Source organism: Diadema setosum, chromosome 20 (assembly GCF_964275005.1).
Source record: "Diadema setosum chromosome 20, eeDiaSeto1, whole genome shotgun sequence".
Taxonomy (NCBI): domain Eukaryota; kingdom Metazoa; phylum Echinodermata; class Echinoidea; order Diadematoida; family Diadematidae; genus Diadema; species Diadema setosum.
In genome coordinates, this window is record NC_092704.1 from 5,714,412 (window position 1) to 5,959,670 (window position 245,259).

General features: G+C 38.4%; 9 protein-coding genes across 11 annotated transcripts in view; 3 read left to right on the forward strand and 6 right to left on the reverse strand.

Annotated features, from left to right (window-relative positions):
- Positions 1–539: 539 nt before the first annotated feature.
- Positions 540–16,237, reverse strand: LOC140243890 (proteasome subunit beta type-3-like). Its single transcript, XM_072323560.1, has 6 exons — positions 16,122–16,237; positions 9,716–9,900; positions 8,673–8,780; positions 7,349–7,526; positions 4,092–4,186; positions 540–2,586 (listed from the first exon to the last, which is right to left on the reverse strand). Exons 1-6 carry the CDS (start codon positions 16,122–16,124, stop codon positions 2,538–2,540), a joined length of 618 nt encoding a protein of 205 aa, XP_072179661.1. The 5' UTR covers positions 16,125–16,237; the 3' UTR covers positions 540–2,537.
- Positions 16,238–28,806: 12,569 nt separating this feature from the next.
- LOC140243842 (insulin-like growth factor 2 mRNA-binding protein 1) lies at positions 28,807–77,267 on the forward strand. 3 transcript variants are annotated; one of them, XM_072323512.1, is made up of 16 exons: positions 28,807–29,115; positions 34,528–34,588; positions 43,608–43,640; positions 47,430–47,533; positions 51,369–51,487; positions 54,735–54,850; positions 57,209–57,295; positions 60,359–60,407; positions 62,676–62,770; positions 63,262–63,378; positions 63,827–64,085; positions 64,761–64,817; positions 68,294–68,410; positions 69,365–69,568; positions 70,584–70,748; positions 71,207–77,267. In XM_072323512.1, exons 1-16 carry the CDS (start codon positions 28,941–28,943, stop codon positions 71,336–71,338), a joined length of 1,890 nt encoding a protein of 629 aa, XP_072179613.1. In that variant the 5' UTR covers positions 28,807–28,940; the 3' UTR covers positions 71,339–77,267. The 3 variants fall into 3 exon arrangements, with proteins under 3 accessions (XP_072179613.1, XP_072179614.1, XP_072179615.1); XM_072323513.1 differs by having other exon boundaries at positions 60,359–60,401; XM_072323514.1 differs by lacking the exon at positions 43,608–43,640.
- Positions 77,268–80,200: 2,933 nt separating this feature from the next.
- On the forward strand, positions 80,201–93,634 carry LOC140243325 (E3 ubiquitin-protein ligase ZSWIM2-like). Its single transcript, XM_072322998.1, has 12 exons — positions 80,201–80,272; positions 81,997–82,238; positions 83,164–83,240; positions 83,860–83,900; positions 84,464–84,710; positions 85,737–85,979; positions 86,987–87,071; positions 87,827–87,954; positions 88,606–88,774; positions 89,588–89,955; positions 90,449–91,061; positions 91,745–93,634. Exons 2-12 carry the CDS (start codon positions 82,086–82,088, stop codon positions 91,994–91,996), a joined length of 2,376 nt encoding a protein of 791 aa, XP_072179099.1. The 5' UTR covers positions 80,201–80,272; positions 81,997–82,085; the 3' UTR covers positions 91,997–93,634.
- Positions 93,635–94,039: 405 nt separating this feature from the next.
- LOC140243892 (lanosterol synthase-like) lies at positions 94,040–125,578 on the reverse strand. Its single transcript, XM_072323561.1, has 20 exons — positions 125,508–125,578; positions 124,097–124,323; positions 123,557–123,695; positions 122,258–122,366; positions 121,455–121,576; positions 120,432–120,528; positions 118,151–118,286; positions 115,857–115,965; positions 115,027–115,145; positions 114,335–114,432; positions 113,787–113,814; positions 112,982–113,161; positions 111,667–111,816; positions 109,419–109,515; positions 108,660–108,765; positions 99,207–99,272; positions 98,434–98,514; positions 97,863–98,033; positions 97,188–97,266; positions 94,040–96,679 (listed from the first exon to the last, which is right to left on the reverse strand). Exons 2-20 carry the CDS (start codon positions 124,268–124,270, stop codon positions 96,503–96,505), a joined length of 2,238 nt encoding a protein of 745 aa, XP_072179662.1. The 5' UTR covers positions 124,271–124,323; positions 125,508–125,578; the 3' UTR covers positions 94,040–96,502.
- Positions 125,579–135,940: 10,362 nt separating this feature from the next.
- On the reverse strand, positions 135,941–160,393 carry LOC140243928 (autophagy-related protein 9A-like). Its single transcript, XM_072323599.1, has 23 exons — positions 160,359–160,393; positions 158,711–158,884; positions 157,779–157,822; positions 156,859–156,923; positions 156,151–156,288; positions 154,915–155,056; positions 154,247–154,349; positions 152,708–152,807; positions 151,966–152,015; positions 150,924–151,008; positions 149,592–149,732; positions 148,892–148,954; positions 148,258–148,332; positions 146,206–146,315; positions 145,762–145,802; positions 143,704–143,838; positions 142,094–142,273; positions 141,255–141,338; positions 140,347–140,413; positions 139,179–139,267; positions 138,283–138,491; positions 137,172–137,325; positions 135,941–136,680 (listed from the first exon to the last, which is right to left on the reverse strand). The coding sequence occupies exons 2-23, from the start codon at positions 158,811–158,813 to the stop codon at positions 136,489–136,491; spliced, it is 2,370 nt and encodes a 789-aa protein (XP_072179700.1). The 5' UTR covers positions 158,814–158,884; positions 160,359–160,393; the 3' UTR covers positions 135,941–136,488.
- A 663-nt stretch (positions 160,394–161,056) lies between these two features.
- LOC140243242 (CCR4-NOT transcription complex subunit 9) lies at positions 161,057–174,679 on the forward strand. The gene is made up of 9 exons (XM_072322912.1): positions 161,057–161,160; positions 162,456–162,601; positions 163,745–163,865; positions 164,634–164,721; positions 165,641–165,747; positions 166,750–166,845; positions 167,569–167,667; positions 168,554–168,645; positions 172,139–174,679. The coding sequence occupies exons 1-9, from the start codon at positions 161,131–161,133 to the stop codon at positions 172,308–172,310; spliced, it is 951 nt and encodes a 316-aa protein (XP_072179013.1). The 5' UTR covers positions 161,057–161,130; the 3' UTR covers positions 172,311–174,679.
- A 1,149-nt stretch (positions 174,680–175,828) lies between these two features.
- On the reverse strand, positions 175,829–186,125 carry LOC140243750 (uncharacterized). Its single transcript, XM_072323415.1, has 10 exons — positions 185,792–186,125; positions 184,376–184,580; positions 183,496–183,660; positions 181,608–181,645; positions 181,026–181,130; positions 180,573–180,624; positions 180,060–180,176; positions 179,511–179,609; positions 178,697–178,759; positions 175,829–177,040 (listed from the first exon to the last, which is right to left on the reverse strand). The coding sequence occupies exons 2-10, from the start codon at positions 184,557–184,559 to the stop codon at positions 176,871–176,873; spliced, it is 993 nt and encodes a 330-aa protein (XP_072179516.1). The 5' UTR covers positions 184,560–184,580; positions 185,792–186,125; the 3' UTR covers positions 175,829–176,870.
- Positions 186,126–186,848: 723 nt separating this feature from the next.
- LOC140243688 (tRNA endonuclease ANKZF1-like) lies at positions 186,849–206,813 on the reverse strand. Its single transcript, XM_072323351.1, has 15 exons — positions 206,755–206,813; positions 203,781–203,948; positions 201,326–201,402; positions 199,853–199,949; positions 199,024–199,310; positions 197,825–197,940; positions 197,325–197,423; positions 195,872–196,143; positions 195,253–195,408; positions 193,961–194,170; positions 192,434–193,226; positions 191,318–191,429; positions 190,474–190,572; positions 189,727–189,866; positions 186,849–189,223 (listed from the first exon to the last, which is right to left on the reverse strand). The coding sequence occupies exons 3-15, from the start codon at positions 201,371–201,373 to the stop codon at positions 189,112–189,114; spliced, it is 2,541 nt and encodes an 846-aa protein (XP_072179452.1). The 5' UTR covers positions 201,374–201,402; positions 203,781–203,948; positions 206,755–206,813; the 3' UTR covers positions 186,849–189,111.
- A 26,919-nt stretch (positions 206,814–233,732) lies between these two features.
- The window catches only part of LOC140244044 (tRNA endonuclease ANKZF1-like), a 17,955-nt gene continuing 6,428 nt past the window's right edge, over positions 233,733–245,259 (reverse strand). The window contains exon 8 of the mRNA XM_072323695.1: positions 233,733–233,824. Coding sequence (XP_072179796.1) covers positions 233,733–233,824 — 92 coding nt within the window. The remainder of the gene's footprint in view (positions 233,825–245,259) is intronic.

A 245,259-nucleotide genomic window follows, 5' to 3' on the forward strand; every position in this document is an offset into this window, starting at 1 on the left:
TCTATCTATCTATCTATCTATATATCTATCTATCTATGAAGTAGCTTCACTATGTGTTAATTTCACATGTGCACAAATCCTACTGCAAGTATGAGTAGGTGGGGGCTTTTGTTGACTATATGGAGTAGATTTGGCTGCTGCACACAGAAATTCATAAATCTTCCCAAACACACATGCAAACTGATGTTAGACTGATGAAGCATGTAAATGGAACCTGTTTGTTAATACATTTGCCCTAACACACACTACACAACAATCTCTCCATCTAACCTCTCTTTCCACATTTCCACAAGAAAGACTTGTGTAGCTATGCAGTAGACTCTTGTACCAAACTTGTTGCGACTTGAGAAATAACTTAATGACATCAAACATTTGTTACAAAAGGGTTTGTAAGAACAATGAAATTCAAAGAATCTGATATATGATGCTAGAAAACAATTAAGATTTTATGAGTTTGTAGGACCAGGAAATTTGTTTTCTATAGGCCTACAGGAGTCCACTGTACAGTGTATTAGAAAGAAATGGCACCACAACGTGTCTTCAATGTACAAGTTCTTGATTTATTGGAATATGATCATCACATATGACACGCTCTGGACGTCGAACCTCTGACAACACATTGATTAATGTTGGCAGAAACACCATCAACAACCTACCTGATGTCCATGGTTTACAATAGCATAAACCAAAAATCACTGACTGGAAATCACATGTGAATGATCACAGCTACCTTTGAACTTCACTCCACTGACTTCCTCGGTAGTAACTTTCTTTTATAAGCCAAGCAATGGTATGCTACTTCATAGCGGATTTATTTGCTCTCAAACTGGCAGTACACTAAACTTCAAGCAAAGTGCATAGACCACTGTGTCCCATTAGAATAAGGTTTGTATGTCTCCGTCCATTCAATATACTGAAATGCGATCTTGGGCAAATGATCCAGCACACACAAAATTTCAATTTGATAGTCTTATTACAAGTGCTGGAAAATCTCATTTTGTCGCAAGATGGCTCTTTCTACAAGAAAAAGAGTCAACTGTCAGAGTGCATGAAGATTAAGCAGTTACTGATTTTGAAAGATTTTGAAAGATTCCTTTCATTTTCTCCCCATACTGTTGATGCTAATTCCACTCAGCTTCTGATAATCTTTGTAATTCACAGATCAATGTCCCACTAGGGCCAATCTGTGATGATACATTAAATGTCGCAGTATGAAGTTCATGTGAGCTGTGAGTTGTCACTTTTTGGCCGACTGAGCTCATTTCTCTTTCAAGATTTCTGCTACACTTTGCAAAATGAAGGCTGGCACAGTTGACATTTCAGTGTGAGAATTGTGACCAACTGTGGTTAATATACACTGGATATATTGACCGTCTTCAGATTACGAAAGTGTAGTTTTATGCAATGCAGAGTAGAGACTTGATAAACAAAATCTGTAGCCCACAGGAGACAGATTGGAGGACACTGAAGGAAAAAAAAATACAACCAACTTTCCTCATCAGTGCTTCAAGGGTGCCATAATTTGTCTTACCACACTTAGTCCAACGAGGCAAAAATATGTAATCACTTTTTTGAAGAGTCTCATCAGATTCTGGTTGGAACTTCTAGTATGTGGCTGTTACTAACACCAGCTTTTACCATCAATTGAATATCAAGAATGTACATATCACCTACTAAAAAACATCAACAGAATGGGACCGAGGTACATTTTATGTACACAGTGTACATACAACAAATGTGGTTTCTACCAAACAGAGGGGGGTAAATGGCACTGATGAACAGTGGGACAGTCACATCTCTGAGCTTTAACAGGATTTTAAGTCTTGTCAACATATCGCTGGTACACTTAGGCTGTGATTGGTCTTTCTGGTTGACACATTTACACAAACCAAACATATCTTTGTTGAACATAGTCATACAAACCTCATTTTTAGATTACTGTATCACAATCACCATGTCTCTTTAATAATTCATATCCTAAATCATGCTGTTTCAATTTCTTATTGAGAACTCTGACAGAGAAATTTGACAAATCATTCAGTTTATACATTGTGTTGGATCATGATATATGAGAAATAGTGTGTGCAATACACAAGCAGCAAACTTTTTGCTTCAGAAAGTTTTAATGATCACCTTTAGAGTCATTTACCTGTGCATCAACCATTACTGCTTATCTATATGTTCTATATATCATGATTTAACACTTTGGACAACTTTAAAAACATTGCTAGATAGCAGTGCTTAATGTTTCATTCTTCATGTTAAAAAAAATTTAGGAATAGATCATGGAGGAGCAGCTATGTCATTGTTTCCTAAATCTGCGGTATATCCACTTTATTGAGTAAATAAAAGTGTATCGGGAGATTCAGGATGGTACGACAAGCAGGATCCTGTTTAACGTTGTTGATGATGCACCGTCCTTGTCACCGAAAAATGCCAATTTACACATTCCAGATGACAAACATTGACTTTGGAACAATTCACAAGAAAAAAAAAAATGGACAGGAAAGAAAATCATCTACAAAAAAAAAAAGGAGCTAATCCATTCTTCCTTTGAGTTCCCTTGTTGTTACCTTGTCCTTTTCTCTGCAGATTCAAATCAAATGAAAAAATACAGAACAAAAACACAATTGTGAAATTAATCACAAAACACATCAAAATTGAATAAGAACTTGTATCAACTTTCATGACTGGAAATCTATTAAAAACTTCATAGTTTTACATTAAAAGCAAACATTAATTTCATTCATTCTAATACATATCCAAGCTAAATCAAAAATCTAATCAATTGTCAAAACCTTTGGAAATCTATTCACACATTTACAGCTTTAACAAATGTCAAGGAATACTTCAGTTTCTTCTAAAGATAATTCCTGTTCCCTGCTGATCTCACGTTTAATATTGTATGGCTTTTTATTCCTTTTTTTTTTCTCCACTGTATTCCGCACTATGAAAATATCAACTTATTATACATGTAATGGTTAGTTTTCTTGCTGTGGTACTTTCATCAGAGAATTTCAAGTCCACACACCAGGAAGCATTCACGAGGCCCCTGGTCGGTTCGCCAGTGAAATTGTGGAAAAATCTCATCATATGTGCACCACCTACCAGTTTAACTCGGGCAAGTGTCTCTGCGAAATGCATGATGTGGTAAAATCAGCACGTCCTCAATTGGGTTAAGATACATCAGACTGTGCTTTTATTAACGCACACACACATTACCTGGTATTGACATATTGTACTTTTCTATCATATAGGAACATTTTGAAGATATGATTTGTATCTGCTGAATGGCCCACTATAAGTCTTTGACTTACTGGGCATCATCATAGATAATGCATGTCATATCTGTCAAAGAAATTGCAACATTTCTCTTGAGGTGTACATCTTAGGCAGAGCAAATTGGCAAGAATGAAAAATACATTGCAATACAGACCATTCAAACAGACAATCAAACATATATTGTTTACATTCCCACACAACCAAGATCCCTTGCCTTTCCCAATTGAAAGCTAACATCAAAACCTAGGCACATGTATTTCCCTAAGTGTTGGGACCCTTTGCAAATCCAACATCTTTTGCTGTTGTTGTCATTTGCGCCTAGTGAGATTTTTTTATTTATTTATTTATTTATTTATTTTTGCAAGAGAAAGCATGCAAGTGTTATGAAGGGTTCCTGCAGTTGTGCAATCTGCAATGCAAGCTACTCTTGGCCATTAGTAGCTGATCATGGAATTTTTGTTTATGTCTGTCACAATTTGCACCATGATTGAAATCATGGTCTGAATTATGAAGTAATTGAGTTGATTGTATCAGATCTTATCAGATTGTGAGGTCACTCATGGCAATCACATTGATTGTACAGAAAACCATTACGATTACCACAACTGACCTCAGATCTGATATACAATCACCATGATTACTCCACAATTCAGACCATCATTTTTATCATGGCACAAACCATCATACACATGAACAAAAATTACACAATCAGCTCCCAATGGCCAATCGTGGTGTGCAGAGTGGATCGCACTACAGTGGGAACCCATCATTACTGTGGTGGACTGACAGATATTCAAGTTTCTACTCACATTATGTGTACCACTGCTCCCAACCCTGAGAGGGCATCCCTGTCGACAGCGTTTAGCAGGCCTTGGGAGAGGGTCTCGAAGAGATCATCAGGTTCCTGGTGGAAGATTGGGCAAGAAGCATAAAAATCTGTGAGTTTATGGAGAGCCATCACATTATCTTTTGACAGTTCTGCAAGAAAAGGTCAGTAAGCAGTGATTAAAGACAGTGTTTTATATATTGTGAGTACAAGTTTAAAAAAAAATGTAAAAAAAAAACTAAACAAACAAACAATCAATCAACACAATGTTGAAATGCTGACTGAGTTGTACAATGATGTTCAAATGGAAGAAGAAACATCCTCGACTCATGGCAGTGTTTCTCAAAATCATGCTGTCAGTAACAAAATATAATATATTTAAATAAATATCACAATGCTTGTAAACTATTTCTGAACCAGATTTACTCTAATTAGAATACTGTTCATGGGAATATTGAATAAGGTAAATCCAGGTAGAATATTTTTGCTTTTTGAGCACTTTCCACTGAAGTTTTCCATGACCAGCCTCTATTTACATGCAATATAAGAGATACTGGTAGCATGTATGAATATGCACTTCTGCTATTTCAAACAAGGCAGAAACATAAATACAATACATGTTAACATTCAAGCAACGACTTGCTACCCAGAGCAGAACCTATGTACATTCGGATACTAAAGGATGTCATCATACTGTACAAGCTGAAATTTTTGCGTACAGATATTTTCGCGAATTGCTACTTGGAGGACATTTTCGCGTGTTGTTAATTTCGCGGTTGCGAGGGTCTAACTGAACTTAGTTATTCGCGCGTTATTTTCGCGGTTCAAAGGCGATTCGCGAAATTCGCGAAAATAAAACCACCGCGAAAATTTCAGCTCGTACAGTATGTGAACCTGACATAAACAACTGTACAGATTAAAGCTTTTTTCTTCTTCTTCTTCTTCTTCTTCTTCTTCTTCTTCTTCTTCTTCTTCTTCTTCTTCTTCTTCTTCTTCTTCTTTTTTACAGATTTTATGGGTCTTCCTAATTCAAGAAAGCACAGATAGCAAAACATTATAAAAATAAAAAATGAATCACTGATACCAGATCAATTAAACTTCAGTAACTGCTAAACTTTGTCATGATTACAATTTCATTTGGGAACTGCATGAATTGGGGTGAAGGGTAATATAAATGTCAATGACAAAACTATGCACTCCCATAATTGTAATATCAATAGTCTATATCAACATTAGACAACCATACTCCAATAAATTCTCAACTATCAGACATGTTCAGATACAAAATATCTGTTCAATCATTTTCGAATAGAATTTGCCCTTGACCAATTTTGGGACTATAAATACTTCGAAAAGCTAAAAATCCAGCTTAGCCCAGATTTGCCATAACTTTGGGCAAGTCATGGTCATATCATATCTATTTTTTTATATATTTTTTTTGTTTCACTATCACATAAAATCACAAAATTTACAATTGTTTAGCAGTCATTATGGAAAAAGGAAAAAAACAAAGCAAAACATAAAGTGACAAGAACCTTTCATTAAAAAAACATTTCAATACCATACATAAAAAGAAGCACCATGTTTGAGAACCCCCTGCCAAATAGAGCAAATAGGGAAGAGCATCAATCACATGTTACACAGTTTACACTACACAATCAAGTTTTACTCCTACTCTTTATTATATGTACCAACAACAACAACAACAAAAAGAAAAAAAAGACACTCCTCTATGCTTTATCATCTTTGGTCATGTCTAAATTGAACTGGTTACAGAAAAAAACTAGAAATGTCGCTTTGGCGACTGGTATGCCTCCGCCATAATGCATGATTTTCCCAATAGGTATAGATAGTACATGTGGACACTGTGTGATTACATTTTCACAAAATTGGCAAAATATTGGAATGACAAGTTTGTCACAAATGTGTTGAATGTTCACCTTCCTTGACCTAGGTTTAATTGGATGAATAAGAGAGCATGTACAGTATCTAGGGATTTAAGGACTTTAACTTGACTTTGACCCATTCATACATTTAGGCATTGAGTAATTTTCAAGGTACAGGTGATGTGGAGAAAAAGTGAAATTTCTGAATTGAATAGTAAATTGTTACCATTTTCATCTGGCCCTTGACCCTAAAATTCATAAGATAATTACTTTCAGGTAGAACATGCATAATATGTAAGTACTAAGTTTCAAGGTAACTTGAGCCACTTCCGAGATATGGAGGAAAAAGTTAGTTCAGCACTTTCACTTGATCTTTGACCTTTTGACCTTTGAGGCAAAAAGAGGAAAAAAAAAAAAACTTTCCAGAGAATTTCTATTAGGTTACACATGCATACACCAAGCGTAAAAAAATAACCCTGCTGGCATTGCATAAATATGAGGGTAATAGTAAAATTTTGAAGTGTTGCACTTGACCTTTGACCCCTAACCTTTGACCCCATGAACCCTACATTCTCTAGATAATCACTTCCAGTCAGTACATGTATATACTATGTTCCATGAAGATACCTTGAACAATTTTCCAAGGTACGGAGAAAAAAAAAAGAAGTTTTAATATTTTTACTTGACCTTTTGACCTTTGAACTTTGACCTCATGACCCAAACTTTCACCAGAGAATCTTAATTGGGTAATACATGTATACACTAAGTTTCAAGAAAATGTCTTCAGGCATTCAATAGATATGGTGGAAATAGTGAAATTTTATGTATTTGACCCTGACCTTTTGACCTTTGACCTTTGACCTCACGACCCAAACTTTCACCAGAGAATCTTAATTGGGTAATACATGTATACACTAAGTTTCAAGAAAATCTCTTCAGGCATTCAATAGATATGGTGGAAATAGTGAAATTTTATGTATTTGACCTTGACCTTTTGACCTTTGACCTTGAGCATGTGCACCCAAAAGTTGATAGGCACAACTTCACCCCCTAATACACATACATGCCAAGTTTCATTAGGATACCTCAACAGGTTTCGATAGTTACCTTGTCCACAAAATTCATTACGGACGGACGGAAGGACGGACGGACGGACGGACGGACAACCCGAAAACATAATGCCTCCGGCACCACTTCGTGGCGGAGGCATAAAAAAAAACAACCAAAAAAAAAAAAAACCAGACAGGATCCACAATTCGTAATGCGAACTCAGATGTTCACTTCCTCTCAGATATTTTTGAAAGTTTGAGCACATGAATCCCTCTCCCATGGTGGCATCAGACAATATACTTACTAAATCAGGAACCCAAAGAGATTCACACATGCCGTACAGCTGCTCCGTACACGTTCCACCCACGACAAAGTCGTCGGTGAACATGGGGCAGCCTATTAGGTCGAGGTTACAGATGAAAGGTTTCAGGGTCTTTGGGTCAAGGCCCGCGATCACAGGCTCGATGAAGTACGGTCCGAATCTTTGGAAGTAAGGAAAGAGGCAGAGATGGTTTTGTGAATGCTGCGATCACACAAATTTGGCATTACTAGTGGACAGAGCATATGCAAACATTCTATATATTCTGGTTTTATCTACTTAATATTTACTAATGTGCTTTTTGTCTACTGTTGATGCTCTTATTCTTAACAACCATAAATGAGGAAGAGAGAAAATTACAGCTCAAAGGGCAAGAAGAGGAGTATGAATAGCATTAAAACAGTGAAAATTTGAATGTTACAGGGTTGGTAAAGTATTGGTTGAGGTGAGGATTAAGCCTTTAACTTTTTGCGAGATACTTAGAAGCCACATTACAAAATGCCAAAGAACATACAATTCTAAGAGGAATTCAAAGTTTGTTTGATGAAAATCGGTTTTGAAATGGCTGAGATATCCAAAAACATAGTTACAACAAAGCAATCCTAATAAAAGGTGGGTACCATCTTTTATTGGGATCACTTTGTTTTGGATATCTCAGCCATTTCAAAATCTATTTTCATCAAATAAATTTTGAATTCCTTTGAGAATTATATGCTATCTTATATTTTATAAGAGGTTTCTCATTACCTCAAAAAATTATCATAAAAAAAAACACTGGAAACCTGAAGCACCATCTCAACCAAATCTGTACCATTTCTTTAACATGAATCTGACGTGCTGATCTACAACTTTATGGCAATGTGAATGCTGCTGTACATAACTAAATTTTTAAGGTGACAGTAAACTTTCAACTATCTCCAATAAGAAGTGTGATGATAGCATGTGTGTGATTACAGTTTGAAGGAAAACATGAAGAAAATATTTCTTTCAAAAATCACAAGTGGATTCTGTGAAATTTCATAGATAACAAAAAGCAGGAGCTGCACCTACACTGTGTAACATCACATTATGAGGGGACGTAGATTCTTGAAAGACGAACTGACTCAAAGAATTAATGGCTTGTAAAATTTAATGATATTCAAACATAAAACATCTGACTCCAACAGACACTAGCATAACATTTAGAGAAATTCAGACATAGAACACCTGGCTCAAAAAAACATCAATAGCTTGTTACACTTAGCAAAACATGACATACCCTACTCTGTACAAATATGATTTTGATAACACACTTGGGTTTGAAACTTACCTTCTTTCATACAGGAGATTGGACACCATGCTCATGAAAGTTTGTGGTTTGATGTCCCTGTTTTCTCGCAATGTGTACAGATTCATTCTGAATTTCAATCTGTTAGCTCTGTTGGTTGACAGAAAGAAAGAAATACATGTACAAAGAAAAGAAAATGTACAATCTAAATGTACAAAGTACGTAAGAATTGATAAGCATTTGGAGACTGAAATTTACACTTGGAACTGACTGCTGGACTATCATAATTGACCGACTGAATGTGCATTATGAAGTGATATAACATCGGTAATCAACAATTACCTTGTATAAGAGGAAACTGGAGCTTTGGAAAAACTGTTTGAAAATGATGAGCAAGTGTTTGAAAAAGACTTAAAATATCTTTGAGTGACTGGACTTATTACACTTAATTTTTCCAATCGGCAGTGGTGTTGTTCACAACCATTACACAGACAGTTTACTGACATATATATTTTGATAGTGAAGATTAAAGGGTGTGTACAGTTCTGGTCGAGGTGAGGATTTAGCTTTTAACGTTTTGCGAGATATTCAGAAACCACTCTATGAGATGTCAAAGAGCATGCAACTCTAAGGGGTATCAAAAGTTTATTTGATAAAAATTGGTTTTGAAGTGGCCGAGATATCGAAAAACAAGGTAAAACAAAGAGATATTATCACTCTTTTGGATATCTCAGCCATCTGAAAACCAATTTTCATCAAATAAACGTTGAATCCTTCTTAAAATTACATGCTCTTTCATATTTCATAAGAGGTTTCTCATTATCTCACTTAGGAATGTAAAAAACATGAATCCCCACCTCAACCAGTACTGTACAGCCCCTTTAACTTTAAAATCTGTTACACCCTTAGATGTTCAATCATTCATTCAAATAATCATCATATAGTTCAGTGTTCCAGAGTTCATCAATTTCTTAAATTGAGCCAACAGTTTCAAACAGTGCTTTTAATTTCCATGAGAGAAAATAAAAATGAGCTACCTACAAAACTGGGACCACAATGAACATGAAACTAATTGACTGACTTACACTGTCTGGACGTCTGTGGCGAGACCAGAGAGTCCCAGGTAAAGCCTTGGACCCATCTCAAAAATCTTTTGTGCATTCATGGAGATGGTCAGGGCCTGAGAACCAAATCGCCGATCAGAACCGATTCCCACGCAGTCCTTGCCAATCATGGCCACGATGGCCGAACCGTTATATGACATAATAGACTGGGGAAATACAAAGGGTAAAGGAAAATAGAATTAGTTCTAGACTTAGACTAGAAATGTCGCTATGGCGACTGATGCCTCCGCCATAATGCATGATTCTCCCAATAGGTGTATAGTGCAATGTCTTCACAATGAGTGATGACAGTTTCACATAACTGGCAAAATATTGAAATGACAGGTTTGTCAGAAATATCTTCAGTGTTCACTTTCCTTGAACTAGGTTTGCTATAATTGTCTATTAAAGGGTGTATGTATTTGGGGAATTGAGGATTTTTACTTGACTTTGGACTGACCCTTTTATAAGTTTGTGCATTTCTTAATTTTCAAGGTATGAAGAAAGAGTGTAATTACAGTAAAAAATAGATTTTTTTTTTTTTTTTGCATTTAAACATGGCCTTGACCCTTAACCTTTGACCTTCTAGCAGGAAATTTCCAAGAGAATCTCCATTAGGTAATACATGTATATTAAGTTTTAAAAATAACAATGCAAGCATTGCATATACTAGTGAGGGAAATAGTAAAATTTTGAGGAGTTGACCTTGACCTTTGACCCCCTGACTATTGACCCATGACCCCTTATTCCCTAGATAATCCCTGCCAGTCAGTACATGCGTATGTACCAAGTTCCATGAAGATACATTGAACCATTTGCGAGAAAAATAAAATTGTAACATTTTCACCTAACCTTTGACCTAATGACATGAAACTCTCTCTGGAGAATCTTTACGCAGTAGTACATGTCTACACCAAGTTTCAAGAAAATACCTCCGGGCATTGCATGGATATGGGGGAAATAGCAACATTTTTAGCATTTGACCTTGACCTTTTGACCTTTGACCTCTTGCCAATGTCACTAAAATCTACTCAACTAATTGCTCCATCATACATCATCCTTAGACCAAGTTTGGTGAAAGCTGCTTCCTCCAGTTTTGAGTTATCATGTAAACAGATAAATTTTAGGATTTGACCTTGATCTTTGACCTTTGACCTCTGTCCAATTTCACTCAAAAATTAATCAGATAATTGTCCTACCATACATCATCCTCAGACAAAGTTTGGTGAAATTTGCTTGATCCAGTCTTGAGTTATCGCGTAAACAGATACAATTTCATGATTTGACCTTGACCTTTGGCCTTTGGCCGATTTCTGCCAAAGTCTTACCAAGTAATTGCCTCATCATACTTTATACTTGGACCAAGTTTGGTAAAATTCCAGTCAATATTACTGAAGTTATCGCGTAAACGAATGCGGACAGACATACGTAAGGACGGACGGACAACCCGAAAACATAATGCCTCCGGCACCACTTCCTGGCGGAGGAATAAAAATGTATAACTCATGCAGAATCCCATAAATAGCATGTGCCACACTGTGCCACTAATCACCTGCACTCCGTGGCAGCGATTCAAGATCAAGTTGCCTAATGAGATGGCATAAATGTCACAATTTAGCCAAATTTAACTTGACTTCCTCACACAGGTGTCTATCACTTTCGGTGCAATTCATGTGTTTACAGTCTTGAGAACTTTGATGAGGCGGGGCCTGGGTGAGATAACATTTTGGTAAATTTACATGTTATCCACTGAAATCAACACTTCTCCATGAGAGAGCAAAGGATTATATTTTTCCCATTTGAAAAAAGATTGTGAAGCAAAAACATCAGATGTAGAAACCTACTCTCATTCTACTGTACAAACCGCACATCTCAGAATTTTCTGCAAAGGGAGGCACAGTCAGTCACATGGCCACAATAGCAGTGTACTCTACAGAAATAACATTGTATGATTAAAGATAATATAAAGTTTTGGTACCTCAAAAGTTTCACTGAATTTCCTTGTCTTAGTTTGTGTTTGAGGTTAAAGTACCTTTCATATAACTAACACTGTGAGACTTACTCGCCCCAAAGTGCTCTCATGTCTTAGTAATCATGCAATTAACTGCGACCAGCAGCCCCATACGCATAGCATAATGGGGCTTCGCATTGTAGCATTCAGGATCATGACAAATTTAGTATCGCGGGTAAATATCAACTTAAAATCCAAAAATTTCTTCAATTTGAAGACTTACCAATTAAGTTGAAGTATTGAAAACAGGCTTCGGGCAACGTTTGGTTCTGCCAATAGTCCCTTTCTGTTCGAATTAATGACTGAATGTGACTCGGTCGGGAGGACCTTGGGATAGCTACATACACTGAATACTACGGCCAGCACATATGCACACATCACATGCGCACAAATTTCAAATCCATGAACGGATAAGATGTTTGTGTGCGCATGCGCTGGCCGTCAATTCAGTGTAGCTCTCCCAAGGTCCTCTCGACCGAGTCACATTCAGTCATCAATTCGAACAGAAAGGGACTATTGGCAAAACCAAACGTTGCCCGAAGCCTGTTTTCAATACTTCAACTTAACTGGTAAGTCTTCAAATTGAAGAAATTTTTGGATTTTAAGTTGATATTTACCCGCGATACTAAATCTGTCATGATCCTGTATGCCACAATGCGAAGCCCCATTTAGCTATGCGTATGGGGCTGCTGGTCGCAGTTAGCTATGCGTATGGGGCTGCACGCTGCTGGTCGCAGTTATCATGCAATAATGGTTTCGTACAATATGTGTACTACCTCGCCGCCGTACGGCAGCAGCTCTGGTACAAAACCATTATTGCATGATTACTAAGACATGAGAGCACTTTGGGGCGAGTAAGTCTCACAGTGTTAGTGAAATATGAAAGGTACTTTAACCTGAAACACAAACTAAGACAAGGAAATTCAGGGAAACTTTTGAGGTACCAAAACTTTATATTATCTTTAATTTACCTGGACAATAATGGTACAATGATGACCAATGATACTGATTTTAATGATCCATCTTTCTAACTGTGCATGCAACTAGTTTGAGTTACAATTGTAAGCTAAACTTAAAGATCCCTCCTTTGTCATTGATCTGCATCAAGTAAGTGTGGCATTGCAACTTTGGATCCACTCATTTTTTATTTTACTGATTTTTAAAATCGCACTTGATAAAAGGATGGGCAGTGAATCAAGACTGGAGCTGTGCATACATTGTGTAATTTATCTCAGATCTTCCTTGACCATTCACCCTGAATTTATGAACCCAGCCACATCTTTCTACAAATTCTAGCTAGATCGACTAATTATTGGCACCCGCACCAAGGTTCGACCGTGCACAAAAGCCTATCTGGGTTTCTACCTGTAGCAGGCATTCAAATTTTGGACGGTGATGTGGTCGAATTATGGGCCGCTTGCGTCATTGTCCAACACGGCAATAAATTTAGTGTAACTGTTAGAAGTTTCTAGAGGTCTAAATTATTTACATTTTAATGTGCACTGCTAAATTTACCAGTGTGACACCAATGAAATGACACCTTATTCAAATTTTTATTTTACTCACTTTGTAATGCAATGTGGAGCACAGTTATTATCTGTGTCAGAAATATGGACAAAAGTATTAGACAATGGAGGAAACGTCGATTGTATATACTTAGATTATAGTAAGGCATTCGACAGTGTACCTCATGAACGACTGATTAGGAAAGTAGAAACGTACGGGATCACTGGAAATCTTTTGAAGTGGATCAAGTCTTTTTTAAGTGAAAGATCACAACGAGTGGTGGTCAATGGTGTTTCATCTTCACAAACTGCAGTATCTAGTGGAGTCCCACAAGGTAGTGTTTTGGGGCCGATTTTGTTTCTGTTGTATGTGAATGAACTTCCTGATGTGTTGTTAAGTGGCAGATGTGAAGTTAAGCTCTTTGCTGATGATACCAAGTTGTATTCACAGATATATGATAATGATGATGTACTCAATCTGCAAGCCGAACTAACTAGAGTGATGGATTGGTCAAAAAAGTGGCAGCTTCCTTTTAACCAGGAAAAGTGTAAAGTTATCCATTACGGAAGGAATAACCCATGTGTCAATTATAAGATGGATGAAACAAACCCACCCATTCCAGTAGCTACGTATGTAAAAGATCTTGGAGTAAATTATGACAAGAAGTTAGATTTTACTCATCATGTGGATACAATTTGTACTGCAGCGAATCGTAAGATTGGAATTATCAATTGCACATTTTCTACTTTTAATGAGAAAGGATTTATTCAACTGTACAAGTCTATTGTTAGACCGACATTAGAATATTGTTCATCAGTGTGGCATCCTCATTGGAAGAAGAATGTTGTAAAAGTAGAGAATGTACAGCGTCGAGCTACTAGAATGATACGTCCACTCAGACCTTTGAGTTATGAAGCAAGACTTAAACACTTGAAATTGCCTTCATTGGCATATAGACGACATAGAGCCGATATGATACAGATTTTTAAGATTGTGAAGGAGATTGATGATATGAAGTCCTCAGACTTTTTTGAGTTCTCAGTTGGAGGAAGGACGCGTGGTCATAAATTTAAGATACTGAAGAAACATGTAAAGTCCAAAGTGAGACAGTGCTCTTTCTCTCAAAGAGTTATTAGTGAGTGGAATAAGTTACCATCATTTGTAGTTGACAGCCCATCCGTGAATAGTTTCAAGTCTAATTTAGAGAGGTTCTGGAGTCAAGACAAGAACAAATACAACCCCGAAGGGATATTTCTTTGTCCATGTTATACTGCACAGCGCCTAACAAAAAGTTATTAATGTCATGTAATGACGACACCGAGGGGCAAATAAGTTAAGTCTAACTTTACGCCCACATCCAAGGTATGTTATCCAAGGTATGTGATGGCCATGATCATGACGACGTTTACTGCGACTTAGAAATCTATCTTACTTCACACTTTGACTCAGCCAGTCTCAGGGCACAGACAAAACTAGAAAAGCACTCTGAGAGCGCAGACCTCCGCCAAGCATGCAGCTCATTTCCTTTACTGACCTTGTTCTTCCATAGAGATATCAGTGATTTCCACCCATAAGCACTTATAACATTGTGTGCTGAAAGTTGCCCAATTTCCCAATATAGGGTCTAGACCTAAAAGCCTTTGTTACGACATAAACCCTCAGCTGCACAGCGCGCCTCGCCCTAGGCCCTAGCAGAAACTTAAGTAGAGGACGCACTAGACCTATAGTGCACGCAAGCAAACCTCAAATAAATTACGCGCAGCCTGAACTCCAAGTTCAATGACCCTAGATCTACCTACCAAAATATCAAAAATCCTTCATAAATTCCCCCAAAATTGTCGGATCACTACCATAAGTTAATCGTTTGTTTAGCCCGACCAGACGCTGTTACGCTATATGCGAAAACAGCGTCTGACGAGCGCGGCATGCAGCCTCAAAGTGAGGAACCTCAACACAACTAGCACTACAAAACTTGGGAAAATGTATACTTTTCTCCTTTAAACAGAATACTTTACTCACGTTAAATGCATGTTTCTATTACAGAAGAATAGTTCGCCACACTGGGTCCATGGAGACCACTTGCGATAAGTCCGTGGAACAAATAAATGACACTTTCTGGCGCAATTCCTGACCGTCGGTACGTCGCGACGTACCATGTACAGCGACTGGGCTGTGTATAGTTAGGCCTGGCGTGAAAGATTGTGTACCGTGTGGACATGCTGGATATGATGATCAATTTCGGTAAGTTTCATTGCGTACATTTGAATACTGATAGCATCAGATGTAGAGTAAATATTGAAAAGTATACTCGTTGAGTTTGAGGTGACAAAAATGATGTTAAGTATCAAAATTCAAAGCTATCGTAATACGATTACGTCGCTCTCCTAGTGGTTGGTGGTCGCGCGCGTACAGCCCTGTCGCGACGTACCATGTACAGCGACTGGGCTGTGTATAGTTATCGTTTGTTATACTTGTCCGTTGATTACCTCATTTCTCAACCTTTTCTGCAAGTTTCATCCCAATCCGTTCACTACTTTTTGAGTTATTTTGCACACGGACAAACTAACTAACTAACGGCTAACTAACTAACTAACAAACAAACCAATGGTAACGAAAATATAACCTCCTCCCTTGGCGGGGTATATTAAAATAGATCTAGCGCCTAGATCTAGCTAACGTGTTAGCTGATATCTTTATGACTTTAGTCGAAGCAATACAATTTCTGACATGCATTATAATACAACGCGTGGGACCACGCATGAGCCTTCCAGCCGCAGCTCGTGACATTCAATGCATTTTGCTCATGCAGACTGTGTTAATTCCGTAAGTTACAAGCTTGACACATTTCGCTAAAGAAACGTAATTTCTTACCATTTTCACTCTTTGTCTCTCAAAGCCGTTTGAAAGGATAAAATAAGGTCTCAAGCTCTCAGCTGCTGAGGTTGCGATCGAAGAAAACACGTCTGAATTCTGTCAGGTCATGTCCAGTACATTGCCCGCTGATGCCCGAAGAGGGCAGCAGAACCAGAGAGACACAGATCGATCCACAGCTAAGCAGCTAGCTGCTGCAGATAATGGAAAAGAAGAAGAAGACTATGTAGAAGTTTGCATTGTTATTATCATCGAGTGATAATATTTTTGAAGGTATATTATGAAGGGTTTTTTTAATATCATTGAATCAAGTAATGCATTGAGTAATAATGAATTTTTCTCATTAAATGAATAAAACTATGAAGTATTTTTCACTGTATCCTGCAATCGATGATCTTGTCTTGTTTTCTCAACACTAAGTTGTGTATTCAGAATGTACTAATTTTTATGTATTGTGAGTGTATGGCAAGAGGAAGGAAATGAAATATAATTTAAAGCAAAAAAAAAATTACACTCCATAATTACTGGAAGAAGACGAAGAAGAAAGAACAGGAGAGGAGGAGACAAGAAAAGATCTGGAAAAGAAAGAAAAACAATTACGCGAAGATGTTGGTAATTGACATTCTGATGTCACATTGTCAGGAATCTCATGTATGAATTAGATTATCCCTTAAAAATGTACTTCAATGAAAATGTACCTTTTTTTCATATTTCTTCCTTATTACTATCATTTTTTATTATCATAACTGTAAAAACAAAAGCAAAAATTCACAAATGTGCAAGAGATTATTCTTGATGAAGTTGTTTGAGGGGAATCAGATGCCATTTTGAAAGATTCCAAAATCGTATAATATGAAGCTCACCTGCAGTATAATATGTAACTTTTAGTACGCCTCCGTGACCTTTTGGGGCGTGTGCAAAGATGTGTGATAACTATTTTCGTTTACTACCACAGAACAGCAGAAAAGACAGATGACCACTTGTAAAATGTATAAATAGATAGATAAATAAACTAAATAAACTAAATAAATAAACAAATAGATAAACAGATAAATAAATAAATGAATAAATAAATAAATAAATAAAATAAGGATCAAGCTATGTATATCGAATATATGACATTTGCATCTCTCTTGATTTTTCTTAATCACTGGGTTTTCAGTGTCATGTAAGTCTATTTCACATTAATTAGTATACTTATATGGTCATTTGAGTTTAAGCCTATTTGACAGTTGTCATGCAACAAAGCAAAGACTGTCATTATACGTTTTCAGACTGTCCGAGGTATAAGTTGGCTATCAATTTAGAGTGACCAGTACATTATTCATGTCGCATACAAATCACGTGCATTATTTTTCTCCGATGCTGAGTAATTGATTAAGACATACATACCTAATTTAGGCAAATTTCTTCCAAACAAATCAAAATAAGACATCCGACCCCTCTCGAAGTGGGGAAGAGTATTTGATGGATCATATAGTTTTGGTTGAGACCTAACCTCGGGTTTCTAACATTTTGGGGTGAGATTATGAAAAACCTCCTATGACTTTTATATGAAAGAGCATGTAATTCCAAAAGGAATACAACGTTTATCTATTTGATGAAAATTGGTTTTGAAATGGCTGAGATGTGGGACCAAGCTTATTTTTTTTTTTTTTTACTTTTTACTTTATTTTTGGATGTCTCAGCCATTCGATCCAAACCGATTTTTATCAAACAAACTTTGAATTCCTCTTAGAAAGGTACGCTCTGTACTATTTCACAAACGGTTTATTCTTGATATCTCGCAAAAAGTTAAAAACCCAATTCTCACCTCTACCAATACTTCACCTTCCCTTTTAATGTTGTTGTCCTTTTTACAGTAAGGTGGATAGAGATCATTCTGTTTAAATATTCTTACATCGCCAAATATATTTTTGATGTGGTAAACTTTGGCAACTCCAACCGAAAATGTGCAGAACAGCATGTCCCGAAGCGATGTTAAGAAATGCTCTGCTTATTGGAAATATAGATGTAATTTGCTAAGTCTACATAGAATTACTGTATAGTTACGAGGCCGCATGTATTTGGTTGATATAGAACCATGCTATAACAATGCTTAAGTTGGAAGTTAGTTAATGTGCTCTTTGTCTACAAATGACTTTTCTTTTCATTTCTTTTTTCGTTTGGTTAGGGCACTTTGCTAATTTTCAGATGACAGTTTTTAAGTGACATAAAGCATAAGCTTGCCTTAAGTAACAATTTTTGGAATTCATCAATCCTGTTCAAACAAAAGAATGGACTTCTGTAGACTATAGGTGACCATTAATGGTCTGTCATTATTGTATACTTGGGAAAGCATCCATTCCATTATTTTGGATTGAATGTAGTCCTAGGAAGTTGGATGTCCGGATGACTTTATTGCCCCAGTGGTTATTGCCCTCCTGTGCGAATCCTGCACACGTCTTTTCCATTATCATCGCCTTGGACTCCAAAGTCACATTCGACATCAGGGGCGGATCCAGGAATTCCGTAAAGGGGATCGGAGGCGCCTTTACAAAATTAAAGGGGAGCGCACCTGCCCCCCATTTTTTCTTTTTTATTTCTTTTGTTTTAACCCCCCAAAAAGTAAATAAATAAAGAGGAGGCGCGCGCCCGGTGCGCCCCCATGGATGCACCACTGGTCATAAACATCAGCAATAACCCGGGACAATAATCATAGAAACTGACGAACCTATCTAGTGCTCAGATATACGAGCTGGAGCCGACCTGGACGACGACGACTACTATAGATCCTTTTGTCAAATTCACTTCTGCTGTCAGGTGGATGTGCTGGCAAGCACTATTTACAAGATTACTTGAATATTATTATCACAGATTTATGTCCTGGTGGTAAAAAATGATGACCTTATTCCAGCCCTGAATTATGACCAGAGACGTGTATCATCATACTCTGCGGAACTGACTTCCAATGCCATATCATGACAGTGGGCTTATGTGCTAGTAATACAGCGCCCTCTTTCGTTTGTATTTATTATTATCTCCCAAAGAGATTCTCTTCACCACCACTCATTATCGAGCTCTTTGTTATGTCCCCAACCCTCCCAACGAAATGCCTTATTGATCCAATGACGTCACATAACGCATGTGCCCGTAGCCTCACACAGTATATATTCCGCCTGAGCGCACTCTAGTCGCCGGCTATGCAATGTGGTTACTTCGATAATGTCATGCGATCTTTTGATTACATAAAGTATAGCGAGGAAGGGTCGATCTCCATTCCCAACGCCGTGGATCATCATGGGTTCGAACCCCGACTCACTCTCTGTAAACCACACGCGCAATCCGGCGCCTTTTGGCGTCGCTGGCGAAATTCTAATTCCATACCCGTGTTTTACATGTCCGATCGCAGACTTATAAAGAAGCAAAATGCCTGTTTATCATGTATACCAATTCTACTGTTCTTTTCCCCTTCTCGTAACGACCTTCAAGGACATCGTTTGAAGAATTGATCGGCTAATCCCTCACATTAAGATTTTCTGCAGTATAATTACCAATACTTCAACAGGGCCAGCGGAGCGTTTTCAAAAGTGTGGGGGCCCACTTCCGGGTTTCATGAGCTAACAAGCAAAAAAAAAAAAAGTTCATCTCCCCTTCCATTTCCGGGTTTTTTTCAGCTGACCACAAAAAAAAAAAAAAAAAAAAAATCTTTAGTGGAAAAACATAACCTTACCGCGCTCACACTTCAAGATCTCTATCTATTTCTATTTAGTGCCACTTTCGTACTTCCGGGTTAAAAAAGACAGTGTGGGGGCCCAAAGTGATGACACCTTATCAATTCCTTTGTATGGCAGTGCACGAAAAGTGTGGGGGCCCGAGCCCCCACGGCCCCACGGTTCCGCAGGCCATGTTCAACACCCAAAAAGATTCAACAATGTGATGACATTGGCATGCATTGACATTCTGTATCAGTGAAAGTTTGAGAAATATCAGACAATCGATTCAAAAGTTGGGATTTTGAAAATTTAATGCCGTCATCGCTAAATAAGGAAACAACACTAATTGCAGTTCATGACGGCATTATATGGACAACACTATCAAGACAATTTGAAGAGAATGCAACACATTTACACTTTTTGAATAATAATCATGAAAGAGCACGGTGACTTTCCTCTTTCAGAGAGCAAAGGAGATACTATTACGGTCAGTAACAAGTCCATGGAATGTGTACTTAACATGAAAAATGAAATTGTCCTTTATATTGTTGTCCGGAATGTAGCAGTCTTCTAATCCAGCGATGACGGCATCGACACCTTGAAAAATTCATAATTTTTGAATGAATTTCCCGATTTCCATCAAACTTTCACCGTTCAGTGTTAATGTTGCTGCTTTCACTAAATCCATATTCATTATGTTTGAGTTTCGGTTTCTTTTTGCCAGTAAGATGGATAGGGGATCATTCTATATTGATAAACTACATCTCCAAGTGTTCTTTGATGTGATAAACTTGCATGCAACTACAACCAAAAACTAGCTTGACGGCGTGTCGTGAAGATCTTAATTAGTGTAACTGCTAATGGGAAATAGATGTAAACCATATACTAAGTCTACATGGAATTACAGTCCTCCAAGTCTCTTCATGCATTTAGCTGTTCAAAGGAAACATTGCAGGTTGTATGCTCATACCTATACCTGAATGTAAGAAAGACTTAATTCCATATAAGAAAGAACTTTCAGAAAAACAACAACAACAAAGACGACAGCAATTACGATCCTTATTATTTCAATTTTCAGATATGGGAATGTTACACAAATTGAAATGTAATATAATCCTCTGAATTGATATGCATGGCATGTACTTCATTAGGTATCTCCAAAGATGGTATACCCAGATTATGACTTGGCCCATTACATTAGAGATACAAGTACTAGTACATAGTGTACATTGAATGTTGTGCCATACCGCCCTCTTGCGACACATTTGCGCTTAGTGTTATACGCCCTCGTAAAAAAGAAGAAGACGAAAAAAACAAAAAACAAAAAAAAAAACAAAAACAACTAGTACATGCACTGTTCAGTGTAGTAATATCCTGTCATTTGTGCATGGGTATCCCAGTAGCGTGCAATCGCGTGCGTATATATTCCATCTGTGCGCTCTCTTTTCGCCGGCTATGCAATGTGGCTACTTCGTTATGCGACCTAAATAGGTTGGATACGAGGAAGGGCCGATCTCCATTCCCAACGCCGTGGTTCATCTTGGGTTCGAGCCCCGACTCACGTTCCGTCTTTCTGTATACCACATGCGCAATCCGGCGCCTTTTGGCGCCAATGTTATAAACCGATAAGACATTTAATCTTATGCTCGAACATGTTCAGCCACATTCACCTCTGATTTATATTTCAACTTAAAAAAGAGAAAATCACGCGAGTTATGATAGACCGTTTGTGTACGGTTTTCCTCCCCCACCGTGCTGTGCATGATCTTCAAAATTAACAGCGTTTCGAAGAATGATAACGAGAATCATCTCAAAATTGGTATTAATCAAATATTTTCTGAGATTTAAATTAGGCCTATCGACTTCTAAGAAGATGCAACAATGTGCATAATACTGGTAATTGACATTCTGATTTTTGTCCTTAATTTTTATAAAATTGTGAAATAACTGATTTAATTGCGCATGGATTATTATATCCTTAGTAGGTGTGCCCACTTCTATAAAAGATCATTCGTTTTCTTTCTCATTTTCTTCAAGATTATTGTGCCCTATAATGTAAAAAGTAAAAAAAAAAAAAAAAAAAAAAAAACGGGAAATATGATACATCCAACAAGTTGTTTTATGAATTTGAGGCCATTTCGAAAGATTTAATTTAAAAGTAACATAAAGCTCACCGATGTGTAAAGGCATATTATACCTTTCACCGGTCCTTGGTAATATGTGATAAGTTTCGTGGTTTATTACCACCAACACAATGTGCAGACTAGACATGCACGGATGACCAGCAAAATGTAATGCAATACAATGATTAGGTATCCGACCCGGGTAACTGACAATAAATTGCAGATATTTCCCTTTATTGTTTTCCGAGTGGTCAAAGTTCACAATGTATTGTATTTTTACACTATTTAATTTTATGTTCATTTGTATAATAGTCAGAACGGACAGTCATTAAACAACATGTAGTGCAGACAAACCCTTTCTGCACTGCAAAAACATCGGTGTCAGATTTAATTCAACACATTGGGTGTTAAATTAAACACCGATCAAGTGTCAATAGAGGACCACACCCACACAATAGAATGTATGTTGCGATGGTGTTGAAAAGTGTTCACCTGTCACTAGTATACATGGGAGGGTGCTAATTTTGACACTGTATCCCTGGTGATATTTTTGACACTGCGCTGGTGTTAATTCAAATATGACACCGCATGGTGTTAATTTGATATTGCTGGTGTTAATTTCAATGTTATAACACTCGTCCAGCTTCAATAAGAGACCACACCAACTGGTGTTACTGTGGTGTAAATGTGTTTACACTAAAAAAAAAACAACAACAACAACAAAGTACTTTATCGGAAAATTCTTTATCGTCTTGTTGAAGTTCAAAATCAACAAGAAGAAAACTAACTAAGAAACAATTCAAAACACAATTTTATATTTTGAAATGACACCCTGAGGTGTTAATCTAACACCATAAATGAGCACGGGGAATTTAACATCAGCTCGGAGTTTCATTTTTAACACCGGACCTTTTTGCAGTGTGAAGTGAGGAATTAAAGCAATCCATGAAACTGTACAGTGTCGTCGCATGTCAGCGGCCATGGAGCTTGTTTGTGAGACAAAAGTTGACCATTGTGTTCCGTCAATATTTTAATGATTCGTGTACGATTGACAAAAATCTTATGCATTTTTTCCGACACCGAGTATATCAGACACGCATAGTTCGGACAAATTTAGCAAAACAGAACAAACCCACTCGAAGTAAAGAACCGTTAATGTATGCTAAATCTGGATGGAACATTCTTCTGTTTACTATTCTCAGTATACATCTTCAACTGTTCTTTGATGTGGTAAAATTGCACAATTAAAATAGAAAATGAAATGTACGTAACTGCATGCCGTGAAGCTATTAATCAATCAATCTTTTCGCACGCAAAATGGATGTAAATTATATATATGAAGTCTTCACGGAGATTTACACAAATCAAACGCGTAATCCGGCACCTCTCTTTGAGCAACCGGCCCATTTAATTATTATCATCTTTAATTATTCCAACCTTGTTTTGTATGACATATCCGGTTGCAAATACATAACGGATTTATTGCAGAATCCCAAGAAGGAAAAATGTTATTTAACAATCTTTGACCAAATCATGCATGGTGACTGCTTTTGCCCTTCTTGTCATGCATGAACGTTTGAAGAATAAATGTATCAGCTATACATGGTCATTGTCTGTGGTGTAATTACAAATGACGCTGACTCCATACAGCAACGAAGATACAACACAATGTACTAATATTGGTAATTGATATTCTGGATTTTTACTTTACTTTAGTTTACTTTAGTTTACTTTACTTTGCTTTTCACTATGAAGTTCGGAATCCATCCTTTTTTTTATTATGGGGTTCCAGATTTTATAAGAAAAGTGAATAAACATTTCCCCAAGCTTTGAAAGTTCTGTTTCATTATTGCATGTCGGGTTCTGAACAGATATTCAGAGAGTTGTAGGCAACAGATGATTCAACTCAGCTCTTTAGGTATAGGGCTTCCACTTTCCCTTGCAAACATTCAAGGAAATTTACGGTCTCCTCCATCTGAACTGAAACCCTACATAGTAAAGGAAAGGTGAATAAATGAATGGAAATTACTGTAGTCTAAAATTCATGGAGTTTGACTTTAACATAATTATATACAGGGTACTACATGTGACACGTACATAGGACCTACTAATTAATTTTACATTTATTTTCCCATAAGAATCATAAATGGTTTATAAGCCTCTACAGATGAAACATTACAAAACATTAACAAAACTTAGAAATAATAGAACAGTTCTGCTTGCATTTTTACACTGCTTCAAAAGAAAATGATCACAATAGAAAAAACCCCAGCATAGATTGTTGAGTACAGGTTCAAGTTCATTTTTCAAGATAGCCACTTACCAGCTTATAAAAATAAAAAGGGGGGGGGGGGTACTCCACAAATGGAAAGGTTGATGCGTTATTTATTTCATTTCATTTCGTTTATTTCATTTCCAACAATGCAAAACATTTTCATACACAAAATAACACAATATCAATACAATGTAGTAACAAAGAAAAATACGTGAAGTTAACAATGATCACAAAAGCAAATGAAAATTGAATTAAATCTAAAGTTGCAGGAAATGGAGGAGACACGCTAAAAAGCTAAGCTTGTATTTTGCAGTCTCCTCGTGGACAAAAAGACTAAATAACATCAAGGAAGCAAGTTGCTAGATTACTATAAAATGTGCACAATACATACAGACCTATACTATACAAACAAACAAACAAACAAACAAACAAACTGACGGACAAACAAACAAAAGTAACCTCTCTTGTAAAGAGAAAGATAGAGAGCGAAAAAAGAACACAGTGAATGAAAAAGAGTCTATAGAGTGAATGAGAAAGGGCCTAGATTTGATTATACTTAGTCTAAAGTATAATCAAATCTAGGCCCTGTTGTAGAAAAAGTTGCATTCAAACATAAATCAGAAAATCGAACATAACCCAGGTATCATCCAATCAGAATTGAGTATTCAGAGATTTATGCTTGATTTCCTGACTTATGTTTGATCTCAACTTTTATGCAACAGGGCTCTGATATCGTTCTAGATATAACATACACAATACAGTACCAAAAGAGAAAAAAATCTCAAACTTGGGGAAATATCGTATTTTCTTTTTTTCTTTCCTTCTCTTTTTTTAACTGTTTCTCCAATTGATAATAGTAATAATGATAATAATGATAATAATAATAATAATAATAATAATAATAATAATAATAATAATAATAATAATAATAATAATAATAATAATAATAATAATGATAATAATAATTATAATGAGAAGAAGAAAAGCAGGCCGCCTCCAAAAAGGCCGCCCACATGTTAGCGTGCACTTTATCATAACGACTGCTGGTGGAGACTAATCATTTACTATTAATCGATACACTCATTGTCCTTTCTATCGCAATCGTCGTGGAATTCAGATTCGGCGTTCCAAAGTGTCTTGTCCTATACCCTTTTGTTACTCCGCAGTGGCAAACATGAGAACCCCTCAGTGTATATGGAGTTGTACACACCGAGTTTACAGAGGTAGAGCATCCATCACAAAGGGTCAGTGGCATGGTCGCGCGGTCTTTGTGTCAAGGCTTTGCGGTCAGCTTCCCTCTGACCAAAATGAATGACCAATGCGTGTAATATCTTCTTTGTTCGAAGGGTACATTATCGTGTCGTGTAGTGCCTATTAAAGAGAAGAAACACCGACAAGGGAATGGAGAGGGAGCGAGGATGGTGGAGAGCGAAAAACCCATGCAGGAAACGGCAACAATGACAGTAAAAACGTCTACAGAAAGAACTTACTTTGTACTGAAATTAGAGTTCCGCCATTGATAGCAGGTGCGTTGTGAGATGCAACTTCTGGATCTTATTGTGTTGTTAGTTTTGTCACCTGTCGGCTAATGCGATAACTGCATACCCGCACTACGTCGAATGAATTCCTATTATGTTTCAGAAAGCTATATTACTGCGCTACATTCGTATAAATCACCATCAGTTTTATACGGGTGTTCTAGACATTTTATCTATACAGATCGTGGAACTCTTGAGCTTTGGCGAAACAAATTAAATCTACAAACAACTATAAGTGACAGATTAAAGTGTGAGTTTTCAAAAGTGCCATCAAACTTTATTGCTCGTGATAGGAATCGCTCTTCTCCAACCTGAAACTGACAAATTAGTGGTGACGCAATGCGACCTATAACACACCTCAAAAACAACAAACTTTACTGTGGTGTTTGTTCATAATACGGAACGTGAACTGCATGTAGTAATTGGGTTGAGACAATTAATGATCTCAATTAATTTTGTAAATGGCATAATGATGAATCTAACACAATAACAGGACCACCTGAAATTTACGTTGCAGTAATTCTACATTGTATTTCATCAGGTCCAATAAAACTGTGATGGTAAAAGGAAGACTGGAATTTGTGTGCAGGAAGTCAAAGACATCGTAAAACATTGATAATAATAAGCATTTCCAGAAAGTGAAATCCTGCTCTGTGTTAACATTCATTTTTATTTGTCAAATCCAATTAATACAGTCATTATTCAAACGAAAATGGGAATGTTACAAAAAAAGAAAAGAAAAGAAAGATATACTCTGTCGCAATCACATTATGCAATTTAGAAATAATTCATTAAAAGATCATATTGATTTGCACAAATTTTTTTTTTTTTAATCTATTGGTCAGAAAGCAAACATCATAGCACCCATTATTCATAAACAAACAAAAATCATGATTTGTAGTTGCTTGGAGTGCTGCATGAATGGCAACAACTTTATACTATGGTGATGGAAATGACATAGAGCTTCTCATTCTTCTTTTTTTAATCAAGAAGATAATGAAATTCAGCAAAGATTGGGTTTATGCTCAAATAAAAAAAAATGACAATAAAAAAACACATGAAAATGAGAAAATATCAGTAGGTATATTAACCTATTTGTTAATGTTGCGAAAACTGTTATTGTTATCATTATCATTATGATATAAAAATATCAATTTTCGTGTTTTTTTTTCATTCACAGTACAATGTACTTTCAACAAAATACTCTTGAAAAGATACATTACCACGAGCTGTATACTGACAGCGCTTGATCACACCTTCTTGATATTGCCATCTCACAAACTTCAATACTACAAACATAAAAACGCCAAAATTCATGCATAACTCCCTCCTATTTTTTTACAATTCACTTCTATCCATTTCAAAAGTGCCGACGATTTGACTTTAATTCTTTCATGTCATAACCTTAACCTTGTACAGTCTATTACGAATCTATTACGATTCCGAATCTGATTGATTTTGGTGGTCATTTAGAATATCTCAAAACCCTCAAGGATGCAAGAGTTGCATCGACCGGATTCAAATTCGATTCCTCGCAATAGAGTATGAAAAAAAAAACAAACAAACACAAACATAAAAAAATCACTGGACGTTGTTGCAAGGATATTAATAATACTGTGATAGAACAGAACTCCAGAAATGCGCATGAATCATGCTGTCTAAAATACTAACAGTCTATTTGAAGAGCATGACCTGCTATTGTTCTCTCAAAATCATAATCACTTCACAAAGGGATAGGGAGCCCGAAAAATTGTGTGTTCTTCAATCAAACTGTCGGTATTGACAGCATGATTCATGCCCATTTCTTGAGATTTGTTCTATTATTGATAATATGATAATATACTATATACTATATACATATGCATATATGTATATATATTATATATATATATATATATATATATATATATATATATATATATATATACATGTATATATATATATTATGTGTGTATATCATGACTCATATATCTTATATACATGTAAATAGGTATGTAGAGATAATAGAATATAATTATATAATGTTGACTGGCCTCGAGGGAGATACCAGAAAATATTCTTTCAGTATAACAAGAAAAAGACATGAGCAATTGCACTGTATTCATATTCTGTAGAACTGCATGACACACATGCTTTGTATAGGACTATGTTTTCTCACACGAACTTTTCTTCTGTGATTTGTTATTAGTATGAAGCCCCCCAACAAAAAAAAAGTAATAAAAGTTGCTTGTTTTTGTATCTTACCACCTCCTCTCCCTTGTAAATATTGTTCTTATTGTTTATTCACACATTTTTTTCTGGCACAAGTGGATATGTAAACATGCAGTTACACAATCACATGTTTTTGCGAGATGGAAAAGATGGAAATGTTTTTTTTTTTTTTTTTTTTTTTTTTTGGTTTAAATACACTGTCGTGCATAATTTATTACGAGATTGATTGCCTCCCAGTCATGGTTATGCTTATGAGGAGAGAGTTGACCAATAAGCGACGATGAATTGTTTGAGAGGTGGAGTCCACGCTTGGTTTTAACCAATCAAATTGCGGTACGACTGCGACTGAATCTCCTCTGTCAATCATTATTGGAAGGTCGTGACCACGTGGCCTCAGGAAATATGTGAAGCATTTTTTTTTTCCATTTTGCTTCTTCTTCAAACAGCTTTCCTTCGCCAGTACGTACGTGCACGTTCCGATAACGCGCGCGTGCGTGCAAAACAGATAAACGTTCTCTCAATCCCTCGATCGCTTGCCCTTGCCAATCCTCATACCGTCTCTGCTGGGAATCTACAGCAGTGTGCAGACGATTGCACGTAACCTAGTGTAGAAAGCGTGAGCACGCGCAAAACCATTCTCAGCGCGTGTATGTTTGGATACTAGTAATAGACATGTATAAAGTGTGTGTGTGTGTTAGTGTGTATGTTGTGCGCATGTGTTTTATGCGCGTGTGTTCATGATTGTGTGCCGTTCTTCATCGTAAAGAATATACGGGCCACGCCGCACGCACACAGCCTCCTAACGCGCGCGCAGCAATGTATTAGCTATACCAAGCATAATCGTAGATCCATACATTCTCTCACACACGCCGAGGGATCAGCCCACCACTGGACCCATACTACTTCTCTCCTCATACCGGAGCCACATCAAAATTTCATAATTTGCCGTTCAATCCCAATCAAACAAATCATACAAAATGAACAAGCTTTACGTAGGAAAATTGAGCCGCGATGTAACTGAAGATGAGCTACGAAAACTCTTCGAAGAACACGATGTCCCTGTCCAGGAGATCCTATTGAAGAAAAATGGGTTCGCGTTTGTGGACGTCTCCAACGAAGAGTTAGTTGAAAAGGCCATCGAAAAGTTGAACGGTAAGTGAATGTATACACTAATTTTTGATATATCAACAGAGAGATGGTTGAGAAAAACCAGATACCGTAGCTATCGATTGATTTATCGTAATCATCCATTGTATATGATTGTAAATCAATGTTGTCATACCGAGTTTTTGAGTGATTTAAAACCAGCATGCATATGTTCTAGAGTCTACTCTCTGCAACCACACGTGCGCTACTAGCGTGTGCAGGTTTGTGTAGCATACAATTGCGTGGTATGATGGAGTGCGCTCGTGGAGCAATTTCCTCACTGGTGACTGAGCATGTGGAATGAATGGCCGCATGCATGCCGCCGACTAAACGGAAATGAGTGACGATGTGTGAGCGCAGACGAACGCCGAGGGAAAGCAAGCTGAAAGATGGACCAGAATTACACAGGGATCTAGAGGTCGATTGCCCAATTTAACCCATGTCAGTCGGCCTGAGTGACATGTTGACCCAGAATAAAGGTGAAGATGAAAATATGTGACCACAGCAATGGCGTATTTATACTAATACTAGACTGCCCTTCGAAAGACATGGTGAATTCAACCCTGAACCACTTAGAAGGACCAGGAGTTGGAAGCCTCTTCAAATCAAGCTCCCTAATTCCAGAACTGATCTCCATCTTCACTCATTCTGCCCAAGAACCACCAGATACTGGAATTCCTCACCACAAGCAATAACCAATATAGCTGATCCACGTTTATTTAAAGATACATTATCCAAACATTTTGAGTAATGTCCCTCCTACCATGACCTATGAACCAAAGTTGAGTGTTGCTCTACCAGGGCTGATCAACATACACCATCAAGATCAAGATCAAGATCAAGGCATAGCAAGGCCAAGGTCCGTCGTGGGATGCCAAGCACATCTGAGCTACATACACAATGACAAACTGGCACCAGGACAGCGCAGTGTGCTACAACAGAAACCTAGGCTATGCTTGCTATTAAGAATTAATTTTATGCAAAATAATGATATTACACAGATGAAGCAAATATCCGTATGTGAATGATGTGCCACAAACACAACAACAACACTTTTTCCCAATTTTCTTTTTTTTTTAATCCGTAATGAATGACATCTATAGTATTAGAGTCAAGCAAGGAGAAAAAGTTTTGCATGAGCCTTGACCGAAAGATCGGTCTGTATCTGGTCATCGGGGAAATGTTCCGTGGAGACTGCGTCTGGCTTCACGGATCCCCTCCTTATACAAATCGAAGTCAATGATGCTGGCTCCTGTGTGGATGCGCTGCCAGCGGTCGTGCACTGATCAAACGTTACGATAGACCAAATTTCAGACAGCTTTTTTACATTCAAACAAGTTTGACATGACATGACACATTATGCAGCAATATTTGGGGTAAATTTCTCACATTGTGCAGTCGAAATACAGTAGGTTATAACGCAGAAATTATATCCATATCGCAACATCGCCGTTCGATAGCTGTAAGTCGCCATTTTGAATCTGTTAGCCAATCACATGCGAGGTACGTGTTTTAATAAAAACACATAGAAACTATCTCGCATGTGATTGGCTAATGGATTTATATGTTTCTGCAGTTTGAACGTGACGACGCGACGGGCTAGTTGATGTGTGTTTTACGTTGAAAATTCTACCAAAATGCTGGATTATTCATTAATCTGGTGAGTGTAGTGCATTCTTGAAATGTTCATTTTGTTATACAAGCTTAAATTTGCCGACCTAGGGCTGTGAATTAGATGCAATCGAGAAGGGTGAGGTACCTCACCCAATTTTCCATAGAGACAGTAGTTAAGACCATCCACACAGCGATGTGTACTACCAACTTCCGTCTGTCTACGGAGGAGAGCGATAATGTCAAAAAATAAAAGACTCCTCCGGACAGACAGATCTTTCTGTCTAGCATGAGCCATGATATAGACCTCTAAATGATATAAACTACAGTACACTACCGTATGCATTTTGCATGTTTTTATTTTCTCAAATTTTGCAAGTCGATTCCCAAATTTAACAGCACATGAAAATGTTAATTGCTATCCTGGGTTTTTAGGGTAACCCAACCCCATCCTCTAACCTACATTGTACTAACCCTATTAAATTTATTGTTATTAAACCCTAAAGCCACATGTCTAATCATATTACTTTGATACATACTAGATTCTACTTAATTCTTTTTTTTTCCAGTTTTAGCAGGGGTAAATTACAGACCTAAACTATGTACAGTATGGCTGTTCTGAAGTTAGAAGCCTCAAATAATTTAGCCCCCTAAAATTCGGGATTGCCAACTTTGAATCTGATCTGCACATGCAATGCAACATGCATGCATGCACTGCGTTTGAGGAAAGTTGGACAATCTGCTCAAAAGTTATAAATTTTTAGAGTTTTAAATAAGCTACAGTATGATTGTAGTGCTATTATCGCTGGGTAAGACTAGAGGGCAGTTCACGATTTTACACAAGTACAAAATTGTAGAACAATATCAGAATTCCGTAGAACTTAATATTTCATGAAAAGTACATAATCCCTTCAGGTTGTTAGTGACAAGTGTAAGGCCAAGTAAAAGCAAAAGTAGTTTCTCATCCTCGCACGCATCAGAATTTGGTGCCACATCAATTTTTTCTTTTACTATTTACCATTCGTAAAAATAGCAATTCAATGAATATATTCCAAATCCGTTTTCCTCGTCCTTGTTTGCATATTTTTGAGTTTCTGTACAACTTTTTTGATTTTTTGATATTTGTTACTTCAGGGTGGCCAAAATATTCACCTTCCGGTTGTGATGTCATGTACATATTGCATTAGAATCTCTAATAATGCATCCACTTTCGTACCGCTGGATGAGAGTGTTACAAACTGGCCGCTGTATTGTGGGCCAATGCTCGCGGGGCGCTGTGGATTTGAGAAAGCTTCACAGCATGTGTACGTTTGTACATCATGAGTACACATGTCTTCACACATCATGTATAAAGCATCAAAAGAGATGATTTCAAAGATGTAGATCTTCACGTACCAACTATGCCATGCTAGTTAAGATGCAAGTGTCGATTCCTACCGCCTCGTAAATGCTCTTCAACCATAATGTACAAACTTACTGTTAATATTTCACACCCTAATACCACACCAGTACACAATTTGCTTTTGAATCTGCAAAGTCAGTAGAAGACATAAAAACACTACACTGTAGTTGGTACAAATGGATCGCTTTAAGTGAAAGCTCTGTGCTGTAGTCCTTGTAAACAGTCAGTCGCGGTATCCAGTACACATGCAGTAGTGCAAATGTTAACCCTTTATCTGACTTTGTTTACTCACATTCAAGTACAGCATTTTAGGTTGTGAAATGTTCAGGGTTGATTTGTGCATGCCTGAAAATCATTGTTTGAGGAGGTGCAAAACTTCGCTAGCACCTTGCACTCGCTTGCAATACTTGTGTTTGGTTGTGTTTACCTTTGGGAGCAGTGATTTGAAAATTGTTCAAGATATCACTTTTGATGCATATGGGTACTGTAGGTCAGTTGTATCCCAAAACATCCTACCATATACATGTAAAATTTTTGTAATAAAGCCTGAAATATAAGGAGATATCACTGTTTTTCTCATAAAACCATAACTGTAGATGATTTAGTCTTTAAACATTTTTATTATATCTGTTGTTCACATTCTGTATATTTAACAAAACTTAACATCAATTATACTGGTTCAAATTTTTACATTGGTTGTTTCTATCCCTAATTCACAAAATTTAGAATTATGTTGAAGCACTAATGCTGGGTATTTGTTTCATCTGCAAATGGTAAATTATGCCCTTTAAGGACAAGTTCACCTTCATAGACATGTGGGTTGAGTGAATGCAGCAATATTAGTAGAGCACATTACTGAGAGTTTGAGGAAAATCGGACAATCCATTCAAAAGTTACAAATTTTTGAAGTTTCTGCTCAGTCACGGCTGGATGAGGAGACTACTATAGCTATTGATGTCACATGAGTACAACGGTATAAAGAAAGTATAAAGAAAATTTAATATATTTTCACTTTTCTCGCATGACAAAAGAACACTCGACTTCTCTCTTTCAGAAGGCAAGGGGAATGATATTTCCTGCAACGTACGTCAATAACGAATCAAAGAAATGTGCACTTTATTAAAAAAACAAAGTTTTGTGAAAAGTCTCTTTTTATTTTCCTTATACCGTTGTACGCATGTGACATCATACACTGTAGTACAAGTGTAGTCTCCTCATTCAGCAGTGATTGCGCAGATACTTTAAAATTCATAACTTCTGAACGGATTGTCGGATTTTCCCCAAACTTTCACTGATATGTTCTACTAATATTGTTGCATTCACTCAATCCGTATGAAGATGGACTTGTCCTTTAAATGTATGCAGTGTCCTCAGATCAGAAAAATAGTAAGATATCAAATAATAAGGACCTCCCTCATCTAAAAAAAAAAAAAAAACAACAACAACAAACTTTCTTTTTGTACTTGGCCGTATTCAAGGGTAACATAGTTCCCTGTGCCTTATAAAGTCTGTTATGAAATCTATTTCATGCCCAATCGTATTCATGAAGTAGTGAGTTTTAGTTTGTAGAGTATTTGTTTTGTAAATTAACAGATTCTGAATTTCCTTGCAAAAGAATCAGGTCAGTATCATATTCAAAGGAAACACAGAATGATAATAGGGTTTGTATGATTGATTGTCAGATCATATTGAAATCTTTTGTGTGTGACGTCAATTCCAAATAATTAGCCTGAACATGTTTTTTACTAATACACAAAGTAAAATTGGGGACATGAGGATATGAGTACAGGTAACTCTTTGCGCAAGCAGTAATATTCCAAGTATCACATGAAATTAATCAGTATAGAAATAATTTGATGCCAGGTGAAAATGATTCTTATACTCAATACCAAGAATTCTTGAAGACTTTTTCCAGTCAGATCAAAGTGTGAACTTTGACAGAGTGAGTTGAATGTGACCTTGACCATGTCTTAAGGACAACAAACTCCAAGATTGCCACTTGAAAACATTACCCAAAACTTTACCCTTTACCATGCAATTTTATTGCTCTAATATACATCACAACTTCTCTGAGATTTTGGTTTAAAAATTTTAGTTACATGAGAAGAAACAGTGAAATATAATTGTTAACATTCTCACTTGATCGTCATGTAAAGATTTGAATGTAGTGAATTGATCAAATAATGAGTCAAATCTTCTGAATCAGTTGAAATGATTACATGCATGTACAACTCATGTACTATGATATCCAGGACAGTAATCTTACATAGAATTAAATGTCAGATATGAATTGCAGCCTGAAATGTATCCTGACATTGAATTGATGAGGCTCTGTGCAACCAATAATCTTTGAGTAAAGACATGGACCGTACCTGCATTTTTATGTCGTTTGCTTACCCCAACAGGTTATCACCTACAAGGAGGACACATCAAAGTGGAGCCATCAGTCCCGAGGAAAGCCAGAAGGTACCAGTATGTAGTGACCTTTTGCCAGCAAAGGCTTGTGATTGGTCACTTTTGTACTCTTTTCTATAGTGTATGAGAGACAAAAGGGGGTAGTTGCTACATTTATAAAGTGCAACAACTCAACAAAGCTTGTAGACTTTTCTTTGAGTTGCTGCACTTTGTGATCGTAGCAACCACTCTTTTTGTAGTTCTTTTTCCATCGTATGTGAGAGACAAAGGTGTGGTTGCTAGGATTTAGGAAATGCAACAACTCAAAGCTTGCAGACTTTTTACCTTTGCTTGAACATATCCCCTTACAATAAAGGGGCTTTTGTGAACTTATTATTTTTATGATAAAAGGGCAACACCAAACAGACATGATACACTCCCTTAGGATTGATCTTTAATCTTTATTTTCTTTAAAGGAAAACTAAAGGGAGATAGTCTATCTCAGTGTTTGATAAATCACTATTGTGTGTATGTAGGACATTGATGTGTGACCATTCACAACAGATGTAAACACGGCCATGTACACATTGCATACATCACCTTCGTGGTTGACATATTAAACTTCAAAAGCCAGGTACTTTGCCAACTCCAGTGAGAGTACAATTGTACATCAGGGCATATTTTGGCATGATGCCATATCATGGCAGTTGGAGACCCATTGCTTCAAAATGCACAATGGCCCTTAAAGGGGAAATCTGGTCCAAATATAAGTTAGTCTGATAAGAAAGAGTAAAATATTACAAGTTCAAAGGTATAGATTTGATTGAAATTGGACGAAAAATAAGGAAAAACTTCATGACATTTTGAAGTTTTGCTATTTTAGGGGGTAACAGTTCTTGAACAGTCAATTATGCAAATGGCAAAGTGAGCGTGCCATTCCCTCACAACTTACTATATAAAGTTTGTACCTAAAATTTTGAAATTTCCCGTTTGTCATTCAAACGCAGGTATGCCCGAGGCTCAAATCCTCATATATCTAACATATCACTATTCAGCCGATTTCAGCCACATTTTTACCGTTGAACTCATAAAATTTTACTCTTCTTTGTCAGACTAACTTATACAAAGTATATTTGGACTGGATTTCTTCTTTAAAGGGATCGAATAGTTTTGGTTGAGACCTAGTTTCAAGTTAACTTTTTTTTTTTTTTTTTTTGTGAGATAGTGAGAAACCTCCTATGAGTAATGAAAGAGCATGTAATTCCATGAGGAATTAACATTTATTTGATGAAAATTGGTTTTGAAAGAGCTGAGATATCCAAAACAGAGCGGTTCCTATAAAGTGTGGGACCTACTTTTTATTATGATAGCTTTGTTTTACTTTGTTTTTGGATGTTCAGTCATTCCAAACCCGATTTTCATCAAATAAACTTTGAATTCCTCGTAAAAAGGTATGCTCTGTATTATTTCATAGGTGTTTTCTTAGTATCTCGCAAAAAGTTAAACCCCAATTCTCATCTCCACCAATACTGTACCATCCCTTTAACATTCAGTATGTCATCAGCTGTCTCTATACTAAAATCATACATGTTACGAAAGAGCTTTACTCAGACTGTGATGCATTATGTTTTCTAGTCACTAGTTGTTTGCTGGCAAGAAAGTTTGGAATTGTGGGATTTATCTATGATTTGTGAGCATTTTGTGGGGGGGGGGGGAGTTGAGTGGTTGATGGTGGATGCAAGAGTTTATAACTGGTATTTATAATGAAGTTTGAAGTAATTTTCATACACACTCACTGGACTATGTTCATGCCTTTTCTCTCCTGCCCTCTTTTTTTTTTTATATTAAAAATCATTTTTTGAGGTTAATGCATTGTGCAAACTACTGTACTGCCTGTGATATTCTCATGTGTTTAATGTAATAATAAAGCCAGCTAACTCGAATACATGATCCTAGATGAGGTTTTGATTGGTCAATATGGGCTTTCATCTAGACAATGTAGCTGTAAAACAATGATCGTTTTCAAAGTAATTGAAACCAAGTGATGTACTTACAATCACCATTAGTGTGTTTATATCGCATAAAACTGCTGAAAAGGGGCTAGTGTAGATTGAGGTATCACTATCAAATTAATATCAGAGGATTTAACATTTCAATGATCAATTGGAGACACCTGTATTCAAGTCCAGAAGCTTCAATACAGTACATTATTTACATTTTCCAGCTGGGAAGCTAGAGCAAATAGTGCTTTCATTTGCAAGATCACCCTGAAGGTAGGTGGCAGGTATTTTTGGAGCCTCAAGCATTTTTTTTTTTTTTTTCCGGGGGGGGGGGTTCAATGCAAGAAAAACAACCCATGAAATACCTGTTTGTCAGTAGATTTTGTTCAAATGGTATGATTCGTTGATGGATATTCAAAACATGGCACTCCTTCATGCATTTGTGTCAGTTCAAAGAATTTGCTCTCACGTGAGAGATCCTCTTTTGTCTGAAAAGCGATTCATTGAAAATTTAGCCAGTGGCAAGTTCGGGGCCTGCAACTTCTCTCAATTTCTCTATCGATGCATTGTAAATGCCTGAATCGCGTGTATGTGTGTTTTATTAAGAAATCAAAACATATTACAATCTTTTGAGGCAGATATGTGTACATTGTATTGCTGATAGATAACATTTACAACAAATTACAATGTTAAGAGATGATTGGGATGATCAGTGGAAAAAGAAAACAAAGATGAGAAAAAAATGAATCTTTCCATGATGCTACAAATGCCTCTTATATCTGAAGTTATCCGTGTGTGAAATATTTACAGTCTTTTAATATGCACAGTGTAGTAAGACTAAGTTCTGTGCACTTTCATGAATTTTTATATACGGGTTAGTTATCGTAGCCTACTGGGTCAGGCTTCATTCCATTCTAAAAGTACAGAACACGAAACTCCAATTTGAGTTCAACTTTCATGAAACTTTTGAATTTATTCAAATACTGTTGTATGGATGAAAGTTTTCATCACAAAGGGATAGAAAAATAAAATGATAAGTTATTTTATGTGAAGGGTGTGTTTATTGCAGTAACAGCTCATAAGTATTCAAGATTTCAGTCCAAGTCAAGGTCAAGTCGAGTCCCATGCCAGTGATGGTGGACTGTTGTTGTTGTTGTTCATTTTCCATCTGTGAAGATGGCTGGATAGCCCATATTCAGCTACACTAAGCTGGTCTTCCATGGGGTCCAGTTGGATGTGGGGTGGGACCACTTCACCGGGTTTAGACACCCTGCTCTTTTCGATGAATGAATGAAGCGGGATCTTTTACGTGCATGAGCTGTGACCCTCTCATACACGGGACCTCCATTTTATGTCCTATCCGAGGGACTGATGCGCCTCGGTATCACATGCATGGTCATTGGCTTGTGAACATCGAAGTTGTCACAGTTGTCATGGTTAGAAGGAACTACCCGTTGCTCAGCTGCTGCTTCTTCTGTGACAGTCAAATTCAGCCTCATGGTCTGGCTTTGTGGTATTAAAGCGAGTGACTACCATCGCAACAAAGTCCATAGAAATATGGATTTTTAGTCTGTCCCACTGCATATGACTGTTGCAGTATTGCGGGAAAACAAAAAGAAATGACATTGATGAATGATGTAGTGTACTTCAGAGACAATTCAGCTTGTTCGTCCTCTCTCTCTGTCTTTCTTACTGGGAGTAGCAGAGGTTATTCAATTAGCAGATCCTAGCACATGGGGAACCGATCAAGTGATGGCTAATGAGGTACAAATTTGTACTACACACACAACCAACCATTCTGCCTCTCAGTCTCTACAGGCATGCAGGGGTAAACAGAGGTTTGAATGAGTGAAGGGAGTGCATAAATGAGATGGAAAAGACTCCTAAACAGTCCAGATGCAAGAGCTGCAAGTGCACTGTGGTCAGGAAACCATCTTGTTTGTTGTTGCTTTGATAATGCATGTATCGGTAGATTTAAAATGTTTTCTTTGCTCCTGTTTTTACATTTTTTTTTTCTGGATCTGAACACTGCTGATATTTTTAGTGCCTCTGCCATATGGCATAAAGTGTTGCTGGAGGTTTTATTTATTTATTCATTCATTTATTTATTGTTTATTCATTTATTTGTTTATTTACTTTAATATTTATGCATTTATTTATTCATTTACAACACACTCACCTTTTTTCAAGTTCCAGTATCATTGTATGATGCCCATCTAAATCTCATAGATGATGAGTAAGTATGACATCATCCTCTGTACACCATGGTAGTCACAAGATTGAGGCCAAACATCATACACATACACATGTAGTAGTGTGACATTTGCTAGCAATTGCTGAAGATCTAACATGTGCATTGTACATTGTGTAGGTTTTACCATCTAAATGTGTTGAAGTTGGTGAGTAGTTTGCTCATCAACCCAGAAATTTGATGTGATACGATTATTTTACATGTGACAATGTTCTTTCTTTTAAGATCCAGGGGGCAATGGAGGTGATCTTCAAACCCTTTTATACTGCTTGCGGGGGTTAGTGGCACAAAATACTCCAGTACTATAAACGTACAAATTTTCACAGTGCATTAATTTTCGCGCATTTCGCACTACTTTTGGCTACCGCGAATTCTAAAACCTGCAGAAATATCTTCACAATTTTCTCTGCACATTTTTAATGTGTTGACAAATAGGTTGACAATTGTGCACCGCAAATTAAAAACTTGCAAACATGTTTTTGAGCCGCTCAGTGCGAAAAATTAATCGCACGAAAATATGGACGTTCACAGTACGCATAAATTCAATGGCAGGAATAAGTACAGTACATTTTCTGAAACATTCCACTTTCAGAAGAATGAAAGTGCATTGTAACAAGAACAATATGTTTTATCTGTCTATGTGATACATCATGTTTGATACTACTTTTATGCAGTATACAAGACAAGATTGAATGTCATTAGTATTCATTTTGATGAATGGATCATTTACTAATTTAAGTGAAATCTGATGTTACATTCTGCCATCTAAATCTTTTCAAAATTCCGGAGTTCAGTATTCAGGAGCCGATTTATTCAAGAAAATATAAAGTGGCGTTTGCACTGTAACTGTCCCACTGTAACTATGTGAAAGCTCTGTTCTAGTGTTTAAAGTTTTCAAATCCATCCAGGTTACTAACACTGAGCTCTTTTTGTTCGCTCTGTAAATTGATGCCAGGGCGAACCTCAAATGAAATGAAAAGTACAAACTTCCCACCGTGTCACACTGTCTGATAGTCGTGTAGCTGGTTCTGTGTCCCTCTCTCTTTCATTCTCTCTTTCTCAGCTTATATCTCTCCTACTACTACCTCAAGACAGCCAAGTATGTAACCTTGTCTAACCCCTTGTCGGTGTCGACGGTTAGCATTTACTATTCTCATAAGATCCATCTGTGGAGATCAGCAGTTGGCTTTACACAGTGCGTGATTTCCAACCTTTTAAAGCTGTCTGAGACATTGCTTTGCTGGCGTGTGGGTGGGTTTACAGTCGAGTGCTACGACACAGCCTGAAAATGAACCATTTCCTTTGCACTTCACGGTTCTCAGCCATGTGGCCTGTTTGCTCATGACTTGATGTAGTAGATCTGACTGTTTTGAAACTCTGTTGTCCCTCCACTTGTTTAATGGTGTTTCCACATGGCTGTGTTTTGGCATACAGTATACACACCTTGCGTCCAAAATTTGGACAAGGTTTGTGACTTGTTGCGTCTCACTGGAGCGAGACATTCATTTCATGTTCATGAGAATTGGAGAGCAGTAGGCCCTATATCTTTATTTTGTTCTACATGTGTAGTCATGAGGTGCAGCTGAGTCAGTTGGTTGTCAGTGCGAAGAGAGATGACAAATTCAATTACTGAGAAAGAACCTTGTTAAAGATGGATGATACTTTGAAAAAATGCTATGGAAAAAAGTTAGAGAAACCTACTTTTCAACACCTGTAACAAAAATAAAACTTCCTTGACTTTATAGATGGTTCCTCATCTGCCAAGTCTGTTTCTTTATAAAAAGAAGAAGAAGAAGAAGAAGAAGAAGCGTGTATGTAAGGCTCGGTAATAATGATGCTTCCAGGTTGATTTCCGCACTTTCAAATGTGCAGTTTGCAGGTTGTTGTGACTGGTAAGAGTGTCAGCTCACGACTACTGGCTATGTTTAGCTTGGCCTGTGGGGAGTGAAATCTCATGAAAGACACCTGCAGCCTGTCAGATCAGTTGCGCAATACCTGCCGAGATTTGAACATGTGATGAACTCGGAGGAAACAGGAAACCATGCCAGTTGCTCTAGTATGTTGGGTGCTTGATTTCATACTGTATTTTTCTGCTGTCTGAAAGTAGAATGGTTCACTCTGATCTTGAAAACACATTTTGGCTAGAGTCATTGTAGTTTTCTAGCTGTAGCTGAAGTACCACTGTCAAAGAGGAAATCTGTAGTGAGAAAAAGGAAATTTTTGCATAAAAGAAGTTTGAAAATCGTTAATTCGTTCAGAGGAATAATGGAAGTCATTTGATTTTTTTTACTTCGTTTCTGAAATATCAGTTGCATAATATTGTGTTTTAGTTATAACCTTGACATGTGATTTTTTGTTGTTGACATGATGAATTTGTTTTTTAATTCTGCAGAATCAAAACATAGATAGTATTAGGCCTATATAAAACAGTTTGTCATAAAACGCCAGCTTCATGTTGCGCGAAATGCACGAAAATTTCCACTTTTACACTACCACAGTAGTAGGCCTACATGTAAAGTCAAAATTTGTGGAAGAGTTATTTTCCAGTCAATTTGTCTAAAGAAATTCTGTAGCTGTTTATTATGCATTGGCGTGTAGACCTACATTTCCAGCTCATAATTTGACTGGATTCAGAAATACGCTGTTCTTCTCCAGGCACGAAGTATATGGATTGACCGTTATTCCATCAACTTGTATGTTGTATGAATATACTGTATCGCATTTACGAAGAAAAGAATCTAAGAAATCTCTCTTAGAATATTTCAACTATGTAGGCCTACATTGTAATTGTAGCCATAAGACTAACAAACAAGAGATACGAGGCGGGCTTTGCTGCAGTGCAATGAAAATGGACATGGTTGCCCGTGCTAGTAATCAACCCAAGATGGATAATTTGTGCTGCAGCTAACTTTGAAATGTGGGTTTCTTCCTTCCATAAATAGATCCTCCAAACATATGTTGAGATCTGAGCGGCCATGGCAGTGGGCTTCAGCGTGCGCACTAGGATAGAGCATACAGCATGCTGATTTCCCATTCACGTGGCTTGCTGCTTCTCTCAGAGCACACACACAGACACACACTATACACATGCTGTTCTCGTTGCCTTTCTGTGCGATGCATAGCGCGAGGTGGAAAGGGCATGCAGACCCAAGCTACTGCCCACACATAACCTCCAGATGACCTCGCCAGCCGATTCTCCATGTCAGCATTCCACAGCGATTTGCAAAGGGCTCCCGTTTGGGTTTGCGCTGCTTCACTCTATGGGCTGTTGGCTACACTTCCAGCCCCTGCTTTTTTTCCCTTTCTCTGCTAAAGAGGCTGTGTGTCTTGCTGAATGCAGGCAGACTCCATTCATAGTGGGGTGGTGCCAGCCACTGCTGAGCAGAGTGGAAGTTAGGTACACGTGGTTATAATACTAACATGTGAAGGTGCATTACCATTATGCTCACTTACTTTTCATTTGCAGTTCTTGTCTGCTAGAATAATCCATTGGATGAGGTGGAAGTTTTATGGTTTCACGTATTTGCACAGGCGTAAGAGCCATTGATAACAGTGCTGATGGAGTTCCTTGTACACATCACAAGTAGATTATGATGCCCCTGTTTAAAGAATACCATCGTGCAATAATGCATGGCACTTGGTGGAGAACTACAGTAGGTAGCAAGGAATGTTATTATACAGAGAAAGAAGTTTGGTGTTTCGACTATTCAGTATTTCAAACGTGGTGTCCCATTGCATGATAGCATGCAGGGAAAAGGAGGTTTTTGTGGTCAGGTTTTCTGTGAACGTCAATATTTTCGAAAAGGGCAAATTGTGTTGTGTGTTGAATACAGTAGCTTCATGCCTTATAAATCATTGACACTCACATACAAAAGAAATAGAAAATCCACTGAACGTATACACATTGATTGTACACTGATTGCGATGTATACAAGTTTAGTTACAACTACTTGTCTGAGCGTGCTACTTTTCCAACGGAGGCAGGGAGAGCTCCGAGGGAGGGTGAATTGAACAGATCGCACAGCAGGAACCCGGGATGTGGTCTATCTCTTATTCAGTACCCTCAGTGTGGCATGATAGTGTACGAGGAAGAAGAGAAAAGAGTCTGTATGGAGGAACTCACCCTTTGTCCCCTTCCCTCTATGATAGAACCATGTCATCACGATGAATGAAGATTACCACTGTGCAATAAAAAAGAAGGGGGGGGGGGGAGAGATCTTCCTGCTTGAAAAAGAAGCAAGGATTTCATGTTCAGCTTTGTAAACAGCTTTGTGAAATCCCATGATTCAGCTTCCATCAAAGATCTCTGCAGTGCTTCTATAATTAAGGGTTTTTTTTTGTTCATTTTTTTTTTTCATTTTTAAAAATTTCTTTAGTCATTTTGATTTCTTACAATTCAGCTAAAATTGTGACTGTTCTCATTACATTTATACACATGATTTTTTTTTTTTTGATATTGACAGAAACTTCATGATCTGAGCTTTGTTTTTGGATTGCTAGGAACTTGCACATTATATATATATTTATATTTTTGGCAAGGAAAAGCATTGCTTGATAATTTTTGTACCATTTGACTTCATAGGAAGTTGTTATAACATACAGCTTCTTTTCACAAAATGGGAAGTGATATGCTTCAGTATCTATGTGTTCATATTCTTTGATTCTGCCAAAATAATATGTTTCCTTCCTGTTTATTAGTCAGGTACATGTATTTGTGACACACAGTCTGTGTGCTGTCGCCACAAATATTTTATTCAATGCGTAATATTTTCAATGACTCCTTGCTATTCACTTCAGCACTGTCATGATGAAGTAAAATTGTATTTGCTTTTTTCAACAGTCCAAGAGAGAATGGAACTGATAAAGATAAAGGGTAGGTCTATCATTTACTATGCCACATTTGCTGTCAAGTGTACACAAGATATTGTTTTATTTCACCTTTGCATTCACAGAGCTTCAAAATAATTAACCAAATCCCTTTCCCCAGATTGGACTAACCTTTTAGTTGACGGGTTTGTTTGCTGGGTTGTGTCTAACTATTTCTTCTATTCAGACTTCTGTTAATATTGATTTGATTGTTTCCTTTATTACCTGCACTTAATGTAATACGCAGATTCTGTTCTCACCATCTTTTTTTTTCTTTCTTTTTTTATGACATGTTCTCCAGGAACTGCAGTGTGATGCAGTGAGCACCAGTGCACAAAAGCTATTCAATTTTCTCTTTGTAGTTAGAAAATCATTCTTCTTTGTTGGAATAGTTTGCATAAAATGTCATTAGATTTAGTTCTTCTGTATTGTTGAACCATACTTCTTTTCTTTAATAGTAGGCCTACATGTGGTTGAAGCATCCACCATGTTGTTGAGTCTTACAGAATCAATTGAGATATTAGTAATATGATATTTGGTAATATGAGGCTGTAAAAGGGGGATTAAGGGGTTACTTTCGACCTAGCTTTGCAGTTTTAAAATGCTAGCTTTGTAACTTATTTTTTTTTCTTTTGCTAGAATGGTTTTTAGGCATATACAAAATGTCCCCAATAAAATTACAACTGGGAAATTTCTGCATTAATAACTTTCAATATGATTTAACTGTCTGAATGCTATTTCAGGATCTTAAAATAAAACATCTTAGCTTTATTTTCCAGAAAAAAACAAACAAACAGTTGATTTCGGTAAGTGATCACAGAGAAATGTGAATCATTGTGAAGAAGGTCATAGGTCTGTTTCTTCCAACTTCCACTTGGATGCTCTTGGAACTGCATATTAATGTGTGAACACAATGGACAGAACTTGGAAGGGATTCCTAACACGCTCTACAAAAATCCTAATTACTCTTTGACCACTGCAGCAAATTGAAAGGGATTTTCTGTAACATGTGGGTAATAAGTTATAGTTTCGTACCCTGAAATTGTATGTGGATTGATTCACTATATTTAAAGTTATTGCGGAGGGTCCTGTAGTAATTTTTTTTTTTTTTTTTTTGGGGGGGGGGGGGACATACAGTATGGATTAGTGAAGAGCGAGTCTTTTTTTTTTCTTAAAATACTTGCACATATAGATGGGTTCTTGTAATTTTCTTATTGTAGCAAATCTCGCAAGTCTAAAAAAAGTTAGTTTAGTAATTCTCGTTGCTCATGTGATCTGACCTTAGATATTTGCAATGCTGTGTAACTCCAGTAGCTTATAGTGTAGTTTGCTTTGAATTCATGTTAAAGCATAGACTATCTGAAGCTTTGTGGATTTTTTTTTTCATTTCATTTTAAATTATGCTGGCTCACCACATCACTCTGCTTTTCATTACCAAAGAGAAACTTTCTGCTTCAGAGCATTTATTTGCTGGTCAGTTTTGTTTACCTGTGTTTGCAGGTGTTCATTTTTTTTTTCTACATACATATTTTACATTGTCAGCATACATCATGAACAGCTTGTGCTTTTACAAAAATAAATGCCTATTAAAAATGTCATTGTATAAAGAACAATGAGGAAGTTTTCCTGTAGTGAGACTTATCATTTTTTTTTTCAATCAGTATTATGAATTACAATTAACATGACTCCAAACAGTCAATGGAATGCTTCAAATTCATTGATATGTTTGCTTCTGGTAAAACAAGTGGACTTTTGTCTTTGTATGATTCACACTGAATTTCCATAGTTAAAATGGGCTATTAAATCTGAAATGCAAACAAAGTGTTGCACATGTAAACTTATGTGGATTGTACAGATGTTTTACCAGTTTAGGGTATAATCACTGGGCGCATTCTTACTATAAAGAAAGGGAACCATTCAAATATGTTTACTACTGGCATCATCAATTTTGTAAACTTAAAAATGAAAGAATGTAAAATACATGTAGCAACAAGAGTTGTTGCTTTTTATGATTGCTGCTGTAGTCTTTTTGTGCAAACCGAGAAATTGTTTGCCGGCGTTCAACAAAAGCATTCATTCAGGACTCGATGCGGAATGTGGTTCCTCATTTGTAGCATTGCCACTGAATGTGGAGCAGCTCTGATGCTGTTACTGTGCTGTGGTATTCAAATTTTCATCAGAAACTCCAGGTAGTGGATGCCAACATGCATCTGCGTTGGACTATGCACCAGTCCCCATGTTTTCCTCGTGCCTTTTGCCTATCTTTCTGTGTCATATAGCTACCTGCTTTGCATCATTCTAGCTTTGTGCGGGTTTTTTCTTCATACTTCTGTCACATACTTCTGTATAGTTTATTACCCGTGTGCATTGCTGTTTTACTGCATAATACACTTGTCTTTTAGCTCACTATTAGGAATAAAGGAACAGTATAATTTTGAGGTAGAAAATAAGAAGGTAGAAAATAAGACCAACATGAAAACAAACAAGGCAAGCAGTGATTTTCAGCCAATGAGTGTTATTTCCCTTTATGGCACCTTGTAGTTGAATAATGCAATGCATGCATTGATTTGGGGAAGGGCGAACAGGCTTTCTAGTCTATGGTAATTCACCAAATTATTCATTTTATATTACCAACAGGGCCATTTTAGTATGATAATGGTACCACAGGAGAAAGTTTCTTAATATGATATTTACAGTAAAAGCTGTGATGGGTTTTAGCTCGCTAGGGGCGCCATCTCAAGATTTCATCAATACTAATAATGTGCATAGAGGTACGCTGTAGCTAATAACAAAGACAATTGCTTTAATAGAAGAATGGCCCCATAAAATTGAACATACAAATTGTCAGTAGAATTCATGACCACCTTTGTAATTTGGCAGAACATTTGCTACAGTACTTGTTCTTTGCAAAGTTTATACAATATGAAAAACTGGTGAAGATGGTGAGAAAGGAAATTTATTGTCTTGTTTTGAGTCCTCATTATTAGAAGCTGTCTTCTATTTCATTTGTAAAGTTTGTTTAGGTTATGACGCCGAAAGGTCAAGATTACGTACTTTATTTGCATTCCTAATTACACAACTCAATGAAATTAAGATTCACACAGAATTGGTAAAACAACAACTTTAATGAAAAGAAAATAATTGAATAGCAGTGTTGAATATTACTGTTCCAAGGTCAGGGATCAGAGTTCCTAATGAAATATTAGAATATCTGGAAGGACACTTCATTGCAAGTAGCCATCACTTTCTACTGTATGACAAGATGCAATAGGTTGAAAGTAGATTATAACAAAGAAGGAGGAGGAGAAATGCTGTATCAAGTGTTGTGGTGAATTTTCACATTTTGTGTGACGAAGAGGAAAAATTTGTGTCTTTTTACTACAATGTATCATTGATGTGACGTATTTGTAAAATAAATCTTGTCATAAGTAGCTCCTAAGGTCAGTATAATGCGCAGTGGATTTGACCGTACAGGTAAAAACAAATTGTTTGTGATTTGAGTATGGCTGTTGATCTTCCTTATCTTGTTTTTGTTAATTTTCTATCATCTTTTGCTGTTTTTCTTAATATATATTGTGTTCTCTATATTTTTGAGCATTTTTTCCTTCTCTCTTCTGCTCCTACTGCTTCTGTCTGTCTGTCTATCTGTCTGTCTCTCCCTTTCTTGTTACATCTTCTTGCTTCTAACTCTTACTTTATGGTTCACAGTAATTTTATCAAGCTTTTCTACAAATATGTAACTTGGTATGTTTTTGTTGTCGTTTATAACATGATCCCGTCTCTTGTCGCTTTGCAGCAACCGGCTGAAGATCATCATCATGAATGTTCCAACCAAAGTGGAGCATAAGGAAATCGAGAAGCTGGCAAACACCTTTGGCACTGTAACAGAATGTGAGCCACGTAAGTATTTCAAGGAAACCTGTGCATGATCTAGGCAGTCGTTGCTAATTGCATGGCATGGCAGTGTATCGTACAGTTGTGTTTTCTGTTCTGTTACAGGTGATAAAGATTACTTATAAAAGAAGGAAAAAAAAAAAAAAAAAGGTTCACATATTTTGTAACAGATTGATTTTCTTTTCACCAGAAAGGGGTAGGTGTATTTGGACTCTTGTGCTTCCTATGTTCCATGGAGAGCATGCATGAAAAATATGGTATTTGTTACCAGTGGTATGGATATGAAACTTCAGTTGACTGTGATGGTTTGCTTGCAAAATTTTGAGTGTTTATTGGGCATGGGTTCTGAATACATGGCAATAAATTCCTGATATAAAAAACTTTTTTTTTTCCCGCGTTGTTTGTTCGTTTGTTTTTTTTTGCTCCAGTCGTATTTCAGATTTTGGGTGTAAGTTCAAATTTCAAGGGTATTCTCTTATTAAATACATTGTATAGCGGGCCTCTCATTCCCGAGTTTGGAGGCCCAGAATATTTTACCTCTTGTGTCACTGCAAACAACAAACAAGTCAGCAAACAAACAACAACAACAACAACAAAACCCAGCTACAATATACTGTGTCTGGCATTGTAATGCTATTAAAGGAGTTACTGTAAGTGACTGTGTAAAGGCTTTTGACCGGTATGCAAGGCAATTTCAAACTAGTCAATTTGACAGGGATGTACACTGATTGATTTATGTTAAAATTTCGTCAATCAAAATCACTGTCCCTTCCATTTGACCTAGATGCAATACACGTACTGTATATCAGTGCTGTGCACATTCCATGCTGCAAAAGAAGCTTGCTAGAAAGTTCTTTCTTACATTTAAAAAAATAACTGAGATGATGGCATATTCATTATGCCATTAAAGAAGAAGTGGTTTAGTGTGAATGCAAGCACAGAAGAAATATTTTAGGTACATTTTCCGAGTATTTGATCTGCTTGGAAAATCCCAGAGATGACCGAGTATTCTTGTGTCCTTCAGGGTACTATTATTTAGTTTATGATACATGAAAGTTACGGAAATCAAAGCTTTGTAGAGTTATCCCCACTACCAGTGTGGTTGGAATTCAGATGTGCAAGCAGGATAGCCCCACAGCATGCTTTCCATTGCTCACTTTGTAGACATCTCACCAAACAAAAATGTTCTGAATTCCATCTGAACCTGCAGAAAGCTTGGGTGGAGGCTTTTAGAGATTGTATGATGATTGTGATGATGTCACCATCACCATGGCGACAGTAGTGTGTTCTTTCATCTTGGCAAAGTCTGCCCAGTTTCGAATAGTGAAAGCGAGCAGGCGTCTTTGGGTAGCCTCATTGTGCCCTGTGCTTTTGCAACAAATGCTTTTACCATGTCACCCGTCACTCAGGAGCTTTGTTGCATTGTGGGATGAGCTATGAACACCGCTCTTCCAGCACCGAAACCGGTGCTCGTGTTTGAAATTGAAACATATGGTTTGTCTATTCCGAACTCCAAGTGAACTCCGTTGTGCCTGAGAGAGGAGAGAGGCTCCGATGCGGTCAAGTCTCCCTGTATTAAACCTTGTAGTGTACCTACATAAAAAAAAACAACTTGTGGATGGTTATAATGGGATTTAGATTTACATTGTAGCTTCAACAATAATTAGTACATACTATGTGAGGAAACACCTGTAATTGTTGCAGCCACCCTTTGCTATCAGGTTCGATGTTACATGTAATTCTAGTGTAATAATACATTCAATAAAATCTTTCACTAGATGCTTTTGAAAACCTTTAGTGATATGCCCCTCATAAGACAAAGCTTGTGGGGAATTAACTTAATCACTGAAACAAGTGCATTTTGCTGTGCATGCCCTTTTTTGTGGGGGAGGGGGGGGGGGGGCTGGACTATAAATTTGAACTTTCTGAGGCAACTGTGAAAGTTGCTCAACCCTTTCCACCAGGGACTTTGGACAGTGTGTGCAATGCTATGTGATTTTCCATGCCAATGGGCACCCAAAGCATACAAGGAGATAGCAAGTATATAAAATGCAGATGGACAGTCAGTGTAGTTTAGCTTAAACATGTCCTTGGTTAGCGAGGTTTTCACCTACTTTTGTGTCTTAAGATTTTTTGAAGGAAGAGGAAGCATGAATGTAGGTTTTTGTTAGTAAGTGGTTATGAGCTTTATATTATGAGAGCTATCATATTTTGTTCAAAGTCTTCACCCACTTCCAGCAGCTTGTACTTTATGTTGAAGTGTAATGTTCTATGAGTGTAATGACACCATCATGTAAAAAGGGCATGCCAATCAATAACCAGCACACATGCAGAGGCCCAAAAGAGAGAGAGAAATAAAAAAAGAACAAAAAAAAGAAAGAACAAAAACAGAGAGGAGAGGTAGAGGGCCTGAGTTCATCGACTATTTTTACATTGCCTCCGAGACAATCACCTTTGCAATGTTCACAAGGTTCTAGTTTAGACCGCATTGTTGAAGCCAACAATGATTGATAGGCCAGGATATTAGTACAATCACATTCAACATTAATTTCGAGGGAGTAAAAAAGTGGCCTGAGTAAAGATCTCTGCCTCTCGTCTGGCTCGTAAATGGACATTAGGGGAAATGCTCCTAATGAGGCAGCCTGTTCATGAAATAATGTTTCCCCTCTTTGTCATATCAGTTCATCTTTTTCGCCCAGCTCCTCTCTCCCGCACACCCTGAGAGCTATGAGACTGCCCCGTCTCTCAATTATGAGATAACCTGCGGCCATTTGTAGTTCATGCAGGGTGGGCAAGTTCAATGGCCTCCTTGCCCTGCCCCAGAAGGGGATTCAAGGGGGAAAGGGGGGGGGGGGGGTAAAAAGGGAAGACCCAAAGAAGAAAGAAAAAGAAGAAAAAAATAGAAGGATGGGATGGTAGTTGCTGGGAAGGGGAAAGAAAGATCATTCATTAATGGCCCTCAGCAAACAAAGACATGAATCACATGCGTCGTATCTTGAGGACATGTGCGAGTAATGAAGCAATAAAGGGATGCCCTGTTAACTCTGCTAGCACCAGCCTTAACAAGCTGAATCCCATTTGGTGTGTGTGTGTGTGTGCATGCATGTGTGTGTATGAAGGGGGGGGGGGGGTAAGTGATGACACATCAGTGAACGACCTGTATCAGTCTAACACAGCAGGGGTTGATGAATATTCATTAGGATATTGCAAGGATTCACCTTTAAGAGCAACATTGCTTTGAAAGTTCTAACACAGTTTCCATGATGCTGCAAGTGCCAACCATGTGACAAAATTAATTCTTACCTTTATAATTTTTAGTATGCAAAATCCATTACCTTGAAGTTGTTCAAGGGAATAAAAATCTTTCAGGACAAAAGCACCAAGTGAACTGTTTAAAATCTTGGTCACTCTCCATAGTTTGTGTTTTAAATGAGGGGAACCTGCTGTGTTTCACTATCTCATGTATGATTCACTGGCCATTCGCTCATGAAATAATCTTAGAGCTCTAATTTTGTGTGTATTGGATAGAATTTCTAGGCTCATGACAAATTTCACATCAGTTGATACGAATGCTCCATTTCAGGTTCTTACTGTCATATCAAATTTACTTTTATGCTGGATACAATTGAAAAAAAAAGATGAGAAGAAGGAGAATGAGATTACCACACACAACATGTACCTTCAGACAGAATGTATGGATGTGATGCCATAAAGTCAGCAAGTAGCCTTCAGGAACTTCAAAGATCACCATGCCAGTAATGTCATTTAATTGGCACTAATTAAAATAATGCATGCCGCACACTGTGCTGTGCTGTCTTCTTCTTCCCCCAACATTATGCAGTGGCCTCCAAGAACCCCAATGGTCACTACGCCGTGGTGGTAACTTATGAGCAGCCAGAGCAAGCTGAGCAGGCCATCAGGCAGCTCAATGGATACGAGTACCAGGAGTCCAAACTGAGGGTAAGTGAACTCGGGCAGGCTCCAGTTCTCTGTGAATACTGCATGTATACAATCCCAACCCCCATTGTACTTGGAACAAAACATTTAGAATGAAGTCAGAAGTCAGATTGTGGTATTGCCACTTTTTTGTTGCTGTTCGAGAGTTGAAATGAATCATGTTCTTGTCAAGACCTTCCATGATTTGCTCTAGTTTAATAGATACTGCTTACCAATAGATCAGTTTGTTACCATATTATGAAAATTGTATGCACACTTTGAAAACAAGGGTTGTCACCGGCAGCCACGAAGCTTGCCCCAAGGGGTGCCTGACATAGTAACAAGTAATGCATGCAAACCTGATTCCAAGTATTGAAATATATACTGTATCTCGAATATGTGCAGATGGATGAATCAGCTTGTTAGTAGGTCTTTTAAGGTGGTAAAATATCCATACCCGGGCATGTAATTTGAATGTAATGGTAAGCCAGCCTTTTGATTTGCTTGAGCCAAACATTCATATTGTGATTATTACTCGGTGTCCACATGCGGATTTGTCATATTATTTTTATATTCATGTAGTGCTGGCAATTTTCCCCATGTGTAGTTGGAATCGATGCCTGAATGAAGAAAATCAGAAGATGATTTTAGTCTTCACATTCATTCTTGTGTGTGTGTGTGTGTGTGTGTGTGTGTGTGTGTGTGTGTGTGTGTGTATGTATGTTGGTTTTTCCAGGGGGGGGGGGGATAAGGTCACACTTTAAAACTACAGCTCATTTCAGTACAACAGGGTCAAATGAGTAGTGCTCCCTTTTCTGTGATGATTGGAAGAGCATTTTTCTTGTAATTGTCAAGGGAGGACTTGCTCATCTTAGTTGATTCAACACAAATTGTTCCCCAGGATGTATGTTCGTTGGTGTCACAAATGGGCAACTATGCCACTTCCTGATTGGGTAATCAATGACAAAAAACAAAAACACAAAACAAAAACAATGCTACTTCTTTCATATCCAGTTTGGGTGAGCGGCAATTAGTTGGATGTGGGCATCACCATGTTTGCCATGTCTGACGTCATGTGAGTGTGACTGGAGGTGTTGTCATAAAGCCAAGTCAGCATGGCTTGTGTGTTGAAAGGTTTCATACTCCGCAGTGGTTTTCGTTGGGTTAGCATCCACCTCTGCCAGATTAGAACTCACTAGAACCATCATTAAGAGGCAAGAAGTAGGCAAAGTACAGCAAAGAGATCAGCAGTTACAGTATTTAGTATGCAAGCAAATTCCACTGCTTTTACACTTGTCATAGTTACTCTGTTCATTGAATTTTCTACCTAAAAAACTTTCATTCTTTCAATTAATTTTTGTGGACTCAGATAAACTCTGCGGCACGGTGAAAAGTCAAGCAAATTCAAACATCAGAATGTTGCAACCATTTGAATGTGACCTACAACTTGTAGTCAATGTTCAGGTGCCCTAGTGGCAGCTGGAAAGCTTGTTGCTGACACATGATTTTGATGTGGTTTCAGTCTCTTCATCTGTTCTGCGTGTAAATTTAGACTAAAGAGTGTTTTCTGCTTCCATGTTTGTTTGTTTTTTCTTTTTTTTAATGAATGTGTGTGACTGTGGCTAAATATATGGGTGCTGTCTTCTCTAACATTTTCAAAGTTTGAAGAAGCCAGTGCCTTCAATCTTTTTTTTTTCTTTTTCTTTTTGATTTTGTACTTAAAAAACCCCCAGAAGGCATAACAGCATTACTTGACCCATATATGACACTGGCTTTATATATAGTAGCATGTTGGATAGATGAAACCTAAGTTTTATAGCTTTCTGATTATCTGGACCTAATTCTGCTGTAAATCTATAGAACTGTTGCACCATTATGGTGATTCTCGATCCAAAGTGAATGTTTCTTTTGGGTCGATGTCACTGCCGCAACTGCTATATTCTTCGTAACATAGTGAAGTAGAAGTTGGTGTATGCAGGGCAAGTCATGGGGTGCATAACCCTATAGATAGTCTGTATGACAAGCAAGCAGCCAAAGAGGGCTGAAATTTGTCCGTCTTATCTATCGAACGTCTGCTGCGGCACAGTATGAGTTCACCGTGAGTCACCGCTCCTGCAGTGATGTACGGCAGCGAGTGCTGTATGAACGAGATCCACAGGATATAGGCACGTAGGAAATCCTGGTTGTGACGTGGGACTCTGTGAATGGTTACATCCTACATCACCCGGGAGTGTTGCAGGGCGGGCTGCAGGGTGTTTAGTTGTTGTTTTGTTTGTTTATTTTTTGCTTTCCTGAGAGGATAGAGCCAGAAAAACGATACTCGAATAGAGAGGTCCTGCAGCCTGTAGTGCTAGGGGCTTCCATGTACTGTGCATTATTGATAACTCCATTCTTAATGGGACTGATTTTCTTGTTTCTTCAAAATCAACTACATACATTAAATACCTCATCAGCCTAGCATTGAAAATGTAAACTCTTGTACATGTAGAGATTGTTATATAATGACTGGTTTGAAAGGAATGTATTTCTTATGAAACTTTTTTTTTTTTCTACAAGTCTTGCGGAGTGTCTCAGGACTGCCTTTCCAACTGTTGCTTGGGACCGAGTACATTCTCTGAACCTTCGCAGTACCCACATGAAAAAGCCAGTAGATGTTGCTGAATGAGTACCGTATATAGACAGATTATAGTGTTGCGGTGCAACCTGAAGTAGCCTAACATGCAGATGGCATTTTAGAGAGTAGGCTTTGCATACAGGAGTTCTATATCTTGATGTTGGCTTATTGCCTATCTTTTTCTTTTTTCTTTTTTTTGGGGGGGGGGGAGGTTTCACGACAGTGGGAATTCCCATGAAGTGCGTTGCTCCATGACACCAGCCATCCTGTAGGAGGAGCCAATAGGGTTTCCATCATAGGCATAATACATGTATGTTGATGCTGGATCGGTGGTGTGCCATCCTAGCTCTTAATCATCCTCCTCTTGCCGATGTTCTACCATTCCTCAAAAGATCCCGAGTTTTGGCCCTCTTCAGTGTCATTTTACTGCTCTCACCTCACACTTTCCCCACAATTTCTACAGTAACTCTTATCCCTTTGAATTTCCATGTCCAATCCCCTCCCCGTTTGTGTTCGTTAAACTCCCCTCCTTCAGTCATTGCTTTCGTGAGTGCTATTTCTCGTGCTACCTCATCAATTGTATTCTTCATCCACTTCCCCACTCATTTCCCCCACTTACCTTTTTTCTCACTGTGTTAAATTTCTGGTGTTGTGCAGGTAAAGTTCAAGAATGGCGGCAACCGTACAAACCGCTTCAGGCAGAACCAGGGTGGCCCAGGGGGCATGTACAACCATCAGCAGCATGTACCAGACACCTCCAACTTCCCCGTCAGGTGAGCCAAGTGTTCTGGTGGTGGTGATGGTGGTTGTGGTGGTGGTGTTGACGATGATGTTGATAATGGTGTTTGCAGAGTGTTGTACACATAAACTGAAACTACATTGTGCCCAAAGTACAAACACAAACAGCTACAATGAAAACAACATTGTATACGTCATATATTACGCTGGGTTTTAGTTTTGTGAATTGCCCGAGTTGGGTGCTATCCACAAAATTAAAGGCATCATTTACCATTTGCAGATAAAACAGAAACCCAGCTTGAGCGCTTCAAAATAATGCTACAATGTGAGTTAGGGATAAAAACAACCCATGTAAAAATTTTAATCGTTATAATCCATGTTAAATATTGTTAAACTTGCAAAATGCGAACATTGGTTATGATAAAATTGTTTCTAGACAAAAGCGTCTACAGTTATGGTTTAATAGGAAAAGTAGTGATATCTCCTTACATTTTAGGCTTTATTGCGAAATTTTTATATGGTAGGATGTTTTGTGATACAACTGACCTACACATTTCCATCAAATGTGATAACTCGAAAATTTTTTGAATAACTGCTCCAAATGGTAAACCTTTAACCTTTAAGAACTTACAAAGTATGAAAATGTTAATTCTGATTCTGACGTGAACACATGTGTACATGTACTGGTTCGCAGTATACTGTACACGTCACATGGACATTGTGCATGATAATACTGTACTTCATGATCGCAAATAACCTCTCACACGAAATTGTCTCAAAGTTCCGATTTGTTAAAAGTTAGACTCAATTATTATGTGGCATACACAGTGTAGTAGATGAGGGAATACCGAACAACCAAGGATAAATGCTGTGTTAAACACTCTTGCCAGGCTTCCCAGAATTCTGCAGGAGGTTGCATGAAAACTGAACTCTTTCTTCACATCTGGACAAAAGAATTCATACAGCCTCTCCGATTAAGGAATAGGTTCTTCTCACGAGATACATGTAGCACACACACCACAAAAGCTCCCTGATTGCTCTGTGGTTTTGATTTGGGTGTTGGAAGCCTTGCAATAGGCTAGCTTCATCATATATGTTTTCAGTGTAATACAAAAGTACATGTTAAGGTAGCTTATTCTTTTTTTCCCTGCAGTGTAAGTGATTCTGTGCTTGTGATATTATATTAAAGCAGTGACTGCTACACATGTATATCCTTCTGTATAACATGATGCTTAGGGAGGGGGATGAAGAAGAAAGGGGCTGGTTGGTGACACATTTACTCCCTTGGCAATTGCTCGTGTCGTATTTTCTCCAAGGACTTAGAGTTTGGGTTAAAAGTTGTAATGGAGTTTCAGGTTTAGTTCAATATGAGGATTAGGATAAGGTTTGGGGTTCTGTTTGTGGATAGAATCTTTGTGTGGCTTTAATAGCATGCAAATATTTCTTGGGAGCAATTGTCGCAGGAGCAAATGTCACGGAACCGGGCATAATAAATGCTTGCAAGATAGTGACTCACTTTCTGTTGGCAGCAAGTTTAAAGTTTGGGTCAGGCGAAAACAATTATTCAGCAAGTGGAATCCACACAAATATGGAATCCTGGAATTGGATGATGTGAATTTTGTCCTGACATGTTATGTCGCCTGACAGTGTCAGCCCCAGTCTCGTTTCCCAGATGCCACAAACTCTTGGAATGTGTTTGTAACTGATTGCAGAAATAAGTATCACATCCTACCCTTTCACTCTTTTGTGGAATGTTTGTTTCATTGCTTACATTCTTGTGAGGTTTAATCATGCTCTGCAAGTGCGGTACTCTATGTCACGTCAGTCCCCCCCCCCCCCCCCCCTCAAAAAAAAAAAAAAAAAAAAAAAATCACAACGGTACCCTCCGCAATGAAACTTTAAAAATACTGAATCAATCCAAATACAATTTCAGGGTATGAAACTATAACTTACTACCCACATCTTACAGAAAACCCCATCCGATTTGCTTCAATGGTCAAAGAGAAATGAGGAATTTTGTCGAGCGTGTCAGGAATCCTTCCCCCCCCCCCCAAGTTCTGTCCATTGTGTTCACACATTATGCAGCACTTTCCAAAAGCATCCAAGCGCTAAACTTGGAAGAATCGGACACAACATATGACATGCTTTACAACAAGTGACCGCTAAACCAAATTGAATGGAGTTTTCTGCATAATATAGCTAAGATGCTATATTTTAAGACCCTGAAGTAGCTTTTAGACAGTTAAAGCATATCTTAAGTTATCAATGCGAACATCGATTGTAATTTTTTGGGGGACATACTGTACATGAGTGTATAAACATATTATAAGGCACATGCAGTGCTAATAACAAAAGGCATGCCTATAAACTGATCCGCTCTTTTTTTTTCTCAGAATGCTGGTGAGGAGCGAGTTTGTTGGTGCCATCATTGGCAAAGGCGGCAACATCATCAGGTCAATCACGAAGGAAACAGGATGCAAGTGAGTTTCCCCCCCATGTCCGTTTTCTACTCTTTGATGATGCATGGTCCCCTACAATAGCTGCCACAGTGAATGACAGAACTGATGATGTGGGTGTATTGAGAGAGAATGAATTGTAAGCTAGCGCCGGGTTGGGACTGCAGTGATCAACTACCAGTGTATTTGTTGGTGTAATACAGGCTTAGTGTCTGTGTTCCCATTTGTTCGCAGTGTGCCATCTTCGGGAATGTTATACAATTATTGCATTTTTAGAGGAATAATAATAATAATTTTTTTGATGTTGACTCAATAGGAAAAAGGTTGACTATGAAGATATTAGCTTGATTGGGAGTTGTAGATTATGTGAAAGTTGAAATTGAAATTATAGAAATTGAAGCACCGTTGTACAGTGTAAGAGTATAATCCTAGTTTGCCCACATGTCCTGTGGTAACTCTTGATTGAGCATCTTCCTCTCTACAGTTTTGCCATATGGTAGTGGTGTGTGCATGTGTGTGTGTAAGTATGTCTGTGTTTGTGTGTGCTTTTTTGGGGTCTTAGTGCCATTGACATTCCACGTGAAAGGTCGTATGGCTAGTCAATACACATATGACCTCCGCCTGAAGACAGATGACCATGTGGTAAAATAGCCAGGTGTGTGCTCTGAGAGAGAGAGAGCTGTGGGATGTGAGATCCTATGGGACCGGGAGTGTTCACAGCCCCTGAGCTATTTTTCTGCCCTAGTGCTGGTCACTTTCAAACATTCCTCAGCCTTATGCGGGGGCAGAGAAGTAAAGAGAAGATGTTTTTGCCTGCTCTGTTCTTCTTCTTACTTTTTTTAGTATGTAGATGAAGTTGTCAAATTAACAGTTGTTTAGCAAGTTGAGTTACTAACATGAATATTTTCAACAAATTTAAATATATTGAATATTACAGTTCAGTGCAGCATGAAAATTGCTTGTCTTTCACTGTGCATATCTTGTAGTAATATACTTTTATAAGCACACAGGTATTAGAGGCACAATTTACCATTTATTTATACAGGAAAGCTCTGCACTTCCCAGATACCAGCAGTATGTAGAAATTGTAGATTTAGTCGTGAAGAATTTGGAAGGCGTCGTGTATTACGCAATGTACGTAGGCGAAAAGTGGAAACTTTAAATAGCCATGTGTCAAACCTGTTATGTTAATAATATCCTTGACACTGACATACTTCTAATTTGTATGTAAATATTTTGTAGCAGTACAATGCAGGAAAATTTTCTAGGAAAATGCACATCCTGTGTCTGAAATTATTATCTTTACCTGGATGCGTGTACAGATGTAAATGATGGCAGGCTGATATTTAGAGAGATTAAGGAGCTCTCACAAAGAGGCTGCCAGTTCTGGGTTACCATGGCAATGGATGAGAAAGTTTACACGCTAAAAGGAAGAAAAATGTGCATTGACGTAAGGATATTCTTACCGCCTTACCTTCTACGTCATATGACTCAGTTGTGTATTGTGTGAACGTATGAAGGTGATTGCTAGAGGCGTGCTTTTAAAGAGAACAGTGGGAGTGTCCTGTCACATGGTGATATTGGTATTACTCTGTAAAGAGGAATTTAATCTTGTACCCTCTAATCTATTAAAGCATGTATAGGAGTAGTATGCTAGTTAGTCAGATATACTGTCTTCAGCATTTCAGAGTAATGTCATAATTGTTCAATTTCCTCTTTGTAATATCTCACTCAAGTACTTCAACTACTTAAAATGTACAGTATGCTTCTTTTATTTTCTAACGCAATATTTCAAGTAAAAATACTTTTTGATTTTTTTTTTAATGTTCCAGCAGAGTTTAATCAAATGGTGACAGTTATTTCCCTTTTTAAAACTAATTGCGATGGTTATGATTATTTAATATTTTGATATATATATCGATTCGCAAACTGTTTTTACTCAAGTAGTGTAAAACAGTATTTTGGGGCAGCCTTGAAATGGACTTTAATAATATTCCACAGGCACTCAGGGCATCATTCTTCATGATGAACTAAAAATGTACTGAAAGTTTATTTAATTGCATGATGCGCAAATGGAAAGGGAAGAAGGTGTAAGGAAGAGACTTTCATTAAAAAAAAACCAAAAGGTTTATGGAGTTCAAATTTTTGAAACTCTATTTGTGCATTTGTGTGTGCTTGTGTAACAAGGGATGTTTAGAGAGATCAGGAATTTACATTCATGTTGGGTCACAAGGTGCCACTCAACCTCCGGTTCTGAAGGAATTTTCATTTCACCACTACTAATCATACATTAGCAGATAATATGATTGATCAAAATCCAGCCACAACTCACAGATGCAGTTAGTGCCGCCTGCTTTGGCGTGACTCACGAGCATGGATTAGTGAGTAATGTCAGTCCAGGTGCCTTCGTCTGTATCACCTCCCCACAGACCCTCGACTCTTCCACTTTTACACAGCCATGTTTATTTTCACAGGTTGTTGATTGACGACATCTTACTTTTTGATTTAGTGGATAGAAAATAAACTGATGGAGAGTGTTTTTTGTTTTTTTTTTAATATCTTTTTTCAAAGTATTCGGTGACTCTTTAGACGTGCCAAGATCTTGGGTTGTTATTACATCAGCTGTATGTTAGCACCCAAAGTGATTACCCTGTTTCAGAGGGCCTCATGTGTGCTCAAACTTGCGCCTGAATAAGTCGGCTGGTATAAAAAGTGTTGCCCAGTTGTATGAAGAATTTTCCGCATGATGTATTTGACTGTATTGGATGAATTTAACATGTTCTCTGTGCGTAGCATGATAAATTGCCTTTTTGTGTTATCATGTGTATGGCTACAATGAGGACAAAGTGTGTTACTTGCAAAGCTGTTGCAAACATTCTGTGTGTTTTGTTTTGTTCCAGGGGAAATATTGAGTGTTTGTAGACTTTATCAGTTAAAAGAGTTGGTCGTATGTATAATAGCTCCTTATCAACTTGTCCGGATTATTTGTTTGCTGGGTTTGTGACATGAAACATGGTTTGATTCTCCCAAAAGTATACATTAACATTGATATTTTTTTTTTCTTCTGTTCCTTCTACCCAACTCTAGGGTTGATATCCATCGTAAGGACAACATTGGATCTACAGAGAAGGTACAGGTTAATAAGTGTGAACTCTTTCTAACTTCTTTGTGTGAATTTGGACACGGTTGGCGTAAGTTCTTGCATGTGGTACTTCCCTTTGGCAAACCCTTGTGATTATAGTATGTCATTCAGAGCATTTACCTTAAGTGTACGCTTTGTATGCTAACTGTTCTTCCATTGTAATCTCCTAAGTACATGGATTTGAATGAGGTACACGAGGGGAAAGGGGGTGGGGGTGATCTAGTTTTCCTGACTGTGAATGTTGTGACAGGTATAATGTATAGGCATGTCTACACTGAATTCCCACACTTTTTTTTTTTTTTTTTTTTAAATTTCCCGATTTAGCAATTTCATATGGATCTGTAGTATACATTGTACATGGTATATATGTGATTTTGTGAAAGTATGAACGTCTATTTAATGCTCCAGGTTCCTTGAATAGTGTGAAAACTGAGGAGTTGGCAAATTTAGTAGTTTTTTGTGTTGGCAAGCATGAGGAAAAACAATTAAGTATGAGCCTCTGCTATCTTAAATGACACTTTAATCTCTGATGATATACTATCCATGTGAGTAATGTGCAAAGTAATTGTAACTCTTTTTAGTCTTCATACATTGCCCCTCCCATTGGTTATGCAAAAATATTTTGAAGGGCAATAAATGTCCAGATTTTGACCATAAACCAAAGTTCACAACTAGGGAGGGAACTGGCATTGTTGCCATTAAACCTAAATTGCCATTTCTTCTTCCTCCCAAAACCAACCGGACATACTGTAAGCTTGTTGTGTGATCACTGCCTTGCAAATATTTAATGAGGAGGGGAAAATACAGGCTTAGAGTAGCAGCAACAGGGTATTATGCTCTCCATAGGCCCCAAGATCTCTCAATACGTGTATGCCTCTGGTCTGTGGATGTTTATGCCAGCGTCTAGACCATGACTCCCAGAGAGAAGACACCCTTTTGACCTTGGGATCAGACGCCCTACGTGAGAGCTTGTATCTGGGACTGTAAACTGACCTCCTTAGGAAGAACAAATTCACCTCATGCTGCCGACAAAACACTAGTGGAAACTCTTTTCTCGCTCTCGCTCTCTTTCATCCCTGATGTGAATCCCCGCCCACCTCTTACATTGCCCCATCACGTTAAGATCGCATGCAGGGAGACAAGCAGGAAGAGGTAGTCTAGACTGTGAGCCAGACGAAAAGTTCCCACACATGTCTCTCTGTTTGGGGGGGGGGGGGGGGGAGGGAATTGCTAGAAAATTCAATCACACCGTGATAGACAGGCTGGTAGTGCCAAGCAGCTACTCCCACTCTCTGCTTCATGTTCCTTTCATAAATTTTCGAGAGGAGTATCTCATTCCTGTCGTGCATACAGGAAAAAAAAAAGAGCGTTGTCGGCCGTCATATTTGTGAAGTGTGTATAAAGTATTGATTGCCCACACATTTAGATTCATTCATTGATCACACACTGAGCCGTGCCAGCTGCTCGTATTTGCAGAGACTTTAATTTGCTTGCTCATTAAAGAAAAGGAAAACATATCAACTGTTTGCTGAAGAATTGCAATTTGCGCGTTCTCGAGCAGGACGAGTGGTTTATGAACTGAGATTCCCTATCTTTGGCTTCCTGATTCTTTATATATATATTTATTTATTTATTTATTATTGTTCGGGGGGGGGGGGGGTGGGCTTCAAGTCATTATTATACTGTCGAGTGTTATCAGTTGTGGACTTGAAATGAGCAGCTCCTTAGTCAGTTCTAGTATAGAATAAAGGGTCGAAACGATCAAGGCTTGTAGCATATGGTTTGCTAAATTTTATCTGAAGTCATTTTTAAATTTCTAAAAATTTGTAGAGTAATTGCGCAAAACCAGGAGTGGTTCGCGTATTGTGTCTTGTGCTAGTATAAGATGTAATGAAACATCCATGAAAAAGGTGAAATGCGGAACATTGTAAGTGGTGGACACATTAAGTCTAGTTCCACCTTACCAAGTCAGGGAGTGACAGTGTATGTAAATAAACTACCCCTTTGATTTTTCTTTTTTTTTAAACAGGTATAGTGGAAGTTTATGTCCCTTTCGTTGTAGCATGTGGTATAAGAGGTATGATAATTTCTCATAGACATAATGCACTGCATATCTGTTCCCTGAGGTAGTGATTGTTGTGACTGCTTTACAGATTGAGGTAATTGTATGTGATGTAGGGGGTGAGAAAATTTTATAAAAGAGAGGTGGAGAAGCAAAAGAGAAAAGGGGGATTCAATGGTGACTGTGTGCTTTGCTTGCAGGCTGTGACCATCTGTGGCGAGCCCCAGCAGGTGACAGAGACCATCAAGAAGATTATGGAAGTCATGGTACAGGAGAGCAGCGAGGAGTCCCACACGTGAGTAGTGGCCGTCTTTCCTGCCCCCATCCTTCCCCCTTCCCCTTCCACTCACCCTCCCCACCCTTCCACAAGCAATACCAAGATGGATTATACGATAGTAGAGGAGAAAATGATAACAGAGCAGTATTGCCTAAAAATGCTCATTTTCATGTTTGATAATGTTTTTTGAACTGTTGGGAGGTTTCACGACATCACTCGTCCCAGGACTTGGATTGGACCCAATAGCTTTCTCCTCTTTTTCTGGAAAATAGATATCCTATTTTGCAGACAAATAAATTCATTTTCTCTTTTTTGTGTGTGTGTGATGAAATCCACACACAAAAAAAGTCATCTCCTTGCTCATTTGTGAGGGTTCGGATGATCACAATACTCGGAGATACCCTGGTTTACGAGAGAGAGGGAGATCTTGCTGATTACCTCAGCGTTGACAGTCAATAAAAACGATATGAATGGAATTAAAGCACTCTGACCTGTATTTGACCCCCCAGTGACATGCCGCTGAAGCTCCTGGCACACAATGCCCTGGTTGGTCGTCTTATCGGAAAGAATGGATCGTCTATCAACAGCATTATGGAGGAATCCAAGGCAAAGGTCACAGTGTCACTGTAAGTATCCCTTTGCAGTGTAATTCTCACCCTCTTTCCCACACCACTTCTCTCTTTTCTTCTTCTCTCTCTCTCTCTTACTCTCTTTCTCTCACGCAGACAGACAGACAGACAGGCACACACACACACACAAAACACACACACACTCTGTTTTTCTCATAGTGGCTGTTAGCACAAACCTAGACACTTTGCTCTTTCTGATAGTGCATCTTACTATCAGTGATAGGCAGGATGGAAAACATAACAGCAGTTTAGTAGTCTAGCACTGGTATTTACAAGTGCTATTGTGTATTTAGTGTTATTCATTCACATGTGCAAAACAGAAATGTCTTCACACTGAAAAGAATTTTATGAAGGATTGGATAGTTTTGGCATTTAATGAATTTCAAACTCTTAGTCTTATTTGCGGTGTTAACTGTGAAATGCCCACTTCATGGACTTTTCACAGCATCCAAGACCTGACCGTGTTCAACCCGGAGCGCACCGTCACCATCTACGGCACACCCGAGCAGTGCAGCATTGCCGAGTCGCTGATCAGCAAGAAGCTGCGCAAGGCCTATGAGAGCTACGTACAGAACCTGCAACCCCAGCAGCACAACCTCTTCCCCGGCCTCGACCACATGTCGCTCTTCTCCGGCTCCCCCATGCACCCACACGCCCCACAGGGTCCCCCAGGGCCCTATGGACCAGGGCCCTTCGAGGGTGGAGTGAGTACATTTGCAGATTCCCAGTTGGCCCCCTGGATGGAGGGTTTCTAGTGAGATTTACAAAAAAATCCTCTCGATGTGAGAGGCTGTTTCCATCAAAATTACTTGTAGAGAAGTTGGACTAGAAAGACAGTCAGTTTGGCTCGTCAAATTTTTGATCTATGTAGGGGGATGGGAGTGTAAAGTAGCTGTAGGGGTTGCCCGAGACAAAATGTTTCCTTTGAAGCACTTTCGAGTTTTGCATTGGGTAGGGTAGTGAAAGATTATCAACAAACTTGTTTATAATCAGTGGTGCAGTTCCAAGCTCCTAAATTGATTGGATACTAGAGCTAGATGTGAGCATGTGTCTCTTGTGCATTCAATTCCAATGGTGAGGTTCACCTTTGTACTGGATGCCCCATGCCCTCTGTAAAAGTTGCCTTGTTGACATGAACTCCATGCAAAGCTAGGGTATGGGAATTGGATGGGGGAGGGGGTGATTGGTTAATGAGTAAGGGTTGGGGGGGGGGGGGGAGGTAATGGGTAAATGGGTATGGGTGCAATAGGTGGGGGAGGGGGTTCGAAGGTGGCTTTTAATTGTGTACTAGAAGTTGTTACGGGTCTGTTTGGTTGTGGTTTGTCTTCTGATGTTGTTTGCAGCATCACGGTCACTTCCCTGGTCTCTACTTCCCACAGCCACACTACCCTAGCCAGGCCCCGATGAACATGCCACATGGACCCCCAGGAGGCATGGTAAGTTAGAGTGTTGCCATTTTACTTCATTCATAGTCAGTCATGGATGTTGGGTACTTCATCTTTTCTTTGTGTATTTAACACTTACCATTTCTCATTTGACTTGTTTTGATGCTAACTTGCCTTACCATTTGACAATACTTCCCACACACATGCTTGAAAGGGTGTTTCAATGTCTTATAACATGTTGAGAAACTTCTATTAGATGACCGAGATGGGTCAGAAATGACTGCAGTGCAGATATGTCAGCCATTTTGTGGCAGAGTTTAAATTCAGTTTCTTTTGGGGGAAAATGTGGAGATTTGAATTGATAACTAATGCAGTCATACAATTCACACAACTCTGTCCTAGACTGATCGCAATGATTTGCAGGTGTGTATGACTTGCTGTATCATTTGATACATCATACTATACAAGCTTCAAGTTCGTAGTTCAAATGGAAACGCATTGTAACTCTCAAGTAACTATATGCAATTTATAAATCCGATTTTGAATCTTCTTTCGTGATGAAAATGATTTAATCAAGCGAAGAACGAACAAAGGTTAAAGGTAGAAACAGAAAATGACCCTAATCTTGATATAGTCCTCTCTGAAAATCCTTTTGTAAAAGTGAATGCTTTTCCCCACTTTACTGATCAAATAGAGGATGGTTTTAAGTGAAAGAGTGCCGAATTTATGTATGAGGGGGTACCACACTCAAATATCACAATCTGGAGTGATGTGTTAATACATATTCATGATAACACAACTGTTGTGTAGTCCTAACATACTGTCTGATCATTGTATTAGTTTGTTGATAACTTCCCAGCTTTCACCCCTATTATATATTATATATATTGGTATATCACCATGTTTAAAAAAAAAATGCATTTCAAAGAGATATCATCCTTCAACTTCTTGTATTCTGTTAATGTTGTGCCAAATATAGTATTGTCTGCAATTCTTTTAATGTAGGTATAGGTGTTGGTCTTATACTTTTTATATTCTAAAATGAATATGTACCGTAAGAAACTGCAAATATGTTGATCTGTGAAGCTGAACTATATTTACTGAAAAGATCTGCACTTTACTCAGGTTGGTTGGAGAATATTGGGAACAGGACATTGCAATTATAAGAGTATAAATTATGAGATGGCAATGAATTTTAAATCTAATGCAGTATTCTATTCAATAGTGATTTGCAGTGTGCTTAAGAGTGTCTAAGCTTGAATAAGCTTTACTCATTTGCTGTTCCTCCTCAGTTTCACTCATAAATGAATCAGCAATCAGACAAGAACCTTAAGTTCTTAATATCACTTTATCCCTGTCCTGTATAGTTTCCATATTTGTTGTGATTGTAAATTCATTTGATGTCGCTACTTTTAAGTCTAAGATAGCTCCAGAGCAAGTCATTTAACTCTTTATGTGCCACGTTCGCACGTCCGACTCAGTCGACGGCGTGCCAACTTCGCATATTCTGCTCAACAAACAAAGCTGCCAACCCGATCGAAAATCGCTAATCACTGCTAATCCTGTTGGCACAATGAAAGCGTTTCTCGTGCTTTTGTTCTCTCATATACGGCTTGCATTCTATGTGGTGATTGACTATCAAGCGGTGTTTTCAACTAGATTTGCTCGTACATTCTAAGTTTCTGTCACGGTTTTATGTGCAAAAGTCATGCCTTTTCAGTAATGTAGCAACTGGTCATTCAAAAGAAAAATCAGAAAATAGATTCTTCATACAATTTATATCGAAATAAAGCTTGGCATTCCTCTTTAACTTTGCCTGCTATTATGCCCATCTTAACATAAATTTGTAGAAGTTATACAAATTGGAAAAACAGAATTCTTTCTCAAAGCATGACTATCTTCCTGTCTCAGAATAACGTGGCACGCAGGGGGTTTCCACCACGGCACATAAAGAGTTAAAGTGCACGTTCACACTGTAGTCAAACTGAGTGTAGTGAATGAGGGAAATCAGGCACAAAGAGTGGTTGAAGTATCTTGAAAGTCATACATATAGTGAGAAAGTTGTCAAATTTTCACATTTGTCATGTTTTCACTGAAAAGTGATTATCGGTCACAACCATACGCACAAATTACTTCATGCCATTACCTCACTAACCTTCCATTGGTTTGAATACAAAAATCTGATATAAATCATAATGATGGTCATTGATTTAGCACCTCAAATTCTTCTTCCCTGAAAGTCGTCATTTGGACTCAAATTTGAACATATTTTTGTTTTGTATTTTACAATGCTGTTCTGGTCTGTTCGGATATTTTAATAAATTTTGTGTCTTGAGGTAATTTGATTTGATTAATAGTAGACTTATGATTTCTCTTCCTGAGATTATGTGCATCCTTGATCATGCCATCTCCCCATTGGACAATATTGAATGTCATCATCATTCTTCGTAGATTTATAAAGGTTGTTACAATAGTGATTCAGAATTATTCATACAAGTGTATGTTGGGCAGTGTCATTCATTAATTCATGTAGATAATGCCAGTATTTATATCACATACTTGCCAACTAGTAAGATTTTATCAGATTCAGTAAGATTTTTTACATTAAAAATAGCAAAATCAGATTTTCTGTCAGAGAAATCAGATTTTAAAAAGATATTTAGAAATACCTTTCATGTGTATTTTCTGAAGATTTGACCGAAAGTAAGATTTTTAACTTCAGTTTGCATATAAAATAAGATTTTTGCAATCCACGAGTAAGATATTTCATCTTGAAATGTTGGCAGGTATGATATCAGGGTGACTACTATAAAAGGGGATTTTTTTTGTGGTGTGGAAATTTTTCGCCCATTTTGCACTACCAGAAACTAGCACTAAAAAACAAACAAATATGCAAATATTCATTTTTGCTTGATATATGTACCACTGTTATTGTGATGTCTTAATTCCAAGGAATTAAAAAGACATGAAATTCATACTTCTTTGCAGAGTGCGAAAAGTTACTCACGCGATATTATCCACCTTTACAGTACCCTCACAGATCTAAGCTTGATGTGAATGGCTCCACTGTAGTGATGAGTCCAGCTGATAATATACCTCAGTACAAAGGGTTCTTTATCTGTGTCAAGATAAAGGTCACATGAATATTGGTCTACAGAGGCGGCCATCCTTGATTCTTCCAACAGAAACTTCAGACTTCCACCTGTTTGAAATACTTCGCTCTATTCCTTGGTATTATCGGGATCAAAGAAGAATTGGAGCATGTTAGTGTTTTCTACAGAGTTCTATGTTCAATGTGATATACCATGCATTTTGGATGCGTAGATCAAGACAAGTTTCATGTATGCAAATGGGAGTCTTCCCCCATGATTTGTTTTCTGTCAGATGAATAGATGCCCCGCTGTATACATTTATCCTGTTTCCAGTTGAAAGTAGTCGTGGCGACAATATTTGCTGCGATGACATACTATCTCTCAGAGTGTCATGATGTTTTTATCACCAAAACCTTACTTTGGGTGTCACTGCAGCAAGAGCCCAATGAGACGACCTACCTGTACGTGCCAAGGGAATCGGTTGGCGCCCTCATCGGTGTCGGAGGAAAGAACATCAGGAACACAGCTCGCTTCTCGAATGCCACAATCAGGGTCAGTTGGTTGTAGTTTGGATACTTTCAGTAGTAGGAACCCGATTGTTTTCAGCCATCGCAATTTCTGTCACAGATTTCATCCAAGTATGGCAGGTGGCATTAATCTTGTGTCACCAACTTTAATTGTATTTAGTTCGAGAAAAGACAGCAGATTTTGATTATTTCCCTTTGTTTTCTATGCATGCCAGTGACATTTATCTTTTACTGTAACTGAAAAAGTATGTTTGGGAAATGTCCATTCCCATATTGATAGAAATCATTAATTGCATATTATGATATCAATGTCAACCATTTTAGTTTCTACTTTAAAATCTGAATTCTGTTCAAGGCTCATTGTTTCAAAGCACCCTGTTGAGCAGAAATCTGTGTCTAGTTGTATTGCAGAAAGATATTTGAAGCTCACTATCAATATGACAACATCTGCCAGTATACAATTTTTCACTCCTAAAATGCAAGGAAATAAGGAAATATGCTGCACAATCCATGCTTTTCTGTTATCTTTCAGTAGAAATATAATGCCTGTTTTGTGTTTGCAGAGCAATGTATCAGACTATTGCAGACTTAAACAGAGTAGCCAGTGACTTAAGTACTGATGCAATATTATATATTATATTCTCTGATGGCCTGTAAAGGCCACCAAGAGCTTTTAATTTGACGTTTTGGTGTCCCCCCCCCCCCCCAATGTTGGCCATAAATAAAAGGAAATGTAACAATCCACTTTGAATCTTGATTGCCTGATCGGGTCACCAATACGTAATCCCTATGGAAATTTGGTGGCCTGACATAAGTTTTTTGTGGCCCTGGGCCACTGCTAATGTGGAACCCTGATAAACGTGTATATCTATGTGAAGACTTACTTTTCCCAAGCAAAAACGTGAATTTGTTGTAGAAGAAGGCATTGGTGTGTGAGAAATGTAACTGGTCACACTTATTATTTTCACACCAAACACAGATTGCCCCAGCTGGTAACGAGGATTCAAATGAGCGATGCGTGAAGATCATCGGCACCCCCGAGTCGCAGTGGCGAGCCCAGTTCTACATCTACGACAAGATCCGCTCCGAGGGCATCCTAGGAAGTGGGGAGGTCCACCTCCGCTCAGAAATTGCCGTCCCTGCCCAACTCGTTGGCCGCATCATTGGAAAGAGGGGACAGAGGGTAAGTTACCAATCAATACCCTTTTTGGCCAACTTTTAAGGCACTTTTTTTGCAACCTGCACTTGAAATTTGGTTTCATGGTCCTTCATACTACTAGTGTCTTTCAGATTTTGTTTGCTGCAGTCAAACCTGTCTTAGCAACCACCTGTCTGTAGCAGCCACTTGCTGTATACGACCACTAGAACAATTCCCTCCGAGAGAAGAAGCATGTTGAAGAACCTGTCTGTAGCAGCCACCAGTCTATAATGACCACTATTTTTGTCTCCCTTGGGTGGCTGCTACAGACAGGTTTGACTGTACAATGCATTAAAAAGAAAGGAAAAATGAAGTCCAGAATGAATGCTGCATTCTTTATTTTTGATCAACAATTTCAACAATTTCAACAATTTCCACAATTTCCACAATTTCCACAATTTCCACAATTTCCACAATTTCCACAATTTCCACAATTTCCACAATTTCCACAATTTCCACAATTTCCACAATTTCCACAATTTCCACAATTTCCACAATTTCCACAATTTCCACAATTTCCACAACTTCCACAACTTCCACAACTTCCACAACTTCCACAACTTCCACAACTTCCACAACTTCCACAACTTCCACAGTTGACACAGTTGACACAGTTGACAGTGTTGACACTGTTGACACTGTTGACACTGTTGACACTATTGACACTATTGACACTATTGACACTATTGACACTATTGACACTATTGACACTATTGACACTATTGACACTATTGACACTATTGACACTATTGACACTATTGACACTATTGACACTATTGACACTATTGACACTATTTAGTATGGTCAGTTTTCCCCAAAGATGGTGACTGTAGAATGATAGCTTTGTGTTTTGGGTCATAGATATCTTGAGTTAGAAGACTCTTGTATAAATCAAAGGAGATTTGCCATTTTCTTGAAGGTGAAATGCCAAATAGTGTAGAAAAGTAGAGTTGCTCATTGCAGTTAACAATGTGTATCATCGGCACCGATGTTCTCTTAGGTGCGGGAGCTGCAGCGCGTGACTGGTGCACGTGTGGAGGTTCCACGCCGGCGACAGCGCGATGGTGCCGGAGACGAGGCTCAGACAGCGCCCCCTGCTGCTAGCAACAGCAACGACAATGGAGACGTCATCGTTAAGCTTGAGGGACACTTCTACGCCAACCAGGTGGGTACCTTGGCTCAAAGAATGTTTGACATTTGTAGTGTAGAGTGATTATTCCCCCCCACCCCCCCCCCCCCCAACAAACCGATTCATAACAATTGTCGAGCATATCAATTATGTTGGTATCAAATTGTCTCAGTCATTTTGACCTTTTGTATTGCTCGAGGAAACAAATTCTGTGAACATGGAAGCTTTTGTATTGTTTATATTTTTATTCAAGTGTATTTTGCACTGGACCAATTACAGTGAACTTGGCTTGAGAGTACTTTTTGTACAACAATTTGATGTCTCCCGAGAACATTAAGAGTTGCTTTCATAATGGAAGAGTTGAGTGTGATAAAATTTACACCATGGAATGTCTAGTCCTTTTTAACACTAGTCCTTTTTATTCCCATTATTATTCTCTCTCTCTGTGTCTCCCAACTCTCTCCCACCCCCCCCCCAAAAAAAAAAACCTCCAGGCTGCACAAAGGCGCATCCGCCAGGCTCATCAGGAATACCTCCAGCGCCAGAACTACCCCAACAGACAAGGAGGCGGTGGTGGCGGCGGAAGGCGCTACTACCGCGGAGGTCCTTCAAACCAACAGCAGTAGATTTCTGTTTTTTTTTTCTCTTTTTTTGTGTTGTAATTAAGTGGGGAAAAGCAAAAACAAAATTAAAAATCAAAAGGGAATAAGATTTCTTGGAAGTTACTGCGCTAAGTGTAACACTGCCAGAAGGAAGATTTGATAAGTGGCGGTGTTGTAAAGAAAAAAAATCTAAAACTAAAAAAAAAAAGACAAATATTGAAGGAATTTGAGAAAAAAAAATTGTAAAATTTATGGAAGATGGGATGAGGCAAACTTTCTCTTGTTGTTTTGGGCAGCCTTCACCAGGCTGCTCCTTTGTGAATGGGTGTCTTCAAGAGAGCAAGAGATTCAGTGGTGAGAGGGAGATTGAGGTGTATCAGGGTGTGTGTGCGTGTGTGCGTGAGTATTTGCAAGTATGCGTGTGTCTGCATGTGTGTTTTATGAGAGAGAGAGAGAGAGAGAGAGACAGTATGCAAAGTGAATGCAAGTTCAATTTTGTTATTGTGTAAAATCTAATTGTCGCGTCCACATGAATTTTGCCAAGAAGGAAAAAAAAATACAAAAAAAAAAGAATAAATGTAAAGATCAGTAAAGCTTACATGCCGAAAAAAAAAAAAGCAGTGGTAAATTTTTGCTAGGGTGGGGTGGGCGGGGGGATGGGTAGGTAAAGTTGAAAGTGGGATATGTTTGACTGTACTGGCAGAAATTTTGATTTTCTTTCAATGATGTGAACTTTGCTTCTCACGTTTTCCACCCTTCACGTGAGGAGACAAGAGGAAGTCTAGCCGTCAGCTCGACAACTCGCACAAGACTCGTTCTTGGTTGATGCCAATCCAAAACTCTTTGTGGCTACCACACCTGAACCCTCGGCAACTTCTGGCTGATACAATGTCAGTGTCCGCAGCAAGGTGTTTCAAATCTGATGTGTTTGTCTTTTTTTTATTGCGAATCGAAAACATAGGGAAGATAATGTGCTTTGGTGTCGAGTTCGTAGCTGAGAATTCAGTGGAGTTTTTCGCGTTGTCCGGCTGACGGCGGATAAATGAGGAAGGGTGGATTCTTTAGGGCCATTTGTTGTGTGTCTGGATTGATATGGACCTACCTCAGTTTTCTCTTCCAAAATACATCCCTTGAGCAGTTGACAAAACGCTTCCCATGCAGAGGAGTTCGTCTCAAGGAAGGGAGAAGATGAAGTGGGGTCACCAGCGTGCGCATGTGAGAGCGGAATTTTGATATTTGTAGGGTTTAACCAAAATTTTACTCAGTATTTGTTACTCAAAAGTCATGGTGTCTTGATAGAATTGCCTTACTGTACAAAAAAAGTACCTCAGAAAAAGAAAAAAAAAGAGAGAGTGAAGGTGTTATGTAATGCGGTGCACCCGACCACGTTGCTGCAAGAGTGGAGGTGAGAAGGGTTTCCAACTGCTTCTTGTTGAGGTGCTGAGGGATTAGAAAACTCTTCTGCATGGCACAAGAAATGGCTCTAAAGTCTAAAAATTGAAACAAACACACACACACACACACACGCAAAAGTGATAAAAAAAACAAACAAACATACACACACACACACAAAAAAAAAATGGACAGCAAACCTTGACTTGTGCAGCATCACACCGTGACTGTTGACTAAACGAAACGTTGCCTCATTTTGGCACCCAGAGCAAGCTGGTAAAGTAGTTGATATAAGCAAACAACATTCCGGCAGCCATCTTTAAAAGGTTTAATTTTCAAAGTTTTTGGAAGTATTCGTACAAATTGCTTTGAAGTGTGGAAAAAAAAAAGAAGCCAAACACTTTTCTAGGAGATGATAAAAAGGGCAACAGTATTAACTTTACAATGCAACAAAGACATGGGGATTTGGGATGGGATTTATTTTATTTTTGTTTTATTTGTCTTTCCTTTTCTGATGAATGTGGATTCCTTCAAATATTACTAAAAGAAACTCGGACGATTGTTGCAAGTCTGAGAGAATTGTATATTTTGTGGCCAGTCAAAGAAAGAAAAAGAGAATTTATATTTCTTACTTTATTTTTTACTTTTGATATAAAAAAATGAAAAAATGAACTCAATTCATAGTGGTGAAAATGACATGTTCTGTCGATTTTCCTTTCCCCCCAAACCTGGACTAGACATGCAGGTCCACAGACAGTAGAATAATATCTTTCATTGGCAAGCCCTGTATACTTCACTCCAATAACCCTCAAAAGAAAGGAAAAGTTGGAGGAAATGCATACTTATCTCATTTAATATGGTCAATTATTTGTCATCCCACCTTTTGGACGAGTGAAAGGAAAGATATAGCAGTTGCCTCGCCCTTGTACAATATTCGACAAACTTTTGAAACGAAAAAAAAAAGAAGAATCATCCAAGAAGTATTACAATTCCCTTTACTCATCCACTGCAGGATTGCTGCAGCTAAATTTTGGTGCCAAATGTTCTTGTTTTGCTAGGTTTTGATTGTATTACATTTCAGTCTGGGCCACCATGGCCCCCTGTATGCAAGCTCGAGTTAGAATGGAACAAGACTGGGTGTATATGATGGCCGTATGTCTTCTATAGAGCAGCGGAGGAGGAGTAGGAGGAAGAGGAGTAAAAACAGAGGCCAGAGGATTTGGCTCGTGTAGGATTATTGCTGCCACATCAGTCAAGCTTGTTAGTTTCCCAGACCTCAACATCTTAGGCCTACTCTGGAAACACATAAACTTAACAAAAAACCAAAAAAAAAAAGCAAAAAAAAAAAAAAACAAGTTATACAAAGGCTAATGAGAGCCTGTTATTGCATTTTTCCCCGACAGCTTCGTGCCTGGAAGCTGCGGGCGTTACTATCTGCACCCATTTGCCATATTAAGCCGATTGGGTAGATTTGATACGATGCTGATTTACGCAGACCCACCATCATCTTGCGTAATCGTATCTCATTGTTTTCTGTTGGGAGTGCCATTTTGTTTTTCCTCACGATTCTGAGCTGGTTCAGCCGCCTATTTCAAGTCGTTCTTATTTTATTGATTATTCTCTCTTTTTTTTTCCCCCCGTGTGTGCCAAGCACATCCGTTGTGCATGAATCTGATAATGGGATGTTGCGTTGCTGTCAAAAGTGTACAAGCTTGTCTTTGGGGGCTGTTTGATTGGAGTCCACAGACCAGATTCCCATGTTCTGTACGGAATGCAGCACATGTTGGCAGCCCAAGGGCCCCTACACGAATGTCAGCTAGGGAGATGAGAAACGTGTCACTTGGAATAGTTGGCTGTACCCGACTAGGCGATAAAAATGGCTTCCACTACAGTGTATGTGCACATAGTCACAAGTGGAGACGTATATATCTTTTGTGATTTTTCAGTCTTCTTTTACTCTCGTATTTTCCTCATTGATTGAATAATGTTGTATTTACTTGTAATTAATTAGCGCAGTAAGATAGAAACACTGCCGGCGGCTTTCCAACTCGGGTCGCGCGTCACTCGGGCGACCAAGAGGAGGGGGCCGTCTGGCTGAGTTCTCGGTCAGATCATTTTGTAGTTTTGAAGTACAAGGAACATTGGTAAGAACGATGCTTTTGAGTTCAGTCAGTGTTGTACGTGAGTTACCAGTGACTGGGCATCCACTCCATTGTAGTATGATGTATTACTAACACTTGCATTGATTGTTCAGCAGCATGTTGTCTTGTCTCGGGTACAATGAAAGATCTGGTGAACTTTTACTAACAGTTATTGTTGATGAATTTACAAAACAAAAAAAGAAAAAGAGATGCATGGTAGTTAAAAGAAGTGAATGGCAAAGAGGGGTTTGTTTGCTATGCCTTACGATATAGCAGTTTACCCCCCTAACAATGCTTGCACCATTTCCAGGCTTTGCCTCTGAAAGAAGAGCTCACTGTTTGCCTTGAAGAAAACTCCATATGGTCTGGTAAACACAGTAGATGTACATACTTGAATCGGGAAAAACATGAAAATATCACTCTTGTTACCAAAACGTGTTCATATTGTAGAGCTAGTAATTGCATGACATTTTTTTTTTTTCTGTTGTCTAGTATATGGTTGGTAGATGTAAAATCGCAACGTATATATTTCCCAATGGTACATTGTTCTTGTTGGCCACAAATGGCAAAAGGAGAAAAAGAGTGGAAAAAACAACAACAAAACAACAGCACGTAGAAGTTACCAATGAAACCTCCTGAGTTGGGATTTACAGTAATCATTGCACGTTTCAGTCCGTTTGTTTGTTTGGGGGTAAAGGACTTTATGTCTTTAGTAATGGCCCATCTCAGGCAGTGCCGGGATGAAGTCAGAGTAGTGTACATTTTACATGTTAAAATACTATTTTGCCTACTATATTCATGTAATTTGAAAAAGAAATAAGGAGAAATGTTCAATTTTGGAGTATTTTTTGATTTTTAATTTTTTTTTTCTTCAATTGAATGATTGTACATTTATTGTAGATTTAGCTTTGACATTTGCACCATCTTACATGTTCAGTTCATTCTTATGCAGTCGGGCATTCTCCACTTGTGACTATATGTGTATCGCCATGGTGAAGTTTATTCACACTTTCAGTTTATAGAACCGATCTAGCGTGTTTCATCATATTTCGTTTTCATTCATTGTGACTTCCAAGCGTACAATATATCAACGCTTATTTGTGAAAATCGTGTCAATAAGCTTTTGTCTCGGAGCATCCACACTTTTTCTCGGCTTGTAGCGAACACATTCACACTACCTCTACTACACACTTCAGTCTCTACAGATTCCAGGCAATACAGCCTCCGTGCAAGACGTGTAGTCTCTGATATCTGATCGGGGGGTTGCAAAGTGAAGGGAGGCGGTCTTAATTATCCTAGTCGTGCTTGCCGGTGAATAAAACGGGTGTTAGATATATATATTACCGGTGTAGTGCGACTGGATGGTGCTAGTAACCTTCGTCCACTGTACAGCTCTCCGACAGACAGATTCTAGCATCTACATATGTTATTTGTTGGATCAAAGCACATGCTCAATAAACTCATACACTCTCTTTTTATGTACTGCAACGTGTGAAGCGAAAAAAAAGAAAAGAAAAATGGATGTTACACTTATCTCTATTCAATCACCGGATCTTGGATGTGTCTTAATAACATACTTGATATTGAAAGCAATGTTGATTGTTGTGTTGTACAGTCCAGCCAGGGTGCTTTTGACCGCTGCTGGTGAGATGGTCAATGCGTCGAGGCTTGTGAGTCATCTTGTGTGTATTTATTTTATCATGCCTTGTATTTCTATAGCAAATGCTGCGTACTCCCGTCGGTGGGATACAAGTTTTAAAAGGTGTTGTAATAAAATTGAAACATGTATGCCAACATTTTGTGTGAAAGGGGGACAAGAGGATCCATGAGTCGGCAAAGCTGTACTTGTGTAGCTGAGATGATTTTCTCGAGTTCTCCTCTTTTGTTAGAGCATTTTGCTTGTCATGACAGGCATGCGAGATATTGACGTAGACACACAGCTCAGAACCAGAGAAGGAAATTGTCAAGACCAAAACTCTGTGACGCCGTGCTATGATTTGCACATGGCAAAGAAAAAAAACTAGAAAACAGCTCTACACTCTTCGTAGATATACTAGTGTGTGGAATCTCCATTGAGACATGTGACATTGCTTAAACACCAGAATCTGCGATGCATGAAGACCAGTGTTTTCCGTTTTTCTCCAGTATGCTAGATCGAGCTCTATATATTTTACTCTGTGGACCTGTAAGGAAACAAAAACTCAATTGTCAAACCCCAGGAGTATCACACACAACAGAATAACTGGGTTTTTCTTCTGTTACATGTCCATAAAGCAAGATTTAAACGTATAATCAACACAACATACTGGTTATCTAGTTTAAACATTCTTTTACCGCCCGTTTGCCATTTGTTCATTTACACATTTTTTTTTTCTGTTTCCGAACCTCGGAAATAAATTATTCAAGTTAGAACGCAGAAACATCGAGAGTGGTGTCTTTTTTTGTGTTTGTTGTAGAAGAGGTATTCAAAAGGTGTGTATGTGTAGGTATAAAACTATAAGAGTTTGTGTGTGTGTGTGTGTGTGTGTGCGTGTGTGCGTGACTGTGTGTGTGTGGTGTGCATGTGCGTTTGTCTCTGTGTGTGCATGTATGTGTGTCCGTGTGTGCAAGTATGGGTGTAGTGTATTATTGTAAATGCATTGTATCAGATTATATGCCTTAGAAATGCATTTTTTAGCAGAAGTGCAATTCTGTCTTAAGGACAAGTCCACCTTCATATACATGTGGATTGAGTGAATGCTGTACTGTTAGTAGAACACATCAGTAAAAGTTTTAGGAAAATCAGACAATCCGTTCAAAAATTATGAATTTTTAAAGTATCTGCGCAGTCATTGCTGGATGAGAAGACTACTACAATGTATGATGTCACATGCGTAAAATGATATAAGAAAAGAGTGTACATTTTCTCAACTTGTCACTGACATATGTTAAGGGTAATATTATTCCCCCTGCCTTCTGAAAGAGGGAAGTCAAGTGTTCTTTTATTATGCGAGAAAAGTGACAATATGTTGAATTTTCTTTATATTTTCTGTAACTTATCGTTGTATACATGTGACATCACAAGCTGTAATAGTCTTCTCATCCAGCAGTGACTTTTGAACGGATTGTCCAATTTTCCTCAAACTCTCACTGATGTGTTCTGCTAATATTGCTGCATTCACTCAATCCACATGTCTATGAAGGTGATCTTGTCCTGTAAGGAAATCCAGAGAGGGATAGAATAATTGCTTGTAGGGCTAATTTGCCAGTTATTAGAGCTCATATCGAGTAGAAGTGAGCTCTGTGAAGCATTCACTAACCTTGATAGTGAAGAAAGAGTGTTTTTGAACACTGCACACTATGTGCATGAAGCCTGTGGCATTACACATCATTGACAACTGGAGTGGGCATCGATGTGAACAATGCATGCTACAAACCCTTTTCAATTAATCTCAGATCCTTGTATGATACAATGTACCAAGTGTTTATCAGGTATGCGTACATAATATGCGTATTCCACCTCCCAGTACATACAAACATACACTTACACACGCACATATTATACTGATATGTATGCATGTGCATGTATGTGTGCTAACCCGTTGAGGATGGACTGATTTTGCTACAACACGCATTTCCCATAGACACCTGCCCGAGTATACTCATGACTCGTCCTCATTGGGTTAATGTATATTTGTATGTTTGTGATATATGCATATACACTGTATTCTACTCACATACACAGATTATATCACGCATACATCCAAACATTCATCCACACACAAATACAACATGCATACATGCATTGTATACACACATATGACCCAACATAGGCCTACTCCTGTGCACATGCTTACACAATAAGGCATGACATTCATAAGAGGTATAGGCCCTATGGTTATATACTAAACTATATATATATATTTTTTTTAAATACATGTATTATATAGTATGAGACTGTATACACTCAACACACATAAACACATACACAAAAAGAAGAAAGTCAACACCTTTTCGAGTTCATATTTCTCCTAGAATATTTGGCTAAAGATTAATGGATTATATACTATATTAAGGGTAATTTAATTGGCTATCAACCTGGTACTAAGTAGGTCAGTGAAAAGGCAAACTTTGTGCATGAGTGAACATGTTCATTTTTCTCTTCCAAGGCACATCAACAAAAATAATGCAAAAATGAACAAGTTGTCATTCCAAAAGACAAATTAAATAAAACAACAAACGTGAATGAAAAAAAGCAAAAAAAAAAAAGCAAAAAACCCAAACAAACAAACAAACAAAAAACCAAACCAAAACAAAACAAAAAACACAAAAACCTATGATCTCTTTCCTGTCTATGTAGCCTCAAAGATTAAAACAAAAAGGCTGAAAATAGTGAAGGAAAATGAAGAATATTCTGTAAAACCCAAATTCAAATGGCATTAGAGAAGAAGCAATAATGACAAAAAAATGATAGAAATTTGAAATATGTCAAATTTGGAAAATTTGAAACAATATTGAGTTCTTGAGTTCTCATGAATTCTTCAAATCCTGAATTAATAAGAGTGAAGTAAAGAAATTTCATCAATTTAATCACCTTTGTGGCTTTACTTCGTATGACATGGGAGTTGACAGAAAATTCTTATTTTCCCCTTTTAGTTTTCCACTTTGTTTTGTTTAAGGCTATGAAAAGATACAAGAGAATGAAAAATTTATTTTTCTATTTCATTCATGTCTCTTATTGAGATAAATTGTGACCCGCTACAACAAAAGGATCCTAAAGTCCCTGACGGGCGAACCAAGCATGGCCCAGAAAAAATGCTATTTTCTGGCCTTTCCTTTGATCATTTAGCTTCGAAATTTCGGCAGATGATAGAAGATACATTAGACTACAAAATTATGTAAAAACAGAAATCCGAATGTTTTGACAGATTTTGGTGTTCTGACTTCAAACTTGATTTTCTCGGCTCACCCGTCAGCGACTTTAGGATCCTTTTGTTGTAGCGGGTCACAATTGGTCTTTTGTTATTGTTTTCTTGAAGAGCATTTGCAAATGAATGAACATGGACCCTGTGGTAGGATCCATGGAATGCCACAAAATGCCAATTTTTGCAATTTTTACTTTTGTACATTGGAGGAAAAAAAAGCCGAATGTGTTCACTCATGTGTAAAGTTTCCCTTTGTATTGTCAGACCTACCAGGTTGATTGCCAATTAAATTTCCGTTAATATGGTATTTGAGTGCACTGATTTTTAGCAAAATCATCACGAAAAATATGAACTGGAAAAAGTGTTCACTTTTTTTTTGGCCGAGTGTATTTTTAAAGACGAGTTTGCTGCCCTCAACGTTCTTGCATCATCACCTTAGAAACTTGCAAAGCCGATGAAGCTTTGCGTGCAGAAATTTCCTGCCTGTTCTTGTATGAAGGCAAGCCGAATCGGTTTTTATGGTGAGTCTCATGTTGGGGTGAAACATTTTGCTGAAAAGATGCCAGGCGTCTGTTACCCTGCTGTTTTAGTTTAAATATCAGAGACTGGCATGGAATTTGGTCACAGTGGACTAGCTTAGCTCACAGTCGAGTCGTTTTCTGCCTCGCTAGTCCCACATGTGTTGAAAGTTGTTGGCCAACGAAGTCTACAGTACAGAGGCTAACTAGAATAATCTATAGCCCGATCCCGACCAGCAGTAGACGCTGTGCTATGCTATTTATGCAGCGACTGGGCTGTGTATAGTTACAGAGGCTACGGTTACTCGAGAAGAGACGAATTCAATCTGATTGATTTGCTAAATAGACACTATAAACGACCTTACTTGCGTTATACTCCGGCAAAATCGTGAAATACTATACGTATACTAGGCCCCACCGCAGTGCGCGTGCACCCGTGCGTTAGCAAGCAAGGTTAGGTTAGGGTTAGGGTTTAGGGTTAGGTAGGGTTGTATTTATGGTTAAATTGGCCGTTGAATTAGTCAAGGGACTTCAGGGAGTCCTTCCGAGAATAAAAAGTAGAAGACCAAAGAAAAAAACGGGAGAAAGGGAGGACGAAAGATGCTATGCTGTGGAAATCGGCGCCACCGCCGTATGCATCTCGCGTAAACGCCGTTTGGTGGGGCCGCATTCACGAGTATTATACTGTGGAAGAAAGCCCCACCGCCATGCTTACCTACCGATGAACGCCACACGGTGGGGCTGAATTCACGAGTATAAACGGGCGAGCCGCCGTAGTATTTGTACGGACACGCAGTGGTGGGGTCTATACTCCTATACTTTAGGGGTTAGTCCAGGGTTTATGACATGTTGATGTTGGGACTAAATTATAAACAGTATTTTTCAGCTCGGCACGTTAATACCCTTCCCCCTTTCAGGCTCAGCTCAGTCCATGTAGACCCCGGCGATAACGTTAGAAGGCGAAGGTAGGCCTAGAGGTACACTCCAAAATCGTGAATTTGACCACACGCGAAATTGTCAGGAAGTCCCGATTTACAACAAATTTGACTCGCTAAATTTATGGCGTATACAGTAGGGTTGGGGGTACCACCTATCGTCACCCTAAGGATCTGTAGCTTGTTTATTCTAAAAATATAACACAAATTCGCCTAATTCTTACCTCAAATATGCCATAAATACTGCAGTTTTGAATGTCGTGACCGTCTCGTTGATTATGAATCTCCGTTTTAAAATAGCGCAATTTTAGTGCGTGCGTTCCGTTTTCTTCGTGCAGCTAAAAAGGGTACCTTGCAATCGGCACCCCCTCCCCTCCATAGGTATACACGTGAATTTCACAGCATAGGTAATACACGTGAATTTCACCACATATAGGTAATACACGTGAATTTCACAGCCATGCGTCGTTACTGAGCAGATGTGTAATTTTTAGCTTGGTTTGTTTGAGTTTGATTTTTGTTTCTTCGTTTTTATTGTCTTTATAGCTAATGACACTTAATCCCGCGCGTACCTTTTCGTTCTATACGCAAACAGCCATGATACGCTGGGTGCCGATGTGAAGGTGCCCTGCTGATAGGTGGTGCCCCAACCATACACAAAGAAACATGTTCTCCACATTTTATTTCATTTTTTATTTTTATTCTTTTTTTTTAAACAGAAGGTTCTACACAGAAAATCAGTGCCTCAGAACTAGTGTTGTATGTAGGTTTCTTTCTCCTTTCTTCCCTCAGAGTCGAGGACAATGCTGTCGATGCCATGAAATGAGGCAGGAAGTCGGAAGTCTCGGGGGAGGACGAGTAGAGTGAAGAGTGTTGTGGGAATGGCCATCAGGAGTGTCCCGTGGCAGAGAACTGTATCCGACGCCGTCTCCTGGCATCAGGATGAGGCTCAGTCGGCCACCATCTACATCCTTCGGGAGACGGGGCCCACGGGTTTCTTGCTCAAGGAAGAAGGCGAGAGCAAAAAAATCAAAGTAAGTTCCCTTGCATCTATTCTTCTTGTGAGCTCAGTAAAGACGTAATGTTACCTGTTCATCAATTAATGGATTAAGTCATTCATTCATTCATTCATTCATTCATTCATTCATTCATTCAGTCCTATTTGTTATTGGTTTTTCTTAAATTTTGTCTAATTTCTTCATTTATGTATTTCTGTAGTATCTATTCATCACAGAGTAGTCCCCTTTTGATAAACTCCAAATATCTGGTGGAGTTCTCTGGATTATTTACATAGTGTGTAGTCTCTGTCTGAATTTCACCAAACTGCCTGTGTTAGGCATGGTAGTTCCCAAAGATTTATTTCATTCCCTTTTGTGACAGGCCCTTCATAAATACTGTTAAGCCAGCAACAGCCATTTTTGTACTGTAACAATTCTCACTATGACTCAAAGGGATGAACTCCTATCTCTCTGAGACTCTTTCAATTTTATACTTTTCAACTACTGTAAAAGTGGACATTTTCGCGCGACTAATTTTTCGCGCTAGGCCGGGTCAGAAGAGTTTCGCGTGTTTTTAATTCCGTGGAATCAAGACATCACGCTCAGGAACGTATGGCAAGCAAAAATATTCGTGTGTTTTTATTTTCGCGCTAGTTTCTGGTTGCGCGAAATGCGCGAAAATTTCAACACCGCAAAAATTTCCACTTTTACAGTATTGAAAAGAAATCATACAGCAAGAGCAATTCTAAGATTTTAGATTCCATTTTCTAAATTTTAAGTTCTAAGATTTTATTTATGCAAAAAAAAAAAAAAAAATGGTTCATTGATTGCAATAGATGGCCTACTCTCTATGCTTGTCAAAAAGTAGAAGTTGAGTACGTTAAATATGATTTTTTCCAACTTCTTTATAGTCGAACAATGAGGTTGTCACACATTTTGCTTTCTTTTTCAATGTCTTCAGGTATTTCTTGGAGATCCCCATAAATGCACATGCTCTGTCTTCCTGAGGGAAAAAGAACTATGTAAACACATCTGCTGGTAAGACTGATTTTTTTATTTTTTTTATTTTTTTTTATTAAGACATCAGGTTGACTGCAAGTCAAGCACATCGACCATAGGTCTTAAGTATTTTTCTTATGGTATTGGTAAGAAGTCTTGTCAGTGGAATTTTTGTTTGGTAACTTCCTAGTAATGTGATTCATTAACGAAATTATTTTTGAAAAATACATCTAAAAACTGGTAAGCTTTGAATATTTGAGGCATCATTTAACGACAAGTTATAGGTCTTCCAGTGCAGGTAATACAAAGCAATGGCATACATGTATTTTGAAAGGTCTCTGTTATGTGTGACTGAAAAAAAGTGTCAGAGTAATATGTAAGAATTGTGTGTCAAAAGGCATGTGTTCTGACTGGTTTTAACAAGAAATTGATGGTAGTTGGATAACTGTCTGTGCAAGTCTTCGTGTGCTGTATACAGTCATACTGAAGAATGATGAGTGTTATGTAAAGTTTTTCCATAATTTTTCTTTCGTGTGTGATAAATCCATGCATTGCTTCAGATCTTGTAGCATGTCGTGCTTGAGAACATACTTGTGATGGACAGCCTTGATCAGTAGCTATGCCCACTGACAACCGTCAATATGTTGCACTCTTTCAGGGTTCTCTTGAAGAAGTTTCGTGTGGACAGACACAATCCATGTAAGTCTAATTTCAGTATGCCTTTACTAAGTCCATTTGGCTTGATTCCCAATAGTTGATTACTGTTAGTACCTGCCTTCCATGCCCATACAATGCAATGTCAGTGATGTAGAAGGAGGATCAAATATTGGTTTCATTTGGAACCTGAAATATAAGAATCATTACACTGTCGACATTTCATGGTTTCATTAAAATGGTGTGTTAACATGTTTGAAGAGGATCCATGCTTTTGTTCATGGTAGCTGTGTACTGGTATGTCTTGCACATTTCTTCTCTTATTCCCATTTCCTGATATTACTGTTGCCAGACACTTTTAAAACTGTTGAAAAATTATAATGATTCTGACAATATTGACAATATGCTTCCTTTGACTGTTGACATAACTAGTGAATATCGTACAGCTGATGCTACTGGATGATTGAATTCTTTTGTGATGTATCATTTTGTGAGTTTTTGCGAGAACTCACAGTGAGAGCCCCACATAGCAAGTGTGTGCAAGATGTGCATAATGACAATGCCAGTTACTTTTCTCTGATTCGGTGTGTATGCTTGCTGCCAATCAGTGTCGTTCCAGAAGGGGCTGGTGGAGCGCGAGATCAACGAAGTCCTGCGCGGCCTGGCCAAGCGGGAGGATCCGCGGAGGCGGGCGGCGGCCGAGCGGATCGCCAGGACCGCCGCCCGGCAGGGCAATGCCTACCAGCACAGCGACGGCAGGGAGATCCTGGAGCAAAGAGAGATTACTGAGGAGGATGTCTGCCCGATTTGTCAGGATGAACTGCTTGGGAATAGGGAGCCTGTCACCTACTGTAGGTAAGGGACCTAGATTCCAAGGTGTAGTCCCCTCTCTCTATACCATGATTTAGTGTATATTTTGCATGTCTGCAAGCAAAGCATACTCCAAGGATGATCTCCTGTAGATGAGAATATGTTCATGGTTGAAGAATCATGTTTCCAAACATTGTTTATCAAATCAATTTTTTTTTTCCAAAGAGATGAAAAACTAATGCCATGTCACTCAAGCATATGCTCCCCTTTTGTACAGAGGAAATTGACTGGATTTTTTTTTTTTTTTTTAAATTTTAGTCTGAATAGATTCACTGGAAATCTTTAGTATTGTTCTCCCCCCCATCAAATTTTTTTTTTCCCAGTTTTATTATTTGGAGAAAAGGTCTGAATTACCTAGCTTTATGATATACATGTACCAGCTTATGAAAGGAAACTAATCTTCAGGGTTGCAAGAGGACATAGAAACTTGAATCCACCAAGCAAATGTGGCAATTCATAATGAAACACCTGAGATCAATTAATGGTGACTCTGTCTATTTCATTGTAAGGTATGATGCATATGTATAATCACGGTGATGTTGTACAGCTGCCCATGTGTACTTACGCAATCTGAATTTGCACATTGATACATTTTTAACTGATTGAAGTTGAATGACTATGAAGGTTAGCATTTTCATTGCGATATTTTGATGTGTAAATAGTTTTGAAGATTGTGATTCTCCCACCACCCCAGCTGATAATGGGTATATGTCTAATTGAGTGAAGTCAAATGACTATGAAGTAAAGCAGTTTCATGGTACTTAGTATTTTGTTGTGTAAATGGTTTTGATGATCGTTTTTTATTTTCCTGCCCATAGGTCTTGTGCCATATCTAATGCAGAGTGTTTATTTGTAGACTGTCAATTGTATGATCTTGAATTTACCAGCAACATTTACAAACACCCATATTATGCCAGAAATTTGCAGGATAAAAGTGAAAATGCATTAAATTATTGATTTGCTAAAATGTCAGCATTTTTTTTGTGTGTGTGTGTGTGTGAAAAATTGTAGGTTTGGCTGTGCAAAGAGCATCCACATCAAGTGCATGAAGGTGTGGGCCGACCACCAGAAGTCGACTGGCGAAACAGTGCTGAAGTGCCCCCTCTGTAGGGAGGACTTTGGTCAGATCGACATTCTGGAGGCCGAGTACCGAAATGCCTCGCTGCAGAAGACGCGGGCGGAGAGGGCCGACATCCACATGGGCATCGCATGTGACGCGTGTAACCAGTCGCCGATATCAGGAAAATGCTACAAGTGAGTTCTTGCAATGGAACGGAATAGGCATGTTCCAAATTTCTTTGCAACAAGAAAAACTGTTTGCGTTTTTTATTGCAAATGTTTATGAACCCTGACGAAACCTAAAAGTCACTAGAATTCCCCAAATTTGCTAACATTCACCACTCACTGAATTACCCCCTGAGCGTAGAGCTCATGCAGAGATTGTTGCCTTGGTACTGCTGCTTTAACTTCACTTATTGTTAGAAGTGGAAGAATCGTGTTAAAACTGGGGGGGGGGGGGCACTTTAAAGACTATGCTTGTAATATGTGGGTCCTTCGGAAAGAAAAAAAAAAGGATGAAAAGCTTATGACTAAGAAAAAACGTATGTTAAACTTTGAAATTCCAGGAATTTTTTAGATTGCATCCAATCTTGAAGAAACTGCCAAAATTATGTGTGATACATGTTACTGTATGCATACAAGCCAACCCGAAGGGGGTGTGGAATTTCACTGTTAGTGAAATGAAATTGAGGGAAACTAAGCAGCAAGTGAATGCAGCATTTTCAATTTACTGAAGCCATAAAGATGTACATTAAAAATCTTTTGTAAACACCCAAAGCCTTTTGATGTGATGAATAAATGGGGATAGGTAATGGGTACTGGATGAAAACTTGCATTTGATGAAAAGTTGCTGGTGCCCTGTGGTGATAACGTGTGCTTTTACCAGGAACAACTCTGTCCACGCATTCTTCAACTGCACAGTAAGGAATAACAAGTATTTACCATCTTGCATTACAAAGTATGGCCTAACGAAAGAGACAAAGACAAAACAACAACTCTCAAACCTTAGACTTTATGCTCTTTTGAAATTAGGCTCATGTAAATATGAATTATATGTATAGGTTGCCATAAAAATATTTTAGTAGACAATTCATATGTATACTGGTAAGTGATGCAATGTGTGTAATCGATACTTTTCCTGCCGCTGCTTCAGCATGTATCACTATGTGTGTTGTGCTCCTCCGTTTTCTCTTTACCTGCAGGTGCACAACGTGTCCCGACTACCACCTCTGCCAAAACTGCTTCAGTGGAAATGCCCACATGCAGCACCCCTTCCAGTTCAGACAGGTATGTGATGGACACTGTGCACTTCACACTGTTCAGTCTTCATAAAAGTGATGCTGATAGTATGCAAGGCTTCATAGCCCCCATGGGGGGGGGGGGGGGGGGGGGGAAGGGGGGGGGGGCAGTGAGGCAAAATTGCTATGGCAACATAAAAATAAAACAAATAATGAACAGATATGCAAGCAGGATGTCCACTGGTTGAGAGTAAAATTACATGCCACTTTTATCTTTTTTCTAGTGTGGGTTGATGTTGATGATTTTGACATTATAGCGACAAACATTCAGATGCTGTGATAGGTTGAGTGATGTGTTTACATGCATAGACACATAACTGGAATGTGAATACACTTTTACCCATTTAGGATAGTACTCTATGCAAATATTTTGTGATGTCCATAATTACATGATCACATTCCCTTGACCCGCTGAAGACTAGTCCCAAATATACTCGGGAAGGTGTCTTTGGGAAATGCGTGTTATTGCAAAATCAGCCAGTCCTCAGTGTGTTAAAGAAACAGATAATAGTCTGGAATTGTACTGGTAGTTTCTCAAAAGTACACTGAAGCTGAAATAGAGAACAGACTTTTCCCCAATGGTCTCAGCCCATGAGTGCTCCTACATTTAGAAAGTTTATGTGGATTTGTGGAAAATGCAGTTGTACATCCAGTACAGTGCTCCCTCCTGTTAGAATTTGTTAATGAAATTTTCATTTTAAATCTCAGATATTTTTTTTTCTATCATTTCTTCATGCTTTCCAGAAATCCAGCCAAAGATGGCGCCCTGCACAACGAGGGTCCGGGGGCGCCTTGCCGTCGGCCGTCATGTCAGACCTGCAGAACCGAGAGATCACGGATGAGGACTATGACACCTTGCTCCAGCTTGACAGGTGAGGGCAGCAACACTGTGTCCATTCCATCTCCTCCTTTTCTTTGTGCTGCTTTTTAACCCTTTCTGTCTCAGGGACTTCAGACAGTGTATACAATACTATGGGGTTTCCTGTGCCAGTTGGCACTCACAGCACACAAAGTGTTAGAAAGAAATTCCACGTCATTCCCAATTTGACCTTTATGAATAGTGTGCAATGCAAACAAACAGAATGATGAAAGTTTCAGTAAAGTTGGACCAAAGATATCAGTTACAAAATATGAGGGTTTAGCATGTGGTAGCAATATTATGATTTAGTGGCAGCCACATCATGTTAATTAGATGAGATAATGATGTCATGGCCTTAATAAGCCTCACATTACTGTCAAACCAGAAACACTTATAGGGTGAAACTTTTGTGAATAGGAGCTGACGGCATTTTTGTGCCATGAAACTTTTTCAACTTGGCGACTGGCATTCGATACATTATGTATAGACAAAAACTTTTGTGCGCATTCTATTTTCGTGAAACTTGGCTACTTGTAAAATTTGCGGAAATTTCCTTCATGCGAAAATTTTTGGTGTTACAGTATATGCCAGTTACCATGAAACCTGAAAGTTACTGTTATTGATATCCTCAAATTTTGATTTGCTGTTAATTCAAATCCTCCAGCCAAGCAGCCAACCAGGTGGGTACGGTGCCGGAGCACATCGTCAAGTCATTCCCTGTGGAGACGGTCAGAGATGGAAGTGGGCTCCTCTCGTTGGGCACTCAGTGTCGGGTGTGTCTTCGCTCCTACACCGTCGGTCAGCTGGTCAGGAAGTTGCCCTGCAGACACAAGGTAGCACTCTCATAGAGGTCAAAGAAAATGACGATGGGATTGTTTTGTTGCACTTGACCGTTTTGTGGGCAAAGCTGCCCTTTAATTATTGCTCATAGACGTAATTGATGTGAGCAAATCCCAGATTTTTAGTAATGTGGATGACAGCTAATCTCACTTAATGGACTTCATTCTCACAGAGACTCCAACCCCAAGCACCTTCTGATCTGGAGATTCTCCCGCCCGAAACCCCTAGCAAACGGGAGACTCCAAGTTGATGTGTGCGAAGCACGTGTATAGGGTTCTAGATGTTCTCTGGTGCTATCTAAGGCTTATTTTTTTCAACATACGATAGCAATAAGTAAGAAATGCTTTCCACCGGGAGACACAGAGCCAGGGCGGGAGAAATCAAATCTCCAGCGGGAGAACGGGAGATTTTGCAAAAATGGGTTTTCGGCGGGAGATCTCCCGTCGAAAACGGGAGAGTTGGAGTCTCTGTTCTCATGTCTGTTGCAGAAAGTAAATAGTGAGGCTAATGGGTAGTACACAGTCCATGCATCAATTTTGTGCTACTGATTGGATACACAGATGTACCATATACGTAGAAATTTTGTGCTAGGTTGGGTAAGATGAATTTCAGGTCATTCATTGCTTTTGAATGTTATTAAGAATATTGTTTTAATTGAGCAGTTTTTGACAAGATCCAGTAAATGGAATGTCACCACACATACAAACTTGAGTTGAATCAAAAGTGTACATATCTGCAAGATCCTGCAAATATGTTACACATCATAAGTTTATATCTGATTTCCCCCTTTACCTGTAACAAATCAGTTCCATGCAAGCTGCATAGACCAGTGGCTGCTCCACGAACACCCGACCTGCCCCGTGGACGGGACAGTCGTATGGAACCCTGTCACGGGAGCTGTGAATGGACACCGACCGGCCAAAAAGAAGCCGAAGACTCAGAACGATCGTCAGGGCGGGCCCGGCGAGTCCCAGCCAGTTCTGGAGATACCGGGGTTGGGCGTGGTGAAGCTGGCCGGGAGAGATCAGGGGAGCAGGAGAGCTCGACCGGGGACATTGGGAGGGGGTCACCTAGCAGACAGGGGTCCTGATGCCACTGGGGAGGCCATGGGCTTGGGGGCAGGCTTCCAGCTGACAGGGTCTGGCATCTTATCTAGAGCCATCTCACATCCAAGGTACGTAGAGGAAACATCTTCATCCATATTGTCCAATGATTTTTAGCTCAAATTAAATAGAGTAAAACAGAGTGTGCATCAATATAGGGTCCCAATGTAGACTAATGGGTATTGATATAAGATTTGATATGATTTGTGTGCTGCATGTCCTTCCAACTGTAGTGAATCAGCATTTTCAATATTTCAGTGTTAATTGCAATGCACTTTAAATTGGAATCATATCTGGAACTGCTCATTTCAACAAAGGAATTTGAGGGATTACACTTAATAAATCATTGTTAAATCAGAAAGGATATCTGTGAACACAAATGAGGACTACCAGGAACTTTGCCATAGAAAACAGTTTACATGCTGTTTCTTGCCATACATCTCAAATATGATTTTTGGAGTAAATGATGAGATAAAAATGAGATGGCAAATGTATTTGGACTGCAATTATTTCATCTTATCGATCATATCATATACTCTGTATGGTTCATTTAAAATTTACCAGTCCCAGCCAACAAAGACGAGGTGGAAACTCTCAGGGTTCTTCAAGGAGAGACGAGAGAAGACGACAAAGTGGGATGTCCGTTGAACCATCAAGCATCCCAAATCTTGGCTCGAATCGGAGAGTGCCTCCACATGAAGATCTCATCAACCACATCGCGAATGCAAATGCAGTGGACTACAACGTATCAGAAATGGAGAATGTATCGAATAGAGGGGCGCTGGACCGCCTGCAAATTGGCAATGCCAGTGAGAGCACCAGTCACAAGCCGCCGTCAGGCAGCGGTGGGAGTATGATTGGGCATAGACCCCCCGTACCCCCAACCGCCACAGAGAGAACTAGAACTCATGTCGCTTCCATTCCCCTTCCCCGCGAGGAGGCTATGACCCCCATCGGACTGCACCATCACAGCAGCAGCAGTGCACCCAGCGGTCTGTCGGGTCGGAACGCTCCATCGGAGAATGGGGGTGCTTCTCCCAGCAGCGTGAGGGAGAGGGGCAGAGTGGCCAGGAGACCAGCTGCGGGTGGTAGGCGGACACGGAGCTCCAGCACTGGTAGAGCTCGGTCTGGGTCCAGAGACAGACTCCAGCAGGGCTCAGCAGGGAGCAAACTAGAGGTAAGGCTCTGAGCTGATGATGCTGGTATTCTCGGCTCTCTCCTTCATGTTGGTTTGTCTCAGTCATTGGGGGAAGTATTGTACAGTACAAAGTCTTCACTCAAGTCATACTCTTGAAGATCCATTTGAACAAGGAAGTACATCCAACCTCTATTTGAGAAGCCTCACATCATCATGTGTGCTTTTCTGATTGTTTTATAATCATGAAATATGTTACGTGGTCACTGTATACTTTTTTAACATTGATTACCATTCATAGCAAGCCACTTTATGGAGGGAATTTGGGAGTTTGCAAAAACACCTGATTAGAAAATTGATATAAAATGAGCTTTCAGTTGCATGTCACTTGGTGATGTTCTGCAACTGATTAGCTGCAAGAACTCAAAGGAACACAGATAATGTCTTCCAGTAGCTTCTCTTATCTTTAATACTTCATATTTTTAAAGCTGTAGGAGGTTTTCAAACAGCTAATACCTTCCTAGGGAGACTCGCAAGCAAGATAATGTCGAAAATTATTATGCACAACTAAATGTGTACGTCATTAGAGGTGAAGACTCCCAATATTTCTTGCTGATTTCAAGATATTAAATTCAGTGCATTTATAGTTGAATAAATCTATGGTCACAATTTGACTCCTACTTTTGTCCTAAAATGTTGAGTGTCATCTCCCCTCCCTATGTCAGGCCTTGGAAACACTCTTCCTTGGTTCTCCTAGTGGTCAGCTTCTTGGCACCAGCAAGCCTCCTAGCAGCCAGCTGTCATCGTCCACCACCTCTGGCCATCACCCAAGGTCAAAGGTTAAAACCAGACCATCTCGAACCCCTCCAACGACAAGCGCAGACTCGGAGTCGGCGGCAATGGCAGATCTAGCTCTGGCGGGAAATGCCCTCTATAGCCTGCATTTATCAGGTCTTGGTGATGATGAGTTTAGGTAGTCTGCCGTCTTCCAGACCCTTTGCTGCCAACCCATACCATCAGGCGCTTGCATGCCTATGAACACAGGCAGCCGTCCCCAAGTCAGAGTTGTGCAAATCGAGAACCCTTATCATTTGGCAATCCTTACACAATCTAAATGTGTCATCTCTTATTTTTCATCTCTTTTTTTTTTCTGGAAAAGAGAAATATATCAATTTGTGCAAAAGTGTAATCTTTGTGTGAGTAGTAACTCTTGGATTGGAAGCTACTTACAGTATCTCACAATGTTTAACATGACTTGTTAAGTATGAACCAGATATGAACCGCGAAGCTGAAGGTGACAGAAATATCGAAATTAGTCAGGAGTCCTGTGACTTTTTGGCCTTACTTCTGCAGAGTTGTGCAAACGAAGATCAATACGCTGTACCTTTGTTTTCATCGCAAGTGTAGTCCCCGATCCTGTATTTCATGTTGTAATACATTGTACCACTATAGGAATAACTGGAAGTGCTCCTTGGCAAGGCACATTGGTGATGAAGATTTCCTTCCCATCATCCCTTCTCGTGGTCATAGGAAGGTTAAAACATTGAGACCTTACATCAGCTTAAATGGCTGGGTTTATGCAAGATTGGTGAGAAAAAAAAAAGTACTGTGACGTTCATTCCCAAAAGACACAAAAAGTATTGAAAATCTGATATCCGTCCAATTTTGCTGCAATTGAAAAATTTGTACAGGAGTTTTGATTGATTTCATAAGTTTTGTGTAAATTGAAAGGGTTTTTACCTGCATTAAAATGTTTACAAGACAACCAAAGCTGACACCATGTGCTCTATTGCCTCCATTTTGTAGATGGTATTACCTTGAATCATACATGGTGTGTGTTTTACATGCAAAAAGCATGTCATGGACTGGAGCATGTGTATAAATCTGTGGCACAGCTGGTTCCCATGGATAACAGGCTAGAGTGGTTGATAGAACATTAATCAGGATGTTCACTAAGCACCCGTATTCTTTACCCACTTTCTGAGTCACATATGTTTCACACTTTCTTGAAAGACGTCTTAAACAGTCGTCATGTTAAGGCCACTGCACACTATACAACTTTCGGTCGCACAACTGACAGATGTTGGATCTGAAATAAATAAGCGTATTTATTCTGAGGCTATTGTGATTTATTTCAGATCCAAAGTTGGTTAGTCGTGTGACCAAAAGTCGCAGAGTGTGCAGTGGCCTTCAGACACACATTGAGGCTATTATAATTTCTTCAAGAAATAGAAATATTATGATGAAAGTGGAAACAATTTTAGCATGGTTTTTGCTCATGTGACCGAGACTGCTATTGTGAAAATATTCTATTTCTGACATAATACTTAAATGACTCTCAGACATTTATACCAATTACCATCTGATCTTTGCTTACTAGTATTCATCAGATTTTACTCAAGTCTATGCCTTGATTTCACCAATTTCACGCAAGACAACTTTAAAAAAAAAGTAAATATCCCTTTCATCTTGATATGCCGTCCCGTGTGTGTGTGTGTGTGTGGTGTGGCATGTTCACGCCCATGTATGCGTGTGCATGTTGTGATATTGCTGACTTTGATATGTCTTTCATGTAAAGACCTCAATAAACATTCCAACTACAATATATATTACTAGATGGCTGTGTGCAGTTTTCATTTTGTACCTTTTGATGTGCAGATTTATGTTTCAGAAATTGTGTACATGTGATAGTGTCATGCCCTAGGCCCTGCTTATAATGGCCTGCCTGGCACTGTGCATGCTGATTTACTGGTAACTGCGTTGAGACCTAGAATTTGAAAATATGTCGAATTTTCTTTACATTTTATTACACTGTTCAGATTTCTAGACTGCTACCTCTTAGATGGCAGAAAACAGCTTGAATAGTATATTTCAACTCTTTTGCAGGTTGCTGATTACTCATCAAAGTCTGCCTTTCTCCTCCTCTCACATCACAACCTTTAGACATCATGCAGCTCATTTTCAAAGCCCAGAATGAATCACCAGACAACCACACAAGAAAATGACCATGATAACGTATCCATGTTGCAGTCAATATCATGCGCTCACAGTGATGCATTGTTTAATATTAAGCATTTCAGAATACACACCAAACCCACCAACTGAGCCTACATCACCACCCTTGGGATACACGCTAACAGCTGCACCTTTCCAAATTATTTGACAATCACTAGTCGCAGTTGGCCAATTATTGTAACTTTACTTATGATGTCTAATTTCATCAGAATCTAACACACCAAGCTTTGAATTAATGAACCGTGAATATGGCAAGACCATGTTTGAAATACACATTCTGTCTTACTGCAAGGCAAAAACATACATCATCTGAACACAAGTAGCTGACCAAATTTGGCTTCTAAAAAATAAAAAAATAGCATCTAATGGCTTGCTCAAGTATGGACAGAAGATAATGTTTGTTGCACTCTCTAACCAGTCTACTATGGCAGGCAAAACACACTAAATCTGTTATCTTTATTCATTCATTTGCCATGTTTTTCTTTTGGCCCTAGTCAAAGATTTTTTACAAAAATACACCAAGGTCTTCCATGACCACTTAATCTCTCAATATTGCCAACAGTCAAAATGAAACACAGACAGACAGGACATGGCATTTACGCAGATAACTACAAAGCAGCATGTTGTGTGTTTGTGTATCCACTGTAAAATGAATCGATCAAGTTATCACAAAGCTATATCGCTTCTTCATCTCTCACAGCTAAAGCAATAATGACTCATATTCCTGTTGACTTTCCGTCAACTAAAAAAATGTGTAAAAGCAATGCGATCGTTGTCTGTCATCTTTCGGGTTAGTTTCTTTTCACAAATTTCAAGCCACCACAGACGACAATTTTACCACGAGTATTTGGTTACAAGGCAACAGTATCCTTTAAGGACAGCCCACACAACTGGAAAACATGCATACTATATAACAGCCTATATATTTGTTTCATGCTAAGCCAGGGCTCCACACTAACTTTTATTTCTGGTGGCCCAAAGGCAAACATCCGACCTTTTTTGGTGGCTTGATCAGGCCACCAAATTCTTCATTTCTGAAATTTTGGTAGCCCTGGGCCACCGGGCCACCGTTAGTGTGGAGCCCTGGCTAAGCTATTGGTCTCCTGGGGGTACATGAGCAACACATACATGTACCACCTATCATAAACCATGGCAGTTCAAATACACTGTAATATATCTTAATCTACACTTTGCTTCATGGAAACTCATTGAAAATTTGCATTGGAAACTCATTGAAAATTTGCATTAAAGTTCTCAGAAATACACAGCGTACAATATTTTAGATAACACCTTTATGTAACTGCAATTATTTGATTGGTCAACTGAAAATTGCATAACCACATTTTCTTTTTCTCATCACTTCTTGTATTACACATCACTGATTTTAACTACTTAGATGTATTCATACCTTTTATCCCAAAGTAAGGAAAAATACCTGTTTTTTTTTATCTCTGTGTATAACATTATTCTGAAGTGGTTGAATTCTGTGTATTAACATTTTATGATAATGATGAACCAAAATTACCTTTCTGTTTCTCCACAAAGATACACTTGACCTGAATATCATTACATGTTACATGAGCAGAATGTACATGTATGCTCAATATTCCATGAACATCAATCCAAGGAATAAGTTAGTATGTCATAATTGTGGCAGCTGGAAAAAAGTTTCAGTTCCAGAGCCTTACAAAATTGAGCATTTTGGAGAGGTTGACACCAACGTTGCAACTGTAATACATAGTTTTATCATCTGCCTCCTCAGGTTAAGTCATGTCCCACTCTTCTTACAAGACAATTATGTTTCTGCATATTGGGTATGCATGTAGTTCTAGACCGTACATAGTATAAAGCAATACTTTTCTTCTCTTGAATGATCAAATTGCTAATAATCCTAAATTAAACATTTGCCCCCCCCCCAAAAAAAAAAAAAAGAAATATTTCTGAGTCTTCAAATCATAGACTACTCAGGTAGACATAAATGAACACTCTCATGAGAAACATGGCCTACTGTTGCATCAATCATTGGAGGTTAATAGTGCTCCCACATCAACATGTACACCCAAACATCTACCCTGTACAATACATTTGTGACCCATGGAATGTGAAAATTTTCACATATTATATCTCCTAAACATGCAAACTGATGTATATGAAGTATAGTGTAGAGACTAAATTTCTGAAAGCACAGGCAATTTCAATGCAAGTTCTGTATTGTTGTGTTTGCAAATGGGCTGGAAAATTCAACATTTCCTAACTACACATAGGCAAAACCTATCAGCTGCCATTAGATTTACACTTTTGATATCTTGTCAGACTGTCAAAGAAATGAAACTGGCCATGGGGTACAGTCTATTCATTTTTGTGCTAAAATGCCTAAATTCTTGCACACATACTTATTTTTGTCCATGAAATGAGAATTTCCTGCATCTATAGCAGCAGTCACAATCATCTGAATCACAGTTACTGCATCATAGCTTCTCCCAATCCTCCCCATTGCTGCTGTCGGACCTCTCCACATCAGGACTGCTGGTGGCGCTCTCCGGGTAGAGCCTGGAGTAGCGGCCAAGGGCCCAGATGGGGAAGACGTTTCGGTAGCTGGTGTAGCTGATGGCGCAGCTCTTGTTGAACACGCCCATGATAGATTCCTTAGATGAAGCGAAAGAAAAATTAAACAGTGCAACCATTATTTATCAACACAAAACATCAACATACATCTTGTCTGGAATTTTTAAAGGTAGTTTGACTTGAGCCCATGGCTTACAAAACTTTGACTGCATACATGTTTGTGACACACCTTGCCAGCCAAGAGATATCAAATAATGAATGCATATTGACACATGATCTCTTACAGCGAGCATTACTCAAAAGCAAGATATTTTCACAGTATGAAATTTTCACAAATTGGTGCCGACTGCCTTTTTCACAGCATGACATTTTTCGCGAATTGCCTCTGCCATTTAATGCACAGTGTAGACAAGAACTTTTGTGTGCATGTTAATTTCACGAAACTTGGCTCAAGCCAAATGCTTATAATGAAAATGCACACGAACATTCCTTGTTCTACAGTATTATCACAGGTAAAAATGCATACAGGACTGTCAACGGTACAGGAAAGTGTAGTCTCCGGTCATTTTTCTGCCACTGAAAGCTTACCTGCGGCCAGTCCCCATTCTCGCACTGCCTGTCCATGATGACCTTGATTCCCCGTTCGATCACCGTGCGGTCAGGGTACCTGAGAGAAGTTATGAGGATGTCCACATTTATACCACCAGTTGTCAATGATTATCAATTCTGGCTTCCATCTCATTCCACAGAGATGGATACCAGACTCTTTATCATCATATGAGATGGATCAGTATCAATTAGTGACAATGATTTTTACTTTTCTTTTTTGTTAAACTGTCAAAATTACTTTAAAGGCTTGAAAAAAAAAAACAGGACCTGACATTTCCATTCAGAAAAATAAAAAGGTTGTACTGGAGTAATGGGCCACTGAAAAATAAGGTAGAAAGGACACTGTTTTTTAATCTTTAATGGAACAAATCCTGCATTATGAGTTAGCTTCATTGAGTGAAATGTGGAGTAATATGGGCAGAAGAAGAAAAAGAAAAAAAAAAAAACAACCCAGGTTGAACTCTTGCAGAAACTGCTCAAAGCACATATTTTATCGTGGGAAAATAGCTCTTCTGCCAGCAATATTTTGGGGTTTTCTGCACAGCAAATTTGATTGTGAAGGCACACGATGTTGATAGCAGTAAAAAGACAAAAATTACTACAACAGCAACTCAGGGTTGGGGATATAGATGTGGTTTCCATGGTAACACATACCTGACAGCCATGAGACCTAGCAAGGCCCAGCAGGTGTTGACGATCTGGGAGGTGTCGGCCTGAACGTAACGCCGCTCCTCGCACGAGTCAAACTTCTCCCCCCAGCCACCATCCTCCATCTGCTTGGAGACGAGGAACTCGCAAGCCTTCTTCGCCTCCGGAGTGGCCGTGCTGGTTGAGGAACAGATGCAGTGCACTCCCGTTATAACAAACATAGTTATAAAGAAATTCTGGTTACAACAAAGTAAAAATTCAGGCTGCAACATTATCCGCTCGATGTATTTTTATTCATTTGTTAATTTGTTTGGTTATTATGAAATTCTGATATAACGAAAGAAAACTGATATTCCTGAGGACTTCGCTGTAGTGGGAGTCTGCTATACAGCACAAGGCAAAAAGATTCTACAGAAAGCCTGACATGTACATACATTATATATCTCATTCTTCCATCTATCTTTAATACTAAGCTCCTCACTATCACTGCAGCCCACACGTTTCTCTCATTAATGATGCTCACTGGATAAAGAAAATAAGTCTTAAGAGCACATAATCTTATTTGTGTAGCACTCACTCCAGATCATAGCGCTGTCCCATACATCCAAGGCCTTCCAGCCCAAACCAGGTGGCGTATGTGAAACACACACCCCAGGATCTGTATGAATCAAAAGCAGTGGTGAAAACAAAGAAAAAAAGGCTACTGTAAAACCAGAAAAATTTGCGACATGAAACTGTCACCAATTGGAGCTAATTGGCCTTTTTTTTTTTGCAGCTAGAAGCTTTCGCGAATTGCCGAAAATGAAGAAGAAAATTACAAGTACACCAAATGTTGGATTGCGTAGAAAAAACAAACAAACCCCCCCCCCCCCCCCAAAAAAAAAAAAAAACACTTTCGTGGGAATTATGTTTTCATGAATCCGGGCTCCTTGCAGAATTCGCATAATTTTCATACCATATAACTATTTTAAAGATACATTCAAAGGTGCAGGCTCCTCAAGATGAGTTAGTATTTGAATGCTGAATGTCTGGTGAAAAAATGTGAGTCTTGAGTAAAACTTTGAAGTGCTCAAAATTGTCAATTTCACCGAGAAATAATGGGAGGCAGTTCCATAGGTGAAGAGCAACAGAGGAAAGTGCTCGGTGTTCATATCCCTTGTGATGTGTAATGGGCATCTGGAGAGTGGAAGGCCAGATGAATGAAGGCTAGGGTGAAGCTGAAACCGCTCAATTAGGGAAGACGGGTATCCTAGGGCCTGACCATGAATGGAAAAGGATGCAGTAATTGTTGATATCCACACACACATACACACAAGTAAGTGTACATCACCTATGCGCCATCACACTCACCCTTCCCATGATCCATCTTCCTTCTGAATTCCTTTGATGTAGTCCAAACCCTGATCCACTACTGACCTGGGAAAAAAAAAGGAGAGAGAGAAAGAAATAAATTGCTAAACGGGAAATGAACTTCTAGCAGTTGAAGTCAATATAGAGCGAAAGAGAAAGGGAAATTCAGACAGACAGAGAGAAGGAGATGAAGAAGAGAAGAAAAGCCTCCTCTTTATATATCTATATAGTAAATAGGTAGAGTGAAATTTGCATTGTGATTGGCTGGATAGCACCATGTGATTGTGGGAAAATTCCGGTACAGTGGCACGACTGTGCCACTATACCGAACGCTTACAGCGCGTGCCTACGCTTTATGTATGCAGAGATTCGCGCAGGTAGGGACGTAGTAGGACAAGGCCAAGCATTTCAACGTACGCGCATGTAGAGCACTGGACGCAGAATGTAGGAGTTTATACGCGAGTCTGCTCTGTGATGTACAATAGGCATACGCGGCTGTACCAGCGTCGCGAGCTGTGTACGTAAACTACAGTACAGTAGGTTGTGGTTAACTCTGCGTGCAAGAAATCAGTGCCGGTACGGTGAGTCTAAAATTAGATCTAACGGGTTAGGGCCTAGACCTACGGCAAAGACATTTACAATTGTAGATTGAGGGACCTATTTACTATAACAATTAGTGCATATTCTATTGATGCACCAGTACTGGACTATAGAACTCCAAATACTAAATTATCCCTCGTGCAGTTCTATTCACCTCGGCCTGCGGCCTCGGTAAAACAAAACAACACTCGGGATAATTTAGTATTTGTCGTTCTCTAATCCAGTATAGTGCATCATAGAGCATGCACTATTTGTATAATATCTAATATATGCATGATTTGGTTTTATCTTGTCATTTGTGTGAGAATTCATCAAATGAAATGTACATGAGGAAGACCGAGTGATAATGTTGCATTTCCACAGAGCCATGTCGACAAGCAGTCAGTACCACAGGCAATACGATATAGCAACACGATATTGCAACATATCTGAGCAAACTACAATGTATATGTACCATACATTGCAGGGTTTTCATTTTTGCAAATTTCACAAGTCGAATGCTATTCGCAAGTTTTAAAACATGCATACATTTCTCCCATCCATTGATATTACTCAACTCATCTCAAATTTAACCACTTGCAAAACTGTCATGAAAGTCCCGATTTGTGAAAAATAAGACTCGCGGAATATCTGCTGTAAAAAGTATCTGGTCTTCTAGAATACTAATTTGATGCAATCCCATTTCTAGAAAATTAGCTTAGGTCCAGAAAAGAGAAACACACCAATGACTAATATATTTCTAACACAGTATTGTAACTGGATGGTTTTCAGCAATGCCGCATTCTCAGCACACTGGCGTACCTTTCACGCTCAACAACCACACGATGACACTTTGAAGAACTTCGAAGCAGACAGTGATGTACAATATGTACAAAGATGGTCGTTTATTGTCTTGTAGATGAAGTTCACAAGTCTTCCGGTGCGGTATAAGAGAGTGGGTATCTCCCACTCAATGAGTGACCGATGAATACATGAATGCTCGAATCAACTAACTTCAAAGAACAAAATCATTCTATTTATAATGATTCTGAGGGTGCAGCACATGGTGCTATGGAAAATTTTGTCTGGCACCACCTAGCAACACCTAGCAACAACATAATGAATATAATAGCATTTACATGCTCCACCCCTTAATAATTTATGCAAACCATCCTCCAATCAGTTGTCGGTTACATGGCTTTAGGCCATGATCATGCCTGTTCAAAAGTGACCATCAGGCTGACCACTAGACTACACTCTACTTTGTCTTAGCGACTGTCCACTACCACCTGGCTGGTCATGATGGAAAATCCCATGTATATATGTGTGGTGCTTCTCCCTCCTCTCTGGGGCTAGCACCCTTCCCAAAACTTTCCATAAGTTTCCCCAGACTCGACATTTCTTATATATTTGATTGTAACAGTTTGTACTGGGGAAACAGCCGAAACTTTCCACAAATTTCCAAAGACTCAACATCTTCTTTGTATTTCTTTATATTATGGTTTGCGAACTCAACAATTTCTTTGTATCCCTTAATGTTATGGTTTGCAAAGGAGAAAACAGTTTTCTGCTGAATGATCACCTTTTATACCATAGAGCCAATATGGCGGCTGCAGTATTGATGCACTAACTATATGCTGTAAAATGAAATGTCATCCTTTCAAATGACTGATATTCAATATCATCAATTTGTGGTGCATGTATGACACAGGATTGATCCACTCGCTCTGTCACAAACTTCCCCCTCCTTAAGATAATGTAAATGGGGTGGAATGATAAAGATCAACATTCTTTTTCATATACCCATTTCCATTAACCAATGATTATGCGTCAAAGTCACATTAAATTCATCATGTACACCAAGAGATAATTCTGCTCCCTGTTGAAAGAATTAAACATAAAGTAATTATACTTATTTACACACATTCATTATTTGTCATCTGACCAACTGAACTGTCAGAAATTCACACCATGTTTTGCACTTGCTCAATATATGTGTTATTGGCACATCATATTATCATACTTGAAAATGCTCAGAATACACATGGTAATTATAAATGTTCATCTCTTCCTGCAAAATGAGAGCCAGCTGTGAGCGAGTAGCATTTGAATCGCCACTTTCCTTCCACATTCAGTGCATAACTCTTTGGATAGTGATTAAGCAAAATTCAAATCATTCATAGTGCATTATTCAATGTGTATAATGATGACAAATCAATCCTGGCCACAGGAACAATGTTCACTAAACTTCTTAGCGTTCATCTTGCAGCCGTTCAAATATTTACAGTCCGGCATCCATGCTTACGGAATCCTTCTTCTTGGCCAGAACAGTATTTAGTGTCCAAGTGATGATGAAATTCAAATTCACATCGTTAGGTACTTTAAAGGGGTTTTCGGGTAGAGAGTTCTCTTATAGTCAACAGCAAGGCAGAGGGTTAACTTGTGATGTTAACATATTATACAGGACTACATTATGTTCTCTACCAACATCATTATCATGACTGAGATACAAGGCATTAACATACATTTTCTCATAATTCTATTACCAGAGAGCAAATTCCTCACAACTAGGAGTAGCTATAATTGCATAATAGTCACAGCTTACATGCGTGACAGACCGTCCGCATTTCCATTTTTAGCCCCGCTTCTGTGTTCTACACGCATGGGGTAAGCCTGCAGCTGCAGACACCATCTCATTAACCTAGCATTATGGTTCTGCATCTGATGGAGCCATCGGAGTGGATTGTGATCTGTCTGTACTAGGAACTTCCTCCCAAACAGGTACGGCTGAAACTTTTGGATAGCCCACACGATTGCCAGGCATTCCTTCTCAATCGTGGCGTACCTTTGTTCCCTTGGTAGCAACTTTTTGCTGATGTAGGCTATGGGGTGCTCTTCCCCTTTCTCATCTTTCTGACTGAGCACTGCCCCAATACCTCTGTCAGATGCATCAACCTGTACAATGAACTCTTTCTCAAAGTCAGGGTTTCTAAGCACAGGGGATTTCACTAGTGCATGTTTGAGTACCTCCAGTGCTTCACTGCACTTGCTGTTCCACCTAACTAACCTTGGTTCGTTTTTGCGAGTGAGATCTGAGAGTGGGGCTGCCACTTTGCTGTAGTTAGGGATGAATTTACGGTAGTATCCAGTCAGTCCTAGAAATGCGCGCACGTCAGTTTTTGTGACTGGTTGAGGGAAATTCACAACTGCGTCAATCTTCGCAGGCTCTGGCTTGACACATCCCTCACCCAAAACAAAGCCAAGGTATAATACCTCTTTTCGTGCAAACTTGCATTTGCTCGGTTTTGCTGTCAAGCCAGCCGCTCGCAGTCTACCAAGCACCTCCCGCACATGAGCAAGATGTTCATCCCATGACTCGCTGTAGATGATGATATCATCTATGTATGCTGTCGCAAATTCATTCACGCCGCGCAGCACCTGGTCCACCAACCTCTGAAAAGTTGCTGGCGCGCCTTGCATGCCAAATGGCATGACATTAAACTCAAAAAGGCCAAATGGGGTTATGAAAGCAGATTTCTTCCTTGCTTCTTTTGTGAGAGGGACTTGCCAATATCCCTTTGTTAGATCTATTGTTGTCATGAATTTGGCTTTCCCCAACTCATCAATGATAGCCTCAATGTTGGGCATAGGGTAGGCGTCAAACTCTGTCACCTGATTAAGCTTTCGGTAATCGACGCAAAGTCTTAGTGACCCATCCTTCTTTTTTACGATTACTAAGGGACTAGCATATGGGGAATCTGAATGGGAAATTACCCCTGCCTCAAGCATTTCATCTAGCTCCCTTTTTACTGTCTCTCTCACAGCATGAGGTAGTCGATAAGCCTTTTGCCTAATGGGGTGGTCATTGGATGTCACTAGGTCGTGTTCAATCCTGTCAGTCCGTCCGGGATTGTTGCTTAGGATGTCCGTAAAGTCATGAATGACGTCACCTAATTGTTGGGTTTGTTGTGTTGTCAGGTAGTCAGGGAGTTCCACTTCACTAGAGGTCCCTCTTTGTGTCAGTGGCTCTATAAACTGGTCTAGGTACTCGTCATCATTTCCATCATCCACATCCATGTACATCACGCATTCCTCTCGCTCTCTCCAAACTCGCAGCATGTTTGTGTGAAATACTCTATGCTTCTTCCTCTTGTCCCCCATCTCAACTACGTAATTCACATCACTCAATTTCTGTATCACAGGATAGGGTCCTTGCCATTTGGCTAGCAGCTTGTTGCTGCTTGATGGGAGGAGGACTAACACCTTGTCGCCTACTTGTAGGTCTTTTGTCCTGGCTTTCCTGTCGTACCAGGCTTTCTGCCTCTTCTGGGCTTGGGCAAGGTTCTTTTGGGCAGCTGTTGTGATGTTGGCTAATCTCTCCCTACAATTTAGCACATATGATACTAACCCTTCCTCTGGCACTGTCTCTCCCAACCATGCCTCTCTGATCACATCTAGGGGCCCTCTTACTCTGTGTCCATACAGGAGCTCAAAAGGGGAAAACCCTGTAGATTCTTGGGGAACCTCCCGATAGGCAAACAATACATATGGGATGAGGTCATCCCAGGTCACATTTCCCTCCAGTGTGTAGGGTTTGAGCATGTCTTTCAGGGTGGCATTAAATCTTTCAACTAGACCATTAGCCTGGGGATGGTAGGGGCTGGTCCTTATCTGTTTAATGCCTAGACTACTGCACAGCTGCTTCATGAGTAGGGACATAAAATTTGACCCCTGGTCTGACAAGAGTTCATGGGGGATCCCTACTCTACTAAAGATCCTTATCAGCTCGTCTGCCACTCTCTCCGCCTCAATGGAGGGGAGGGGTACTGCCTCTGGATACCGGGTTGCGTAATCACACACAACAAGAATGTACCTGTTTCCCTTCTTACTACGAGGCAGTGGCCCTACTATGTCAATTGCTATCTTTCTGAAGGGGCTGCCAATGACTGGCACAGAGACTAGTTTTGCCTTACTAATCCCTCTTGTCTGGCTTGCACACTTTTGGCACGGACCACAAGTCTTGCAGAATTCTGCCACATCTCTGAAAATACCAGGCCAATAAAAATTCTGCATCAATCTTTGCTGTGTTTTGCCTACCCCGAGGTGACCAGCTGTTAGGTTGTCATGGGCAACCTCCAGTAGTCTTGTTCTATACCCCTTTGGTACTACTATTTGCGTGTACACCTCACTACTTTCTGATTTAGAGTTTCCTGACCACTCTCGCATGAGTACCCCATTCTCGACATAGAAATGACATCTTCCCTCATTTCCCTCTTTCTTTTCCACCTTCTCCCATACTGATTTCAATGAGGGGTCATCTTGTTGGGCTTGAATCAATTCCTTTCTACCAATGTCTAAGTGAGTGGGGAGTATTTTCTCTCCTTGTGGCTGTTCTCCGTTTGCTGCCTTGTCACTAGTGGTATCGGACTCACCTGTCCCCACAGTTGTATCATCGTGCACATCATTCACATCATTCACTTCATTCACCTCATGTGCACCATCCTCTCTCTCATCATCATCATTGCCGCTGTCTGCAGCCTCCCCTTGCTCATTCTCCCCGAACAAGTCCCTTACCTGAACTTTGGATCTGATCACTTCTGCTCTAGTTTGCTCTTCTTTTAACTCCTTTTCACGGGCCTGATTTCTTGTTACCACTAAGCCTGCCTCTTTTCTACTCACATAGTCGGGGATGTCTAAGTCAGGGTCATTCTCATCTAGCACCTCATTTCCAAGCAGAATATCAACTTCAATCTCATCTACTAGTCCAACACGGATCCATTTCTTGATCCCATACGGCTCACTAATGAGATGCACTCGTGCAATGGGTACCTCTTTCTTACTAAAGAGACCCCTCATTTTCACCGTCTCACCTGGGATAATGAATGTTGGATCTACGACATCACTTCTCGCTAGAGAATGAGTGCACCCCGAATCACGCAGCAAACGTACATGTCTGTCCCCCAGTCTGGCGTCACTAATGTATGGTCTTAGTTTGGGGTGGGGCTCAGGTCTACAGAAATAGGTGGGACCGTGTCCCTGGGATTTGTCATTCCCCTTCTTCTCGGCCTGGACATCAGATTTGTGGGCATTTGGACAATTTACTGCGATATGACCAAACTTATCACAGGTGTAACACCTCACCTTTGCTCTGTAGTTACCCCTATCCTCATTTTGCTTCTTATTCTGTTTAGGGTTTGGCTTACTTTCTCCTTTTCCCCCTCCTGATCCCGAATTCCAACCTGGTTTAGGGGAGTGATTAGGGCCTGCTTTTCCCCAGTGTCCCTGTGGTTTACCTGCCCCTTTTCTGCTAATGACATACTGATCGGCAAGCCTTGCCATGTCACCCAGTGTATCTGGCTCATGGTCTCGGAGCCACACCCTTAGGTCAAAAGGCACTTGTTTTAGCATTTGCTCTTTTAGGATCTCCTCCTTTAGTCTGTCTAGATCGTTTAAAGCCCCCGCCCCCTGGAGCCACCGCCCAAGAAGGTCCGTCAGCTTTACAGAAAACTCAGTATAGGTTTCTTCCCTATCCACCTTCAGTTCCCTGAACTTGACCCTATATGCCTCGGGTGTGAGGTCATACCTACGCAAGATGGCTAATTTGACTTCATCGTACACTCTACTACTTTCAAGTGACAGTCTTGAGTATGCCTCCCTAGCTCTACCTGTCAGTAAGGGGGCGAGCTGTAGTGCCCATACCTCCCTTGGCCACTCATTTAATTGCGCCATCTTCTCAAAAGCACGGAGAAACACATCAACATCTTCTCCCTCTTTGTACATCGGCATCCTTCTGATACCCCCATCTAAACCAAAAGACCCTGCATTGGTCCCCTTGCGCTCAATTTCCAATTTGGCATTTTCTAATTCAGCAAGGCGCACCTGCATCCGCATCTTTTCAAGTTCAAATTGCATGCGTGCTTCTTCCATTGTATCAGACTCAGTGCGCTCAGCAGTGTTTTGGGTCGTATTCTTATCTGTGCTCATGACTGGTGCGCTTGGCAGAGGCGAAGCCTGCTCTTCCTTTGCCTCTTCTATGTTTTTGATCAACTGGTTTCTATTCAACCCTTCATGTGACAGCCCCAACTCTTCACACTTTTGTCTCAACTCTTGCATCCTTAAGAGACTTAGGTTACCCTCTTCCTCCATGTTCCTAACTAAACAACATGCAACCTTTTCACTTTACATACAATATGAAAGTAATACAACGTAACACTGTGGTGTGTCCACTCTCTCTGCCTTGCCTTGAAGTTGACTAATTAAGAGAAACTCACTTACCCCTCTGATAAGACTTTCGCCCCCCCTTATCAGTCAGTTGGCCTTGGCGATGCTCCTTGTTGTGGTCACCGTTGCTGCCGTCACTCTGGGTCAGCCAGCTGTCCCCTGCTGTAGTCTTGTTCCAGACTCTGTCCTGACGACTGCTCACTCCGGTGCACGATGCCGTCTCAGTCAGCCCCTCGATCTCCCGTCTGTCTGCAAAGCCACAGGCTGGAACTCGTTGCCCAACGTCGGTGTTGACGACACCCCAACTGCGTTGCAGACGACTGATACAAGTTTTGGGCTCTGCTTTTCCAGTCTTTCTCGATGTTGGAACTCGCACACAAAGCTTTCGAGTCCCAAGACAGTGTTCAAAAGCAACTTTGTCACCAACAGCACGGTTGCTACTCAGCTTCTCCCGGGTCAGGCAATATTTCTGGATCACATAGCGCAGAAATAGAGTCTCAGCTGATGGTATTAATTGTTGCTCAGGTACTGGGAGTTCATCCCACCGCTGCCACCAAATGTAACTGGATGGTTTTCAGCAATGCCGCATTCTCAGCACACTGGCGTACCTTTCACGCTCAACAACCACACGATGACACTTTGAAGAACTTCGAAGCAGACAGTGATGTACAATATGTACAAAGATGGTCGTTTATTGTCTTGTAGATGAAGTTCACAAGTCTTCCGGTGCGGTATAAGAGAGTGGGTATCTCCCACTCAATGAGTGACCGATGAATACATGAATGCTCGAATCAACTAACTTCAAAGAACAAAATCATTCTATTTATAATGATTCTGAGGGTGCAGCACATGGTGCTATGGAAAATTTTGTCTAGCACCACCTAGCAACACCTAGCAACAACATAATGAATATAATAGCATTTACATGCTCCACCCCTTAATAATTTATGCAAACCATCCTCCAATCAGTTGTCGGTTACATGGCTTTAGGCCATGATCATGCCTGTTCAAAAGTGACCATCAGGCTGACCACTAGACTACACTCTACTTTGTCTTAGCGACTGTCCACTACCACCTGGCTGGTCATGATGGAAAATCCCATGTATATATGTGTGGTGCTTCTCCCTCCTCTCTGGGGCTAGCACCCTTCCCAAAACTTTCCATAAGTTTCCCCAGACTCGACATTTCTTATATATTTGATTGTAACAGTTTGTACTGGGGAAACAGCCGAAACTTTCCACAAATTTCCAAAGACTCAACATCTTCTTTGTATTTCTTTATATTATGGTTTGCGAACTCAACAATTTCTTTGTATCCCTTAATGTTATGGTTTGCAAAGGAGAAAACAGTTTTCTGCTGAATGATCACCTTTTATACCATAGAGCCAATATGGCGGCTGCAGTATTGATGCACTAACTATATGCTGTAAAATGAAATGTCATCCTTTCAAATGACTGATATTCAATATCATCAATTTGTGGTGCATGTATGACACAGGATTGATCCACTCGCTCTGTCACAGTATGCACAGTGATGTAAATTGTTATCTAGGAATGAGGCATCTCTGTTCTCTTTATTGCCACCGGTCTGACATCCACTTAAATTTTGACCCATCACCACTATTGACCTTTGACCTGAGAACTAGCTGCTAACCTTATCTCGTCTCGCCGGAAGTCCGGGATCTGGTCCTCAAAGTGTCTGAGGGACTGCATGACAGCCACTGTGCACTCAACGTAGGTGTAGTCAATCATGATGTCACCTGGGGAAAAAAATTGGTAGAGATGACGTGAGCACACTGGTGTATCTCCTTTCCTCTTCTCATAGAGCAATGTGACTGGTTGATGATACAGTGGAACCTCCTTATAAAGAGGTAGGATACAACACAATCCTTTATCATTTGTGACAAGGTGATTCTGCAGGTCCCAAGTCTATATTTCTTTGATTTTACACCCTGATATAGTGAAAAACCTGATGGAAGAAGGTAGGATAAAACAAGAATCTCTTATAACAAAGAGACTCTCCTGGTCCCAAGTCTTAATATTCTTTGTTTTTGTAAAATGAGAAACTTGATGTAGCACTAATTGTCATGGTTTTCAACACAGAATTGTGCTCAGCTAGACTATAAAGTCATATGGTGTTTGAACCCAAGCCATTCAATTGCATGGCAGATGCATTACCGACTGAGCCACCTTGCACGGCCACATTGGTGATCAAAATGGTAGACTTTACCAAATTGCTTTGTGCCTCTACAAAGTTCATGACCCCAGTGCGTCTTCCATACAGCTGGTGGCTAACATTATGAATGTTAGTATGACACACATGTTGATGACTGGCTACTATTGCAGTTGCATAATTCAAGTTTAGTTTGGCAAGTTCACAAAGGGTGTAAGGATGAAAATATAGCCAACTCACCAAATACTTCTGAAGGATTCAGTTTTTCCAAGATGTATCCCCCTCGGGTTGTTTCGTATGTGGCATATCCCCCGTCGGGATTCCGCATGTCAATAAGCTGTCATGGCAAGGCAAAGGAAAACCATATTATCTGTTTTGTAAGAAAGGTCCCTCTTAGATTACAGGTACTTCCAAATGGTATCTATTGCACCGTCCACATGAGTTTTATAAAATATAATATGATTCAACTTTGATCTTATCTGACTCATATAACAATGTATTAAAAAACTAGATATATCGCTACGGCGACTGATATGCCTCCGCCATAATGCATGGTTCTCTTAATAGGTCTATAGTACAATGTCTTGACAATGTGTGATGACAGTTTCACACAATTGGCAAAATATTAAAATGACAGGTTTGCCACAAATGTGCTGAATGTTCACTTTCCTAGAACTAGGTTCAATTGGATGAATGATTAAAATGTCAGAGTGCAGGTATTTGGTTAAGTGATGATTTTTACTTGACTTTTGACCCTTTTAGAAGTTTATGCATTGAGTAATTTTCAAGGTATAGAGAAAAAGTACAATTTCAGTATCAAATGGGAAAATAGCATTATCTAAACCTGGCCTTTGACCTTTGAACTCACAGTTCCAAAGAGAATCACTGTTAGGTTGAACATGCATAAATATGTAAGTTTCATGATGATACCTTGAGTTACTTTTGAGATATGGAGGAAAAAGTGCAATTCAGCACTTTCACTTGACCTTTGACCTTTTGACCTTTGACCTTTTGGCAAGAAACTTCCCACAGAATATATATTGGGTAATACATGCATACATCAATTTAAAAAAAAAAAAAAAAAAACCTTCAGGCATTGCATGAATATAAGGAAAGTAGTGATATTTTGAGGAGTTGACCTTGACCTTTGAAACCCTGACCTTTGAACCATGACCCCCAACTTCCCTAGATAATCACTGCCCATTGGAACAAGCATATGTGACCGTGCACCTCAAAACGAACACAAAGTCGCACACACTGATTTTGCGTGAGGACTGAAAATAAGTGAAATGGGTCAACCTAGCCGAACTTGACTTTTTCATATTTTCTGAAAGAGCGGGTCTTCTTTTACATTATGCTAAAATTTGGTATCATAAAACGGGCAGGAAAGTGTGTTTTTTTAGCAGTTTATCTCGAACATTTTTGGTAAAATAGTGTGATTAGGTATGTCTTTAGAATCCCTTTTTCATTTCGGAAAAACCTTGTCCACACTCTTCACTTTCAACTCCAATAACTTTTGAAAGGATAGTGCTACTGCTTTGAAAGTTGGCATTAGTTATGGACAGAATGTGTAAACCCGTTGAGGACGAGTCCCGAGTATACTCGGGCAGGTGTCTATGGGAAATGCGTGTTGTAGCAAAATCAGTCCGTCCTCAACGGGTTAATGAGGCATGCTTAATTTCAATTTAATCTGATAATCCCTTCATTGTTGTAAATCTGGTAGTTTACTTCCTGTTTTTGTCCCATTCATCGCACAACCAGCAGGGTTTGGTAAAGATTAAGCGCTTGAATAGACAATGTACTTCAGAGCCTCTTTTCTCAGTTCCCAATTTTCCTGAGTTTGTGCTTTCTTTCCAATATTTAGATAGATTAGGAGGGTCCATTTGATTTGAGTTATACATCATTTTAAAGCTTAAAGTCTGCCCTTTTAGAATATGGTCTGAACTAAAAATTCACATCTGGCGACTTTTTGTTTGTTTTGAGGTGTAAGGTCACATATATACTAAGTTCCATGAAGATTGAACTATTTGCAAGATATGGAGAAAAACATGAATTTTCAACCTTTTTTTTTCACAAAATAACCTGTGACCTTTGACCTTTGACCCCGTGACCCTAAAATCCAAACAAAGTATTATCCCCCCAGGATATACCCTCATACCAAGTTTGATGTAAAACCACCACATGGTTCTTGAGATATCGACAAAAACAAGACGGGACGGACGTACGTACGGACGTACGGACGTACGAACGACCCGAAAACATAATGCCTCCGACCACTTTGTTGGCGGAGGCATAAAAATCATGACTTCCTTTGTTCAGATTAGTGATTATGAATGTATGATGATGCATGTTTTCAAAGGGTTCTCAACCCTCCTTTCCCACCCCCCCCCCCCAAAAAAAAACCCAACCCATAGAAATCCTACATTCAAGCTAGCTTTTCCTTGATAGAAATATGAGTACACTTTTGTACACTGCTTGCTGCCCTTACCACATCCACAGCCTGGCCATGGCGTTCCTTGCCAATGTGGTCAGTGATGAAGGGACACTTCTCCTCCAGCAGCATGGCGGACTTGAGACCTTCTGCAGTGCAGTCGGACACTATCCAACCACAGTCCTTGGTGGAGAAGGGGTAGCCACCCTACGGACACAATCAGGAAGGGATTTGATGCTTACTGAAAGTCCATACCAAACAGCATGATAATAGCAGTGACTGCATTCAACCTAGGACGACATTTCACAAACCCTCTGCAGAATCATTACACATCGTGTTAGAGTTTAAACTGTTGTTGTGTGCAACTTGCAGGCCCTAATCAGTTTCTAGTATTTCTTGCCTACTCATACTCCTAAATTTTACACTTGTTTTGTACAAAATTACAATCACAATTTCTCAAAAGCATCAAAATAACATTCATGGAATATTTTATTTTTCCTGACCAAATTCTAACCCTTGCCCTCTCCCTCCTTCTGCCCTGTCCTTTTCCGATCCCTCCCTCCAACTCCTTTCCACCTCCCCTTCTCCCCCCTCCCCTCCCCCTCCATCCCTTCCTCCCTACACCTTCCTCCCAAATGCATTTGTGACTGTGCATCACAAAACGAACAAAAAGTCGCACCCCTTGATTTTACACGAGGACTCAAAAAAGGTGAAACCGGTCAATTTGATCAATATTGAGTTTTTCATATTTTCTGAAAGAACTACCTTTCTTCTTCATTATTCTTAAGTTTGGGATCATGACATGAATGGGAAAGTGCATTTTCAGCAGTTTTTCTACAACTCTTTTTTTGCAGAGTAGTGAGATCAGCTATGTCTTAGAGGTCCCTTTTCATTTCTTGATTACCCTTCGCTCACTCTTCATTTTCAAGACTGATAACTTTTGAAGGGATAACACTACTCCTTTGAAAGTTGGCATTAATTATGGTCAGAATGTGTTTGTAGAGCGTGCTCAATTTCAACTTAATCTAATAATCCCTTCATTGTTGTTGCCCCAGTGGTTGACATCCTGTTTTTTGTCCCATTCATCGAAAAGCTAGCACGGTTTGGTAAAGATTAATCGCTTCAATAAAAAGATAGACCCTATACTTCAGAGCCTCTTTTCTCGGTTCACACTTTCCCAGACTGTGTGCTTTCTTTCCAATATTTAGATAGGTTAGGAGAGTCCATTTCAATTGAGCTATACATCAATTTAAAGCTTAGAGTCTGCTCTTTCAGAATCTGCCCTTAACTAAAAATCCATGTCTGGCGAATTTTTGTTTGTTATGTGATGCAGGGTCACATTTGTGTGGCAGCCCACTTGTAGCAAACCCACCTTGTTCATTTGCCGGTAGTACTTGGTATAGTTTGGGGGATTGTCTGGTATCTGGGTGTTTTTGAGAAAGTCGTGCGCCTTCAAGAGAGTTTCCTGGAACTCCTTGTCCTGGTGTGCTCCCGCTTCCAGGAAGGCTTGGACAGCAAAGGCCGTGTCCCACAGCTGGGAGCCGTTTGTCCCCTGACATGGGTAAAAAGGTCAAAGTTCACAAGTGTCCCACACAAATTGGGTGTTATTTGTTTTATACAAAATTGCAATATGTCTTCCTTTTGAAGCATGAACATCATCAGGTTTTCAGACTGTTTCACAAATGGAAAAACTGCATAAAGCAAGCATGCTCAATCAAAAGAAAAGAAAAAAAAAATCAATATTTCTAACTTCAAAACATATTTTCTTGTTTTTGCATGAAGCAAAACATAGTTATATTGTTTAGAAAAAAACACAAAAACTGATTGACAGTTCTATACTCTCAAGAGAAAAAAAATTGTAATCACTTCTTGCTAATTTTTACATTAAGTATCTAATTATTTATTCAGATGAGCTCTTTCATTTGGTCGAGTGCACAGTGCAATACCAGTATTCAAAGCAACTTCACTCCTCTATTGGAGGGGATGCTCTCATAAAGAACAGCTTCAGCACATATAACTACAAATATGCAATAAGAAGGGGAAATGCATGTGTAAAGTTTTGGTGGTATGGGAAGATTACTACATGGTAAGTGAGAGAGGTATTATAACTCATGTTCAATTCTAAATCATGCCCAGAGATGTCATGTTTCATGACGATTGAGAAGTTGATGATTTACCTGCATTTTCATGCCATCCAACCCAATCCTGTTGGAAAAACACAGTAAAAAGTCAAATCAATGATCACTTGTTGAATAAAGTTACAGCACTTATATCGAGATTTCTGTCTATAATTGTTTTTTACACTGAACAATGTATGACTTTCATAGAATGGATACACAAACTTAATTTTGTATGAGTTAATTGTTTTGTATGTTGACACCATGCCTAAAAAAAAAGAGTGAATTTACAAACAATGTATAGCAGTTGTTCTCTAGACTCAGAATATGACACAGAAGCATTTATAAGCTTTGGATTTTTCACATATAGTATATGCTGTTTGCTGTAATACCGTAGTAATCATAACAAATATCATTACAAATTGTAATGGACATGCCTCATCCAAAGCAATGGGTTACTGCCCCTTATGATCAGTGTTTGAACATTTTCTGTACATTTTTGCCATTGTCCTGGACATGAAGGCAGCTGCTACATGAGCACATGTCAGGATATGCAGATGTCAGAAAGAGAGAAAGTGGGGGGGGGGGGGGGGGGGACAGCATCTTACCACAGGTAGTCAGGGATGCGCTCTACATGTTTCTTGAAGGCCTGTGACTCGGGACCATCGATGTGCCATCTTACTAGCATCTGTATCACCTTAGATATCTGTGAGGGGGTGGGGTAGGGAGGAGAACAGGTATTATCAGGCTGCAAAAGACTGTGGCTTTTCAAAAAATACAAATAAAACCCCAAACTGACATAATAATACCTACAGTGGGCATAGATATGCAACAGTACTACATCGATATAAAGTGAATTCAGAACAAATATGCGCAATTTAAAGCAAACAAGTTTTTGGAAATAACTGTATGTCAAGCTGATGATTTAAATGAATTTAGAAACAGTGGGTTACAAAATGATATATGCAAATTAGATTGTTGGTAAAGATGTAGAAAATCTCACAAAGGCACAGAATAAGCAGCAAAATTGGCAACATTTATTTGTATCACATAAATCTGAGGAATCAAGACGATGATACAAAACAACTGTTCTCAAGTCTATGCTGATGATGACAAAACACACCAGAAGGTGAAGTGAATGTATCTGTGATATTTTTTCTAAAATCTGTGTTTCTTCTTTTTGTTCCCACAAACAGTTCCCACAAATATGAGAATCTCTGCAATGTCTTAAAATCCACCTGCCAAGCATAGCTCATGAATATCTTGTAGGGAAAACTCATTCAAAATAGGCTCAACTCACCGGTCCAATGCTGATTCCGTCAGTAAACTCATCGTCTGCCTTGATGTGGTCGTAGCACATGTCGAGTGCCTTTTTCCTCAGCCACGTCGAGTGAAACTTCTCATAAAAGTCCAGAATTGCTGAAAGAAAAATTAAGATGAATGAGCACATCTCCTCATGGATGGATGATAGGGTCACAAAATAGTACTGCCACCATGTTGAATTAAGAGTGATGTTCACAGTTTAAGTGATTTACAAGTCTTTTCCCAAGAAATGATGCGAGATAATAGAGACATATGGCAGCCTTGCAGTCTCTGGAGTATTTTGCAAAGGTGCTACTTTTCAGCTTCAACAACAAACAAGAAAAAGGGCATCATATCACATAAATTTGGTCCAGACATCCACTGGAGTTTATACAGGTCATACATGAAGCTCTTGAAATCCGTCTTATCATCCCAGGGAAAACACAGCTGTGTAATGGACACGCTTTAATTTCCATACTGCCATAATAAACACTTGACTTGTTGACAAATAACTTATTGGTCCAGATAAAGCATCCACATAATTTTCCTGCCACATATTACCCTGTGAGTGATATCATTGCAGGGGATTTGATATTCATATTAAATCCTCACAACATTAAATTTACCGAATCAAATTTCTAGACAGATAAAACACAAGTGAAAGACCAAGAACAATGTATAACAGCCTGTTATAACTGGTAAATTAGTGCTGCATTACAAAATTTCTGGGATAAAGAATCCTATGAACTTGACGAACTGAATGTTATATCATTTTCAGTTGCCATGACAACAGCATCAATCTAGCCCATTTATTGTCAATAAACTCACCCATTGCAATATTGTAGAGCCAGCTGTGTGGTGTGTACAGGTCATACTTGGAGATATTGTCCCTCTGTGCAGGCCAGTTTATGGTGTCAAAATCTTGCTTGAAAATTTCCTGGAGATCATCGGGACAAATATTGGAGAAGAAACATTCACTGGAAACATGAAAGAATATTGTACACATATGACATTAGATAAACACTTTATTCATATCCCAGTGTACTGGTATATCAAGTCAGGAAAAGGCACATTCATCATAGTTATGGGCAGGTATTGTGCAATACACATAGACAATATTTCCTAAAATGACCAGAACTCTTCGAGATTTTACATTATGTTTTCACACAGGAATGTTGGGTTTACATCCTGGCATTCTAAAGACATCTCGATCATTGGAAATATCTGTAAACGCAAAGCCAACATGACATTACAAATCTGCAGAAAACCACATCTCACAAATATGATATGCAGAGACAGAAGAACATGACAGTTGAACGATACCTCATTTCATTTTGTAACAAACAAATGTCATTTAGTAAACTGGTTGCTAAACTTCAGTCAAATATGGAGTTTACGGGAAATAGTCAGTGCTAGCTTACTTCAGTGGCAATGTCATTCAGGCAGTAGAAATATTGCAGCAGCCAAAATTTATCCATTTGAATCAGGGAGGTTCCAAGAGCACGTATCCCAAGAAGCAAACAAGGAAAAGTAGAAATTACGCGGTGCGTAATATATGTCCCCACTGGAAGTAGCATTTTGTAGCAAAATGTACAATATAGGTCAAAAATCAAGGTCAAAGGTCAAAGAAGTCAAAGGTCAAAATTCTGTGTAGAAGTTTTGAAGCGCTCACCTAGTGCCATCACATAAAGCAAACGGAATCGCAATCGGGTTAGAAATGGCGAAGGAGTAGCATTTTGTAGCAAAATGTACAACAAAATGTAGGTCAAAAATTAAGGTCAAAGGTCAAAATTCTGTGTAGAAATTTTGAAGCCCTCACCTAGTGCCATCACATAAATCAAACAGAATTGAAATCGGGTAAGAAATGGCGAAGGAGTAGCATTTTGTAGCAAAGTGTACAATACAGGTCAAAAAATCAAGGTCAAAGGTCAAAGAAGTCAAAGGTCAAAATTCTGTGTAGAAGTGTTGAAGCCCTCACCTAGTGCCATCACATAAAGCAAATGGAATCGAAATCGGGTTAGAAATGGCGAAGGAGTAGCATTTTGTAGCAAAGTGTACAATACGGGTCAAAAAATCAAGGTCAAAGGTCAAAGAAGTCAAAGGTCAAAATTCTGTGTAGAAGTGTTGAAGCCCTCACCTAGTGCCGTCACATAAAGCAAACGGAATCGAAAACGGGTTAGAAATGGCGAAGGAGTAGCATTTTGTAGCAAAATGTACAATACAGGTCAAAAAATCAAGGTCAAAGGTCAAAGAAGTCAAAGGTCAAAATTCTGTGTAGAAGTGTTGAAGCCCTCACCTAGTGCCATCACGTAAAGCAAACGGAATCGAAATCGGGTTAGAAATGGCGAAGGAGTACATTTTGTAGCACAAATGTACAATATAGGTCAAAAAATCAAGGTCAAAGGTCAAAGAAGTCAAAGGTCAAAATTCTGTGTAGAAGTTTTGAAGCCCTCACCTAGTGCCATCACATAAAGCAAACGGAATCGAAATCGGGTTAGAAATGGCGAAGGAGTAGCATTTTGTAGCAAAATGTACAATATAGGTCAAAGGTCAAGGTCAAAGGTCACGACTGAAATTCTGTGTAGAAGTTTCAAAGCTCCCATGTAGTGCTATCATATAAAGCAAACACAATCAAAATTGGCTCATATATGACAGAGAAGTAGCAAATTGAAGATTTTGATCACACACGGACGGACGGACGTGTGGACACACGGACGGACACACACACGTACGGAGCCCGTTTCATAGTCCCCTGCTCGAACTCGTTCGGCGGGGACAAAAATACATCCAAAATTGGGGTGCTCCGTATACCAGGGGCATATTGCCTACAACCTTTAACCTGAGAAAAACTCAAGTAAGAACTGAAAACTTAAGTTTGGTGCTGCCACTGACAGGAAAAACTCTTTTCACAATCAACCTGTGCTTTTCTCAAGTGAAAAGTTTTATGCAACAGACCTCAGGTACATTCTTCTGCCATGATACGAAGAAATGGCTTGCTCTTCAGGGAGACTTGGCAGCTTTGTAGCATAAAGCGAAAGTTTTGTTTTCTCATCTCAAAGGAAAGGAGAGTTTGAAGGGGGAGGGGATCAACTTGAGGTGGTATTTTTTAAACCCGAACTTACTTTCCTCAGCTGCCTGATGAGGTTGTCTTCCTTGGCCTGAAACTTGGTGCCATAGAAGAAGCCCATTGGGAGGTAGACTTGGCGACAGTGACACCAAATGGTGGAAGGGTGGGCGGGGAACCAGGAGGGGAACAGCCTGGTTGGGGGGGGGGGGAGTTAGGATTATAGCATAATACATGGTGAAGAAACTTGGGATAATCATGTCAAGATCACATATAAAAACAAAACAAATACAGTGTATATGACTCAAATATTATTATACAGATTGATATTTCCTCTACTTTTATAAACATGTATTTCTGACATTCATATTGATATCGTATTGATGTACTAGTATATTTCTTGTATGTGTTATGTCTATGTGTCTGTGTTTAAATATGTGTGGTCTGTATGTATGTATTCTACACTGTATGTACATGCCTATGTAATGTGTATGGATGCAAACAAAACAAATTTCCATAAATGGACAATAACACTGAATCAAATCAAACAGAACCGAATTGATATGGGTATACGACTATGGCATGGTCATATGACTAGACCAGACCTAAGAATTAGTTGAGCACTAACCTCACTATATACTATTTGTCACGCTCATCAACACACTATCTTTCACTGTGACTGTTTCAGAGTTGACAGCGAAGTCATTAACCTCTTCAAGATAGTTTTTATCAAAAAAACAACAACACAAAGCTATGCTTTGTTATCTGTTCTGTTATGTCAGTGTACATTCAAGGTTGTGTACTGTATACCCTTTGGTATATGGACTAGTTGATTTTTTAATCTTTTGTTTGTTTCTCTGTTCAATATGAAACAAGTGTGCAATCAACTATATTTCTATTTCCTGCTGCGCGGCTGATGCAAAATGAAGTCTTTGATAATGAGGTAGATCATGATTCAAATTCATTGTTTTCAAAATTATATTTGCATGTTTACTTGAAATGGAATACATACATACATACATACATACATACATGTACATAAGTTTATATACATACATATTGCAATGTGAAACAAACATAAAACATAAACTTGTAAGATAACACTAACATGAACACAAAATAATCTTTATTTCAATTTATGGGAGTCTGTGTAGTGGGATTTATCTCATTATTCCTATGCACATTTATTTCGCATCAGTTACAGGCAGTGTAGCAAGAAATGCATGTATACTCATAAAGTTCATACAAATTGTGGTAACAAGTTAAAAAAAAAAAAGAATAAGTTGTAATAATCAAGAGTTAATTTCTCATTGATGGAAACAGAACCAACAGAACAGTCATCAATATGAAGTAAATTTGATCACACATACACAACCTTGAATGTATAGTGACATGACAGATAAGAAACAAAGTTATGTGTTAGCTTTAATGATAAAGTCTATCTTGCAAAGGCGAATGGCTGGGCTTTCAACTCTCAAGCAAACCCTCTGGAAGATATGATGAGTTGATTTAGGTGATAAAAAAGATATTTTGACTTAGCAAACAGATAGTGTAAGGTAAACTAAGTGCACACTGAATTCTAGGTCTGTTTGAGTAATATGTTCATATCGACTTTTTTTACAACACATGAATATTGCTGCATGGATATTGATGCATTCTTCAAAAATCTACACAGAAACTTAATCTATTACCTGCAAACTTTGTAAATACTATCAAGTGCATATTAAGTTTTCAGGAAAAAGTGAAATATACGTAAAAAGAAAATTAAAAATCATTTTTGCAGCCTAATGTTTCAACATTATTCCATAGGCCCAATAAGTAACAGCCAGTGTAAGTTTTCACATTTTTTACTTGTATACGTAATTCTGTATACAAGACATATTCTGTGAGTATGACATTTGGCGAGTTAAGACTTCTAAGACAATTTTGCAAGTAGTTGACTTCGCAACCGAGAACCAGGTTGACAAAATTATGTCAGTTTGTCAATTTTGATGTGCAGCTAAACATGGTGATTATTGTACCTACTGCTGTGCATGTAGTTTATGCAGAAACGATATATCGCATTAAACAAAGGATCCTCTTCAAAGGTAATATACCAGGGCCCCATTTCACAAAAACTTGATATGATAGCAACTCTTGCTGGAATGGCAATTGTCATGGTAACAACAAGAATACAGCTTCCTGATTGGCCGTTGCTATGAGAAGTTGCCATTCCAGCAAGAGTTGCTATCCTAACATCTTTTACAAAATGGGGCACAGATATTTTTTTTTAATAACTTCACTGCACATTTTCCACATTGTTTATATGACGTAGATACAAAAGATTGTAAAATTCTCACCAGATTTCTGGGAACAGACAGTGCATGCCTTCCCACTTGTAGACGTTGAGAACACAGAGCCAGAACTTCCCCCAGGAGGGAATACTCTCTGCCCCACCTGGGTGGTGAGCACAAAATATGAATATTCATGGGAGTTTGACTCTTAACCAATATTGTAAACAGCATGGCTTTTGTATACAAATTACAGAGAAAACATTCTCCATTCTTTCTTGGGTCAGCATTGTTCTTAAAAAGGCATGCCTCCTTTCCAAAATCAATCAAACATACAAGGTACATGATTCTTTTTTGTGAAATTTTCTCCAATTTTTTTTTCTTTCGACAGAGAAATATTTCACTTTCCTACAAAAGCCACAAGTAAATCATGCTCTTTATGATAAAAAAATATGATTTACACACTGGCATAGGTGAGCCCTTAAAGAGAACAATTGAACAGAAGAGAAAGTAGAACACTCAATCAAATCACCATCGCTTTCTAATGATTATTCAGTACACTGTATCATACCATCATTTTGGTCATCATTCAAGATTTATGTGAATACTGCAACGTTATCCTGTTATCTTAGCATCTTGTCAAGTTATAAGCATGATTTGAAGATGCAACTTCACAATGTCAAAACATTTTTATTGCAGCATTACATGAGCACTACATCAAAACATCATGACATTATCCATTTATATTCCAAAGCAGAGAATCCTCATCTCATACAGTGGGTGTTTATTTTGATTCAATGCAAAAGTTCATCATATTAAACCTAATAACTGCATCAGTCTCCCTTGAATAGACACAGCAGTCATATGTAGAGTGTCGACAATAGCATTATTTCAAGGCTTTCAAGGTTTTGACAGCTATGATCCATTATCACTTTAACTGCTGTGCAATATGCTCTGTGTACATAAAGTAATCTCCATGGTACAAAGGGCAATCATTGAAGTGTGCGATGTTGTAGGTTATCATGACATTTAGTGTGCAAGACTCGGCTGAATGAAAGACTGAGAGTAGGGGTTAATGACCAGTTATCTCACCCATCTTCATGAGGAGTGCCTTGGCTTTCTGAAGGTCAGGGTCGTCTGCTGGTACTCCTAGCAGCCTCATGGTCACGTAGTTCATGGCTGTGCCAAACACAGTGGCATGGTCCTCAATGTGACTGCAAGGACATGAAAATCCACTCATTTTGATCACTTCTCCTAGCCTTAACCCATTGAGGATGGGCTGATATTGCTACAACGTGCATATCCCATGTAGACACCTGCCCGAGTATACTTGGGACTGGTCTTTAACAGGTTTAATAAATTCTACAACCCCCAAATCCCCTGCAACACTGGCACAATACTAGCTACGTACTTGCGCTTAGGAAAGGTTTTAACATTCTGCTCTTGAATGCAATCATATCACCTGAAAAAAAAAAAAAAATTGCTGTCGCCTGCACAATGCATACACAGTTAAATTCTATGCATGTTCCTACAAGAGTAAAGTTCCCGTACCACATAAAAAAAAACAGATATTTACCAATGAGAATTTGATGTCTAAAGTTTAGACATCATCCTCTGACAAAAGCTTACAGATTTTTTATTTTTTTTTTTAAATTGGACTTCTGTTCAAAAAAAAAAATATATATATGACCCTTAGTCAACAATTTTTGTGCATTTTGAGTTCTTGTTTATCAGGTTTTTCCATAAGTGAGATGAGAGGAAATACTTTGATCAAATATTAGACATTGAACTGTGAATAGATAAAGAGCAGTTTTAATTCATTTTTTGATGTTGGTCATTTACATACAACTGGTGAGAGGGTACTATATGACATTACAGACAAAATGTGGACTTACAGGCCCCACCCTCCATCGGGACACTGGACGGACCGAAGGTAACGCACCATCTCCTTTTTGGATGCCTCAGGTAGAACCACTCCGGCGATGTAACACACTATGATCAGACCTGTGAGAGAAAAATGAAGCAAGGGCTGAATATGTGGATATGATCACGCCTGGATATCATTTGGTCCTCAGAAATTTCTAAAAAATACAATCACAATTTGACACTTTGAATCTTTAATAATGAAGTGTTTTATTAATCATGAACATTTGAAAAGAACACTTTGATTGCAACTGATTGACAAATTGCCCTACATCGACGTAAATAAGCACTGAATTGATCAGGTGATCAGGAGGTCGTAGGTTCAAATCCTGCTCGAGTATGTACGCCCATGATTTTGTTATCATGGTTACTCCTAAAACACTGATCAATTCAGTGCTTATGTACGTCGACGTAGGGTAATTTGTCAATCAGTTGCAATGAAAACATCTCGACGGAAGAATTTCATGAATTTGAACACTTTGATTGTCTCGCACAGATATGCACAAAACGCAGATGCAGACATGCATAGACACATACAAACACACACACACACTTTTATAGATACTTGTTTTATATTCATACATGTGTGCGTACAATTGTATGATCAGAAATATGTGCCAAGGTACTTAGATTAACTTGCCAAGCTTTTTCATCAGCATTCAGCAATTCATCCTAACTTAACATAGTTGAACACACTTATGAATCAAATTACAGTTGAACCTCTCGTATCCGGACAAGTCGGGACCGGGGCTCATCCGGATAAGGGATTTGGCCGGATACGGGAGACTCGATGCTTTATACATATGTACATATACATACACATGTACTGATGTAGCCCATTGCAGTACCACATGTACTCGTAGTAATGTGTATACTGCAACCTTTTCATTGTTACACTCAGTAACAGACCCCAAAATAGAGGTGTATGTGAATGTTGGAAGTAATATGTAATTCATGTGTGTTTGTGTAGGAGTTCTCAAGGAGTTGGAAATCCCCCTTTCCTCCGGTAATTATTAAAAAAAAAAAAAAAAAAAAATCACCGCGAGATTGAGTCCATATAATAGAGAGATCCGGATAAAGGGAGGCCGGATAAGAGAGGTTCAACTGTATTTAACTATTTTCATGCAACGCTTGTTCTGGAGGTTGTGGGAGAAAGGTGCAGTCAGAAAGGGTAATATAATGGAAAGAGAAGCACAGTGTCACACAAGAACGTAGTGTTCGTCTGACAGAATCAGTGCAGAGCATTTCACTCCACAAACTTTGCCATTTACCTGGCAACAAGAAAAGAGGACCTCCATAATCCCCGGCCCAGTGGCCGTCCTCTGTCTGTAGCTTGGAGTAGAATGTCATCCCATTCTTGGCCGCTGCCTTGGCCGTCTTTGCCTTGGGAAGTGGGGGCGCTAGATCATTCTGTGGAACATGGAGTAGGGGTCAATGGAATAGACAGCGTATAAATGACACCAATTAGAAAAAAAAAAGGTGAAGGACCCAAAAAAATTTAAAAAGAATTGACTCTATGGAGATGTCACCTGCATAAATTTGGTGTAAGCAAATTTCCATGAGGTTGTGAAAAAAAATTACTATCATTCATTCTCTCAAACATGTGTACTATCTTTCAAACAGCACAAACTAAGAATCACAGGTAATGTGGAGAAAGCACTACTATTACACACTACAAACGTGCACTGCAATCACGAATGAACAACTCTGATTTTTTTTTTAAATTTCACTAATTCATGATATTCAATGATACAGAAAACCACACACAAAAAAGGTAAATTGTATTGCATTGCTCAAGAATGCGGTCTTACTATATCCAGTCCAAGGGCCCATTTCTCCACAAAGGTCTGAGGCCTGTCCACCGTCTCGCCTTCTGGAATGTATCGCCACGTCTGACGTCCATTCACATTGGTCAGCCTCCACCGGGTAAGGTCCGTGGCAGGTTGGGTTTTGTAGGGACCTCCTCGATTCTTCTTGTCCGACATGGTGCTGTCAGATCGGTCAGCCTTCAGGAAGCTATCAGGGTTTGCTTCACACACTGCATGTCATGCAAAAATGAAATTGTCATTGATAATCCTGAGTGATTTTCTGCATATCAATTACTTTTTTCTTTCTTTCTTTTTTAGGTACTTGGTGAATTTTCAGCTCAAACAAGATAATTCTCAACTTTCAAATTTTCAATGCTCCTTTTAAAGGTTCAAAATTATTTTCTGTTAGTGGTGGTGCCTTCCATCCTAGACAGAAAGATTCGACTGTCCAGAGGAGTCTTTTATTTTTTTGACATTATCGCTCTCTTTCGAGGGGATCCTTGAAGCCAGATGCAGTCTCTGCAGAACACAGCCCCGATGACCAGATACAGAACGATCTTTCGGTCAACTTCCATCCTTGATGACATTTCAAAATATTACAGGCAATTCTATACGTAGACCTACTTCATTACATGTTGGTCACTAGTTGCTCCATTGTAAACTTTGTTAACTCTGGGAGCCCAAACAAAACGTTTCAAATTTGGGCTGGTCGTAGTTGACCTATTTACAGCATAGTGAAGACAGTACAGACAGTAGTAGTCTAGACCGTTCTAGATCTAGACTTCTAGTGCGGAGTGCGGACTGGAAATTTCTACTAAAGTGAAAATATAAAAAAAATGTTCAAGGTTTTAGTACAAGCAATATGACTATGAGCTCAATCTTATGACCAAGCTGCGTGCATGCGCCTGGACCATTTATCAATATCAGATATTGGCATGATTGGTAAGCAAATAATTTATCTTCATCGTCATCCTACATACCCCATAAAACTTAAAAAAAATAAAAGAATCTTGTCTTGTAAGGTTATTTAGATTTCAACTTCAACCGAGAAGACTTCAATCTTGTGGATTTTCAATTTTGTGGTTTTGGTATGTGATGTGCGTGTGGAGAGATAACATTCATGAAACAACACTGACTGGTTAGGCTCTTGTGAGCTGTGCTGGAGCTGTGCAGAGCTGCCTGCACCCACACAAATTAATTTACACACAATCAAATACATTGTAAAGTAAATTTACACTTTGTACGTCGGACAAGCAACACAGAAGAGAAGAAATGGGACTATGAATATCGTTTCGCAGGGCAGGCACGGATACTGATCACAGTGATGGTCATGGTACGAACCATTTAATTTTATTTCTGTGAGCTGTAATGAGCTTTAGATATACGGAACTAGACAAAAATACAATTTGCGTACCTCCTTAAAGTGAAGTCTGCATTAAAATCCTCGAATTCCGCAACGTTGTGTTATTCCCAGGTCGAAATATAGTCCACGATCATCTGCCGATAGTTATGAATATTTATAAGCTTGCCTTACCTAGTCTCTCTTAAGACTGTATACAGGCTACAATATATTGATAAAAAAAAAGGGGGGGGGGAAGGAAATCATGACAATGAATCCATGTGCTCTGTTTAAACATGTTCCTATTCTACAGCATCACCAGGGATTGTGAAGGCAGATTAAAGACTGATGTATGTACATATTGCAGAAACTATTAATTGAGAAGTTTTTGGGAGTTTAAAAATGTAGACTAACGCGTCTCACAAAAAATCGTAACGCTCCGCCCAACACCTGTAATGTCAGCTGATCATACGATCCTAGCACGCCTGTCATTCATTCGACCTCAGAACACATTTCAGCTGTATAATAAGGCTAACATGAAAGATATCCCTTTCTTCTACCTCACAGAAAACTAAGAATTAGCAATAAAAATTAATTTAAAAATATATTTCTTATACTGTGGGTTAGGATTGGTGTTCGCTGATGGAATGCCACTTTTTCTTTTTCAAGACCAGCCTGCATGCCTTTTAATTCTCAAACTCATTTCTACTATTTTCTGAAGAGGTCCAGCCATATAACCCCTCCCCTCTCTTACTCTTGTTTTTTCAATTGCAGTTCACAAAATGCAAGTTCTAGACTGTTGCTTTAATGGCAGAAAGATTATCAAAAGGAATATAATATTTTTACTTCAGTGTTCAGAACCCAAGGAGGACATCTAAACTCCTTCACCAAGTGAAAAAAAACGTGCTATATAAATATTGACTATTTTCTGAAGAGGGGTCTAGAAAATATTAGCAAATTAATGTGTTATCTTTTAAATGTGAGCATCAAAGTGTAACATATGATAATCAGATTACAGTTTACACATTACAGGGATCGATGTAGATCACTTAGTGTGGAGATCTACCCTTTATCTCCCTCTATCTTTCTCTCTCTCTCTCACACACACTGGGACTCTTTCATATCTCTCTCTTCGCAACAGTATAATACAGGATTTGCTGATAACACTGTATTTGTACAACATCAACATCTACAACAACATCTACAACAACATCAACAACAACAATAAAACATGATTAAATACCATCCACTTATCCATATTATGACCATGACCCATATAATGAATGTTGCAGTTGATATTGTCATGCACACATTAATGTAGGCTATTGTTTAGCAAGTATCACCGAGTGATAGCAAACCTCTGAGACAATGGGCCTATGATAAATCTAAAGCTTTGTATATAGACAGAGTGACAGTTTGTCAGTGTTTGTCCAACTTAGGGGCATTCCAAACGATTTTCATAATTTCACATCGTGTATAGTACATAAATCGACAGCTCCACATATAGATATGTGGAATTTATTGTGGTCTTTGAGCAGAGAAACAAATACTCTGAAAAATCTTACACAAATTACACTGAACAGTCTTGATGACATAGGAGCCTCACATATTTCAGAAATGTAGCAGTGTAATTCCATAACAATACTGCTTGATTGACAAGTTCACCTGTGTAGAATGTATGCATACCTTCTTCTTTTGTTCTGTTTTCTTAAGCCCCAACTCATGCATTCTTATGGTGAGGCTGGCATGTCATTATCCTTATTCATTGCAACTTGTTATAATTTCTGAAAGTATTTATTCCTCATTCCAATCACTATAAATTCTGAAACTCTGTACTCAGTAAAAGTAATTTATCATTGTTCAAATGTAAAACTCTGAAAAATCATCTGAAGGTATCCTTTAAAAGAATTATAGAATGATAAAACTCTGTAAAAGTAGGACATATAGGATTTTTTTTTTTTTGGGGGGGGGGGGAGGGAATAATAAAGAGATGAAGTAAATCTCTCTGAACTCCAAACAGCATTTTGTGTTTGACGAGTCGTTATATTCAATAAAATGATATTTATTATAATAAGTGTGTGGATATGTATATATTATGTTAATGTCTGTGTAGGTCTATGTGTGTATGGGTATATACAGTATGTACGTTCTATACTTATGAACATATGTATACGTGCATGGGATATATACCAGAGCTACCAAGTCTCACGCATTCTGCGTGAGACTCAAGCATTTAGGGTCCGTCTCACGATCTCACGCATGTATGGCACCCATTTTTCTCACGCATCGGGAGCATAGCTTAAAGGATTCAAGTGATAGTTGCAATTGAAGGCATATTTCCCTTTTGTCTTTCAAAATAAGTAAAAATAGTCACTTTATGCACCAGCTTGCACCATTATGAGCTAAAAATTGGAAAAGTTCCCTACCATGGGAGGGCGGACACCCCCCTCCCACCCCCACACCCTCCCCTCGCTCACGCACATGCGCACATGCTGAGACGCCGAGTCATGAAAATCTCACTCATAAAATTTTTTTGAACTTGGCATGTATGTATATACGTATATACATGTATGATCAATTGCACTTCACATGAAGCCCAGAATGTCTGCCATGATCTAAGTATATGTGTGGATTGAATGAATACAGCAATATCAGTAGAATACATCAGTGAAGTCAGAGGAAAAATAATTATGAATCTCATTTTGTCTCCTTTGCAGTGTATTATTTCTCTTTTGAATGGAATGCTTTTAATAGAGTGAATCACTATTTTTCACCATAATAATTATTTACTTTCCTGTGAACCTTGCAAGGTAGGGACAGTTTCTCTTATCAGTTCATCAATTTGTACAAGCAGTTTGTAATAAACTTATGATTTACTTTGTACTACACATCCTTCTGGTAAATAATTATTTTTCAAAACATATGATTTGTGAATTGTACGCTTTGTGTTATATTCTACCATTTTGTTGGATTCTACCATTTTGTTGGACTAAAAAACCTAGAATTGAATTGAATTGGAATATATATCACACGTACATATACTGCAACACACACAAAATCAACACATGCTATGACATGGTATATATCTATGAGGCATATGTATTATACTCCTTTATTAATAAATAATTGCTTACTGATGACACAGAAGAAATGATCATACTATTACCACCACAAACATGTCGAGACGGCTACATGAGAAATTACAATAATCTATAATGAGTCTTGCGCATCTTGCACATATTTACGGCATAACGCTTTCACCATAATTATGACACATAAGACAATACAAAGTATCAGGAGAATATTTCTTCATCCCATACGATTAAAAGAAGAAAAAATGGCTGAACATGAAATTCATGTATTAGCAGGAAAGTACCGCTCCCTTTAAAGGGGATGGCTAGTAACTGATCAGTGGGAATGCTGGGGGATGATTGTTCCAATCCTTGTGGATTCATTTAAGAGTACATCTATTGTTGTGTGAAAATTATTTGCTTCAGAACGGTCTCATATTCAAGTAATGTGCAGTTTAATGTTTCCAGGTTAGCATGCCTGTACAGTGACGGGGCGATCGTTAACGGCCCGTTAACGATCGCCCCGACACTGTACAGGCATGCTAACTTTACTGCACACTACTTGAATATGAGACCGTTCTGAAGCAAATAATTTTCACACAACAATAGATATATAATGTACTCTTAAATGAATCCACAAGGAATGGAGCAATCATCCCCCAGCATTCCCACTGTTCAGTCACTAGCCATCCCCTTTAAACATAATTGTCCGCATGGCAACACTAGACTATCTTGGAAGAAGCAGAACATTTGTTGTTTCTAAATTTCTAATGCGGAATTCACAAAGGTTTTACTACCTCTGATGTTTGTCCCTACTACTATTTATTTGGGTGAACAGGAGATTGGAATGAAATGGCAAACTATCCAAAACTTTCTGGGGTGGAACAAGTTTTGAAATAAGTTTGGGTGCTTGGATGAAAGTGTAGTAAGTCTAAGAGTAACAGATAAAGTTCACATATTGGTACTCACTGCCTATATACTGCAATAAACCTCTTTGGAGTACAAAAAGAATCAGCCCTAGCAGCTTTGGGCTTTAAAAATATCCCCAATGAGGGCAGTATTATACAGAAGTGGTCTCAATGTGCTGAAAAATGATGAATCATACATCGTATGGGTCACAACATTCAAGTTTGTGGTTTTGTTGTGATGTGAACCTGAAATGATAACCTGTTGACTGCTAACTGGCTAAGAGATGTCAACAAGAACAAACAAACCGAATAGAATGAGAAAATCATGACTTTTCTTACTTCTCTCCACACAAATGTCATACCTCAAGCATTCAAGTAACAATGAGCTTATTCAGATATCACTTTCATTTACTACTGCTCTACAGCATTAGCAATTCTTGCTGAAAGCAATCTTACTTAAAGGAAACCAAAACCCAAATATAAATTTGGATTGAGTGAAAATAGCAATATTAGTAGATCATATCAGCTGAAGTTTGATGAAAATCGGACAGTCGATTCAAAAGTTATGAATTTTTAATTTTCAGTGCAGTAATTGCTGGATAAGGAGACTACTACAGTTCATGACATCATTGTGGACAACAATATAAAGAAAATATATGGAGAATTCCACAAAATTTCACTTTTCATGGAAAGTACAAATTTCATCAACAAGCTACTGACATATGTTAAGGGTAATATTATTCCCACAATGATGTCATGAACTGTAGTAGTCTCCTCATCCAGCATTACTGCACTGAATATTAAAATTCACAACTTTTGAATTGCCTGTCTGTTTTTCCTAAAACTTTCACTGATGAGATTAACTAATACTGCTGCTTTCACTCAATCCACAGTTACATTTGGGTTTTGGTTTCCTTTAAAATCCTGCTATAGGATGCCACCTTCAAACAAAATAATTTGTAAATAGACCAGCTTTACTTATCATATTGACATTTTGTTCATATTATCTCTATGACAACCCTCTCCACAAAAAAGGGGGGTTCCCTACAACCATACAATAGTTTTGCCACAGGTTACCTGGACATTGAGGCTGATGCATGCAAAATAGTTTGTAGTGTTGAAACTATTTGATGGACATAGGCTTTCACTTTAGGTCATTTCATCTTGAAAGGAGAGCACAAAGCCCAAAATTGGATACAGGGCAACCTCGTTATGACAAGTACCTGAAAAGCAATGATTATTACCATGTTACATCAGGTTTTTCACAATATCAGGATATAAAAAAGAAGAAATACATGTATAAATAGTTTTAACCTGTGAAATCCCCTTGTTATAAGAAGGTCTTGTTATACCTGACCTCTTTATAATGATGTTCCACTGAATATAAAGTAAATCAGCCCCGTGTGGGGGGGGGGGGGGGGGAATTGTCACAATGAGACAGTAATAATCCATCAATTCATCATAAACAAGCTGGTACCCCGAAGGACCAACAAACTTCCCAAACAGGTTCCATCTCTTGGAAGATTATCATGGTGTATGTGGTATCACCTCACCTGAGGAAGAATAGGAAAGACTTCTGTGTCAGACTACCTGTAAATAAAGCTTTGGTACAGGGCTGACACTTAGGTTTGGTCGCGTTCGAGTGCTCAAAAGCAAACCAGACCAGACCATGCCATACAGTACCATACCATGCCAGATTTGGAGCGTTCAAATGCTCTGTGGAGAAAGCATATAGGCCTGTCTCAAGAGTCATTTTTGGACTCAAGTCAGAGGGGGTCAAGTTTTGTAGCAATCAACTCTTTGTATTATGACATAGTGTGTGTTATGTATAGGCCTATTCTTCTCATGCCAACTTCTGGCACAGTATGGACTGGGAAGTGGTCCACTTTTTGCTCGGTATGGCACGGTACGATACGCTTTAGGAGAGCGCTCGGATGCACCCTATGATGTCTGTAGACAAGCTTTCAGTTTCTTGGCTGCAAACCCCATGAGCAGAATTTGTCTCGGCGACACAAAAAGTCTAACAGTGCATTTCACATTCACATGACTGACTTCATACCTGATATAATATGATTCTGTGCATATACGTGCACTGTTCTCTTTTCATCGATTTGCTTTGCAGATTGAATCTTTAAAACTGAGAGATGAACACAAGAATGACAAAATCAACATTCTTCACTAGCCAACCACATATCAAAGACAGTTGCCGCTTGAAAAAGACATACTCGTGCATAATGGACAGTTTTAAAGTGACTTCTGTACATGCGAGTTTGATATTGGAAATACACAGTTACTGTAAACCCCCGAATATTTTGTGAGGTATCTATTTTTGTGAATTTTCTGAGTCAGGTGCTGTTCGCGACATTACAAACACGTGAAAATATTAACTCTCATCCCCACATGAATATGCATGCACCCATACATTTCTCCATTCAGTACCATACTCCACAACTGCGAACTTACCTACTCCCGAAATTGTCGGGAAGTCCCAATTCGTAAAAAAAAAAAATAGACTCGCTAAATATGTGGTAATATACAGTAAGTTCCCGTCAGGACTTGTACAGGCAACATTCAATTTTGTGAGATAAGCTAGAATATTTGTATGCATCATCCACTACAAATTCTATCAGTAGAGGTTTTGTGATAATCAACGCTGCAATGGGTATAACATCATGTCCCTCCTGGTATGTTTACTCTAGAATCTGTGTTCTGGTTTGACACTTCCATCTCCTACACTTACTAAACTACATGTACCCAACTTGCATTGTAGCATTGCTTGTGTATTGGCTTCTCTAGCTTTTGTAGATCCATATGTATAAACCATTGTGTGCATACGACAACAAATCTCCTTATACACATAACATAATGGAAGATTTCCATTCTATTCATCAAGCCACTTGAATGAAGTAAATCAAATTCATATGTAACTAATAATCAGATATCTCTGTACATATTGAAAACATGCATACCTGTTCATTTTTTTTTCTATTGTGTTCATCAACTTGCTTTCAGTTTAAAGGTATTTCAGGAAGCAGGGTATATACACGTACCTTCTTTTTTTTTCAGAAGCATATACAACAGGCCATGTACAGGCATTGCACATTGAATCATTTTATCATCTGTCCACCCCCCCCCCCCCCCCACACATCTTCTGTAGAAGGCTACTGATATCTCACAGAATATAAACACTGCTTAACCTTCCCACATCCCTGTATGGGGCCCATACCATGATTGTTTGTGTGCTGTTTAAAGTTACAATCATTAAAGTTACCATGCCAACAGCCAGAGTACTCACAACTGACTATTAACTTCCCAACTGCTGCCTTTTAATAGTCAATGTAATTACTTTACACAACAATAATTGCTAAAGTCTTCCTGGAAATAGACCCTGGCATTAATAAAAAAAGTTCTAATCACAACTGGTACGGCAGAGAAGATATTTTGTTAAAAAAAAATCCAACATAATATGTATAATATTTCCACATGATCTCAACAAATGCACTCATAAATGTTACTGATAATCATTCTTTGAATCTCACACATTTGCCACCTCAGAACCAAACATACTCCTTTCCACAGCAAACCTACTGCTAACAAAACCATGCTAAAAACGGGATAAACTCTCAGTGAACCAGATAAGGCAGATTTTTCATATGCCTTAAAACAAGAAATATTCGCGAATTGAAACCGACGACCTTTTACGCAGCATGTAACTTTCGCAAGTTGTCACTGGCATTCAATGCCTTGTCTACCAACACTTCTGCGTGCATTTTACTTTCGAGAATCTTGGATCCTCGCAGAAAGTCTCATGCGTGCAAAAATTTGTGGCATTACAGTACATGGCCATTCCATTTCCAATTTTCTGGTTACACACAGGCGCGGTGGAGCACCCCAATTTACATCTCATTATCGCCCCGTTCTATTTGAATTTCCAACGGGCATCCACGGCTGCCCGAAACTGTGTGCATGAAAAAGTCAAATCTTTACCTTCTCCTTGTGCCGCTATGCGTGCCGCTAGTAAACTCAAACTTCCCACACTATCTAAGTTTTAAAAAACCTTCGTTTTGATGAAAAAATTATGAAATTTGCTGCACTAGAACTTGAGATATTAAAGCGTTTTGAAAATCACCTCTCGCAAAACATGCTCTCTGTTTTTTTTCCGACTGGACTATGGCCGGGCTCCAATGTGTCCGAAATTGGCAACATAAGTTTATCAGGCCTCAATCCATATATGGTGAAAGTTTTCGCTTGGTTCCACCTGTACTTTTTGAGAAATCATCATGTTTCTACAGGGTTTGGAATAGAAAATTATAGTAAGCGAAACAATTGAAAATGACGTCATTTCTTTTCCCGTAATATTGGGCATGCGTGGTACGTGAGATTCAGGATTTCGTGCTCATTGTTGGTTTGCATGTGACGCAGTCAATTTTGCTGAGTGTCGCACGGCGGTGACTGCAGCTGAGCTGCTGCCGCGCACGCTGCATGCAGCAAAGCGTTGTGTGTGCTGTGACATGCAACGCTATGTACAGTCACGCGATTATATATACATGGGACCGACCTGTACGCTTTGCGTTTGTGTCATTTTTGACATCACCTTCTGTTTTTTCCGACACAACCATGGCCGGGAACATTACGGTATGACATTTAAAATGCAAGCAGATAAATAAATTTCAGTGTACTTTGTTCGAATGGCGCTTTGGTTCCGCAATCACACTTCGTGAATTTTAGGATGATTTTCGAGGCATATTTTTTGTAATTTTGCTCGCCAGGTTTTCGCTAAAATTTCACATTTTATCATTGTCAAATCCTTTAATATGTTATATGTGCATATTCGGACATGTTTTCAAATTCAAACTAACTCAATTTTAATCCGAAAATAGGTTTCCTTAAATTGTTATTAGCTTGAGAAGTTGTTTACTTTTTCTCAACTACGCGAGTACATGTTGTTTACTTTATGCAAATGAGGCTCGGCTGCCGATGGATTTCTGCGAGATAATTGGGGTGCTCCACCGCGCCTGCACAGACTGCCAAATTCTCAACAACTGTGGAGTGTGCATGCGTTGGGGGAGGGGGTTGAGAGGAAAAGAGCTGAACAGTTCTTAAGTTTTGATCTTCAAACAGTTGCAAACACAAACACATCCTTTTCTGAGACTTTTTGTTTTGTGTATGTGCTCCAGAATTCATACACCAGATTAATGAATTTTAGCGAGGACATATGTAAAGGTGCCATGACCAAATTAGCCTCAAAGTTGTCTCGTTTGTGGATTTTTGTAGTATAGGTGTAGAAATACATAGAACTTCAATAACAATTGCTTTGAATTAACTTTTCAGTAGTCTCATAAAAATGAAAACACTCTATAAAATGTTGATATCGTTACTATGCCTGCACACAAAGACACCCCAAAAAGAGAATAAAAAAAAAAATAAATCAAATAAGTAACATATTAAGAGATTAAAATAATATCAAAACAAGTAAAAAATGGAGCGTAGTAGACACATAGGTCTCACAATGGCCATGCTGTGTCTCATAGCCCTTTAACACGATTTTGCCTTTACATGATTTTAGTTAATTACGTAATAAAAATAAAAGATGTATATTTTGCTAATTAATATACACATGATCAAGATTGACATTCCTATCAGCTAAGCAACTCTCTATCTGTGATTCATTTTCATCTCTGTATCAACAATGGACTACAAATTAATTTTTTCAAAATGAACCATCCATCTGCCATGTTACAGCAGGCCTACTCAACTAGCCTCTCACAAAGAGTGAATAATCACAATTGTTTTCTCGAATGCTAGAAAAGGCATGTGAAAATCTCACATAGATTCACAATACAGCTGTTTTTCACTGTTCAAACACTGATTAAATGCTCGTTCAAAGCCAAACATGACTTTACCTATGTCACACAAGTTTCCTTGAAGGGAAAACATTATGTTTTCATGTCAATAGCCCGCCACATAAAAGCCTCAAACATTGGAACGTTAGGGGCTTTTTATCAGATTTTGTCTTGCCTCCTTGTAACCACAATTGCCTGGTCCTCCTTGGCGGAAATTTGGTAAAGGTCAAAGTATAAAAGGTTGAAGGCTGACCTAACAGTCTCTTGTAAGAGTGTCAACAAAAGCTAGAGCTCAACGACATTGAATGGCAGTAGAAATGGTGACAGACTGTTTTTTTTTTTTCTTCATTACCACACTTGCTTGCAAGAATGCGGATTTGGAACATTGCAACGAGCAACAGGGTTTGTGTACAAAAATGTGCAATGATCAGGGCAGTAAGTAAGAATCGAATGCCTAACATATCAAACTAAAAGATTTCTACGTAAGTGACTCCCGATTTTCTTATCAGAAATACTGCACTCATTGCTTCGGCATGCAGCCAGATATGAGTTAAATTCAAACACACACAACCACTTTTAGATGACCTCCATAGTGACAGATAATATTGCATAAACACTTTTGTTACTTGTGCATAGAATATGTACAAATACATCCGACTCTTGGGCATGGCTTCACCCACATTAAATATACAGACAGCAAATCTGGATTTTATTGGCAAAAACAAACACATCCAGAAAATCAGTTCGCAAACCTTAATATGTACACAAGCCATGAGCAAAATTACGGAGAGAATAAGACGCAAGCTTCGGCTTTATGCTGTTTGGTTGACTAGGAGTGGGTATTACATAGGTTTGTAGATACAGAAGAATATGGCTGTAAATGGCTTAAAAAATATAACAGTTTGTGTAAAACTTCATTTTGTCAGATAACTGTAATACAATTGAATTTTGATATGCGTTTTTTTCTTCTATCGAGTCATGTAATATAAGCTGGACAGTCACTGCTATACACAAGTGCACAAATTACAGCATAACACATTACTACACTGATCATACACCAATCGGAAATTAGTATTTACCCATCTATTTTACACCTAGCATGCATGCAATCCTCCTCATCAAAAGTGTTACATATCCGTCACTCTTGCAAGTCATACTCTCATCAACTACGATGTCCAGGAATATTCTGTCATTGCTCCCTTTATGTCTCTCCATACTAAAGATTGTCTGTCCCTCAGACATTGGGCAGGTCTGTGTTGACGAGCGGCCCCACCGGCACGAGTGGAATGTTCTGGGGCGGGTGCTCGTCCTCATCTGAGTCTGAGCCGGGAGCGGGCGGTTCCATTTGCCACTGGGTAGACTGACTCATCTGAGGGGACTGCATTTCCACGGATGTGTTGGGCAGGGTCACACTCCGATCATGAAGCTGGATGCAAAAAGAGAGAAAGGAAATGAAAGAATGTGGGAGAATTGGCAGCAACGCCATTTCTGACATCATTTAGTGATTTCTTCAGGATCATGCCATTGAGATAAATTCCTCTATAAGCAGAAGGAGGGAAAAATCTGAAAAAACCCCCAAACAAACTGATTTATTATCTCTGAATGGGTGCTTGGTGACCTATCAGTGATTTTGTTGATCTGCTCATGAATAAAAATCCAGATCGCAAAATTATCGGCTCTATGTTTTTCATTGTTTATGTGTTCGGTTATAGCAAAATGTCAATATAACGAAAGAAAACTGCCGGTCCCGAGGACTTCATCATAACGGGAGTCCACTGTACCCAAAAAAGATTATGATATATGATGAAATCAGCTCTGTATGAAAAGTTGAAATGTGGGAAAAAAAAGACAAGATGAACAACTTTTTAAAACTTTTCCCCAAAATGTGGCAAGATATCATGCTTGCAGTTGGCTTACCTGGTGCATGTAGAGGGCACTGAAGTTCATGTCTGCGGTGGTGACGTTGGCAGCGGTGCCCCCGGTGACGATGGGGTTGGTAGGGGGTAGAATAGACTGCTGCATGACCCCTGGTCCCTGCATGCTGCTTAGGAAGGCATCTGGACTGTGGAGACTGGGAGGAGGTAATGAGGTGAAAAAAAGATAGACAGATAGATAGATAGATAGATAGACAGATAAATAGATAGGTAGATAGACAGATAGACAGATAGATAGACAGACAGATAGATAGATAGACAGATAGATAGATAGATAGACAGATAGATAGACAGATAGATAGATAGATAGATAGACAGATAGATAGACAGATAGATAGATAGATAGATAGATAGATAGATAGAGAAAGCATGCAACAGAAGGAGCAAGAGATCAGCAGAGAGAGATAGACAAATAGATAAATAGATGGATATAGAGAGCAAATGATAGATAAATAGATGGATAGATAGATAGATAGATAGATAGACAGACAGACATATAGATAAAGTGATACAAGTATATCGAGCAAATGATAGATAAATAGATAGGTAGGTAGAGAACGATAAACAGAGAAAGAGATAGATACATAGATAGAGAGATAGATAGAGATATATATAGAGCAAAAGATTGATAGAAAAGTAGATAAATGGATTGATTGACAGATAGAGAGGCAGGTAGGCAGAAAGAGATGGAGAGAAAGAAAGGGGAGAGAAAGAGACAGAGAGAGGGAGAGGGAGAGATTATGCTGGCTGAAGAGATGAAATACAGTTTCATCCACTGAAACACAACTTTCTGTCTCCTTTTGCCCATTTCACCTGGTGGGCTGGAGCTGGTGTAAATAGGACCACAAAACTCTTCTAACTGAGGGCAATTGCACCAGGCTACATTCTGCAGACAAAAACATATCTTGCTTTGCATATGAAAAATTGCATACACTAAGCATGCTACAGCAAATTACAGCCAGAAAATGAAAAGTTTCACTTCAAAACCATATTTGTCTATTTTGGATGAAGAAAAAAGTAATATGACGGCAAAACATAATACTCTAAATGTGGTATTGACTGAGATTTTGCTGCTGATGAGAAGTCGTTCTTACCTGGTGAGGAGACCCGACCCTTCAGGGGAGAGTGGACCCTCCGAGCTGGTGATCCCACCCACCACCTGCTGGCTGCTCCTGGGGCTTGTGGCGCCCTCGACAATGGGGGACGTCAGGGGGGCGGGGGGCTGGAAGCTTGGCGTGGGCATGGGGTCCAGGGAGGGCGGGTTGCTGTGCTGCACGGCTATACTGCCTAGAATACTGTTTTGCTGTTTTGAGAAACAACAGAAGGTATACATTCTTGTCATGATGCTTGAAATAATTGTGGTACATGTGACATGTGACAGCGCATAAAAACTATTTATGTAATTAAGTAAATGACAACCATATGAAAATACCAGCATCCATTTGCAGGCAATGGAACTGAGTATGGGTCCACAGCAGTTACTAACAGTATCATTTTGTGTGCATGAATTAACATGCTGTATCTGTGTTTTAAATACTGGGGCTGGAATTCATAGAGGTAGTTTATAAATTCAGTCCATGCATTATGCAAAATTATGACTGTGTAAATGGGCGTGATATATCACAGAAGTGACCAGATATACAATAACGAAAAACTTGCATGTCTAAAGCACCTCATTCCTGTGCTGTTCCATGGACTAAATTTAAACCATGGGTTTGATTTACACTACCTTTGTGATCTCGGGCCACTGAGGTAAATTTTCATAGAGTGTAACAACTAATACTTTAACTGAAATACAAATATTTGACTGCTGGAATATAGTGTAAGTCTACAAGAAAAATGTCACTTGAGAAGGGGTACACAGTGTTGCTAAAAATTAAACAAACTGCAAAGCACAGAAATATCATCTTTGACACCGGTGTGGAACCTCAGCCCCCACCTGTGGCATTTCGTGTAAGCATAATTCACTGAGTGTGACTCGATAACTCACCCCTTCTATTGAAGTGATGGATCTGAGAGAAGTCATCAACGCGTTGTTCTCTGCCTCCAGACGAGTGCATGTTTTAATGTCCCTTTGTGCTACCATGGCAATAGATAAGGCAAAAGATGTAAAGCAATCATTGATGCAATGGCGACAAATAGCTTCTTAAAAATCTATTGATTCTAATGAAAATTGATCGATTGATTGACTGCTTGACTGATTCCAAAAAGAAGTGCTCAAATGCAGGGAATGTAATTTCAAGTTGATAACCTATGATTACTACAGTGAAAGAATCAAGTGCCAAAATTTTGAAAACCTTTGGATTTATCTCAGATACAACAAAAATAAATATGTATATTTGAATTGTGCAGAGTTCCAGCCAATGCATGTCCTTAAGATTTTGGAAAATGTAACATTTTATTGCTTGTTTGTCATTCTACACTTGGAAAACAACAGGAAGTCAAGTTTAGTGGCAACACATGTTTTCTGATGTTAACAATACACAAAATGACAGCAAACAGATATCTTTCCATGTGAAAGAAACTAAGTACAAATTCTATGCTGTAACTCTCCGGACCTGTTTATCAAAGTCTGGACAACAAGGGGAGATAGAGATGACAACAGAATCCTGATGGAATCCCATTTTCTTTGCTCATTTTCCACTAATGAATTATATTCATTTCTGGTCAGTTTTTTTTTTTCTTTTTGCATTTGTTACATAAAAAAAGCTACATCACTTCGGTGATCCCTCACATTTATCCCCAAGTTGAATCATCCTTCGGGTTTATGTCAGGTTTAAGTGTGTGCATGTGTGTCACACACATATACACTGCTCTATTGCTTTTGACCATTTGAGCAAAACACTGTATTAGGGCTTTCTATAGCTCAGTCGGTAGAGCAACGGGCTAGCATCTGGAGGCCTCGGGTTTGAATCCCAATGAAATCCCATTTTCTTTGCACATTTTTTCCACTAATAAACAGAAAAAGATGAAACATAAGACTCCTGAGCTCTTGTGAACAGGGACATGAGTTTTAAGAAAGAACATCTCCAGGTGACGATTTCTCATCATAGTGGGAGGCTCCTGTCTATCATTTGAACCAAGAGCTTTCTAAAACTATGGGGTCACAAGATACACAAATAATCAAGAACAGGATTCCGTATCAACTACCAACTTACCCTGTGTTTTTAGGGCGCTGATGAATAGTTTGCTGCTTTGAGGTGGGGTCCACTTGGGATTTGTCACCTTAAAAAGAAAAAGAAAAACAACAATCAACAAGCAATTAAATTTCCCCCAAAACCACAACAATAAACAGAATGACTAACTGATGATACAGGCAAAGGTACAGGTCATTTCAAAACTGGTATTTGTCAATACTACTTGAGAGTGCTATGGTGAATGACCTTATTTACACATTACATAATACACAGTGTATCCTTCATAGGTGGTTTGGATCTAACTTGATATTCAAACACACCCCATCACAATCATTGACATAGAAGCTGCCATTTTCAGTGTTTTTCTGTACTCTGTGTATCAATTCCAACATGACACATTTCTTCCGACAAATATTCATGTTACATGTGACTTCGTTTGTGTTTCCCTCCATACTTCCTAAAATTAGTAAAAAGCATGCGTTTGAGAAGAAATGTGACTGTGCGTGTCCTCTTTTGATCCTTTAGATCAAGAAATATGGCACATTTACTGACGTTCTCACCGTTGAGACAAAACGAACAAATTATTAAGTTGGGTTTGTTTTTTTTTTTAATCATGTGAAAAAATATGTAAAATAACAAAGACAAAAATCTGATTCTTTTTCTTTATTTACCTGAAGTAAATGTGTAAAAGATGAAATATACAATTACACAAAAGTATTGTTAATTTAGTGGTCAGATGGATGTAAATTTACTGATGGATGAATCTATTTGTTCAAAATCATTGTGTACATTGCAAAAAAAGTCAGGCCCATGTATTACACATACTAGTATTACACAAAAGAAGCAAAAAATTCACCTACATTTATTTTCCACTGATTTCATTTCCACTTTGAGAGTAATCCTACATCACCAGGGTTTGTGATACTCACTGTGAAGTGCATGAGGGAGAGTTCTGTCTTGCCGTCCTCAGCCTGGTTGTACTGGTTGGCCTCACTGTTCCCTCCTGTCATCCACTGTGACAAGGACAAAGAGTAAGAAGCAAAAGGTGATAAGTAGAGGGTGTTCTGAGGTGACTGTTGCCATACACGTATGACACTTTTGTGGCAGAAGGGAATACAAACAACCTCTGCCAACATCTTACCACCTCTGTCCACCGCAAATACAATAGGAACCATGAAGTGGTGAAGGACCTACCGAAGTGGCTACTAAGACTGATAGAGTGATATCTGGAATTTTCAATAGTATCACCATTTTCACGGTTCCTCTCATCCACATGTGCATGAATATCATGAATATTCAAAGCAATGCCAATCATTAAAATTCATACATCTCCATGTCATCTTGTTTTGTCAGTATCTCATTCACTATTGCTTTTAATAGTCATTCTCCATGCACATAGTAGAATATGAATAAATGAAACAGTTACAGCATTCTGACAAGAAAACTATTGCTCTTGTACTTGAATCTGCACTCTACCAGTTGCTTGGAGTTACAGCGAGTTCAAGGACTTCACAATTTATTCATAAGAAATTGGGAGTTACAAAAATGGTTTAATTGTAAAGGATTAGTAGCTCCTTTGTGGTAAAAAGAAAGCAAATTGAGTGATGGATGGTAAATGGTAATAAGTTCTCTTCATCCTTTGAACAGTCCTGCTGGACATTTTCTAGTCGTGCACACCCAGAAAAAGGCGGCAGACCCCGAAGTTGATGAATGACATAAGTCTAAAAAAATCTTTCATTATGTGGAGTAAGGCGCAGAACAAGCTCACCTTGGGGTTGCCATGAGTGCGAATGTCCATCTGGGCAAAGGAGCACACGTCTCCGACCCCGATGACGTCCACGGTGAAGTTGTGGTAGAAGTCGACGATGTCCAAGGCTCGGGGCCTCAGCTTGAAAATGAGGACAAAGGGGGTCAGGAGGGGACTCAGGAGCTCCTCCAAGAAATACACCTGTCAGGGGGCAGCAACAACAGCAGGTTGTCTTAAAACCATCAAATCCTGAGCAAATTTAGCTGCAGAATTATTATTTGCCAAATTTGACAATTATTTGTATGATTTATATTGGAGAAATTTCAGTTGTAACTGGTTAAATTCCTTAATGGGATGGTATAGTTTTGGTTGAGATAGGGCTTCAGGTTTCCAACTTTTTTTTTGATATAATGAGAAACCTCTTACGAAATATGAAAGAGCATACAATTCTCGAGGAATTCAAAGCTTATGTGATGAAAATCGGTTTTGAAATGACCGAGATATCCAAAAACAAAGAAATCCTCATAAAAGGTGGGACCCACCTTAATTGCATCACTTTGTTTTACTTTACTTTTGGATACCTCAGTCATTTCAAAATCAACTTTCATCAAATAAACTTAAAAATCATCTTGGAATTGTATGTTCTTTTATATTTCATAGGTGATTTCTAATAATCTTGCAAAAATCTGAAATCTGAAACACCACCTCAACTGAAACTATACCATCCCTTTAATCTTTTTAAATATGTTGCTAATGTTAGGATCAGTTATAATTTAAGCAATTTAGATGCTTTTGGAAATTGTACAACCAAATTAAATAATGGTATATGACCACAGAAAAGTTCATGTAAAAGAGAAGTGTTTATTCTACCCTATGAAGAACTACAAATGAGCATTAAAAATGATGAGAAACTGATACAAGCTCATACCACAGAAATGTGGTTTTTGAGACTTGACAGATTTTAAGGAGAGATAGGGAGGATGGTGAAGTGAAAGACAGGAAAAGAAAGGTTTATACCGGAAGCGAGAGGGAAATAGTGAAACTGAGACAGAGAAAGGACGGCAGCTGATGGCAGGAAATGTTATTCCTGAGGAAAAGTTAATGTCTACTGATGTGACCCTAAACACGATTAACAGCTATCCCTGCTTATCACAGTTTACTGAGTGTTATCATATATACTAACAGTGGCAGGCAAGTCATTGTACATCAACCGCCGAGACATTATGCATGGTACCAATGAGCACTGGTACCAAGTTCTTTGAGTATGTGACTCAAGCTATACCCAATGAGACATCAAATATTGAAAGTCCTACATATTCTCCATTTGCAAATGCAACAATAATTTCAAGCTTGAAATATTCATTCATGATGCTGTATATCACTATCGTGATGCTAAAATCTTATCCCTGCTAACAAAGAAACAAACATTTTTCATTGTTGTATAATACTTTGATTTCTCCAAAAGGATAACTCAAGAGCCTCTATGAATGTTACAGTTTTCTGTAAAAGCTATGGTTGAACAACATTTTGATATGATGCTCAAATTTCATTAGTCAATGGAATTTCATGGCATGAGCAAAGTACAGAGTAGTGTCCAGTGAAGAAAAGGTTAGTCTGCTGGAAAGACTCACAGCCTTGTACTGGAAGAGTTGTGAGAACTCGTCCCTGACCCGGTAGGTGTGTGCCTCCCCCTTCCACGAGTCCGGGATGTAGTGGATCTGTGCCAGGATGCTCTGCATCAGAGTCTCCGGACACCAGATCAAATTCTAGAGGGCGACAAACGAAATGCCGTGGTTGTTACTCATGATGTTACGCAAATCCGTGAAAACTTGATTTACAACTTTCAAGCTTTGTCCCAAGCCAACAGTGTCTGTAAGATACATGATACTGTAAAATGAACAACTTTCTCGTATTGGCACCTGGCATCGAATGCATTGTGCGCGGACAAAAACTTTGGCATGTATACTACTTTCTGGAATATTGTCTCCTTGCAAATTTCTTGAAAGTTTCATGCACAAAAAAATTTCCAGTTTTACAGTATTGTTAAATGGGGATTCTAAAGACATACTCTATGATCCTTATCAAGGCACTCCCATAATATTGATACAATCATCATCTGATGCTTTGAAATATTGGCTCTATTATCTGTCAGTTTCATTAAGATCCTTTGCTTTCTCAGTGATACACTTGGAGAGAGAGAGAGAAAAAAAAAACAATGTCTTGAACATGTTTTGTTCCCTTGTTCTATGTACACCATTCATTAGATATCATGTAGAGTACTAGTATCAGATTGAACAGTTACAGATAAAAGTAATGTCACCCCCCATCAAAAAACAAAAACAAAATAAAACTAGAAATGTCGCTATGGCGACTGATTCCTCCGCCATAATGCATGATTCTCCCAATAGGTGTATAGTACAATGTCTTCACAATGTGTGATGACAGTTTCACATAACTGGCAAAATATTGAAATGACAGGTTTGTCAGAAATATCTTGAATGTTCACTTTCCTTGAACTGGGTTTGCTATAATTGTCTAAGAGTGCAGGTACACATATTTTGAGACTTGAGAATTTTTACTTGACTTCTGACTGACCCTTTTATGAGTGTATGCATTGAGTAATTTCCAAGTATGAATAGTATTCAATTACAGTACAAAATAGATTTGGGGGGGGGGGGGGCATTGAAACCTGGCCTTTGACCCTTAACCTCTGACCTTTGACCTTCTGGCTGGAAATTTCCCAGAGAATCTCCATTAGGTAATGCATATGTATATATCAAGTTTTAAAACTAATAATGCAAGCATTGCATATACTAGTATATGAGGGAAATAGTAAAATTCTGAGTAGTTGACGTTGACCTCTGACCCCCTGACTATTGACCCATAACCCCTAAATTCCCTAGATAATCCCTGCCAGTCACTACATGCGTATGTACCAAGTTCCATGAAGATACATTGAACCATTTGTGAGAAAAGTGATATTGCAACATTTTCACCTAACCTTTGACCTTTTGACCTTTGACCTTATGACATGAAACTCTCTCTGGAGAATCTTTACGCAGTAGTACATGTCTACACTAAGTTTCAAGAAAATACCTTTGGGCATTGCATAGATATGGGGGAAATAGCAACATTTTTAGCATTTGACCATGACCTTTTGACCTTTGACCTCTTGCCAATGTCACTAAAATCTACTCAACTAATTGCCCCATCATACATCATCCTTGGACCAAGTTTGGTGAAAGCTGCTTCATCCAGTTTTGAGTTATCACGTAAAAAGATAAATTTTAGGATTTGACCTGGATCTTTGACCTTTGACCTCTGTCCGATTTCACTAAAAAACTAATCAAGTAAATGTCCCATCATACATTATCCTCCAACAAAGTTTGGTGAAATTTGCTTGATCCAGTCTTGAGTTATCGCGTAAACGGATACAATTTCATGATTTGACCTTGACCTTTGACCTTTGGCCGATTTCACCCAAAATCTAATCAAGTAATTGCCCCATCATACTTAATACTTGGACCAAGTTTGGTAGAATTCCAGTCAATATTATCCAAGTTATCGCGTAAACGAAAGCGGACGGACGTACGTACGGACGGACGGACAACCCGAAAACATTAATGCCTCCGGCACCACTTCGTGGCGGAGGCATAAATATGCAAAAAAACAAAAACAAAAAAACATACCTCATCAGGTATGAAGGTCCTGCAAATGGTGACAGCAACACCTAAAGAATGAAAAATACACAGGAAAGTGGGATGCTGGTCAGATTCTCAGCGATGAGATATCATAGAACATGTGTCTGCAGCCAACACAACCCTGGAAGGGAGCATGTATTGCAGATTTGTCCAGATAAAAAGTGAACTCCACAACAACAATGACAACAATAGCATTAACAACAACAATATAACCGTCTATGTTGGGGATTGTTAGGCCTTTACAATGACAAGTTGAAAAGTGGAAGAAAATGAAGATGGAAAGAGGGTAACAGGTGAGAACGAAAAAAAAAAAAAGGAGATGAAGGACATTATGAAGGAGCACAAAAGAAGAAGACGACGGAATAAGATCAGGAAACATCAGAGTCACATGTGCTGGACATTGCTGCATACTAGTGACCAGGGTTACCATACCTAACAGTGTCATGGTGGTGAGTACGTGTTCCACGGTGAGAACGTCTTCATCGTAGACAGTCAGGATGATGAGGACGGCCAGAATGGACCCCGCAAAGAAGGCGATATTCCTGGATTGGAAGAGGAGGAGGCGGAAGAAGAAAACAAGGAGGAGAAGGTGAGGAGGAGGACAACGCAAATTAAACTTGGTAATTGGGTTCACAATTCACTCTATGAGGAGAATGTTTAAAGGACAAGTCCACCTTCATAGACATGTGGATTGATGCAGCAATATTGTTGGAAGACATCAGTGAGAGTTTGAGGAAAATTGGACAATCCGTTCAAAAGTTATGAATTTTTGAAGTTTCTGCTCAGTCACTGCTGGATGAGAAGACTACTACAGCTGACGATGTCACATGCTTACAACAGTATAAGGAAAATATAAAGAGAATTCCACAAAATGTTACTTTATGAAAAAAGTGCACATTTCCTCGACTTGTCACTGACGTATGTTAAGGGTAATAGCATTCCCCCTGCCTTCTGAAAGAGGGAAGTCAAGCATTCTCTTATTATGCAAGAAAAGTGAAAATATGTTGAATTTTCTTTATATTTTCTGTATATCGTTGAACTCATGTGACATCATCAGCTGTAGTAGTCTTCTCATCCAGCAGTGACTGAGCAGAAACTTCAAAAATTCATTACTTCTCAATGGATTGTCCGATTTTCCTCAAACTCTCACTGATGTGTTCTACTAATATTGCTGCATTCACTCAATCCACATGTCTATGAAGGTGAACTTGTCCTTTAAACTTGGTATTTGGGTACACGATTCACTCTATGAGAACAATGTTTAATGTCCATGCATTAACACTTGGGAACCATATGGTGCTTATCATGAATATTCAAAGTATTTCACATATCAATGTAAACTTTTTCTTTCTTCCCTATAAAATTTGGAGAGCATATATTTATGTACAGGCTTGTATGAGTTAGATGGTACTGTGTGTCTATCTGTCCAGTTGTATAATCATTCTTTCCCACTTTTTTTTTTTTTAACTGTGCAATTTGTTTAATTTGCTCATACAAACAATGGCTTAATGGTTTCATTATTCTACCTGAACTTTGGAAACAGTTCAAATTTCCTGTCCGTCATGGTCATGCAATTTTATGAACCACAAATGCTGCGTACACATGCACGTCTTCCACAAACTATCCACACCTTATACCATAACACCCATGCTCATTGGTATGGGAGAATGGAAAGACTCCACGACATTGCCACTCAAAACAATCCAAAGTTTAAAACAATGCTGCCCCCATCTTCCCCGCCCTTGTGCTCTGACAAAACAGAGATTCAATGGCAGGTTTGCGACAGGAAGTGATCCTGATGTTTGATAATACTGACAGGAAGCTGCAACCTCAACTGTCTCATTCAGACACGTGCCAGTATCTAATGCCGTCTATCCATCAAGGACTATATGGCCACATATGGCACTGGTTATGGCAGCTTTCATAACATGCACACACCACTGGAAAATTCACCATCGATACCATCAAGGCCACTGCAGCAGCCGACCGGAAGGTATTCTCACCAAATTTCATGGACCTTAATATATAAACACATGTGCAGGTACTAAACAAAGTCACATCTCACACTTTGACAGTAATGCACATTCATATTCAGGTCAGTGACTTGTAAATGAAACCAAATGGAAAACATTGGAGAAGAAAATGTACAGTGTAGAGACAACTGTGGGCATGTTTCACCAGAAGACAACTTGTATTCAGCTTTGGACTTAGGATCAGTTAATAACGTCAGTATTTGCAACATGACGTGCACATATCTATCCCTGTATAATATATGTGATTTGTTTTGTCACATTTGTGTTGCTCAGGTATTGTTAAAGAATTTTGTGACATTTAGCAATAACAATAAAATTTTTGCCATGACGCAAAGCACATAATCCTTTGTCTTCACTAAATTTCAGTTTTAAAGATGTTTTCTATTTCAGCATTATCATCTTTTAAATGTAAGAAAAAAAAAAGCAAGATGAAAGTAAACATGGTACTCACTGGCAGAAGATGGCAAGAACATTGGAGGTGAATGCATCCAGGTACTTCTTGGCTGGCTTGTAGCCACGATTTAACCTGAAATGAGGAAAAGTCTTAATTAGTCACATTTTCATAGGTGGTTGATCTGGAAATACATGCCTAACCATACAGGGAAACAACTCATATCATCAGTGCACACAGAATCTCATTTTGACAATACTGTAAAACCAGGAACATTTGCACCATGTAACTTTTGCACATGGGAGTTGCCGGCCTTTTTCTTGGGAGTTGCCAGCCTTTTTCTTGGCACGAAACTTTTGTGAATTGGCACTTGCATTTAATGTATTGTGTAGACAAACACTTTTGCATGCATGTTGCATTTGTGAATCTTGGCTAAGTGTGATGGAAAAGAGTGATTCATCAATGATAATACAAACTTCCAAAATTTATGTGAACAAGACTGATACTAATTATGCACATGTGTAAATCAATATAAATCAATATTACACTCAAACATGTATACATTCAAATGTACATTTACACATTAGCAACAAATACACAGAGGGAAAGTCCACACACAATATTGATATCCAATCATGATTGGACACGTATCATGAATTGCTGCCAAGATAACCACCCGTTCAAGACATCTCACCTTGCTTGAAACTCATGGTCTAGTTCATTGAAGTGTCTGAGATAGAGCCTTCCATACTGAGACCTAATGGAGCACATGGATTTTGTAAAGACAAAATTTCAAACATTATAAGGATAAAATGACCATTTAGTGTGGAATAGAATTAAACATAAGACACAATGGAAAGACACTTCTCCTATGCATGCATACCAGCTTAATCTTTGTCAAACTTCTCAGTCATTATTGCAAAATCAATTCATCATATCGAAATGTGCAAGCAAATATATCAGAAAGGTCATGGATATTGAGGAATGTAAACTTTCGCTGTTATTTCACTTTACAGTTTGAATGTCAGACCAATAGACTGATATGGTGGGTTACTAGCATTGTCAAAGTTTGTGCAAACTGTAATAACAGAGGTTGTTTGGTTGTTTGGTTGTTTGTTTAGTAATAAAATCACCACCACCTGCAAACAACAGGAATATTCTTGTTTAAAATGCTCTATCTAGATCTCAAAAACTGAACTTTGCTCAATATGAACAGGTTTACTGAATATGATACTCGGGGGGAAGAAAAATCCATCTCCAAAATATCAATTTATGTATCAGTTGCTTGGGTATTAAAGCATGTAATGAAAAAAAGGAGCGTGGGGGTGGGTGGAGAGGGGAGATGAGGGTGAGGGGTTCGGTTAAGAGAGTATTCCAGTCTCTCCTGGGCGTACCATTTGCGTGCACCGAGGGTGGACGGGTCTCGCTTGATGAGCTCGGCGTAGCTAAAGAAGGAGTAGAGGATTTGCCAGAGGAAGATGAAGGGACTCAGGATGAAGTTAGCGAAGCCAATCCACAGGATGTGTTTCGAGAGTCTGATGAGAGATAAAAATTGATGACTAGGAGCTGTAAAAAAAAGCATACACAAGTTACTCATGCAAAGGGCATGACATTAGCTGTGAGCTCGTGGCCCAGGGCCACATGTTGGGCTACCAAACTTGAAAAAGGCTATAATAATCTTTAGGTGGTACAATTGGGCAACTAAGATTCAAAATGGATTGCTATGTTTCCTCTAATTTTGGGCAACTACATTTCTTTTCGGGCCACCAAAATTTCAGATTCAAACATTTTAAAAAGGCTATAATTATTTTAAGGTGGTACAATTGGGCAGCTAAGATTCAGAATGGATTGTTATGTTTCCTCTCATTTTGGACAGCTGCATTTCTTTTCGGGCCACCAAAGATTTAAACACTTCAGTGGCCCAAATGGGACACCAGAGAAAAAAAAAATGGCGTCGGACCTTGTCATACAGATACATGAATTATCACATGGTTACCGTAAGCATTTTATGAACTTGGAAACAGCAGTGATTGAGTGAAGAGAGAGAAAGAGAATGAGAGAGAGGGAGAGAGATAGAGTGATAGGCAGAGAGGAAGAGAGAGAGTGAGAGAGAGTACTGGTCCATGAAATTAAAATGAATTGTAACTGCCAGTAATTGCCAAATCTAAATTATGAGGTAGTCCAAAAAAAAAATTTCACAATGAATGATGTACAATCAAACTATGGTGTAACATCAATCGAAGAACATGAGAGTTGCTCAAGCGTTAAATTTGATTCTTCCTCTTGGAACCCATATCCATCTACTATCAGTTGGTTACCACATGTTTTAAAGTATGGCAGTCCTCTCTTTTCCTCTTATGTGTTGTCTGAAGGTTTGCTCTTGCTCTTGAAGATAAATCAACATACATATTCAGAATGTAGTTTTATAATACTTGGAGCACATCCATTTGACAATGCATCTGTTTGCTGTTTGCTGTTTTTTTAAATCACAGAGCCTGCTGACTGGACTGAAAATTTTCAATATCAACATCTTGAGAATTGCCATGATTTTACTGATAGGACAAGGCAAATTCCACTGGAGACGTGCATGGTACTATACAACAACAATTAACCCGTTGAGGACGGACTGATTTTGCTACAACACGCATTTTCTATAGACACCTGCCCGAGTATACTCAAGACTCGTCCTCAACGGGTTAAAGAATACACGCAAACTCTGAACTCACTGTCGGGCGAGTTCCTCTCGCTTGGAGGATCGCTTGTACTCCTCCTTGAGGTGCCAGTAGTTTCGAAAGGGTGCCCACGGACCCCCTGGAAATGCAATTCAAGTTTGTATTCAGTTTAGTAGCAGCGTTTGATGATGTTTCCCATTAGGTAAGTCTGTGTTGAACGGAGCTATGCACATTCCAACACTGCTTGCTTTTGTGTAAATATCGAGCAATATAAAGATCGAGGGTCAAAAACACATGCTAAATTCTTAAAAAAAAAAAAAAGAAATCTATAGGACACTAGATTTTCCCTACTCTATATTTCCCACAAGCAGTAGTCTTAGAATAAATTATTGGTGAAACGGTTTATGCGCCCAGTGATATTTGTTCATAGATTTCTTGAAAGTCACAACATAAAATCTTTTGTATTCTGGAGTGGTTGTTGTTTCTTTCTCTTGCATTTGAACACAATCATACAGCTCAGACAGAAAAGTTTTGCAATGTCGGAAATTCAACCACCACAACATCAATATTCCATTTAACATCATTTTGGCTACTTCCTCTTTCTTCTCACACGTCATGTCTGCAACATCTATGTATCATTTCCTGCATTCCCGACTTGGCATAACCCCAAATCTTACTCTGCAAGCCTAATAAGGAATGACCTATGAATCGTTGATGCTCACTCCGATCCTAAATCCAAAGATCTAGTGGTAACTAGAAGACGAAGTAAAATACTGAATATTTATTGAGACTGAATATTTATTGAGACTGAACAATGGGACTAAATAATTATATCAAATTAGTACACATATTACTGTATGCACTTGCCATATAAAAAAAAAGTATGAGTATTTTTTTTTACAAACTTACAAAAAATGTATCACATAAAAACTCAACTACTCCATATCAATGACATATACACCTGTTCATGATCTTCGCTCCACTGCAGGGGCTGTTTTGTATGATGATCACATTATGATGATATACAGTTGTATTGTGATGTGTTTGATGATGACAGCACTACTACAATTACTTAATGCGTTAAGTATGTACTCACAGAAAAGAATCATCTCCAGGTTGTATTTCAAGCCATTGGTCAGGAATACACTGCATACAGAAAAACGTTTGTTTGAAATTTGATATACATTGTACATACAATGAATACTGGTGTATTTCATATTAGGCAATGCATTTCATGATTTCATCACATACCTTCATAACATCACACACATAATCGTCGCAAAGAATCGATTCGCTAAATCACAAACATTTTGATGTATAATGCTCTAACATAAACATAAATATTTCATATGAAGCAATGCATTTATTCAATGGTCACATACAATACCTACATGTGCATATCATAATAACACACATAACCATCACAACAAACAAATTCACTCTACCATAAACATTTGGATGTACAGTGTAAAATGTTCTGGCAACAATGAGCCTGACTAAATGGATTAAATAAATCCAGAACCACATCCCACATCCATCCTGTTTTGGCTCGGATCGGAAGCCTTCTGCATTGTATACAAGAATTACTGCAACAACAACTCACTTTAGAAAAAATTATATCCATGTACAAAATCAGCCTTGCTGAAGGTTTTCCTTTATGGCAAACCTTTCCTTGGTTTCACCCAATGCTCTCTCCTGGCCTGTCAACACATTAAAGTCTGATCTATAAAGTGATGAGTTAGTGTTTACAGTAGATATCTCCATGCAAAATTTGCACTCTTGTGCTTTTCCAGTATTAAAGTATGATATGATTATAAAAATAAAAGTTATCTACTCACATGTCACCATAAAATGGTAGCTGATGATGTAATGGCAGCAGAGACTTATTTACCATGGCAACCATGTAATTCTTGAATCTAAGTATCCTATGATAGATATCTGGGAGAGAAAATGTAACACATTACTATTAAATGAACACATTTTATACAGCATTACTGTGATACAATTCACTTTAAATTCTGATGACATTAAAGGACAAGTTCACCTTCATAAACATAAGGATTGAGAGAATGTAGCAATATTAGTAGAACACATCAGTGAAAGTTTGAGGAAAATCGGACAATCCGTTCAAAAGTTATGAATTTTTGAAGTTTTTGTGCAGTAACCGCTGGATGAGAAGACTACTGCAGTGTGTGAATAACTTAGATGTCACATGCGTACAACAATATAAGGAAAATATAAAGAGAATTTCACAAAATTTCATCTTTTGAAAAAAGTACACATTCCCACGACTCGTCACCGACAAATGTTATGGGTAATATTATTCCCCCTGCCTTAAGAAAGAGGCAAGTCAAGTGCTCTTTTATTATGCGAAAAAAGTGAAAATATGTTGAATTTTCTTTACATTTTCTTTATACTGTTGTACGCATATGACTCACAAGCTGTAGTAGTCTCCTCATCCAGCGGTTCCAACACAAAAATTTTAAAAATTCATAACTTTTGCCTCGATTGTCCAATTTTCCTCAAACTTTCACTGATGTGTTCTACTAATATTGTTGCATTCTCTCAATCCTTATGTTTATGAAGGTGAACTTGTCCTTTAAATGAAGCTATTACAATAGACACACATGAAGTGAATCAAAGTATTTGCTTGCATTAGACTGATAGGTTGCAGAAGTTTACAGCATTCTCCAAAACATCGCAAATAAAAGCAAGCCTTTAACTTTGGACCCTGCTCTCAAATAGTGATGCAGTATTAAAGAACTTTAACAACATTCGTACACATTGCATCACATAGGTATTAAAGAATGAATGAGAAAAAAAACATGCGATTCCCGAGTGTCCATGAGCAAACACACCATGAAATACTGCAGTCATTGTGATTTTTTAAAGACAAATTTCACAAGTCAACAGACTTTTGTGAAGTTAACGGTTTGTGAAAATATTGCCTCCTGTGACATAAATGCTTCACATATCGTCTCCAGGGCGGTAAATCACTAGCATTTTTTTTTTTTTTTTTTCATGAAGAGCGATAATACTTCTTCCTCAATCTGTCATTGTGGTACTCCATTGATAATCAAGCCTTTGCCGAATTTGCCTCAGAAGTCCCACAATCAAAAATCACTTGCAAAACATAATAATAGTGTCCGCAGTGTTGTATCACTCATCATTTTCCTTGACACCAGAAAAATGAAATCAAACATGTAAATTTGTCCCCTTTCTCACACAGAATGGTAAAGAATGGAAATTCAAGAAACGAAAAACTCACACATGGAGAGACAAATAGAACAAGGACAAGACATACATTCAGAGAGATCAGAAGAACCTTAGAGAGGGGATGAAAATGAGGGTGTGGTCAACCATAAAGGTGAACCCACCTAGTTCTGTAAGTTCAGCTTTGTGTATGCACATTCTCTGCTCTCTCTGCACCTGCTGGACTCTCTTGAGAACATCATGCCATGTTAGATTCACCAGCTCTTTCTGCAGCGGAACAAGGGTTAATAAAAACAAGGCAATCATTAACAGGTATTGTTATTTCGATTTTTTTCCGATTTTTTTTTTTTAAAGAGAGGGTATACTGCTTGGCCTGAATACAGTAACCGATTAAATATAGTATTCATCATATTGGATCTGATATAAACAAATTCTTACGTAACATCAAATCTACCAGCACAAGAATTATAAATGTAGTAGGTTCTTCATAAATGTTTCAATCAGTGAAATTTTGTGTACATAACAAGTGGAGAGCTGCTTAACACCTACACCTTGTACATCACACTAACCTTATGTTTGGCTTTTCCCCAAAATTGTCATTGACCTACTCATCTAATTTTCCTGTTTTCATACATAGCAACATAATATTAGGACAGCATTTCCGTTAAAATCTTTGAATCCCATCAACAACATGGTCACATACAATGTCAATAGCATTTGAAATTGGTGGTAATAAGAGGTTTCACGATACATGGAAGGAACAATTATGGCAATGCCATCATCTCATGGGGGGAAAAATGTTGACAAAAAAGAAGAAGAAAAGTGGCCTTACTGATGAGATCTTGAGAGCCTTGGTGTAGAATGCACGGATCTCCCAGAAGTGGAATGCGTTGTAGAGCACCCTCAGGAGACGATGACACCAGAACAAACCGGCAATGATCAGACAGATCACGATGACACCAGCACCATGTGGACTGTGTGGGGTGGTCGTCAAACAGACACAACAAAAATGATAATAGGAATGTATACGTCAAATATTTAGCAAGTTGTTATTTTCGAGAATTTCGCAAGTCGCGTGCTATTCACAAATTTAAAAGCACACAAAAATATCAACTCTGATCCCAACATCAACGTGACATGCACGCATACATTTCTCTGTTCAGTGTTGTGCTTCATAACTGTGAATTTAACCACTCCCGAAATCATCGAAAAGTCCTGATTCACGAAAAATGAGATTCACTAGATATATGGCGTACACAGTTATCAAATCATTTCAACTTCAGAATAATCCCTCAGTTCACAGTGGGTTGGGGAAGCTTGCTTCAAATGAAAAAAAAAATACACACAAAAATGCAGTTTACTGTTAGCATGATTCTTTGTATAATTGTTCTTTTTTAAAACACCAAACATTTTTTTTTTTTTTTTTGTGGGGGGGGGGGGGAAATAATGTCATGTGTGATGACTGAGATTATCACAAGTAACCAACTCATGTTACAAAAAGTACATAGCACAATGATAGAGAAAAAACTTAGAACTGAAGTTTACAGGTATGCTGAGTTGGTGTGAATATTACATAAAGACACACTGAATTACTGGAACAGTGTAAATGGACCTAAATGGATTAAAATTTAGTTTTATTTTCATGGACGTCTTCAATATTGTATATTAAAAAAAGAGACAAATTGTTAGTCTATTCCAAGAATCAGCACACTTGTCTGTACCTAATGATCAGGGTAGAACTGTCAACACATCATTTAATTCTTTTGTCAAGGACCACATCTTCCTTTGAGAGTACAATCAAAGCTAACTATCCGACATGAACAACAATGTTGAATAGAATCATTTTAATTCTATAATCTATGTTCCCTTTGACCGGGCATTTTGTCTCTGTTTCTTTTTGTTTTTGTTTTTGTTTTTGCTTTTGTTACACAGAAGACAGGTTAGCAGCATGAAAGAAAGAGAATATTGCAAAATCACGATTTGATCCCTCCTGAGGGAGGTCACCTTGTATAATCTCCCCCCCCCCAAAAAAAAAAAGAAGAAAGAAGTGATTTCCATGAACACTTACTCAGAAAGACACTCAGAGCTCCTGATGACCTGAGGAATGGTGACCTTTTTGTCTCCTACGTCGCCATCTTGGAAGAGCACCTTGTAGTTCACGCATCTCACGAGGAACAGGGAGAAGAAGATGATGAAGAGAAATTGCCTGTTGAAAAGAGAAAACAAAAGATGGTACAATTGTACATGGTGGAGATGATAAACTTCCTATGCACAGGAAACTAACGTATTAATACCGAGGTATCTTCTATGCAAAGGCAGGCATCAAAACAACTTCAAGTAGAGTGGTAGAAATGGCTTTGTGTTAACACAAACACAAACACACACACACACACACACAAATAGAAACACAAACACATTCCAAAAATCGCCTGTGGATTGACTTTTAAGTTGATACTACTGATGATAACCATGTGATACTTGAAAAGGCAAGTTCAGATGAAATCTGGTGGAATTTGGAAGACCCCCCCCAAAAAAAAAGGCAACTATTAACAAAGCCCATATTACTTTTGTGCACAAGTTTATACGTACAGACAAATCTTTAGAAGATGATATAAAAATTGGTTGCACTGTTTTCAAAGCAGCTGCAACTAATAGGTTTCAAGACAAGAAGCATAAACAAATGTCTTTCATTAATAAATGTATGCATGACTAATGCATGTCAAATACATGTATATGCTGTATTTCAAAAGAGATTTTAGAAATACATGACACTTACACTAGTTCCAGGACTTGTGCTAACATCATGCACAAGTAGCCATGTTTTTGATGATAATGATACACCTGGATCACTGTTAAGGACAAGCACTGCAAAGTTTACATGGTAATATGGTATCTCTTGGACACAATTGCCTGATGCATGCCATTATTCAGAGAAGACACTGTCTTTGAGTGAGAGCATGTCACAAATTCATTTATACAATTTGTATGTGTGAATGTCTAGAAATTCACTTCTTTTTTTTTTCCCACAGAAAATACCCCACGTGTTTATATAATAGATAATTCTGAAGAGAGTCATCATAAAAACACAGACAAGAAATCCAAAGAACTCCATACATATGAAAATAGATTAAAAAAAATAAAAACAACACAGAACCTTTGTATGAAAAAAACAAAAAAACAAAGATAACTTTGGATGGTCACGTCATGCCTTTTGCATTGAAATAAAACACCAGTAAAATGTTGGAGAACACAATAGCATGTACAAGAATTGCCGTACATTCTATACCCTACTAAATGTTTATCATTAAAAGAGTTAAACCTGCTCTTGGCATGTTCCCTCTCAAACTCTAGTTAAAACTTCCACTGAAAGTCAGGGCTTGAACAGCAGCCATGTTCTTAGCTTCCTCTTGAAGTACACTGTACAAGTGTACATCAGCCATTGTATCCCCACAATGTCTGTCACAAAGCTTACAGTCTAATCACTTTGGACACTAGGCAGAATACCATGTTTAACAATTTCCACTCCTCCAAAACAAAAATCGTCATGACGAGCAAGCCAAAGCTCTTAAATGCAAAGCAATGAATCTTTGTGTTTAAAAGCATTGCCAATCATTTTATGGACTCAGTGAGAATTCCACAAAATGTGGATTGTCAGAAATGTGAATACAGCCTAAATTACACAGATGAAAAGGATACTCTTGTGAAGAATTCATCCAGATTTTCTATATGATTCCAGCGAGCTGAAAAGAAAATGCAATAATAACATAATGTTACCAATTATAAAGTAAAAATTGCTGGGAAAGAACATTTCACTCTAAAGATGTAAGCACATTAAATTTGATACATACCAATACAGATACTATCTGGAAATAAGTAGATTCTCACATTTTGTGACTGAAAGTTAATGCTATACTTTGGGATGATGTTGAAGATAGAGTTAGTAAATGGTGGATTCATCTTTGACTATATATGATGTTTACACATCATCACAATGGACAGTTCTAACATTTTGAAAACTTAAAAAAAAATCATTGTATAACAACTGCTCATAAATCAACATGATAAAAGCTATGATTATGTGAGAGGAAAAAAAAAAGAAAGATGAAAAGCAGTGTGAAGAAATCAATTATTAGGGATACATTTCACTTGTAAGGAATATACATTTTGTATGTATGTTAAACATAAGGTGAAAAGGTTTATGTGTTCACTTTTACATGAAAAAGCACATTCCATGTACAGTTGTACCTCCTTGCATACTATCCTGTCCAAAGATAAATGGCTGCATGTACTAATCAATAGAACTGTTCAAAGAGCTTGTTTTATTCATTTGATAATAGCAAGAGCAGGGAGTTACAAGTATGATATCTTCGATGTTACGGCCAAGCAATGCCTAGAAAGGAAAGTGCAACAATATCTCGATAGTACTCAATCCACAAACATTCAAACTCGAGTACACATTCATGAGCAATGTGAACCATCAGAAAACTAACATCTTTACATCATTACATGATCTTACATTATGTCTCAGTGAAAGAAATAATTGAGACATGTACTAAGTTTCATATACAGGTAAAGCCATGTTTGAGGATAAGGGGTTATATTTCTAGGGGTAACACATACATTTGTACCTCTTCCAGATTCATGGACGACATGCAGCATCACATCTCTTTCCTCTACTGGGTCATCATCCACTGTTTCCAACCTCCGATACTCCGTCTCTAGGCGAGCCATCGTCGCCTCATTCACTTAGCAGATCTCTCCCGTCTGGTTGACCCTCTGGGATGTTTTACTGATCGAAAATACTGTTAAAATAACCAATAAGTTGATACTATACTGAACAATCTCTTGCTTTAGCAGGTTGAAACTTGATGAAGGCTATTGTTTAGGTTAGGGGGTCATGTTGCATGTTCAATATATCATAGACCATGCCAATATAATCTGGTAGTATTTGAAGACTGTCGGCCTTCTGCTGTATCTGTCCAGAGATGGAACGTAATGAAATATCCTGGAACATTAAAAAACAAAACAAATGAGCAAACTGACAACATCTGTTAATTGGCCAAACCCCCAACAGGCAATTAGAGCTCTATACTATGTAGGTCTACATTTCATGGGTTTGACAAACTAAATACATTTAAATATAAAATTCAGTATGGTTGGGTGTTCATAATATCGGACACCTAACGTTTTTCTATCAATAGAAACGTGAAAAATCTCACAATTTGCCTGAAATTTTACTCACGTGTGGAGAAAATACTCCGGATTCACAAGCGCGCACTGAAAATGCGATCTGAGGTACACGCTATAGATGGCGGCTTCGAACGCGTGGGGTGTCATTTTTTCTGCACTCAGTTGCCGGGCTCATATCGACCGACCACCCCGCCCTCTATTGACAATACGTATAAAGCGTACTTAAACGCGTTTTTTCGACAAGCTGCAGCTGTTTTTTTCTAGTCGTAATTTTTTTCCCCAATAATATTTGAATATATTTTGAATCCTTCGATATTACTTTTGAAGGACTGTTTGATGAATTTGACTTGATTTTCATTAGGAAACTTTTCATCGTAATTGAAATAAATTAGATGAGTCGGTTTGTTTTTTCACATTCATTTCTCGTTTCTGCTGCATCAACTCGTACGGTCGTAGCCTAGCGCAGCGGGCGACAAAATGTTTATGTCATGTGTATGTGTAACGTGTGTGCACGATCGTACAAGCGGCGGTGACAATTTTGCGGTCAAAATCGTCAAATTTATTACGGAAGGATACTCTACATCTAACAACGAGTCAGCAAAGGTAGGCCTAGTTATATGTAGTTACACGATAAACCTTATTCGATTTTGCTAAATTTCGGTAATTTAGAGGGAATACTTAGTTGTTTTCCCCACATTTTACTCGGTAGCGTAGCCCAGTGAAGAATCGAACACCGTTGCGCGTAGTCCCATGCGTACATTTTCTTTCGGTACGCGCAATGCCATTATAATGCGCGGTCGGTCGTTATGGACCCGGCCGGTGGGTTGGACCCCTACCATACTAATAAATAAAAGACACATATTGAATTCTTCCCCGAAAAGTGAAACAAGACAAGAGTAAAGAGAGTGACCAACTACGTTATTTACAAGCTGGCCTAACGTTAGCGGTCTAGTTTACTGTGGGATAGGTATGTGTAGAATGTAAATTAATTTTAGAATATAATCTTTAGATGATCTTCTTCACAGTCACGACAGTCACACAACAGTCTCCTGCCGCCTACGTACGTGCAGCATATATATTACTCACCTCTACTGGCTCTAGCTCTTCCTCTAACGTTACAGTTTGCACAGTTGTAGCTCTCTATTGTTGTTAAACCGCTGCTGCATATACCACACAGTGCATAGCCACAGTCACGATCTCCTCTTGTCTTGCTTGTGATCTCGCATTCCGTTTCACCTCAATTCGCGACAACAAAACGACGTAAACGTAGGCCCCCAACTCTTATTCGGCCTAACTTCTACGTGACAATCATAATTAAGTGTTTCCTCAAAAAACAGACAGACAGTTTGACTGTGCCTTTGGGCCAACTTTCCAGCGTCACTTTCAGTTGTTGTTTACATTTTTTTCCCGTCTTCCTTGCTTGTCATCATCGGTAGGAAATGCAGCAGTACACAAAGGTCAGCATTCAGAAGTGCAGTGGATCCGGAGTGTGCATTGTAATACATAGGGCCTACTACATAAAAAGGAGCGAAGGTCTTGTTTATGTTACGTTTTACGCCTGTTTGAGAAACAGAAAAAAAAAAATACTGATCAATACATTTTCTTTTCTTAATTTCTAAATAAATATATTATAAATTTATTTTTATTCATGTATAAATTAATATTTCAATACAATATTTATATTATTTTATATTTTGATATTGAAGTCGATCATCTTAAAGAATGTAAATTTCTGTATTATACTTAAAGAGACAAAGGACAACGATTACAGTAGTTACTTTTGGTCAAAGGTCACTGGTCAGTTCATCCGCCCTCATCTGCCAGTTTTCCAAGCTGAAATAATTTTTCAACCGAAACAATGCACAGTGCTGGACTTGGAATGCAACCGGTAAGTGACTTTGTAGAAGACGTACGGAGTCTTTTATTCATAATACATACGTTTTAATCACATTCGTCTCAATTCAGTGGGAGTATTTATACACTACACAGCCTAGTGCGTGCGCTGTCATGACTGTCTGTGTGGCCGAGAAAAGTACATGGCCCCATTCGTTTGCTTTCGTGTGACGTGTGTGAGCGAGTACGCTGGTTCTACGCGTCAATGGCTCATTACTTACTTACAATGCAAATTACACTGTAAGGGAACGTATCGTATTGAATTTTCAATGACTCCAGTGGTTGTTGATACATGCAAACTGTTGTGAGACGTACATCCAGTGCCGTGGGATCGGCAAAAAGATGGAGATTGTAACGGTCGAACCTCGGCACAGCCTTGCCCTTGCAGGGCGCGCGCCAGGGACAGGGTGAGGGCAGGGGCGGGGCCAGGGCCAGGGTCGCAGGGAGGTGGAACCTTGGGTCCTTGCCTTGGCAATTGAATTGGTGCGTGTGCACGTACGGGTGCTGATGTGTGTAACTGTGATGTTTGCTTACGATGGTTTGGTAATGAAAAGCTGAATGTGCGTGGAGAAGACAAATGCAAACCTAGAAGTTGTGTGTGTGATTCTGATAATTCCCTGTTTGTACACTTCACTTATTCTACAACATGCATAAACACAGTATATTTAGAGCTAGAGGTGTCTAGAATCTGTCTCGAGTGAGTCCAGTGTTAGGAATTGGGGTCTGTCGCCAAAAAGCGCTATAGATCAAGAACCAGTATGCTGTTCTGTGGCTATTTTTGTTTTCTTTTACTAATCAAAAGCTCCGAGTGTGATGGTATTGGCAAAGATGCAACAGAAAAACAAAACCAGATCTCTGTCTACAGGGGTTGAATTTTTCTGTGATATTTATGTGACTAACAAAAGACATGGAGAGGGAACATGCAAGTTATGCTGAGTCGAGGGGAAGGTGCATTCCAATGTCTTTTGGTAAACATATCAGTACTTTAGCAATGATTGACAGATGATGTTACAACAGGAATATTGGTTTGGAAGGATTTTTTTTTTTTTTGTGGCCGTATCCAAGTAATCTAAAGAAAAATTGGAGAAAAATTATTTAAGAATATATTGAATATTTCTAGCTATTTGTTTCACTGCAAAAGTGATGTTATGGGTATCATAAATCAACACAGATCAACATGCATTTGTATTTCAGGGAACCTTTTCTCCCACATCTACAAACAAATCCAGTATCGCTCACGTATAAAGTTTAGTTTGTAATCATTACAACTTACTGTTTCACTTTGAGCAGCGGTTGGGGTCTGCTGCAATACCAGCCCCAACACCATCCTCGGTCAGCGTGCCTACGATAAACTCAGTGGAGAGAGAAAAGATCTACCAGTGGATCGTTGAATTGGCGAGCCCTGACACCAGAGAAAATGCACTTCATGAACTCAGGTAAGTTTTCTTTTAGAGGCAAATTTGAATGAAATTTAGATAAAGCATGTAGCTTACCTGAGCTACAAATTGTGATCATTCACCATCTAATACCCGTCACTAGTTATTTGTTGTGCGTAAACTTATTCATCATAGTTGGTACAAATGGTTTTTGGTATCCCAAGTGAGGCCCCTAACTAGGGCAGGGCTGAAAATTTCCAAATTTTCATTATGCTTGACATTTTTATCTTCTCGAAAAGTGGATCTTGATTTTTGGCTGTATTTTGACCAAAGTTGATAATTCCACATTCTTTTGGAAAACAGATGGCTGGATTTTGACCACACTTAGCAGGAATCATCAATGGGAAGAGAGAATAATAATTTGTGCGGATGGTGGTTGTGTCCCATGGGTAGCCCCATCGGCTAGGTGGTAATACCCCAAAGCAGATAATTTTCATAATTTTTGACATTTTCTTCTTTTTGAAAACTGCTAGTGTGGGGGCCAGTATCCATAATTAGGAGAATCTTGCCTTTGGGGCCTGTGGCAATTTCCAAATGTAATCTTTATTTATTTACAGTGCACTCCCGTTATAACGAACACGGTTATAACGAAATTCCGGTTACAATGAAATAAAAATGCAGGTCGCAAAATTATCATCTCTCTGTTTTTTTTATTGTTTTCTTTTGTTCTGATATAACAAAATTTTGATATAACAAAATTTTGATATAACAAAAGAAAACTACCGGTCCCGAGGATTTTGTTATAACAGGAGTCCACTGTATTTATTTTTTTTTAATAGTTTGCCTCAGGTTGTGTGCAGTGAATGCAAAGTGCACTGCACAAATGAGCACTTGACCTATACTGGTACATTGTAGTTGTTGTTGTTGTTGTTGGTGGTGGTGGTGGTGGTTTTTTTTTTTTTTTGGGGGGGGGGGGTTGTATTGTGTAGCATGTATTGCCCGTTTTATGTGCAGCAGAAGACTGGCTAATGTGGAGGCCTGTTCTGTGTTTCACATATATCCATCTGACTGATATTTATTACCTTGACAGATATCCCTTGGGCAGTTGGATCAGACACCTTGCTTTTGTGAAGTCTGATAAGTATATATGAAAATGCTTTGTGAAATTATGTAAATTATGTCCTATGAATTTTGCTTCCACAGCAAAAAACGAGAGGTTGTGCCCGACCTGGCTCCGATGCTCTGGCACTCATTTGGTACAGTGGCTGCTCTGCTTCAGGAAATTGTCAACATCTATCCCTACATCAATCCACCAGCTCTCACTGTGAGTTGAAATCATCTCAGCAATCACTGTGCTTTTCCTCCTAGAAATAGTACTCTCCATGCTTTTATAGGGATGCAGTGTTCCAAATTTGATTATCCTAAATGTTCCATGCCTTTGTAGCCATTCTTTATGAATATTTCTGTAATCACAGGAGGTGATACATGTAAGTCACATTTTACTCATTTTACAAAGAGTTGTGTTGAGTTTTTGTGAGATGAAGACTTAAAGGGATGGTACAGTATTGGTGGAGATGAGAATTGGGCTTTTAACTTTTTGCGAGATACCAAGAAAACACTTATGATATAGTACAGAGCATACCATTTTAAGAGGAATTCAAAGTTTATTTGATGAAAATCGGGCTTGGAATGACTGAAACATCCCAAAACAAAGTAAAACAAAGCGATTGTAATAAAGTGTGGGTCCCACACTTTATTAGAATCACCCTTTTTTGGATATCTCAGCCATTTCAAAACCAATTTTCATCAAATAAACGTGGAATTCCTCATACAAATTGTAGAATTACATGCTCTTTAATATTTGAGAAGAGGTTTCTCATTATCTCACCAAAAAATGTTAGAAACCTGAAATTAGGTCTCAACCAAAACTATACCATCCCTTTAACTAGTTTTATATGAACTAGATTCTTTTGTGTCTATGTAGCATATGTGATACAAATGCATGATTGGAATTCTACTCAAGTGGTTAAAGTCAACCTATTAACAGCATATTTTTTTTCTTCCTCTTCTTCTTCTTCTTTTCAATCCGCAGGCACACCAGTCCAACAGAGTTTGCAATGCCCTGGCTTTACTGCAATGTATTGCATCACATCCAGAGACAAGATCAGCATTTTTACAGGGTGTGTCACGGTTCAAGTTTGTTGCAGATATTATTGCAAAAAAGCAGATTTTACTCATTTACACTGTATTTTGAATAATTGTACATTATGAATAATTTGTGGTGTTATTCAACAGTAAGATCAATATCCATTCTTGGTACGCAGTTATCTGTCATTTTATCTTTAGAATTATTTGTATTCTGGCAAATAATTGTATTGTTTCTGCTTCATCACAGTCACATATGTTTTTGTATTCCATATGTTTCAGGGAAATTTGTTGGTATAATGTTTATTGTGCAAGTGCATGTGCTGATACATTGTACTTGAGATTGCTGAACTTTCAACCACATGAAGATTCAAAGAACATTAAGAGCTCTAACCAGAATACTTTGGACATGTTATACTATCTCATAGCCATATAATAATGAATGTGTTTTGGTCAAACAAGAACAAGGACAGAATTGTGATGAATGACACCGACAAACCCACTGTAGATGTGTGACAGTGTCATTCTTTCCATTGACAGTACTTGGTGTGTCTGTCCATTTATTAGTTAGATATTGCATTGGCATTGATAATCAAGACCATAAATACTTTATTTATGGGACATACTAGTTGTAAGAGGTCACTTGCAAATGTTACTTGGTACAGTGCACTCCAGTTATATCAAACACTGTTGTAACAAAATTCTTTTACAACTAAGTGAAAATTAAGGTCCCAAAATCATCATCTGTATATCTTTATATCTAATGATTGTAGTTTACTGTTCAGCTATAAAATTTTTTTATCATAACAAGAGAAGCTGCCAATTCCAAGGACTTCTTTATAATGGGAGTCAACTATACTTCAACATGATCTGAGGGGAAATTAGAATAATGAACCTCAAGTCTAGAGAAGTTCTATGACCAAGCATGTTCTCTATTGTTTTTTGTTCCAACAGCACACATACCCCTGTTTCTGTACCCATTTCTGCACACGGTCAGCAAGACGAGACCATTTGAGTATCTCCGTCTGACCAGTCTCGGTGTGATCGGTGCCCTGGTCAAGGTAAGAGTCTTCAGTCACCTTTCAGTATGTCTAAACTTGTCACTCGATATATCATAGATGGACGACATATATTTTGAAAGCTGGTTGTGAGATTGCATAAAAATCATTTTTTTAGGAGTAGCAAGTTGAATGATACGACGACGACAAGAATCATGAGTAGTTCAAACATGTAGGGTTTTTTTTTTTTTTTGATGAAGGGACATTCATTTTAAAATTCTATGTTTACATGTACATGTATATGCATACTTTGAGTATCATGGTAATTAGGCTGCATGTTGCAATGCACTATTCTAGATTATACTGCTCACTCCAAGTGCAAAGTAATCCTGATTTGCCAAGGCACTGAAGATAGCTGTGCATTTGTCACACATATGTGTAGTATACTGCATTTGAGATCAGGCATGATGTTGGTACATGGTGTATGGGGTGGAGAGACACTAGGACGAGCTGTGAGATGAATACCAAGGTAAATCATTAAAGACCTTTAAAGGGGATGGCTAGTAACTGATCAGTGGGAATCAGTGGGAATGCTGGGGATGATTGTTCCAATTCTTGTGGAATTCATTTAAGAGTACATTATATATCCATTGTTGTGTGAAAATTATTTGCTTCAGAATGGTCTTATATTCAAGTAATGTGCAGTTTAATGCCCCGTCACTGTACAGACATGCTAACCTGGAAACATTAAACTGCACATTACTTGAATATGAGACCATTCTGAAGCAAATAATTTTCACTGAACAATAGATATATAATGTACTCTTAAATGAATCCCACAAGGATTGGAACAATCATCCCCCAGCATTCCCACCGATTCAAACTGATCAGTTACTAGCCATCCCCTTTAATAGTACATATGTAATGTTGATTTGATGTCGAGACTAGCTATTGAAGTAATGTTGTATAAACAAGACATTTTTTTTGTGTCTAATAATGGATGTGATTCATTGCATTTTCTGATTGTTGTTGTCTGTGGTTTGACTCTTACACTGTCTTTTGCAGACTGACGAACAAGAAGTCATCAACTTCTTGCTGACAACGGAAATCATCCCGCTCTGTTTGAGGATCATGGAAAGTGGCAGTGAATTGTCAAAAACTGTAAGTGAAATGTTGAAGTTTGGTTCGCTTTCATGTCATATGATTTGATTGTGTTGTGCAAATCATGAATAGAATTTGCTCATATCTCACAGAATGAGAAACATGTGTTGTGATATGGGTAGACAACATAAGACTCTGTACAAAGTTGATGTGTGTTCAATGATGTACCAATACAGCACCTAATAAACCAGTGCTCATGAAATTAATAATCAATGGAAATTACAGCAGTCATTTGCCAAATACTGGAAGGCTTTGGAATAAAAAGTGTGTACTCCACTCTCAGAATAAAATCCACAGTCATGTATAATGTATATAATTTTCTCTGCAGACATATTGTCCATTAGGACCATCTCACAGATGCAGACGCCTGTATGAGTGTTCATCTCATCAGAGACGTGTACATTGGAGTAGATCTGCTTTCCATAGTGTCTCCAATTGCTTTTAGACTACAAAAGCCCATTCATACAATGCAAAAGCTGCACCCTAGTTATTTCAGTACTGTTTGACAATATTTCAGAAAGGTTGCAATCATTTTGACATAATAGTTATGGGTTCCAAAATGAGAATTTGTATCTTAAAGTTTAGAAATGATCTATGCAGATTTTGGCATTGCTTTGCATGGCTAGACACTTCTTTTAGAGTACATACTGTATCAATAGGGCAATATAAATTCTTGCGATCACTGATAACCTTGTGTTGTGCACCCTGTGTGTCAAAATGCAGGTTGCCACCTTCATTCTACAGAAGATCCTACTGGATGAGACTGGCCTGTCCTACATCTGCCAGACCTATGAGCGGTTCTCACATGTTGCAATGATCCTGGTTAGTATTCAGACACAGTGTGTGGCTTTCTCACTCCACTCACACTTGATCATAATTTTGAGACCTTTGCCAGAACATGCTTGAGATATTGATTGTTACACACAGATACAAGCACAAATATTTCCTCCCTTTTCTCTTGAAAGATTTTATACCAGTGGTCTTTACTGATAAATAATGACAGCAGTAATCAGTCCCAACTTGTTGTGTATGCCCATTTAATGAACAGGATAAAAGAAAGACAAGATCTTTTCTTATTGTCATTTCTGCTGAAAGTCAATTACACACTGTCCCTTTATCTGCTCACAGAGGGAGGGTAGGATTTTTTACCTCTGGCTTATCTCTTTACATGTGCTTCACATGGTGGTATGAAGGTGGTGTACTACTTTCTACTGCTGCACATATTTGTGTATCTATATCAATGGGTGCAGTGTTTTTCTGGATTGTACCATATTTTCCTTCTGGAGAATATGATTGTGACTTGTAAAAGGTACTGTATAATCTGCTCATGTTCCAGTAAATCTGGCAAAGAGATCTCTTCCGTAGACCAGGTTCATGAAATGTCTTTCTGCAGAATGGTGAGCAGTTGCAGAAAGATGCAAGTGCTGATTGTAATTTTTCTATGATGGTACTGAGTGATGCCATAAGTATTGTGCACCATTGATTGGAATAAAACTGCAATAGAAAGCATTGAATGTTACACCAGTTAGTTGTATGCCTGACTTCATAGTAGTAACACCATAACTTTATTTAAAGGAGACAATCAAAATCAGGTGGGCTTTCTTGCTGTGCCATCTGAAATTTTTATGCACAGAGCCACAGCCTGGTTTTACTGAAAGATGGTGATTGTAAATGAGTTACTAAAACCAATACTTTCTTTGTCTTTCAGGGTAAGATGGTGATAGCACTGGCCAAGGAGCCATCAGCCAGACTCCTGAAGCATGTTGTACGGTGCTACCTTCGACTCTCGGACAACCAGCGGTGAGTGTGCCTTCATGTGGTCAAATTTGTCCATAGGGACAACAGTGTGGTAGGCATGGACTTTTGCAGTCAGTGTAAAGGCAGTTATGTTTTAAAGATATGCATTCATGGGGTCTTCTAATTACCCAAATCACAAGTCTTTGCAGATGCCAACTGAAAACAGGAATTACTATATAATGTTCATAATTGCAAGTGACTGATCAGAATGCTTAGTTTGTATGGGTTCTCTATGAGTTGTGAGATTGGAAAAGATATGAGGAAGATCGCTGCTACTGTATTAGATTCATCCCCATCTGTTCATAGTACAATGTTACACAAATGATGCTGATAGATAATAATCCATTTCAGACAGAATCTGCATCAGTCCTGCATTATACTTGATACTCTTTTTCTTTTTGTACCACTATTAAATCAAAAGTTTGACTAACGAATTACTAAAAGCAAGAAATGTTCCTGGCACAAAATTTTCACAAATTGGAGCCGAAGGCCTCTCTGCGGCATGGAATTTTCTTGAATTGCCACTGGCATTCAATGCACATAGTGTAGACAAGAACTTTCACATGCATTTTAGTTTCACAGATCATGGCTTGTGAAATTTGCAAAATTAAGGACGTTCCTCAGTTGAGTTTGTGCGCATCCTAGCTGCGCAGGTGTCAGTGACGTAACAAAGAGCGTAGAAGCGCACGCACGAGTGATGAGCTGAGCTAGCTGAGCTGAGCAGCTGCTAGTAGATCGAGCTAGAGTGTGGTATGTACGGATACCCGACAGCTCCCCACCGCGGCCGCGCCGGGCAGCCGCGCTGGGCGGCCTCGCTCGGCTCGCGTGCCGACTGTACGCGTTACAATCTGTACATACCACGCAAAGTTCAGCGATCCGAGCCGCATATATGGTCATTGTACCACAACACTGATTTACGGAATCGCGAAGCTTGGAAGTGGAACAGAGCTGTTTCCATTTTCAATCCATAGATCTGTTTTGTGACATGAAGTTCATTATCCGGTCATCAACATGGTAAAGTCGAGTGCTAAGGTACCAAGGGCCTATAGGCCCTAGTCGGGGTCTAAGGCTTACTAGTCTATTGGACTAGGTGTTAAAACAACAACAACAACAACAACAACAACAATAACAACAACAACAACAAAAACAAAACAAGCATATGACACACATTTCATCTTTAGGTCTAGCAGCTAAAACAATGAGTGTCTCTGTTAAAATCTAAATTAGATCTAAACTTGTCATTACTAGTAATACAAAATATGGTGTTTTTTGTTTTTGTTTTTTTGGTTACAAAATACAAGGTCAGGAAAGTGTTATCAAACAAGACTATTCATCACTTTCACCATTCATATATTATTTTTTTATTACCAAATCTGGTGTAACAAAAGGAGAATCATTTTTTTATCGGGGGTGGAGGGGGGGGGGGGGGGGGGAGGTACTTCTCCATAGCTTACAACACGCACTTTACTAACCACTGCAACAACCAACACATGCAATCTACAATCAACGTCATTGTATTAAGATTTGTTTTTCATTTGGAGGACCGTCAGATTAATGCCAAAACTCCCATTTCCTTATATTTATTCTTCTTCCTCCATTATCACTTTTTGTACATGGTTACAGCAAGTGGGTAAAACAAACAAACAAGCGTGCATATCAATAATATGGAGTTTCCACGCTTGCATCCACATAATATCATTATGGCTGTGGAAGGGAAATGATAACAAAAACGCACATGGACCTTTCTTTCTGAATATTTTTTACCATATCACTGCAATTGTGACATGTTTTTTTTTTTTTTTGTTTGTGTGTGTGGTTTTTTATTAAAGAAAATGGGGTTTCGAGTGAACCGCATGAGATTCATGCATCCTAGCAGGGTATATCCCTGCATTGGTTCTTGACCAGATTTGGGGGTCTCAGTTACGATGATTTCCGTCGCAAGGAGGCTCTGCAAGCACTAAAACGAGCACATGAACCCCCCATTTTTACAATTCTTCTGCATTAAGTAACCCTTCTTCTACAATTTGATAAAGTTTCGTGAAAATGACATGGGTTTTGAATGAACAGCTAGCATAAGTTTTATGAACCCACTTGTCAGGGTATCCCTGCATAGGTTCTTGACCAGATTTGGGGGACTTACGATGAGATATGTCGCATGGGGGCGCTGCTAGCACAAAAACGAGCACATGAATCCAAACTTTCAATTATTTTTCTGGAATTAGTAAGCCTTCGTCTACAATTTGGTCAAGTTTGGTGAAATTGACATGGGTTTTGAATGAACAGCATGAGATTTATGAACCCACCCTGTCAGGGCGACCCTTATGTTCCTGACCAGATTTAGGGGTCTTACGTTGGTATATGTCGCATGGGGCGCTGCTAGCACAAAAACGAGCACATGAACCCCCACTTTTCATGGTTTTTCTGGAATAATTAGGCCTTTTTCTACAATTTGGTGCAGTTTCGTGAAAATGACATGGGTTTTGAATGTACAGCATGAGATTTATGAATCCACCCTGCCAGGGCGTCCATGCGTAGGTTCCTGACCAGATTTTGGGGTCGTACTATATAGTATATGTCGCATGGGGGCGCTGCTAGCACAAAAACGAGCACATGAACCCCCACTTTTGATTGTTTTTCTGGTATTAGCCTTTTTCTACAATTTGGACATTTTTCATGAATTTGACAGGGGTTTTGAATGTACAGCATAAGTTTTATGAACCCACCCTGTCAGGGCATCCCTGCATAGGTTCCTGACCAGATTTTGGGGACTTACGATGATATATGTCACATAGGGGCGCTGCTAGCACAAAAACGAGCACATGAACCCCCACTTTTGATTGTTTTTCTGGAATAAGTAAGCCTCTGTCTATAATTTGGTAAAGTTTCGTGAAATTGACATGGGTTTTGAATGTACAGCATAAGTTTTATGAACGTTGTCCTTTTGCTCACCCCTAACAGCAAACGTCGATGAGAAGGATTTGAAAGATTTCGGTGTTTTCTGCCACGTGAGGGCGCTGCTTGCTGAAGAATGAGAGTGTAAACCCTAACTTTAAAACCTTTTCCTCGTTTTGGGTACCCTTTTCTGCAATTCTTGCAAATTTGGAGAAAATAACGTGGATTTTGAAAGAATTATTGGGATTTACGTTTGTCATTGCAGATTTTGTTGCCGATCATGGTCTTGATCATGTAACGCTATCATTTTGGTACAGGATGGCAGATTAGTCATATTCTTCAAAGTCCCGTAGAAGAAAAACAAGCACATGAACCTATGGTTTTATTTACATATTTGGGCTTCGGATGGGTCAAAGTTACGGTATGGAAAGTTTCAAGAAAATGACATGGATTTCACTTTAACTGAGGAACGTCCTTAAAATGCATGCGAACATTTCTGGTCTTACAGTACATGTTATTCATCCCCAAGTAATACGTAAAAAGAATCCCCCATACATCAGTGAAATGATGACCGTTGTGTTCATGTCTCATCTCTCCGATGCAGGGCGAGGGGGGCGCTGCGGCAGTGCCTGCCGGACCAGCTGAAGGACAGCACCTTCATGGCGGTGCTGAAGGAGGACAACTCCACCAAGCGCTGGCTGGCCCAGCTGATCAAGAACCTGACAGAGACCAGTGTCATGGACCCGCGCGGGGGAATCCCCATGCCGCCGCAATGACAGTCTGCCGACCAGCAAGCCTAGCTTGTTTGGTCACATAATAGGGGCACAGCGAGAAAGAGTCAGCAGAAAAGAGAGCAAGAGAGAGATAGAGAGAGCGGGAGAGAGAGGGAGAGTGAGGGGGAGAGAGAGAGAACAGAGAGAGTGGTTGTATGTATGATAGCGAGAGGGGAGTGAGTTGAACTCGAGAGGTGGGCTAGGATTTAGAGGCAGGTTCTTGAAATCTGTAAAACAAACTGTTGGTTTGCAAGTACGTCTGAACAATCTGCATAGAAATTGCCTGCTACAGAAAGTGGCTGACATTTTGCCTGCTCCTATGCACAACCTTATGGTAAGAGATATTTTCCGTTGGTTCCAAGTTACTTAAAGCTACAACTGAGCTGTCCCTCGTTGTTTCTTTTTCTTTTTGTTCAGGGATCTAACTCATGTTTATGTTGGTTTAGACTACAGCTGAACAGTTATTCATGGATGCCCGAGTAAAGGGACTCTCGAGTGTGCAAGAACAAAGTTTCCTGGATTTTTTTTTTCTTTCCATATTGCTTGTAATAAGTAATCACTGATTGGGTGACAAAACCTTGAATCTATAAAATTTCCAGTGTTCAGGAGAGCAAAAAAATGTGGCGGCCAAAGCTCTATAACAAATGGGATCACCTTTCCTTTGACGTGCCGCGGTGGCTTCATTTTCATTGGGGTTAAGGCAGCCAGGATTTGAACAGGACATCACTTCACTTGTTATCTGTCAATTAATCAAAAGAAGTGATTTGCACCAAAATCTGAGATACAAGGTATTGTCACCCCAACGATGCATTGCAACTTTTTCACATTTTCTCCCAGTAGAACTTCAATATGTACACTGCAAAGAATCTTTTTTTGTTGTTGAATCAATGTACCTTTGAGTAATGTTTGATACCATTGTCAGAATCGTGCATGACCGCTAGCTGTGATTTTTCTCCTGATCGCATGGGATTACCATGCATTTTGTCATAAGTTAAAAGATGATATGAATGATGTGCATGCACCATGTCATCTGAGGTTTACGTTTATGTGAAGAGCAGCAATTTGACCCGTTATGTCACCTTAACTTCATTTTCATTGAGCAGAAATCTTGCTGTAAAATTGCACAAGTACATTTAATTCCCCTCCTGTGGAGTGAGGCTGGGGTTGAACTAACTTGTGGTAGAAACATGCAGGTAAAAGAAAACAAGCATGACTCATGCACAGATATGTTGTGTTAAAACTGGTGAAATATGCACCTGATGCAATCTGTTGTGATGATTGGCAAGTTAGGCAACAATTGATTGAACACTTGCATCCAATGTAAGTTGTAATTAGAAGTGTACATAAATGTAGCTCAAATGATGGACAATTCTATGTGAAGACATGTGGCATACAAAGAAAGAAGCAGCCAGTACAGTTGACTGTTGGAATGCTCCAATATCTGGTAGCATGCAGACAGATTTAATAGACAAAGTCCTCTCTATGCCTTCTCTGACAGGGAAAAAATATACATGGCATGCATAAAGAGGAGTTACATTTTAAATCTTTAAGAAAAGCAAGAACTTGACATTTGGTTGGTGATATAATTTCTACTGCCTGTTGTAATTTGAAGTACGCCATTTGGCTTGAACTGAATATTTGTGCAATTTTTCAGTCTTTTCAGCACATCGGAACAATAATTTTCTTCAAAGACTACAATGCAAAGTGTAGTACTCTGAGCCCCCAAAGCACAGATATAAATCATTAATACTTTATCCATTGAGTGAAAACTGTTCAGAAAATGAAGTTACAATAAATACATAAATGGTACAAGTATTAACTAAATCTTCTGCACCCTTGCAGATGTTATGATCAGTTGCAATTGTCACTTTTCCCTTACACCGTCTTGCTGGTGCCGTATAGATGCATGCATGATGTTTGTAGTGATGAGATGATGTTTTGGATTAAAGCAAAGTTTTCAAAGGTGATGTGTTACACCTATATTGTTTCTATTATGAAATGCTTCAGCGTGCTAAAAAACATTCTGAGATCGAGCATCTGGCGGCATGAATGTCATTGACCTCTGGCCAAAGGTCATTAAAAAAAGCTGGAAATAAATCTTACAAGAGTATTGTGTATCTGTAATTGAACAAGTTGGATGTTTCCTTTTTTCCAGGATATGATTTTTAAGAAGTCACCTCACAAAGTCAGATACCTGTGCCAGGGATTGTACCATATGTTGGAATGCCAGTTTGCCCTGTGTGCTGATTGAGGACCCTAGGGTCAAAATACCCCAACAGTTGGAAAAGTTTCTTCAGTATGTTGTACAACTTGTATATTACAACTTGTAACTTGTATATGAGTTAAGTCAATAAAATATTTTGCAATGCAAATTATTGTATTTGTCTTTATTGTCACTCTCAATTCTGTTTAGTAGTCACAGCATGTAGATACAAAATATATGCTTGTTCTCTTCTGAGCATAACTTCTGCCAATGCCATGAAATTTTCAGCGCTAGCACCTAGTTTCTAAACCTCTATGTATACATGTACATTATATATATTCTTATATATTATATAATGTATATTCTTTCTCATAAACATATATTGTTGCCATATATGCTTTAATACACAAAATATACATTGTATTTTTGGTATGAATACACTATACATGTACACCTCGACATTTTGATTTGAATATGGATATCTTTTGCAGTGTACTTTTAGTATTCACATCTACAGTATGTCCCCCAAAAAATTACAACAGGGCCCTGCGCAATGATATCTTTAAAAGTAGTGAATCAATCTGAATACAAATTCAGGGTATGAAACTATAACTTATTGCCCACATTTTGCAGAAAACTCCATTCGATTTGCTTCAGTGGTCAAAGAGAAATGATGAATTTTGTAGAGGATGTGGGGAATCTCTTCTGTCCAAATTCTGTCTATTATTCACAGGCAAGAGCATTAAATTGCTAAAATTGGAAGAATCCGATTCATGACATGCTTTACAACAATCCACTTTTCCCTGTGACCGCTTAACCAAGTTGAATGGGGTTTTCTGCAAAATAGAGCTAAGATGTTATATTTTAAGACTCTGAAGTAGCACTTAGACAGGTTGATCATATTGGGTGTCATCAATTCGAATATCTGATTGTAATTTTGGGGGCGACTTACTGCAGTATGTCCCCCAAAAAATTACAATCAGATTTTCACATTGATAACGCCCAATATGATTAAATTTTTAAAATGCTCTTCAGGGTCTTAAAATATAACATTTTAGCTCTATTTTGCAGAAATCCCCATTCGCTTTGGTTAAACGGTCACAGAGAATTGTGGATTGTTGTAAAGCATGTCATGAATTGGATTCTTCCGAGTTTAGCATTGCGATGATCTTGTGTGTGAATAATAGACAGAACTTGGACAGAAGAGATTCCCGACATCCTCTACATAATTCCATATTTCTCTTTGACCACTGAAGCAAATCGAGTGGAGTTTTCTGTAAGATGTGGGCAATGAGTTATAGTTTCATACCCTGAATTTGTATTTAGATTGATTCACTATGTTTAAAGATATCACTGCGGAGGGCCCCGTTGTAATTTTTTTTTGGACATACTGTACATCATGCAAAGCCATTACAAAGACTCACACTTTCCTCCTATATATGGACATTTCCGTTATTACCAATAAATGTACATGCATTTACATGTTTAGCACTTATGGGAAAGAAGTAAACAGCTTACCAACAATCTATTCAATCTGAAGCTAACAATCCACAGGAAAACTTGTAAAATGTCGACAGAAGTGCAATGTACTCAAATTTCACATTGTACAGAAACTGGATGTGAACTCAAAACAGTAAATACATTGTACGTAAATGTACATGAATATCATCATGCATTCAGCTAATCTCACACTGCAACTTGCATGCTTGACATTATAATTATAAACAAGTTTATATGTGCCATTTTAGAAATGGTGCACACAAGACAATACACCGCTAATAGAAATACAATATACTGTAAAATGCAATAGTTGAAAATGCATATGAAAGAGAATAATTGGCATGAACTGAATATGATGAATTTGAGTACATTGTACAGCCATCAAAAACATCTCACTAACATGTCAACTCAAAGCAAGGACTCTGCTTGGCTCTGAACTCATTTAATTAAAGAGCTGGTGCATTGAAAAAAGCCCTGCATCAAATAACTTTCTTAATGCTGAGAGAGAGAGCATGCGGAACTACACGATATCCAAATGTCAGTTCAGAGAACTTCATGTAAAATCCAGACCTATGGGCGAGTTTGCGGAGTCCACTTCTGAAACATGACAGATTGAGATACATGTGTATACTGGACAAATTCAACTTGTACAGGTTTTGCAGTTACCCTACTTGAATGTGCCTCACTGACAAAGCTGTTGTCTTAAGGTCTTTCAAGAGAAAGGACTGGGCAAACCGAACCTGGAAAAGAATGTATATAATCACAGTTGGATCAGCATAAAGGTATGTTCCTTATGCAAAAATTGGGCAAATGAGGGCAATTTTCTGAGATTCTTGATCCCATGCAGAATCCCAGCCAGTCTACCTGAAGTCTGGGCTCATTCTTGGGAGAGAAGACATGGCGAGATGAGCCTTTTCTGGACTCAGGAGACCAAGTTTGACCATGGGTGGGGTAGCCGAGCTGCCTATGATGCTGCTACTAGTTTCCTGCTTTACATCCACCATCAGCAATTTGGCTGCTGCTGTGTAGCCTTTGAATGACAAGGGAGGATGACATATTACAAAGTAGACATTGTGTGTGTTGGTATCATACATACTTGTACCAAGGAAAAGTTAAAGGACAATTTCACCTTCATATACATGTGGGTTGAGTGAATGCAGCTATATTAGTAGAACACATCAGTGAGAGTTTGAGGAAAATCGGAAATTCCATTCAAAAGTTATGAATTTTTGAAGTTTCTGCTCAGTCACGGTTGGATGAGAAGACTACTATAGCTTGTGATGTCACATGTGTACAGCGATATAAAGAAAGAATAAAGAAAATTCAACATATTTTCACCTTTCTCGCATAACAAAAGAACACTCGACTTCTCTCTTTCAGAAGGCAGGGGGAATAATATTACCTGTAACATACATCAGTGACAAGTCGAAGAAATGTGCACTTTATTCAAAAAGTAAAGTTTTGTGAAATTCTGATTTTGTTTTCCTTATATTATTGCACGCATGTGACATCATATACTGTAGTAGTCTTCTCATCCAGCAATGACTGCGCAGATACTTTAAAAATTCACAACTTTTGAATGGATAGTCGGATTTTCCCCAAACTTTCACTGATGTGCTCTACTAATATTGTTGCCTTCACTCAATCCACATGTATATGAAGGTGGACTTGTCCTTTAATGAAAATGTGATAGGTTCTTGTACAGTGTACCCCCGTTACAATGAACACGGTATAACAAAATTGTCATTCCAACGAAGTGAAAATTCTGTTCCTAAAATTATCATCTGTATCTTTATCCTATTTGGCTATATATATTTTCAATATAACAAAAAAAAAAAAAAAGTGCCAGTCCCCGGACTTCATTATAATGGGAGTTGCCTGTATTAACAAAAGTGAAGAAAACGTGCTATAAATTTGTGAATATTTGAGCAAGATTAGATAATTTTCAGTGAATTTTGATGACTTGATCATCAAGTTAAATCTCCCTCAATCACATCATCTCAGTGAATTGCTATCTTGCTCACATGACTTGAGAGTCACATACACACTTCTCATTATTTGATTTGTCAATGAAATGTCGCCTACAAACTACAAACAGAACTCACAAAACTCTTTCACATTCTTTGTAAAAGAAAAAGAAAAAGAAACATCTCTTTGATTCTAGTTAAAATATGCTACAGGGTATTCATGTTTTAACACCTTCCATTAGGACAAGTACCATAGTACATATCCTTCACACAAAGGTAAAGAAATAGCATGTCTCTGAATTAATTCATGTGACTGAAACAGTGAGCCATTTAGAGCAACAGCATGTCCTTCAGCCACGTTGAAGTAGCTTTGAGCAAGAAGGAACTCATTTGCACAATATGAATACTGGCAGTTAGTATTGATCGAAAGTGAACAGGCCAAAATGCATCTTGAGAGATACAAAGGTCATGTCAGCTTTCTTTTTTCTTTTCTTTTTTTGACATTTCTCTTCATATTCTTTCCTAAACCATACACTGATTATACTCCAGCAAAATCATAAAACATACCTTGACATCAATGCAAGGTTTTTGTTTTGTTTTTGTTTTTGTTTTTTTTCCAAAATAAACTTGTCTTCTGTGCTTCTCGAAACAGCCAACTATGGCCTTCTAAGCTAAAGCTAAGAGTCACCCCATCGTGCAATGTGTCAGCAGCAGTTTACCTGAGTTGAGTGCAATGTACATGGGAAGAATGCCATCTGGTGTACATGAAGCTGGATCAGCACCTAATATCAAAGCAAAATCAAACAAAATTGACAAAGATGAGGATAAGCAAAATAAGGCAACAGTTCCACATGGAGCTGGATATTGCACACATGCTTATTCACATGGAGATTTCACTATGGAATCAACAAGCATTTGTACTAAAAGTAAAGAGTGTTGCTACGAATAGGCTTATGCATCTAATGACACCACAATATTTTCTCTAAAATGAACAATGACAGTGTAAAAAAATTAGAGCTCACACCATGCACAATTTATAATACACATGTTAAAAGAAAATGAGATCAAAACATTAACGTCCTGATAGGAGTGTACTGTAAAACCAAGAATGTTTGTGTGCATTTTAATTTCGGGAATTTTGTGGGAGCCAAGATTCACGAAATTAAAATGCACACATAAGTTCTTGTCTACACTACATGCCTTGAATGCCAGTGGCAATTGCGAAAAATTTCATGCTGCGAATATATGTTTTACAGTATTCTGTCTTGTATTCAATCACAAGGTAATTATACTATTCATAAACTGTATAGAAGTGTACAAATGGTAATTGTGTGCTATACATTTGCATGGGACACTCATGGTATTTTCATTCCAATCAATAATTGACAAATACAGGCACTTACAAGCAATTTTCACTTCCTGCAGATAACTTACCCATCCTTGATATCCTCTCTTTTCATTGACAAAAATGAATATCCGTTACTTACATTTTAAACAATAGAAAACCTGGGAACATGCGAAGAAAAGTTTTACCATATTGCAAAAGGAGTTGTATCATGTCAGAATCCCCTTCCATGGCAGCAATGTGGAGTGGTGTGGTACCAGAATTGTTCCTAGCATTCACATTAGCACCTGTTGATTACAAAGATAAAAACTGCTGGATATAATTCCATTCTCTTTAGGGGAAAAAAAGGATTTCTTTTTTTAAAACTGCTTTTTTTTTTCCTCTGTACAAATAGTTCAACAACTATGCTGGCCACTTTGTATTCAGACATACAAGATAATCAACTTTGTTTACAAATGTGTTACTGGATGTTTCTCAGGCCACATAAACTTCCCCGAGTATTGAAATAAAGTCTGAAGAGCAAAGAGAGCTTGAATGCTGAATTGCATCATATAAAGCTTCACAAAGATGAAAGAGGCAAGATGTATTCATTCTTAGACAGCACAGAAATTACATATTTAAACAAGTTATGGTACAACTCATCTGAGCTGTTCCAAAGGAATACCAAATCCACTTCAGGACATTTTCTTCTAATGTTGTACAATGTACATGTGTCTGATCTGTCCCATAGTTCTTACCTTTCTCCAGGAGAAGATTGACAAGATCCTTGTTTGGGTACTTTGACCCAGAGGTGGCAAAGACAGCCAGATGGAGACAGGTATCTCCATGGTAATTCCTGACATGATAATCAGCTCCTGGCAATGTAACAACAGCACACAGTCATAAGCAAAGCAAACTGAGCAAATACAAATACAAATGCACACATACACATACACATGTATGTACACATTTACATGTATGTACACATTTAAACAAACCGCATGAATTATAACTTTAAAAAGTTTTGAATATGTAATTTTTTTAACCCATTTACTATATCATATCCTAACAATACCAAAAAAAAAAAAAAAAACTTATAACAAATCTCTTTATCTCACTTTACATGTGATATCAACTGGACATAAAGTACAGGACGTCATACAGCACCATGTATAAATGAAAGGGAAGAATACTGCAGATGGTCAAAACAATCCCAGACAACCTGGAAAGCTGACCATGAGGAAGTTACGTCTCCTAACACAAATGCATACCTTTCTTCAACAAGTGTCGTGCAAGTTGTGAACTTCCACCAATGCAGGCACACTAAAAAAATAGATTAAAAAAACACACAAACAATTTACAGTCAATTGAACTAGCAGATATTTTCAAGTTTGTTCATTACTTTGAAGATATTGTGAAAGATGTCATTATGGTATTAATGCAAAGTACACAGCTCCAACTAAATATGAGCTTGTAACTCACCATATTTTCTGCACAAGTTTACAAACAGAATGAAAATCTGTTACTTTAGAAAATCAGTTCAGCACCTATTATCACATAATAGTATCAACACATAGTAAAAATACACCCAATGATATACATGTATAACAACTTATCATCTGAGTGAAAATACAAAAATGTGATTGCTCCTTGCTCAAAATTACCAAAATCGATGACTTTGTACAACACAAAGATGAAATAAATCAATTATCTTGTGTATTTACCAGGAAGAGCGTCATGCCATTAGAAGGAATGTGGTAATTGCAGTCAAAATTGAAGACATCCACCAGTCTCACGACTTCTGAAGCATTTTGCTCCATGTAAGCTGTCTGCGATGATATGTGAAGTCAGAAAATGAAAATATTGATAATCTTACACAAGCCATCCTTACAATGCAAGCAAGGTCTGTAATAGACTATCTGTTAAAAGTATACTGTCTGATTTTGCTTTGTACTTTAACAAACCTGCACATATCAAGTAACATGAATAATCACTCCAAGGATGAACACTGATATTAGATCTTGAATATTCAACAAAGTTTCAAGTGTGCATGATTCTAACCGAAGTTGGACTGAGGAAATTATTGTCAACATTTTATGACACACAAGTATACTATCTGTAGATCATGTAGAGGTAAATTCTTTTACTGATTTATCATGCATCATTTCCCATGTGTTTGCCACAAGAATACTGAAATAACCAAATCCCATATTGTATGAATTAAGGAAAGTCAAAAGAATCTCTCACACTCAAGTCCATACCTTCAATTTATCAGTAGTATAAATACAGAATAAATCCGTACTCACCTTGGCAAGATCAAATATGCTGTATTCAGAGAAAGATTCTGAAAAAGAAGAGAATATTTCTTGAGAATGTAGGTCATTCACAGACAGCTCTAACAATCAAACAAAACCCTCAAAAATTTGGGTTGTGACAGATCATCATGCATCAAGCAACACCAATTTCTATTGAATTGTCATATAGTACATGACATTCTTTCTAGGCATACACTTTCTTGTGTATCAATATTAAGAGGATAAAGAAGAAAGTGTGAATGGTAATATCAGCTTATACTGGGAATTTTTTCTCAATTAAAATGTGTATGATAAAAGTATATTGTTGATACTAGGAAATAGTCATTGTACTAGCTCTTGAAAGAATGCTTTAAAATCACCAAAATCAATGTAAAAAACTTGAAACAAAATATTGTTGTCCTGGCAACAACCTGAAAGCCTGATATAGCTCTACAACTGAAATCTACTTGAATCACTGTGTTGTTACACATAAAATGAACAGTTCCACAAGTCCATAAGTTACAGTCAATGAATATTTGTCAGTCTTGTCCTAAAAATGACAACTTTCATCTGATTATCAAATAGATTTTAACTGATTACTATGAATCAATGAAAGGATTCATTTATATCATATAAAAGTGTCAGTACCTTGCAAAGCTGTGCGACATAAGATTAACAAATCGGTGAGGATGCATGTATGAAGAATTCTTTGTTCACCCTACCATATTTTCATGGCTTAAACTAATACATTGATTCTATTTGTTAGTCTATAATTGCAGTAGTAGGTGTGATGAAAATTTTTACTAGTACAGTCGAACTTGCCTAAGTGGCCACCTGTCTGAAAGCAGCCAGTTGCCTGCAGCCAGCAAAAACAATACACCCCCATGTTAAAAACTGTCTGTAATGGCCACTTTTTGGTCTCCCTTGGGTGGTCACTATGGACAGGTCTGACTGAACATGGTTATGGCTAATTGCAAATGCAGTCCAGTGTTTAGAAGTAACAGTGATGCTGAACATTTGAAACATAATATCTCATTCTCACAAGATACTGATGATCTACAGTAGATATCAACATATTTTAAAGGTATTAGCCCACATTTGTAAACCTGCAGCAATTGGTCTCATGGTTAGCATGGAGTTTGGGTATGATTGCAGTAACACCTGTGCAAAAGTTCGTTCCAATTAGTCCATTACTTTCATAAAAATAAATGAAAATGCACCGTAATCCGTATGCATGCGTATAACGCTCGCTAGCTCCGGTCCACGTACGTGTTACATGTACAATGTACGTAGCTATAGCCCGCGCTCGTAATTCGATTTTGGGTCGGGTTGACCCAGTGTGAAAATTGATTTTAAAACGATGATTTTCTCTCTTTTATCGAATGGTATAGACAAAGAGCGACAGGTGAGATATGTTACTGTTATAACTTGTACTTGAAGTCATATTGGACCTGTTTTATGCAGTTTTGATTTTCGTGGGTTTGCAAATGTGGGCTAGTACCTTTAACACAATCAGATGTAGTGATAATGCACAATGATTCGCCTGAGGACCATATTTGGGGGCTACTCCAATCTGTATGAAAGGATATATCAAAGATGTTGTGTACTACTGATAGCTGTCTTCACATACTAATTTATGAAGGCCAGATTCTAGATCCCTCAAGGTCACCACCTGTTTAAAAGTGGAAAAGCCATGTACAAGTGTAGTTCTTGACAAAACAGATATATTTCACAGACATCCTGCAATCAATTCCTGTGTTGTACTTTTACAAAATACCACTGTATTGAGGGAAAACAGAGCATCAAAATATCATTGCTGAGTAAACATGGTTTTAAGTTTATATGTTGAAAAATTTACTTGCTACGGAATTGTACAAACAATTGTAATATGTATTCTTACCTGTCCCTCCCTTGGCCTGCATGGATGTGGTGCATAGGCAAATAAACCACACAATCCACAGGATGAACACAATATAGAAGGTTGCTACTGCCATTTCTCTCCATGACAACTCCATGGCTACCTCAGACACATCATTGAACAGAATCTTGAGCTCATTTTGTGCAGCTGGAATGACAATTAGACATAGCAGGAGACATCATCATACAGTAGGTATAAAAGAGAGGTTGATGACAATTACTGCTAAGATTCTAAATTTCTTCATAATCTCACAGTCACATGACTTCATGGTGCAACTGTTCACTTCCATGTAGTTTTTAATTTTGCTGAAAAAACAAAAACAACACTTTGATCAAATCTTTGCCTTTTCCTGTCACAAATATGTCTTCTACTACAATACAACTTACTGTCAAATGAAATCAAGTCATTATTTTTTTCTTGTACATAATGATAATGACAATGAATAACATTTATATAGCGCTTAATACTGATGTTTCTAAGCGCATCAATCCGGAAAAAGAAAAGAAAAGAAAGTATAACATAAAAGTAAAATACAGCATTATGTACATATTATGATACGACAGCAACAACAACAGAATTAAGGTTGTGTAAACAGATAAGTTTTCAACATGTTCATGAGGCCATTCCTTTATCTTTTTCCTCCCTATCCCTTTTTTTTTTTCCAGATATGTACCGATGATTACATGATTATTTCTTAACTGACTGCACAACATTTTATTTTGTTGTCAATTCTAATCCGAAACCTTTGATTCTTCCATAATAGTTTTTCATCAACAATTGAACTGAACATCTATTTTTTTCTTTTTCTTTCAAATGACACACAGATTTGAAATAAGAGACCTACAGAAAGATGTTAACTCACAATGCAATGATATGGTTGCTAATGTTTCCACCTGCTCATATGCATTCAGCCCTTTGGCCTTCCACATCTCTGTGTCGATAGAAGAAAGTGCATCTATGACGAAGGAGCCTGCTGTTTCAGCTCTGGAGATGGCTGTTTTTAACAGCCATATCAGTCTCTGCTCCATTTCAAGCATTAGCTCCATTCTCCTGGTCAGGTAAATTATCTGAAACATACACAGATACAGTGGAATCAAACAAATTCAGACAAAAACAAAAGGCAAAGCACCATTTTAAGTAGGTACCTTAACACTTAAACTTTATATAGAGTGACCCTAAATTACCCGATATATGTTGTTGAAATTATTTAAAAAATTTTGCTTTTAATATGTTGGGAGATCAAAAAATATTGATCACAAGTGAAATGCAGAGTGTAATACTATAATAGCACATCTAACTTTGTTAATAGGAGTTAGGACTAAAGTTCAAAGACCTGAAGTCAGAGAAGGTGTGAATCTGTGATACAGACTAACATTACAGGGGCGGATCCAAGAATTCTGTAAAGGAGGGGGGGGGGGGCATGACTAATATTTCTGGTGCCACTTTCGGGTTTCATTTCATTTTTTTCTTTTTATTTCTTTTGTTTTTAATGAAAAATAAAGGGGGGGGGGGCGTGCGCCGGTTGCGCCCCCCTCTGGATCCGCTACTGCATTAGAAACGGAAATCTAACATTGCCGTAGACTCGGATCAGACTATATTCAGAGATCATTTCTTTTTTGCGCCAATTTTGGACAAGCATTGTTGACAAAGATGCATTGTATTGCAATCTGATCAAATCATGATGTAGCCTTACATCAACATTTCCTGGCCAGTCTGACTATATCTATACACAGCCCAGTCGCTGTATGAATAGCGTGCTTCTCACAGCGTCTGGTTGGGCTAGTCTGACTGGTGATCACACAAGCTTGCAAGCCACCATCATCATCCTAATACAGTAATACTATAGGCCTAACATTTGAGCTGTCTATAAACGACACGTTACAATTGATGCAAGTGGCATAACACTAAAAAGGGCAAGGCTGTTTCTTCTGCTCTAACAATTAGAATCTAACAATGTAGCGGTTAGGTGGGGGTAATCTGCCTCCCCTTTAATCCTGAACGAACAAGTTTCTTCCAGATATCATCCAGTTTTTGTGTTTGGATGTTTTCGTGTTTGTTTGTTTTTTCCCCCTCACTAGATTCTAGGCCTTTCTACATCAGAAATGTAACCTGTCCTTACTCTTCATACAAATATTGGTAGGCCTAAGTCCAACTTTGTCTTTGGTCTCTGTTCTAGCAGTAGCAGGTTAAGTTATTGTTAGTTAGTTAGATCTAGTTTTCGTGAAGTTTTTAACAAGGATCACACTACACAGCAACATGCTGAGGAAATGAATCTTACCCTTATTCACCAATTTGTGGGCTCGTCGGAAATCCACTTACAGGGCCAGGGTCGGTTGACTCACTTCATGCGTGATTGACTGGCAGTTGGTTGTCTGTAGCTAGCTAGCTAGCTAGCGACCCAGCCATGCATGCCAGCTGCTGGAGAGCTGAGATAGCCGCCGGCGGTCTGCGCTATACGCTAGCGCATAGCTAGCAGCTAGCTGCATATTCATGCAAATGTGATATAGGGCCATCCCGTGTAGCCGCAGCCTAGCCAGCCGGCCCGTAATGCAGGGCACGCGGCGGCGGCCAACCCGATTTGCGTACGGTTAATACAGATAGATGGGCTTCGGATGGGCGATGATGTGCTTTTATAGCAATAGCATTAGCCTAGCAGTGCAGCCGACTGTAGAACGATCAAGCGATAGCATTTATCGATAGCTGATAACGCCCTCAAGCCTCCCCGGCCCTCCCCTCCCGATCTTGGAGATGAAATATAATTTTCGCAATTTCGAGCATAGAAATCAATTCAAGATGCAAATTTGATGAATACAATCACATCTTTCCATGACTAAATACGTAAATGTCTTTCTCTGAAAATCTGAGCTACAAGATTCAATTTACAATAACCTCACACCTCTTTCCCCACCCAATTAAAGCATTAAATCACATTTAGCAAAGCTTCACAATAAATGTTTTAATTTATTTTATTTTCCAAGTAACGTACAATGCTGTATACTTGGGCTAATCTGTCACTCATTCATTTCACCCCTCAAAGCGAGAACAAACAAACAAACACACACACACACCCGCACACACACACACACACCATACACACGGCATACACATTAATTTTTTAATTATGTATGCTCTCTTTTATCATCAACAATGGGCAGTAAACAGTTCCTTGCTGTGAGCAACCTGAAATGAACTCGGCCCTTTCCTGGCATTAATCACCTCATTTCATATACAAATCACCTCATTTCATATACTTTAATCTGAACAATCACCTCTGAGTCATTCACTACATATAAAGCATGTATCATTCAATTAAACAGCATGGAAACATCTTGTCTTGTGTATCAGATGTATTGATACATGTATTTAATGCACTTATCTGAGTTTGAATATAGGCATGTTTTTCAGACAGCTAATCCACACTAGCTATCTTTATGAATTAAATACTTATAGCTCTAGTTAATTTATATATCTTCATTTTATGATGAGATGTAATCCATTCCACCTGATTATATACAATAATTCACTTATCTCATTCTACTGCCTATTATGCCCTCAATAGGGAATGCTCTGTATAAACTGCGCATGACATACAAATTGCCACGAGGCGCTCCCTCTACTCCGAGGAGATCCTGATGCAGCTTAATGTCAGTAATACTGCTATCAGTAAGCTTATCAACAATCACTTTGACTGCTGTTTCATGAAGCAAGATGACAATTATCTGCTACAGTTTGTATTTTTTTTTTTTGCACTCAGCTGGGTAAGATAAATTTTGCACATTTGTAATTCGGTGGGATCACGACATTAATTACGGGAATTATAACGAGCAAAACTATTTCCGTGCTTTCATTTTTGCACTTGTTTCTGGTCGCACAAAATGCACAAAAATGTCCATACCGCAAAAATTTGCACTTTTGCAGTTCACATGTACATACCAATGTCTCTAGTGTGGATCTTATCATATAACGAAAAGATAATGTAGGTAAAGGCAAAAAAAACCCCAAACAAACAAAAGAATTGTAAATTTCTCTGAGAAGCAAAATAATGGATATGAGTTCAGGCAATGAGTTGAAAATTAATGCAAACTTGCAAACAATTCTCTTCAAAGTAAAAATCACAAACAAATGAATTAGGTGGCATGTACATACCAACATACCAATCTATGTGATGAAGACAAGACTATGGCACATGGATTGAGCAATAGCCTTAGGAGTAAGTTAGCCATTATGAGTATGTTCACATCAACTAAATTTGGCCATTTACTCTACTGACATGTACTCCATGGACCATGTCATATTTGTTGTTGTGGGTTTTGTTTTTGTTTTTGTTTTTGTTTTTTTCCAGGGGAGGAGGAAAAGAATTCAGAACAAAGTTTGGCAAAGCTGCCCTTATCACTTGATCTTGCAGGAAATAACATTGCACAACCTGTTTGCACACTGGATAAAAACAAGAAAAATTGCCAAAAATGCAAAAAATGTGATAATCAGTTTTACTACTAGGACAGTGACAAACCACCTAAGTGGGGCAAAAGAAAACAATTTTGTCCTGTAACTTAAATCTATGTATTAAAGAAGTTTCTGTATAGAGTAAATGATCTGCAGGAAGATTTTTTTTCCATTTCTAATTCCCTTTCTTGCCTACACAGAAGTGAAATGAATATTTACTGCGTAATGACCTTTTCATAAAGTCAGATGAACAGAATTCCCCATGACAATGTACGTAAAAGATATCATGGGCTTAGAACGCATTTAATCTGCACATGAGCTATAAACTAAGACTCTACATTGACCTATGACAAAGAAATGAAGTGAGGATATTTTGTATAACAGAAGAGCTGAACACTTTTAATGCCACTACTAGTAAAATGAAAGAATACAGTGAAATATCACGCTTGACAAAATCTCATGCTAAAGCAATAAGATTTACAACTTGCTGACAATAGACATAATATATGGGACTAATATTCTTCTCTCATCATTACATGCATAGACAGTGACAATCAAGCCCATCATGAACTATAATCTTATATGCTTTGGAGAGTCTTTGCAAAAATGAATTAGAAATCATACCTCTGAAAAGTGTGATGATGGTGGGGTGGGGGATGATAAGAAATTGATTGCATTTGTAATCCAATATAACAACACAATTTTTCTCATGATGCCGCTTCCTTGTTTTATAAAAATGTTCATACAATGTAGTAGCACAATCGCGATCATAATCTTTCAACTTGCAGACTTATCCATAAATTACTTTGTGAACAAGTCTAAGACTCATCCAAGTTGCTTCTTCTGCTCAACTGGCTAACATGCCATCATAGACAACAATGTAAACTATCATAAGTTCAGTTTTGGAGAAACTGCTGCTAGGATAATGATAAACTTTATAGAAGATCAAAACTACCGAAATTCAATATTTTTCCAAATCTTAAAGAGTTCAGTAGGGAAGCCAAATACTATAAATTAATTGTAATCCATCTTTAAATGCCATTCGTCAAAGCAGAAAATTAAATAATCTGAGGTATAAGGACCTAAATGTAAGTGCAATCAAGAGTAAGAAAATAAAATTGTAATTGTTGATACAGGTCTGAATAAAGGCTAATGTCATTGCTGTTGCTGTTTATGTTTCTTCAAACATGGCATGGAGCAGAACTTGAAATCCATGTAAGAGAATGGAACTTTTCCAGTGAGGGATGAACCACAGGACCAACATCGCCTGTAGATAGAGAAATTTAGAGACATAACAAAAGATGACTTCAAAAGGGTGCAAGAAAGAAGGTTTCAAAACACCATTAACATAATAAGTACACTTTTGAATTAAAGATTGGTAGGGTGTCAAAAGAGAAGCTAAATAAAGCTTGAATTTTCTTTTTTTTTTTCACAAAATTTAGAATGACATTTGAAAAACTGCTAAAACTCTATGCCATGTACCCTGAACATTAGGATAGGATTATCAGGCTGTCCAATCTCATTATTTTACTGCCTTGCCTCTGGAATCGCATGCCATCACACATCCATACCACACCTCCTTTTAAAATGTTTGAAGTGTGCCAGAGGAAGTATAAATCCATCTCATTCACTTTCCTGCCACTTGAAAAGCACTGTGGAGCCGAATTGCCAAATAAACACCTCATACATGATATGAAGATGTTGTACTGCATTATCTTGTACTCTAACCAGTTCACAGGTAACATACATCTCAAAATAAATAACACTCACTGGAGTTCTGCTGTGGATGTCGTCTGCATGGCGAATCTCTTTTCCGCTGCCAGTGCTCTCTTCTCTCTGTCACTGAGGGCAGCATACCACTGTTGTTTCTCCTCCTCCTTCCTCTGAGCCTCCTGCTCTTTTTTGTTCTCCTTCACATTGAATAAAAAAAAGTCACATATAACTCATTTTGTTTGTGAACGTACTAAATGTATGAATCACTGGTTGTGAACCAGAAGGCACTAACTCCATTGCACAGTGTTAACATCATTTTGACTCTCAGCTGACCAGAATGGCAGTCCAAGGAATGAAGACAAAGAAGTACTACAGGACAAGAAAGAAAACCCAGACTCTTAGGAAATTAGATGTGTAAAAAAGGGGAACAATTAAAAGAAAATCTGAAAGAACAAAGGACACAAGAAAGCATTAACTTGAATACACACATTGGCAAGAAAAAAAAAGTGAAATACTGGGTCCTCACATACAATGTCATGCAGGTCATACCATCTTGCCATTTTCTGTTTTTTTTTTTTACTCCCATGGTTGGACAAGAAATTGCTGACCTCTGCATAAAAGCAGTCTTGGCAGTTCCTCATGAAAACGGTGCATACGTTAATGCAATTAACCCCAGCAATTATGAATTATGCCAGCATTAACAGTGTCAAGATTTCTAGATCAAACAGTCTGAACAAACCTGAGGCACTTTCCTCAAAGAAATATCATTCCAATTTTACAGCAGACTGTGTGTCTTATGCTCACCTTTTCCCTCTCACGTTTTGCTTTCCGCTTGTTTTTCTTCCTCTCAGACTGCTTGGCTGCTTTCTCTCTCTCCTGATCCTCACTGAGAGGAGCTGGAATCTGGACAAAGGGGTTCATGGAGGCAGACAGATAAAAGATGGTGAAAACAGAGAGCTTTCTATCAAATGTGTGTAGCATATAAAAGACGAATGAAATAAACAGAGAAGACATTCCATGAGATATACACAGGTCTGACTACATCTTTTCCATACCTTCTTGTGAGGGGACACAAAGGCATTAACATATTTCTAAGTACTGTTTTATTTTTTGTCCGGGGGAACCCTGCTGTTCTTATCCTCCTGTATGATAAGTTAATTGTTTCTTAGAGGCAACTTCTTGGTTTACTTCCCAACTCAATATTCTAATTTAAAAGCACATATCACAAGTTATTTTGAATGTGGCTCACAATCTTCTATACCCTGATCAGTATTTGGCACAAGTCAAAAGAGAAGTACAATGTATTACCAAAACGTAGCATTAAAAAAGGATATCCTGAAGTTGAAATTTAACCATAGAGTCCAAATCCTCTATGACAAGACAAATAGCAATTTGTATGACTTCCTACTTCTGCGTTCTCACTGTCCACTGTTGATCTAAATAATACTTTTATTTCCTTTCTCGAGTTTCACATTTCAGATACACAAATAATAATTGCTAGTTTACAAGAGTTGCTATGAACAGCAAGTGTACATAGTGGTGTGTATTTTCAATTATATGCATGCAACAGAAATAAGCACAATTGTTAAAGAGGTAAAGTATGGCATAATCACAGTGACAGGTCACCTTTAACAGTCTTGGTACTCACCTGTGCTCTCTCATAGTCGTATCTATCAGGGTAGCTTGCTCTGAATTTCCTGAATGTGTCTCTTGTCTTTTTGTCAAGGGAACATCCATAGGGTGGCTTCCCCTTCTTGTTTCTATTTAAAGATACCATACATATGGAAGAGAACAAACACCTGTTACAAAGGTGAAGATGTTTTCAAACTTAATAAACCATTAAGGGTGTTAGCCATTCTTAAAAATACAATGAAAATTTGGTATGAATGGGTCCTTTTGAGGGGCAAAGTTTTTCATCGTACTGAGTATATTGCTATAATGGTACTCAAAATTGAAATAAAACAACAAATGCAACTATTCCAATGAGGCCATAAACATGGGTTTGTGTGGCAGGCACTTTGTTACATGAGACCTTTGTGTAGCGAGCGTCCTCTCTGTAATGTAGAAGTCTTGTAAAAAAAAATGGATTCACTGTGGCTTTAGGGACCAAATTTCCTGGTGAAAGTGTCTTCACTTTTGATTCATAGTTATAAAGAAATATTTCTCATGACAGAAGGACTATTTTTTTCAAATGGTGACTTCAGATATCATCAGCATCTGAACTGAAAAGACTAGGGCTAAAGTGATTTTAGAACATGCTACACCAGGTAGAAGAGGTGTTGTAAAGGTTTAATCCCTTTTGTGCCAAGGACTCTGGACAGTGTAGACAATGCTATATCAGATTTTCTGTGCTAATCAGCACTCAAAGCACACAAGAGGTTAAGTCGAGTTACAGGGCAGCCGAGCTCTGTAAATCAAAATATTATGGAAGGCTAAATTGTAAGTTTGTAAAAATAACATATCAAATACGCTATACAGTAAATCAATTTTCAGAAAAAAAAAACACAGCTGAGCTCTGCAAATCAAAATATTATGGAAGGCTAAATCATAATTTTGTAAAAATAACATATTAAATACATTATACAGTAAATCAATTTTCAGGAAAAACCCCCCAGCAATATCAAATATTACTAATTTTGCAACCATATTCTATTGGGTTGGATGGAAAGTGAGAAAGGTATGTGTTTCTGACACAGTTTTTCTTTCTTTTTCTATGGTGTAGGTGTAATCAAACAAGAATCAGGTATCTAAATGATGGACTCACTTGACACCAGGGTCAGCCCCAGCTTCCATGAGATGGTACATGACATCCGTCTGGCCATCCTCAGCAGCAACATGCAAAAAGGTGTAGCCAAGATTGTCCAGCTGCTTGTTTAGAAACTTGTAAAATTTCTTGCCAGAACGAGACGTATCATGTCCCTCGGTAGACTTCTGTAGCTCTTCTCCCTGGCATTCCACTCCAAGGTCTTGGGCAGCCTCGCCTGGTTGGTGCTGCTGATCATAATTCCGTTCACTATCTGCTAGTTTGTCTCTGCTGCCTTTTTCCGATTCACTGCATTGATGACTACCATCTCCTGTATCAGGTTCCTCCCCGAGTGGTGTATGACCTTCACATGCTTTACTTGCTGACTCGGATTCGGTGTTACACTGAGAGTTACACTGAGCACTGTTGGAACACAGACCACTGCTGTCACACTCAGTGTTGGTGTTAAATTCTCCAGACGCCTCACCAGTCCTTGAGCACATTTCACTCTCGAGTGATTGCACATTGTCACTACATGAATCAGTTTCACCAATACCTAGTGACTCCTGTCCCTGCTCTGAAGGAGCTGGAAGACTAGAATTTACACTATCATCTTTTGGTGTTGATGCATCAATTTCTCTGGATGTTGTCTGAGCTGAATCATCATTACTGCTATTTCCTTTGTCTTGGTTTGGGAGACAAGGACGAGAGAGATATTTCTCCCTGATCTTGTTTAGAACCTGATTGAGTTTGTCCATGTTGCCTGTCCGGCATATAGTGAATAGGTCACTTGTGAGAGAGGTTTCTTCCACATCTGTTGAAATGATAAGAAGATCAGATATACTATTACACGGACTGTTTAAATACCAATCTGGCAGATGAGATTCATTTCAATATTCTCTTAATCCTTATAGAAAATTTGTGCTCAAACTATGCCTACTGTAATAATCAGGATGCAACAAGTGGAAAGTTTGAGGGCTTAACACTGTCTGCACATAGAGTACACATCTTTGCTAACTCTTGTTAAAAATTGGAGGGGTAAAACCACTTGCAGTAAAGAAAGAGTAGACATGCAATTAAGCTGTGAGTAGAATTTTCAGCTCTTTTGATTGGTCTGATATCCCTGTTTTACACAAAAATCAAGTTAACCTTCCATTTGACATGACTATTAATCACAAATAAATACTTATATAGTCGTCTTGGGTAATAATCTATCAGTGTTTAAGGACTGGATAAATCTTATTAGTCTTCTTAAACCTTTCGCAGGGTTGAGTGGAACAGCTGGTTTACTGCTCACTTGAATCAATCTTCACTGATAACAAACCAGCGACTTCATCATTTATCTTGTATTGTTTTGTCCTTCAACAAGTGCAAATCAAATGATTTGAACCTTAAACATAGGTATTATCATTATCAACCTGTTGAAGACTAGTCCCGAGTATACTCGGGCAGGACACTATGGAAAATGTGCGTTACAGCAAATTCAGCCCATCATTGATGGGTTAATCCATGACTGTAGATTTAGAGAAGATTTTTCTCTATCCTAACCTTCATTGTGTTGTTTGCTCTGCTGTTTCTTTTTCTTCTTCCTTCTCTGAGGCTTTGGTTGGGAGACCTCGTGACCTCTCAGATGATCGGTGGTAGATGTAGCATCCTCCAAGATGAATTCCACATCATTCTCCTCATCATTCTCCTCCTCTTCTTTGTCCAATTCTTCGCTGACTCCAAGGTTGTTTTGATCATGGTCATTTTTCTCAGCTGCATTCAAGAGACAAACAAAGACAATCTATTTTATGAACAACTGGGGTGATCTAAATTCAATCATTCCTCACTGTGAGACATCTTTGTACTCTTAGAAGTAATCCTACCAGCAGTGAAAGCAGTTAAGGGCTAAAGTGTATCCGTGAAAAATTTATGTAATTTAATATGACTACAAGATTTGAGATTACAGAAATGTCAGTTGAGTAAGCCACATAGAAACCTTTGCAATGTCATATCATCATAAGTCACTTGATGACATTGGTATCACTTACAGAGGGCCCCTTGGACCTATCCATTTGGAACCATAAATATCCCTTCTGTCTTTTACTGTAGACAGGGACATTTCTTCATGGCTCAGCACAAGATACACCAAGGACACCATGGTCTAGTGGATGTGTAGTGTGCTTTCAACCAGAAGGTTTGGGGTTCAAGCACTGTCATGGCATTAACGTCCTTGGGCGAGACATTAGGGAGCTTTAGATTTTGACGCGCAAACGTTTGAGACGAGGAGTGCGCTGGACGTTCTCCTCTCCCCTGCGTCGTGCTGAAAAGTAGCTTTAGATTACACTGGGACGCAACGTATAAAAAATAGAATCGCGCCCCCATATGATCGGTGCATGAAGTAGCTCTCTACGTCGCAAACTGTGCGGACGTGAAAATAGCCCAGTACGCGTAGTAAACAACTCAGGCGACGCAAGCTAAAAATAGATCGACTTGACGCGCACTTCTGCGCACGCTCAGAACATGTTTTTTTTCCTTTGAACGTCCGCGCGTCTAAAATCTAAAGCTCCCTATTTAAAACTTGATTATGCTCCTCTTTATTCACGCATTAAAAAGAATAGAATCCTGTTTGGTGTCACATTGAGCTAATCTCTATGAAAAAACAAACAAACAATGCACAATAAAGATGGCATATCTCTGTTAACCCTATCTCTGCCAGGGAATTTAGACACAGTGTACAGCACTATGGAGTTTTCTGTGCCAACCGGCACTTAAAGCACAAAAAGGGTTTAGGTGAGAAACAAACAAACATGACAATGAGATGGATGTGTGTTATCGCATCTGATGCCATTGCTTACGTGATAATGAATTCTTCTCCAAGCTGACTAGAATGGTTTCCATGGTTTCTGCATCCTTTGCAGGATCTGCCTGCCCCTTGGGTGCCTTGCTCGCCTTCTTCCACTCCGCCTTCTTGTCAGGGCTGGAAAACTTCTTCTCCACATCAGCTTTGCTCCCTGAATGCAATCAAGTAGATGTGTTTATCAACTACATTTTTCATGGACGTGCTCACAGGCATGTAAATTCAGAAAAAGGAAATGTACGACAAACAATACACCAGGGCTTGTGGCCTGCGTTAAATACCCAATCAAATTGAGAATTAGTAAAACAAGACTGGAAATTTCAAAACTGATCACGGAAGACTATAGCTTGATTTGTAAGCCACTGCAGTACATCGTAACGCTTGCTATGGACAGTCACTGCCAAATACATAGATCCTCATTCATGTTTTCAGATCAAGAAATAGGATACATTTCTTCTTTTTATTCAATGTAAAAATGTCTAATCTATAACAGAAGCATGAGAAAGCACGTTCAGGGGAACTCAAGAAGCACGTCGGCACAAATCCAGTCAGACTCAAAAAGGATTATGGGGTAAGGACTTTGAAAAAATGGAACACAGATGAAAGAACATACACACCATGGCATTTGATAGCCGCTAGCTGCTCCCAGACCCTCTGAAGTTCCTTGAACGTGGCCCGGCGGGTAGCGAAGGGAATGGTCACCACCCTCGGGTCCCTTTTGTCCAGGGCGGGGTTCTTGCCCCCAAAGAACATGGCCTTGTTGTAGGTGGGCACTCTAAGGAAAATCCTGTGGCAGGCAACCAGGTGTGTCTTCCAGCTGGCCAGCAAGTCCTGGACCTCCTGGTTAAGAGCCGCCTCATTGTACCGACGGAGAGATGCACCTAATGACCTGTGGACATTAGAGATGGGGTTAATGGTCAGTGGCAGCCCATCCATCAATTTGCAATGCATTGTGGAAATCTATGACATAATTTGGCTACTTGCAGCTGAAAGGTATGATTCATGTGAAAATACATGGTGTAAATCTTTTTATTTTTTGTTAATATCTGGGAATAGAAATAAATATATGAGATAAAACAACATGAAATAACTAGAAATGTCGCTACGGCGACTGGTGTATGCCTCCGCCATAATGCATGGTTCTCCTAATAGGTCTATAGTACAATGTCTTGACAATGTGTGATGACAGTTTCACACAATAGGCAAAATATTAAAATGACAGGTTTGCCACAAATGTGCTGAATGTTCACTTTCGTAGAACTAGGTTCAATTGGATGAATGATTAAAACGTTAGAGTGCAGGTATTTGGGGGAACTGATGATTTTTACTTGACTTTTGACCCTTTTATAAGTTTATGCATTGAGTAATTTTCAAGGTATTGAGAAAAAGTATAATTTCAGTATCAAATGGTAAAATAGTATTATCTAAACCTGGCCTTTGACCTTTGACCTCACAGTTCCAAAGAGAATCACTGTTAGGTAGAACATGCATAAATATGTAAGTTTCATGATAATACCTTGAGTTACTTTTGAGATATGGAGGAAGAAGTGCAATTTAGTACTTTCACTTGACCTCTGACCTTTTGACCGTTGACCTTTTGGTAAGAAACTTCCCACAGAATATATATTGGGTTATACATGCATACATCAAGTTAAAAAAAAAAAATCCTTCAGGCACTGCATAAATATAAGTAGTGATATTTTGAGGAGTTGACCTTTGACCTTTGACCCATGACCTTTGACCCATGACCCCCAACTTCCCTAGATAATCACTGCCCATCGGTACATGCATATATACTAAGTTCCATGAAAAACATGAAATTTCAACCTTTTTTTCACAAAATAACCTGTGACCTTTGACCTTTGACCCCATGACCCTAAAATCCAAACAAAGTATTATCCCCCCAGGATATACCCTCATACCAAGTTTGATGCAAAACCACCACACGGTTCTTGAGATATCGACAAAAACAAAACGGGACGGACGGACGTACGGACGACCCGAAAACATAATGCCTCCGGCCACTTCGTTGGCGGAGGCATAAAAAAAATCAAAGAGGAAAATACTTACTTGGGAGCATTGCCCTTTGAATCCCGCACTGACTGTACCGTCCCTCGCTTTGCGCGCACGGTGTAGCGATGAAATGTCTTGTGAACTACGACATCAGACCTGTAACAGAAAATTAAGAAGTAGGGATAAATGTATATTGTTCATGATGCACAAGCGGCATTCCTCATAAGCTCATGTACCATGCATGTTATTTGTGCATGACTGTTCGACTGATATTTCTTCTTTTTATTGCTTATCACTCTAATCACCTACATCATAAATGTTGTAGGTGCACTGCTTATGAATTAACGAAGCATTATTTAATCATATTTGAAAATTATTATGATTTCCACCTGAAACAATCATGCAATTGACAAGAAGGTAAAAGCTTTAAAAGAGAACCAGTGACAAAAGTAGTTACACACACAGAAAAATACAACATACCGGGTCACAATAAGTTTCATGTGTTCATCAGGATGGACCAACTTGATACACATTTCACCAAGAAATGCCTCCCTTACCCATCATACACTGCGGCTGCAAAATGGCCACCCCCAGTCATCATTATGGCCCATTTCCTGTTGGAGAGGAGACCCAGTCCTCTGGAGATTAGCTCCGAGTGGCTCGATGGTGAATCCTGAAATGGGAACAAATTACAGTCATGAGGAGACACCAGTACACCCAATAAAATATTTGAATCTACTACATAAGTAAAACAACAGAAATCTTTTCAGAAGTTTTGGAGGAAGGATACGTAAAATTTGTTTAAATATAATTCAATAAATATAAGTAATTCAATAGCTTTCAGCAGCTTGCACAAAACCAAGTGAAATTTGAATTAAAATGTCATTCCACAGCGCTCGGCTTTACAGATTGTATTTGCCTGTGGAAACTTGATCTCTGTGGCAACTCCAAGCCTATTCCTAACATACAGCAAAAGACCCCCACTGATCAATGATAACAAATTACTTTTCACTTCTATCCAAGGTTCAGGCTCTACCTAGGCATACCAAAGGCTGAGAAAATACTCTTTGTATGTATTTAGATACTGACACAACTCATGGAAGTAAAAAATATTATACATAATGCCCTAAGCATGTATGCTGAGACTGTGCACACATTGCTACTATAAAGAGGGGTGTATGCTTCTATACTACACTATTCCTATTGGATTTTGGACATTTGGGGGGCTGTGAGATATAGAAGGTGACATCAACTATATTTTCAGCTATTTTCTTGTTGTTTTAGCATGACTCTATGGACCGAAATGTGTGATGGGAAGAAAAGTATGAAGGATTCAATCAATATATCCATTTTTAATGTATCATGAATATGAATACAATGGTATACATTTGATGCATTTTTACTTCTTATAATCTGCTCATGTATTATTCACACATGTCATGCAGTTCGATATCATTTGCATTGTGAATGCCAGTAGAGGGGGAATTTCTGTATTTCAAAGACAAAACATAGAAAATATATTCTTGAATCTTGAATCTCTGCATAGCTGCTGGGTGAAACTTCTTTCTCAGACAGAGTGGTATCAAAACAAGAAAAATGAATAGTGGCCCCCTCTAAAACTGTACATGTAGCATGGACAATAAGCAAGTATGCAACAAAAATTTAGTTCCTGCTTTATGTCAAACTTCTGTTTGCTTGATAATGATATGACTGATGATCCCATTTTAGAGGTTCATATTCCCTAATAACAGCTTACCCTCTTGCCGTGCACTATACAGCGATATATCGACACAACTTGTCCGTCCTCATTCTCAAAGTAAATCCTGGGATGCCTTCTCCCGTTTGCTGCAGATTTCTTCTCACTGTTGGCGTCATCGTCATCCTCATCGTCGTCACTGTCATTTCGGGGCAGGTGGTTGGATGCCATCATCAGAGGTGACGACGTGCCAAGGGCGTGGTTGCTATGGTGATGAGAAACGGGAGACATGTCCACGTCGTCTTCAGATGAGGAGTCCCCACTGCCTGATATACTTGATATATCGTCTAAAAATTTTTTTTTTAAAATTAAAAGAAATTAAAAGACAATGCAAACACAGTCATAGTTGGTGTACAATATTCTGTATTCTTTGATTTACATACATTTATTGAAACATTATGATGATATCATAAGTATTTCAAGTTTGTTATATTCTAATTTCTCAGATGTAATTACCTACAGATATGGCAGTACTTCTTCCATCTTGGTAGCAAATGCTCTCAAGTACCAATGATGCCTATGGCGCCTTTGGGGAACAGGTATGACCATAATGCCACTATCTACAGGAACTTTTCATTTGAATGCAGACTTCATTCTTTAGGTTCAGTTTTCTACCTTTTCCTACAAATTTAGCTATCAAGGCATTCTTGAATACATATCAGGGATGACATAACATCAATTTGAAATGAATCAAAAACATACTAGTATGTGTTGTAAGCATACATTATATTTTGTTCAATCAATACTAATGTGTAATTAAATAACTCTTAAGACATATGTCTGAAAAAATCCAAACAAACAACAATGTCATGTTCCATTGCATTCTTACCTCCCAACTGTGCAAAAGCATCTTCAGAAATAGTCTTCAATCCCATCATTCTCCGCTTCAGGTTGAAGCGATGCCAATCCAGTCGGTAGTGCTCTTTCTATGTGTACAAGAGAGGAAAATCACCCTTAATACACAACACATTGGATGACCTCATCTTTCTTTTCATCAAAGATCATGTCTTCTTCATTTAATAGTTTTCATTGCTACATTAATCTGCTTTAGGTCTAAAGGGAAACATTAAAATCTTCATGGTAGCATACAATTGAATAATAAAATTCAATTTTAACCCTAAAGGGGCCGGGCTTTTTTGGCTATGCTCAGACCGGGGGGGGGGATGGATTCCGCCCCCCCGAGATCTCGGCCATCAGAGGTGCGATCGCGATGAAATTTTGCATGCGTGAGACCCGCGTCATAATCTACAAGAGTGTGTCATAATATTTTTTGAAACAATCAATTTCTAATTTTAATTAATTAATTATGCAAATTAAGCTCAAGGTGATATTTTAGCCTAATTAAAAGCATTGAGAGTCTAATTTTTGATCTGTAAATCTGTTTTAGCATATTCAACAATTGTACATCACAAAACTTCCAAAACTCATTTCAATTCTTATGTATTTTATTGTTTTCAGAATTTCTTATGTATTTCTCTGTTTTTCAACTTTTGTTTTTTCTTTGTTTTTTCATTGGAAATTGTCACTGACCACTTTTCTACCATGATTAGCACAAAATTAATCAATGAAAGTGATTAATTGTAAAAATAATCAGGTTTTTATGACTTTCATGACAGAGCCCTGTTTTCCATAGGAAATGCACACAAAATCACAAAATTTTGCCCGTTTTGGGGCGACATTCCGTTACAAAAATGGGCGTGGCTTCGCAAAGGTATGCGCGGACGTTGCAAATTTGGTCTCAAAAGTTGCGCGAGACTTGAACGAAGAAAGTCAAGAAGCCTCGCGACAAGGCCTTCTCGCGTTACAGAATTATAGCGCAAAACGTCGCCCTTTTAGGGTTAAAGAGTAAATGCTGAATGAGACTTACCGGTACTCATACATGTGTACTTTCAGCATTTGGAAAATTTCTTTAAGCCATATTAATATGACACAAATTAATATTTTCAATAATACATTTAGAAAACATACCAGTAGCTCAATATTTCTGAAACAGAATCTCTTGAATGATTTTTTCACCCCTACATATGTTACTATTTTTGGTTTTTGGTTTTTTGCATATTTTGAGCATGCAATGGATGTTCCAAGTGCCATCTCAGTGCTAGGGTTGGCAATAGTGTTATTTCTTTAACAGTGTTAAACATGTCCTTCAAATGTGCTTCTATGGAATAGACCATTCAAAATGACTTACACAAATCTGCAAATTTTTACATTAAGGGGGAAAAAAAGTTGAACTTTTGACACACTTTAATATCATACACTCCATTCAAATATTTTTAAAAAAAAATATATATATAAATAGTACCTGTTGCTCCCTTGTTTCAAATTTGATGTCACATAGTGAACACAGCATGGCTGCTGATACAGTGTAGACTTCTGGTTCTATAGAAAAATGACACAGAGGAAATACAATAAAACAGCTGCATGTTGTGAGATGAATCCATGCACTGAATGGTAAACCTGTAATTTGCCCTGGAAATTTGTCTTGTTTGCTTTGGATTAAGAAATAAAACTTGGATATCCTGACTGTCAGTAGACTGAACATTAATGTGTGCTATGAGCAGACATTCATATTGAAGGATATAGTAAAACTTTGCCTCTGGACGAGTGAAATCACTGAGGAAAATCTGACCATTTACAGAAGAGGTATATAACTACCAGGATGTCAGAATTACATAGCTTAGATGTAATTGCCATTTCTGGACACATACCAGGGGCCGTATTCTGAGAGCTTATTAAGTGTCTGATTAGCACTTAATTACCGAATTGGTATTCTGAGAGCATGATTAAGTAGGGGGTATATTAACTACCATAGCAACAAGTGTTTTGGCGGGAAGGACCTACGCGTTTGCGCGTATCAATGCGCGTGCACCTCTGAGAGGACTTAATCACAGAGTTAATTACGAATCGGTATTCTGAGGGTGTAATTAAGTATGAAAGTTAATGGAAAACTTAATGATACCAAAGAGTGTCATTAACTACTCCGATATCACGCAATACATCGTGTTTTCTCTGCCACAACGATGCTTACCGTCTTCGGTAACCGAGGAGCGGGTGAATCTTGTTATCATGGTATCCGTAGAATTCAGAGAAAAAAAGAAATATAGCCGATCTTCGAGGAATTTTGTCATTTTATGTGAGCAAAGAGGTTGAGATCTTCGCGTGCGTAGGTGAGGGGTTGTGATCAAATACCGGAGTGTGCGCACGGAGCTCTTGGGTTGTAATTACAGGGGGCGTGGAGGAGCGCGCATTGAGGACATATTTGCGCGTGTAATCATCATTTTGGCTTCTAACAACGTGTCTGATTGGATGGAATAACAATTAGATGGGAGGGACCTAAGATAATTACAGGGGACTTAATCATACCTTAATTACATCCTCAGAACACCGATTTTGCCCATGATTAAGGGCCTATTAACTTCACGACTTAATCACGAAGTTAATTACAGACTTAATTACGACCTCAGAATACCACCCCAGGTACACTGCAAGTGATCAGCTGGGTCATCCATAACTGCAATTAACTGTAAATTCTTTCATAAGAAGAGGATGAATCAATGCGTAGAAAATATTTTGTCAAATGGAGATATCTGAAAGTGGTCAGCACAAGATCCAGGTACATTGTGGGCGATTTTGCGGACAAAATGGGAAGTCTTGCCCAGTAGATGGCAGTATTCTGACATTGAACGTGATGTCGTCGGTACAGGCCAGCTTTAAATCAATTCCTGTCAACCACTTTTTTTTCTATTTGTTTTCATATCAATTTCATGTTTTTCACTAATTTCTTCATTTCTTGTTTTTCTTTGGTCTTCTTGATATTCAATGCACTATAAAGAAAGAGACCACAATAATCAGTATGCAAGTCTACTGCAACAAACTTCAAGGGTTTTCTCCCTGCCCTTTAGAAATGCTATGTTTGTGATACAGTATTTATCGCATAATCGGGACAGGTTGGGAGTAGCAAACACGGCCCCTTTAAGCGAGGTGCCCGATTTCGCGATGAGTACTCACCATACACTAACGACATACTAGTACAACATGTACATGTAGTGCACACACACACACACATGCATACTGACGTACTGTACATGTACATGAATACACAACCACGCTACCCCTCGGCGCGACCCTCTAGCTCTCCCTGCACATGGCTTTGCTTATATGTAGGGGAGAAGAATGTTCGCGAAAGCATGTGTTTCGCAATGGCATGGATACTTATACACGGCGCTTTTGTGGCTATGCATGTACGTGTTCTGGATGGACGGAGGTCAAAACACACCAGTCCGAAGCTTGCTTTGTAAGTTCGATTAAGTTCGATGTAAACAACAACTGATAGGGAATCTTTGAAATATTGTTGTGGTATTTTGGTAGATTTTTTGTGTAAAATATCAACAAAATCAAAGATCACTTGAAGAAAAATTGTCCCGTTTATCAGAGGTCCCCGCCCGATTATCCAGTGAAAATAACATGCATTGGAAATGTTTCTGGGAAGTGTATGTCATTTAAGCGAGGCTCCCGATTATCAGATGCCCGATTATGCGATGAATACTGTATTGGTGTGGTCTGTGGAATGAGCATCATGAGAGACTCAACACTTTGACATTTGCTGACAAAGTCTATTTTATGATTTCGACAAGAAGCGATGTTCACGCAAGTGTTGGCAGGGCTGGTCTCTGTGGAAATTGCACATTGGGTTATTCATATTCAATACCTTTACCTCACAGCAGACAGATGATGATATCTATAGTAGGCCAACTCACCTTCCTTTACAGTGACATCAGGTTTTACAGGCTCATCAAAGAAATCTTCCGACACAACGTTGGGCTGGAGAGAAGATAACTTGATGCCTGCAAAGAATTTCCAGGCCTTCCCTTTGTCTGGCAGCTGCCTTCAAGCTTGTGGTCCTCCATGATACGTGTCAGAGATTTCTGTTAGAACAAGCAATCTTTATTATCTCACAACAGTGCATACTCAACAGCACAGAAAAGAAGAAGAAGAAGAAAAGAATCACAGCACATAACATCATGGACATTAAAATAATAGTATTAAGCCTGAACAGTAAACAGATGACAATCAATTAATTTAAAAACAGACGACAATCAATGTGACATCAACATCAACCATCACAAAGCAATCACTTTTTTTCATGAGAATGCGTAATTTTAAAATGACTTTTTAAAGTATTTTACATAGAGCTAGTACTACTTCTACACATAACACATAACACTAGAAACAGCAGTTTGAATAGTTTTTTTTCGTAAACAAGCACCGGACAGGGCCTACACAAAATCTAATCATATCTATAGTATGGTAGATTTAGTAGGTGCTATGTTTTACATTAAATCAACTTGAACTTTGGCACTTGTTTGATAAACTTGTGAGTGATGGAAAAAAAAAGAACTCTATAATCAGTTCAGAGGAGAGCAACAACGTTGGACCAAATATCTGAATTTAAATCATTGTCATATTCTTAGCAGCTCAAGCATTTTAGAATTCCATCCATATAGAGTATCGACGTGAACATTCGGATATGTCATATATACCGGTATATGATTCAAGTGTTCATGATTTTGCATGTTCTGTTCTCTTTGTTCAATGACAACATTATTTGATCAAGTTACATGTGGTCATAAGTTTAAGTTGTATCATTATTAAGGAAGGTGTCAAACTAGAAAGAGGTTAACTCTTTCAGCCAGAGTGCTTAGCATATTCTTGGAATAGCTAATGTGCAGAAGCTGTCTAGGCAACATCAGTTAATACACCTTCGCAAGTCACTGGAAGCAGAAACAAATTTAATCCAGATCATCCTGCAGATGGCATAAATTGACCACCCCTGGCCCTGGATCATATCACATGGAACTCCTCAGGCTCAGGATTGGATCCTTTGAATGACCCTCTATAAGTCTTTAACTTACTGGGCGTCATTGTAGGAACCGGGTAATTCGGGTAAGGTGTAGGGGAAAAAAAAATGATTTTGATAGCTTTACCTTGGCACCCTTGCTGAGCTTGGCTTTGACTAACTGCGACCAGCAGCCCCACACGCATTACCCAGTGTTACGATGCGTTTGGGACTGCTGGTCGCAGTTAGGCTTTGACGAGCAACATCAACTTGACCGACAAGTATGTCTAATTCCGCGAAAAACTTTTCATTTACAGTAATGACATTTGCTGGGTCAGTTTTTCCCAGCAAATGTCATTGACATTACTATAAATGAGAAGTTTTTCACGGAATTTAATAGACATAAATGTACTTGTCGGTCAAAACGTCAACATGGTCGACAATCTGCTCACTCTGTATAAAATGTTGACCATGATGTAACTATACACAGCCCAGTCGCCGCTGTACATACGTAGCGTGACAGGGCTGTACCAGCGAAGCTCCAAACACGAAGAGGGTCCAATTATCGCATGCGATCGGATTGAATTTTGACACTTTAGATCATTTTTTTGTCACTTCAAACTCATCTGACGAACAAAATGATAATGAGACTTCATATCTATGCTATGAATATTGAAATTTAGATTTAATAACTTACCAAAAATGATGGTTATATGCAGCATGTGTGAACGGTTCACGAACGGTACATCGTCTTCCACGCCAGGCCATTTCCAATATCCGGGAGGTCACATGATCTGAATGCCCTTTCAAAAGGTCGCGCTGTCGACCGTGCTGCTACACCAACACTCAAGCAGTGCATCGCACGCACGCAAAAGATTTCCGCAGAGATCAAGGTGCCATTTTAAATTCTGCAACGATGAACCCCGACGGTGTTAGGGAATCCGCCAGAAAGTATCATTTTTTTTTGTTCCACGGACTTATCACGAGGGCTCTCAATGGACTTACGAACCTTCTGTAATACAAGCATGCACTTAAGGTGAGTAACGTTTGGTAACGTGTACATTGTTTATAAAGAACGTATAAATTTTTATAAGTTTTGTAGTTGTGTTGTGGTTCCCCACTTTGAAGGTGCCCGCTCGCTGGTCAGACGCTGTATTCGCGTAGCGTATTAACAGCGTCTGGTCGGGCTAGATGTAGCCCGACCAGACCCCGTGCGCTGACTTACACTTGTGTACAGCGACAGGGCTGTGTATAGTTAACCATGATGTTGACATGAAATGATTGTGACTCATGACTGAAATCTGGAGATTCCCTATTTTAAAGGGATTGCTCTTAAAGCTCTGATGAACATTCAAATATTCTTAGCCCAAGAGACAACCCCAAATCACTGCCACAATTCTTCAGATGCACTTTCAACTTACATAAATATCAACACATGGGACTAATAACACCAAGGACTACCATACCGGGAATTACTTACCAATCTGTTTCCGAATGTATTACAGTCAAGAGTACGATCCTGAAGACAAATGCTTCCAATGTCGTCTTGCGATTATCGACAAGTTCTCCTTGAATTTCAACTACAAGTGTACTGTATCTAACTCGTTTAATAGTCGCGAAGGGGGCAGTGATAGACCTTATGCATTGACGTCATCACTCGCTTGACAACCTCTCGCGACGCCATCTTAGAGGGCAAGCGAAGTCCTTGACAGCGCAGAGGCGTGCAGCTAGTTATGTGCTTTTCCTATGCGCGCTAGCGGCGATCGCCTCACTCGCCGCCAGTCCCCAGGCTAGTGGCAGGTTTTTTTTTACCATCAAACAAGTTTGACATGACATGACACATTATGCAGCAATATTTGGGTAATTTTCTCACATTGTGCAATCGAAATACTCACAGTAACTACAGAATTCCTAGGTTATATCGCAGAAATTTGTATCCATAGCGCAACATCGCCGTTCGCTGAATTATGTCGCCATTTTGAATTTCATTAGCCAATCACATGCGAGGTACGTGTTTTAGTAAAAAACACGTAGAAATCTACCTCGCATGTGATTGGCTAACAGATTCGTAGGTTGATGAGCTGTTACGACCGCTGGTAGTTGCATCTTTTTTCATGAAAATTGTGCCAAAATGTTGGATACATCATTAACCTGGTGAGTGCAATGCATACATCAAATGTCGATTTTGCTATACAAGCTTGAATTTCCCGATCTAGGGCTGTAGATTACATGCAATAGAAAAGACAGTAAAAGAAACACCGATGTTGTGTGTAAATGCCCATTGCCTCGCGTGTAAAAGCACGCTCTAGCAACGCATCGCTTGCCCTCTGAGGGAGGGCGCCCTTCAGTTAGTAAGACCGTGTGACGTCATATGCATAAGGTCTATTGCTTGAACTTTGCCAGTCCGTCGCCTCCCGAGCGCGAGCACATCTCCTATCGCTAACCGGAGCATGTAAGCATGCATGGGATGAGCCACCATTGCACAAGAGTTCAATGACTCGCCGGATCAAAAATAGCACATTTTCGGCTACGACATTTCCATTTGTTGCGCAAGGGAGGCTGTGTTTGCGTGGCCTGTGAGAGTGAGCCTGATGTGTTGGGGAATCGGGTATTCGGGACAGAATATTAAGGAAAAGGCAGTTTAGTTTTGAAAAGAAATTAAAGTGATTATAATTTTGATAACATTCAAAAAGTGCAAAGAACTGTTACAGAAGAAAAAACAAACAAACAAACAAACAAGCGGAGCAGAAGTTTCAAAGAAAGAGTTAGGCCTGATAGGCCTACTTACTTTTCTTTCTTCTTTTTTTTAAAACAATAATTATGATAATAATTCCATTAATTGTTATCAATTTTGTAGGGCCTACTTCTCATTAATTTTGTTCTGCAGGTGGGTGGGTAAGATCTCAGGGTATGATATAGGCTTATCACCTCTGATTTGCATAAGAAAACTGTGTGAGAAATTATGTTTCTATTGATACATCTATAGGCCTTAAGTGTGAACACATGATTTTTTTAATACTTAATGCCATGATTATTTCCTTTCGGCCTCTTACTGGTACCTCACAGAGAATTGCAATCAATGAAAGAATGAAAGCATGTTTCAAATAGTCCATGTATAGCGCTTTTCGTGCATGTATATAGACAATGGTTTTCTCCCCCTTTTTCAATTCATTTTATACCTTCACATATGATCTATCACAATGTAGTCACCATTGGATTTCCAAAGATGCACTAGAATGGCTTTTAAGTTTTTCACATAACAAATCACAAATTATACTGCGACGTGTCTTTTCTAGCATAACAGTCAAATTACATATTTTGGAGCATAGTTGATTTGCCTAGCTGTGTTCTTCTATACCAGTAGGCCTAGGGCCTATCTAAAAGGAAATATATGGGGATGGAGCGAATGCAGTATAATATTAGTAGCAAACATCAGTGAAACTTAAATCAGTGAAACTGAAAAATCGGACAATCCATCCAAACATAATAATTTGTGAAGTTTTAGTGCCACCATCGCTGATTTTGAAATGTCAAGCATTATAATCCCCCCAAATATTAACAGAGAATTTAACCTATTTCAAATTTCTAGCAAAATGTAGTTTTCATATGACATGAGTTTTTTTTTTTTTTGATTTTCTTAGATTTCTCATGTTTTAATGTAAGTGTATAATGTTTCGATTGAAACACAGGGAAATTACGTTATAACGAGATTGTGGATACAAGAATCTTCATATAGCGAGATATGTAATCATCTGGTCCCAACTAACTTTGTGTGTTAACGTAATTTGGGAATTGAAGTTCCTTTTATTGCGAGATAGTTATTCTCCTTCTTTTCTTACTTTTTGCCTAAAAAGCAAAGAAATACAAAAACAACTTTATGCTTATAATAACGACATTTTTTTCTCACCTGAACTAAACAGCTGTTTCAAAACAGACATGTTTGTACAAGGTCCATTATTATTGTCTGAATTATCGTCAATATAGCAGTACTGCCAGTGCCAAACTGAAAACAGTCAAGAAGCGACACAAGTTCATATTGTCTCTTTCCTAGGGTTGCGATGGAACAACATCGGAATATCTAAAAGCTTTTGCTTTCACTAAAGAATAGACCTACATGATATCATATCACAAACAATACGGTTTGAATTAGTATTCTTTTTTTGCTTAAAACAAGAGGGAAATGAATGTGAAGTTAACCTTTTATATAAATCTAGATACATAATAGGGGTATCTGCTTAAACAGCGAATATTGGCGAACATAACGAATTGCAGGTTTCGTCAGAGATTTTGAAGATGTTTAAAATTTCTTTGGAGTAAGAAATTAAGTTTGCAATAATGAAAACTTTTGCCCAACCCTGCATAAGGAAACCTAAAATTTGCTAAAATCCACTATGTTCACAAACATTAGCTGCACATGGATTAGATACCCCTTTATATAGATATATCTTTTTTTTTTATGAGAGAAATTGAAATATATGTCAAAATTGAAATACAAGGTCTTAAACTAAAATTTGAATCAACTCAAATGTATCTATAATCTAAATACAATCTCATCCGATTTTCCAGTCAACAGTTGATACTTTCTGTTTTCGTAAACAGCACCGTCAATCTCATTGTCAGGTAAACATTAACTTATGCAAAGCATGTGCAACACGATGCATCGCAACAATCTGGAAGCACATTATGGCACTCTGGCATGTCAGTAAAAGCCATCCGGATTATACGCATGTATTTCGCGCATCACACTGTATGATGAGGAAAATCATGAAAATTAGATGTTAAGCGTGATTTCCTTGAAGGAAATAGACAATCATTGACAATGAAAGGACAAATTGTGACGTAAACTCTCACACGCATCGTCACTGATGATTACATAATTATTATCAATAATTAGAATCAACAATGCCTATGTAATCGTCTCCCACTAACTTGTCATATATGTTTATGTTATTCTTTTACCTACATTTACACATTGTATGCTAATTTATTTGCGTTCGTTTATAATGATTATAATTCACGTATTATAGTTGCATTCTCTTCATTGTATGATTTCTATGCTATAGTTTGATATAATTTCACGGCCTTATTGAGAAACAGCTTCTGATAGCAAGCTTTTTACGGTTGTTAAATAAATAATCTCAAACCTAATTCAACTCAAGTTGTAGTTATAAGGGAAGCTAACTTCAGACAAGTTTAGTCACAGCTCTCATCCAAGCGAGTTACACAGCACGTATATGTACAAAAACACCCTTCATCTGCACCAACCACCACGAAATATCCGATCATCTAATAAAAAGAAATGACAGATACCTCGAATCAAGCATAGTCGGGGCGACGGCGCTATTTCATAGGCCCTGCATGTGCCCAACAGTTTGGATCAACCTTCCAATCTGAGACAAACACCTTCTATTGGTGAACTTCAACCCCCTATTTTATTTAATCATATATATATATATATATATATATATATATATATATATATGTATACTATATACATACATACACACACAAGGGTGACACGACAATTCTTCTCCTCCGACTTTTGCTCCGTCGAATTTTGCTCCGCCGACAAATACAATATTGCTCCGTCGACAATATATTGCTGTTGTTGTTTTAAAGAACGACAATAATGCTCCGCCGACATTTTCTTCGAAGAAAAACGACATTATGCTTCGCCGCCAAGTGCACCTACTCTGCTGACGATTGAATTATCAAGTACATTTAATATTGTAATGTTGACTTTTCATGAATTCCGACCTGAAACTATGATTGTTTAGCGACATTTAGATATCATCCAGAAATAATTTTACACAATTGTTGTTTCTTTCTGTAGTCAATGCTTTGCTTTGATTTGATTTGATTTATTTATTCTCCGTATGGCATCATTTACAATTCTTTTTATCAATATAATCAAACATAATATATACAAATATGATACTCATCAAAGCTAGTTATAGTTTTTAAAATTTCAACAATTTTGATTACACATAATTGTATATCTGTGACATGATTACAGTACATGTGTTATGAATTATACCATACAGAACGGTCGCCAATAATATAAGCTATAAGCTTGCCCCTTTGGCAACCGATGATACAATACGGTAATGCAATAAGAGAAGGGGGTCCAACATGATGATCGTGTATAAGAGAGATGATAGAAAGAGGTGAAAGATGAAAGAGATGTAATTGGTTATACGGTCGAATCATTAACCATCGATCGATTCATTCGAAATGTTTCGTTGGTTATAGCATCCGAAAATGCTATGATAATCATAGTTACTGGATCAATTAATTATCAAGCCAAGGGCACGACACGGGTGTTAAAAATCGATTCCGAGATCTAAAATGAAGGTTTTCGTTGCGTCTATAATTTTCTCCAATCGCAAATTCTAACGCTATATGATGAGACGGCGAGTGGAATGTAATTACCGTTAATAGTAAGACCATTTTTTGGAAGTTATATTAATCTACACGACTCACCAGGAATTGTTCCGCATGAGTAAACAGTATTTGCTACAGCTTGATATTGCAAAGTTAATCAAATTCCCAGAAATACTTTGCATTAGCCATTTTATTGCTGCTCCAACACAACGAGAGTTCATGAAGGAGTCGAGCTTGCATTCTGTTTAGAACCAAGAACGCGCATCCGCATGAGGTGCTTTCTTTTGCTTACTTGAATCCCTCCCTTCCGTCCTAAGTCTAGCTCTTTCTTGAAATCATTACCAAGTTAGTGTTAACTAAATTACTCAGTAACTGAAAGAGCAGGTCCACCGTCATATGCATGTGGATTGAGTGAATGCAGAAATATTAAAATAGAATATATCAGTGAGAGTTTGATGAAAATCCGACAATCCGTTCAAAAGTTAAGAATTTTTAAAGCTTTTACTCAGTCACTGAAGGATGAGAAGACTATAACAGCTTGTGATGTCACATGGGTAGAACGATATAAAGAAAATATAAAGAAAATGAAACATATTTTCACTTTTCTCGCATATAAAAGAACACTTGGCTTGCCTCTTTCAGGAGGCATGTGGAACAATATTACCCTTAACATATATACGTCAGTGGCAAGTCGAGGAAATTGATTTTTTTTTTCAAAAAAATTAAATTTTTGATATTCTCTTTTTTCCCCTATTATCATTCTACGCATTTGACATCATAGACTGATAGTCTTCTCATCCAGCAGTGACCGCACAGAAACTTCAAAAATTCATAACTTTTGAACGGATTGTCCAATTTCCCCCAAACTTTCGCTGATGTGTTCTACTAAATTTGCTGCATTCACTCAATCCACATGCATTTATTATGACGACGGATTTCATTGGGTAGTAGTATGCAAGAATGTTTGACAGGTGAACTTGCGATACCCGACCATGTCAAGCGCTACAACCCCGATCTCTTGTCTTATTCAACAGGGCGGGGAACCGGGGAGGGGGGGGGGGGGGAGGGCTCGGGCTCCTCATCTTTTTTTTTCCACAATACATAGTAATACAAGAATAAATAGGGTGTAACCACTTTGGACCCCAACCTTTTTTCCACCCCGAAAGAAGCACCGGAAAAATAGAATGCGTAATATGAAGTGCCCCTCACTTTTAAAAACGTGGCGTCGGCCATGTTCAATGTGTTTTCCTGCTCAAGAATAGTGACGTGATTACTCGGGATGATAACACCATTAACCATCACTTCATTAAGAATACTGAAATTAATTTTGCTTTGCCTTTTAGAAAGGAGAACCTAGCTTTGAGAGTGGGGTAAAGTGGGACAATCATATTTTTCTTGTTTAACTTAAATGGGGCCCTCATGTCTCGGACCCAATCATAGGACTACTGGTGCTAGGCCACATGATGGGTTGTTAATTCATATCCCTATATAAGTCTAATATTTGAGTTATTATTAATTTAAAAACAGATTCTGAACGGGGCGAATTGGGCCACCCCCTGGGAGAAGTGGGACATTGGTTGGGGTAAAGTGGGAAAAATAGTAACTAAAGGTTAGATGATTTTACAAGCATATCATATGATAATGTGTTTCTGTGTGTGTGTGTGTGTGTGTGTGTGTGTGTGTGTTTGATTAGCCATCCTAGAGTCTGGTTTCTGTCTATCGCTTATCTGCTCGTAGCTCACGAGTTGTTGGTGAAGCAAAGATATAGTACTTATGATTATCACTGACTATACTGCTGTATTACAAAAATAATGATAAAAATCCTATATGAATACTATTCACATTATTTTCCCGTTTGTTATTCCTTATCTCCTAAGTCCCTCTTTAGCATTACACACGCAAGCACATAAACACACAACACACACACGCACACACACACACTTTAATTCCTATTCTCTCTCTCATATTTTCTCTATGACTCAGACAAAAGTATTAATTCTTCTCTCACCCACTCCATTTCCATCACTTCTGCCTTTCACCACTTTCTTTCACCTCCTGTTAGTGACATTAATCACTCAAGATTTCTTCTTTCCAACGATCAACACAATCAAAGATACACTTATTACCACACAAGTGTAAATCATTTTTTGAGGGGTGACGCAATATTTTGTACTCTGTTGGCACGTGTGTGTGTACATGGTACAAACTAAGCGTTTATATCTCAAAATGTTTCCTTCTTTATAAAATCATTATGCATGAGCAACACTCTGATTAAAATAAGCACAATGAACAAAACCAATATATATATATATATATATATATATATATATATATATATATATATATATATATATGTTTATATAATAATATATATATATATATATATATATATATATATATATATATGTATATATAAATATGTTTATATATATACATGTATATATAGATACATAGAAAAATACATAATTTCCTACATCCATCATGAAACGCAATGTAATGTTAAAAAGGATAGGAGTCGTGTGTGTGTGTGTGTGTGTGTGCCATGTGTGAACGTGTATGAGCAGGGAGGTGGGACCTCCCTGGTATGAGTGAGTGATGGGTAAAGAGATCAAGCAAACTTGCGTCAGACAATCAAGTGCACGAATGGCATAATACTTCTTTTAAAAATAGTCATTTGGAATTATTATTATAAAATTTACTAAGAATCTCATAATATAATCAATCAATATTACATAATCATCTATAGTGTACTAAGCCTCATTACGAGTAGAATTAGCCTCGCCTTTGTTGTTGTTTTTTGTATAAAAGACAGGGCATTTTAGTCGTCGATTTCGTCAATGACATGTAGAAAAAGGAAATAATAACTATCCCTAATTCTTTTTTATGCTACAATTTGATTATGTATAACAAAAAGTAGTTCGGAAAATGCTATACAATGGGACATTAGCTGTACATTACCACTACACACACGCGCTCATAGTGTATCGGTATCAAAGGGTTTCGGGGAAAACGACCGCAATGAAATACCCAACACAGTGGATCACGATGTTAAATTATTTGCTATCCGACCCTTTTATTTAACCTCAGTCGGGAAAACGTGGGATCTTCTACTCCAGAGTTGTACAACCACACCGAATGCATTATTTCTGGTTAAAAAAACAACAACAAACAAACAAAAAACAAAAAACAAAACAATATATATATATATATATATATATATATATATATCCCTACTTCCCAATTTCCTATGTACCCTAGTTTGCAAATAATAACGTTCCCTATACAAGAACATGTATTTCAACAGAGTGAATCTCACAGTGTATAAACCCCATACACATGCAATTCCTCGATGTGGATAGTCGTTTGATGTGGAAAGCCGCTCATGGGCTGCAGGATATAGGCGAAGCCGGACACTGCAGGTAGCCGGTTCCTGTGAGCTGGGTGACCTCCGTGCCTATAACAGTCCGCGTGGCCGAATACAAGTGTTTTTGTTTCTTTCTTTTTTCTTAATGGCTATTTATAACACAAATGGTGGGATACACATGATAGATCTTTGGCTATGTGATATATTGATACCTTGTTTTTTTATTTTGTTTGCTGTTCCAACCCCCCCCCCCCGTCGAATCGTGAGAGATGAACTCTTCTGTGTTATTATGTGTTATCTATGATCATAATATACACATGCCCTGCCTACATAATATGCACATACATTTTACCGTTTTTCCCGGAAACTGTAAATAGAGATGCAAGATTTGCACAGATTATTGCACAGTGGCTATTCCTGTCGTACGATTAACAAAAGCTCAAGCTGACATTAAACACAGGGTTACAGCTGCTCTACGCGCATGTGGGTTACCTTTCAAGACCAACCAGTACCTCCATCACCACAGGCAGAAAAGTGTATGTGCCACTAGCATCGTGAATAATACTTATAATGATAATAATAAAATGACAATAACAATGTAACAACAGTTGTAGGAATCATAACAATACTGATAACAATGACGATAATAAAAAACCGATAATAATAATACAATAACAATAACGATTACAATTCACAGTGATGATGATGATGATACTAGAAAAACAGCAACAACCATAAAAAATAATAATAACAAGGACAGCAATAAATATGAATTATCCTTGAATATAAGAATGTGGAAGAACGAGTTTATAGTGAGAACAGTGATGGACCTTTTTCACGACAGTATTGTATGGCAAAGGATGGCAAGGAGAGCACGATTGATCATCATGGCAAAATAGATAACGAGTTCAAAAAGTGATTCAAGCTTTTACAAGTTTCTACATAAAGTCAGTCTAATGCAAATCTACTGCCATCAGATTGTCAATCTGCCATCGTCTACACACAAGCTGAAATCATCTGTCTGATTCTGAACACGGAAGTGGAAATTTTACGATGCTAAACTTCAAGCAGAACCATCACACTCTATCTCTCTTCAGAATGACACGTGTGCGAAGCTTAGTGCAAAGTGGAGGGTGTTAAGTCTGAAATGATACACACATCATTAAACTCTAGAAAGACCTAAACGTCATAGGTTACAATTGCCAAAAATGATATTGCATCTATCTGACCACGAAAAAAAAAAGGAATTCCAATTTCCTTCGATCGTCTAACGATGTGAAGAAACTCGGTTGTCCCCCGATACTCTGCCCGCTTGTGCCTATGATGGCGCTACGCATGACGTCGTCACTTCCGCGTCGCGAAGACACCGGCGTAGATGGCGACGGACAAGCCGATGATTACGACTTCGAGGACTACGTGGGCGACAATTTTCTGCACCGACCACTGCCATAGGATTTGAATAAAGGATAATGTTAACTTTCCTGTTTAAACAAAAAAAAAAAAAAAATCTCTAAAGGCAGATACAGACACTTGCTTTTTACTATAGCTGAGACGGGGGTGGGAGTGGGCGTGGCCGCTCTCCATCTGACTTGCTACCTACCTTGGAAGAAAAAAAAGTGGTGGGGGCAAAAATGTTCTGGTATTAGACATACGGCATTTTCCTATGGCCATTTTGGGTTTTATTCGCAAGAGAGAGAGAAAAAAAATGTAATTGCATCACTCTTTGATTTCATTTCATCTTAATTATTAAAAGTTATTGTTATTAATCTGGAGATTTTCATCCCAAGTATCATCTTAATTGCACTGTGCTATTACCAAAGAAGAAGAAGCCATTACGTGTGATAATGTGCTCTCATTATTTAGAACCAGCACCAGCTCCAGTATTTTTACAAATGAAGGTATTGGCTACTACCCATTCAAAGTATTGCCAATAAAATGCAGTGTCATTTAAAAGTTAATTTCATTTGAATTCTTCTATACATAATTCTAACATAAAGAATAGCATGATTATCACCACCCTTACCATGAACTAAAATATTTAATCCTGTTGCCACAGTATTTTCTCAAGGACCATGCAGCCTTAGAATGGTATGTCTAATTATTTCGTTTGATTATTATTACAATTTACTGCATTCTACAAGCCTGGCATGTTAGCAGTCCTCTCTGTTTCCGACTTTTTCTTTGATATGATTCAGTTACACTTTGTCCATGCATTTCTTCATCTAAAGTATGTTTATTTTCTCATTATAAACAAATGACTTGCATTTAAATATGCAAAGTTACGTTGTACTTTATTTTGTTTATATGCCATTGTCATATTGTATACTTTCGTCGGAAATGAAATGAATAGTTTTTCTGATGAAATGAAAAATATCAAAATGTTGAAACGATTCAGTCAATGAATGTACAAAAGTAAAACGTTAGCCATGACTGAGTAGACAGTGTTCTTTTTATCTATCCTATCTTCTATCCTTATGTATACTGCATATATCATGTGTGTGTTGTGTGTGTGAGCGTATATAATGTAGGCATTAATGTGATGATGTCTTGTTTATCTACTGACTTTACACAGAATTGATTGATTGATTGACTGAGAGCATAGAACTCTCCTTTATTTCTTTCAACATTTACAATATATACAGTTGAAAAGATGAAATATAACATAATTCACACATAATACACAAAGGGATGACAAAGGTCATCATATAACAAAGTGGTAGCAAGTCAGACTTTTAGAAAAGAGTCAGACTTAGAAAAAAAAAAAGAACAAGAAAAGAGAAGTGGAGTAAAGTGAAAGAAAAAGGTGTCCCGTAAAAGCCTCAAGGGCTTGCAGTGACGGGATCACCTGACAATGAAGAGTTACATAATACAAGAATAATAGAAAATGCAACGCTATGTTGGGTGAATTATATAAGTGGTGGATCAGTGTGATACAACGTGAAACTAGAAACTAGAAACTAGAATTATCTGTAATATAATCATTATGTTGCCATTGTAAAGTATATGGTATTTTTATGTGTAGGCATCCTAATACAATCACAAGATGCTTTTCAAGGCTGCCTGGCTCCCATTGTAAACGCCACTATTCATGTTTTTGTGTTTTATTTTGCCGAATAAATGACCTAAATTAGCCTCAATCAATCAATTGATTAATTAATTAATCAATTGATTAATTACTTAATCAATCAATCAATCAATCAATCAATCAATCAATCAATCAATCAATCAATCAAAAGTAAGTAGTATTCTGTAAATTTAAAGCCACTCCTTGTTTTTCATTCTCCGTTTGTCTCTGTCAGTCATGATGCATTGTGTTTATTGCGTACTTTATCTGATGACACCGTTTAGGGAATGTTCCTCCTTGGTCTTACAGGTTTGGCACCTTTTTTAGAGGTACCAATTGGATGTGCCGTCATACACCAATTCGGGTAAGATTTGTAAGATTTGTAAGATTTGTAAGATTTTATTGACTCTATCGACCCCCTCTCGGGGTATGAGAGTACAAACATATGAAGAGTTTGTTTGCAAAAACCGATAAGTCCATTTCTGAAGATTTTTCAGTACGGTTCTGTCATAAAGTACAAAACAATACCTTTTAAATGATATATTGGTCACTACATATAAATGCACATATTTGAAGTTATGGTCAAAAGAAGGAAAAATTTTCTTATTATTCTCTTTATTTTTCTTGACCTTTAATCGCAAATATCTCCATTTGGCAAATATGGACTTATCGGTTTTTGCAAACAAACTCTTCATATTTACAATATATGAATACAAAAATATAAGTGATAATGTACATGTACGTGTGAAAATAACAGATATGAATAAATATGTTTACAAAACAAGGCGTAAAGGACGTTTAACTACTCTACCACTACGTGTACAAACATTCACATCTACTTTACTTTCTACAAAAATACTGTCTTTCTTCTTTGGTATTGAAGAGAACTGAAACATAATAATTCTGACAAATTTGGTCCATCTCTGAGGTGTTTCGACGTAGGATGATTGATACTGACCCAGACCCCCCCCCCCCCCCCCCCGACATGCACTAAAGGCACAGTTGGATCTACGTTGCTCCTTGGTCACAGCATGACCAGAAAAGAAAAAAAAAACTGGATTGGGTGCTAAATAAGCCATTGAAAACATTTGAGTGAAAACACAAAGTAAGAAAAAAAAAAAAGATGTCAGCTCCATACAAAAGCAATCCTCAACAATAGGTAAGAATAGACTAGAAATGTAAAGGAAATAATAGGTGAGAAGTAGGCCTAAAGGGAAATCTATAATGTCGTATTGGGTAATTTCTTCCCAGCCTACTACTACTCTGGCAAGATACTGTATTATTAGACTGCATATCAGCAGAATATGTGGTCCTGAGAAAGATGTTAGAGCTCATCATGTATGAAGCATTCTAACATAACCATCCCCCAATAGAAAAGAAACAAATAGAAACAAAAACAAAAACACAGGCACATACATACCGCACACCACTCAAACGCTCAACTTATATAATGGTAATCAAAAGGATGGTGTAGTTTTGGTTGAGATGGGGTTCCAGATTTCAAGTTTTTGTGAAATAATTGGAAACTACTTATTAAGAGCATTATTATTACATTTTTAAGAGATATTCACAGTTTACTTGATGAAAATCGGTTTTGAAATGGCTAAGATATCCAAAAACATAGTAAAACAAAGCACCAGGGCCCTGTTTCATAAAACTTGTTATTGATAACAATTTACGATAGTTGTTATAAGCTACTGAAATCCTTCCACCCGATTGGCTGAGAGCAAATTTGTCGTAGAAATGTTGTTACATATATATAAACAGTTACTGATAACAGGTTTCATGAAACGGGACCCATGCAGATTGTTGAATTTCAATTCTGAAAATGTAAACTCTCCCTCGCGTGCAGGATGGGAGGGTATAATAGTACCCCCTCCCACACCCTCCCCCTCTCAGTCCTTTCCCAGACTCACTGTTAGATTGACAGAGTTCCGAAAATTTCATCAAAAGTGATGTGCATCAGATCTGTCACTTCATTAACAAAAATGAAAAATTTCCCTCGTGTGAGAGAGAATATCTCTTTTCAATTAACCCATTTCCCCGCTTGATTCCCTTCCATGGATTTAGTAAAATTTTGGGATCAGCAATATCCCAAATTCCACGTGTTTACGAGATATTACGATATTATATTCTAAGAATGTAATAGCTCCCTCTTATACAGGAATATATAAACATATCGTTTGGCATTTTCTAACCCTTCGATCACTATATGTCCAGGGTAAAAGAAATCTATTAAAATAACAACAACAAGAAAAAAAAAAACCCACAACAAAATGTTTTCACAAGTCATGAATATTGGTGTCTCAGAAAAATGTGGCACATGGGTTTCCACCATAGCACATAAAAAATATGTGGATCGTGAAAACTCATACTTAGATTGGGCAATCTATACTCTGGTTGGCTAAAGTATCAATGGACTAAAATTAATGAATACGTCTTCAAAACATCAATGTATTTATCAACATCTGAGCATAATGTAACATTCAGTAAATCAATATTGAAATCACCAAATAAAAGACATTTTTCTGCTCATCACACACTTTACTTAATAAATTTTCCAGCTATCGTAAAAATTCAGTGATAAATTGAGAAGGTATAGTCTATAAATTAGTTGATTGGCATGCTTGTGGATAGCTTTTTTTCTTTTCCTCGGCCATTCCAATGGCATTGAAAAAGGCGTCGCTTTTCAGATAGTCTTGAATAGCTTGAACGACGGTGGCTTCAGCGTTCATCTTGGTTTTGGACGACATTTTGGATTTATGATGAAGAAATCTTCAATCGAAATGGTTGTAGTATGTTCAAAAGGGTATATAAAGAGAACAGGAGAATCGGAGGGTAAAAATCCACACTGATGAGATTTCTCGTGATGAAAACGATACTATATGTTTCAGGTTTAAAGGGTGACGTATACAACCATCCCTTTAAAGGGTGACGTACAACACGATGTCCTCCATGTAGGGATAGAGAGCGTCAAATCCACAAGTATAACAGATACTGATACCGATGCATTCCAAAAACTGTTCCATTAGATGAGAATCGTAGTTACTTGCTCATGGGATGATATGAAGAATGCAGGAAATATACTTCAAACCAAAACGGATATAATGTTAACGTACGAGAAGAAAGTTCACGCACGAGAAGATTCAAAGCATGCACTGAATTCACAACACGAATGTGGGACTAGTGACTTAGTCAGTAGAGTGGTCATCAGGGGACACTTCGTTGCCTCGTGATTCCAGTCAAAATTGTCTATACATCACATCAAAGTACCATGTAGCTCCGCTCAAAGGTGTATTTACACATCAAACTGGCTAAAGATGACCAGAAGTGTGCTGCAAATTCTCACAAATCAATGCAAATCGAGAATTTATCTCGTCACTCGGACGAGCTTCACCGCCGTTCAGCGTTAATGCCACATGTAGCTTAATTCCCTCGCCAGAAAACATGGTTAATGAGAACAACATAATGTGATATTTTTATAATTTGATACACGAAATATTGATGAGAATTAGGCATGTAAAAATCCGTCTATCAGTATTCGTAGCGGCACCTGTATCACGACGCTACACGCCAGCGCAACGCCCAACCATGGTACCAAGGAATTGTGTGGTCACAACAATTCCAGGCTTTTCGAAAGACTCAATAGTTTGCATTCCTTAGGTATACTCTGTGACCATTCATAAACTTTTAAGGCTTAGAATATCAAGTAGGCCTAAGCACAAGTAAAGCACCTACGTAAACGTCAGATGCGCGCCCAGATGAAGATAGATATAGGAGTGTCATTACAGGTATACTGATACTGATCAGATACTGATTAATATCATTGTCGATTACTATGACTGTTCGGACTTTCGGATATGTTTGATTCTAAAATATTATGCTTTCAAACTTGAACTAAAGATGTGATTATAATATAAGTGTACTCACTTCATTTTTTACAGTCCCATCACGTCCCCTTACTCGTGCATAAGATGAGTTTTGTTGATTGGAGTTTGTAGTCTATACCAAGGGGGAAAAACATTGGTAAACGTGATATCAAAAGTGATAGCAAAAAGTGTTATATATATTCATAAATATATGTATTCATATATGAGTAAATATATATATATATATATATATATATATATAGAGAGAGAGAGAGAGAGAGAGAGAGAGAGAGATAGATACAGATACAGATACACATACAGCTATATAGGCATATCAGTATAATTATACAGGAAGAACGCCCCAGCGCGAAACAGCCACTAGCGGGCAAGACGCCGAAGCACAGGTACGCCTACATAATTAGTCACATATATATATATATATATATATATATATATATATATATATATATATATATAAATATTATATATATATTTTTTTTTAAATTTATTTATTTATGAAGAGTTGGTTCGCAAAAATCGATGTCCATTTTGTTCAATTCTTTTACATTACGATTTTTCATTACACTCTGTTGGCGTAGAATGCGAATGATGTAGAGTTCATGAATGTCGGTTACATAAATATGTACTAGAAAGAGGAAAATTTGAAATTTTGTACTTTTCAATGTGTTTAGAGGCAAAAGTCCACATCTCGTTTTGTTGCAAAAGCCGACAAGTCCAGCGCTCGCGGTATAAAATCGGTGCGTTGCAAGTCTTCTCAAGTTTTTAGCAATGCTCATGAAATTTAGCACACACACATTGGTTTTGGGATGGAGATGTACGAGACATTTTATCTTTTTCGAATGTATTTGAAACGGCATATCATGGCCATAAATCACGGAATAGCTTTTGGTAATCGAGGTACATGTACTTCCGCATCATGAAATTTAGCGCACACATTGGTCTTTGGTAAGTCACAAGTCATTCTTTAATGGCTCAAAAAAACTGCCGTTGCCATGGTAACAGCATATTACGGCGATTGATCGGGAAGATATAAGGGATCGAAAAAGTTATTTTTTTTTCCAAACAAAATGCTTACGAAGCTTGGCACACAAATACTAGTTTCGGGATGAAGATGTGCGAGACATTTTTCGAATGTCTTTGCGTTATCATGGTAACAACGCATTATGGTATTATGTAAACAGCATATGGTAGAATGTAAACGGCATATCATGGCAATAAATCGGGATAATATTGTGGATCGCAGAAATTCTTTTTTTTTTTTTTTTCAAGCAAAATGCTCACGAACTGTGGCCTACACACATTGGTGTGGTGGCGAAGACTTTTTTTTTAAATGTGTCTGAAATTGGGTTGCTATGGTAACCAAATATCATGACAATAAATCAGGACAAAATATTTGGATCAAACAACTTCCTCATGTTTTGTAGCAATGCTCATGCAATTCGGCACACATGGTATGCTTTGGAACAAGGGAAGCAGGACACCATGTTTCGAATGTGTGGAAACTGCGTTGCCAGAGTAACGGCTCCCGTTTTTGTCCCAGCCGCGATGCTGGCGCTGCAGCCTGCATGCTTACAGAACCTTGAGAAAGCTCTGCATGCTTATACAGTACTCTCCGCGTAATCGGGTATCGCTTAAACGGGTACTCCGTTTAATTGGGTATAATGTCAGAGTCAGTTCCGATGCACATTAAAATTACCTGATAATCGGGTTGCCTCTCCGCATAAATGGGTAAATAATTTTCTTCTAATCTAATTTCTACCCACATTTTATCGCAGATATAACACTTTTAGAAATCATGAATGTAACATTTTCCACGGCTAATTGCATTCTCTGATTAATTCGCAAAGAAGACCGATCATTTTGGGAGTGATTAAAAATGAAAACACATGTACACGTACCGACTTGCCACACGAAAACGAACATTACACATGTAGCTGGTACTCACAATTGCATAGACAGACAGGAGTTGAACACACTTGCGTTCCTCCCTTGTTCCACAACAACATTCACGATACGAGAAGTTTGCAATGAAAATCAGGCCATGCACCAGCTCCATAATTTTGCTTTTCCCCAGTCACTTCTCAAAAAGGAACCCGACGTTTTACGTGACTAGTGCATGCAAAGAGACGTGTTCATTTCGGAAACGCCTTGGTGTTATTAGCGAGGAGTCTATAGTCAAACGACAAAGTTTTCTAAAGACATATTTGTCCATAAAAAGAGTGTAAATTATTGCTCGTGACTGAGCAAGTGTAAGGTATGTATAATGTGCCGTGCAAGTACGCGTCTTCAGCATACAATGTGTTTGGTGCAGTGTACAATGCATGCAAGCATGTAAATGCACATTGTGTGTGTCAACTGTGAATGAGACGTGTTCTTCTGTTAATCGGGTACTCCGCTTAATCGGGTAAGCAACGTTTTGTCCGAGGGTACCCAATTATGCGGAGAGTACTGTAGCAAAGTCCGTATCGTGCGTGTATAGTAGCCCTACCAGGGAGGCACTTCCCTGGGCCCAGTGGCGTATCTAGGGAAAACGGCGCCCGGGGCAAGCGCGAAAATATTGCGCTCCTCATTTCTGAAAAAGACAAGTGTTCAACCCCCAACCCCATCCCGTTAGGGACTTCAAAAAATGTCCACATGATATGGTTTTTCAAGCACTTAAAAGGGGTCTTTTCTGAGGGTGATTAAAATGTAATGAAGTTTGATAAATTTTGGCGAGCGAGCGCAGCGAGCGAGCCGAAAATTTTTGTATTTCAGCTTACAAAACATGTAATTCTTGTCATTTTTTGGTTATCTAATCTTACAATTCTAATCAAGATATAGTGACGGCCTTATAGATAGCGATTTATACCAACAAACCGAGGACTTGAAAAAATACTCTAAATTAGTACGAGCGAGTGAGCCGAAATTTGTATATTTCTGTGTAGGAAACATTGCACTTATCTCATAGTTCGTTCAAGATGTGTGATCACAATAGACACTGTCATTTGTCCGCGTCATCATCACGTTTTGTTCTTATCTTGTTTGCGCCCCCCCCCTCCCATGTTCGAAGCCGTTGGCACCCTCTCTTGATCCGATCGGCGATCTCTTCAGAACGAAAGAAATTGCCGCCACTGCTCCGTGTAACATTTTGCCTGCTAAATGTAAAATTCAAATTCAAATTCAAATTCAAACTTTATTTTCACTTTCTTCCTTCAACGAAATGTACAAGAAACATTATTATGAATTTGACATGCGAATCGTTGAAAATGTATATAACCAAACAGGATTAACAACATGTTCATGTCTACATGATCAGTACAATAAAGATACATACACTCGATATACACCCTGAGAAAAAAAAGTGGAGGTTATACCCACTCAAAAGACTATAACCTTGTAACATGTGGATACCTCTGAGGGAAAGGGGGGAAATGGGGTGAAAACTTATAACTACAAAGATTGCGGGAAACTGGGGAAGTGGGGAATAGAGAAGAAAAAGAAAAGAAAGCAAAAGTGTGAAAAAAAGGGAACAAAAAACAGGGAAAAGAGGAAGAGAGAGAGAGAGAGAGAGAAGCCAAAAAATTGTTGATGCATACACCAAGGGCGAAAGCCCACAGAGACAATCAACCAAGTGTTTTCGAAAGTGACACATTGTCGAGCAGCTTTCCAGCTGAAGAGATTCAACTGTGAGGACGAGAGGACGAGAGCACGTATAGAATACTACCAGGTAGTAAAAATAATTGATGCCTCGAGAGAACGCAGCCTTACAGTGAAAAAAGAGAAGATGATATCGTGCTCACAAAAATATTACAAAATTAAATACATTCAGTTACATTATAAGACTTCAAAAGAAACATTTTCAATCTCTTTTTAAAAGAATTCAATGAAGGTGCATTTTTTATATCCATAGGAAGGGAGTTCCAGAATCTTGGACCTACATAAATAAAAGTCTGTTGAGCTAGCAAGGTTCTTCACAGAGGTAAATGAAATTCATTTGACTGTCTAGTTGGGTATCTATGGTATGTCCGGTTACGCATAAACATGGAGTTAAATACAAACGGGAGGCAATTATTATTATAAGTATACATAAACTGCCCTAATTGTAATAAAAACAAATCTTTAATTTTCAGAATCTTGTTATCAAAAAACAAAGGATCTGTACGTGAATATGGAACAGTATTGCAAATAATGCGAAGAGCCTTCTTTTGTAACAGTAGAATCCTATCCAATAATAATTGATGCGTGTTTCCCCATACCAAAATTCCATAATTTGAATAAGGCAATATCAAAGATGAATACAATGTTAACAACGAATACTAAGGAATAGACAGTTTTAATCTATTAATAACACCTATGTTACGTGAAATTTTCTTGCAGACATTATCAATATGAAATTTTCAAGAAAGTTTGTTATCAACTATAACACCGAGAAACTTTATATGGGAAACACTTTCTAAGACAGCGTCACCAAAACAAATGTCCATATCTAAATTATCTAAAGTGTTACTACAAAGCATATATTTTGTTTTTCGGATATTCAAAGACAACTTATTTGCTTTTATCCACTCACATAAATTTTCTAATTCGGAATTAACTGTCTGCACAAGAATATTTGGGTCTTCATGTGAGTAAAAAACATTTGAATCGTCGCAAAAAGTATGGACGATAACACCAGTATTCTGACGAAGCACAAAAATCATTAATGTAAACAATAAACAATAGTGGGCCCAATAAACTACCTTGTGGCCATCTCGTCGGTGTCCTCGTTCGGGGTTTCAGGAAGCCCAACTATTCTCAAACAGTTGCGACGGCTGTAGAGTTCCTGCTCTTTGAGATCTTCTGCGACTTTGGACAATTTGTGCTCAAGATTGCCTATGGTCCGTTCAAGGTCATGAAGTACTCTCAGCTTTGACTGGAGGTCATGGTCGAGTGACTCATAGACGCGTTGAGTGACGGAATCCATGATTGCTTCTGTGACTGCTTTAGTTATGACCTCTACCACAGCAGGGGTACACAGAGCTTTAACAATGCGTTGTTGTAGAGTGTCATTGAGATCGTCCATTGTAGGTTCCGAGTGACCGCCGCTTGAGTGACCAGCCGAGCTGTCCATACCTTCATCGTCACTTCGTGTCGGGAGAGTTTGCCCATGGTCTGAAGCCGGGACAACGTTGTTGTCTTCAGCGTTTTTACCCTTCTTTTTGGTGCCTCTGCCACTACTCCTGGAAGCCATTTCCAAGAATCGAAAGTGATCCAGATGAACCAGCAAGGGTACAGCAAGGGCTTTATGCAAATATAGTGCTTCGACTACGTTAATGAAATGCTGAAAAATAAAGAAATTAAGTCACTTGTACGAGGACAGAAAATCAAGAGTGTGCGATGCCGAGAGCGCCCTTTGTACTTGTAGAGTAAGATATCATGGTTTATAGTGTCGAAGGCCTTGGAGAAGTCCAGGAAGATACCAATCAAATGAGAGTGATTGTCTAAAGCATGTGCTACAGTGTACTTTGTCAACAAAATTAAGCAAAGCGTGACAGGTGCTATGCTTTTCTCGGAATCCAAACTGCGAATTTGTAAAAACATCACACATCTTTAGAAAATTCATCGTTCTTTTATATATAATTTTCTCTAAGATCTTGGACAAGCAAGACAATAAAGAAATAGGTCTGCAATTACTAACATCTAACTTATCTCCATTCTTATATGGGAATAACTTTAGCTATTTTCATTTGCTCCGGAAACACACCCGTTAACATTGACAAATTAAAAATATGTGCCAAAGGATCCGCAACAGAAGATATAACACTTTTCAAAATCATATTGCTTATGTCGATGTAGCCCAGCCAGTTGGCTATTAAAGGGGCTTTACCAAATACCAGTTTATGTAGTCCTTTGATTTTATTCCATCCTTTGTGCCCATTTACAAACTGGAAGCACATTCATTTGACTTAAGCTATCGCTTTGTTCCATCCATCTCTCAATATGTTCATTCAGGACCAACACCCTCTCACTAGAGGTCATGCGGTCTCCCTACTGGGTTCAGAAACTATAAATTATCCTTTATCTATGAATCATACAGGAACTGCCCATTCACATAGTGTTTCTGAGCTCAGTCTGTTACTACACCTAAAGATCATATTTCAATGTGAATTCCCCCATATTACTCCCACAGGCTATCCCATTCACACAGATAGCAAAATATAAAACAAAGTTTATCTTCCTTGTGTGAATAATGTAGTCTAGGCCACTGACCAGCCAAGCCCAGAGTAAATGGCGACCTTTGTCCTAAAACTTGGAATCATTAATGACTGAGGTCAGATTAAAGAGAAACCCAATGGAAGAGAAAGTAAAGAAATGGGAGATTATGCAGACCTACCCCAACCACAATAGCAACCACTTCGAAGGGTTTGTAAATAAACCAGATGCATCAATGGACAGCTCAAGGCAAGTCACATCTTAGTAATCATTTTTTTTTTGGAAGAGTTTGGAAGGAAGATAGGCAGAGCCAAAGAATATTCGACCAATCAGAATTTGTTTTATACTTTATGCCCAACCTAAAATGTAATCAACCAATGGTACTCGACAACCATCAGTGACTGACATGTAAAGCTAACCAATTAGCGTAAGAGTTGTAGAGAGAGGGTGTTAATATTAATGAAGATTGTTTAGGATGGAGGTGATATGAGATGTGGAGGTGAGAGAAAATGATAACTGAATGCGATTTCTCCTTTGGACTCCGAAGGGAGCAGTCATGCCTCCCAAATGATTATAATCCAGAGCAACTTTTCCTTTAGACTCTGAAGGGAGCAATTATATTGCCCTAACCCTGCTAACTTCGAGCAATGCCTTTCTGAGACTTCTTCTCGGGACTCCAGAGGAGCAGAAATGTTCCAAGCATCTTAAAAGTTGCATAACTTCTACGAATCTCCAAAGGGGATCAGTCTCGCAACGTGAAACTTCAATATGGTACCTTCCTGAGACTTTGTACCATTAACTTTCTATAGCTCCTATTTTCATCTTATGTGCACTTGAGATGCTTGTCTGATTTTCCTGATCCCGGGAGCGGATTATGTCGCATCAACAGTTACAATTGATGCTTTTGGACTTCGACAGAAGACGTTGATTCACATTGTGTCGTGCCCATGTTCCTGTCGCCTATTCAAAGTCGACACCGAGTACCCGAACAAAATTTGATGGAGATTGGACGTCCCGACGAACACTCTAGACCCCTTTTTGGAGCCAAGCCTGGAGCGCCGCTGCCATTTAACATTGAGGATCCAAACCATGGAGACGCCTCCTCCCATTTCGCGTTTCGCTGAAATTATCTAATTTGATGACTTGTGCATCCTCCGAATTATAAAAACGGACAATGGACTCCGCGCACGGTACCGTGAGTAGCACAAATGAAGTTTAGGGTTTTATAATTCACCTCCATATTAAGCATTTATAATTTGCATGAGTAATTAAGGAACTAATTAAGATACACCAAATTGATGGTTTCAACCTATCAGACTTGCAAGACCCTAATATAATGTGGCATCCACGTAAATCAAATGTCTGTTGTCTTCATTTAGTGTAAGGAGTTTATATAGCGCATGCTGGAGTGATTGTGATGGATGTGGTGGTGGTTTATGTGAGAGAATTAATAATGATGACCAGTCAACTAGTGTAAACATATAACTTTACACATTTTCATAATTGAGGCAATAACAGACCAACCAAAGCCTAAACCAAATCTATAGCCTAAACCTATAGAGGAGGTAAGGGTTGCACGATCATAACCGGAACTTTTTTGTTTTTCAAACCAGATACAATATCAGTAATCTCGTACCTCGTGGTAGGGGTAAAAAATATTGAATTCATATTATATCGATTTAAAAAATCAGAGAAATGTTTATTAGTATCGGGAATTTCTTGAGCAAGGTTTTCTCCTATTGTTGTAAAATATGTGTTAAAAACATTTGCTATATCAACAGGATTATCAATAATTTCATCATTAAATCTCATTTTCGAAATACTTAACTTTTCATCTGAAATATTCATTGCTTGTTTCAATACGTTCCATGTACTTTTCATATCACACCTATATCTCTCTAATTGTTTATGATATTTTTTCTTTTCAATACGTATTATCTTAATGAGAGTATTCTTATACAAAGTATATTCAATTCGTGCTTGTTCAGTTTTTTTCATTTTAAATACATCAAACAGTTTATTTTTCCTATTTATGGAACGTAAAATGGACTTGGAAATCCATGGAAGCTTTGGAGTTGTTTTATAATTCCCCCGTTTATCCTTTCTTTTAGGAATGTGAATATCCATATGATTATCAAAAATTTCCAAAAAATTATTCGAAGCAAAATTAATGTCATCAGTATCAAACACACAATCCCAATTAACATTATCCAAGGAAGCACAAAAAGAAGACAAATTTTCTTGGGTTACTTTACGCCTCAAATATCGCTGAGATGAATTATTACTAATATGGCTAAATTTAAGGTGCGTCATTATTGGAAAATGGTCAGTAATATCTGATAAGATTATCGACGAATTTGGAAGGGTTAAAACGTTACTAAAAATATTGTCAATTAGAGTGGCTGACTGACGTGAAACGCGTGTCGGTTTCGAAATAAGAGGTAAGAAAGAAAAGGATAAGAATGTCTCAAGAAATTCTCCCGAGATGTTGTCCGTTGTATGCTTTAACAAGTCAATATTGAAATCACCGAATATAAAAGAGTTTGAGTTTATAAATAAAGGGTTTGTAGGCACCTCAGTGAGATATGATAAAAAGTCTCTGTTGTTGGAATTTGGAGGTCTGTAAATAATACCTATCACAATGTTTTTATTACCGGGAACAGTAATCTCAATGAAAAGTGACTCAACAATGTCATTCATTTTGCTAAGCTCATCAAAGACAGTGCATTCAAAGCAGCGTAGAACATATAAAGCGACTCCGCCACCAGAGCGATCAGATCTATTATTCGCAAAAATATTATACCCTTCAAGTGCAAAAGATTGTTTTGGACATGAATACAACCACGTTTCAGTGAATCCTATCACTGAAAATAAAAATTTATTTGGATTATCTAACAATAACTGCAATTCTTCAAAATGCTTATTAAAACTTCTTGTTTTCAAATGTACCAATGAAAATGTTTCTTTCACAAAACCCTTTCTAATATCTTTGAATTGATTCAAGGTGATAATTACACAAAGGAGCTTGAGTCAGATCGTTAAAATCATACTGCATTTCTTCCGCTGTAGAATTAAGATTGTCCGCAACTAGTTCAGGCCCGTAGCCAGGGGGGGGGGGGGGGGGGTGCGTCGGGTGCGTACGCACCCCCCCCCCCCCAAATTCTGAAAGGTCCACTTTTTCATAATAACTGTTTTTAGCAATTCTCAAGATAACAATCCAAATAAATATAAAGACACATTATATGCTACGTAAATGTGGAAGAGTACGTTTAACAATGTTAAAAATAAATGTACGAAACCCTTTTGTTGTATGAACCATCGGATCGTCCCCATGCACACAAACACAAATGTTATGTATCAATTTGTGCGAGCTATTATTATATTGGCACTGCATGCCATGGCCCTTGGCGCGTGTGACCTGTGTTTTTTTTTTCCACTGGCCGCCCGAGTACGTGCGATTCGTGGATGACATTGAGGTTGACACTTGCATTTTTTCACAGGAACAGAGGTAAGTGGATGAAAATCGAATAGCCTCAAGTTTACATATATGATAAAAATTAAAGAAATTTCCTCGAAATTACTATAATCGAAAACTTGAGACATTTTATATCTACGTCTCACAAAGATATAGTACATATATATATATATATATATATAAGTACATGTTGGCATGATAATGCCTGGGGATAGATTATTATGTCAACTATTTTCCATTATGAATGCATGCTCCAATCAAATTGTGAAAAGGTGGTCATGAATTAGCATTTCTTACGAACGATCAGGAGAGACAAAACAAAATAAAAGACCTGTCTTACTCCAGTTCTCTCGTAACACTCATTGGGCCATTATGCATGCCTAACGAATTATAATAGCTGCTTTTTCTAGCCCTTTTGCTAGTACCAATATTCGAGAAAAGATCATCTATCAAGTAACTGTACGATCTCCGTGCATAATCTAATGCTTTTAAACACACTTGCCTACTCGCCTTCAGCTGGCATTTGCTTACGGTTCCAACAAATTATTAGTTATACATTTTCTCATGTTGTGACAGTTCGATTGGTTCTCATTTTGAAGTGAGCCAGAACCTAAGAACATTCTCACTTATAATTTCCAAAGAGTATTGTGCAGGCACGCAAACTAAATTTAGTTGTATTTCATTTAAATGTAATGGGTAAGAGGGTATGAGAGAGAATGCTGAGCTATGAAGTAAAATGGTAAAGTAAAAAGTTTGTTAGATAGTATTACAAAAGCCTGAATATTGCAAGAGCTCCGGAGTAAAAACAGTCAGGGAAAAACCCTATGTATGATAACATTGTGAGAGCGTTAGACTGCATTCTGACGCGTCGTTATCTAATTTACATTCTTTATTCATATTTTTCATAAAAAACACAGGTAATGAGCCGGATTGGGTTAAAATTCTCACTTACAGCTTTGTAGAAGTCTGAGTCAACAGTATCACACAGTACTTCAAGACGTATTAGTACAAACGATTTCTTGAGCCTGCACCGTTTCAGGCTCAGTTCTGGATACGGCGGTAGAAACTCATTCTTTTTTGTTGTTTATTTTATCATTATTTACTAATCTCTTTTCTAACTCACAGGTAGCGGATTTCTTTGCAGGCCAAATTCGGAAATGTACTGTTGATTATTACTTATACATTTTCTCATGTTGTGACAGTTCTATTGGTTCTCATTTTAAAGTGAGCCAAAACCTAAGAACATTCTCACTTATAATTTCCAAAGAGTATTATGCAGGCACGCAAACTCATTTTAGTTGTATTTCATTTAAATGTAATGGGTAAGAGGGTATGAGAGAGAATGGAAAGTACTGAGCTATGAAGTAAAATGGTAAAGTAAAAAGTTTGTCAGATAGTATTACAAAAGAAACTCATTCTTTTTTGTTTGTTTATTTCATCATTATTTACTTATCTCTCTTCTAACTTAAAGGTAGTGGATCTCTTTGCAGCCCAAATTCAAAAATGCCTAGAGACAGCTAGTAACCAAATATGCTACTATAATTTAATAAATAAGAAATAACCATTCCAGTATGTATCTTAGTGTGCACAGTAAGACAGATCAAATCAAATAGGAAAACATCTGAGCATTAAGCCTGAGGTCTGAATTTGCACTCAACTTCTTCCAATGGCTAGCGGATGTTTAATTTTTGAATTTCACTGACCTCCAAATTTCACAAAGAAAACCTTCTTAGCATGATGGTTAATATGACATTTGACTGATATTGGAGATGTTTGCGAATCGGATCTACTACCTTTAATATTATTAAATCTAAAATGATTATTTGAAAGTTCGGAAATGCTGGAAATATCCTACCACAGGGAGGCAAAATATAAATGGTTCACATTTACAATTCATTTTGTTTTAAAAATTTTCTTATTTATTTTCGTTTTTGACAAACTCGCATACCAGGCTTCAGGCCTGCTAACGCGGGTATACAATAGAAAAAATAAAAGTTAAAACAACACCAGGAAAATCACTATTCTCAATTTTGCGGCGCGCTACGCGCGCAGAGTCTCGAACACAATTAAACTTTGCAACTTCCTGGCAAAATGAGTTTTTACTATTTCCTAGATGAAATACCGTAACGCGATTGCATGCAACAGACAAAAATACAAATTTCCTCGAGACTTTAAAACGTCATTAAAACAGTCAAAATTCACAATTTGCGGCGCGCTTCGCGCGCAAATTCTTATACAACTTTTGTAGTTCGGTCGTCCAAAGAATATATATATATATATATATATAATTGTGTGTGTGTGTGTCATCATTGGTATTGGTACCGAAGGTCCGTTTTTTTAGTGACCGCACCCCCCCCCCCTTGAAAAATCCTGGCTACGGGCCTGTAGTTCATCAAAAGGATATGCGCGTTTATTAAAAGCTTCTTCTTTATCTAAAAAATCGAAATCTGGCGTAACAGGTCTAAATAAATCAAAAAAAAAAATCATCATCTAACATAGAGTGAAAAGGTACATCTTCTATCCTGTCATTCATTCTGAATTGCGAATGCAGAGGATAGTGGGGAGCGACCATGCGTGACTGTGAAAGGGTCACGCATGGTCGCTCCCCACTGGTTGGCTGTTAACGAGAAGTGAGGTGCAGAGAGTGTCAGAAATGAAAAGATATAAGAAACAATGAATATACAACATGTAGAACGTGGCTAATTAGTCCGGGAGCCAGCGGGGGTCAGCCTAGCTGAAAAGGTTACCAATTTTTATGTATATAGCAATTTAGTACATACGCCCCTAAGTATGGAAATGCACGTCTGGCTGGTCATCGGTGGTGGGTGTGGCCAGGAGGGCCAAAAAAAAGGACCCCTCAAAATTAGGCTAGCCTAGCTGGAAAAGTAACCCCATGAAAACAACTGGAACTTGTTCGTTACACTTACAGGATAAATGAATGACCATTGCCAGACGTTTTAAGTGGTGGGGGGTAGCCGCCAGACGCTCTTAAAGGCCCAACTCCAGCTAGGCTAGCCTAGCTGGAAAAGTAACCCCATGAAAACAACTGGAACTTGTTCGTTACACTTACAGGATAAATGAATGACCATTGCCAGACGTTTTAAGTGGTGGTGGGTAGCCGCCAGACGCCCTTAAAGACCCAAATTTTTCCAGCTAGGCTAGCCTAGCTGAAAAAGTAACCTAATGAAACCCACTGGAACTTGTTCGTTACACTTACAGGATGAATGAATGACCATTGCCAGACGTTTTAAGTGGTGGGGGGTACCCGCCAGACGCCCTTAAAGACCCAACCTTTTCCAGCTAGGCTAGCCTAGCTGAAAATATAACCTAATGAAACCCACTGGAACTTGTTATTTACACTTACAGGATATATGCATGGCCGTTGCCAGACGTTTTAAGAAGTGGGGGGGGGGGGGGTAGCCGCCAGATGCCCTCAAAGACCCAATTTTAGACTATAGCCCTGATGGCTGGAAAAGTAACCTCCTGAAACCCACTGGAACTTGTTCTATGTTTGTATCTCACCTGATAAACACTGTCGACATAGTATTCTGGTGTTCTTTCAATAACTTTCCACACTTTTGAGCTATATGACCACCAAATTCACTCCTCAGATCATCTAATGATTGCTGTCAAGTGTTAATATTGGTGAAGTCCGACTACGTCAACAGTCAAAAAGTCAATGAACTAGGCCTATGCCATTTGAAAATGTCTGTAATCACAAAGTTGATACGTGGACGAGACATCACTTCGCTTTTGCCTTGTTAGATGGTGAATATTTGTAAGCTTCCGTTTCAAATTCATACAGCACCAACATACATGTCTGGGAATAGCGGTAAAGAAGATTAGAGTCTTTGGCAACAAGTGCAAAATTAAATTCTGTGCCTTATTTGCTAAACAAACGTGGTATAGTGATAGGAGGACAACGACCTGTTAGGCAATATGACGGACCAATAGCTCTATATTATTAGTGTTATAGAATAAATGACAATGATGTAGTTCTGAAGCATACTTTTCATTAGATGCTTTTGCAATGACTCAATGTATACTTTTAATCGAACTAAGTAAATATCCATGACTTGCTCATGAATTACGGCAGAACGATTCGGTGAGGAAAGTTTTCTGTCATGTCATTACGGAAGAAGTGAACGTGTCAATATTTTGCTATTTGTTCCATAATTATTTCTGAAGTGAATGTATTTTCCTAAAACATTTTTTCTTTTATATATTACCTACGTTGCATCCAAATTCCTATTCGTTGAAAAAATGCGGGCCATGTATTCAAAGGTCAAAGATCATAGGTTAATGGAAGTAGGGCATACATTGTACAACATTTCACTAAGTTGTTTGTTTGTTTTTTGTTTGTTTGTTGTTGTTTTTTTTTTTTTTTGTTTTTTTTTTTTTGGGGGGGGGCATGATTCAAAGTGTCCTAAAACCTTGTATATGTATTTAGTTTTGTAGTCACGACTCTTGCTATGTATGATGCCAAACTCTTCCCTCTCATACAAATGCAGCCGTTTCAGGGAAATAATTATGATAATGATTGTTAATGCTGAAGTGGTTCATAACATTCCATTGATACTATTTATAGAATTAAAGTGAATTTGACAATGGTATATGATATCCGCAATTTACTCTTTGACAGGTTCTATCATCCGATTAATAATGTATAAATTGAATATACAGTAGTCCCCTATTCAGTAACTACAAGTTAAGTTAGATAAGCTGCATTCATTTTGCACGCGACCATGGCGTTATAGCCAAAGATGACTGAATTCTGTAAAATCTGTGTGCCTGCACAGGATTGGAAAACGAAACAACTTTCTGTGTATAGAACAACGAAACAGAAACTGGTGCATGCATTATTCTCAGTCACTTTGTTATGCATAATGATGGTTTGCTCATTGCAGTTCCGGAATCTCAGCTCGAGGGACTCGAATTGATCCCAAATCAGTCGGCATGCGTGTATCACCCAAAACAATGATATCTGAACACAATTATAACTGCAGTCCTCCATAGTCTCTATTGGTTGCCGATAGGGGCTGGTATCAAGTTTGATTTTCATATTATTTACAGTGCCTTGTATTTAAATGTTTTCATCGAAATGCCCGTATACGGTATGCGTATCTCAGTTAACTCTTTAAACCATAGTTGTAATCTACTTGCCAAGAATCTCATGTTTTCAATAAGCGTAAACTCCAAGACATGTCGTGATAAGGACTTTCAGACAATTGGCATCGTCATTATAAAACGAATTCCCCTTTTACAAGACACGTTTTAGATTTTAGATAGAAATATGGATTCATTTGAATGCATACAAACAGCTTCTTAAATCCTCTTACATTTTGTTTTTAAGATATGGTGTATACTTTAGAAGTGTAAGAAGCATGCTCTTGTTTTAGAGGCTTTGAGTACTGGTAAGAAGCATAATATGTTATTCTTATAGATTATGTGAATAAGTACGCATTCAAACGTTTTGAATAAAACGTATCCAGACAACTGCATATCATATTTTCACCTCTTTCGTCATGCAGATGTATACTCTTGCCGAGAAGGTTAACTGTTTGATAGATATAGTGCTCACCTTTTTTTAATATTGAAAAGGTAATTGGGTAAATTTTTGGTTTCAGTATATTATTCAAACACAACTAAGTTAACTTTTACATTAACATTTTCACAACTCACAAATTCCACACGCACACACATTTCATGATTCACAAGATCCAAGTTACACTAATCCTATTTACTTTGCAGAGTGCAACAACATAAGTTATATTCTGAGCAAATAGGCTTACATCAGTTCGCACTATTTAAGGTTTAGAGTAGTTAAGGAACTAAATCGTACCCGATTATGTGATGCTAAGTTGCACCTTGAGATGATGGGCAATATTGCCCCTATAAAGGAGCAGGCGGTGACACTGACTTGCTCCTTTAAAGGAGCAATTTTGCAGCAGTCATGGAGCAAATAAGCACCACATAGGTGCAACATCATACCAATAAGGCACAAGATTGCACCCTCAAGAGAGGGTACATTCTTGCATCCTTCGGGCATAAAGTTGCACCTAAAGGAAAGAGGTTGCGCCTTTTTCAAGGGGGCAAAGTTGCTCCCGAGGGTGTAACTTTCACCCTTTCTTGAGGGTACAAAGTAGCACGCAAAGTTCCAAGATTGCACCCTCAAAACAAGGCACAATCTTGGAACTTTGGGCGTTTCTTTGCACCCTCACGAAAGGATGTAAAGTTGCACCAAGATGTAAAGGCTACACGGGGTGCAAATGTGCGCCGAAAGGTAAAGGGTGCAAGATCGCACCCTCAAGAAAGGTGCAACTTAGCACCCCTTTGTGTGGGTGGAAAGATGCACCCTCAAGAAGAGGACTGGTGCAACCTAGCACCACTTAGTGTGGGTGGAAAGATGTATCCAAGGGAACATTTTCGCACCCTCAATAAAGGGTTCAACTTTGCACCCTCTCTGCAATATTATTTTTATACACACGTGAATTCCTTGTTCCTGTGAGCTACGTTAATATGAGCGTGACCCAGTATTAGACACGTGTCAAGCCTTTGCAGACACAGAATTTTTTTCGTCATATTGTTTAAAGGTCATTTAAAACAAATTTAAATATATATTTATTTCTTTTAAGTTAAGAGGAGCAAAAATGTGGAGATCATGACCTGTGATACATGTTACGGAAAGTCTATATTTTTATGTGTACTCGGGTTTTTTTTTTTCAACTACAAGGAATTACCTATGGGCTAATTGGATAAAGAAGCTAAGCATTACTTTTTTTTCATCAGTTAATGTCAGTGCTGGTGTATTATTCTGAAAAGTTGGCATCTAAATGTCCTCCAAACCAAGTACTTTTTACACTGTTTAAAATTATATTCCTGTGAGTTACGTTTCTTATGAGCATGACAGATCTGTAGACACGTGTCACAGTGGTTACAAACACTAAGTTTCCTTGCTTTCATCGTTATCAAGAAGCGATTTTGAACAATTTCAGATGTTCTGGGTTTTTTTTTTTATTTCGTTACGAGAAGGCAATAATGATTTCATGTAAAACATGTTAAGGAAAGTTGATAGTTTGGTTATTTTATCATTACTCATCTTCGTCTTCTCAACAAGAAGATGATACACATGAGCTCATTGCTAAAGAAGTTGAAGGATGTTTAATTGCTGGTAGCCACGTAGGGGCTTTTGTCATAACATTTTGCATCTAAATCCCTCGAAACTAAGTACATGCAGTATTTAGTTTATAGATAACATAGTATTTTTGTTGTTGCTGTGAGCTTATTCATATGAATTTTAGACATGTTTTCTCATATGTTTCTGTCATATGCTTTACTGAAGAACAGCAAATGTGAGTTTATTGTCAAGAGAGGTTGATCATTACTTTACAGTTAAGTTCATTGAAGTGCCGGAGCATAAACTTGTCTAGAAATATTAGCATCCTAAACCCTCCAAACAAAATACGTGCAATACTAGACACGACAGGAATTCCTTGTTGTTGTGAGTTATGTTTCTTAAAAACACTGATTTTTTTCTGCTTTTGCAATGTACTATGTTCAAAAACACTCTTGAACAATTTTCAGATTTCGTTTCTTTCTTAAGAGAAGAAAATGGTGAGGTCATGTGAAGCATGTTCCTATAAGTTTTATTTCGTTAATAATTTGTCTTTACCCATCTCCGTTAATAATTTTCTTTACCCATCTCCTCAACCGTAAAGTGATACGGTACCTAAAAAGTCATAGGCCAAAGGTGTTGAGCTTTAATTCCCCTTTTTAAAGTAAATTTAAGAGCTGGGGCATTATCTTTAAAAAGTTGGCATTTTAAGCGATGTACACCCGAGGACGAGTCTTACTGAATGGATTTCTTGTTGCAGTAGAATTGTATTTTTTATGAGCTGATGGAGTATTAGACAAAGAGTTCATTTGCCAAGTTTTGATTGTCTTTTGTTTAATCATCAGGGGTTTGTTTTATCATGGTCATAGAGGAAAGAAACTTAATTATAAAAAAAAAGCCTTCATGATATAAAAAGAGATACTGTAGGAGACAATTTCATCAAAAGTTGTGATTTCCAACATTTCCAAAATGCAATTGATGAATATTTCTCCCCAGGGCACAGAAAGAAAGTAGTTCTTGGTCTTGTTTTTTTTTTTCACGTCAGTATGTTATAATACCCGCGGTTTACGCCCCATCCCACCAATTTCCATCCGGATACTGCATCCGGCCCTGCTTTTTGTTTTTTATTTTTGTTTTACACTGCAAAGAAAATGAGAACACTGATGTTTGAGAAAAATCCCGACATGTTTGATTGGGCAATTCTTTTTTGATGTCTATCATTCTTTCCAAATAAGTTTTTGGTTATCACTGAGGACAAATACAGATACCCTATTTCTTCTACCAAAACCACAGCACTGTATATTCTCATATTTCTACAGTATTTCGTCTCAACACTTGCCCTATTGATATTTCAAAGCATGTTCCTGTGCGCTCAAGAAACTCCCCCATAAAGGAGATCTCCGGGTGATTCTCAGATTTTTTACATTTGTACAACTATGAATTAGTTATACTGAGGACAGAGTTTCAGAATTTGTGATAATTGGGATGAAGAATAAGAATATTTTCAAAAAAATAGAACAAACTGCAATGAACAAGGATGATGACATGGGAGAGTCACCATAAGAATGCATGAGTTGGGGCTCAGGAAGCAGAACAAAAGAATAAGGTATCCATAGACAGGTGAACTCGCAAGCAAGCGGTTATAGTTATGGAATTACACTGCTATTATTTCTGAAATATGTGAACCTTATAGCTGGTAAAATTGGGTCTTTGAGAGCGTCTGGAGGCTACGCCCCACCACTGAAAGCGTCTGGCAACGGTCATGCATTTATTCTGTAAGTGTAAGAACAAGTTCCAGTGGGTGTCATGGGGTTACTTTCCTAATTTTCAGCTAGGCTAGCCTAGCTGGTAAGAGTTTGGTCTTTGGGGCGTCTGGTGGCTATTGTCTGGCAACAATCATTCAATTATCCTTTGAGTGTATCACGAGAACAAGTTCCAGTGGGTTTCAGGAGGTTATTTTTCCAGCTATGTATAGGTTAGTCTAGCTGGTAAAATTGGGTCTTTGAGGGCGTCTGGCGGCTACCCCCCCCCCCCCCCACCACCACCACCATTTAAAACGTCTGGCAACGGTCATGCATATATCTGTAAGTGTAAGGAACAAGTTCCAGTGGGTTTCACAAGGTTACTTGTTCAGCTAGGCAAGCCTAGCTGGAAAAAGTTGGGTCTTTAAGGGCGTCTGGCGGCTACCCCCCACCACTTAAAACGTATGGCAATGGTCATTCATTTATCCTGTAAGTGTAACGAACAAGTTCCAGTGGGTTTCACAAGGTTACTTTTTCAGCTAGGCTAGCCTAGCTTTAAGGGCGTCTGGCGGCTACCCCCACCACTTAAAACGTAGATATGGCAATGGTCATTCATTTATCCTGTAAGTGTAACGAACAAGTTCCAGTGGGTTACATTAGGTTACTTTTTCAGCTAGGCTAGCCTAGCTGGAAAAATTTGGGTCTTTAAGGGCGTCTGGCGGCTACCCCCCACCACTTAAACGTCTGGCAATGGTCATTCATTTATCCTGTAAGTGTAACGAACAAGTTCCAGTGGGTTTCATGAGGTTACTTTATCAGCTAGGCTAGCCTAGCTGGAAAAATTTGGGTCTTTAAGGGCGTCTGGCGGCTACCCCCCACCACTTAAAACGTCTGGCAATGGTCATTCATTTATCCTGTAAGTGTAACGAACAAGTTCCAGTGGGTTTCATGAGGTTACTTTTTCAGCTAGGCTAGCCTAGCTGGAAAAATTTGAGTCTTTAAGGGCGTCTGGCGGCTACCCCCCACCACTTAAAACGTCTGGCAATGGTCATTCATTTATCCTGTAAGTGTAACGAACAAGTTCCAGTGGTTTTCATGAGGTTACTTTTCCAGCTAGGCTAGCCTAGCTGGAGTTGGGCCTTTAAGAGCGTCTGGCGGCTACCCCCCACCACTTAAAACGTCTGGCAATGGTCATTCATTTATCCTGTAAGTGTAACGAACAAGTTCCAGTTGTTTTCATGGGGTTACTTTTCCAGCTAGGCTAGCCTAATTTTGGGGGGTCCTTTTTGTGGCCCTCCTGGCCACACCCACCACCTATGACCAGCCAGACGTGCATTTCCATACTCAGGGGCATATGTACTAAATTGCTATACACATAAAAATTGGTAACCTTTTCAGCTAGGCTGACCCCCGCTGGCTCCCGGACTAAATGTCTCAGTAGGCTTCCCCCCGATAGAATGTACAAGAACAAAAGGCATATGTGAACACAATAAACATTGTCATTTTGTCAGCGTTATCATCATGTTTTGTTCTCATCTTGTTTGATTTGGTTTTCTGCCCTCCCCCCCCCCCCTCCCCCCACCCTCACCCCCATCCCCCGTCGGGCGAGTTTTTTTTTTTCTTCTTCCTTTTTTTTTCTTTTCGTTTTTGGCGCCCCCAAGGAGTGGCGCCCGGGGCACGTGCCCCCTTGCCCCTCCCCCCCCCCATACGCCACTGCCTGGTCCTTCATTACAGTACACAGTAGCTACTGTACAGCATGCATAAAACAGCGAAGTCAATGAAATCACCTGACACATAATACGTAATGCTGTCTGGTTAATGTAAAAAACATAAAACAGCGAAGTCAATGAAACCACCTGACACAATATACGTAATGCTGTTTGGTAAATGTGGACTTATCGGCTTTTGCAAAAAAAACAGGAGTGGACTTACCGGATTTTGGCCGCAAAACACTGATTTTGGACTGAAATAACACGAATAATATTGCGTTTTGTTATCAACTGATTATACATCTTTAGATTGATCCCACAATTCCTTAAATCACAGTATTATGTCGGCTGACTTTTGTGAAAATGGACTTATCGGTTTTTGCAAACAAGCTCTTCATATATATACATAGGGGAGCGAAAGAGAAAGAGAAAAATTGAAAGACCTGTGAAGCAGCTAAGTTATAGGCATAATACGAGGCTAAAAGGAAAGGATATCATTGTGTAAAAAACTAATACAGTATAATGATGCACAGGATCCGCAGGACAGAGTCTGAGTGGATTGCTGAGAATATCAAGTTGGAACTGCTTAAACCCACGAGCACAGTGAGTTGGGTTTTTAGACTGTCCAAAAGTTAAACGAGAGTATCCAATTCTCTCTGATCCACGAAATAGGCCTGTGCATCATTTGTGTTATAAAATGCGCCTGTAAATTCATGAAATACAACCATTTCCCCCATCATGCGTCCGGTATAGCTTACAACACATACAAGACTTGAACCATGCTTTCGGACTTTACCGGACGCATGGCTCAGTGTGGATCAGTAATAATGCGTGACCAATCTCTGACCCAACAGATTGCAGAGATTCTAAAGCCCATTTTAAACTGAATTTGAGGTTAACTCACATTATGCTCTGCCATTTCAACGCGTTCAGTAATTCCAATAAGGATCCGAAGGCTTTTCGAGATGATGGTGATGTATAGTGGCTATTGCTGTAGTTTCGGCGATACACTTTCTTTTACTGTCACACACTGTAAACAACTTCACACGCATGAGATGTAGAAGCGCACGCCAGCTGCACGCAGTGCTCTTTGTCGGAGCATGCGCATAGCCATCCATATGGAAAACTTGCGCGCATTTGCTCCGGAGCGAGAGCACCGGTGCTTATAACACGTGAAAAGACGCGTCATATCCCCCTCCTTTGGGACAAATATAGCTCTGCACAAAAAACATGGCTATGAATTCAAAACCCTCACACTCTAAATGAAACTAGAATGTACCCTCTTTCTACTCCGTGTATTTCCCCAAAAAATAGGTTTGGGGAAATTAGGGCACTTTTCCTCTGAAATTCTGCTTCAATCACCAAATCTTGAGTTTGTCTATGGCGGAGTACCCAAAATAAGCCATAATTTTCGGACATGCCCAGACAAGTTTAATCACAGGCTGTACCACGGAAGCTTAGTGGAATCAGGGAGGTCCACCTCCCTGGTGGAATTGTTTAGCCATAATTTTCGGACATGCCCAGACAAGTTTAATTGTTTAGCCATAATTTTCGGACATGCCCAGACAAGTTTAATCACAGGCTGTACCACGGAAGCTTAGTGGAATCAGGGAGGTCCACCTCCCTGGTGGAATTGTTTACCCTCGCACTTCAAAATGAAGTAGAATGTTTGGGTTCTGAGTGATGTATAACTTGCTTTGATTGGTCAGAGAGAAATTACAAAACTGCTTGTGACTTTGCTAAAGCGTGCGAGCATTTGTGCTGTCCATTGTACACAATTCCCCTAATGCTTACGGACAACGGACGAGTGTGCGTAAACAAACAATTGTGTTTGTGCTGTGAAACGAAGGCGGGAGAGTTCAAGTTATTCACAATTTTCGCTGGATATCATGCCTTTTGAATCGTCTTTCGTCCACATTATAACAGATTAGTCTTTATTAATATTCTGACAATCCTGCAGAGTGTATTACCACTTCTTTCAGAGCTAAATATTGCCAAATTCAAGGATCATCATGCGTATTTTGCTCTGAAGAGATGACTTGAGGTTGCAACAAACCGTGCTTGAACTTTTTCAATGAAATCACCTGACACATAATACGTAATGCTGTTTGTTAATGTAAAAAACATAAAACAGCGAAGTCAATGAAACCACCTGACACAATATACGTAATGCTGTTTGGTAAATGTGGACTTATCGGCTTTTGCAAAAAAAACAAACAAACAGGAGTGGACTTACCGGATTTTGGCCGCAAAACACTGATTTTGGACTGAAATAACACGAATAATATTGCGTTTTGTTATCAACTGATTATACATCTTTAGATTGATCCCACAATTCCTTAAATCACAGTATTATGTCGGCTGACTTTTGTGAAAATGGACTTATCGGTTTTTGCAAACAAGCTCTTCATATATATACATAGGGGAGCGAAAGAGAAAGAGAAAAATTGAAAGACCTGTGAAGCAGCTAAGTTATAGGCATAATACGAGGCTAAAGGAAAGGACATCATTGTGTAAAAAACTAATACAGTATAATGATGCACAGGATCCGCAGGACAGAGTCTGAGTGGATTGTTGAGAATATCAAGTTGGAACTGCTTAAACCCACGAGCACAGTGAGTTGGGTTTTTAGACTGTCCAAAAGTTAAACGAGAGTATCCAATTCTCTCTGATCCACGAAATAGGCCTGTGCATCATTTGTGTTATAAAATGCGCCTGTAATTCATGAAATACAACCATTTTCCCCCATCATGCGTCCGGTATAGCTTACAACACATACAAGACTTGAACCATGCTTTCGGACTTTACCGGACGCATGGCTCAGTGTGGATCAGTAATAATGCGTGACAATCTCTGACCCAACAGATTGCAGAGATTCTAAAGCCCATTTCAAACTGAATTTGAGGTTAACTCACATTATGCCCTGCCATTTCAACGCGTTCAGTAATTCCAATAAGGATCCGAAGGCTTTTCGAGATGATGGTGATGTATAGTGGCTATTGCTGTAGTTTCGGCGATACACTTTCTTTTTACTGTCACACACTGTAAACAACTTCACACGCATGAGATGTAGAAGCGCACGCCAGCTGCACGCAGTGCTCTTTGTCGGAGCATGCGCATAGCCATCCATATGGAAAACTTGCGGGCATTTGCTCCGGAGCGAGAGCACCGGTGCTTATAACACGTGAAAAGACGCGTCATATCCCCTCCTTTGGGACAAAAATAGCTCTGCACAAAAAACATGGCTATGAATTCAAACCCTCGCACTCTAAATGAAACTAGAATGTACCCTCTTTCTACTCCGTGTATTTCCCCAAAAAATAGGTTTGGGGAAATTAGGGCACTTTTCCTCTGAAATTCTGCTTCAAATCACCAAATCTTGAGTTTGTCTATGGCGGGAGTACCCAAAATAAGCCATAATTTTCGGACATGCCCAGACAAGTTTAATCACAGGCTGTACCACGGAAGCTTAGTGGAATCAGGGAGG

Excerpts from the sequence above, each read along its gene's own strand:
- LOC140243890 (XM_072323560.1), bottom strand. Across the intron at positions 4,187-7,348 it reads CTCTTTGGGTTCCTGATTTA|GAACCTGATGATCTCTTCGA; the intron begins GTAAGTATATTG and ends ATCTTCCACCAG. Across the intron at positions 2,587-4,091 it reads GGAGCAGTGGTACACATAAT|AGAAAAGGACAAGGTAACAA; the intron begins GTGAGTAGAAAC and ends TTGAATCTGCAG.
- LOC140243750 (XM_072323415.1), bottom strand. The coding sequence starts at position 184,559 with ATGGAGCTAATGCTTGAAATGGAGCAGAGACTGATATGGCTGTTAAAA. Across the intron at positions 181,646-183,495 it reads GCAGGCCAAGGGAGGGACAG|AATCTTTCTCTGAATACAGC; the intron begins GTAAGAATACAT and ends CTTCTTTTTCAG. Across the intron at positions 181,131-181,607 it reads GCATATTTGATCTTGCCAAG|ACAGCTTACATGGAGCAAAA; the intron begins GTGAGTACGGAT and ends ATATCATCGCAG.
- LOC140243928 (XM_072323599.1), bottom strand. The coding sequence starts at position 158,813 with ATGGCTCGCCTAGAGACGGAGTATCGGAGGTTGGAAACAGTGGATGAT. Across the intron at positions 152,808-154,246 it reads AGCTGAACTTACAGAACTAG|ATATCTATCATAGGATACTT; the intron begins GTGGGTTCACCT and ends TTTCTCTCCCAG. Across the intron at positions 139,268-140,346 it reads CAGCGCCCTAAAAACACAGG|CACAAAGGGACATTAAAACA; the intron begins GTAAGTTGGTAG and ends TTGCCATGGTAG.
- LOC140243892 (XM_072323561.1), bottom strand. The coding sequence starts at position 124,270 with ATGTCGGACAAGAAGAATCGAGGAGGTCCCTACAAAACCCAACCTGCC. Across the intron at positions 123,696-124,096 it reads GGGCCCTTGGACTGGATATA|AATGATCTAGCGCCCCCACT; the intron begins GTAAGACCGCAT and ends CATGTTCCACAG. Across the intron at positions 121,577-122,257 it reads CCCGATGGAGGGTGGGGCCT|TCACATTGAGGACCATGCCA; the intron begins GTAAGTCCACAT and ends ATGTCCTTGCAG.
- LOC140243325 (XM_072322998.1), top strand. The coding sequence starts at position 82,086 with ATGGCCATCAGGAGTGTCCCGTGGCAGAGAACTGTATCCGACGCCGTC. Across the intron at positions 85,980-86,986 it reads ATATCAGGAAAATGCTACAA|GTGCACAACGTGTCCCGACT; the intron begins GTGAGTTCTTGC and ends CTTTACCTGCAG. Across the intron at positions 87,955-88,605 it reads ACCTTGCTCCAGCTTGACAG|CCAAGCAGCCAACCAGGTGG; the intron begins GTGAGGGCAGCA and ends CAAATCCTCCAG.
- LOC140243688 (XM_072323351.1), bottom strand. The coding sequence starts at position 201,373 with ATGCTGTGTTCACTATGTGACATCAAATTTGAAACAAGGGAGCAACAG. Across the intron at positions 199,950-201,325 it reads TTGAAACAAGGGAGCAACAG|AAAGAGCACTACCGACTGGA; the intron begins GTACTATTTATA and ends TTGTACACATAG. Across the intron at positions 189,867-190,473 it reads CAAAACGTGAGAGGGAAAAG|GAGAACAAAAAAGAGCAGGA; the intron begins GTGAGCATAAGA and ends TTCAATGTGAAG.
- LOC140243242 (XM_072322912.1), top strand. The coding sequence starts at position 161,131 with ATGCACAGTGCTGGACTTGGAATGCAACCG. Across the intron at positions 164,722-165,640 it reads AAGATCAGCATTTTTACAGG|CACACATACCCCTGTTTCTG; the intron begins GTGTGTCACGGT and ends TTGTTCCAACAG. Across the intron at positions 166,846-167,568 it reads GCAGTGAATTGTCAAAAACT|GTTGCCACCTTCATTCTACA; the intron begins GTAAGTGAAATG and ends GTCAAAATGCAG.
- LOC140243842 (XM_072323512.1), top strand. The coding sequence starts at position 28,941 with ATGAACAAGCTTTACGTAGGAAAATTGAGCCGCGATGTAACTGAAGAT. Across the intron at positions 47,534-51,368 it reads TGTAACAGAATGTGAGCCAC|TGGCCTCCAAGAACCCCAAT; the intron begins GTAAGTATTTCA and ends AACATTATGCAG. Across the intron at positions 60,408-62,675 it reads GATCTACAGAGAAGGTACAG|GCTGTGACCATCTGTGGCGA; the intron begins GTTAATAAGTGT and ends CTTTGCTTGCAG.